Raw genomic sequence first — 288,358 nt, forward strand, 5'->3', positions numbered from 1 at the left:
TGTCTGTATTAGTGTCTACTAAGGAAACAAAACCTAGAGGCTAGCATAAGCAGTATTGTCTCAATCTCTAAAACAAGTAGCAAAAAAGCAAAGCATGGTTCAAGTAGTATAGCATCAGTACTGACAAAATTAGCATGCAAAATCTTAACAATAAAGGAAATATAATGCTAGTGATTGAACTCTACCTACATTAACAGACCAAGTTGCTGACAAAGAAGCCCTGGAGTTGAACATTTTAAAATCTTTCTAAGTGATCTTGATGTGCTGCCTTGTGTCAGATGACTGCTCTAAGGCTGAGTTCTTAATTTGGGGGGGAGGGGAAAGTCAAATTTCAGAATTTGAGAATTGAAGTTGGGAAATCCTCCAAGAACAAGACACACTCATATCTGATCTAAATATGTCTTCAGGATTTTCTAAAATCATTCTCGAGAGGTTTTATACATATTGCTTTGGAAATCTGGATGTGATAGACTATTTTTTTTCATTGCCTTAGATTTAAGCATTTATTACTACACTTTATACATGTTTTTAGCCAATCCTGGGGCTTGAACTCAGGGCCTGAGCACCGTCCTTGGGCTTTCTCAAAGTTAGAGCTCTACCACTTGAGACACAGCCCCATTCCTGGCTTTTTTGTGTGTGTCTGTGGTACCAAGAAATTGAATCTGAGTTTTTGTTCATGCAAGGCAAGCCCTCTACCAGTAGGCCAATCCCCTGGCCCCTGCGCTGTACTTCTAAGTAGAATATATAAAGCTGAGAGAAGTTGTCCATGTTAATCCTGCCAGTGATTTTTTAAAAATTAGATTAATGTGCTTAACATTTATAATGAGAACTTATCCTGTTTAATTCTGCCTGTTTCCTTCATAATTGTCTTCTATGTTTTAATATTTGTAGCTCTCTTTAAAAATGAATGTACATCATTTGATACATATACTTCTTTGGAATTTCATACATTAGATACTTTAATAATCTAAAAGATTTGTTATTGTTAATGCCACTTCCAAAAATATTATTACCTCTAGACAATCTAGACTGGGAGAAATATCTAGTAGAACTGTTCTCTAGAAAACCTTTAAATTCATAGAGCTTCTAAACTTATAGATAACATGACCAGTCTACTTTGTAAATCTCAGTCTATTATTCAAAAACCAAGTACCTGGCATATTTAAACACTAATCATAAAATTAGGAAAATAGAATTCAAAAGTCCTCTGTGCTTATAAATCTTACATTCAAGTCTGAGACAATAAACTTCAAAAATGGAAATGGAATATATTAATTAACTATAACTCTAAAAAAAAGAATAAAAGAAATAGGGAAATTCAAAGAAAAGTTTTATAGGAATAGGGATTTGAGCAGACTAATAGAGAAACATTTAAAAGCGTTAAGGACACAGTGCTAAAGGACATGATTCAAATGTTGAAATCCTGAAAGATCACAATCTTGAGTAGAGCTCAAGCCTTGAGCAAAAATTTTCAGAGTGCCCAGGCCCTGACTTCAAGCCCCAGGTCTTGTACGCACACACAAATGCATACAGCTAAGCTCTTCCATGCATGTGCTCGCGTGCATTCATGTACATGTGCACATACACACGCATGCACGTACACACACATGCATGCATGTGCACACACACACACACACTGCACACACACATTCTCTAAGGTCCAAAATGCTTAAATCACAATCTAGAAATTTTAAATCCTAGTGTTAAAATCCTGAAAGATCAAAATCTCTAAGGTCTAAAGTCCTTAAGTCACAGAGTGATCAAACTCCAAATGTCAGAAATTCTGAGTGGTACAATGCTCTCTACAGCAATAACAGAAAGACCACATGAGAGGAGTAGAAAGCATACTCTAGGGAAGGGATCACTGTGACTTCAAGTGAATGCAGAGCCTGACATCATGTTGGTCAGAATAGAAATCTAGATTCATGGTAAGGCATTATTTCTGTGTGAGACTGTGAGAGTCTTTCAAGAGGAGATTAGTGTGTGAGTCTGGGTAGATTAACTGGGGCAGATTTATCAGACAGAGAATGAATGGGAACATATTCTCTCAGATGAACCCTACCTAAAAGAAATAAAGAGGTAGCTATTCATCATGATGCAAGACTTCAAAAATAGGACAATTCTTGTTCATGGCTATGCTATGGCCCACAATCGATGCTTGGCTTAACTTATTTATACATTGAATTTTCTTTTGAATTTCTCACTATTAATTAACTATTCATTCCAACATCACATCATTTTTAGTTGTAAATTATTTGAAAGAGCTATAATTCATTTCATACATTTTTGTAAAGTGGGGGTGTCACCAGTAATTTATATGAAATGATCCAAAATTTTAACAGCGTCTTACTATCCAACTAAAATTATCTCCAATGTTGATATTTCCTGAAATGCATGACCTTAAAAAATGTTTGCAATATTTGCATACCCAATGCTATGGAAATGGTTTGGGAAATATAACCATAACTACATAGACATAAAAACCTATGACTCTATAGACATAATGTTTATTTCATAAACTAATATGTATCTATGGCATACAAACCGTTAGCCTAATTTTGATTAAGTTCTAAAAACTAAGTGCCAGTGATTGTATATAGAGATTCCCTTCTTGAACACTTGTTTGTTAAACTTGTCATTTGAGATATGATGTAAAAATCAATGTTAATAAGTTCTTTAATAAAAAAATGTTTGCATTCTAAAACAAAACCCGTTTCTCAAAATCTCTGCCATTTATGTGACTGGAGATTTTGGTAGCGTTATTCACAATTCTTGGGTTGCATGTCAAAGTATTTTAGAACACTAGACCTATATACTACACTTTCAAACCATACATTATAAATAAATTTTATTAGTTAATTAGTATTATATTTATTACACTATTGCTAATATGTCTAAGTGCTAATGTTTATAAAATCCATATTTTATTATTGCATTTTTAAAATCTGTAAAGACAATTATTGTGTGGTGGTCATGTTATTTTTTTCATATTTTCATGTTTTGATACACGTCCTGCCACAATTTGTGACAATAAATTTTCCATAATTAAAAATTTTGATTTTTTTCATCTCTAGGATATCAGATTTTAAAATTTTTAGTAATAATTTAAACATGTTGTTCTTACATGTAATGTTCTGAAGTTGGTAGGAACCAGGTAGAAAATGAAGCTTGTCATTGATACTTTGAATAATATTGGAAGTGAGTCTCCCGAGGCCTGAAAATAGCATCATAAGTATTAAGAGGGAAATCTTCCTCGTGAACTTCATGACAACTAGATTTCACACTGATAACTTGTTTGTTTGTACCTTTGTGGAAGACTGCATGAGGACCCAGCTACATCACACCCAATGCCTAATCCACAGAAGACATATGATAAATGTTGGTTCTTTTATGCTATCAACTTTGGGAAAAATCTGTTCTTTAATTGTATGTAACTAATGAAGTATGCTTACAATTTTTTGAGCTTGTTTTATCCAAGTTTCAATTGACTTAGCTTAACATATTTTAAATAGTTTTTATTTCTTTCTCAAAGTACCTCTTAGATTTTTTCCTACTTTCTCCTCTACGTGTAGGTTTTATTCTGATACTTCCTTTCCTTATATTTCTGTCATTTTGTCTCATTATTTTATTATTGTTTTAATGTTAAAGTAATTAGAGGAATAGCCAGTTAATAAAGCAGTTTACATGTACAATGCATGTTAACCCTTTCAACATTCTCACCCATCCCTCCCAACCCATCCTTTCCCTTACTTTTCTTAATTTTATAAGATATACATTGAATTATTGACTAAATTCTCCCCCTTCTCCTTTTGATTTTCTATCCTTTTCCTCATGACCCTACCCTACCCCTTTAAAATATTTATTTCCTATTCACCACAGCCAAAGGATGGAGTCAGCCCAAATGCCCCTCAATACACAAATGGATCTAGGAAATGTGGTACATAGATATATTGGAATTTTAATCATCCATTAGAAAGAATAATACTGTAGCATTTGTAAAGAAATGAAAAGTCTTGGAAAATTATGTTAAGTGAGGAAAATCAATACCAGAGAAACAAAAGTTATGTTTACTTTCACATGTGAAATCTACAATTAGCTGAAGATGAACTAATAAGTAAATACAAGTGTATAAAATTAAAATATGATAGATTTGCCTGATGTGGTGGCTCACGCCTGTAATCTTAGCAATTCAGGAGGCAGAAGGCTGAGATCTAAGGATTGCAGTTCAAAGCCAGCCAGGGCATTAAAGTCTGTGAGACTCTTATCTCCAGCTAACCACTAGAAAATCTGAAATGGGGCTGTGGCCCTAGGGGGAGGGTAGTATGCTTCAGCTGAAGACCTCGGGGACTCAGAGCCCAAGGTTCAAGCCCCATGATGCACTAACAACAACAAAAAAGTACATTAAAGGGAGAACTCAATAGTGCAATTCCTTAAAGGCAAAGGAAAAGTTTAACAAAATGATCACTTATCCCCTTAAAAATTTTAATTGTGAAATTATGTATTTTTATATTGAAAACTACCCCAATGATCTGGAGACTTGCGAGGGAGACATCTCTACCTCTCATTTATTTCTGCTATCAGTATCCAGCCCAAAGGTAGCTATCAGAATGGTTTTTTTCTTTAACTTGATAAATTGAAGGAGCAAATGATCTTTAAAAAGGTAAAGAAAAGGGGCCAGGAGTTTGGCCTAGTGGTAGAGTGCTTGCCTAGCATACACGAATACCAGAGTTCGATTCCTCGGTACCATATACATAGAAAAAAGCCAGAAGTGGTGCTGAGGCTCAAGTGGTAGAGTGCTAGCCTTGAGAAAGTCCAAGGACAGTGCTCCGGCCCTGAGCCCAAGCCCAGGACTGGCAAAAAAAAGGTAAAGAAAAAAGAAAGAAAGCATAAATAATTCTAAAAATAAGCATGTTAACAATAGTACACTCTAAAATCAACATGATATTCTAAAACGAATGTATTGAAATGCAATCCTGATGTGGATTGCAGCATAAATGTACAATAATGGAGTTGGAGAAGTCAGGGTTGGAGTAATATATATATGATATGTCTATACTTATTATAGTATATATTTATGACTGTATTCTTATATACTTATATACATAAATATATATGCTCATATATATGTATATATATATATATGTATATGCTTGGTTCAGGAAAGAACCACAAGTATAGGTGACGGAAACAGTCTAGAAAGAAAGGTTATACTTTCATCAATAAACTGCTGGAGAAAAAAATATGCTGTCCCATGTCAATAGCTGTAGCATCTGAAATAGTTGTGGCATCTTACAGTCTCAGAGAAAGTACTAATAATTGTTTTGTGGATACTAGGAAAATCAATTGTTAAGGAGCAGTTCACAATGAAGCAGATGGCAGATAGTTCACACCAATGAGATAGAGATGGTGAATTTCCTTCTGAAACTCACACTATGGGCCTGGTGTCTTGAATACTAACGTTGGGAAGATCTGATGTCAATACTGATTCAAGAACTAAACAGTAGTCCTCTGAATATGTGGGGTGAATGTTGTCTTTTTAGGCTAGTCTTTGGATAGGAGCAAGATGGAGAATATTTGAGTTTTATTTGGTAAAGAGAAATATACAAATACTGTTAGCCACATAGATTTTGGATGTGGTCCATAATATGTGGATGTGATTAGATGAATATTTCTGGAATTGTGTTCAGGATTCAAATCAGACATCTTAAAAGAAATTACTGTGACATGATTAGTCTTTATTTGTGATGGTCAGATAACCACTTATAGAGGCCTGAAAGAATCAGTTTTTAATAGCAAAGCTGACTAGAGAATATTTTCATGAGCTCTATAAAATATTTTAAACATACAAAATCTTATGTTGCATAAAAGTGCACAAAAATTCCATTATCTCTTTCAAAATTTCCTAGTAACTTCAAAGACTGTTTAACCCCATACATGTCTAACAATTTTTGAATTTAATTTGTAAGTGATTTTCTGATTTAAAAAAGATTGTCAAGGCTTCAACTTCATTAAAACCTAAAATGGTCTAATATAGAACACTTTTAATAACATTCTTTGTATTTTGAGATTATTGAAGAGGCAGAACTCCAACACTGGCACTTAAACCTTTTATTGCTTTTTTTTGTCATTCAGTTACCTTCTTTATAGCGTTGGGGACAAGTATAGCTAGTTATTCCAGAGCAGTTTTTCATTGAAAATTGACACAATATTTATCTAAAATATGGTGCCTTAAGAGCACCTAATAAAAATCATGCCTTTTTAAATTTTATTTTATTAATTAATTTGTTTTTTGTTGGTTGTGGGGCTTGAACTTTGGGCCTGGGAGCTGTTCCTGAGTTCTTCAACTCAAAGCTACTGACTTACCCCTTGAGCCACACCACTACTTCCACTTAATTGGAGATAAGTGTCATGGACTTTATGGTCCGGGCTGGCTTTGAACTACCATCCTCATATCTCAGCCTCCTCAGTAGCAAGGATTACAGGCATGAGCCACTGTGCCCAGCCATTAACTGATAGTTTTGTCCTGTCCTTTTTTTTTTTTTCTCCAGTCATGGGGTTTTAATTTAGTGACTGGGAGCTGTCCCTGAGAAATGTCTCTCAAGGCTTGAACTGTACCTCTTTGAGCCACAGTACCACTTCACTTCCAGTTTCATGATGGTTAATTGGAGATAAGAGTCTCAGGGGCTTTCCAGCTCAGGATAGCTTTGAATTGCAATCCTCAGATCTCACCCTCCTGAGTAACTAGAATTACTGGCTTAGGCCACTGGCATCTAGCTTATCTTTTTTTTTTTTTCTTACTGTGTTTTATTGCCAGGAAAATGTATAGAGAGGTTACAGTTACATTCAACAGATAATGGGTGCATTATGTCTTGAACCATGATACATCTTCTCATCTTTTTTTCCTCCTTTCCCTCCCTCAACCCCCCAACATCTTGTTTTCCCCCTTCCCTTACCTATTTCAAAGAAACAAAGAAACGTATATAAAATATACTAGGTAACAAAGTCAGATTGGTGAGAATATTTGGACAAATTCAAAGTAAATTCGGTAACATGTGTTATAATTTGTGGTGATAAAAATAAATATGAACTTCAGAAAAAATGTACAAAATTGAGAAATATGATGAGTTTAAATCCTATTTTAGTTGAAATGGAAGATAGTATCTTTTAAGTTTAAAAGCCTAGTCACTAAAGCCTAAAGCTATAAGACTGCTGGAAGAGTGATTAGCATATATTAAAATAATGAATTAAACTAAGATCAACCTCAGTCATTTCAGCAATTTAAAAGCAATGAGAGAATAAGCAAGGTTAGTTCTGTAGCTGTGTTTATGCTGAGGTACCTGGAAAACCAAATGATAACAGCAGATTAAAATAATCTGAAATGGAATGAACCTTTTCACAGAAATTTTCCATGTGATATGAGGGCAGAAAATAAGAAATATGGCATCTTCCATTGATCCAGACTGAAAATGTTCATTGTATATTAAACCATCTTGTAGTTCCTGGTTGTACTCTGATCACAAAGGTATCATCATTGTTGATATGTTCAAAATCAGTACTGAGACAAACTGACAGATAACTCACTGTAAGCAATCTCTTTTCTGTTCCTAAATGGTAATATGAGTTGCAAAGGCATCTTGATGGTAATTATGTTTATTTAGTATTAAGTTAGGCCTCTCATAGCACTTGTCCTAGTGTCTTTTAAAACCTTCAACTACTTAGTGATAATAAAAATTTAAAAAGCCAGGTGCCAGTGGTTCATACCTACTCAAGCAACTGATATGTGAGGATCGTGGTTTGAAGCCAGCCAGGCTGAAAGTTAGTGAGAGCTTTATCTCCAATAAACTAGTCAGAAAAATCTGAAAGTGGTGCTGTAGCTGGAGTAGTAGAGAGCTAGCATGAGCAAAAGAAGCTCAGGGAAAGTGACCAGGCTCTGAGGTCAAGCCACATGACCAGCAAAAAAAAAATTAAAAAAGAAAGAAGGAAAGAAAGGAAGGAAAGAAGGGAGGAAGGAGGGAAGGAAGGAAGGAGAAAGAAAAAAGAAAGAACGGAAGAAAGAAAGGAAGAAAGGAAGGAAGGAAGGAAGGAAGGAAGAAGGAAGAAAGAGAAAGAAAGACTATTATACCTAACAAGTATTTGAGCAGCTTGTTTTAAAATGAGGTTTTGATCAATATTCTCTTTGCCAAACATTGTTATTCAGATAATGAAGCTGTAATCAATTTAATTCACAACATTTTTAAAAAGAAATACATTAGCTTTATCAATTTTATTCACAACACTTAAAAAAGAAATACATTAGCTTTATTATGTAAGTAAAATCTAGCACCTCCTTTCTAAGGTGTTCCCTTTTCCTAATTGTGCAAGAATTCTTGGGAGCATACCATTTCAAACTGATAAGAATGTATACAAATAACTGTAATGCATTGCTTTCATAACATACTGTATAAGTTTCCAAAATTGCCTTTACAATAGTAATTCATTGTTCTATAGCTCACTCAAGATTGCAATGTTACTCTCATTGGTACAGCTCCTTTGATTTCTATTTATGTAATGAGCAACAACATGGGAACTTATTTGCTAGGTTGCGTGTCTTTGAATCTCTGGCATGTGACATTATTGAACAAATTGTAAGTTAGGTATTTATTTTTCCCTTCAGAACAAACACTTCTTTGAAGTATGTGGGTTCATTTCTATCTCAGTCAGATCATCTTAATCTTCTAGAGTTTCTAATATTTTTAAAATTGATATAAAGTTCGGCATAAATTGTCTTCACCTGGGAAGGTTCTCCATCTTTCATACATAGTTTCCTACTTTATACACAGAGGACAACTGCTTGCCAAGTAAATGGTATCCTGAGAACCATTTTTGACAATGTATAGATTGCTCTGAAATTTGAACAGCCCTACAAAATCACAACCAGGGGGCGCTCACCATGCATTGCTTTCTGCATAAAGGAAATTCTAAACAACAGTGATACATGGATAAATCCCTATTGTTTAGACCTCTTTTTAGAATTTGGTGAGATACATAAGACAACTTTGAGAGAACGTCATTTTTACTGACTGTAGTTAATGATTAGGGTGAGAGGTACTCCCTAAAGTAGTCCGCAGGCAGGAGTGTTATGGGACATCCAGAAAATTCCTAAAAACTATGTTGCTTCAAACAAGAGCTTTATCTTGTGTGATTGTTGTTTTTCATGTACGTTATTTCTCTTTTCATTTTTGTACTTTGGTTAATCTCATATTGTTACTGTATCTGACTTTGTTATCTGGTATATTGTATATACCTTTATTTGTTTATTTGAAATAGGAAAGGGAAGGGGGAGAAACAAGATGATTGGTTGGGGATGGGGTGAGGGAAATGGGGATAAAAACATGAGAAGGGGTATCAATGTATGAGAAGTAATGCACCTACTACTGGTGAATATAACTGTACGCCTCCATGCATTACCCCGACAATAAATAAAATAAAATAAGACTACGCTGCTTCCGTCTGGCTCCTTCTCAAATACATATATATATATATATACACATATATAATTTCAATATATATATTCAGTAAGTAGATAGTGAGGAAGAAGACTATATCTGGGGTCTATTTGTGGCCTAATTCCTCAGACATTTTTTGATGAATTTTATGAAACACATTTTAAGCTATAAGATGATTCTGAGCCCTGTTTACTGATTTCTGTAGAATGAATCCTTTCTTCACTCTCCTTTCCTTCCTTTCTTCCTTACTCTGTCCCTCTCTCCCTCCCTCTCTCCCTATTTTCCTTCCTACCTCCATTTTTTCTTTCTTCCTTCCTTTCTCTTTTTCTTTCTTTCCTCCATAAAGCTTTTATTTTGTGGGTAAAAATACCAAGTCAAGAAACTTACACATATTAATCTGGTAAATAATATTAAGTCTCATGTATGTACACACAATATCATAATTAGGTCATCCTTATGCAATATGGACTTGGTTGGCTAGGACGCCCAGAGGTCCGTGTGCCCCCTGGTGGTCACTGTGGGCTCACAGCTCTCCGAACAGATAAAAATTTATAGAATATTAAGTTCAAGATGAAAAAAAAATAGAGGTGCTGTGCGTAATTTAAAATCTGTGTCTCTGGTGATTTAAGTCAAATAAGTATAAGAAAAGAGGAGGCTCACCGGGAAAAATCATGTTTTCTAACTTTCAGTAAAGTTTCTTAATCTCAAGAATATTACACATGTTATGTGATTCTCAGTATTATATGTCACAGTCATCTTGTCATATTTACTTTCCCATTACTAGACTAATAAGTGATATATTAATTAACACTTTGTGGTAGTTTAAGTAATAAAAGTATTTTAGTGACAACCATATTCAAGTGAACTGTTACCATTTTGATATAAATTACATTTTTGTTAAACTGTCTCTAACTCAGTGATTGCAGTGGATAATTATAATTGCAAACTTTTTTAAAATTTCTCATAAAGGTTATTAGGCTTCACAAAGAAATAAAATTAATCTTGACTTTTGGTTTGATTTCTGATCTCTGATTTCTGATAGTGTCAGCCAAATCTGAAATTGAGAAGAAAAAATGAATTATCTTGTTGTATGTGTTTGGCCTTTATATAATTTTGTACATTAGATGACAAATGAATATTTTATGTAAAATATGTAAATTCTAATGAAAATATGAAGTTTTTCTTGTGTAATAGGATAGATTGTTTAATTTTGACTTATGACACAAGTAGCAAACCCAGTTTTCTGTAATATCTATTAACTGAGACATAATGCTTCTTGTTCTGTTTATAACCAGTTTGTCTACGCAGCACCTTTTCCTAATTCTGTCTAAATTACCCCCTTTTCTGTGATGAACTTGCAATTGCACATTTACCAGCTGTGAATATGCTTAGAGCACAAGTGCCTAAGTAGTGGATTCAGACACAGCCCTTTGCTTTGTTTGTTGTTGCTGTTAACTACGTAATTTGACAGCCTTGGGTTTTTACCATGCAAAAGTCTCCTACTAGTTCCTTTACTATCTAAAAGCCTGACCCCCCCCTCCCAACACACAAAGAACATGAATGTGGAACATTTTCCTTTATTTGAAAATTCATAGAACTTATTCCCTAAAGTTATTATAATTTGCTCCCAACCACTATTTCTCTCTTAAAATCAGAGAATATTACCCAGAGGTGAGTAGTATGGCAAATATTAGTACTGTAGAAAGTTAAAACAACAGCTGTTATCCTCATTTGGGATCTATGTCTTGGATCTGTCCTTTTTATTTTCATGAATGTATAGCTGCGTGTGATTGGCAGTAATTACAAAGATATAATAACACTATGTGCGTAAAAAGTAGGCATGTCTTCTTTGCATTGAAGACAGACATGTTTCATTTTTTTCAGTATACCTTCATGGTATCTGTTTCAAAAAGGGACATAAATAAAACCATTTTAGCTATAGTGTCTCTTTCTATTTATTTTAAATTGGCAACTGCAGATATGCTACTTAATCAGCAACAACATACAATACATGTAAAAACAAAAATACTTTTCAGTTTTTTCTTCTTTTTGGAAAATACATTTTTTGGATACATTATTGGGTATTTCTTGGGAAAATTCATTTATTTACATATATGATGATTTTATTTTCTCCAAATTTGTTCTAGAAATAAAATGCAGGTCACAGTAAATACCAAGCTAAAAAAAATCAAGTGTTTTTTTAATGATGTGAGGAAATGTGCTTTTCATATGATTTTTCATATATTTTTATTATAATTAATAGAAGGGTTACATTATATTCGCCAAATAGAAGGTGCATTACTTCACATACATTGATACCCTTTCTCATGTCTTGGTCCCCATTTCCCTCCCCCTCCAACCCCACCCCTCATCTTGTTTTCCCCCCTTCCCTATCCAATTTCAAATAACTAAATACAAATATATCATATGATATTTTTAAGACATAAAAGACTTTTTAGTGATGGCTCTTATTTCATATCATCGACTTTTTAGACAAGCAGACATATACTTCAACAATTAGTCCTTTAGAGTTCAATAAGAATTTATACATTAAATACAGGTGCTATACAGTACTGTATAAGCAATGGTCATTATTTCACTTGAATGCTGTGACTTGCTTATCCTTCATCTAGAAATGGTATCTTCCTTTTGCACAAGGAAAGGAGAGAAGGTTGTTAAACCTTACATTCAGTCTCCTTGTGCGGTTGTGAATGGAGAACTGTCATCAGCCTGACACATGTGCAGATCATCTGAAGCTTCTTGTCTCTAGAAATAAAAGTGGAGTCCCACATGTCCCTGTATCTCACAATGAGAGGACACAACAGGGGACTCCCTCAGCCACCTACATGAAGTAGACAGAGAGATGCCATTTCTTTGGTTCCCTAGCTTTACTGGAAAAGCATTTGTATTCACAGAACTGAGAATTAGTCATTTGGTGGATGAAAGGATATTTTAAACTTTAAAGGCTACCTGGGTGTCACGCTAAGCAGAGAGAATGAGACCCCAGGCAAAGTGTAGGAACCCTGGAGTATGTATTTAACTGTTAGAAAGTACTTTTATTTTTGTAACTTTGTGTTTCTTTGGGTTACAACAGTTCTCTTGTTTATTTTTTTTTTATCAATTCTGATGTTTTCATTTTCAACTTTTACCTTTAAGACATTTGTGGTCTGCTTTATCTGCTCATTTGCTCTGCCTATATTGTTTTATCTCCTTCCAATATTAATCTATTAAGCAACTTACATTTTCTATGCATCTTTTAAAGGGCACTTAGGATGCTTTTAGATACAATTTTAAAATATTTAATAGACATAATGGTTAAGGAACATATAACATTTAAGAATTAAGCTACATAACCAAAGCTGATAGATGAAAAGGAAATTCCCTTCCCTCTTCTGTTTATTCATGTCAAGCAAATAAAAATGATAGGAGCATAAAATAAAGAAAAAAAAAACTGTCAGCTCTGAAAAGCCTTTGGTACACACACACACACACACACACACACACACACACACACACACTAACACCATTTACTTTATATTCACATATAGCTCAAGTGGTAACAGTTTGAAAGCTTGGGTTAAATCACCCAGTGAGTCTATCAGACATGCAGACAATCTATTAAGGATTTTTTTGAAGGAAGAAATATAGAAAAAGAACAAAAAATGCTGTCCTTAAACACGTGATCAAGTTACTCTGCATGGCCTTTGAAATAGATGGTTTAGCAATTAAGTTTTTCAAGTTCTTCCTCTATCACCCACCTCTGGAGCACAGAATCCAAAGCTGCCTAATGGAAAACAGATTTCTGTACGTAGCTATCTTTGCTGTTCGGGTTGGGTGAATTCAACTGGAACTGTTACTTAGGGTTTCCCCCCCCCTTTTCTTTTTTAATTCTTACTTTCTATTTGAAAGATAATTTCAGAATAATTTCAGAATATGGATCGTTGCTGAAAATAGTAAATATTTGCCAGAGGAAGTTTTTACTCTGTGAATTTAATACCGCTATGGATTTCTTTAAAATGAAATGCTATTTAGACAGCGGAGTGGAAAACGATCTAAGTAGGAAAGTCAAAGAATAAATCCCAGAAAAAGTGAAACACGTTCAGGAAAAAAAACAAAAAAGAAAGAAAGAAAGGTTGGCCATTGTGTGAACATGTTTGTGTCAAGATCCCTTTACTCGAGAAACTGTTGGGAGAGACTGAGCAAAGAGATTTGGGAGGGTGGGGGGTAAAACAAAAGACTTCCTTTCTCCAAAGCCCCTTTCCGTGTGTCTTATATCAGAGGTTGTGGCAAAACTCCTGGAAACATATATATATTTAATGCATTCGGTTAAATTCACCCTTCCACGGATCATGGGTGGTGGTTGGTGGCCAGAAACTCTCCTTGAAGTCACAGAAAAGGAAAAGTAGAAACTTTTCCAAGAAAATAAAAATGCAAATAAAAACAAAAGCTACCAGACTCCTTGGAGTTTGTAACTAGAGGAAAGAAGTGGGGAGTGGGGACGGGGTGGGGGAGAGGGAGAAAAAACTAAAAGACACTTTACTTAAAAGCACAGCTCATTGCACTGTCCAGGTTCCGAGATGAGTATGCGAGCCATGGCTGACTTCGCCTCAGGTTTCCTAAGACACAGCTCTAAACAGGACTGCAAGTTGGGAGCCCTGTCAACGGATTTATTCAGCTTTGGAAAGCTGCTGCTGCCGCGGCCGTGAGCGGGGCGCTCACCGTCGCACTCGGCTCCCCAGGCATCCTCTTCCTCTGCCTTCTTCTCCTTCTCCGAGCAGCCAGTGCGAGCCAGGAGCTCCGAACCGGCAGGGAGTCCGGGACCCGCAACCTGACTCCGCTCTGCTCTGATTGGCTGGTTACTAGGGCCCCGCCCCTGAGGTGGAGGCGGCCGCGTCTCTGGATTCCGCCCTCCGGCCCTGGGAATCGCGGCTTGGCAGGCCGGCTGCGCCTGCCAGTCAGTCAGAGTGGCGGAGGCTCTGGGTTCGGAGCCCCGCCCCTTCCCCCTTAATTGATATTATTGGAGTGTGGAGCAAGCGGCCGATCTGCAGTCGGAGACTTGCAGGCAGCAAACACGGTGCGAGCCAACAGGAGGGAGGGGGAAAAATAAAATAAAATAATAAAGGCTAAACGTGGAGCAGTCGGCCTGGGACCGAGAAGGGGAATCGATGCAAGGAGCGCGATAATAATACTAATAATAACGCACTTCGGAGAAAACAGCATTTCCAAAGCTACGACTCAACTGCAACCTAAAATAAAACCTGCTCATGCACCATGGTTTTTCAAACTCGGTACCCTTCGTGGATTATTTTATGCTACATCTGGCTGCTCCGCTTTGCACACACAGGGGAGGCGCAGGCTGCGAAAGAAGGTAAGGCGATGGGAAGGCAAAGTTTGTTCTGACTTATTTATTTAGCTGTCTACCTGCACAAGCCGGCTCGTCCGCGGCGCTGCCGGCCGCGCCTCCGGCGCCAGTCGACCCTCCCCCGCCGGCTCCCCGCCCCCTCGTCGCTCGGGCGGCTAGCTCCGGGCGGACCGGCTCCGGGCCGGCGAGCCAGGCTTCGTCCGAGCCCTCTGCAGCCGCGCTCCGGAGCTCAGGTCCGTCCTTCGTGGGGTAGCGGGTTTTCCAGCGCGTGCAGACCCGAGGGCTAGAGCGGCGCGGGAGGGCGGGGAGGGAGCGGGGTGAAGGGGACGGCGGGTGAGCTCGTTCCCGTCGACGGACCTCAGGCGGGTCTCGGCTTCTGCCTCCAGCATTCTCTCACTCTCACTCCATTCCCCTCCGGGAGGGAAGGAGTTGCGGTCAGAGTTGGGCTGGAAACTGGGTCTTGCAGCCTCGATCGTCCCTTCCTTCCCTCGGGTGAGCAGACAGTTGCCCGAAGCCTTCCCCCCGCCCCCCACCTCACCCTCCTCGCGGAGCCGAGACTTGCGTGAGCTCCGAATACTCGGGTTACTAATGAAGTGCTCCCTGCGTCGGGCAGGCCGGCGGGGGCCTGCGGTGGGCGCTCGGCCGGCGGCGCGGAACAATAACGCCTCCGAGGCGAATCGGGGCGTGCAGAGCGTGCGCCCCGCGCCCCCCGCGCCCCGCGGGCTGAGATGTTCTCCCCATTCAGCGCGCTCTACCGGGCGCTGGAACCGGCAGCCGCTCAGCGGGACCCGACCCGCCGGGGACTCAGGGGTGGGCTGCAGTTATGCAATTGGTAATGAGATGCCGCCTGGATGATTAGAAGTCTCCAATCATTTTACCCCTCCGTCCGGCAGTAGAGAATTCTGAGTGGCCAAAAGCGGGCGGAAGATGGACACTGAGGGTTTGTTAGTCCCGGTGAAAGGGAGCAGGTTTCGTTTGCCGGCTGGTTTATTTATTTTATTTTATCCCTCCTCCCCACACTCCTTCGTCTCCTTTGAACCACTGACAAAAGGTAAAATACCTTTCGGTGCCTGTAGTTGGAGCTGGGGGAAAAATATATATATATATAAATCCTGTCAATGGAAGTAATCTCGCCTCTGAAGCGGTGTCACAATGCCCGCACCCCCTCGTCCTGACTATACACAGTGTGTCAGGTTGATTTTCCGACATTTTAGAAGCAGGATGCCAGCCAGTCCTTGTTCCCGAGGCGTAGACGAGGAGAGGGATCTGTGCGATTTAGGTCAGGATGGTAATGAGGACCCAGGTTACTTCACCGTCCTCGTTCCTCTATTGAAAAAAAAAAACTTACTGGTTGTGGGGCTGATTTTCTTTATCCCTTTATCCGCCCCCCCTCTTTCCCCCCTCCCCTTCACTCAACACCCCCCCCCCCAGCCTGGTGTGTCTTCCAAACAACCTGACCTTGTGACCCCAGTTTCCCCATCAGCAAGCTCGGCGCGGGGGGGGGGGCACGAAACTCATTCCGCCGTGTGCCCAAGCTGTCCACGGGCGTTGTGTGCTGATAAATCCTGATCAGCTAGCCACGCACACCCACCTCTGCTGAATAAATAAATATAAATCAAATAAAACCAGAACCCCCCCCCTCCCAGTATGTCCACTCTCCGGACATCGGTGATCAGAAATAACCCTATCGCTTTGCCAGGATTGCTTTCGGCGTAGCGGCGTCTGCGGGAAAAGTTTTCCCGGGCGCGGCGAGGCCCGGAGCGCGGAGCCCAGTCCCGCCACCCGCGCGCAGGAAGTTGGCGCTATAAATAACTGCAGCACTAGGGGGAGAGACGGTCCCGCGAGCCACACGGCCTCGCTTGCTCGCTTTTATTTTATTTTACTTTTATTTATTGCTCTTCTGGGTGCTTATTTGGAGAGGATTTTGATGCACGGAACCTGGGTTCTTGGCAATGCCCAAGTGTGAGGTTTCCCAGGTTAGGTGGAAGGGGACCGGCTCGGTGGCCCGGCGGGAGGCGAATGCGTCCGGGGTTCCGCTGCTGGATGCCTCTTCCGCGCGCTCAGCCAGCGAGCGCAACGGGAGCTGGCGTTTGGGGACTAAACCCTCCCCCACCTACCCCGGGGAGGTGTTGGAGGTAGGAGCGGGCGGGGGTTGGTGCTGGCCCCGGGGCATCCACAGGACCAGGGCTAAGTGGCTCAGAAGCGTCCCCTCCCCCCCCCCCCAAGCTGATACTCAGCTCTTACTGCGGTGGAGAGGGTGGCTGGCGTCCGAGGAGGGACCCGGGGAGCTTTTACAAGACCCCCTTCCCTCCCTCCCGCCACGTCCTCCCGTGTCGGTCCCCCGCAACTCAGCCAGTCACTCCGAGGCTAATTGCAGCAGCTGCTGCTTCTCCTTCCCATACACGCAGCCGCCGCCGATTCCCCGCAGGGGAGACGCTTCCCGAAAGCCTCCGTCTCGTTCTCGGCGGCTCCTAGTCAGAGCGAGGGCGCCACCGGTTCCCAAGAGTGCCCAGGTCTGGGCGGAAGCGTAATGGATGCTCGGCGGCGGCAGGCGCGCCCGTCTGCCCTGCACCGCCCCGCCCCGCCCCGCCAGCAGCCCCGCCCCGACCCAGGGATCCCGGCCGCCCGCTGCCCTCGCGGCCCCGGGAGACCCTGGGTCAGGATGCACCCACGCCCGCCCGCCCGCCTGCCTCTCACCCCCGCCGCGCGCCACCCCCGCCCGGGCTCCGGAGCTGCGCCCACGGCGCGGAGAAAGGGCGCGAAGGAAGGGTGAGCACTGAGCTCCGAGGCGGACCAGGGTGGTCCCCGGAGCGGACGGTGGGCAGAGAGAGAGAGAGAGAGAGAGAGAGAGAAGCGGATCACTTTAGAGCCCAGGCTGATTCAGTGCTCTCTGGCTGGTTTGGCCTGTCTGGATTCCTTAGTTTCCTCTTCTAACGTGCCAGTAATCACTATCACTGGGTGCTGCTGGGATCTGTGTTTACTGTGCTCCCAGAAAGTCACCTAGGTTTCACATCCATTCCTATGTTGTCCAGCCCAAAATAACAACAAAATCGAAGACCAAACAAGAAAAAAAAAAAGGGAAAAAAATAAATTCTCCAAAGGAGAGTGAACCCACATTGTGGCGACATGCTGCATTCCTCACGTGAAGAGTGAAAATAAAACATTTTTTTTAAAGTTTATCTTTCTTTAAAGTGTTCAGTGGTTTTGTTTTTTAAATGCTCGAAGTGAAAATTGCGAAAATGATTCTTATGAATCATGTGCGTTTGTCATTGAAAGGGAATCAAAGGCTTCTGATGTATTAAGGCTTTATCCTTTCCTGACATAGACTCTGACAATCTTAAGTGTAAAACAGTAGACACACACACAAACGGATTGGATTCCTCTCTGTTCTCGGTTACCAGCAATACCTGATTCTTGTCAAGAAGTTGAACACATAATCAAGTGTGCCTTTGTTTTCTTAGCATAACGCCTTTTCAGGACACACAGAATTACCCCTAGTGATTCACAATGGCTCAGGAATTAATAGTCCATAAAATCAAGTAATAAAAATAACATTTTTTGATGGGGCTGATATTAAGCATGTTTGTATATGTGAAGTATGTTCACTATCATTTCTAGACAAATTAAGGCGCTTGTCAAAATGCTTAGAGTCAGGTACATGTGCTGAAAGCACAAAAAAACTTCCTTGAGTCTGAAACCAGTTTGATCTACAGAGTAAGTGCTTTAGGAAAATAGTTGTCTTAAAAAGCAATAAAACCTGTCAGGTTCAACTATAATGTACTAATAATCCTAATACATTGTCTTATTAGTATTTGGAGGAATATTAACAAAACTTAGATAAATATTAAAGTAATTGCGTAGTTTTTTCTTTGATAGCCTAAAGGTAAAATACAATTATTCTTAGAAGTTGATTTAGTTTGAACTATTTTGAGAATTAGCTAGTACATTGAAATTTGTGTGTGTGTGTGTGTGTGTATGCATTCATGAACCCAAAATTTTTGTCAATGCACAATCTCCCAAAAATTTTAAGCAGAAAAATTTCTCAAAAATAGGAACTGGGATGATATATCTGCTATTTAAATATTATCTTGTACATATAATTTGTAGGATACTTGTTTTCCTTATGAAACATTGCTCTAACTTATTTTTAGCATTTCTATTCACTCTCGAATAAGAGAAAACATAAGGAAATTTTCTTTCAAAAGATGGTAGGAAATACTGTTGGAAGACCTTGATGATTTATAAAACTTCAATAGATATTTTTTGTATAACTAATATATCAATTTAACATTTTTACTTCTACTTTCACGTTCCTTTTGCATGGTAAATCGGTTTTAATATTTTAAATAAAGTCAAATATAATATTGACTTTTTAATATACTTCCCCTCTTAAAGTAGAATATACTTATATAACATGATTATTCACTGTACTCTTCTTTTATATAAATAACTATGCATATGTCTTAAGTCATAAAGTGGTAATCACATAAGCATTTGGTTCATCTTAGCATGTTTATAGATGTATTTCATTTTTTCTTATAACATTTGGAATAAACCTTTCTTTTTCAGTACTACTACTGGATTCTAAAGCACAACAGACAGAGTTGGAATGGATTTCCTCTCCACCCAATGGGGTATGTAGGTCTCATAAAATACCACCATTTACTTTACAGTAAGAAGCAGTTCCCCTTTCTCCTCCCCTCTTTCACCTCCAAGGAATTTTTCACATACTTACCTTTAAACTTTTAATTTCAAATATGCTGTTCAATATTTTATTGTTTTAAGAGACATCGTGTTCTCTGAGTATAAAAGATACTTAGAACTTTGAGAAATGGGAAAAAATCTGTATAACCACAGTTCTTGGATTTCTCATTGTGAGAGAAGTCATACCTCTGTGTTCAGATTTTAAATGCTAACTAATTATAGAGAACATTCCTTTCACAAACTCATTTAAACCTTTTTAGTTGCATTATGCTTCTGTGGTATAATCGCCAGGTATGTTGTGAGAAATTCTTTAAAACAGTATGTAATCTGTTTTCCTCTTTTAAAATAGCTTTACCACCATTCAAAAGACAGCCTATACGGACACTAAAATGGAAGGTGCTGGGCACTGTGGTATAGACTGGTTTTCAAGCATTATTCAGATTCTCAGAATTTATGTCATGTATTATTTGCTGTTATTCATCAAAAGTAATGGCAGATTATACTAACCTCCTCCTAAAAGTCTGCTACAATAAATGTGAAACTTGTCCAATCAAAATGTTAGAAGCCCTTCAAATAATGACTATTATTTTCATATATTCAAGAAGACATATTAAACTTAGTTCAGTTTCCATATTTTCCTTTTGATTGTGAAACAAACCACTTTCTCTGACTTTTATTAAGGATTTGGGTTTGTTACTTAATTTTACTTTTTACACATGAGCAAAAAGGGCATGAATTATGAGGATATATGAAGTGAAAGATTTTACAAAGGGAGTGAAGTTCTGTAATGAAATTCATGTATGTGATACATACCATGAAACCAACATATCATGACCTAAATGTCAATATACGGATTTAATCTGCTTAAAGTATTGAGGTTTTCCATTCAATTAAGTTTTGAAAAATTGCTTCAGACTATATCATGTTGGTCACAAGAAATTATATATGTAAAGCTTTTTTGAAAGTATTTTCCATTAGTAAAATAATAGACACTATAGAAAGACATTCATGGTAAAAAATGAAACACCTTCTTTGCCAATGACAGATGTGGTTCATTTTCTACCATCCATCAATTAAAACAAATAGAGACAGAGGATGGTTTTATTTCACAGAAGAAGTAAACTGATATATGATTGTAGTATTTCATCCATGTAATCCAAAAAATGATAAATTATGGCTGTCAGTGTTACCTTGGCTTCATATGGACATTTTATCAGCCCTGAGAATCATGAACTAGCGATAAACCATATGTATCTATAGGAGTCAAGAGATCCTATTAGGACATGAGAATCACCATTTCCTTAGGAAATACATATGCTTAACTAGAAAAACATTGTTACAAAGACATATGTAGTAAGAAAATATTTTTATAAGACTGAAATAAAAATGTATCTATATTAAGACATTTTTTTTCCTCCAGGGTGGCATTTGTGCAACTGTTTGAAGTGTTAAAAAGTGAAATAATAGAGAACAAATACACACACACACACACACACACACACACACACACTCTCCTTATTCTTACTCATGTTGTAATTTTCTTGAAAATTTCATCTCAGGGATAAAAATTGTAAATAGAAGTTAAATGCTATTAGGCTTCATAGGTACTAATTGATTTTTCATACTTTGAAATAATTATACTGAATGTTAGATAAAGGAATTTTTGAGATAGATTCCTTTACAATACTAACCCTGGAGTTTTTCATGCTGATGAATTGTCAAAATGCATATTTTTCTCTGTAGATTTTGGTTTTTTGTATACATCATCATTAATTTTTTCTTTCAATATTTTCTAATTAAAAGACCAAGAATATCCATCCAGATAAATTAATGTGTGTTTGCTGGGCTGATTGCATTCCTGACCAAAAGAAGTCCGCTGAACAAAGAGAAAAATATGTGTGCTATTAACTAGTCACAAACAAAACTGATGTTAAGCAAATCAAAACATGAAAACTGGTTATTTGAGGAGCTTTGATGATACTAGGCTGCCATCATAATTAAATAGTAGCAAATGCTAGGTAACTAACTCTCATGCAAGAAATTTCTGGATTGTTGTGCTAATTTGTCAGTGCTGTGATTGTTCTAAGAACCCACTTCAACAGTAAATATCAATATTTTGCAGAGCATTTATGTTGTCATACTTAGATCAAGTTTTACAAATAAAATTCATTCCCAAACAATATTTTATTTTCCCACCCACATATTTTTGAATTAATAGTTCAGATATTACATGCTATATGACTTGGGACTTGAATAGTATTGCACTTCTGGCATTTGTTATTGAAGAAATGAATTATATTGATGGCAGTTTCACTAAATAAGGTAGAAGATTCTGTAATATTAAGGAAACAAGTATTTGCTTATATTACATATTGTACCAGAATATTAATGAATGCTTTTAAACATTCGATACCTTGCTATACCATCTGTATTTGGTTGTCTAAAGTCTACTTACTTCTTCTATCATAATTTAAAAAATATTATATGATGCCCACATTATAAATATGAATATGTTAGTGAGTGCTTCCACGATTCATTATTGTCATTATTTTCTTTTTCATGTCTTTAGGTGATCTAAGTAGAATATGGAATTAAAATATGAAGTGAATTATAAAAAAATCTTCCTTGAATATATATGTATATGCCATTTAAAAATTTAAATCATAGTGATCTTTAGTCTAGAAATTTTAATCTCACAAGAGAACATAGCATAAGCAAACATGCAAAGAAATGCTAATATACTTGCAAACAGATAGTGCACCAATGAAATATTTATTGTATTTTCAAACAATGCAAGCAATATAAGTGATGTTCTAACACAAATGAACTGATCCGGAAATCAACTCTACCTCTTTTGTTTTACTGTGTTTGCTGGGATACAAATCAACATAAACCCTTGAAAGTTCCACATTTTTGATATGGTAAAGATTCCTTGTACACTTTAGAAAGAACGATGTTTTTCACTATCATTATAGATTTATTTATTTATTCTTATTTTTTTGCTAAGTGACTGATGAACTTTTAAAATGTTTTCCAGTGGGAAGAAATTAGTGGCTTGGATGAAAACTATACACCGATAAGAACATACCAGGTATGCCAAGTCATGGAGCCCAACCAAAACAACTGGCTGCGGACTAACTGGATTTCCAAGGGCAATGCACAAAGGATTTTTGTAGAATTGAAATTCACCCTGAGGGATTGTAACAGTCTTCCTGGAGTACTGGGAACTTGCAAGGAAACCTTTAATTTGTACTATTATGAAACAGACTACGACACCGGCAGGAATATAAGAGAAAACCTCTATGTAAAAATAGACACCATTGCTGCAGATGAAAGTTTTACTCAAGGTGACCTTGGTGAACGAAAGATGAAGCTTAACACTGAGGTGAGAGAGATTGGACCTTTGTCTAAAAAAGGATTCTATCTTGCCTTTCAGGATGTAGGGGCATGCATAGCTTTGGTTTCTGTCAAAGTGTACTACAAGAAGTGCTGGTCCATTATTGAGAACTTAGCTATCTTTCCAGATACAGTGACTGGTTCAGAATTTTCCTCTTTAGTTGAGGTTCGAGGGACCTGCGTCAGCAGTGCTGAGGAAGAGGCAGAAAATTCGCCCAGGATGCACTGCAGTGCAGAAGGAGAGTGGTTAGTGCCCATTGGAAAATGTATCTGCAAAGCAGGCTACCAGCAGAAAGGGGACACTTGCGAACGTAAGTAATCATGCTTTTAAGACTACTTTGCCTTGTTTTCTATGTCAATATCAGAAATTTTACAGATTGACTAGTTAAGCAAGTTTATCTGCCCTGTATTTGCTGCTCAGTTTACTGGACTTGAATAATTGCCTACAGTGGCAGTTTCACTATGGTATGCAAAAAAATATTGGTGATAATGTTATCTGTTAAGAAAATTTCTTTCATTTGCTGAGATGGAAAGTGATAGTTTCCACACTGGGCTATATGATTTAGGAGAAGAATTCAGGCTGGTAGACATGAGCCGTCCAAAACAGAAGTAACATTCATTTGTTGAGGAATCATTTTTAATAGTTTGACCTCAAGTTGTCTGATTCTTTGACATCAAATAGAAGCTTGAGGAGTTCCAAGGAGAATCTCTACTGATAGGAAAGGGATAAACAGATACATCACAAACTTTTAGAATATATAGTGATATTTTCATCAAATTTCACTTTATAAATCTCTGAATTTCATCTGTAATGATATACTTCTTTCCTGCGCTGATTAACTCGCATATCTCAAACATAGCAGTGTGGGTTCCTCTTCTTACATATAAAGCACATTGTTTCCTCATAAAATTGTCATTCTAGTTGAACAAGTAATAGTTGAACAATTAAAGAAGTAATAATTATTAATATTTAGGTTTGTGATGTCCAATTTAATCAGATGTCAGTGGCTCTTTACAGTTTTGCTTTAAATTCAGTCCTGATATTTGTAATTTACCCACTGAATTGTAAAAAACAAAACAACAACAAAAAACCAGTTTAAAGTGAATGTAACGTATACAATTATTAGTTATTAAAGTCTTTACTAGAGGCTCACATTTTGCTTGATATATAGGATTAAATATAAATATCAACATTTATTTCAAAAGTTTATTTTTCCTTTTAATGTAATTATGAAAAACTTCAAAATTACACTTGAGGCTTGAATTATATTTCTATTGGATATAGTTTGTAAACTTTTTCAGTATTACAACTGAGGAAATATATTTTTTTCCTCTCCTGTTCAAAGACTTAAATAGTTCTTTTGGATGGCCGCAAAGTATATACAGTACTTACAGCCTTATACTGAATTATCATCTATTTCACAGATCGGTCAAATAACTGGAAATGTTGAAGGTTAAAATCCTAGAAGCTCTTTATGTATGGCCTGAGATGGGGTTGGACTTACCTCCCAATCTCCTTTTTTTCCTTCAGCCTTCACTGGTACCCTTCCTAATAGAGCAGAAAAGCTTGTGATTTCCTTATATATGGAAGTAAGAATAAGTGAAGAAAATGTTAAGTGTAGAAAACTTATAACTGCAACTACACAGAATGCTGTTTTAATTTTATTGGTACAGAAATATTTCTGGAGAACTTATTCACTCAATATAAAGAAAGTGTTCTTTCTTATTGTCTATAAGTTATCAACAGTTACTTGAATGCATGAGGGGGTCAACATTGTACTTTAAAAACTTAGGAACACTAAGACACTTTATCTTTTAAAATAGCTTGTTTCAATTCTATGCACATTTCTGTTGATGAGAAAGAAGAGCTTAAGTTTTACACAATTAAAAAATAGGAAAGATAGAGAATAAGCAGTCAAAAATATACATATAAAAGTATACAATTAAATTTGTGAAAGGAATAGGAAATAGCATTGTATGTCCTACTATTTCATGGTTTAAAGATTTTAATGAAAATAATAGTGCCTTTCATTATGTATAAATTTATTTGAATGGTTCCTGAATTTATTTGTTAAGGAAAAGTAAACAGAAAATGAGTCTATACATTTAAGTTTTGTTTTTTTTTTATTTTTTTGTTTTTGGGTGATGGGACTTGAACTCGGCCTGAGCGTTGTTGTTTCTGCTCAAAGCTATCACCCTATCCTTGAGCCAAGCCCCCACTTCCCGCTTTCTAGAGGCTAATTGGAGATAAGAGTCTCAGGTCCTTTTGTATCCGGGCTGGCTTTGAACCTTGATCCCCAGATCTCAGCCTCTTGATTAGCTAGGATTACAGGCGTGAGGCCGGCCCCTTCCAGACACTGGGCTTAAGAGTTGTTTTTTTTTTTTTTTTTTTTTTTTAAGGGTTTTTCATATGCTTTCCATGAAACAAAGTCTCCAGCTTTTTGCAAATGCGCAAGCTCTTCTTCCTAAACATGGTATCATTAAAGTTAATTGTTTTGGTTTTAAGAATTGAAACCATGTTTGAGTTCCAAAATTATTGTCTCCTGCACACTATATTAAGATACCTAGAAATGAAGTGAAATCACTCTAGTGTCATTGCCATTAATTCTGCTTTGGGTATGTGGAAATAGGTACTAACAATAAGGAGAGTTCATTAAGGGAATATGATCGAAGGAGGAAAGATCATTTTGTGAAATTCCTTAAAGGTGCATTGGTGTAAGTCAAGTAAATTACTTATGACATAAGTTTCTCAATTTTTATCCTTGGTGAGGTTGGCAGCGAATGAAATGGGTTACACTTGACTCTGAGACTATGCCCCTTTGTGAACCACTTCTCTCCCTGGCGTAGTTCCAATGTGTTGCTGTAGGACTACTTGCCTCTGGATTCAATCCAGGCCTGCCTTTATAATATTCCTCCTGCTTCCTTTCAGTGATCCTATAAAGAGTTGGAAAACAAATGCAGTCCCATATTGAGGGAAACTCCTGTTTTGAGAAAAGATGCTGTTTAATCTCTAGCCATATGAGGGTAGTTAGCCACTTAAAGGCAAGTTTATCCTGAGCACTGTCTGGAGTGACAGACAATTGCAATGTTTGTTATGAGATTATGTGAAATATAAATAACTCTGAAAAGGGATCATCGTTGATATTAGAGAGGAGTTTTTGGGTCATGAATGCAAGAAAAGAATTCAATTTTGCAAGTTAAATGTTTAAGTCCCCTAGTATGTAAACAATGTTTTTAGTGAATACTTAAATATTGTACTTTTATGAAAATAACTTTACAGCAACTTTAAAACATATAATTCTCGTTAGGGGGATTTTATTGTCATGCTGCCTTTTAAAGATGTATTCATTGTTTCAACTTCTCTATAAATTAGCCAATATATTTTCTTTGTAAACAGGGTTATCATTGAAAGAATTGAGAACAGACTGTATTATGTTTTACTTAAATAAATAGGATCAGGAGACTGATAAAATTGCATACTGAACTATGTTTTGAAGACTTGTAAATTCTACATGTTAATCCATTCAGAATGCACAGTATTTTTCAAATTGTAGAGCTGGGTTTCATAACTAAAATTTGTGTAGGAGATCTACAATATGTACTGATTAGAAAATGTTCATTTTCTCATTTGTCTTTACTATATTGTCAAGAGAGAGAACATATTGTTTCTTTCTACCTTTTGATGTGTGAGGAATCTGAAGCAAATGAATAATTATGTGTAACCCTGTTAGAGTGAATACTGAATCTTGATTCTCTGTCTTTTCCCTTCATCAGTACCACACTGCTTCCCTCAAGTTTGTTTTGGAGTTTAACCCCATAGACTTTAGTTACTCTAGATCTAACACCTTATTTTAAGTAGGGTGATTGCTAATCATTTTCCTTGTTAATACTGCCTCTTTTTGCTTTCAAAATGATCTGATTTGGAGATTAACATATATGATCTCCCTATTTATAAAATGTTCAGGATATCATGTAACTCACAAAAAAGTATAGAAATATAACTTGCTTGCTGTATTTATGCTGCTTTATTTAAAGTTTCTGAAAACAAAATTTGGGGATATTCATTTTTGATGATTTCCAAGGGAAATTCAAAATCGATTTGTGATGTTTCAATTTTAAGCAATTTCTCTGTGATTGCTTATTATATTTCATTAAGAAATTAAGTAATCTTTTGACCCTTTTAATCTGTAATAATATAAATTATGTACTATTACAGAAATTTAAATGCACGTTCAACTTAATGGAATTAACTATATTTAAAATGTTTTTTTGCTTAGAATTTCTGAAAACCATTTTTACAGACAAGTAGCATAAAATTTGTGTCACCAGACTTCATATTACAAATGAATCTTAAAGACACATCATATTTGTAATTTAATATATGTAATATACAGATTGTAAATTCTGCTACATAATGTACCAGGTGTTAAAAGTAGGGCATTTTCCTCTAAACTTTAATTTCCTTAAGTATAAATTGGGGCTAATAAAAATAGTACTTCCCTCATAGATTTCTTGTCAGAATTGAATGAAATAATGCATGTCAAAACCCTAAGAATAGTATCTAGGACATAGCAAATAACCAATGGATGCTTGCTGTTATCTTATTATTAATAATGCAATAAGGAGTTTGCTAAGTAAAGAAATCTCATGACAATGAATGAATGAACATATATCTCACAGGCCATAAATAGTTTATTCTTTTTATCCATAATCTACTTCAGGTAATTTACCTAGGAGAACACTTCAGTAAAAGAAAACATTTTATGTATAGACCTCTGATTAATACATTATTGGCCCAGATACCTAGGGAAAATATTTTTACATAGCATTTTTTCTTTCAGCTGTGCATGTACCCCTTAAATACCGGAAATAACCAAATATCCAACACTAAGGTGACCTTTGATTGAATTTAGTTCTTAAAATATCAGTGACGCTCTATAGAAATTTTAGATTACCTTATTAATAACTTTGAATGGCAAAAGAAGTATTATTCACCTACATTGCTATTAAGAATTATGTAAAACATACACTGGATAACAAATAGAATCATAACTAGAGCAGTTAATGTATTACCAGAACTAGGGATGGAATGACCTTCTCTACTCTCTGCATTCCTAAAGTATCTAGAAAATTCACAGTTATTTTTATACATTGTAACTATTAGTTACTATTAGTTATTAGCCATATTAAAGAAAAGATGCTCAAAGTCTTGATAAAAAACTGCTCATAGATTTTTTAATCTTAGTTACTAACACATAAATGCTATTTTAGGTATTTTACATGTAGTAATTTAATCATATAAGAAGGTATAACCAAGTCATTTAAACCAATAGGCATTATTACTTAGTTTCAAAGAGATGAGTTCTGTAATGAAATTTTAATAATTGATTTCGATAATATATAATCAGCTGTGTGCCTCATGTATCTAAACATTTTTTTTATTTGAAGGAACTCTTGTGAAGTGAGGATGTGTTAAGTACCACTACACAGAGAATAGCAGAATTGGACATGTTCTCACTTTAAAATCCACAGTACCTTTGGTTAGCGAAGAAGAGTACCCTATCTGTTGCACACACAAAAAAACGAGCTTTTAGAATATGTTGAAATGTGTATAAATCTAAACATTTAAAAATTACTTGAACACATGTGTGTCTTTTTTCTCAAATATACTAAATACTTATTTTTTTTCTTTTTCTGGCTTGCTTTCCTACTCCAGTACTTAAATGTTTCTTGTAGAATAGAATAAGCGAGTATCCTTTTACTTAAACCAAACCAAACAAAAATTTAGGCTCCTAATTATCCAGAAAAATATTCCTATATCTTAGGCTGACATTTAAATCCTTTCACTTTGACCCTTTTAGCCATGGTTCATTCTAACTCCCTATGCTTGATGCTGATTCCTTCTAACTAAGCTTTCCCACAGATAGTCCTCTGATGCCCATGATTTAACATTGGACCTAAAAACATTCTGTTTTTGTTAAATAATTACCTATTATGCTGTGATTCTACAGATTCTTGAAGACTCTTTCCTATGTCTGAAATGAGCTCTCTAGCAAACTCAAATTCTGGTGAATATCATTTTATCAATCCCCTAGCTCATACAGTACATTTTTTTTTTCTCACCATTCCTTCCCTTATGGTCATTCTTCAATGCCAGCCAGCTTAGTTCAGGCTAGGAAACTGCTTTTCCTTACAATTTTTAAAGGAATGCCACATGCCCAATTCAATAACCTTGCCTTTGTGAATGTTTATAATTTGACCCATATCAATATCAGGACCCTCACATGCTATCAGAGTTTACTCACTTGTATTTTCCTCTTAAAATTTTCCGGTTTTTCTAACAATCAACATTTCTAGCATTTGAACTATCAATCATACTGACTAGCACTCTTCCTTGTGCCATCCTAGTCAATAAATTCTTTGCAAATATTATCTCATGAGGTAGTCATTGGTCAGACACATATTTTATTTCCAAATTGTATCAGCTTTTCAATTTTTATTGTGCATGGCTCATCCTGATGATTCAGTTTCAAATTCTGTGAGCATAAGTACATGGTATCTTGATTAATTTTCCTTATAGTATAGATCTAGATTACCTGTTAATTAATTTGTAAACCTGGAGAGGACACTGCTCCAGATTTGAAGAACTTATTTCTATGAAAATAATATAACTGATTTTGATAAATAATTGTCACATTCCTATTCCCATTTTGTTTCTTCTTTTTCAATTTCTTCATCTCTTTCCCCGACTGCAGTCAGTGATAATTTTTCCTCTTTAACATTTTCAACATTGGAAGAAACAGAAATCAAAATCTAATAACAATGCCTATACTAAAAGTATGTTGAAATGTTTTTATATTTCATTTTTTTATCTTACATGATTTTTGTTCCAAAACTGTGTAGGCTCATTTCCAATTATATATTGTAAAAAATAGTTTCAATTGCAAACAATATATGCAATGAATTCTCTAAGCTATTGTTACATTGGGATAGGGAGATCAGGGTGATTTGAAGCCAGCCAGGTCAGAGTTAGAGCCTATTTTAACACATAAATTAGGTGTGGCAATACATATCTGTAAAGTGGAACTCTTCCAAAGGCTCAGAGTCACAAGATGGATTGGGGGTCGGTGGGAAGCATGGCCTTATTTTTAAAATAACCTAAAAGGAAAAAAACGACTGCAAGCATGTCTAAAGGGAATCTTGATGTTTCCAACTTTTCATGTCAAATGAGCAAACAAAACTCAAGAAAGGAACATATGTATATTCCATTTTGTATGAAAAGATAGTTATCATATTTGAACTCGTATTACCTTTCCATTTTCTAAAACTTAAAAAAATCACATTATAATCTTAGAGCATATGTAGAGAAGTGTCACTTTAATAATTAAAATTAGAGTCATGTCACAATTTCTAATTAGAACATTGTATGTGCTGTTTACAATTATACTGACTCGTCCTCATCTCCAAACATCTTTGTATGCACTCAGCCAAAGGAAAAATTCTTAGGAGTTCTTTCTTCTTTTAGGCATCTTTATTTATTAGTAATAGAAGAAGAGGAGAGAAAAGGAAACAAGGAAATTTATGTGTGATTTAATATTCTGTGATTCATTCAAGTATTATATGGTCTCAGAAGTTTTCTGATTTGTCTAGCTTTAACAGGAATATGTTCATTCTTATTTTTCTAGTAGAATTATAAATTGACATGAATTTTTGGACAGCAGTGTCATAAATTTTTACTGGCTTTGTTTTGATAAGACTTTTCTACAAATCCCTAGCCCTTTCTTCTAAGGTAACTATCACCCATCCATGAAATCCTTTGTAACTAATATGCTTTTGTGTATAATATAGCTATTATCATTAAGTAACATATCTGGGGAGGCAGTTGATATCTGTCCACTTTCTCTTCATACATATTTTTCTCTACATACATAAAATAAGATACATAAAACAGAGGAAAACTATAGAAATGATTTTATTTCAGTATTTTTCCTTGTATTTAACATAATATACCACCTTCAAGTTACCTTAAACATTTGGTTTTAGGAGCTAGCCTACATCTTCCAAAGTTTCTTCAGGTCCTTTGCACCTATAATTTAAGTTTCCATTTTTTTTCAGAGATTTTTGCAAAATTAATACAAGTTTGAATTTAGATTAAGTTAATGAGTTACAAGCGTTCACCATTTATCTACTTATGGTGCAAATATTGTCAAAAGTTACAGCGTCTCCACAGCCAAATTATACTATAGATTCAAATGATAGCATTAACTAGGAACCAAAACTTGGTCCTCTCATTTGAATGATTCACTGTTATGATCATTTTCTCCTTTGCCCTCAGTGTGTGGGACAATCTGGACACGCACTGTGTTTTACCATTTGCTTCCAGTTACTCATGAGCATCTAGTTTAGTCCCTCACCTATGGTAGTGTGAGCCAGAGACCTGTACCAAAGAGTCTAACTTTGAATTACGACCCTTTGTGGAAAGCCTGGAACTCAAGAAGGTTAACCATGATGTTTTGTTAATAAAAATATATTTCAGTCAGAGATAATTAGTAAATATCCACTTTGCTTTTGTTATTATTATTGATGGTGAATCATCAGAATTTATTAGTATAACATTCTAACTTCTTTTTTCTTGAACATGGAGCTTGAACTCTGGGCCTAGGCATTGTCCCTAAGCTCTTCAGCTCAAACCTAGAGCTCTATGCTTTGAGCCAAGCCCCATTTCCGGTTTTCTGGTGTTAATTGGAAATGAAAGTCTCAAGGACTTTAGTGCCCAGGCTCTCTTTGAGCAGTGATCCTCATATCTCAGCCTCCTGAGTAGCTAGGATTACAGGTATGAGCCACTGGAGCCTGGCTCATATTCTAAATTTTTTTTTTTTTTTTTTTTTGGCCAATCCTGGGCTTGAGCTCAGGGCCTGAGCACTGTCCTTGGACTTTCTCAAGGCTAGAACTCTACCACTTGAGCCTCAGCACTACTTCTCGCTTTTTCTATGTATGTGGTACCGAGGAATGGAACCGGGTCTTCGTGCATGCTAGGCAAGCACTCTACCGTTAGGCCAAACTCCCGGTCCTCTAATTTTTTTTTTTTTAGAACTGTTTTCTAAAGGGTTTTGGAAAGCACAGAAATTATGGAACTGGAATAAATGTGGATGTATGTAATGTATTTAAAGAATGCCTTCACATTTGGAATCTCTATATGTGATACAAAATTTTTTCATCAGAGGAAATTAATCTTTCAGTGATTTATGTGCCACATGTTTTTTAATGGTAGCTTGCCATTATTATCTATACTATTCCCTATGTGGACAATTGCAATCAATGTATTTATTTTAATTATACATGGATTAAACAAACAAAAAACAGAATGGATTTTTAAACTGCCTTTATACTATTAACAGAGTGAAATTGCTTATCTTACATTGTGCACTCAGTTCAGTTGTTCTTTTCCTATAAAGTAGTTTTATCCTTGACAAGAAATGATCTAACTCAAATATCCTGTCCTCGTTGTAAAATAACTTTTATCCACTTTATTGTACCAAAGGTATAATCTCACATAAGACAATTAGAAATGTAATCCCTTATGCATTTTAGTATCCTAAAGATCAGAAAAATACATTTCAGGCTTGCTTTTTAGACTTTCTTTCCTTTTTAAAAATTTTCACAATATCTGATACACACTCACATGTATATATATATATATTTATACATATAAGGACACTAAATATTCACATACATTCATGCATACACGCACTCATTTATGCATACTCCTAACTCCACCAAGAACATTGCCCTTAACCAACACAATGGGATAAGAACCAACTTCTCCTTAACCCATTTTTAGGTTTCTAAATTACTGTCTTCTGATCATTTAATTTACTATCGACAAACAGTCAAGATTTTGTTTTCTGTGGAAATCACAAATAACAATTACAGCAAACAGATAAACTCTTAAGATCTCTCTTAGTGATACTTCACAAAAATGAAAATTTAAATCAAGCCCTGTGGCTCACATCTGTAATCCAGCTACTCAGGAGGCTGGGAACTGAGAATCTCAATTTGAAGTCAATCTGAGTGGTAAATTCCATGAGACTCTTATTTCCAAGTAATCACCAAAAAGCCGTAAGTAGAGTTGTGGCATTCTAGGACTGCCTTCCCTCTTCCAAAAAAAAGATGAAAATTGATTAACAAATGTTTTAATCTAATATCGAGTAGGTAGTTTTCTCTGTAATATAGGATATTTAAAATTTTACATCATGGAAAACAAGAGAAAGTAAATTAAATACTTATAGATGCTATAGTTTTCTATATTATATTAGTTCTAAAAAATTACTTATTAACAGTTATCTCTTTTAATAGTATGTTTTATGCTTTCATATGAGATTTGGGGTCATCTTCTCTGTTTTTTGCAGAAACAGAAACAGATAATTAAGCATTTATTGGCCAATTTTCCTTGTCAAAAGCTGCAGAATTTAGCTCCCCAAACCATATAAGGGCAGAGTAGCAAACAGGCTTCTGCAAAATCTCTTTCTCTGCAAAGAGGCTTCAGTATTCAGGCTATGTGGAGTGTGTTGCAACAACAATGTATTCTAGTTAGTAAAGGAACCTAGACAGGGAACTTCTCAGTTTTTTTTTTATAGGCCATGATTTTTACTGTGTCTAGTATTTATTCTGTATAAAAGTTATCTACAAGAGAGGGGACCATAGTCATTTTATGAAGTTCTCCCACAAAGCAGCGCTGGTAATCTAAATTCAGACAGCTTGCCTGTAACATTGCTTTCCAAGATTAGTCAGCAGGTCATCACTGCATACAAATTCATCCGTACATTAAGTATGACTTACTTTAAAGGTGAAGCAAGTGTGCTTTTACTTTGGATTCCTCTGGTTTCTTTCCTACAACTTCTTTTACAGCAATCTATATCTGGGCCACTGCTATTCATTTATGTACATTATTCCACAGTTGACACATGCATAATACATATATAAGTACTACTAAGTGGATTGAAATAGTGAAAGTACATCTTCCTACTTCATTCTGTGTTTTCCTTTAATGAAACAACATACTCTTAGCTTTCCTTACTGAAAGCAATTTTACATATTATAATTCAGTACCTTTCTTATTACTATTTAAAGAATAGAATTGAACTTTATTATGGGCTACCCTTTCTTATCATTGAAAATCTTTGATCTAATAATGATATCAGTATATCTCTATTTTGTGTGTGTGTGTGTGTGTGTGTGTGTGTGTGTGTGTGTGTGTATTTTGCAGTGAGTTAAATTTAGAGTTTTGTGTTTACTCCTGAGTTTTGTTTGTTTGCTTATGGTAGGGTCTTGGCTATGTAGGCTGATTATATTCCAACTCAAGATAATTCTGCTTTAAAACTCCTAAAACCTGTGGTTGTAGGTGTGTGCCACTGTGCCTCACAAATGCCTCTAATTTGAACTGTAACTCATTGTATTTTATTTCCAGTAGAATTCTGGGTATAATAACAAAAATAGCTTTACTTCATTATGTCTTTGAAAATATTCATCAAATCAGAAAACTATTAAAAATTAAACAGAAAGAAATACTATAGTAAAGGCAAAGTCAAATCTCAAAATAAAATATATGAATTGCAATACTGTATGGAATTACTTTTGTCATTTCTGCATGATGAAGTTTATAGTCCTTTTTCTTAGTGTGAAGACTATGATTGTAAATTTCAGAATTACCATCCCTAAAGGATGTGAAACATTCAGTCAAGGTGTATCCATTATTACTTACTGAGTAGTATTCTTAATCTTTACTTTTAAATAGATGTAATAGTATGACTTGTTATACCTAATTTGAAATAAAGGAGTAGAGATTAACAATAAATAATAGTGTAGTGATAATTTCACTAAATTTTTGTTGCTAAGAACATAGACCAGAGCTGAATACAGAAGGTTACCAGCTAGCTCCTTCTTCCAGTCTTGATCTTCAGGTTTAAAGAAAATTTTTGTCAGTGCATAATTTTGCAGAATAACAAATGCAGTCAGATATTTTGATAGAGCATAAATATTCAAAGAGGTTCTAAATACAGCTTATTTAAATTTATGTAAGCTGAATCTACATTCATAATAAAAAAACACGGTGCTATTGTATATCAGAATCTGTATTGTGTATAAATCTTCTGTTGTACCTACATTTTATTGTACCCTCTTTTTTTTCCTTCTAGTCTCGTCAGTCTAGTCTAGTCAGTGTTTTCATCATCTTTATCATCCTTCTGCTCCTCCTTCTTCTCTTTCTCATCTTAGCATAACCTAAAATACAAGATAAATACAGCTGACCCAGAAAATGCTCAAGATGTGGTTTTCTGCATGTACATTTTATTCATGTAAAGTTACAGGTCATGGTTATTCATTACTCATTAATGTCAATAGATAACTGTCACTCATCTGTGTGGAATCTGATGGAATGCTGACACTGATTGATGGACATTTTCATGAAAATGTGCATTGGGAAAAGTCCCATACTAATTGAACACGCATCATCCTGGACCCAGATTTGGAGATAAGAATCTTCTCACACTCACTCTGTGTGTGTGTGTGTGGAGGGGTGGGTGTGTTTAAAATGTAAAAGTGTTACATTCTATCTGAAATGAGATATGGCTTCAGGTTTAGCAAATGCAAGGCTTTGAATTCATTTCTCAGTTATTATGAGTACTCATTTGATTCAGATGATTAATTTTAGAGTTTTAGCACTGCAATTATCATATAAGAGAAATGGCTGATTTGGTTTCTTCTAAAGAATGTGGATTCCTGATGCTTGTACCTCAGAGCTTAGAGGGAACATTTGATTTTGGTTACTCTGTTTTGTGGGAAATGAATTCTAAATACAAAATCAGTAGTTGCTATGGAAACATACAAATAATCATACAAATATGATATCTAAAAATTTCACATTAATTGAGGAAACACTACTTGCTTGAAAGAATAAAAAGTAAGAATCAGTAATATACAGTCAATATTGTTATTAAAATTAGAGATTGTTACCTTCATCCTTGTGTAGCTGTAAGTTTTTCTTTTTAAAAAAAAATTAGCTTCAGGGCCGGGAGTTTGGCCTAGTGGTTAAAGTGCTTGCCTAGCATGCATGAAGACCGGGTTTGATTCCTTGGTACCACAGACATAGAAAAAAGCCGGAAGTGGTGCTGAGACTCAAGTGGTAGAGCTCTAGCCTTGAGAAAGTCCAAGGACAGTGCTCAGGCCCTGAGCTCAAGCCCAAGACTGGCCAAAAAAAAAATTGGCTTCTCCATTTGAATTAAACATCGTGTGCCTGATTTAATTGTAATTATTTGTTACATCTGATATGTAAGTGACGTTAATGTTTAGTAGAGCTATTTAATTGATATTTCTTTTAAATTTTAAGTTTTAACTTTTCTCAACATGAATGAAAAATGCAGATTATATGATCTTTTAACCTAGACACAATAGTTATAATTTTAATATAAAAGAAAGTTATCATATTATATTTTTCTTGCCATTGAACAGCAGAGAAAACACGATTAGAATTAGCACATATTTATCTTCAGTATTGGTGAAATATATTTTAATTTTCAAGTTATATTTTTTATAATGAAGTTTGAAATATTCTATCTTCTAATTCTATAAAATTCCTTAGGTCATATTTTCCATGAATAAATCTTTTTCTTTTTTGTTGGTCATGGGACTTGAACTTGGGGCCTGGACGTTGTCCCTCACTCTTCAGCTCAAGGCTACCACTTACCACTTGAGCCACAGCACCACTTCTAGTTTTCTGGTGATTAATTGGAGATAAAAGTCTCCTGTACTTTTTAGTGCCTGGGCTGACTTTTGAACCACAATCCTCAGATCTCAGCCTCCTAAGTATCTAGGATTACCAGGCCTAGCAAGTAAATGTTTTTGACAGTTATATATTCTAACATTTTACAGCTTCTAAGTTATAATCTATAAATGTTTCATTGTATGTAATGTCTAACGATGTATTCTATGCAAATCTATTTCTAAGAAATTATATGCATCTTTACTACTGGAATTTGAGGTTTTGCAATTTCTTGCAAATTATCCAAGCTTTGATAACAAATCTCCAACATATTAAAATAGCCCACAGCCAGGATCTCAAAGTAGAGTATAATTTATCACATTGTTATACTCTCTTTAGTGGGTATTAGTAATTTTATGTTTTTTTTTAACTCTGGAAAGGTAATCTATTACAGAGTCAGCCCCCATATGAAAGAAAAAGGATTCTAGAAATCAGGTTGGGCATTTTTCAGGTGCATACATTTTAAAAGAGGAATACCATTAACTTTATATAAGATAGAATAATGTTTTGCTACCTTTTGAATAACCTTATATAGTAGTTACAGTTCTTAGGATTTTGATTTTCCGTTTTGAAATGTACTAAGAGATTATCTAAGGGTTAATTTCTGCATATATGTGACATACATCACTTTCCTTAAAATGACACTGGGAGACTGAGCTACATTGCTCAGCATTTTTCAGGTTGACATGATGTTTGCCTGTCTGTATGCATTCCGTTGTAGAACAGAGACAGAATTGTAGAAAAGAAAGACATCGGTGCCAAGGCGTCGCTAACCCAAAAGGGCAAGATCTTGTGTTTAAAAGGTAGAGAATGTAATCAATGAAAATGTCTGGTTCTGTTAGCACCAATAAAGCTGAAGGCCACTGGGAAGCTCAGAGAGGGTCTTTTGTTGTAGAGATAGAAAGAGACCCAAACTATGACACTTTGAGGGGCACAGGGTCAGCAAGAAAGATCATCCATCTTCTTCACTGGCAGCTTTCTGTCAGATTCTAACTCTGCACGCTGGAGGGACTAAGCCTCTACTGTTGACACCAGCCAATTCTCAGCCAAGTGTAAATGAAGCTAATATTCTCTGACCTTATGCAGAACATGTGAAACCCAGTGTGTCCTTTAAGGAATAATGTTATCTGACACTTCAAGAAGTGAGTGATGGACAGAGAGGGAGGGAGAAAGTGGAGAGAGAAGGTATTAGGCAAATAAGTGAAGATATATCTTTGAACAATCACTTGATGTTTAGATTTTCACTCTGGATTTATCATTTTGACACAGATTTAACTTTGTACTCTTTTCATGTACACTTTATATGCAGAACTTGAGCACGCCGAAGAATAATCTCTGCTTCAGTTTCCATCTAAAATGCTCTGTTAAAAAAAGAGAATGCTCAGTTTTTCTGTACAAAACCTATACATTTCTTTTTTGAGTTACTAGTTTACATTCAAAATATAACAAAACAAAATATGTTTCTTTTCCATAATAAAATCAACATTTTGGAATCAGTAGAGAATAAGCCTAAAAGATTTCATTTTGTTAAAGCATTTTCTAAATGCTCCTTTTCTTTCTAGTTAGTAATGCCTGACACAATTTTAATAGGCTATCATAGTCTTTAAATTTAAATTTTCAATTTTTTCTAAGTGAAGATTATATTTTATTTGGGTATTGTGAATTCTTGTTCTGAAGAAAACACTCTCAGTTTAGAAAATTCTCATGGATATGTGGATTAAGATGTAACTATGTTTGGAAATACACATTGCATCAGTAATATAAAATATTTTTTGCCTTCTCTTTAGTGAAACATTACCACCGGGGTTGGGAGACTGACAAAACAGTTGTTATAAATATAAAGCAGTGATTTCAATGAATGTGTGGAATTTAAGGATTTGAGTAAAAGGCAAGTTAAAACATAGCATTATATTTTCAGGGCTTGATGGAAGGTGGTTATCTTCTATGGAGAATTTCATGAAAGACACCAGGACAGATCTGGATCTAATTGACACCAGTCATGTTTGAACTGAAAATAAACAGTTGTTAAGTTTTGGGAATCTGTGTATTGATTTTTGTTCACCTCATCAGTCTTGTTTATTTGTACTTATTAAACAAGTGAACGTGTTTTTTGTTCTAGTGAGCTTAAAAAGACAGCATCTGATCAGGGAGATATATGCCTCTTAGTTCTTTTTTGACAAGTTACTAAAATCAGATGAGATTGCGCAGAGTTGCCTGCTGGCCCTATTCCTGAACCTAATCATATAAAGACGCTAAACATGTGTTTAGTCAATGCTTCTTTTTTAAAAAAAAAAACTACACGTCTCAATCGAAGTACCTTTCTAAGTCAAACGATGCTCAGAGTTGAAAGAAAAACTTATCTAGGCTGTCTCATATCTGATACATTATCTGGGCTGAAAGCTACTTCACTGAATTTGACAATCCTCATATCAGATTAGCTTCTGCAGAGTTTAGCAATTATATGCATGCATATATGATAAGATTTTAGTACTTTTATAGATAAGTAGATACATATGTATATATGGAAATTATCAGGGTGTAGATTATACATGTGGTGTTTAAATGTAATGTATACATGCATGTGTGCATAAATACACACATGTAATTTGTATTTATATAGTGTGCTTATGTGAATATATTATACATATACATACTGTGTATGTACACACATACATACCCATTTTCCCTGTGTAGAAGTATGAGATTCGTAACTTTATGAATTATAGGTAACATATACATATAAAGATATTAGACAGTGAAGCAAGTATATTTGAAGCATTAACAAAGAACATTTTAGAATTTGTATTAGTGATAGGCATGGTGTTGGCGGGCTAAGTTGAGCTGATTTTCAGCTTTCTGAGTTGCAATAGCAAGTTCGTAATAGACTCTTAGAGACACATGCAACAAACACAAATCGATATGAGGACATCCATTGCCAAAACCATGAGAACCTCCTATTCTAGATTTAAGCTTTGACAAGTGATCTAAGCAGTCTTTTCTAGCTCTCGTCATAAGAAAAATACAGAAAAACTGCACAGCATTATAGGGTGAATTTTTAAGTATTCTGAGTGGGTTAGCATCAATTTTGAGAAATGTCCTTGAAAAATAGTTTCTTATAGAAAAGAAAGGAAGACTTGGTTAAGGCCAATGCATTTTTATTTCAAGATGTCACAAGTTTATGGCCTTTTCTAGGTGTTTGAATCTAATCTGAAAAGCCAGTTGTACTTTATGACCTGCACAAGTCACTTTGGTTTGTACACTGAGGCTTAGAAACCATGGCATTTCTAAACTGATATTAAGGATGCTGCCATTCTTTTGTCCACAGACTAGACAGCATTTCCTCCTAAGTGTCCTCAAAGACTGTAAAGGGTTGTTTTCTTAGTATGTAAATCAATGTATTATGAGATAAAAAGCTTTCAGCAACCTTCTAAAATCATTCCCTGTTGAATGATTTTTTTTGAAGAATTTATTAATGTTGATTTTTACATCATATTTTAAATGACAAGTTTAACAAACAAGTGTTCAGGGAGGGAATCTCTATTTACAATCACTGGGACTTAGTATTTAGAACTTAATAAAAATTAGGTTAAAGGTTTGTATGTCATAGAAACATATTAATTAAAACATTATGTCTATAGAGTCATAGGTTTTTATGTCTATATAGTTATGTTTATTTTTCCATTACCATGTCCATAGCTTTGGGTATGCAGTTATTGAGTCCTTGCTCTTGTACTCTTTGGATTTAATAGCCACATATTAAGGATACCATGTGCCTTTTGTTCCTTAGGTCTTGACTTGTCTCACTCAACATGATTCGCTCTAGATTCATCCATTTCCTGTGAATGCCATTATTTTATCTTGTCTTTTGGCTATGTAGAATTCCATTCCTGTTGAATCATTTTAACTAGTGATGAAATCACTCAAGATATCATATTTTATTCTTAGATTCATGGCACTATTTGGTTGGAAACTTCTTAGACTAAATATCATTCACCTGCTGTTGTAACAAACATATGGATACAGATTACGTAAGATGCTGTACCCACATATCACTCTGATTTCAAATTGGCATTTTTAGGGTCACTATCACCCAGATCAATTTGGATTTTCCAAAGTCCAATCAGAGCTCTGTGAATTGAGAAAAGTAGTAATGGAGGGTTTTTGTCAAAAGCCATACAGAAAATAGAACTTAAGTAAGGGTTGTGATTTGCTAGGCTAAATGTTAAAATGAATGTCAAAGATCTGTGAATTCTATCCAGCTGTGAAGCTCATACAACCTTATTAGGAACTAACTACTACTTATTGGGATTTTTTTTAAAATGAAAGGCATATTTTGATTTAATTAGTGTTCATTCCATAATACAACCTGAAATAAAAGCTTGCTATCATTTACCTAGTAAATGAAAGTATGTAAATATTAAATAATTATTCCAATTTTATTCATATTTAAAACAATTTAAGCAAAAATATTTCAAGTAAATTAATCTTATATTTTACCATTTATGTTTGATTTTTCATACTTAAATTAGGAAATAATCATTATATTAATTTTCCCCAATAACTAATTATGCTCTATTGTGTAATAGATTCATCCTCCTTATGTTTTTCCTTTTGCGTTTTTGTTTTTTGTTTTAACTGAGTGGAGTTTTTTGGAATATAAGACATAAAGAAAGCCAAACCACCAATGAGATGACCCATTCTCTTTTTTTTTTTTGAGGGGGAGTTTTTCTATGCTGTTTATATATACTGATTTTTTACTTTGTTATCTTTAAAGAATAATATATGGGAATATAAAATAAAAGTACAATATTCAATTCTGAGTGTATTTTGTTTTCTTACTTAAGACAGCATCAGGGAACCAATGGGCCTTGAAAGTGGTTGCTTTTTTCTCTTGTTTCAATGTGGAAGAAAAAATAAAGCAGATTCTGCTCTGATATTTCAGAAGCATGCCGGGCAGTGCTCATGGGGTGACTGCCAAGGTGACCAATAGCTTTGAGGGCAGGGTTGATTTTACTTGTGATTCTTCCTGTGCGATAGGGGTCAAGGATTTCTCCAGAAGCTTAACCTGTGTTTGCTGTCAGGAAGAGTACGCGATTTCCCTTTTCTGCACCTGGAGATCTCTGAAGTCATGTGCAGATTGGAGTTTGCTCTGCACTGCTTTGTCAGCAGAGCTGGGGCTTTCTTTGACAGTTGTAAAAGAAACTTGAGATGGAAGGAATTGAGCGTGAAAATTGCCTGCTGTATAGCACTAGACTGTACATTGTAGTTTTTCTTTCTTTCTTTTTTTAACCTAGAGGGTAACATGCACATGTTTTTAAATTTAGACTATGCAATGTTCTATTTAAGGAAACTGAGGATTAATAATTAGTACATATCTAGGACTCTCCTAGCAGAGGATTACAATAGCGCAAAACCTAGATTCATAAGGTCATATAGGATGAGACTAAATGAAAGGATATCTAGGATATGGAAACAAGAGCTTTATCTTGTGTGATTGTTATTCTTCATGTACTATGTTATTTCACTTCTCTTGCTATCCTTTGGTCGATCTCATATTGTCACTGTATCTGAATTTGTTACCTGGTATAGTGTGTGTGTGTGTGTGTGTGTGTGTGTGTGTGTGTGTGTGTGTGATTATTTGAAATAGGAAAGGGAAGAGGGAAAACAAGATGATTGAGAGGGGATGGAAGGAGAGAAATGGGGAAAAAACATGAGAAGGGGAATCAATGTGTGAGAAGTTATGCACCTACTATCTGGTGAATGTAACTGTAACCCCTCTATACATTACAGTAAAAAATTTTAAAAAGAAATATTCCTAAATAGCAACATCATAGTGTGGCAAAACTCAACTCAGATCATAAATTTTCAGCAAGAGGGTTTCTATTTTTGAAATGATGTTCAACGCTGTTTGCATTTTTGAACAGCTGAAAGATATATCAAGACAATCCATCATTATATCATCCTTCCTTTTTGTATTTCATTTAAATGAATAGATATAAATAGGTAATTCATATTATGTAGTATATATAATGTGTATGTATGTGTGTATATACACATACCCAAATATTATGTATGTATATATCATGTGTGTATGATATATTGATATGTATATGATATATATATGTATATACAAATTTGTAGTGTTTTTCCCTCAGGTTAATAGATTCTGAAATTGGTTCCTTTCATTTGTTTATTTATGTGTGTGTGTGCACATGTGCATGTGGAAATACTGGGATTTGAATCAGGCTGTAGCAATGTCTGTTAGCTTTCCACTGAAGGCTGACACCGTACCACTTTAGCTCCAGATCCAGTTCTGGGTTTTAGATGGTTCAGTGGAGATCAGTGTTTCAAAGGCTTCGTTCCTGGCTTGACTTTTGAAAAATATTTCAGATCTCAGCCTCCTGAGAAGCTGAAATTACAGGCATAAGCCACTGGATCCTGGCAATACTTTATCTCTGTGCTCCCCCCACACTTTTTGTGTCAGAGGAAACAATTCCATGATTCTCCCTCTTAGATTATTTTCCTGTTGGCCCTACTCTGTCCTCTTCTGTAAAGGCAGATTATTCCTGTGTGAAGAGGTCAATCAGATACACTTCAGTTGTTAGGCAAATCACATGCTTTTGTTTCAACCACTGGGAAATGCTGTGCAAGTCCTCTATTACAGTTCCCAATTTCTGCTCATTCCTTGTTCAATGATATTCTACTAGAAAAATTTCGAGTGAAGTGAATCTTGGAGTTTCCAGTCTCACTCCTGTCTTTGTCATGACCTTTATTGCTCTCAAAGTAAAGATGCATGTGTTGGAATCTTTATGAACCTCTAGAGAAATAGAGCCTGCTAGAAAATTCTACAGGGATCACTCTTTAATTAGAGTATATTCATATGAAGAATACAAGTGCTTTGGCTAGCTTTAAATATTTGTCATTAGCTTAAATAGCTACCAAAATGAAATACATTTTCTGAGGAAAAAAATCATGAAAATGACAGAAATATGGTATATAGGAGAGTTAAGGGATTTCTCAGTGTTGCATGGAGGGTAGAAGATCAAACACAAGAAAAAGGAAAAACTGGCATCAGTAAGATTCTGTACTTTAAAAAAAAACTATTGGGGAAAGATGTTTAGAACATAACGCCATTACAGTTTAGTTCAGCAAATATTACTTGAGTGCTTTTTGTTTATAGATAACTATAATAAATTTACTCGAGAGAGATAAACTTTCTTGAGTTTATAGGTTGCCAAAATATGTAAAGTTAATCATGTTAACAGCATAGCAATAGATTTTAACTCCATTTGAGAAATTAAATTCTACCTTATAAATTTTCCTTAAAATATCAAGCATATTGGGGAGGGGAGGGGTCAGCACAGAAACAATGGAATGAAGGGGTGAGCTGATCCCACAGTGAAACCCACTGGACACAATGTTGGAAATGAACTATGCAACTTTGTGGGGAGGCGAGTAGGGAGGGTTAAAACTCAGGAGAAGACGAGGGAGGGAAGGAAGGACACTGTTCTAAAGGAATGGACCCATTACCTGAATCAAGTAACTGTACATCACCTTTGCAATAAAAATTTTAAAACAGTAAAAAGGGCTGGGAATGTAGCCTTGTGGTAGAGTTCTTGCCTAGCATACACAAAGCTTGATTCCTAGGTAATGGACACATAGAAAAAGCCAGAAGTGGTGCTGTGGTTCAAATGGCAGAGCACTATACGTGAGCAAAATGTGTCCAAGGACTACTCAGACCCTGAGTTCAAGACCTAGGACTGGAAAAATAAATAAATAAATAATATAATATAATATAATATATGTTATGCAGTGCTATTCTGAGGATAAGAACTAAATACATATCTGGCACAAGTACTGAATCTATCAATTGTTACAATTGTATATATGTGTGTGTGTGTGTGTGTGTGTGTGTGTGTGTGTGTGTATACACACATTTGTCAGTCCTGGGCTTGATCTCAGGGTCTGAGCACTGTCCTTGGTCTTTTTCAAGGTTAGAACTCTACTACTTGAGCCACAGCACCACTTCTGGCTTTTTCTGTGTATGTGGCACCAAGGAATCAAACCCAGGTCTTTGTGTGTACTAGGCAAGCACTCTTACCACTAAGCCAAACTCCAGGCCCACAAGTGTATTTTTTAAAGAGAGAAATAAGCCCATTGTGCATGGGGAGAAAAAGCTAAAAGCTTCTAAAATGAACACCCTAATGTATTCAAAACCTCCAACTGTTAAAATGTTTGCACATTTTTATTTATCCTTTGTGTGTGTGTGTGTGTGTGTGTGTGTGTGTGTGTGTGTGGTTTATAAACTTTTCTCTCCATTTGACTGTAAATTACAGAGTAACAATTAATTTCTAAAGTCTAGAATATTTTTCCCAAAATAAAGACATTCTCCCATAAAAATGCAATGCTGTATTTGAAACCCCAAAATGTAATATTCTTTTACAATGTATTTTAATGGGTAGCCCATATGCCAATTTTCATATGTTTTATACTGTTCTTTTAATTTTTTCCCATGATTCATTTCAGGAATCCATATTTTTTCTTGTAATATTTATTTTATCCCCCCTCATTCTAGATTTCTTTCCTCTCTGTCTTTGTCTCTCTTTCTGGTTTCTCTCTCTCTCTCTCTCTCTCTCTCTCTCTCTCTCTCTCTCTCTCTCTCTCTCTCTCTCTCTCTCTCTCTCTCTCTCTCTCTCTCTCTCTCTCTCTTCCCCTTCACTTCCACCCCACCCCCAGATATGTATTCTTTTTCCTGGCTATTTGTCCCCATTTAACTTGCTATCATTATTATTTGAAATTCAACTTTTGGTAAAGATAGACATAGTTGATGAGATGTATTAACCATTATATCAAATCATATTGCTTGTTTCCATGTAAGTGGTAATAATAAATTAGACAGCTAAGCTTCTGTGTGCCTAAAGTTATGTATGCCTGATTATTCTCTTATACATTTATTATTTCCTGTGATGGTTTCAGAAATTGTCTTCTTCTAGGTTATTGGAAACTTTTGCCCAATGTTTTGTTATTGATACTGGCAACTGGGATCAACAATTGTACTGATAATGATAAAATGTAAATGTTCTATTCTTATATTCTTCTTACCTTCAGTAGTTTTAACACCCCTGATTGTTCTCTTTTCTCTCTCTTGTCCTAGTTTAATGTCTTTTTCCTTACATATTTGCTAATAGGTTCTTACTAATGTATACCTTAAGAAAAACGTCACATTTAGTTTATTTTTCTACGTAGAGAAGATTGAATTGAAATAATAATTATATTTACTTTCATTTTAATTTATAACCTGAAAGAGAGAATTCTAGTTCATTCATTCCATTTTTTTCTAGTTTTTTAATAAAAACACTAATATAGCTTTTTTATTCATATTCATTCTTTGAAAGCATATCTCATTTTCATGAAACATTTTGGGTTATCTTTCAGATTGATAGCATTACCTCATTAAAGTAAGTAAATAATTATGAAGAATTCTTCTGGAGTACCAGACCAGAATCGATCTAATTAGTTCCATGAGATTCTCATAATCTCTTAAGACCTTCATTTTCTATTTTCACAGTTGGAAATATTAACAGTAGCTTTTTTTGAATGTGAACCAAATGATCTCATATACATATAGTATTGTCTCTTGGGAAGTGTACCATACACACACACACACACAAGCACAAATGAAATGAAGCTAGTAACCTATTTAATATACTGTCGAATATATAGTAAGGGATCACTAAAAGTGAACTACAGTTGTTATTTTTCTAAGCATATATATCATATATGTACATATATTTTTATTTATTTATTTTGTACTGGTCTTGGAGCTTGAAATGAGAGCCTGAGCATTGTCTCTGACCTTTTTTTGCTGTACAGTGGTATCCTGCCACATGAGCCATAGTTCTACCTCTGGCTTTCTTTTGTGATTTACAGAATAACAGTCTCATGGATTTTCTGGGACCTGGTCTGGCTTTGAACCCCATTCCTTAGATTTCAACCTCCCTAGTAGCTAGGATTGTAGGCAGGAACTGGTGACACTCAGCATTCATTTATATAGTTGTAACTAATAAGAAATCTTGGGAATAGATCATGCTAAAAAGAACTCATCTTTTTTCTTATTTTGAGGTCTTGTTAAAGAAAAGTACATGAAGTACTTTTGAAATGTCAGTTTCTTTGGCCAGGAATTTGGCCTAGTGGTTAGAGTGCTTGCCTAGCATGCACGAAGACCCAGGTTCCATTCCTTGGCACCACATACATAGAAAAAAGCCAGAAGTGGTGCTGTGGCCTAAGTGGTAGAGCTCTAGCCTTGAGAAAGACCAAGGACAGTGCTCCAGCCCTGAGTTCAAGCTCAAGACTGGCAAAAAAATATCCATTTTGCTTTATTAAAAATATGCACTATTTTTGGTGGCCCCAGGACTGGCACCAAAAAAAATGCAGTATCCTATCCTATTTCCAAAAAAAAATTGAGAACTGCATAGACCAGGTAGGCCCTCATTCTATCTTTTAAAGAATGTTGAGAATAGAAGTCAGAGTGAACAAGGAGTCACCAAGTAAGCTGAGAAAATGGATGGAATGAAAATAGTTGGGCTAAGGAAAAATAATGGATTTAATTATTTTCATGGTTCATAAATAAGATTGCTGTCCCCTTGGGTGGGGTTTATATTTTAAACTAAAGCCTTGGGAGGTCCAGTAGAAAAGAGTTTGCCCATGAAAAGATTTAGAATGTGGCTCATTAGTAGACCATGGATTGAGAGAAGATAATTCCAAATAGTACTTACACTTGTATTTGCAAACACATTCGGAGGAATCCTCCTCTAACATCACCCAAGGAGATGAGCATGGAAGAAAGATCATAGTGGGAAAGAAATATGATCCATGTCTGAAATCAATGTAAAATTTTCTCCTGGCAAGTAGTAGCTTACTTAGGGCTTCCTTAGGGAGATGCTATCAATTTTGCTCTTCAAAAGAGGGAACACAGGAATTGGGCTGTGAGGATTGCAGATACCAGAAAAAGAAAACAAAGACTATTTTGTCAGAGAATTCCAGGATGTTCATGTGCTTTTCCCCAGCTTACTAGTTTACTGCCCTTATGAAGAAATGACCCTTTTTTTCAAACTTTTTAATTTGTGACTATTTGTGACATACCTAAAAGACAATAATTTGCTAATGTTTATTAATTATCTGGTGTGAATTACTAAACCTCTGTGTTAATGATCATCATATCAAAGGAAGCAGCTCATTTGTCTCATGTAGTAAAACTCGAAGGTCCTCACTTTTAATGTCATTTTGAGGAATGAAAAGAATATTATAGTGTTCAGCATGATATCACATATCTATAATCACAGATGCAAAAGTCAGGGAAGCAAGAGAATCACAAGTTCAAAGCTAGTTTAGGTAAAAGTGAGACCTTGTATTGTAATCTGAACACAACAAAAGGGCTGGGGAATGGCATTTAGTGAGCATTGCTGAGGGCCTGGGTTCAATCCCTCATACAACTCCCTCCCCTCCCTCCACCCATTCCATTGCTGACCTGAAGAAAGGCAGGGTGTGTAAAATCTTTAATTGTTCCAGATATGACCTTATAAAGGCATATTGCATTCAAATCACTTGCTATCATTTCTCACTATATCTCAATGAAATGTGGTGCTGTATACTTCATATTTAATCACTTAAAAAACATGTTTAATCATCTTTAAGTAGCTGTATAAGTGAGTGGCCGTTTTATAAGCCAGTTTCTAAACATGATGCACCTTGATCATCCCTTTCGACATTCTCATCCATTCTTCTCCTACCCACCCCTTCCTTGAATCTTCTTTATAGGATACACATTGAATTCTTTTCCTCTTTACATTCCTCTACTCTTATACTTGACAACACCCCACTACTATCAAACATGTACTTGGTACTACTTATTTTGTTGAATTTTGACTTTGCCTTTCTAAGAAATGATATAGGGAATTACACTATTTGTATTCGCCCTTGTCTTTATGTAATGCATCTGTCTACACTTTGTATTGCCCAAAGTTTTTACATATAAGTTTATAAGATAAATTTAGCTTCTACATATAAGGCAAAACATTGTACCCATTGTTTCTCTCGGCCTAATTTACTTTACTTAACATAATATTTGTATTGATTGTTATTCTTCCAATTTAAAATGTATTGTATTACAATAATGTCCATTGGAATTGTGCTGTTGAGTTCCTAACAGTGAATGTGACCCACTGAAATGAATGTATCTGTTATAACAGACATTTTTTTTTTAAACCTCTAGTAGTTACCGTCCTTAAAGGGGACATCGTTGTTCTTAAAATCCTTTGTGGAAACACTTAAGAGGCATTGCTTAGAGGCAACTGAGACAAATGGAAAACAAACTGGAACAATGCAGTCACCTTCTGCAGTCTTTTAATAGTTCCACTGAGAAATGAAGGACCACCTGCCATTTGAGTTTTGTAAGTAGAAGTGATGCAGAGCTTCTTGCCAATACATTCATGAATAAGTGAAAAAAAAGGGAAGTTGCTATATAGTAACACAAACCTTCAAGAAGAATTGAAAGAAAAGGCTTTTCTTTACTGAGTGAAAGTTATCTGCTATATGGAAAGGCCTACTCAATGAGACGTTTGTCCTCAAATTCCTTTTAATCTGCTGTGAGGTTCTGTCTTTTATTTCATTTGGAAGAATGTGCCAATTTTGTAGGGATAAAGCAAATTTTATCTTTTCTTTGTTCCTCAGCTTCTTGAGGCAACATTTCCTTAACTTTCACAGTACCTGGCTGTTGTTCCTGTTGTTGGCTGTTCTAATTTCAGACTTTCATTTTCCTGGACCAAAGAGTAAGAACTGATATTCTCATCTATTGGAGGGAGAATATTCAAGAAATGTAATCTCAGCGAGAATATCATTTACTAAAGGTATTTCTTGCTACATCTTAAAAAATTCTGGGACTGTTTCAAGTTTTTACTAGGTCCAATTCTATTCAAAAACAGATTAAAATATCTGGAATCCAGCCACAGTTGTTGGAGTGACACCACAGTGGTTTCATATTGCTAATGGTTATTTGTCTATAATACATAGGTATAGTAATTTGAATTTTACTGTTTCCTTACCTCTACAAAAAATTTTATTTTTTTCCTAGGATGGTTTAGAATTGAATAGAAAAAAATTAACAGAAGGGGTATCAGTGTTTGTGAAGTAATGCACCTTTTATGTGGCAAATTACAATAAAATTTTTTGAAAAAATTAAGAGGCTTGATGGGACTTCTATTTGTGTTGTCTTATATCCCTTTACTTCTTGAATTTGAAGTTACAATTGGTTAAGTGGAATTAATAGTTTGTTTTCTTTTTTGATGTTACTGGAAATCAAAAGTTGTGTCATAACTTTATCAAATAAGCCTGGTTACAAGCACTTTAAGGAAAAATGCTTCAGTTACTGTCAAGTAATGTACAAATCAACCAAAAGATTCTCACAATTTTTAATTTTTTTTTGCCAGTCCTGGGCTTGAGCTCAGGGCCTGAGCACTGTCCTTGGAATTTCTCAAGGCTAGAGCTCTACCACTTGAGCCTCAGCACCACTTCTGGCTTTTTTCTATGTATGTGGTACTGAGGAATTGAACCGGGTCTTCCTGCATGCTAGGCAAGCACTCCACCACTAGGCCAAACTCCCAGCCCTTTAATCTTTTTTTTAAAGCAAAATGTTGCTCTGAAATGTGTTAATTCTAATTCTAGTTTCAAAAAGATTGGTAAAGAAACTGAGTGGCAAAATTTCTGAAAGGTCCAACTTTTGCTACTTTCATGATTTTTTTTACAAAGATTTATTGTGATAATTCTGTAATGCATTAAGGAAACATACAAATACAAAACCAAAAAATCAAAAACACAAAAACAGTTTCCTTTTCACTATCTGTAGCAATTAAGAAAATATTTACTTGATCACTGTCAGTAATAGCTACACTTCCACTCTTAAATTCTGCTGGATTGCTTGATGAATTGCATGTTTTCCATATAAGTCTTTCAGTTTCTCTATCCTCACATTTCCTGAAGATACTTGCATTCCCACCTATATTCTTGCATGTTTAGCATTTTAAGTACAATTAGCTGGACTATGATAGTTTATGCCTGTAACCCCAGCTGTTCAGGAGGCTGAGATCTTAGGCTCACAGTTCAAAACCAGCCGAGGGAGAAAACACTGTGAGACTTTTATCTCTAATGAAACACCAAAATGGGAAAAGGGAAAGGGTGGTTCAAATGGTAGAGCACTAGTTTTGAGTAAAAAAGCCAAGTAAGGATGCCAAATCCTGGGTTCAAGACCTAATGCAGGGATAAACAAAAAACAAGTCCACAAAAAGTGATTATATATATATGTATATATATTTATGTGTGAGTGTTTGTGTGTGTGTGTCCAAAATTTAAATTGACATATTTAAGTGATAATTTATATCCACAGATATAAATAATTATAATTTCTACAAAGACAAGCTATTCATTGAATCTCAATGTTCATATTTCATGAAAACAAAATGAATAATTGTGATAATTTTAATCACATTAAGAGGTAAGAAGGTAAAAATTGTTGAGGAATTATTTGACAAATGCAAATAAGTAGAAAGTTTGTTTTGGAGGAAGAAATCATTACAGTGTTTTACTTTTTTAACCTTCTGAAATTACTAGTTTTTTTAGAGAGAGCCTATTAATACTGAACTTCCATTTTGCATGAAATATATATTTTTTGTTCACACTGCTATCTGACCCATATATAACATAATTTTAGCCTGGTCATGCTGAGTTTTTTGTCTTGTATCATTTGTGTTCATTGAAATACATACTTGTGATTTTAATAGCTTCTGTTCTATGTAGCATATACTTACATTTCTTATCGATTTCTGTGTGGAATGACTACTTAACATATACATTTATATATTTTCTAGATAAGGAAAATTATCTCTGACAGTAATCAGGTACAAAATTATTTAATATATGCCAAATAATATTAAGAATTTGGCAGAGGTCTTGAAGCAGGGTCCAGAAATCAGTATTCAAGCTCCAGAAGGAACATCCTTTCGAAACAAACCTGGATTCTAAAATAGATGGCTGTGAATGAACCTGATGTTTCCTGCCTAGTAGCATTTCAAATTATGCAAATCACTTAATCCCTTTGAGTTTCCACTCATCATGTTTGTAATGAGGGGAATTTGTTGGTTTGGCCTGCTTGGAATCATGTTGTGGAGCCCTGTTTTCTATTATAAATCAAACTACCTTTTTAGTTCCAGTATTTTTCCACTGCATCTACTGGTGTTTAAGAGAGCATACTGAGAAAGATATGGTTAACCTTTTTGGCTCTATCTCCCAGAGAGCAACTGAATATCCAGTGCTCTGGAAACTCATAGATGTGCCTTGTTCCAGGCTGCTGTTATCTCATCTGTTTTCTTTTTTTTTTTCCAGTGCTGGTGCTCGAACTCAGGGCCTGAGCACTGTTCTTAGACTTTCTAAAGGCTAGAGCTCCACCACTTAACCCACAATACCACTTCATGCTTTTTCTGTGTATGTGGCACCAGGGAATGGAACCCAGATCTTCATGAATGCTAGGCAAGCACTCTATCACTTCATCAAACTCCTGGCCCATGCTGGAAACTTTTTTTTTTTTTTTTTGCCAGTCCTGGGCTTGAGCTCAGGGCCTGAGCACTGTCCTTGGACTTTCTCAAGGCTAGAGTTCTACCACTTGAGCCCCAGCACCACTTCCGGCTTTTTTTTTTCTATGTATGTGGTACCGAGGAATTGAACCCGGGTCTTCATGCATGCTAGGCAAGCACTTTAACCACTAGGCCAAACTCCCGGCCGCATGCTGGAAACTCTTGACAAGTCATCCTGTTAGTGTGTGGGGTTTTGTTTGTTTGTTTGTTTGCATGTTTTTTTTTCTTTTTATTAATCCACAGGAATGAGGATAATCTTTTCAAATGCAAGTGCTATCATAATACTATCTTCTTAAACGTCTGTGATAGCTTCCTATTCCTCCTAGAATAGAATGTTAAATATTTTTAAATACATACTTCTGCCTTTTTTTTTCACAGCTTTGTCTCTTTGTTCCTTTCACCTGTTCTATGCTGCAGCCCCACTGAAAATATCCCCAATTTGCCCCAGTGTTGACTTAAGTGTGCTCAGTGCTTTTGTTTCCTTGCTGTTCCTTCTCTACCTGCTAATCTCCCCCCCCCTTTTTTAAAAAAAAACTCTCCTGTATACCTTTTACTTATTCTGCATGTTTCACTTATAGCAAAAGAGATCCACATGGAGTGTTTCTATAGTTATCTCTTTGCAGAAAGCATAGTACTTTATTAGAATTGCTTGTTTGTGCATTTCATGCAGATTGAAAGACACGTGAGAAAAAATATGGCTTTCTCTCCAGAATGTGTCCAAGTTCTTAGATAACAAGTATATGAGAATCATTTTAGTGAATGACTAAAACAAATCAGGAATGAATATAATATAATAATTGAGGTGACGTGATAAAAATTAGACACAGACTGAAATATGGGTATCACAGAAATAATGAGTAGGGATTGGTTAACTTGATTTGGAAGATGGGTAAGAATAGAAACTATGTTTTGTTTTTTTTTTCTGTTGGGGAAGATCTGACAGCTCAGCTCAGAGTTGCCTTTTGTCTCTTGTTGTTGTTGTTGTTGTTCTTCTTCTTCTTCTTCTTCTTTTTTATCTTCATCTTTTCTTTTTTTGAAATTTGAATTAAGTTACACTGCTATGGTAGTTATAGCATGTATGCCATTTAAACCTAGCGTTTTTTGCTCAGTTGTTCAAAGCTTTCACTTTTACAACATTATTTCAGTTTTAATTTTGACCTATATCATCTAATGGAACTTTGCAGACAAATTAACTTTTTGAAGAACAAGTTTAACTTTTCTATAGTATTGTTGTGCTTTTGTTCATAATTTCAAAATATTTAGTCCAATTCTTTATTTATTTGGCTGAGGTCAGACTGGTCTGAGCTTCATTAACAAGAAGTAATCTAGAAATCCTGCATATATTTAGTGGAAGTAAAACAGCTTTTATCAACAATAGACCCTGCCTATTTTCTGCAGGCTAATTCTTAACTGTCCAAGTTGTATAGAATGTCCTGCTATATGTCAGCAATAGTCTCCCACCAGATGTGGTCATCAGGACTACCTGCAGACATTGCCAGATGTGTACAATGGGCTGAGGTTTAATTACTACCACTCTCAGTAGTATTTTGCTGAAAAATTAAACATTCAACTTCTAGTTCCAAAAATGTGAAATTTTTACTGTATTACAACCTTGTATTTTTCATTTCTATATTTTTATTTCTTTCTGAAAGTTATTAGAAACCCACTCAGTTATGAAGAAATGGTAAAGACTCTGGGCTACTCTTTTTAGGAAGCAAAGATAGTTAATGAATGGAAGAGATGATGAGAGCTTGAAGAACTGACAATTGTATTTTGAACATCTGTTGTTAATGATGTAAGGAGAAGGCACAGGAACAAGTGTGAATCTTGATTTAGGAATTAGGCTTGAAATGTCAAGGAGCCCGTGTATATCCTCAGTAGATCCTAAGCTTTAATATCATGCAGGTATGAGTGTAGTCTGGTTTGTTCAAATCCATTGCTGTGGAAGAATTTGAATGTTAGTTTTGTGACAGGAGGACATAGTTTCTCAGAAAATCAGCCACTTACATTACCCTAGGTAGGAGAAGTACCTTCTGCCTCCTACTCTCATTCGTTTTGAAGAACTATTGAGTTCTGAAAGATTCATGTCTGTGGTTGGTACCAACTACCAGTGCTGAATTCAGATGTAAACTTAAAACCACAAGTCGATTTTTGGCCCTGTTTACAGGTAGTGATTTTATGGCATGTTTTCTTGAGTATGTGCTGCCTTTTTCTCCTTTGCTTACCTTAGATTTATTATTAAAGATGAGACAATTTGTCCTGGCCTGCTTGAATCTATCCTTCCCCATATTCATTTATCTTAAATCTTTCATAATGAAACTTCTGTGAGTTTGCTGGTGAAGAAAAAGAACAGGCGAAGATGCCCAAAAATATATCAGCTTTTTTGTTGGGTTTATAAAGGAAAAACATGGGAACTTTCACAGTTCTTAGTTGTCCGTAGGAAAAAAAAGGTCAGTTGCTGCACACACTAATGGGAAGTACAGTGAAATACAACTGCACCTCAGTCACCATTATGCAAAGAAAAGGAAGAGACTAACTTGAAATACAAGAGGTACCCTTATAAACATTTTCTTGTTTTAAGTCTTCCTTTTATCCCCATTGAATGATTTCTTTATAATAGCTGCCTACAGGACACTGAAGGTTTGTTTCGTTGTTTGTTTTCTTTTGGTTTTGTTTTTATTATCTGCTTTTTAAAAAAAAAATATAATCTATGAGGTTTTGTTTTCCGTTTTTCTTCTATTGTTTTATTTTGGTATTTCATGATGACCTATACAAATTTAAACATGGTTGGCATATAATTTTTTTATTGTAGAAGGAAAGGTAGCATTGTATTAGAACAGCATACTAAACAAAGTAAAATTGTCCAGACCAGGAAAAAAATAACTGAGAAAATGAGTTGAATTTCAAATGACATGTTTTAAAAGTTGATGTTCTTTTAGTTGAAGTTAGGCATAGAACTTTTAAGCTGAATCTTTTATTATCTACATAGATTATATAATGAGGCAGTTAAGCAGATTATTTGCAAAAATATTGGAGGATATTCTAGAAACTTCTGGAAGAACCAATATTATTTTAACTTAAAATATAGTGTTCTTTTCCATGTTATGCTAATAATCATGGTAATGATAACTGACTTAGAACATTTCTGTTTGCCAGAACCACTGATAATGTCTATAATATGTTCCTCTTGGAAATGTTATTAATATGACATGGCATTTTGTTTCTAGCGCAGAGGGGAGAAATGAGGTGCTTTCCTAATAGTGTTTCAGTGTTGAGTCTATAGTTAGTCTCAGAGTTTGTACTCAGAGTGCTTGGCTCTGTAGTCTACCATGTTTCACTTCACTGTCTACTGTAATATTAAAGTCATGCCAATCATCTGTTTGATATAAAGAAGCTTTTTAAATTTTAACAACTAAAATTACCAAATGCATTAAATGGACAACAGATTGTCATGCTGTGCAGTATCCAAGATTTTTCTTACATGATATGCTTAGAAAGTAGGTTTTATAGGATTGAATAGAATTAGCAAAGAACTGTACTTGCACATTTTTATTTAATTGGAGAAATTTAATAGCTATCACGTAATGGAGGCATATTATACCCTGCATGGTAAACAGATATGTGAATAGGTAGATAGACCCATGCCTGATTTCTTACTTATAGTATTTAATTGGGAATAAGAGGTAAGAGGCATGTGGTTGGCTAAACCAGTGGTAAAGGTAAGCATTTTCTAAGAAGTTAATGTAGTTTGGAACTGAGCACACATTATGTAATGCCATATAGGAAATTCAGTACTATGGAGTTTTCTTCTTCAAAAAACAGTAGCCTATTAGTAAATGGAAAGATTGTATGAAGCCTGTAATTATCCAGAATAGATTATACTTGGAAAAACAAAAGGTACAAAAATTGTACAAACTTTTGTCATTCTGCAGAAGAAAACAAATCTTTGTAGATACTGGTGTTTCCTAGCACCTGAAAATGCCCTATTTATCACACTATCATCTTAGCTTTCTAATTTTCTCACTTAACACTATGTGATAAATCTATGTGCTAACAGCTAGAAAATTAGTGAATCTTAAAATTCTAGAGAATGAGTAAAGTGTATTAATGGCAAGATTCAGAATTTATTTTAGAAGTACTATTGAATAAATAGTAGAGAATAGGTGGTATCTATTAATTGATATCACTGATGCACTAGTGCTGATTTATATTTTATAGGTATTTATATAAGAAGGTTAAACATAGACAGCTATCCTGTCAAATGTTTTAAGGTACATATATTCCCTAAATCACAAGTCTGCAGGCTGTAGTTCAGAAGAGAATATTGTATTTAGATGATACTCTATTGCCCATATAAAATAATTTATTTAAAGGTTATTGGAAAAAGATATTCAAACTTAAACATTAACATATTTTCAATATAGATTTTAAGACAAAGTCATTGTATGAGCTTATTCAAAGATTATATTTCTTTCATGTACAAAAGTAGGATGTTTTACTAACCATATTAGATAATGTAGTCTGATTCCTTAGAGTTAGGTATATAACACATCTCATAAAAGAAACAGTAGACTATTTAAAAGTTTGGACAAAGTGGGAAAAATATAAGTAAAAGATATAACAGAAATTACAAGTCAAGCCTCTCGTTTTGACAGTTATGTTTCATCTGAATTTTAATTTTGTGAAAATTTTCTAGCCATCAACACTATCTATATAATAGCAGGATTTCAAGTCTGAGAAAAATCAAAGAGCTTTAAGAACTCTACTGATACCGTGTCTAGACATACTTCTTTACACCTGTAGCTTCAAAAGATTCACCTCGTAGCCTCTTACCTAAAGGACAATTACTTTTAACTATATGAGAAATAGCAAAGAGAATACTCATTCTGATATGGCACTCTCCCTTTTAAATTGAAGGCACTTAGCAAGGATTGAATTTGTCTTTTAATGCCGTAGTTATTGTATTTGAGTGGTGATATAAAGCACACTAGGATAGTTTATATTGGCTGACTTAAGTTCCTCTGATGTTTATTTGCTCACAACATTTCTCACAGATGCTTATAAAATTCTTGATCATTCTTAAGATTCAATTACTCACCTCCTAGCCTTTATGTATTTTTTGATGTTGTTTGTTTAGGTGTGTGTATTAGTTTTCTTATCAGTCTTATTTGAAAATTTTGACAGGCCTAAATAACTTGTCTTTCCTGTTCCAACTGGGATCTATCCATGACAGTATGTCTTCACAGCCTGTCATTTAATTTTTTTCTATATGTTGATAATTTAGTTGAGTGCATATTTTGAACTATGATTTCCCTTTGTTTTCTGTCTTATATATATTACAAATTGACATCTCCAAACTTTAGTCAGTTTCTGGGATGATCTGATGCTAAATAATTAGGGTGATTTAATGCATGATCATCTCTCTATACATAATGTTATTTTATAACACCATTAGTGTAGAGATAAAAATCAATCATCGTACTTGAGTTTATCATTTTCTTTATAGAACATGCAACACATTTTTCATTCAGAAATACATGCATTATATATTGCTGTTCTTTTTAATGTGGATACCATATTCTAGTAATACTTTTCTCAGTTATTTCAGAATGAAATGTATCTTCAAATGCATATTGAATTCAATCCTTTGCAGTGTATACAATTACCGTTTTTGAGTTTTCTTTTAACTTCAAGATGCATTATAGTTTTTAAATTTATTTTTATTGTCAGGGTGATGTACAGAGGAGTTACAGTTACATATGTAAAGTAGTGAGTACATTCCTTGTCAAATATTGTTACCTTCTCCCTCACTTGTCTCCCACTCTTCCTTCCTCAAAACCCCACCCAAGTTGTAAAGTTCATTTCCAAAATATTGTCTTGAGTGTGTTGCTATTGCATCTGTTTCTTTATCCATGTTTTAACTTTGAAAATGTGAAATTTTATTGGTACCAGTCTTTAGCCCTTAATTCTGTCACATCACTTCACAAGTCAGTGATCAAATGAATGAATTTATCTTTGAGAAACATAAAACTGAATAAGAAAGTACACATATACAAAATAATGTCTTGGTGTGTATGTGCATTTGTGCTCATAATATATTAAAACCAAAGAAGTACTAGCCCACTGCATTCAAATTAGGTTTTTTTTTCATTTACTGTACAGTGATTGTTTTAAAATTTTAAAGAGAGCCATTAAGAAATAAATTGTAATGATTTTTCATAACATAGACATTAGTGATATTTCTGTGTTTTCCAATAGAAACATTAATTATATGAATTTATTTTAATTCTGGTCTGCCTATTTCTAAATTGCAGACATACAGTATTGTGCTTTTAGAGTATAAGAATTCCAGTGATCATAAAACTAACTTTTATTAGTTAGAATAAGTCATATATTTAGGGAAATATAGTCTTTTCAAGAATTGAGAATCAGAGAAAACTATTGTTGTTTAGTTCCTTGCTCGGAAAATAACCTTGCAGTGATAAAGTCTGTAATAATTTATAATCCACAACTTAATTGTTTTCTTCTCTTGGGCATTTTCTCTTCCATATTCAAAGCAGTTTGTTCCAGTTATACTCATAAAATTACATTTATGACACACATAAACTTATTTATAGCATTGTATTAGGAAGGCATTCTTATCGAATCATGTTAGAAATTGTCTGATGCATAATATAAACATGGTTGTAGATTTGTCTGCCTGCATAGCATCACAGGAAAATCCTCAAGACAGGAAAACCATGAAAGTTCTCTCTTGGAACGTGCCAATCTTGTGACCATTTATCTGATTTTTATGAAAAATGTACTAAATGAAACAAGTGAATTATTCTTTTACGGATCACATTTCATTACAATGTGTGAAACAAGTGAAGAGTCTTGATTCTTTCTTTCATTAAGTATTACCTAACCCACGAGCTGAGCATTATGTTATGATTCATAAATCATAGATAGTTAGCTACGAGTATCCTTAGATAGTTGTATTATAGTCCCACCTTTGAGGGGCTCATGCTGGGTGACAAGAAATATACAAGTGTCAATGTAAACTCTATATTTCTGGTGTGCTGTGCTTAGTAAAACTGTTAAGGAGTAAGGAAAAATAGAAATCACTCTTTAAATTCATACATAGTAGATTATTTATGAGAAAAACCAATGAGACCATATGAAGTGTCTAGGTATTCCTCTATTAATACAATTCATTGAACATTCATAGAAGTAAATGGGATTCCACTAGTATCTACATTATCTATTTTTGCAAAATATTATGATTGCAAAGTTAGGGCCTGGTGTTTGGCCTAGTGGTAAGAGTGCTTGCCTAGCATGCACCAAGACCCGAGTTCGATTCCTCTGTCCCACATACACAGAAAGCCGGAAGTGGTGCTGAGGCTCCAGTGATAGAGTGCTAGCCTTGAAGAAAGCCCAAGGACAGTGCTTTGGTCCTGAGTTCAAGGCCCAGGACTGACAAATTTTTTTTTAAATGATTGCAAAGTTATTAATAGAGTATGGATATACGTTTTTGTTATTAAGGACTGCCCAATGTGGAAGATAATTCTATCTTGTTTCTCTCTAACCATTGTTTCCCCCCCTCCCCTCTCTCTCTCTCTCTCTCTCTCTCTCTCTCTCTCTCTCTCTCTCTCTCTCTCTCTCTCTCTTTCTCTTCTTCCCTCCGCTCCCCCTCTCTTTCCTTTGCTCTCTTCCTTCTCTCCCTCCCTCATGCCCTCATGCATGCTTGCATGTGTGTTTATGTGTGTTTTCTTTTATTCTTTGAATTTCCTTTTTAGCTAGCTTCTTTTTTTCGGAAAAAGAAAATTGAACCCAGCAACATTTTGGGGGGAGTGGAGATTTATTCTTTTTTGTGTTTGTGTGTTCCTGTTTTTGTTGTGTCGTTTCATTTCTGAGAATTAAGGATTTGTCCCTATGCAACTTTTTAAAATGTTAAGCTTCAGGGTAAACTGATTTCTTTATGATCTCCAGGAAATTTTCTACTGACATAACAGAAATGATTATTTCTTTTCCCACATGTTCAAACGGCCTTAAACTGCTGTAGGGTTATTTGCTTCATAAGACATAGTATTGATTCACGTTTTATAACTGACTTAGTGAGGCAAATAGAATTTTTATCAAATAGCTGGAAACATTGTTTTAACTTGGAGTTTTATTTTAATAATTTTTGAGATTATTACAGGAAACAGATCATGAGAAAGCCCATATTGGACTGCTCTTTATTGTTGAAAATATGAGGGAATTTCTTGGCTTTGAACTCTACAAGCATTTTTCCCCTAAATCTAAATTATCTGAGTATATTGTGAGAAAAGAAAAACACAGTCATTGATGAATCATTCACGGCAGTCTAATTTTAAATTTTTCTCTACTGAGCTGAACTTATTTTGGTTTATTAAGTACAATGAAATCCTAAATAATTGTGTATATGTGAGTATTTCGTATTCAGCTGAAACTTCTACAAACTTCAAGTAAACTACCCTTATGGAATGTTCTCTTCTTGCCAGATGCACCAGAAACCTTACTGGAGCACAAGCCAAGAACTGCCACTCGTAACTTTACAGTGAAATATAATGGGTTACTATTACATCCTTTTGGACTTCCTGCATACCTATCTACAATGAATAATTTTTGCACTTCACATTAATAAAATGCTGCAGGTTTGACAGGAAAGGTGACTTTAGTATCTGCATTCACCTCAGAAGTAGGAGATAATTAGGCTGTTGTAAAAGGCACAAATTAAAGGACAGTATTTATAATTTGCAGAAATAATTTCCTGAGAATTTCAGAAACTCTATTAACTTAAGCTCCTAATCAACAGATAATCTATGTCATTTAATGTTAGTGATTGAAATGATAGCGCAGTATTTAGTTATCAGCATATATTTTTTCAGCATATGTTTTTAAGTGATACCTTTTTGTTCCATTGCCAAGCATAGCAATAGAGCCACAAGACATTAGCAGTAATTTTTTAAACAGGAAATGAGTCATTTGGCTAGTAATATGCATTTCTCCTTACTTACACATCTGCCAATGGGAAGATGGCTGACACAAGGGTCATCAAACTTAGAAACTAGTGGGATTGAAAACTCACAAAGCAATTGATAAAGAAAATCATCAGAGTAGTTAGTTATATATTAATTGATTATACTATACTAGAAACTTCACTTTGTTTTTAACCTGAACTGTATTCCCTAATTTACAAAAACTGTAAAAAAAAAGTTGTATTGTTTTGCTCTTTCGATGTGAGAAAGCCAAGTAAATTTAGCAAATTTGCAGTCACATCATTACTTAGTGCTAGAAAGAGAAAATAAACTTCATGTAAATGAAAGACTATACTCACCTGTAATCCTAGCTACTCAGGAGGCGATTCAAAGCTATCTCAGGCAGAAAAGTCCATGAAACTCTTATCTCCAGTTAACCACCAGAAAACTGAAGTGGTGCTGTGGTTCAAGTGGTAGTGACTAGCCTTGAACTGAAGAGCTCAGGGACAGTGCAAGCCTAGAATTCAAGCCCCATGACTGACAAAATATAATTAAAATAAAATAAAAATAGAAGAGGGATTAAACCAGATGCTACAGGCTTAATCCTGTAATTTTAGCTATTTAGGAGTCTGTGACCTGAGAATCTTGGTTCACAGCCAGCTTGGGCTGGAGAGTCCATGAGACTTAACTCCAATAACATACCAAAAAATGGAATCGTGACTCAAGTGGTAGAGCACTATCCTGGAGCAAAATTCTCAGAGGCATTGTCCAGGCCCTGAATTCAAGTCCCAGGAATGGTACAAACAAAACCAAAAGCAGTAACAGCAAATGACGCTAATAGAAGTATGCTTTAAAAAGAAGAGGGATTCTCATTCCTAAAAGACAGATTGGGGATTTTTTATGTGTGTACTCTACATTGTTTGACTTTTTCAATATGTTCTTTTTTTTTTTTGCCAGTCCTGGGCTTGAGCTCAGGGCCTGAGCACTGTCCTTGGACTTTCTCAAGGTTAGAGCTCTATCACTTGAGCCTCAGCACCACTTCTGGCTTTTTTCTATGTATGTGGTACCAAGGAATTGAACCCGGGTCTTCGCGCATGCTAGGCAAGCACTTTAACCACTAGGCCAAACTCCTGGCCCTCAATATGTTCTTATAATGAGAAAACAAATAAAACTGAATTTGCAAGGCATATAATCATTAATGAATATTAAATAAGTATTTGAAAATAAACTTCACAGGGGCATAAATCATATAGAAAATTGTTTCTCATATCTGAAATCTTTCTAATGTAATAACTGTTTAAGGAACCTCCTTATCACAAAGCGCTTGGTCATAATAATGGTTTCACTCTAAACTTCAATTAGAAAGAAGCAAGACTACACTTTCTAAATTCTTTTCTCACGCAGTTATTAAAGACTGTTGTTTCCTACAAAGATCATTTTAACATATATGTATATTGCATATATAGTATACATTCACACACACACACACACACACACACACACACACACACTGGTGCTCTACAAGTGTTGACATATGAGGGCAGTGTTCAGTGAGATACAGCTGGGCATGCATTTTCACTTAAATCTTTCTTTTTAGAAGGAATGATCTTTACTTTATTTAAAGGAAGTTACAGAATTTTAGAAAACTTGTTTCTGTATTCTTACCTATGGGAGTCAAAATAAATTTGCATATTTTGGGACATCTGACCATACAATGTTCAACAGTGGACATGAGGGACATGAGACCTAGTAGGCAGAAGAGTCCTGACAGGACAGGGGCATTGTAAGGATCACATGCAGATTCAGGCTAGCTCTGCAGAGGCACCATTGAAAATCTGAACATACTGCAGATTTTTATGTGTTTTTTTTATGTACCCATGTGTATGAAGTAGGAGATGGTATTACCGAAAAGATTAAAGATAGCATTTCAGTTAAATCAGTCACTGTAATTTAACATTTAGAAATGGATGTATTAAAATGATCTTTTCCAACTAGAAATGTATAAGAAAAGACAATCTACAATACCTAGAAATAAGAAAGAAAACAATAAGAAAACAAGTGAAATCCAATATGACGGTACTAGGCCTTAATAATTTATTAAGTTGTGTATTAGATTTGTAAACAGGTTGGCTTAATTGCAATCCATGTATCTATTTTTTGTATAATCTCACTTCTCTATTATAGTCAGCTAGGTATAAAATAGAATAAGGAAACAAAAGAGATCCAGAATATTCTTTTTTGACTTTTTATTTTACATTTTCTCATCAGGTTGCTGATGACTGCAAAATTGCTGATATTCTCAAAAAATAACATTTTATTTCTCCACCTCAGCAAAACTGAGACTATTTCAAATGAATAATTCAATTAAAATTAAATTGAAAATACTTACAAACTGCTTTGTTTTATTTCATTTTGCAATATAAATCTTAAAATCACTCTTTATAAGGAATTCTTATATGTATACTTCATTTTGATCATGTAGTATCCATAATAAGTACTAGTATAAATTAAAAAGAAATAAGAAACATGCATACACATATTTATAAGTTCCTCGAGGGAATTTCCTCTATAGTTTAAAAAAATGTCCAAATTGTTTTCAGGTATATGGGTATCTGTTTTTACAAACCTCTCATTCTACAAAATTTCTTCCTAAACTCTTGCAAGTTAGCTGTAGAGTAGTCTGGATGAAGCTTCCCAAACTGTAATGTACACATTACATCATGTTGTCTTTATCCTCCCTGCCTACTGCTCATTCTCAATGTGAAAAATCACACTATGTAAGGGATAGGAGGTCTGGGTTTCAGGCAGACTCTGGTAATTATTCCCACTGAGCCATGGTCAATAGGATTAAAATACAGATTCTGGTTCTGTCCATCCCAGATGAGGTCAGCTCTCTGAGCAGTGGGAGTAAGATTCCTTCAAGCTGTGCTTTCCCCCTTGGCGGTAGAAGACCAGAGACATGAACGTGACACAAATATTTGAAAGCTCCTATGGAAACAGCCTGGCTTTGCCGGCATTAACTACAATGTCCATCTGCAATAAATAAAATATAAGTCCTTGTTACTGTCCCCAGCTATGTATGGGTAGAGAGTCTACAACCATATTAAAGCCCAGAACGTTTCAATTACCAAACAATCCACTTATAGTTCATAATTAATAAACTCTTTTCAGCTGTGTAAATGTGGCCGGAAACATCTGCAAAGCCTCATATTTTACACACCGACGTGCATAATTCCTTCAGAAAAATTCAAGTGTGCTTAAAATCACAGGTCTGGCAATAGAATAGAACCTGAAGAAGCCGAGGTGAGCCCTAAGCAGTTAGGTCACAGGAGTGGTGGGGTGAGAATGCAGTGGTGAAGGAAAGTAGTCTTTGACGTCTGACAAAGAACTTGTGAAAAATAATGAAGGTTTAAATTCTACTCAGAAATTCAATCAAAACCAACTATTTTTGTTTAATGTGTCAAAAATTCCTCTTCACTGTAAGATTGGGATTGATGATGCCCTTTTGTTGTCATTCTTTTTGACCAGTCTTGGGACTTGAACTTAGGGTCTGAGCCCTATCCCCAAGCATTTTTGGCTCAAGGCTAGCACTCTATTATTTGAGCCACACATATACACATGTAGCATATTTTCTAGCTCTTAAGTAGCTCATAAGTAATTTCTTACAGTTAAATGCAACTTGACATAAAATAATCATCTATAGACAGTATGTTAGAAAAATGAGTTAATGTATGAGATTAGCTATTTTCTTAATTGTTTTTCCCAACTTGAATGTTCTGATCTGAAGTCACAGTCTTAATGGACTTATTTTTATAACACCTCCATATTAAAATTTAATTCACATACCACACAATTCACACACTGCGGTGTGCAGTTTAATGGATTTTAGTATAGTGAGAGAACCAGCTTTACAGATCAATTTTAGAACATGGACTCTTTCACACAAATTAACCCCTGTGCCCAATAAGAGCAAAGTACCACTTTTTACTGTTCTCTGTCCTCTGATCCACTAATCTGCCTATTCAGATTGGCCTATTTGGGCTATTTCACTTAAGTAGAATTATATAGTAGATAATGTTTTGTTATTTTTTTTTCATTGAGTTCTGTGACATTGTGCATGTTAGTCAGTTCTATCACATATCCTTTGTGTTTTTGAGACAATGTTTTGCTACTTCTTTGTAGGATTGTTTTGAATTCATTGTACATACGTCAGCCTCTACAGTAGCTGCATTGTATGGCTATACTAAATTCTTTCCTGTAGCATTTTATTAGGAGTCATCTCTCTTGCCCAGTGGTTCTGTAAATAACTCTTTTGATTGGTGTGTAATATTTCCTTACATTTATTAATTCATCAGTGGGTAGATAATTGGGTTATTTCTCCTTGTTGAATATTAGGAAGAATTGTACTCTCAATATGTATGTATGTTCAAGCATTTGTATGGAAATATGTTTTTGTTGTTTTAAGGATATATTTGAGATTAGATTTTTAGAAAATAGAGGGGCCAGGATTGTGGCCTAGTAGTTGAGTGCTTGATTAGCATGCACAAAGCCTTGTGTTCCATTCTTCTGTACCACATACATAAAAAAAGCTGGAAGTGGCACTATGGCTCAACTGGTAAAGTGCCAGCTTTGAGAAACCTGAAGGGCAGTGTCCAGGCCCTGAGTTCGAGCCTCAGGATTGGCAAAAAAAAGAAAAAAAAAGAATAAAAAGAAAAGAAAAATGACATTCTTTCTCGAAGTAGCTATACATGTTTATATCTGCCAGAAGTGAAGAGGCTTTTCGAATTTGTCTTTATTATCATCTCTAAAAATTGTTATCCTTTTTATATCTATTGTCTCATTATGGTTTTGAATGTTTCAGTTTTCTAATATCTATGGATAGTGTACATCTTTTTATTAGTTCCTGGCCATTTTGTAACTTCTGTGAGGAAACCTCTGAGCAGATAGCTTATTTTTTTGCTTCAATTGTATTATTTTGGAGGATATTATTTTGCTTAGAATTCAGATTTATTAAGTGCCTAGATAATATCTCATTTGACCTCATGATTTATAGTGGAGGTATTTTATTATCATGTATTCTTTATAGATGTAATATTTTTAAGGAAAGATCTTGACCTCCCCCATATATTAGTACTGAACAAATTGAAAACTTATAAAAAAGAAATGTCCAAGTTCTAATGGTAATACTATGATTGTTAGGGATCAGTGCATCAGAACAGATGAATTGATAAAGAAAATGTGGCATATGTTCATAATTCACTATTGTTCTTAAAATTAAGTGCTTGACAGGAAAATGACAGATCAAAGTAATCAGGTGAAGACATATTCAGAAAGGCAAAAAAAGATCATGTTTGCTCTCATATATGCAATCTAGATTTTAAAAAAAGACAAAGACATGACTATGAAAAGGAGATTATTTGGAAGGGGATGGGGAGTAGCAGGAGGAGAAAGGGCAGAAAAGAGAAAGAAATGAGTAATGAATATAACCCAATTTCATTAATACACAAGTATGAAAGCATCAGAATGAAACCCATTATGTTGTATAATAATTATACACTAATAAAATATGAAAGAATGCAAAGCTTTCATGTAATCTCTTTCATACTTACATACCTTTATGTCTAGAATTTTTGGTACAATATCATTTTTTAGCAATTAATTTATAAATAGGAAACCTATTGCCTTTTAGGAATTTAATTTCAAATGGATTTGAGTAAGTTTTGCCATATTGGGCAATGCATTACTATTTTAACATAGGCAAATTAAAAACAATAGAGATTCATAAGTTTTTATGATAATAGATGTGGACGATGTTATACTATAATATGGTTTTAGCAGATCTATTTCAGTAGATAATGTTACTGTTTAATGTACAGAAATCTCATGTACTTTCCAGTCTCTGTTTTTCTCTTTCATTTTTCTTAAGGATATTTGGTCTAACCAACAGAACCATCTTAGCCTATAAAATCTTACATGATTACAATTCATGGCTCCAGGATAATGAACTTGTTATTTTATTCATTAAAATCCTAAAGACTCAAAGATTTGTCAAAGAATCAATCTCCACATTTCCTAATAATGGAAAACCACCGTTATTAAGATAACAGGATAGAGATTACTTCTGCAAAGGCAATTACGTATTTTCAAAGATATTTTATACCTATCATAGCCATGTAGCACAATGTTACTTTTGAAGCAACATTTAGTTAAAATAAATCAGAGAGCAGGCTGTTAAAATGGCACATTTAATTAATTTTTTTATACTACGTCTCTCTCTCTCTCTCTATATATATATATATACTATATCAATAAATATTTTCTTTGTGTTCAAGTGCAATAGCAATAATTGATTGTAAAGTTGTTCCAAAGTTTCTAAAACTGTTTTATCTCGTAATTAAGTGAAAAATGAATTTACCTTTGAAGTATTTACTTATAGAGGTTTTACCTAGTACTTTCTGGAAAGCCAGCTACATTTATGCTGAAGAGAGCCTACTCGTATTTCTGTGTTGCCTTTTATGCAGTGGTTGGAGATCACTGGGTATATGTGTCTGTGTATAGGCCTCACAGATCTACCACTTCATCCTAGTTTATCTAACTGAGCATTTGGCTCAAGCAATTTCATCTCTCCTATCACAGTTTCAAATTTTAAGTGCATTGGTTATTTCCTGCCCAGGATATGGCTGTTGTTTCTACACGTTCTACGCTTTTCCCTAATACCCTTGGCTCTGAAGGTTTTATACTTATTTTTAATAACTCCAAATTGATGTCTTCCGTAGAGGTTAAGTGAAAGCTGGCTTGTTATAACTCATAACTTTTAATACTAACTCAACTATGATAGCATATCACTTCAAAGTAAAAAAAAAAAAACATAAGAATTTTCCAGTATTGAACCTATTTAATGAAAACCGTCCATGGATTCCATCATTTTGCACAAATGATCGTACCAGCATCTGAAGTGAAGTCTTGAAGTCCTACTTCATATCTCTCCTTAAGTCCCAGAATATCTTTTTATAGTTTCTTAAGTAGCTATAAATTAGTAGAAATGCATTATAAAATAGAGCTTCATCAAAATTACTGTTAGGGTCACTAAAGCCCACGAGACAATTAAAGAAGCAGCAAATGAGACTCCAACTTCAGGAAACAGCATACGACCATGTGTCACAGGCTCTGTGTCCTAAATCTACTTTTAAACTAGACAAGTGGAATTATTTGAAGAATCCAGGTTACTTTTGCTTCAAATCTGTTTTCCCATCTGTTAAAAGGAAAATAGAATTTAGTGTACTTTGGAAGTTGAGCAATAAAAATGTTAAATTTCTCAACATTGGGTATAACAGATAAATTGCAGAAATTATATACATTGAACAACAAATAAACTTTCTAGTTCCTGAAGAAAATGAGGCTACACACCTTACGCACAGATCCTTATTGAAAATGGGCAGAGGATGTTTGGAGGGTTGTTGGTACACAACAGTTTTCTGCGTATTAATTGTGGAAACCTGATAGAATACATGTTGATTCATTCACCTCATATCTCTGTTCTCTAAACTCTTCACCCTGTAAAATGCAAGCAAATACACATATAATATACTATATATTATATCACATGTAGAACTTGATATACATGTTATATATATGCTATGTATTATACATAATGTATTCTTATATACGTATTATATAATTATATTTAGGGCTGATCAGTACACAATCTCCCCTTTCCTTTTTCCTCTCCCACTGTTTCCCATTTCCTTTCCCTCTCCTCCCTTCTTTTTCTTTCTTTTCATAATCATTATTTATTTTAAACACATCCAAGACTTCACGAATCAGACAATTACAAATGCAGTTTATTCTATTTGCTTTTTGAATGCAGTCTAAAGCCTGACATAGTGGAGATTTGAGGAGTAGAATATCCTCCTCACAAAGCTAAGCTAAACCCATTATTCTACCCAGTTGCAATGCTTAGTGTGGGCAGACCATACAAATAGATGCTATATTGTTTATCATTTTGTTATTGAATTCATTGATGTGGGTGATTGGGAGGGTGGGGGCAGGAAAATGGGGACAAAAACACGAGTAAGGGTATCAAATTTTGAGAAGCAATGCACCCATTACCTGACAAATGTAACTGTAACCCCTTTATACATTTTCCCAACAAAAATACAATTAAAAAAGAATTACAGTAATTGCTACGGAGAACTTATGAAGATATATGGAATGTTCTTGGGTTATACGTCTACTGTAGGACTCAGCAACCACATTACAAGGACTGTTTGTAGGGAAATCATTGTATATCTTTACCTCTGTCATAAATGATGCATCTTTGAATTTGTAGTCTGTGTGCAAGATCTATCTTGTTCAAGAAAGCAGAGGTATTTTTCTGGGGGGTGGCAGGGTTATGGGGCTTGAACTGTGAGCCCAGGAACTTTCCCTGAGCTCTTCAGTTCAAGGATACCACCCTATCCTTGAGCCACAGCCCCACTTCCCGTTTCACTAGTGATTAACTGCAGATAAGAGTCTCATGGCTTCACTGTATCTGGGCTTACTTTGAACTGCAATCCTCAGTCTCAGTCTCCTGAGTAGCTTGGATTATAGGCGTGAGCCATGGCTCCCAGCTAGGAAAGCAGAAGTATTTTTATGAAACCCAAGTGTTGATCTATTAGAATGATTTATGAAGTACTTACTAGCATGTCAACAAAAGTAAAAAGTATTTCTGCTCTTTACTCCCTAAGGTACAAATCACAAATTAAGATCTAAAACTGAATTTTTGTGAAGTATTCATTAACTTTTCCTTCTGCATATGATTTTAATAAAATTTGAAGTTTACAATTACTTATATATTTACCTAATAAGGATGGAAGATAGATTTAATTCATTCAGTGTATTCAATATGGGATAGTAACAGTTGAAAAACTGTGGAAATAATAAATATGTGCAACATTCTGAACTTAATTGTAGATAAATATTAATCTGTCAAATGTGAAGGAATATTAAATGGTTCATGTTTTCCATAGTTCATGACAGAATCTAAATGCATAAGACCAACATGCTTAAGAGGTAGAAGACATGTGTTTTCCTACCTCTCTGCACATGTCTGAGAGTAGTGTGACAGAAACTCTAACCTCTCAGGTCCACAGAACCAGAGTGATAGTCAATTGTCAGTTAATACTTTTCCCCTTCTTTTGGGTGATAAATTGACCTCCTCTTTTTAGGATTTCCTTATTTTAGTAACTAAAAATATCCACAAAGAAGAATGAAATTTGTGTTACAACTTATGTATGTTGAAATGGTGTTTTTGAGTTACTTCACATATACAGATGTGAAGTTTTTGCATATTACTATTCATAATCTGATAATTAAAACTCTCTTGATATTGCAATGACTAAGCTAAATTAATACCTAAAGTGAATTCCCAGCTACTTTAGAGTAAGAAGACATAATGGAATGGTCCAATACAGACCTAGAGACCACTTAATTTTTGTTGAGTTCAAAGTATTTTTTTATTTTCTGCAGTAAAAAATCATATAATTTTTGTCTTAAATCAATTATGCTGTTGTTCAGTTTTGAATTCTTAGCTTTGAATTAGTTCCAGTTTCAGTTGGCAATTATTATTATCATTATTTAGGTGTGGTCAGGGCTTGAATTCAGGATCTCATGTTCTTGTTTGTCTTTTTGGTTCAAGATTGGAACTCTACCATTTGAACTATACTTCCAACTTCTGGCTTTTGCTCAATAATTAAAGAGGGATAATTCAAATAGTGTAATTCCTTAGAAAGACATAGTCAACATTCGTCAAAATAAAACAGTATTAAGAAGATTGAGGATTTGGGTGGGTAGTCGTAGGTTGGGTGAGGATGTTAAAAAGTGACATTGATCAAGATATATTACATTCATAAACAGTTTTGTTAAATATGAACCCTTTTGTATAACCGTAATTTTTTAAAAAAATTCATGAAGAAAAAGTCTCATGAATTTTCTTATCTGGGCTAGGTCTGAACTGATCAGATCATAGTCTCTAGAGTAGCCAGGATTATAGAAGAGCCACCAGTGCCCATCTCATTACTTTGTTGTAAAAATGTATTTTAATATTGTACTACTACAACAAAAATACTTTCTCAGGAAAAGCTTTAAATCATGAACAAATCTTTTTTTTTTTTTTTTTTACAAAACAAACAGTATTGTATTCTTTGGTAAATGCATCTAGAAATTTTCATTGGCTTATATATTCTCATCTTCCTATTTTTATTTTTTTTGCATACCCAGCCTGTGGTCGTGGCTTCTACAAATCTTCCTCACAAGATCTTCAGTGCTCTCGTTGTCCCACACACAGTTTTTCTGATCGAGAAGGCTCCTCGAGATGCGAATGTGAAGATGGATATTACAGGGCTCCATCTGACCCACCATATGTTGCCTGCACAAGTAAGTTCACAAGAAGAAACTAACAAAGACCTAAGATCACTTTTACTCATTTGTAGCATCCCTGAGACAAGTACTGAATTTATGAATACAATCTTGGTTTTTCTGCACTTACTCTTAAATAGTTGAAAACTTTCCCATAGACAGATAAGGTTGAGAGTAATATATATAGATTTTATCTCATTTTCTGGGAAATTTTAATGTCTCTATAATTAACAGGCATTTAAATAACATTTTTCATATGCATTTTATAGATGCTGTAAAATTACAAGTTATCAAAAATACGACTTGGCATTGATGGCTCACAGATGTAATTCTAGCTACTCAAAAGAATGAGATCAAATCTGAGGGTCTTGAACACAGGTCATGGGTGCTGTTGCTTAGCTCTTTTTTTTCTCAAGAATGGCATTCTACCACTTTGAGTCACAGTACCACTTCTAGTTTTCAGGGGATTAAATGGAGATGAGTCTAATGGATATTCCTGCCTGGCTGGCTTGATCCTCGATCCTCAGATCTGACTTTGGAGTAGCTAGGATTACCGGTGTGAGCCACCAGCTCTGGTTCCTCATATTCTTTTTTTTTTTTTTTTGCCAGTCCTGGGCTTCAGCTCAGAACCTGAGCACTGTCCTTGAACTTTCTCAAGGCTAGAGCTCTACCACTTGAGCCTCAGCACCACTTCCAGCTTTTTTCTATGTATGTGGTACCGAGGAATCGAACCTGGGTCTTTGGGCATGCAAGGCAAGCACTCTACCACTAGGCCAAACTCCCGGCTGGTTCCTCATATTCTTATTTCAAATTAACCACAATAGAACCAGAAGTGGAATTGTGCTCATTTTAGTAGAGCACTAACCTTAAGTGTAAAAACAAAGGGTAAGTATCCCAGACCTGAGTTCAAGCCTTGTGTGTCACACATACACATACACACACGTACAAGAAATTACTGAATTTCAAAAAGAATATGACATGTAAGCCTATACAAATGTTTTCTGTTTGAAAACTATCAGTGGAGAAATTTCACATTCAATATTTCAATTAATGGTTTGATCGCCCCCAATATAAACTCAGTTCTATACATCACTAAAAATCATTCTTGAGTGTGTGAAGATGAATGCATAATTGCATCCACTGTTACATTGTTACAAGGGAGACTATTTTTAAGCAACCACACAACCGTATTTTAGATGTCTTAACTGTTCTTTAATTGCTTGGAAAGGAAATAACCGAAAATGGTGGCAAAAGTACAGAGACAGTTGTTATCCTGTTGGATTTTGACATATTAAATGGAAAATACATAAAGCCTCTTGCCATGTCAATTCAAGGAGGCTTTTACACAGCTTTACTAGTAAAGGTAATGAAACATTTCTGTGAAAGAAAGCATTTCAGCTAGGTTTTCTCTTTGGTAACTTAGCTTTAGTATCCCATAGCTCCTCCTGTTCATTTTCTCTACATAGGGTGTTCTGTCTCTGTCTCTTTCTGTCTCTCTCTCTGTCTCTCTCTCTCTGTCTCTGTCTCTCTCTCTCTCTCTCTCTCTCTCTGTCTCTCTGTCTCTGTCTCTCTCTGTCTCTCTGTCTCTCTGTCTCTCTCTTCTAACTTGTTTGCTTGTTTTTGCTTTCCAAAGGGCCTCCATCTGCACCACAGAACCTCATTTTCAACATCAATCAAACCACAGTCAGTTTGGAATGGAGTCCCCCAGCAGACAATGGGGGAAGAAATGATGTCACCTACAGAATACTATGCAAGCGCTGCAGCTGGGAGCAGGGCGAGTGCGTGCCCTGTGGGAGTAACATTGGGTACATGCCCCAGCAGACCGGGTTAGAGGATAACTATGTCACTGTCATGGACCTGCTAGCCCACGCTAATTACACTTTTGAAGTTGAAGCTGTAAATGGAGTTTCAGACTTAAGCCGATCCCAGAGGCTCTTCGCCGCTGTCAGCATCACAACTGGTCAAGCAGGTATGTTCCTGTGCTTGTCTTTACTGAACAAACAAGGTGGTCGTGCCCAAGTGGAGTCTCTGGCTTGAATAGCTAGCCCTATACATTAAATTTGAGTATCCCGGCATATGGACTATTCACACTTTTAGCCTTTTCCTCATTTCTCCTGAATCACTAGCCATACTCATTAAGCTTTTTAGAATTCTGGCAAGAAAACTTAAGGAGATTCGTTTGTACAGCATTTTAAACTGTTATTAGCCAAAGGACACTGCTGACAGAACGAGAGGAGGAGAAATTATATATGTATATATATATATATATATAAATGCATGCATTAACAGGAAACAAAGAATAATATTTACATTGTTACTTTTCTGATGTGGTATCTGCTCATGACGATAAATGATGTGACAATTAGAGGTAATAAAAAAGCCATCTCTGCTTTCCATATTAACCTGCACACAGACACCTACACATATCCAGTTATCAAACTGAATGTGATTTTCATGATATGAAAAGTTTGCTTTTAAAATATGAGAGATTTTTAAGTTTATCCATAGATTTGGGGATTATCTGAATGTTCATAAGACTGGACCAAGCACCTGGCAATTTTAATGAATATTTCAGAGGAAGAAAACTGGTTACTTGTAAACTTGTAACTCTAGTTCCTTGGGAATTGTTTTTTGTTTTATTTTCAATCCATATTGTATATTAGTCTTTAAGATATAGCCCTCCCTCTTTATTATAGGAAGGATTGTCTAGAAAATATATATTGGGTAGTGAGTTTTAGGACATGGAAGCTACATGACTCTTCAGAAATGTTTTGTTACTGGAAGAAGTTTTAGATTGGAGGAATTATAAAACTTTTGAGAAGTTCTCAAAACTGAAAGAAGATGCTATATAATTTATGTAGCCAAGTGAGATATTGTCATCATTAATAATACTGACCTCTCTTTTAGAATATGGAATCTTGTGGTCATCGTATTAGTCATAAGGTCATCAAGACAGGAGACAGCCTTGGCTGTCTATCTTAAAGGCAGTCAAAGTTATTACATATTTTTGGAGCCTCAGCCTAAGCCATTCTCTCCTTTCATGCCAATTTCCACAAAATGTTACCTATTTAAATGATATCTCTATGATGAAAACTGTGCATATGGTCTCAAGCTTACCATTTTGAACAGATTAGTGGGTTCTTACTCTAAAGGTTTTATTCTGAAGTTTATTTAAAAGGCTATTGCAAATCAAATCTCTCATGTACGAGCAGATGTCTGAGATAAAACATGGGAAATTAAGTTTCTAGTAATTGGACAAAAGAAATAACTGAATTAACAGATACTTGGGTTGAGTGAATAGTTTTTGCACTATTAACATTCTTTTTTAAAGAAAATCTTTTGATTATCTTTAAATAGTTATGCAAATAAGTTACTTTTCAAGAAATTAATTTACTAATACATCTTGATCAATATCAGCCATTCCATCATGCTTACCCATCCCTCCCAAATGTGTTTTTCACTAGATTATTCATCCATGCTTTGTAATGAAATTTATCACATGTATAGGAAATGAGTTTAATACATTTTAGATATATGATTGAGATGTTATAGATACCTTTTAAAAACATGAAAAGAACTTACAAATTTAGTGACTTACATTGTCTTATTCTAAAGAAGTGGCATTTTAACTACTTTAAAACAACATACATCTATGCTGGACTGATACTACAAATAAATCTGCTAAATTGGCCACTTTGGGGATTTTTTTCTAAGTATCTTTTGCTCACTTTTTCAGTTTAATACTGCATGGGCTTAATAGGTCATAGATTTTCTATAAATTTTTATATTCACAGTGGTTTAATATAGAAACTTTGCTTGCTGAATGTTTTTCATTTAAAGCAAACTATATTTGTTTCTTATAAAGGTGTGTGTTTGCTTACATTTGGGAAAGACAATGCTAATCTAACTGTGAAAAAAATATATTGCAGTTTTTACACAGCTAAAAATATTCATTAGAATGTTGTATTATATGCTTTAAAATAATGGATTTTATGATATGCAAATTTTACTTCCTGGAAAATATTCAAATTATAAGAGTTTAAAACCCTAACTATAATTTTACCTTTGTATTAAGATAGTAATTCATGACTAAATCTTTACTATATCTTGAATGCTAAATTCATCTATTTAGTCTCATCTATTTACATCTGTATTGCTCTTTTTTATCTTTCAAAAGTAAATACATATTAATAAGGTAATATATTATAATTTTGGAGTGTTTTCTTTTTCCAGAGGAAATGTGGAGCACATTAGTAATTATTGCTCTGTTTCTTTAGACTCATTTTTCTCCACCCCAATATTACTTTTCTCAAAGGCAAGAAAATGCTCAGAAACTTAGTCAAAGTTCATGATATTCTTAATAATATTGTAATAATGCCTGATAATAAGTAATAAGTAAACATAACCATTTCAAACCCAGCTCATATTGTAGTCACATCTCATTCTCTGTTTGGTCTGGTTTCTACCCCATTACTAATCTACTGAAGCCTCACATAAAAAGATTTATTAAAATAAACTGCTTGTGCTGGAAAAGATTAGTGAGTATGAATGAAAAATAATGAGCTAGTAATTGAAAGACAGGGTGTGCACATGGTTTTTTCTTGCAGTAAGTTTAGAATCTTGGAGTGAAAACACTACTGGTGCTTGTTTGTATGAATGTTAAGCATATTCCTTGATGTATTATATTTGAGAATCTCAAAAGTTCTTCATGAGCTGAGTGAGGCATGGGCCCATGCCTGTAATCCTAGCTGGTCAAAAAGCTGAGGTCAGGAGGTTCACTATATAAGACCAACTTAGCAAAAATTTACGAGATTTAATCTCATGAATCTCAGTTAAATACTCAGACAGAGCCCTGTGACTGTTGTCCTAGCTAGTGGGAATTAGTATCTATAATTAGATAGCCATAAAGGTCATATATGGTTCAAGTTAGCCTGGGCAAAATGTAAGACTCTTTTTTGAATACCAATGAGAGAAAAGGAAGGGTTAGATATGCTTAAGTAATAGAGCCTCAGCCTAGCAAGCAAAGCACCTTTAGCTCAACTTCTAGAACTGAAATTAAAACAGAGTAAGACTTTTCAAATAGTCACATTTAAAACTTAAGACATAAAACAGCTGATGCTTTGTTATGAATTTTGCTGACCCATTGAGGTTGAAGTCACTGACAATAAGTTTATGCAGTCTGAAAAATTCTTCTAGATATGTAAGGAGATGCAATATAAATCTAAATTCTTTTATAGAATTATAATAGTTAATTTTCTTTATACTATAGAAGTTTTCGTGAACAACAACAGTCTTCCTAACTACTTTATACATTTATTAAATTATATATATATATGTGATGGATTCCTTATAATCTTGCTTATCTCCTAGTCTTGGACTACCATACTGTTGCTTAATCCTTCTAAGCCTCAGGGACTACAGGTGTGTCCACTACACCTGGAGAAATGCTACTGGTTAAGTGCTGTTGTACATCATGTCAAAAGGACTTAGTGTGAAGAATAATGAAGGGGGTGAGGATAGGAAGGTGAAAAACAGTCTTTTCATCATGAAATCACAAAATGAAAATGTAGCAAATGCACACTTTGTATCATGTATGAGGATTAGCTGTAATGCAAGCTGTTGAGTATTAGGAGAAAAATGTGAAAACCCAAAAGAAAGACTGATATATACTGGCTGTACAGAGAAGAAGTATTTATGGAAAAGAAACAACTCAATCTAGTTAGAGTAGTTGTGAAGTAAGTCTATATCTCTGGCTTCCAGAAAACAGGTAAATCAATCTGTATCATCACTAGGTTCCTTCTCAGGTGAAGTACTATAGCAGGAAAAAGACCTGCAAGACTATGAACCTGAAATTTACTATCTCATTTTGTAGTGCTTTGATTTACTCTAGGATTATTCCAACAATTTTAATAACTTTTAACTTTGTCAGTGGAGAAACTAAAAAATTGCAAAATATGATCTTTCTTAAAGAGGACTTAGAAATTATCCTTCAAGAAAGGAATTGTGCCAAGATTTTCTGTGTTGCCATAGACTTAACACCATTTTTTATAGCATACAAACAAAAGAATGTTGTAAAATGAAGGCCAGAGTCAGATGAGCAAACAAAAGTGGAAAGACTGAAAGATCACTGGGAAAGACATCTTAATTTGAAAGTAGACAGCATACTATATGATATTAGACAAGTTTCTTCACCTCTTTGAACTTGATTTTTTTTTCCTGAACTGGTCTCATAATATTTAACTCTGAATATTAAAGAAGTCTGACTTTATCTTAATGATTGTTACATTTATCAGAATAATAAAAGTTAGCTCCTTCTCTAGTCTTCTGTTACAACAATTTTAATAATGAAAATAATGTGATTTAAGGAGCACATACTGTGTTCCTGCTTATTTTGTTACATGCATATTTTCATTAAAGTGAAGTGTGAAATTCGTTGTTGCCTAGACAAATGAAAGACATAAGATCGTTCTTTACATTATAAGAAATGGACAATGTAGTAACAATGTTGAATACATTTCTGTTTAATTGCAAATTACAGCTGAGATGCATGTGTACAAATAATATACTTATTCATAAAGTACATCATAGCTGTTGTCTGGAAAGTATCTGGAAGGAATTAGGATGAAAACTGAAACTGTAGGGAAGATGGCATGTCTAAGATGAAATCACCAGGAACAATATAGTTGTGCTGAAATTTTATTTGGGAGTGTTTATGGGAATCAAACCATCAGGAAAGAAAACAGGATAGAAAGTGGGCAGAGGGGAGATTTAACTGTGATGTAATCGGGCATTTTAGCCATCTCAGTGGGCATCTCTCTACCTATACTGAATCTTCAGGTTGTTCTGTTTTCTAGAGCAGTCAGTAGGCTTCCTAAAGAAGAAACAGATCATATATATTTTTTTCCAGGCAGACCAGAAAACCACAGAAGTGAGTAGGAACTGATATTTGTTTCCTGGCAGCTGTCTCAGCATCAGGGCAAATTATTTTTTTTGTCCTTCACAAAGGGGAATGAAGCCATACCACATATCCATTACACATGGTTAAATCATGCAAAATAAAAGGAAATAAAATATTTAGGGCAATGTTTAGGGTGATTTTAGCAAAAGACAATGACAAATTGGGTAAAGAAAGATTTATAAGAAAGACTCTGCAAGATCATACTTTGGGGAATGAGACCTTTCTGACAAATAATATGCGGAGACCTAGGCATTTGGAAATAAGCAGATAACATAATTAACTACAGTGGAATTTCACCTTTTGTGTATCTTTTGCAGCACATTTGGTATTTGCTAAAAATCAATTCAAATTTGTTTGTTTTATTGTTACTAAATTATCATACTTTGATTAATTCCTGTTGGAAAATGAACTTTTAGAAAAAAAACATATTTTCAGGAGATATGAAGGGGCCGTAGAGAACGTGCTATTCTGATAGAGACATGATATTTCTATATTACATTTTTCAATTTGTTTTTATTGTAATTAAAATAAGGGTTACATTATATTTGCCAGATAGAAGGTACATTTCTTAACAATCATTGCTACCCCTTGTCATGTTTTCTTCCCCATTTCCCTCCCCACCCCTCCCCTCATCTTGTTTTCCCCCTTCCCTATCCTACTTCAAATAACACACACACACACACACACACACACACACACACACACACACACACAATATATCCAATAACAAAGTAAGATTGTATCTTGGAGGTCTTTTCATTTAGCTTCGTCCAATATGGCCTTATGTATCTAGGTTTTGCCCTATTGTAAACCTCTGCTAGGAGAGTCCAAGGTTTATACTAATTATGAAAAATGAGGGAAACCATTGAGCCCATGTTCCTTTGAGTCTGGCTTACTTCACTTAATATGATTTTTTCTAAGTCTTTCCATTTCCTTAAATGGGGCGATCTCGTTCTTTCTGATGGCAGCATAGAATTCTATTGTGTATAAATACCACATCTTCTTGATCCAATCATCAACTGATAGGCATCTGGGTTGGTTCCATATGTTTGCTATGGTAAATAGTGCTGCAATGAACATTCTTGTGCTAGTGGATTTAGTATGTCCTTGTTTTTGGATGATTGGGTAAATTCCAAGTGGTGGAATTGCTGGGTCATAGGGGAGCTCTATTAGACATAATATTTCTATACAATATCTTATAGAATCTTCCCCAGAAAATAGACTTCTTTCCTTTATTACCAGCTTCGATGTACATGAGTGAATGGATGGATTATAGTTATTCCACACTATACTATTAAAATTTGAAATGACTTTATGGAGTCAGAGCAAGCTAAAATAAATGGTATTAGTTTAAGGATGAGGATTATGATTACCCATCTCTCCAAAGGTCATCCAGTAAATTATATATAAGGTGACCTATTACTGCAGTCATTAAGCTACTGGCTTCACAATTCCTAAAATGGGCTTGTTTAATTTTTTCATAAATTAGGGTCTTACAACTATTGTTCTATAATGTATTACATAGGAAATCTTGGATAAGAACTATAACATGAAATAGATCATGGTGAGATGTCTAGTATTATTTTCTGAGAATCTGCCACATGTATGATGTCTTGAACATGGCATTGACAACATAGTATTGGCAAACTGGTTATGATTTTATTTTTCTTATGTTAGAATTTCTAAAGATAGCCCTTCATAATTTAATTTGACTGATTTCATTATGTTTGTCAATGTCTCAGATCTGATTTCTCAACCAAAATTAAGGTTTGTTTTAGCATTTTCTTTATTTGATTTGTGATGTCTATTCAGTATCCCAAATGAAATATAACCATAGTCTCATATGATATCACATCAGATACAAACAAAATTATTCTAAAAAAGACAGCACCAAAAGTAATTTTCCTTTATATTTTAGAAATTACTTCCTTCACATAAATTAATACTACTCAGTGATGGTCATCCTTTTCCCATGATTTATAATGGGAAAGATCAAGTGTCATATCTTTTATCAAAAAGAAAATATTTTTACATTATATATATTTTAAAGAAACAAAATGTTAGGAAAATGATTTTTTTCCTCTTTAGGATGTTTAGTGGTAATATAAAGCAATATTAAATCTAACAAGTTCCATGTGGAGAAATAAGATATAATTATTTTAGTATGGGGTAAGAAAGCCAAAACAATCCAAAATAAAAAATAGGAAGAATGTTAATGTTAAAACATGTATTCAGAAGCATACATAGTATCTCCTATCTAATGTCAGAAATCAGTTGAACTTGAACTCAGGGCACACTGCTGTAGTCAGAAGCACTGCATTTGGGAGTTAGATAATGAGGCATGGGTCACTTGTAACCAAGAGATAGAAACCAGCCTGGGCAATATAATGAGACTCCAGTGAAGGAAGGGAAGAATAGGGAAGGGAAAGGAAGGGAGATGGTGGGGATGAAGGGGAGAGGTGGGGAGAGAGAAGAGAGGAAGAGAAAATGGAATAGAGAAAACAGAATGGTTTTTCTTTAATAATTTGTTAACATTACAACGTTTTGTTTTTAGTCATTTCTTGAGCATGAAAGATGTGAATTTAGACATCTTTGCTAAAGGCACAGCATTTTAGTAATCTATGTACATTGCTCAACTAGCAGTGAAATTTATTTCTCTAATATTTAAATATCTTGTGACCTTATTAATTCTAAACTAAATGCATGTACTCATTTCCTTAGTGGGTATCTGGAAGAATTTTTTAAGATACTACTATTTTAATTAAATTTTAGCTGGGTGCTGGTAGCTCATGCCTGTAATCTTAGCTATTAGGAGACTGAGATCTGAGGATCATGATTTAAAGCCAGCTCAGCTAGAAAAGTCCATAAGTCCCTTATCTCCAGTAAACTATTCAGAAAAAACTGGCAATGGCACTGTAGCTAAGGTAGTAGAGTGCTAGCCTTGAGCACAGGAGGCTTAGGGACAGAGCCTAGACCCTGAGATCGAGCCCCAGGACTGGCAAAAATAAATAAATACTTCTACTACTACTACTACTACTACTACTACTACTACTACTACAACAATAATAATAATAATTAAATTCTAGCTCAAGAGAATGGAATTTGGTGACAAACAAATGACTATAATCTAGTGAGTGCTTACTGTTTGTCTACCATTTTTTATGGAAATATCTATACCTCTTAAGCTAGTGAGAGAAGTTTGGAGAAAAGTACATCTTTCAATGATCAGGTTCTATAGTAAACTATGAATGTACCTGTAGCATGGATTTATCATGGGGTGAGAATTTAAAAAAGTGTTATGCATACCTACAATTTGCCTTCCTGAAAAAAGGAAGCAAGTTTGTATATTCCAGAATTTATTAAGTGTTGGAAGGATAAATGGTAATATTTAGCTTTCAATATTCAAGACAAATATTCTTCCTACTTATGCAATGTACTATTCAAGGAATTATAAAAGATGATGATCAATGATAGCAGAAAACAAAATGTAAAGATAGTTGTGAGTTTTTGTCTCAGTTTTCAAGCATGAACAAGTTTCTCATATCTTTGGCAATTTTAGCTCAGCAATTTCTACATGATTAAGAAGTAAGTGCTGTTTATAAGAATTTCATGGGGAAAATATAACTTTTATTTGGGAGACTTAAATTAGTAACTCATTTAATTTAAGCCTCCTATTTAGAACATTCTGGGATCATTACCCAAGAATAGTCCATAACGATGGAATTATGTAAAGTAGTTCATATAGTATATGTTGTGCTTAACAGAGGACTTCCTATTTTACAACTGTACATTTATTGAGTAGAGCTTGTAGTGAAATGTATCCACTGAAATAATATTTATAAATATTAAGAAAAACTCTTTACTTTTAAAGTAAAGATGTTTGTTTCAATGGTAATAGAAAACTTGTTCTAACTAAAATGTGATTAAACAGAATATTGCCTCTTTACTTTTAGAGAGAAGGTACAAAACAAGTTCACAACAGGGATTTATATATGCTATGCAAGATAATTTCATGTATGAAAATATATGACCTTGAGTCAATGTGTATTGAATATAGATTTTTTTTGTTACAAAGAAATTACAAATAAAAATTACAGAGATGCCATGGAATAAGATTGCTATATTAACTCAAATTACTAAATCAGTAAAAGTTTCTTCCCTCCACTCCCGTGAATTTTTTCAAATTGTCATTTTGATTACTCTTTTTCTAACCAAAACCAGTTGCTTGGTAATTCCATTGTACCAACAGGTTATGATCCATAAGTAATTAGTTTTGAGGACTCAAACTATGATCCCTGTTTCTTAGTTATTAAAGCAATAAGAGACAGACACATTTTCTGAAAACTTTCATCTAAGAAGAAGAAATCAATAAGCCATGTTTCAGAGAATAACAAGCTAGTGGATGGTAATTTCATACATTATTCATCTGGAGAGAAATACCCATAAATGTGAAATGGGAATCATGATTCTGATAATATGACAAACATATACCCAGGATTTATAAGCACTTATATTAGCCCCAGGTTCAGTTCCTACGCAATGCTATGTTTAAGTCATACACACTGTTCCAAGTCAAATCAGCTGAGCGATAACAAAGCTAGGAGATCATTATTAAATTGCTAAGCATTTAGTTTGCTCTGTTTCAGGACAAGTATACTGAAAACAGAGTAATGTTGCTTATTTTATTCCTAGCTTTGTTGGTGATGAATTGAAGCAAATTTGATTCAGACAAGCAATCTGGTGGAATGATGTAGAGCCATCCAAAAAACCATCTGTACTAATCCTCCAGTGTAGTAAATTAGAGTAACAAGGGAAAGACATTGATCCACAAGGATCATTAACAGTTTTAACCAACTGATTCAAGTAATAGGGCAAAGGAGAGAATGCTATCAAGACCTTGTTTATCAGATCTGTTCATTACAATTGCAAAAAACAAAAACAAAAAAGAAAAACCCTGAAGGTTTCTCATTTCAGTTTATTTTTATAACTTTTGTTCCCTTTATGCTATTGGAAACAATAAACAAAGTACAATGGAAGAACACCTGGGAAAAATTACCCAAATCTTCTGTACTTTATTTGCATAAAGGTCAGTCACAAAGGGAGAGATAACACTGCTACCAAGGAAAATTAATTGGAGCCACGGCAAGCAGACGATGCATGTCATAAGACAAAGTATGTCTAAAATACATGTACAGACCTATAGCTGTTTGATATTTTTAAGGTACAATGTCTACAGAATGTGATTTGTGAACAGCCGTAACATAGCTTGAAAGCACACAATTCTTAATTATCCATAGCATGTTGACATTAGATAATTAGTATACCTATTTTTAATAAAATTTGGTCATTAACTTCAGCATATAGAATGATGCAGAACATTGATCATAGCATTCCTAATTGCAACTATATATGATAATAAAAGCAAATATACTGGCTGAGCTTTATCATTATGGATTATCCAACCATTGCTAATATTATTTCTGTGTGTGCATGCGCACATGCATTTATCCTGAAGGCTTGAACACAGGGTAAGGGCGCTGTCCCAGAACTGTTTTGTTCAAGGCTGGCATTCTACCACAGAGCCTCAACTTCATGCTTAATTGGTGATGGGTCTCATGGACTTAACTGCTTGAGCTGGCTTTGAAGAGTGATCCTCACATCTCAGCCTTCTGTGTAGGTAGGATTACAGGCATGAGATAGCTACCCTCTTCCATTTCATTGCCATATTAAAAACAACAACTTTAACTTTTGGTGTGCCAGGTAATCATATACGTTATCCATGTTGTGGACATGGATATAGTCTATGTTCACACTGTGTACACTGTGTGCACAGTGAGTGGACACCCACTGTCAGAGACTGGCAAAATACCAAATGCACAAGCCTAAAACCAAAACTACAGTGAGTATCTAACATATCTAGGAGAGCTGTCACAATAACAAATAGAAGGAACATTTTCTAAGCCTGTGAATCAAACATTCAAATATCACAGGAGTTTAACAAAATAATGGTAGAAGATAGTCCACTGAATTTCAAAATTTGGAGCAAGGAGAAATAATTTTGTGACAGGACTTGAAGTACAAGATGTCATAATTATATTTCCTTGTTTGGAAACAGATTGTGACACTACAGAATATGTGACAGGCATGCTTAATTTTGGCTGAAGTGAATTGTAATAGATTATTTTTATGCTGATTTCATAGAGCATTTATCAAATGGTTAAAGACTCTACAGCAGAAAATGTGATTGAATCTTGGTTGCAAAAAAGTCATTGCCTTTGTCCTAATATATTATCATAACCTTTCTATATCCTTATTTTGACATTGCATCTTGTTTTCTCATGCTTGACATCATCAAGAATCTAAATTTAGCCTCATGTAAATTTATTATTGAGAATTTCATCATCTCAAGAGGTCATAAACAAAAGGAAAGATAATATGAATGTATGACCACCACTCCTATAGTTGTTAATTTCCTCTTAACATTAAGTGCTACAATATGCTACATGTCTAAATATGTGTATGTGTGCAGTTTGTAATTATATGTGGTTTTTCCTTTGTCTCTTACTTATATAACCATTTCTTACCTTTTTGACTCCATTCTTTTTCCCAAATATTCTAAAATATTTCATATAGATTTCAATAACTTATATAAAAAAAGAATGTAGAATTATGCTTTGGATGTAGTTAATTCAGTCATAGAATGCTTACTCAATTTTTATCCCTAGAAAGAAACAGAATAATCACTTAAACGTTTGGAAACTTCATTGTTTCTATTTTCACTAAAAAAACACTTTTACCTCCTATTTTAGTCTTAACCTCTTTTATCTTTAAAAGTCATATTGATAAAGAAATGAATCATTCTATTTCAAACAAGCTAACAAACACAGTGGCAAGTAATATCATTTAGAAGTCGTTTCTGGGGCACCTCCCACAGTAAATGATGCTGGTGGTGTTGAAAGTAGTCTGACCTTTTTTAGGCTGCTCTGGACTACTTTGATGTTTCATTATTTTGTTCAGTCCAGGGTTGAAATGGATGAATGGATTGCAACTATAGTCTCCTGGCAGCTGTTCTTACAGACCACTTTTTGGACAAGCTTCAGCTAATCTGACAAATCAAGCACAGTTTACTTTGTAGTTGGGTTGGGATTAAGCAACTGACTGGAACCAAGGGAGAATGTCTCTGATAAAGCAGGCACTGGGTGTTTACTTTCCTTATTTCCAATTTTAATTCATAACCTTTAGAAATGGAGAAGTATGAGCAGAAAATTCCCCAAGGGAAGCACTTTTATATATTGACTTACAGCGCTTAAAACACAAAGCCTTTGGGGCAGATTTGCATATCTGAAGTCTTTATTGTATGTTTGCCTGTGGTTTTCTGCAGGAGTTTTCAAGTGAAAAGAACTAAGTCAAACTTATTTTTATTTAAGAGAGTTACAGAAACATTGTTTTATTATTGGAATGTGGTTAATTAACCTTTTACTTTCTGAGGATTATTATACACAAATGTGTTCTTTGCTTTATCTGTTTGTATATCAAAATATTGTAATGATAGTTTGAAATTGATGAATTGTTGAGAATATTTGGACTCAGATTTTTGTCTATTTTAGTTTTACATAAAAAGCGTATATTTTTGGAAAAATTGTTCAATTATGTGAGTGTTTATCATATTTGCTATTTCTAATGACAAATCACTTCTTGTGTATTTAGTTGCTTTTCAATGACCAAAACTTCAAAACTTCTTTCAAATATTTTTCTAAATGATTATTTTTTTTCTGGCATTCGTTGTCTTCTGTGTAAATCCCATAAACCATGTGTTGATGTGTTAGTTGATCAACATGAAGTTTCTGCTTGCAAATAAGAAAACATCTTATTCTTTATAGCAGTCTATAAAAGCAAAATGTATTCACTAGTTACTAATAAATGCCATGCAAAGCCATATTTTTCAGTAACTATCATTTAATTGAACATTTTGTTTTATCTATTTGCTGTTTAGGTGTATCATAAACATATCTATGAGAACTCAACATAGAAAATAGATTTAGTGTCCCTCTGGGTAGTTAGAATTACCCTGCCATTGTTATAAAACATTATTTTTGATCGTTCTTAGATTATAAATAAATGTATTGACAATAAGAAATTAAGGGCACATCCAGAAAGACTTTATTTAATAATGATGATGTAAAAGACTTCCTGTGCCATTCGATTTATCTAATTTATAGCCCAGTTTGATTACCACAGCATGCCTTTCATCTGCACGAATTGTACCCTGGGGACTAGTCAACTTATTAATTCATCACTTGCCTTCTTTTATGGTTGCAGTCCCCATTATACTACAAGCAAGGAGTGATACTCCTTTCTGAAAGCTGCCAGCCAACTGGTTCCAGTCTAGCTGACCTTTTGTTTGTAACCATGATCCTAATGGTTTTTCTATTGGCTTCTGTTTCCTATAGGTTGTGTTACAATCTATCTTTTTGTCTTAGAGTAACTTGATGGGGATAGGATCACCAGAGAGAATTCCACACCTGCAATTACAGAGTTTTAAAAAGAGAAAAAGACCTGCTTCAAGTTAACCTGTAGGCTTTTAAAAAATGCCTTTTGATTTATCTGTCACTTGATCCATCAGCAATGAATAATTTTCATGGAAGGTGCACTTTAATTACATTCCCATTTGACTTGCATTATCAACCCCTATCTAGGTAATTAATCTCACCAAGTATCCAATTTCGGCCTTTATTGCTGGCAGGCAGACCTCTTGAATTATGTGTGCTTGAATGGGTCTTGGGTCTTTTTCATGAAGCAGAACTTGAAAGGGTTCTCAGGCCTTCTAAATCAGACACTGTGTCTTTAGAATCTTTCTCTTAGATACCGTGAATAAGTTATATTTAGCATTACAAGTATATCTTTATAATCAATGCAATTTATAGATTATTGTAATCAGGAAAATAATAATAAAACCAGGTCACCTTTCATTTCTTGATGTAGATGATTTGCATGTCATTTTATGTGAAGGCAAATGTATGGTAAATTATTAAGTGCTGCTAATTTCTGTATCAGTCTGAGATTTAATTTTACCACAATTACCATCTTAACTTTAGTATATCCTTGTAGCTCAGTAGTTAAAATTTACTGGAATTAATGTGAATATTTTGATTGAAAAATAGATCAATTTTAGAAGCATTTAAAATTTTACTTTATTTATCCATATATTCTGTTCTCAGCAACTTATATTTTGAATTTTATTTTACTTTGTTTTTCTTATGCTAGTAATTAGCAAATATCTAGAATGTTGCTAACTAGTTTGTACACACAAGTACAAAAATTTTAACATATAGCCTTTTTGTTATAGTTTTATTTTGTAATCTGTTATAAAAGTGAAGTGAGTTTGTGGATATTATGCCTGTGCTATATACAGTGTTTTAATTCTCTGATGACATTTCAGAAAAAAAAAGAGAATTCCTTGATAATCACATTAGAGAGTATAATAGATTGGTTGTCAGTTTGAAAGTGATCTAAGAATCTAATGTTATTTTAAGGGATTGATTGCTTTGATTTACAGAGGAGGAAACAGTCAGATCGCTGATAATCTAAAATGATTAAAATGCTAACACAGAAAAGTCTCCTGCAAAGTGTGGACTGAAGATAATTGAAAAAAAGATTTAATACTTTCTACTATTACTTCTGTTTAAATTCTTCATATATTGCGTCTGGCCTTGACATTTTTCATAACTTTGTATTGTACCTTTACAAGGGTATATTAATACTCCATTCAGATTATGTTCCAACATCAAACTCAGCTCCACATAACTGAATTCTAAATGTGTGTTTCTGAAAATACAGTTTTTTAAATGTGTTAATGTGTGACTTTAAATGTACTCCAGGTTATCTGTTCATGTGTGTGTGCTGGGCTTGAACTCAAGGCTTGGAAATTGTCTCTGAGCTTCTTTTGCTCAAAGCTAGTGCTCTAGCACTTGAACCACAGCTCTATTTCGTGTGTGTGTGTGTGTGTGTGTGTGTGTATGTGTGTGTGTGTGTGTGTGTGTGTGTGTGTGTGTGTGTGTGTTTGTGCTTATGCTTGATTGGAGATAAGAGTCTCAAGGACTGGCCTGTCTGGCCTGGCTTCCAACCTTGCTCCTCAGATTTCAGCCTCCTGAGTAGCTAGAATTATAAGCATGAAATACCAGTGCCCATCTTGACTCAATTTTTTAAATAAAATAATTGATATGTTTCAATGTAATATATAACTATTAGTTCCTAAATATTTGATATTAGTTAATAAAACACATTTGAGTTTTGTTAAATAACTCTTATTTGAATTTTGTTAAATAACTCATGTCATTTTATTATCCAGATACTAGTTTCTCTAGTAATTTAAAATGAATTCCCCTACTTTCTCCTTGCCCCATTTTGATGCTGGTCCTACGGCTTGCATTTAGGGGCTGGGCATATCTCTGAGGTTTTTGAGTTTTGTTTTTTGTTTGTTTGTTTTTTTGTTGTTGTTGTTTGCCAGTCCTGGGCCTTGAACTCAGGGCGGGAGCACTGTCCTTAGGCATTCTTCAAGGCTAGCACTCTACCACTTGAGCCACAGCACCACTTTCAGCTTTTTTCTACGTATGTGGTACCAAGGAACTGAACCCGGGTCTTCGTGCATGCTAGGCAGCAGTCTACCACTAGGCCAAACCCCAAGCCCTTGTTTTTTTTTTGCTTTTTTTGTTTTTTAAGATTTTTAAATTTTTTTATTAAAGAATTTATTAACTTTGATTTTTACATCATATTTCAAATGATGTGTTAAACAAGTATTCAAGAAGGGAATCTATATACAATCACTAGCACTTAGATTTTATAACATAATTAAAATTAGGCTGAGGGTTTATATGTCATAAATACATATTAATCTATGTAATAAAATACTAGCACTCTATACTCTTAACGGGAGAAGGAAAGCTCCACTTCTGACTTTGATCCTCAAATCTTAGCCTCTTGAGTAAGTAGATTTAAAGACATGAGCCACCAGTACCTATCCATGGTCCTTTTTTATTTCTTTTCTTAGTTTTTTGAAACTCTAAATAATTCTTTAATAAGGACAAAACATTTAATTCAGTTTAATATTTTTATCATCTATGCTCATAATAATTGTTTACAGACTAGTATAGTTTAAATTAGAATTGATATTGGCCATAAAAATTTAATACTTGATAGGTATTTTGTCACTGAGAATTTCTCAATAAAGTATGTGTGCACATTCATATACACTCTTTTTTATTTTTTATTTTTTTTATTGTAATTAGTAAAAGGGTTACATGATATTTGCCAGATAGAAGGTGCATTAATTCACATACATTGATACCCTTTCACATGTCTTGGTACCCGTTTCCCTCCCCCCCACACCCCCCACCCGTCTTGGTTTTCCCCCCTTCCCTATCAAATTCAAATATCCAAATACAAATTAATTCAATATATCAGATAACAAAGTGAGATACTATACCAATATGAGATAACCAAGGGATACTCATATACACTCTTGCACAGATGCATTGATAGACATAAAAATAGAGAATAAATTAGACTTAGTGTTACATATTTTAAATTGTTTTCTTAAATGTGATGAATATTCACTTCCCCAGCAGACATATATACCAAATACTTTATTGTTTCTTATGTCATTAATCCAGTTGTGAACTTTTGAATCACAACAGAATATATTTTTATACTTCTTTTTTTTCCCTAGAGCACTGTTTTAAATTAAGATTCAGCACTCATAAGTAGCTGAATGTTTAGAAATAGCTGACTTAAACGTGAAAAAGAAATATTTCGTATTTGAATCATGAAGATCTAGTTTAGAATTTTGCAATGACTGGATGGGTGGAAATATTGTTCCTGAAGTATATTTTTTTTCTTCTAGATATTCCTCATACAGATAATTTCTTACCTATTGACATGCCCTAAATGCCCTTCAGTTACTTACTCAACAAATACATTGAGCTACCCATGTTATATTCTTATAGTAAAAGGGAAGTTTTATGTAATGATGCATATAGAAAAAAATATCAAACAAGTTGGCCCCTGAAATTAGAATCATGATGTGATTTGTCAGGTAAAATTACGTTTTGGTATTACACAAGCCATCCAATCTATACTGTTAATCTTAATTTACATTATCCACTCACATGGTGGATTATGTGGGTGTGTATTGAAAAATTAAAAATAATTATGGGGGCTGGGAGTTTATTCTAGTCGAAGAGTGCTTGCCTAGCATGCACAAAGTCCCAGGTTTGATTCCCCAGTAACACACACATAGAAAAAATAGCAGGAAGTAATTCTGTGGCTCAAGTAGTAAAGCTTCTAGGCTTGAGAAAGCCCAAAGACAGTGTTCAGACTCTGAGTTCAAGCCAGGACTGGCAGTAAATAAAAAAATGAATAAATAAAAGATTTATGGGTTATTGTTGTTTTATAACAATTAAACTTTGAACAGTTATACTATTTAATTTTCACAAAATACAATCAAAAAAATTTATGAGAACTTCTGGTTATTATACACAGTTAATATTGGCTTTACTGACTTAATATGCATATTTCTAAATTACCATCAGTATAAATGAATAGAAATTATTGAGTGTACTTTAAACAGTTTTTCTTTTTGTGGATAATGGGGCTTGAACTTGGACTGGACACTATCCCTGTGCTCTTCAGTTCAAGGCTACCGCCCTACCCTTCAGCCAAGCCCCACTTCCTGTTAATTGGAGATAAGAATTTCAGGTCCTATTGTGCCTGGGCTGGCTTTGAACCTTGATCCTCTGATCTCAGCCTCCAGAGTAGCTAGGATTACAGGGGTGAGCCACCCGCAAGCTAAACAAATAATTTTGACATTCCTGTAAGTATTTTTTTTGGACAAAAGAAAAAATGCTTAGATAACCCCAAGAATTAGTAGGAATTGTATTACACATAACTCCTTGCTAAATAATGAAGTTTGAATTCTTAAGACATCATCCATCAATAGATTAAAAATCTGTTTTTGCCACGTTTTATAATGTATTTTTCTAAAACAATAATGCTAGATAATCATGTTATAATTTATTCCTAAGTCAACTACAAAATTGTGATGTTATTGGTTCCTTATGTTACTATATGTGAATGTACATGTATATAAAGATTTTTATGTAAGATAACATTTATTTCTCCATAAAAACATCAAAAATAACCTACTATATATATAATTTTATCTAGCTCTCCATCAGAATCCAAAGCCTCTTCTGATATTTTTATGTTTAGCATATGTTGCATATTGAGAGGTGGATGATATAAATTTCAGAGATCATGATTTTATAGGATTAACATTCAAAATATTATAACAATAAGCAATCTACAATTGTTTAGTTTTGTCAGAGATACTCGAATGTTTCATAGTCACATCATTTAAAATGGCAAATATTTGTAGGATTACCATTGAATATTTGCAGAGTTGAGAACTGTTTGGGAATTTTAAATGTTTGTAAGTATTTATATTTGAACAGTAAAACCCTTATATAAATTTAAAAACTTTATAGAAATGTGACTAACTAGAACAATACAGATGAAAAAATGGAATTTTCATGGTTCAAATATATGTGATATAGTATTTTGAGAAAAACTATTTTGTATGAGCATACTAAGTACCTAAAATTTATTATATTATTTAATAAGTGTGGTTGATATCTACAACCATTTCTTCCTCTGCTGGGTATAATTAATGTGTTGATTATAAACACAAGCACATACATGTATAACTTCCTTAGAAAACTTCACAGCATTATATTTTTTCTTTAAAAAATCCCTGGGTATCAATGTATGTGAATTAATGCATCTTCTATCTGGTGAATATAATGTAACCCTTCTATTAATTACAATAAAAAATATATGAAAAAAAATCCCTAGGAGGATAACTCCTTTGTACAACTAATTAACAATAAGAAGTATATAGTTCAAAAAGAATTAGACAGCCAATGAATGTAAAACACATTTAAAAGGGAAGGGAGAACAGATATACTTTTTAATCTATATTGTAGGTTTGGATAAGTAATGCATAATAAGCTGGGTGTGGTGGCTGACGTCTATAATGCTGCTCAGGAGGATGAGATTTGAGGATCACAGATCAAAGCCAGTCTGGGCACTAAAGTCTGTGAGACCCTTATCTCTAATTCACCTGAAAACAGCAAGTGATGCTGTGGCTTAAGAGTTAGGAAAGTAACCTTGAGCTAAAGAGCTCAGGGACAACACCCAGACCCAGAGTTCAAGTCCCATGACTTCAAAAAAAAAAAAAGTAATGCATAATAATACGTGGAGACCTTTCTTTTCTAAAACATATCGGTTTTTTTTCTTTTTTCTTTCTTTTAAATTTATATTCTTATGGGCTTTTGGTGATGGGAAAATACTCTTGGACTTCCTATCCTATTTCATGCTTTTTTTTGTATTTAAATTTTATTGTAAAGGTGATGAACAGAGTGATTAGAGTTACATAAGTAAGGTAATTAGGATATTTATTTACCAATTAATCCCTCCCTCTTTTTCTCCTACTTGCCTTCCCCCAACCTCAGTTGTAAAGTTTATTTCCAGCATAGTATCTTATGAGTATGATTGTTGCTTTGGTTCATCCTTTTGACTAGTTATTTTTTTGCCTTAACCATATAACTCTCTCTCTTAACTGCATTTCTTCCCACCCCTAATCCTCTTTTTCCCTTCTTCTATCACTCCTTCTTGCTTTTGTTTTCACCTTCCTGTTTTTCTTTTCTTATGTGTGGTTTGATGGTACACAACTATATTACCGAAGAGAAGCCATGCTAAGCATGAAATCTTTACTCCAAAGTCACAGGAGTCATATGAAGATCCAGGATCTTTATTTCTCTTTCTGAGGTAGTTCTGACTTGATAGCTGTATTTCTTAGATCAGTGGAAAGAGAAATAATATATTTGTATCTAATACTCAACTGTGTGATATGAAAAAATGATTAGACATTTTCTTCTTTTGCCAGTTCCCTATGAGAACAAGTTCTCAGTTATCTAGGGGATATGTTTATCCACATCTGAATACACTTTTATTTTTTAAGTAATTGTCTGAGGTTCAATGAAAGCAGGTTTTATTTCTCTCCACTACTCAACAAGCACTGTTAAGTAAAATATATCACATTGTCCAATTTTTTTTTTTGCATTGTAGAATTAGCTTTTTCAATGAAGAGAACCGGTCAAAGAACTATATGCAGAAAAACTGATCTCACATCTCATCTATATTTCAAAAATCACAAACTTTTTGTTACAATACTGTGTAAATACATTGACATATTAAAGGATCTAGTGATTTTGACTTTTTTTTTCTTTTAATGTGGCATGAGGTCACTGGAGCCTGGTTTTTGATCACTGGTAATCTTTGACATTATTGAGCAACCTTACCTTTGATGATCGTTTTCAAAAGTTCTGGGTCAGTCCCCTGTGGGAGAATATTGAGAGTTTCAATTGTAGATTTGAAAGCAAAGTGTCATTACATCCTCCCTTTGTTTAAGCTATTTTCTATGGCAATTTTCACTGTGGTGAAGCGGTTTCATACAGTAAAACAACACCATTATTCCTTTTTAATTACTCAATTGTTGCTCATTTTAAAATCCTTTATGTAAGTATTACAAATCCCAGCCCTATAGATGACAAACAAAAATCACAGATCAGTAACTGCATGTGTTCTTTATTTCTGTCTCTTATATTGTTTGCTATATTTCCTGTGTCTTTTATGTTGTTTTCTAAAATTTCTATTGCTTTACACATTCTTCAAATAAGTGAGAATACTGTTGGAAGAAAGATGAAGTTGCTCCTGTCTGCTTGGGACCCTGGAGCTGGTATGTAAGAAGCTTTGAGCATCTATACGATTAATTGACTGGTCTTTATAGATTGGCAAGGAAAATTGATCATTACAGAGAATGTTTGTAACATGGAATATATAAGTATTCAGGAACTTCCATGACCTGTATCTTGCATTTGCTTGGTTTACTGAGGCTAAATTCATCGTTGAGGGTGTAAGAAACATTCTTTTGGCCACATCAAAAGTTATATATTCATAATATACATATATAATTTATGTGTAATAATTCATGCATGTATAATATATTTATATAATTGCATATAAGTATACATATCCATACATAGATCCATATGTATACTCATATGGATATGTATACATACATGTATAATATACACATGTATATATGTATGTACATGTGTGTATCTATGTATAATTACGCATGCATATTATATGTATGTGTTCACCCTTTATCTCATCATTGTTGTGCTGTCTACTGTCCCCCAAACTGATAAGCTTACAAACAAGGCAAGATGCAGAAACAAAAACAGCAACAAAAGAAAAAATCTTGTTTCCATTTATTGAAGTTCATTAAAAAATATTTTGATAGTTATACTCCTTTGACATCTATGTAAATGTCTATATAACTTTTCTTTAAATACTTAATTTATTGTTAAATGTTATCAAGTTAGTGTTAGATGCCAAGGGTAGTGTCTCTTTCATATATTATTGTGAGAGTCATGCATTTTAGGCTATTTTGTACTCCTTATGTGTGTATATATATATTCATAAATCTATTCAACTATTTTGCAGATTAATATTTGATGAATTATGTTAGCCATGAGGAATCATTTAAATGGTAATAATATCTAGTTCATTGCTGAGTATGAAATATAATTTCCATCTCTCCACTTAAATTTCAGTTAAGAATCAAAGAAAATAATATAACTACCAGTTATACATGTTTTGGTAGCAAAATACTGTTAAAAGAATCCAGAAACATATAGTTTTCCAGTCTTCATTTTAGTTGTTACTTGTATTTAACAATAGGAGTAAAAAATATTAAAAAAGAAAGCTATGGATGACTATTATTTTAACCTCACTAATTAATGGTTAAAGTAGAAGTCAATGGGCTTTTGTCCTCAACTTTTTTTTCTACTATTCTGTCTTTTCGTAGTGTCCCTTACAAAATACAAGTTCTCCTTAAAACTGCTATTATTTCAGTGATTTTTTGAAAAAAAGCAATTCCTTATGTCCTTAATGACACCCAGAACTCTAACAAATCCTTTGGAATTATAATATAAATACCAATGAAGCTGTAAAATTTTAAATAGAATTTATACTCTAGGTTGAGTCAGGGCAAAAAGCTTATATTACAGCCCTAGACAGATAATATGTCACACATGTTGATGATTACACTTTATAATACATGAAAAGTCTTACTTTATTTTAATATGAAAAACAGGAGTAGGTAGAAGTTTTAAAATTTCTTTTTGAATAGCCCTGTACGTTTGAAGGAAAATAGATTAGAAATGCATAAATTATTTCCAAGGAGTCAGTTCTGCCTGTTAACACTTAACTGACTCCCTAGGAGTCAAACTTATAATACTTTGTGAGAAATGTATTGATATTCAGCATACTGGGAGAAATTAAGCCAATTGCCCATTATGATAATGCCTATGTACCAGCTGGTAAGACCACATCTGAGGTTGGAGAGGCCCTGTGGCATATCATTCTATTCCTGAAGTTGTATATCTTTTCTACTCAATTTGTATAGCTGTGTTTTTCTTATTTCTGAAATAAAATCAGTTCTAACAACTATGCAATTATAAAAATAACAAAAAGAAAATCTGTAAATATGAACTCCTCATCTCAGTCTAGAATTGTTTATTATTAAATATCAAATGAATTTAAAATATTTGTGGTTATAAATGAAATTGTATCTTACTTTTATCTTCTTATATGTGTTTTGCTTCAGAATATCTTCATTATAACACATGCATGCAGGAATGATAATATCTTAATGTGCTTACTTGAATTTTTTTCAAACATATGCATTACGATTTATTCTCTGATAATTACGAAAGTGCTGCAAATTGTAGATATTGTATATGAAGCACATAAATAATTTCAGAAATGTAATAATATAAAAAATCAAAATTAATCATTATATTTAAATTATCTGGGATAATCCAGTCTCTGCTAGCTAACTTCTGTGATACTAGCTACTCAGGAGTCTGAGATTTAAAGATTATTATAAGCCAGCATAGCAGAAATTTGCATGAAACTTCATGACCAATTAGTCACCAGAGAAGCTAGAAGTGGAACTGTGGTTCAACTGGTAGAGCACTACCCTTGAGCAATAAAGTTCTGGGACACTCCCCAGGCTCTGAGTTGAAAACTTTGGAATTATACTTTTATACAATTATATACAATTGAACATTTAAGGTGTTTTCTGAGTTATTTCTTGCCTCTTTTCTCAATGATTAAGAGGTGATATGTATATGATCTAAAAATCATGACTAATATTTATAGATTACTTAAAAGTATATTTGTGCTCCTACTTTCCAGCTGCATATAAAAATGTAAGCTAGCAAAGAGAGAAATAGAATTTGTGATCCTTTTAATATCGGCTTGTATCTGATTGAAGACTGCAAATACACATACATGCATGTGTGACCATTCTTGCAAGCACATCGTCAGCATTTTCTTATAATCATTCTTTTTCTTTTCTTTTTAATACACACTCCTAATTCTTCTCTAGCTAGCTTGGACCACACTCATCCTATGTATCTATATCTCTCTTGTGTCTGATAGCTTTTTACATGCAGCCATGCTTAGCTTATTGGTTGAAATGGGGTGTTACTAAATTCTTACTCAGTCTGATTTCAAACCTCAACCTTCTCTTCCTCCCAAGTAGTTTCAATTAAAGGCATGAGCCACTGAGCCAGGCAAATCTATTGAGATGTTCCATACTGTGGTTAAATGTGTATGATCTTGATATAAAGCAGTTTTAAGTGCATTTCCAACAGAAGGATTCAGAAAATAGGTTGACACCTTTACTCTTGTAGCTAGTTTGCTTTTCTTGTGGTGCTGGGAACCAAATAAGACCTTGGAATACTAGCCAGGTGTTCTACTACTGGGCTTTATTCCCAGCCCTTTCTGACACCTTTTAATATCAAAGATAATGTTCAAGCCAACACAGAAAAAAAGAAGAATAACTGTTTGCCTTTTGGGAGAATGCTTTTAATTCCTTTAAACAAGGAACACCATTCAATAATTATCATTTTAGGCCTGGTATAAAAGAATGTAATTAAGGGCCGAGAGTTTGGCGTAGAGTAGAGTACTTGCCTAGCATCCACAAAGAATTTGGATTGATTCTTCGGTACCATATATACATAGAAAAAGCCAGAAATGATGCTGTGGCTCATTTGAAATTTGATAGGGAAGGAGGGAAAACCACTACAGGTGGGAGGGATGGGGGGAGAGTAATGGGTACCAAGATATGTGAAAGGGTATCAATGTTGTGAATTAATGCACCTTCTATCTGGCAAATATCATGTAACCTTTTATTAATTACAATAAAAAAATGATGCTGTGGCTCTAGCCTTGAGAAAGCCCAAGGACAGTGCTCAGGCCCTGAGTTTAAGGCCCAGAACTCGCAAAAAAGAATATGATTATAATGTTACCATTGAATAATAAGAATTATTCTAGTTTTTCATAGTCATCTCATTGTATTGCCTGTGATATTTTTGTCCAAGTATGGTTCTTTCCATATGTCATTGTTAGTAATTTAGTTCACTGGTATCTTTACTCCATATCTTTTCCAAGCATGGATTTTCTCTTCTTGAGATCACTTCAGCTGTCAAGCACAGTAGAAAGAAGATAATCAGCTGGGTACCTGTGGCTCACACCTGTAATCCTAATTACTCAGGAGGCTGAGGTCTGAGGATCACAGTCCAAAGCCATTCAGGTGGGAAAGTCTGTGAGACTGTTATCTCCAATTACCCACCAAAAATAGGAAGTGGTGCCGTGGCTCAGATGATAGAGCACTAGCCTTGAGTTGAAGAGCTCAGGGACAGTGCCCACGCCCACAGTTCAAGCCCCAATGACTGCCAAAACAACAACAACAGAAAAGATAAATCCTGGAAAGAATACCATGTTTTCACTTTCTAGTTCTACCACATTTCAGTGTATGTAATAAACTGTATACAGACAGACATTATTTTAGGAGACTCCCTGAAGAATGCAATCCAAAACCACTTCAAGTAGAAGAGTTCATGAAATTTCATTTCCAAAACACCCGGCAAAAGGCCAGAGTAGAAATAAGCTTGTGTGGTAAAGAACCAGGCATAAGCAATCAAGCTGAGCAAGTACTGGTTCCTTAGTTCAAGCTTTAATACTGGAAAACAAAACAATAACAACAAAAACAAAAACTCATTATCTGATATATAACGTCATCAAAATGTTAGAGATGACCAAAAATTTCTTGAAGAAAATCTACAAATTAGTATATTTATGTATAGTCAATAACACTTTTAGATGAATATATTCTTTAGGAGGTAACCTCTTACTTAAAATGTATAGAGAATAGCTATGGTATAAATTTACTTGAAAAATGCCAGCATTAATACTCTCTTTTGCAATTCTCACAACTCCGCTATGTGTAGAAGCAATTCTTGGATTAGCTTTTCAACCATATGCTGTTGTTCTGTTAGCAGGTCTAAAAGTGACACGTTTATTTTCCATATTTTTGTTAATATTGTTTATAGTCTGGCTTAGATGTTAGTTGACAAAACCTTTCAAACTTTTGTGTTTGAGATAAAACTGCCAACAATTGGTAATTAGAATGTTCATTATTCGTCTAGGGAAAAAAGTGTAAGTATAAAGGTTTACTAGTTAGTATGCCTTTCAGAACTTGTGGAACACTCTTTGCAGTTAGTGAGGTTAAATTTAATCTTATTGCCTATTTCCTATCATGATAACTTAGATCTAGAGAAGAAAGCTTCTTTATTTAAGCAAGTGGACATAAAGTATAAAATTTCAGAGACAGCAGAAGTTAAAAGTTCACAGTATCCTGGCTCACAACTGTAATCCTAGCCACTCAGGACACAGAGACCTAAAGTTCTTAGTTTAAAGTCAGCCCAGCCAGAAAAAGCTCATAAGACTCTTACCTCAAATTAACCACAAAAAGAAGTAGAATTGTCACTCCAATGGTACAGCACCAGTCTTCAGTAAAAAGGCTGAGGGACAGGGTCTAGATCTGAGTGCAAGCCTCAGTACCTGTACACATTTACACACACAGACACACAATGGAAAATAAAATAAAAATTGAAAATGTCACCATGGGTTTGTCCCTGTCAGTTCTGTTTCCATGAAGGCTGATTTGTGTGTGTGTGCTGGGGTGATGAAACTTTGTCCTTAATGTTGTCACTGGGGAAATTGGTTTTGATATTGAAAGATGAACAAAGATTTCTTTTCATAATCCAGTCATGATTCATTAGTTCCATAAAATGTTACCATAACTTCACCTTTCTCCTTTTCCTTTCTTTTTTTTTCTCTTTTTGGTGGGATATGAGGCTTAAACTGGGCCTGGGCACTGTCCCTGAGCTCTTCAGCTCCACTTTACTACTCTTACCCTTCAGCTAAGCCCCACTTCCTGTTTTCTAGAGGTTAATTGGAGATAAGAGTCTTTGTGCCTGGGCTGACTTTGAACCTTGATCCTCAGATCTCAGCCTCCTGAGTAGCTAGGATTATAGGCCTGAGCCACCATGCCTGGCTCCTTTTCCTTTCTTAATATTACTCTCTAATGTTAGAAAGCTTAGAACTTTCCTTGTTTATCTTTTTTTTATAAAATTGAAAAAGGTATTATTTTGCCTATTATATCTCCTTAAGGATACAGTGCTATCTTCCACTGCTTTTACTTTTTTTAAGCAACTCTTTCTTATGAGTTAAGGCGTTTGTTTGGGGTAGGGGTGCAAATAGACTTTTCAGGACTTCCAAAGGAATTTTCCAAGAATACACATAAATACGCACAATGTGTAGTAATGTCTCTTTGATACATTACTATTTCTGTATTATGGAAATCAATATCTTAAGGCAAATCTTGCTAAACAAAGATACTGAAATGTTTAAGATAGCCTTCACTTTATGGGGGTTAGGTGAAGGTCATTAAAATTCTGCACTTCTAGAGGTGCGTCAGTTCTATTTTATCAGAGACAACCCAAATAGCTAACACTTGAAAATTTATTAGTGACATGTTTTCTTTAAAATGCATTATTGTATTATTAAAAATATTTATTCATGGGCTGGGAGTTCGGCCTACTGGTAGAGTGTTTGCCTCACATGCACGAAGACCCAGGTTCGATTCCTCAGTACCACAGACATAGAAAAAAGCCGGAAGTGGTTCTGTGGCTTAAGTGGTAGAGCTCTAGCCTTGAGAAAGTTCAAGGACAGTGCTCAGGCTCTGAGCTCAAGCCCAGAACTGGCAAAAAGACCCAGCAGAGCACTAGCAATGGATGGTCAAGAAACAGTCAATTCTGGATATATTTTGAAAACACAGCCACCACACATAATATAATTCTGGATATAATAAGTGGGCTAAAGAATTAAACAGAGACTTCTCTGGAGAGGAAATAAGAAGAGCTAATAGGCACATGAAGAAATGTTCAAAAATCTCTGCCCATAGAATAAATGCAAATCAAACCCACATTAAGATTTTACTTCACTCCAGTTAGAATGGCCATTACCAAGAAAACAAATAATAGTAGATGTTGCCAGGGATGTGGCCAAGAGGAAATACCACTACACTATTGGTGGGAATGGAAATTGGTTCAACCACTCTGAAAAGCAGTATGGAGGTTCCTCAGAAGACTAAACATAGACTCCCCTATGGTTCAGCCATCCCTCTCCTGGGCATTTACCTAAATGACCACAAACAAGGCTATACTAAAGCTACTGGCAGAACTATGGTCAATACAGTATTATTTATAATAGTTAAGATATGGAAGCGACCCAGATGCCCCTCAGTATATAAATGGATCGAGAAAATGTGAGATATATATATAATGGAATTCTATGATTCCATGAGTTAGAATCATGTAGTCTTATTTAAAATGAAATGGAAAGACTTGGGAAAAATCATATTAAGTGAACTAAGCCAGATTTAAAGAAAGATAGGCCCCATGTTTTCCTTCATTTGTAATAATTATTATATATCTAGTATTTTCCTAGCAGAGGATCATAGTAGCTCAATATCTCTGAATATATGAATATGTAAAATGATGCTAATCAAAATGAACCACAAGATATGGAAATAGAGGGGTTTTTTTGTTTTGATGTTGTTTTTAATGTACTGTATGAAGTTCTTTTTTGTTCCCCATCATGTTTTATCCTTTGTAGTCATTGTTTTTTTTATTTTGATACCCTCTGTCTTATATGTGTACATGTGGATATGTATATATATATATATATATATATATATATATGTTTATTTGATTTGCGGAAGGAAAAGGGAATAACACAGTGGTGAAACAAGGACAAAGGGTGAACTAATTCAACAGCAATATACACAAAACACTAGATTAGAAATGAACTTTACAATTTGGGGAGGAGGAAGCCAGGTAGATGGCTAGTGGGAGAAAAACGAGGGAGAGATTAACAATGTTCCACAAGAAATGTACTCATTTACTCATTACCTTACTGAAGAAAATATAATTCCTCTGTATCTCACCTTGCAACAGAATAAAATTAAATTAAAAAGAGCTATATTCTGACTTAATATATAATAATCATTGTTAATTTACACTGTTTGCTTTTGGTCAAAATGAGCTATTTCTACCGGGCATACTGATTTTCTTTTCAGAATATTCTTTAATTACATTTTTATCACTTATAAAATGAAATATACTATGACAAAGAGGAAGGATATTCTTTTAATGTTTCAATGAAAAAATATTTCTTTTAATATGATTTTAATTTTGTTCTTTATACTTGTTTCTACTAAAAAGTTTCAGTTTACTGGGAATTGCAAATGATGATGCTAGATCATGTGCTTTCTTATTTTTGTTGTATAACTTTTATTATAACTAATAGAAGGGTTACATTATATTCACCAGATAGAAGGTTCATTACTTCACAAACATTGATCTCATGTTTTGGTCCCCATTTCCCTCCTCCCACCCCTGCCCCTCATCTTCTTTTCCCCCTTCCCTATCCTGTTTCAAATAACCAGCTATCCTAGTTGTAAGATATTTAACTTTCATGAGACATTGTCTCCATGTATGACGTATCACTAGTGCATTCATTTAAAAGTCATTTTCACTGCACCCTGGAGATTCATGCCTAAAATCCTAGCCCACTCAGGATGCTGAGATCTGACGATTGCAATCCAAGCTATTTGACAAGAAATATCTGTGAGACTCTTATTTCCAATTAACCACTAAAAAGCTAGAAGTGAAGCTTTGCTTCAAGTGGTAGAACGCTATCTTTGAGCAAAAATAGCACAGGGACAGTGCTTAGTCCATGAATTCAAGGCCAATGAATAGTACACACACACACACACACACACACACACACACACACACACCCTAAAGATAAATTTAAAGTAAAAAAATAAAATAGTAAATAAAAATTCTGTTTTACATATTTCACTGACTGTCTTATATCAGAATATTGAGAAATATATTAATTTTACTCCTTTAAGAAGTGTTATTGAATGTTCATGATAAGCGAAGTGATTTGCCCATAGCATTGACATTGGAACTAAGCTACAAAGAGACACAAATCTCTCTCTCTCTTTCTTTCACCCACCCTATTCCTCCCTCTCTCCTATCTCCTTTCTCCTTCCTCTTCTTTTCCTCCCACCCTCTCTCTGTCACTTTACTCTTTATTTCTAGGAACTATATGACAATTTTCTAAGAGTTTGGGGGAGATATTTATGCATGAATAAAGCCTGCAATTTATGAATAGAATTATCTGTTATACAACTAATATTTGGTGAAGACAGTATGCCATTTATAAATTTAGACTCACCATCCTTGAATCTTTGATAACTTTCATTGATTTCAAAGGCAGGATGTTGTGTTACTTTTTTTCCCACATGCGTAGGCATCAGAAATACATCTATCTCCATTCAGCAACGAAAACAGATAATTATTTAATGTCATGTGTTTGATGATAACTCTTTTTCTTGGCAAATGCTTGAATTAAGCAAGTTTTCTTCGTTGATGTTTACATGATTCAACATCTTTATTTTTTTCCAGTTACAGATTGTGAGATTCTTCAGAAAACTTCTGAATAAATATTAAGTATACCCGTAGGCTCAAAACAAATTTTTCAAGAAATAAAACCTTATTAAATATATACATATATCTTTTTGAATAAACTAAAAGGTCAATGTTTCCAAATATTTTTAAGTTTTCTTCCTTTATTGATATGACAAGGTGACATGATCAGAAATAGTTATTCAGTCAAGAAGCTGGAATCTACATTTGGGCAATGCATCCTACCACCATTTTAGTCAAAGCCTAGAATTATAGTAAAGTTTTAGACAGCTGATACTAGCCCCAGTGGTTTTGGTTCCATTCACCCATTGCTGGGTTGCTTTTGATAAAACGTACAGCTTAGTAAACCTGGCATTTATTTTAATAACAGATCTGAAACTCAGTTCTCACTCTATTTCAGTTTTTTTCTTTTCATACACTTTTCCTGTGAACCTTAGACTTTTACTTATCTCAAGTCCTAGAAAAGGAGTGTGTTCTAGAACGAATACTTTCCTCTAGAATTGATGGGGATTACTATTGAATGGTGAATAGAAAATTTTCAGGTAGGAGATTGTATATACAACTTCTCCCTTCTATAATACGAACCTATTTCCTTTGTACTTTGGTAAATGAACACAGAGAAACATTGACCTCTGCTTCCTGGTCAAAGTCTTGATTTGCAAGAAATCATGAAGTACTGAATACTTTGAGTCCTTACCTAGATGTAATTATAAGTGTATCTCATACCTAGGTAAAGAATCAAAGATGAAGATTTGTGCTAATTTGTATCTACCTCTAGTCACTATTGACCTCCTATTTTCCTGACCATTTTGCTGAAGTCTCAATTAATAATCCTACCTACATTTTCCACAACATATTCACACATCATTTATTTGTTTGTTGGTGGTCTGATTGTATAGTTGGTGTTGACAAACCAACCCAGGATCTTGTATAGGCTTGGCACGGACTGTGCTATGAGCTACATCTATCGTCCTTGAAAATGCATTTTAGCACAGTACTGATAAGATCTAGTTTCCAGAATCCTGTTTGAGGAAGCTTTCCCTGATGTCTGTGAGCTCTGAATCTCAGATTTGTCTCAGTGGAGATCCTGCTATACTCAGTAATTACAACCTGAGTATATTTTGTTCCTGGATTTTTCACAATATTAAGATGGTTTGTGAGCGATGCTTTTGGCAGATTGATTATCAGTTGTTAATGGGGGGTCATACTGAATTCTTCACTGTAGATTTAGATGAATTTGATTTTTACGTTGAAACTTTATTTTAAATTACATGAGTTTCCTTGATTGGGCTACTTGTTGCTTAATTCAAAAAATTCTGATAAGTATTATAAGTATATAATCATAATTCATTATCTCATAACACCTACTAAATCCCCTATGTAGCCAAAGAAGCTTACTCTAGGACAAGAAATGTAGACTTTAAAACAACCTATCATTCTGTTAACATTGATTTTGAGCTCTTATTTGTAAGCAAACACATGAAAAGGTAATAGAAATGTTGTTTTAGTTAAAAAGATCTTAAGCACATTTCTTGTGGTCAGAAAGTTCAACCTACCCTGTGGTTGATGGGTTAAGATAACTTTTGTCATCCTCAAGAAGGCCACTGGTAATAATACTTGGAGGAGAGTTTTGTATTCCTTAAGCAATTCATGTGAAATGTATAAGTGGAAAGGACTCCTGGAGTTCAGATTTTAATCTATCAGTTGTAGATAACTCTTTCTGAAAACATAGCTTTTTATACAGATTTGGTGTGAAAATGTTTAGTTGAGCAGATGGAGCTCCAGCTGGTAGAATGTATGTTTGTCAAGGAACCTGGCATTTAGCTACATCCAAAAATGATACCAAACTGAAAGATGCTGCAAAGCAGCGTGGTCTGAAAGCCAGTGTGAACAGCTAGGGGTACTGTTCTTTCACTTCTGATTTCCTAACCTTGTCGGGAATTCATTTTCATCCAGATGGAATCTTCAACTTTAAAAATAAAATCTGACAAAACGTACATAAAATTGTCAAACAGCTGCCTTTTCAAAATCTTGACTAGAGTTGGACAGGAAAAATACATGCTACTTTGTCTGTTGAAAGTTACAGCCTAATAAATGGTATATATATCTGTAAGTATACAATCAGTGAATACGTCACCAGAGATTTATATTCCATACATTTAAAATCACTATTTGGTCTTTTAAAATAGACAATATGAAGTATTGGGTGATAATAAATAGTGCAGGAAATTGAGGGAAACATTGAGGAAGAATACCGGAAGGCTTAAATATTTTTGAAAAATGTTTATTCCATGGGAAGTCAGTATTTAAGCCCCAGGAAAATATATGAAAAACAGGCTAATAAAGAAAACCCTTATGTGTACTCCTAAGCATTCAATCTGTATATTAAGTCTATTGTTATAATCTTGTTTCTTTCCCCTAAGGAAACAAAATAGTTAGAAATAAACCACCTTGTCTAACTGCTAAATTTAAAAAAAATATACTCAGAAAGTTCTTTTTACTTGAAATAGTTTATCTTGAGAGCAAATAAGCAGATGAGATAATAAGAAATTTTCCAGTGTATTTTGCTTGGATATCATGTTAATAAAATATTAATTTAAGCTTTTATACTCAGTGAATTACAGTCAATATGATTCACTACTTCCTATATGAATTAATTAGTGCATTTATTCAGAAAACTGATAAAAGACAACACATATACATGCTGATGGCCAAAATATCCCCTGCTGGGATTACAGCTGTGACCACTAGGATTGGCTTTGTTCTTGAGATAGGTGTTTAATTAAGTTTCTGATGGGGCTGGCCTTGAACCTTGATCTTCTCAATCTCTGTCTTTTGAGTAGTTGAGATTGTAGGCATGTCCTACCATGTCCTGACCATATTAATTTTTTTCACAATATTTTTTCCTAAATTTGAAAATAATATTACAACCTAATTATTTTTTTAAAAATAGTCACCTTAGTATTTTCTTGGTTTTGATACTATTTTTAGTATAAATTATATATATGATATGTAAAAGATGCAGCATATGCAATTTCAAATAGAATAAATTGAACATGTAGACATCTATATATTTGCTTGTGGATACACAGTATAATAGTGGATGTATGTGTTTCTCTGTGGTATGAGCAAACCTATGTGCTCATCATAATGAGCCCTAGATTCAGTTTTTCCCATTTATTACTTCTGTATGCTCATAACTATAATTAATTAGTTTCCTCAATTTATAGATGAATGAAATAGTGTAGAGAAAGGAAAATCAAGCCATGATCCTCATCATGAGTCTTATGTCCTATGCAAATTCCTCTCTCTCTGGCATGAGCACTGTCCTTGGACTTTCTCAAGGCTCTACCCCTTGAGCCACAGAGCCACTTCCAGCTTTTTTCTATGTAGATGGTACTGAGGAATCGAACCCGGGTCTTCCTACATGCTAGACAAGCAGTCTACCACTAGGCCAAACTCCCAGCCCCAAATTTCACTATTTTTAAAGTCAAAATCACATTTTAAGGTGTGCCGTCAAGATATTTATCCAAGTAACTGAGCAATTCACTTGACAAAATTCCTGAACTGCGTGGTGAACGTGGAAGCCAGTGTGGGGTTTTGTACACCATGGAGACCCAGATGAGAGGGTGATATTCAAGGAGCCCTGTCTCCATTTCTTCCCAAGATGTGTCAATGTACTAGTTAGAGAAATCTTAGAAAGTAAAAAAAATTGACTTATTTTTTTCCACTTAATTCTTCACATTCTAATGATTTCTCCAAATTAAATTTTTCTAAACGCATCCTTATTGTGTCTAACAAGATTAACACTAATCCACAGAGAGGAAAAAGGATATTTATGTGTGCTCAGCCATTAGCGGCTATTGAAAAGTAGAGGTCTAGGCATGAAGAGATACTGAGACAGAGCTGTGTAGGCAGAATTTTTTTTTTTTCAGTCATGGAACTTGGGCACTGTCCCTGAGCTCTTCAGTTCAAGACTACTGCCCTACCCCTGGAGCTACATACAGCACCTCTTCCACCTTTCTGTTGATTAAATAGAGATAAGAGTCTCAAGGATTTTAGTGCGCCCATGCTGGCTTTGAACCGCGATCCTCGGATCTCAGCCTCCGGAGTAGCTAGGATTACCGGCTTGTAGGAAGAAATTTTATTTACTGATCATGTACCCAATACCTTCACTACGGTGGTTGTGCATCCATCATCAACAAATTATGTGTCGCTTGTGTTTGTTATTTCATTAACAAGATTGGATTCCCATACTTCATGTTAGTTGTCTGCTACAATGCAGATCCTGGAATCCATACCTGGAATATCTTCATTTATAGAAAATTGGGCTCAGTCAGGGGCCAGGAGTTTGGCCTAGTGATAGAGTGCTTGACTAGCATGCATGAAGACCCAGGTTCAATTCCTTGGTTCCACATACATAGAAAAAAGACAGAAGTGGTACTGAGGCTCAAGTGGTAGAGCTCTAGCCTTGAGAAAGTCCAAGGACAGTGCTCAGACTCTGAGCTCAAGCCCAGGACTGGCAAAAAAAAAAAGAAAAGAAAAGAAAAGAAAAGAAAATTGGGCTCTGCCAGTGGTGAACGTTTTTAAATACATACAGATATTTTTATTGATTTTAATATTCATCACAAGTTTATATAGATTGGTATTACTGATATTAAAACCACATTTAAAAATATAAATTCAGCCATAGGTAGTGGCTCATGTCATTAATTTTGGCCACTCAGAAGGCCGAGATTTGAGGACTGAAATTTTAAGCCAGCCTTCAGCACAAAAGTTTGGGGACAGCACTAGGTTCTGAATTTCAGCTGTAGGGTGAGGTGCATGTGAAGCAGGTGAATGCATGCATACCCACACGCATATTCCTCCCCCCCACACACATATACACATACACAAACACTGCAATTGTAGCCACGTGCTAATGTCTCATGTCTGTATTGCTAGCTACTCAAGATAGAGATCTGAGGCTTGAGGCTCACAGCTAACACTGGCACAAAAGCTCTTGACACTAGTATCTCCAGTTAATCATCAAAAAGCCTGGAGTGGAAGAGTGGTGGTTTGGGTCAAGTTATAGAATGAGAGCTTTGAGCAAAATACTAAGCATCCAAGTTGAAGTCCCAGTACCACCACACACACACACACACACACACACACACACACACACACACACAACACAACACACTATAAACTCACATATAAATATACATTGTAGCATTCATAGTAAGTGGAACTTAATGCCACTCTCTTATTTAGCAATTACTCTCTGAAAACAAAAAAATGAACACAAATTGTTGTCAATCACAGGATATGTTTATGTAAAATGTATGTTAACATATCAAAATAATTTTTTAAAATTATCTGACTCAGGAAGAACCTAAAAATCCCATATTTCAGCATTTTAGTGCTGCCTCAGGACTTGGATAATTGTGTTGGGCCATCTTGTCTCTAAAGCATTAACTACTACGAAAGCTGTGTAAGCTTAAACCATATTCTTTCTAAATGATACTTTCCAGTTCATGATCTTGAAATTTCATGTAGTATAAAAATACAACATATTTCTTTATTGTAAAAGTATCCATTTTGAATTGCCTATCTGCACTTCATTCTTTAACTTATGAAGGAGAATGGTATTAAACTTATATAGAACCTGGCTTTGCTACCTACATTAATGTACCACATTTGCTAAATCTGGAAGTGAATGGCTTTTTCCCCAAGTGAAATAAAACTGCAGTACAAATCATTTTGTGCTAATGACTGTATTCTTTATTAGAGACTGTGTTTGCTCTCTAATCACTTTATCTGTATTGTAATATAGTGGTAATATTAAAGAATGTTCTATTGTTGTAAATGGAATAATATTGTTTATTAATTTTTTGAAACAGGCTCATGCCTGTAATGCTAGCTACTCAGAAGGCTGAGATTTGAGAATGGTGATTCTAATCCAGTCCAGGCAGGAAAAACAGTGAAATTAAATTCCAGAATAAAAAAATGCTGGAAGTGGAGCTGTGGCTTAAGTGGTAGAGTGGTAGCCTTGAGCAAAAAGGTTCAGAAACAGATTCTAGGCCCTGAGTTCAAGCCTTAGGACCAACCTAAGTATTATTTTTTTCATATATGATTTATTGTAATTAGTAGAAGGGTTACATGATATTTGCCAGATAGAAGGTGCATTAATTCCTATACATTGATACCCTTTCACATGTCTTGGTCCCCATTTCCCTCCCCCCCCACCCCCACCCCTCATCTTGTTTTCCCCTCTTCCCTATCCAATTTCAAATAACCAAATACAAATATATCCGATATATCAGGTAACAAAGTGAGATACTGTAACAATATGAGATACCCAAGGGACAGCAAAAGAGATGAGAGAGAATATAGTACCTTAAGAACAACAATCATTCATTATATGGCTTGTGTTTCTATATTCTAGAGATACTTTCATTTAGCGTCCTACTATATGGCCTTTTATATCAAGGTTTTGCTCTATTGCAAATCTCTGCTAGGAGAGCCCAAGGTTTCTACTGATTATGACAAATGAGGGAAACCATTGAGCCTAAGTTCCTTTGAGTCTGGCTTACTTCACTTAATATGATCTTTTCTAAGTCTTTCCATTTCCTAACAAATGGGACAATGTCATTCTTTCTGACAGCTACATAGAATTCCATTGTGTACAAATACCACATCTTGTTGATCCACTCATCAACTGAGGGACATCTAGGTTGCAGTATGGCAGTTCCTCAAAAGACTAAACATAGAGCTCCCCTATGACCCAGCATTTCTATTACTTGGCGTTTACCCAACCATCCAGAAACTAGGCCATACTAAATCCACCAGCACAACAATGTTCATTGCAGCACTATTTACCATAGCAAAGATATGGAACCAACCTAAGTATTATTTATAAGTGTTATTTTCCATGTGCATTTGTTGTTACTTACCAATTAAAATGATTGCACTATTTCATTGCCACTCTGTACTTCTGTGATTTTTTCTTGTTATGTATAGAATCTGACCACTTACCAGTCTTTATGTGGCTCCCCATCGGAAACATTTCCTAACCTTGAAAATGCTAAAAATCTCATAGTAGGTCATCACGTTCTACCTTTGCCAGTGATAGTGAGTTCTGTTACGGAGGGCTTCACTCTTCCAATGAGCATTGATTCCCCATTGCTCTCCAGAGCAAGAGAAGAAATGTGCCAGCTCACGTGATTGGCTTGCTACTACCTCATCTGCCCATCTAGTCCCAATTCCTGCTACCACCTCCCTCTTATGTTCTCTACAGAAGGTGATATCTCCACTAGTCCTTCACACACCTGAGATGCATTCATTTTGGGAATTTGTTCTCAATACTCCCAGTACTTGGAAATTGTCTTCACCTGGATATCCCTTTAGCTTTTTCAGCACTTCTCATAATTTCCCAGTCCATTCTTAATGAATGAATTGTGTCTGGACAGTCTTATTTTTAACCACACCCTAATCCTCTGTTCCTCCTCATCCCTCTCCACTAACACCTTCTGCTCTTCCTCCTCCTCCTCCTCCTCTTACTCCTCCTCCTTCCTCCTTCATTATATACTTGTCTGTCTTTTGGTTCATACAATGTTCATTAGGAAAAATAGATTTCTTTCCTTGAATTCATTCCCCTGGCACCCAACAAGTGTGGCATGAACACACAAAGCCCTTCATCAATATTTTTTAAATTAAATTGAAGTCTATGGTGTTACATTAGTGGGGAGAAAATTATGTAGTACATATTATTTATATTTAAATTTCAAATAGAAACTTAAATAGAAGAGTGATTATAAGGCTAAAAGTCAGAAAAATTAATGATATGGATCAGATTTATTTCAGATAATTATCTCAGCCATGATTCAGTGATTATAGTATTTTATAAAATTTTGTAATTGAGGAACATTTTAGAAGGGTATTCATATTTTATTTTTAAATTTAGTTTTATTGTCAGGGTGTACAGAGTGGTTACAGTTACATAGGTAAAGTAGTGAGTACATCTCTTGATGAACATTGTTACACCCACCCATGTGAAAAATTTAAAACAATAAAAAGATCAGAAAGATGTGACAGTGATCAAGATGTGATATACTCATAAGTTAACATACTAAATAGTAATCCCTTTTAAAACAACTTAATGATACAAAAATAAAATTTAAAAAAGAAAATAAACAAATGAATGACTATGACCTCCTTTAAAATTTTACATCTTTATGATGAAAACTACATGAAACCTTATAATGTATCTCATTTTTACCTTATTACCATATGTGAATAAGATATACCACAGAGAAAAAATAAGCAAAATGAAATTGGACTTTCATTTCCTGTCTTTCTTAAAACTGTAATATATATATATATAATTGTAAAAGCAGAAGTGAAAGATTAAGAGCATCTTTTAAATAAAATGCACTTACGTGTATTACAAATGTACTCACTGAATGAACTGTTTCCTTATTGCTGATGAAGAAAATCTACATCATGGAATTGTACTTTTCTCCAAACCTGTCTTAGATACTATAGTGAACTTCTTGGCTTCCAAATTCCAGGCTCCATGATGCTTCTTTCTGTGTTTCATTTTCTCACTGAGCAGATGGCAGTAAGTGGCAAGCTACTGAGAGAAGAAGGCCAATTTATTCTGCCGTGCACTGAAAACTGTGTTAGAATTTGTAGGCAAAATAAAAACAAGAGAAGGAAGCTAGCACATTTTAAGAGCCATATAATATACCAGGCACTTGTTAGTGTTTTGATATACATTATTTCATTCAAGAAATCCTTGCATTAGCAAGAGAGTTACATTAACCCATAGAATTAAAGTAGGTGTTGTCAGTGCTTTTCTTTTTTCTTTTAACAAAGCTAAGGCCAGTAGGATTATTTGTACGAACTTCATGAAGTATGATATTTCATTCACATGAAATGACAGATACTATCCCATATTCAAAAAATGATTATGAAGAAGGTAGGGAGTGAAAAATGAGAACTGTGATCATTGTTCGGTTCTTTAAAGCAGAGTGAAGTGTTCCTGCTCATTTGTAGCTGTATGAGATTAGCTATTTCAACTCTTTCTGTAGCTAATAATTCTCCAAGGGATTCCCAGGGCAGCTGTGATGGCAGCAGGACCTACTTTCACATATTGTAGGTGCTAGACGTGGTCAAGAATGTTTTGCTTTTATAGCAGCTGATTAAATGTGGTATTTGATTTATAAGACAAGACATGGCTCAGTACTGATCTAATTGGGTCTGCTTAAGCAATTAATACTTAAAGATATAGTTATATAGAATTCTCTGATCAAGTTTAAATTCAGCTTATGATGAAATCTTCATGCAGGAAAACCTCATGAAAAGGAAGTTCATAGTTGAATTCATCGGTTGACTAATGTAAAGAGGCTATGACCTGGAAAATGTCAAAGAGTCTGTCATAACTTACAATTCATATATAAAATGTACTAAAGTCATAAAAAACCCATAGGTTCTATAAAATATGTTCCTTAAATTAGTAACTTTGTTTTATTTACAGGTATGTGTTTTCACTATATTTTTATTAGTATACATTATTTGTACAAGGGATGTTCCATTACATGTACATACACAATGTATTGAACACATTTGCATTCTCTAGTACTCTCCCTTATTTCTCTTCCTCCTTTTATGAGTATTTCAGCAGGTGTTGCAGCTTTATTTTCATGTACATAAATAAAGTACTTAGACTCAGTCCTCACCCTCATCACCTCCTTTATTAGTCTTCTCTCCATCTGCTTATATCCTTGATCTAACAGAGCCTGTATAACTTTCCTGTCATTCATTTTGTTAAGTCTATATTGACAGTACCAAGGGACTTAGACATTGTACTTCAGAGGTGCATTTATTATAGCTTAATCAGAAAGGCTCATGCTTTTACTTTCTTTTTCTCTCTACTTCTATTTCTATTTCTAATATGTATACCTAGGACATGTTTCCACTTAGTATGTGCAAATAAATGTAAATCCATTTTCATTAGCTTATTACATAATGATGTGGGAGTAGAAGTGGACATTAAAGTAATTTTGTAACTTAATGTATTACTATAAGTAAAATGTCTAAGAAATCAGAAAAAAACAACATAGAAGCAAAAAACCAAAACAGACAGATTAAATCATCTTCAAAATTCTTGTAGTAAATGCCAATGCCACAATTTTGTGGGATTTCTACAAGTTGTGTTTTGTATCTCCCCAGATAAATGGACAGCTTATATGCAAGAGAATAGAGCTGTCAAAAGTATCTGTCCACAAGTTTATTGTCACTATCAAGATCAAGTATACAGGAGAGAAAATATAATAGAGATATAAGATATAGGAGAGAAACTGAAATGTCTAGACTGTTTATCAATTAAAGAGTAACAAGGGAGATATGATCTTTGTAAATATCAGGTAAATTTCCTAAATCTGTAGTCTAAAATTACTGCATTTCATTTAGAACTGTGGTTTAGAGCTCTTGGCACTGAGCATTGACTTCTAAATATTCTAAATGGCTAATTCTAAATAACAAAGTGTGTTTCATTATATCACTTACACATTCACAAGCTACACATGCAAGAATTTGTCCAGAGACTCTTGAAAATAATGACATCAATATTTATTGTAGCTACTGAATATCAAGAAGAAGTCCTTAAAATATATAATCCTTCCAAAATATCATAAAACATAATAATTTGTGAATTATATTTACTTATTTTTCCACAGTGGTATAGAAATTGAATAACTGATAGTTCATTTAAAATTATCAGTTGTATACTAGGTGGGCAATTTACACATTTAAATGTGAAAGTATTTATTTTAAAATTGTTAGATTCAGTACAGTAATTTTATAATTACAATGATCATTAAATTCTGGTAATATTAGAACAGCTTTCAAGCTTTTCTCAAAATAACTGGGGCTCCATAGAGAAAAAAAAAAAAACAAGGTATTTTCAGGGTAATTAAAAAATCCTGATGTTTTAATCTAATTGACATATTCACCTCATCAAAAATGAAAAATGTTTAGAGATTTATTTTTTAATATAGAGCTATTCTGAAACTAGAAAGGAGATATTACATGGTTGTTCTTAAAAAACAGATAATTTATTACCTAGACATTGTCAAATACAAAAGAATTTCAGAAATCAACTCCTACCTAGCAGAGCAATTTTTGGTTTTAGAGCAGACTCATTTTAATGATCTGTCATTTTTATTCTCATTATCTTAGCGATGGCACTGCAAAAACATCCTCTGTTAGCATAACAGAATTGTTTGCTCTCTTTTAAGTCAAACGTTCTCATTGTACCCTCTAATCACATAAAAAGAGACTTAACCTAGTCATTTACTTGCCTTAAAGAAACTTTAATTTTTACAGCAAATAATGAAATTACTTTCCCAAAACAATTACAGATACATTTTAGGATATACAATCTAAATGTTCTAGTCCTACAGAAAGAGTTTGATTTCAAAAATGTTGAATTGTGTTATACTGAGGAGAAGACCAAACCCAAAGACCAAATAATCAGGTTTGTTCATTCTGCTTTAATTTCAGGAGAAAAAAATCCATCCAGGAAAACTTACATAGATAATGCTCATGAAATTGATAAACTAAAACACAGTGTTTCCTGGATATAGCTGAACATGAACAAATCACAGGTGGATCATTTGATAAGTACGATGTCAGATTTATTATTTGCAGTAGAAAAACATTGTCCAAATGCAAGTAGTTGACCATTCTTTTCACAAGAAAATTCACTTGAAAGCATGATCTAGATTTCTTATTTTATAAAATCAAAGAGATATTGTTTGTGTGGCCAAAAGCAACAACTATCACAAGAGAAGCACATAGAGCAAAATAATCATACTTGGGAAAATCAGAGATACAAACAAATTTCAATATGGATAACTAAGCTGAGTAAGCCAAATTTACCTATTAAGCAGCTACCAGATCAAATAAAATCAGATTGCTAAACAAGGTTTAATAATATGTATGATTTATGATCCTAATTTAGGGATTTTTAAACTTTTTACTTGTCAGGATTAAGTATTTCCTTATTGAAATAGCAGAAGCATTGTTAACACACACACACACACACACACACACACACACACACACACACACACACACACACACACACTCCTTTACCTCGTGTTGACATGGTTAAGAAAGTGATCTCCACTACAGAAGAAGTCTAGTAGGAGGAAATCTAGAAACAATAGTACCATAACCTTGTACCTACCGGTTGAAAATGTAAGATGGTCTTATTGGCATGAGATGGATTCTAACTTTTGCAGACAAATGAATACATTTATTCTTCTTATTGAAATCTTTCTGATAGTAGCCATAGCAGGTGTTGAAGGTCTCTGAGATAATATACAAAAAAGTTCCTGTGTTCTAACCAAGAAAGGAAGAGAATGGCTCAAGTCCAAGCCAGAACTTGGGTTATCATGTGGCAAATCCCTCAATAGTGATTAAACCTCAAAAGATTAAAAATGCTCAGCATTTCATTAGATACAAAAAATATGCCTTGTGTGTAGATAGTATCATGTTTCTGTGCCTCTGATATTGGTAGCTCTAAATATCTATCCTGCTATATGACCCTTTTCCAAGACCCTGGAGCTGATGAAAATCAGTGTCATGCTGCCTATTCTTGTGGTGATGACACCTGAACACAAATGCACAAGTTCATATTCATTGGGGAGCACTTTTGATACGTGAGAACTACTTTCACTGTTGTCAAGTGTAAAAGGCTCTTTAGTTACTAGCAAATCTTCCTTTTCTCAAAGCTCAAAGCATGTGTGGCTAGTCCTTTCCCCAATATGAAGAGGAGAGACATTCACATACTCACCATTAGATAAAGAAACCAGTCATACAATCACTTTATATTGGTCTACACAGTCATAGAATGGATCCATGTTATATTACAAATATTTCATCATAGTTATTCTCTTCATTGTCTGATAACTACTGGACTTTGATAGCATGTAATTTAATTTGTATTAATTAGCTAAAAGCAAGTAAATTTTTTGACTTGATGTTACATTCTTTACAAAACAAAATTTGGAAATGTTTTTAGTTTTCAGTGAATTGAATCGGCTTATCTGAAATAAGAAGTAATGTTGGGATTAAATAGTCCATTCATTTTTATAATATTCACCTCTAAAATATTTTAGAAAATCTTAGTAATTGAATCAAAAGAAGCCTTAGAATTTTCATTAAAGATATTAGAGATAGCAAAACAAAATTGGTTACCTGAAATAATTTTACATGTTTACTAAGTTCCATTTACTTATACTAAGTGCTGTAAACAGATTTCTCAACTAGAATTGTTTTATAATCCTTGTTATTATGGAAATTTTATGTTTATACCATATGTGGTTGATTTTAAAAAGGAGATGTAGATAATTTGTCATTTATTCAATGCAAAAATAATATTTAACCTTCTCAGTGTAATAAAAGATAGCTTATAAAGGTGAAAATTAAAAGACTGATTTAATTAATATTACTTTTATTTGAGTCCTATACTTAAATATGTTATTTATAATCTTGAATTAATATGTAATTATATTGTGTAAAGATTACAGATACTCTATATCACTATGATATTTTTCATAAAGTAAACTATGTATGTTCACTAAACTAATTTATTTGGTTTAAATTTATAGAATTATTTTTCTTCATTTTTTTCTAAAAATTTATTTCTTGAATTAGAGTAATCAAAATCTAGCTTTTTTCTACAGTCGGCCATAAAATACACTCAAATTTGATCATAATTAACGAAATAAAGCTGATAGTCTCATGCATCGGAAAATTAGAATATTTATAGATATATGATATATTCATATTCTATGATAAATTGATTAGAATTGCACATTAAATTTAGTGTAGAAATTAAGCAAAGCAAATTTTAAAAATCTTGTTTATACAGCGCTTCTTGTTAAACACTGAAATTAGTTTCACATAAAAAACAGAATTTTCACTGCAGTATATTCAATACAGTGTATTAAATTCAATTTTTATGTCAGATATTCCCTGGTTGTAGGTCCTTGTTGTACTCTTAAGATTTTTAAGTCTCTATTACTGCGCCACGCACACATTTTGAGGCTTGGTTATTTCCACTGAAATTACTTAATTGAATCTGTATGGATATTTCAGAAATATATTCCTAGAGCATTTAGTATTCTGTACAAACTTACTCCTTAACAAACTCCCAAAGCATTCTTTACATTTTTGCTTCCACAGAAGCCAACATTATAGCTGCTTATCCCATTAAGTGAAATAAAATGTGAACTTCTTCATAGAATGTCTGCCTGTGAAGCAGAGTAAAGAGTGAGTCAACAAGAATTTAGTGGAGTAGAGAAAAAAAATTAAGCTGTTGGTAAAATTCTGCAGTTCAATAATACTGATATTTTTATTGTGGTACTTATTATTCATGCCAAATTATTGTAAAGCAAGGAGGTTCTGGATTACAAATGAGTATCTGTTAATGAAAATAGTGGGGACTATCAAATACTATTACATCAGTGTAAACATTCAGAATACCTCTGTCTCTGTCTCTGTCTCTGTCTCTGCCTCTCTCTCTGTCTTTCTCTCTCTGTGTCTCTAACTGTCTATATCTGTCTTTCTGTCTCTCTGAAATTAATTTCTTTCTGATGAAGCATAACTTCACTAAGATGGCATCTGTGGAGACACTGATAATCACAAACAACCAAAAATTGTATTTCCAAGGGCAAGGGAATAAATTAGCTTTCTTGGGTTTCTATTGCCTTGGAATTGTTAGCTACATTTTTACAGCAACCTGAATTTATACAACTAATTTAAATTAACTTTAATTTTTTAAAATATTAGATGCAAGCCTCTGATATAATCACTCATTATTGTTCACTTAATTATAGATATTGTACTTTTTTCGCTAGCAGTTTTTCTTTCTCTCATAGGTACTTTAAGTTGGAAATTGCCTGTATGGCTTTTAATGTTCAGACCAAAAAAAACCCTACTAAGTTACATTTCATTGAGTGATAGACAATAATTAGGTTTAGAATAGGGTGATGAAGCTGAGATTGCTTGACAATTTTAAGTAATAATTTAAGAACTAAATTTAACAATAAAGAAATGGAAAAGAAATTCTGTTCAAAACAGATGCATATAAAACCAAAGACTGCCTAGTGAGTTCTTGCAACAGCAAAGTGACCCTCCTGAAATGTGAATTGGGTCTTTATTTGGACTTTATTATAAATTGGTTCATGAGCCACCAAAGGAATTTCAGCATACCAGTGAACTATTTCAACATAAAGTGTGGGTCTTCATGAACGTAGTCATTCCTTTCTCTGACAAACTAGTAGGTTCTATGTGTTAGATACTCTAGTCCCATTACTATTTTATATGGTATTGACACTGGAACAATTGTATTAGCATATATTAATCATAAATGATTTTGTCCTATTTCCATATATGCATACATTGTCTTTTGATCAAATTCACCCTTCTATTTCTTTATCTTATTTTCTGAACTTTTTACTTACATTCCTACCTGAGGCTCATTTCAGTAACAGAAATGAGATATGATCAATCTTTTTGTATTCCTTGAAGCAACCAGATTAAAAAATCTAGGTGGAATCATGACATTGGTAAAGAATCATTGATTTGGTTTTGAAGCTGAAGCAGAATAGATAAAATAAGCATAGCTGCCAGCATTTGCAGATGTTGAAGTGTTTTCTGCACAGATATGCCCATTTACCTTGTAAACATAGGCAGTTCAGTAGAAACTGCCTTTCTGTTTTCAATCCTGAACCAAGAATAAATCTCTATGTTGTCTTCCAAAATATTTAACTTGAGTCAACATCCAAAACTTAGAATACAGGCATAATGACTCTTCTTGCTTAAATTGTCTACTTCTTTTTAAAAATGCTTCCTAGTCTTTTAAAATGCCTACTAGCCACTCTTAATCTGTTATTTAATCAGAAAAAAAAATATCCAGTGTGTTCTTCATTTAAGTGGAGGAAAGGCGGTCTTAAACAACAGATGTGAAACCATCTTCCTCCGATTCACTTCTCAGACATTTATGTCTTGCTGCATGTGAGAAGCATATTAAGTGTGATTCAGGTAATAGAAGAAAGGTTTCTACAGATAACGCTTGACAACTCAATCAAAGAAAATCACAGAGAACAATTTATGGGGAAAGGTGGCTTATAGGAGATAGGTGGAGGTTCTGTGGACCTTTTCAGAATAAAAAGTGTCCCTTTACCTTGCTTTATATATTATAAATATTTAGTGACACCTTCTTATAGAATCATGAACTGATTATAGATACTGACATTATAACACCTAAAAGCCTCAAAAGGATGCTTATTTCACTTCATTTGTAAAAACACAGAATAGATAATATGCTGATCTCAATGATTGTACCTGGGTTGTTTCATTTTGTAATAGAAGGAATATATACTGTTGGCAACTATGATGTCTGTGCTAGATCTAAAACTGTAGTCATCGCCAGCATTTCCTGTCTCCCCACACAACTTCACTTTTCTCCATTATTATTACTAGCTTGTGTATTTTACTTATTCAACTTATTTCCTAATATCCTATAACTCTTCCTGCCCTTTACTAGGATCGCATTTCTGTGAAATCCATTGAGAAAGGGCTAAAGTAGTACAAGGAACCTGGAGATCTTTTAGCAAGCAAGGAGAAAGTATGATGCTTAAGGTGATCGTGAAATGTTTCATCTTGAAAAATTAAATCAAGGGACTGGCTGATTGACTCATTATAGGTATAGTAAATAGAACACTGTTCAGCGTTACACCACACTAATGATCCAAGCAGCTAAAAAGATGATTTCTACTGAAAACCTTCTAACTGTAATCAAAACAGATTTGACCGTAGGCATCTGCAGCTTCATCTGGCATATGGCCAATCTGAGACAATTAGTATATACTTATGCAGATCATGATCTTGTGATCTCTTACATATTCTTCCTGGCTTCCCAGCTCTGGGTGAATCTTGAGGTTTTGCCTGGCAGGTAATGTTCACTAGGCTATCCAGTCAACTGGCTTCCCACTATATTCCATAAGGGTGAGAACCAGCAGAATATTGGAAGTAAAGTGAAGGCCTGATTAGAGGCTTTTCTCTCTTTCTTTATCTGTTTTAGCTCTGGTCTCCATCAGAAATGCCTTCTCTTCCATAGTACCAGCTCCCTTTCTGTGGCTTCAGTTTTCTTTTTACTAATCCCTTTGTAGTCACTCTATTGAAGGGTAGAAGGGCATCCGATATTTTTATCAGTTTTGTTAGCTAGCTCATCTATTCTGTGTAATAAGCAATTCTATGATTTAAATCTTTAGATTTCGAATAGATATTTTTGATGTCGGACCCAGACTTTTACAGACATTAGGGAGAAAAAAGAAGGCATTAGGTAAAGCAGTTTGTATCTTGAGGTTTTATTGTGTCAGTGTTGTGAAAAATTGTGAGTCAAAACACCCGTGAAAATGAGAGGGAATGGTGGTAGCAAAGTGATTATAGAAAAGGAAATGAGGAGTTTGGGCTGTGTTATTCATAACGTCAGATTGAGTAGGTGAACACTTCTTCAGAACTAGAGGAAATAGAACGCAGGAATTACAGTTCAATAAGTATTCTCTACCTGTACCCTAGCTTTCATAACTATTAGGACAGGAGCAGTATGAGTGACAATGTCAGGAGCCCAGAGGCAAAATCTTCAAGGAATGAGAACAGATGACCTGCCATTGGTGGATGACAGCAGTTTAAGACAGAAGTCACATCATCTCTTGGTATGAATATCACAGCTGTGATTCATTATGTGAAAACGAAGACGTGGACTGATTTCAAAACTATGAAAAGAGGAGCAAGAAGCAGAATTAACCAACTTTCACGATCAGTGGTAGGCGGGGGTGAGAGAATAAATAACAGTACCATGGAAGGCTATCAGAATAGCTGTGCTATATACAGACGAAATGCTATTTGTGAGCCTGTCAGTCTTATTTAGTTCTTCATCATTTATTTTGTCTGCTAATATGACATTGTTTTACTCATGACAGATTTAGATGTTTATACTTTATAATTGGTGTCACCTAATTGTAATTAGGGTTCCCAGTGATGCTTTGTGAGCTAAGAAATAAGCATGATTCAGTGTAGAGTTGAGAACAAGAAAGATAACAATATTCCAGCAGAAGGGGAGGACTTTTCTGGAAGCTAAAGGAATTGGAAGGCCTTTAAATCAATTTCAAATGTATCATGTGGACATTGTAAAGTTTTGAACAACTCTGATGCTGTTTATACAGTTTTAGTCTTTGACTACTAAATATTTCTTACATGGTAAGGTCGGTCTTTTAAGATAGAAAATATGTTTCAGGTTCTTTAAAATGTATGGCCGGATTTTTAATATACAATGGTGTTTTCATTGTCAGGGATATGTTCATTTTATGAAAAAATAGAAATCAAGAGATTTGTTTGAAGTAATTAAAATTTTTTCTCTATGTCCTTACACTAGAGTGTTTTCATAAAATTTAAATATACAAGTTTAATACACTAGTAAAATATAAATTTCAGGTGAGAGTAACATATTTATTTGGCACTCATACTCTACCACTTGAGCCACAGCACCCCTTTGGCTTTTTCTGTGTATGTGGTATTGGGAAGTCAAACCCATGGCTCCATGTATGCAAGGCAAGCACTCTACCACTGAGCCACCTTCCCAGCCCTTATTGGCTTTTATAATTAAAACCTATAGATCATAAAAATATCATTAGAAAACTGACTAAAAAAGACTTATTTGCATCAAATTGTTTTGGTTATTCTTTTCATTATTGAAGAATTCACTCATATGCAAAAATTCACTTAATTGCAGGAGATTTTAAGAAAATGAAAATTGATCCCAAATCTTTCTACATACATCTCTTGTATCTCTTTGAATTTCTTTGCAATACATCGCTATAGCCATATTTTCATAAATGTTTTTATTATTTTTGACAAAGTTGATGCTTTATACTGTCATGTATGTCATGTACCCCACTCTGGTCTCCAATGCCTCTGACTGAGCTGAGTGGCAATGTAAGTGTGTGATTTCTCTAGGCAAATTTTGAGTTCTGGTCTAGACTTCACCATTATTCAATTTCATCATCAGAAACATATAAGTGGTTGCTGCTTGCACTTCTCATATGGGAAACGATTTTGTGCACATATCACTCCATCTGCTTTTCTTCTTTAGATTTTTTGGAGTGAGTTGGACTTATTTAGTTAAAATGCATTAAAGGTTTAAAGTAGATTGTCCAGTTCTTCCCTAGAAAGACTGAATGAAGAACATGAGTCTGTGCCAGTCCTGTCTCTCATAGTTCTCATCTTTTCCAATGTGATATGCAAATATTATCTCATTTAAAGTTAATCACAAAGTAAGATTTCATATTTTTGTATGTTCAATAGTCATGCATATTTTTGAATGAGGTGAATAAGTGTGCCTAGTTTGAAAACTAGGAAGCTCTATTACTTATCAAGAAGTACAAGTATGGAAGGATTCAAGAATGAATTGTGAAAATCAATGTTAGTTATTGGACTTGATCCCTTGCATTATTGAAACAAATCTGTATAAAATAGATATAGCTTTGTTGTATAAATAAATATTTATGTATGTGGCTGTCTTTTAATTTTACCTTTATGTGTAATGCTTTTTGACAAAGGTAAGTTTAAATTTTTATGAGTATCTTTTGCTCTTGATGGCTGTGATATGTTTTGAAAAACCTTATCTATAGCAAGGCTTGGAAAAATACTTATTCATGTATTCTTCATTTATTAAATGGATAGAATTGTATATTAAAAGTTTAATTCATCAAGATGTGCATAATATCCAGACATTCCTGATTCTCTTCTCCTACTAATCTTTTCAAACCTTTGATGCTATTTACTATGAAATGCCTCATTCCCACAGTCTTTTGAAATGCTAATTTTTCCAAGCTATAAAGAGATGAAACCTATTTCTAAACTGTCTGATCTTTTTTTTAGATCTTCACTATTTATTTTGTTAATATAACATTGTTCTGCTTAGTACAGATTAAGATTTATGTTGTATTTGTTTCACAAGATTATAATCGTTTCTAATTTTATTTACTCTCCTCATTTCTGTCATCTATATTTACTTTCTTTTTCAGTTTTCTTAACAATACATCTTATATTTGTTATTTAGTTGCCATTTCATCGAAATTGCGGGTTAACACACAGTATAACTATGCAACACACAGCGTATCACTGTATTTAATTGTATTATTAGAGCACAGTAAATGATTATTGCTTTCTTTATAGAATCTATTGATTTATTGTTTTTCTTTGTAACTATTTTTAAGGAATTTATGTGTGAAGGAAAAGAAAATGTCTTGTGACTTTCAGATTTTTAAGTCTCAATCAAAAAACCCAACATTTCCATTCATAAAACTTATAATTAATGGGGCCAAGAGTGTGGCCTAGTGGTAGAGGGCTTGCCTAGCATGCACAGACCCTTGACTTTGATTTCTCATTAATGTATACACAGAAAACCTAGAAGTGTTGCTGTGGTTTAAGTGGTAGATCACTAGTTTTGAGAAAGCTCAGGCCCTGAGTTCAGGCACCCTCCCCAGCAAAAATAAATAAATAAATAAATAAATAAATAAATAAATAAATAAAATCCCATCTGCAGTGCAACAATCTACCAGGCAAAGCCCCTGTCTTCATGCAAACCACATTCTAAAGTGCTGAGGGGATTTCTGGCACTCTTGTATTATCTGTGAAGGAAGAGGGGGGAAGATCCCTAAATAGCAGTCAAATACTTTGCTATGGAATCAAAACATAGTTCATTCTCTTGACAATTGATTCCTACTCCAGGAAGCTGAAGCAATAATTTTGCAGTGTACTAATTACAGCTTGACTTTAACATTTGTTCTATCCTGCTTCTCTATGTGAACTGGAACAACTCCTTTATCTCTCTGGATCTTAAAATGCCATACATGAAAACATCATATTGATAGTATATTTGGAGAGATGAATGAAATAAGCTATGTGAAAATACTGAGAGGGGCTTACAAATACAGCTTAATAAACAATAACTTTTGTGCTACACACCCTCTTATTACTAAAATAAGAACATTTCTTCACTGTATATTACTTTTGGTTCATATAAGCATTAAAAAATCACAGTGGGTTGAAAACAGAGAATAAGTCATAGAAGCAATGTCTCTTCAACAGGATAAGAACTTGACAAACACTTTGAAATAGAAGCTCTTAAGTGACACATACCCAACATTTGTTTGGTTAAGAACTAATTTTGTCCTACCCAAATTCCATCTTTAAAAAATCAGAATTACATACAAAATATTCAAAGGGAAAGAAGGGCTAGCTTGAATATTTTTGGCTCAGACATATGCTGAAGTAGAGACTTCAGTGGCTTAAGAAGCAATTAGCTCAAGCCTTTGTAGTATGGCTTGCTACAGGCTTGGTGATACAGTATATTGGGGCCTCAATTATGGAGTTCCTGTTTTTAGTAAATAGCTGCCCTGTAGGTCACTAAGTGCTATTGCTGACAAGGTTGTATATGAGAAAGCTTTTATTTTAATAACCAGTGGCAACTTGCACTTATAAAGAACCTTCCATTTCTCGAAATCTCTCTTTAGTTCAGAACCGCAGTGCAGAATTGAGGTTACCTCTGGGAGAGTATACCCAAACCAATTATTAACAGGGGACTAAATGGGACATCAAAGCATAGGAGTTTCTGAGTAGAAAAAGGAAACCAAAACTTACTCTTACAAAATGTGGTTTGGTGTCTTTATGGTTATAGAGAACAAAGAGAACTTTGTTTTATAAATACATTTTGCATAAGATTGATATGTAATAACCTGTAGGTAAGGAAGCTCATGTTATTCAAAAAGAAGAAATAAACTGTACGTTTCTTACATGGAATCTAGGTTGTAATTGTCCACTTTTAGGGTCATGGGTTTAGTGACATTGGGAAAGATAATTAAATTATTTTGACCTGTTTTGATGGTTAAATTTGAAAATTATTTTCAGACCACTTTCTTTAATGGGAAACATACAGAAGCTGGAAAATGAATTGTTATTCATAAGGAAGCATACCTTCCCCCCAATGATAGTGTGTAAACTCAGGGATTTCTGTTTCTTTGGCTTACTTGCTCATGACTGGTGTTCTACCAGTCTGAATTTTTGTATATTAACTGGAGATTGAGTTTCAAAGGCTTTAATTCCAGAACTGCCTTCAAACTCTGGTCTTCTAGGTCTCTGCCTTCCAAGCATGTAGGATATCATAAGTGAGACCCTGAGGGTCATCTAAAAAAGCATAATTTAAGCTTCCTAAATGTATTTTAGGGGTGCTCGGATTTGAACTCTGAGATATACTCATGCCAAGGAGGTATTCACTTGAGGGAATTCTCCAGCCCTGTTTTTTTTTGTCATTCATTTTTTTTGTTTTTGTTTTCATATATTTTTATTGTAATTAATAGAAGGGTTACATGATATTTGCCAGATAGATGGTGCATCAATTCCCATACATTGATACCCTTTCACATGTCAAAATGACCAAGTCATTTTGTTTTTTTTAACAAGTTTTGTTTTGTGATTGAAAGTATGAGTATACTTTTATTGGATGGATGGGTGGATACATAGATGGAGATAGAGATAGTGACTACTATAGGGTTGGATATTCATAAAGCCATAATCTTTTTTTCTAGTTTTTTAATTTTTTTATTGTTGGGGTAATGTACAGAGGGGTTACAGTTACATTCACCCCATAGCAGGTGCATTACTACTGACCCATTGATACCCCTTCTCATGTTCTGGTCCCTATTTCCCTCCCCTCACCTCCTCTCAACCATGTTGTTTTCCCCCTTCCCCTTACTATTAAAAAAAAAATATATATATATATGTATATATATATACTATACCAGGTAACAAAGTCAGGTACAGTAACAATATGAGATTAACTAAAGGACAACAAAGGAGAAGAGAAATAACATAGTACATTAAGAACAGCAGTCACAAGATCAAGTTCTTATTTCCAAATCTTAAGGATCCATTCATTTAGTCTCATCCTATATGACCTATGTACATAGGTTTTGAGCTATTGTAATCCTCTGCTAGGAAAGTCCTAGATGTGTACTAATTATTTCAAATGAGGGAAACTATTGAGCCTAAGTTCCTTTGGATCTGGCTTACATCACTTAATATGATATTTTCCAGGCCCATAGACCCATAATCGTATCCTCTCCCTCATTTTGTGAATAGTATAATATTCTCACATAACAGGAGTCCCAATGCAATTTTTTAAATCAACTACAAACCTGGAATTAAGAACAAAATGGTGAAACAAAGACAAAAGGCAAATCAATGAAACAGTTACATTGTCAGGATGATATGTTGTAAAGAAATTTATGAATTGGGGGAGGAAACCTGGAAGGAAAAAAGAAAGAGGAGGTAACAATTTTTGACAAAAATGCACTCACTACCTTATATATGTGATTGTAACCCCAGTGTACATAGCCTTAACAATAAAACTAAATTAAAAAAAAAAAACCTTGGATTACACAGATACATTCATCTGTCTTGTGTGTTGTTCTCTGACTTATACTCCCCCCCAATTTCTACCCCAGTCCTAGTCTTTTCCTGTATTATCACTGTTTTATCCTCCCTTGTATTAGACATTTAATTATTTTAGACTCTATATTTATGTGTGATCAAGCAAAATTTTTCTTTGTGTCTGGCTCATTTCACTTAGAGTATTAGTCTTTACATTCAGTATTATGTGGCAAATGGCAAAATAATGTCCCTATTTTATATACATAAAATATACAGATATTTATGACATATGTATATATAATAATTACATACATTTATAATAAGTGTATGTATAATATACATATGATAAATATATATGTATATTTATATATAATAAATGACATATATATATAATAAATATAGTCAGGGTTAGAATGCACTTAAGTCACTGTTGATCACATATGGTGTGTGTGCTCAAATAGGATTATATGTGAATAAAGGGTTCCTATCACTTGGTATTTGTGACTGCAACTTTTCTCTTTAATATGCCCTTTGTGCAATAGCTGCCTACCATATTTGGCATCAAAACGTGATGAACAGGATTGCAGCCTAGAGCAGTAAGTAGGTGAAGCTATATAGCCTAGGTTTGTGGTAGGCTATGGTAATAGTATTGTGTAGGAACTCCTATCAATTTTGTCTAGAGACATAATAACCTAACAAAGCCTTTCTCAGTAGGTATATTGAATGTTAAAATAGTACATTACTTTCTGTGCTTGAATCATAATTTCATGTCTGCATGTATATCTACATAATTAGCTAACTTCCAAATTAAGTAGAAAGGGGAAAAATAGCTAACTAAACCAAGTTTCAAGAAAATGACATGTTATTTTAAGGTATTATGAACAGAGATAGGTAAGTGATAGAAATTTCAAGTGTTTATGGAAATACATGATAGCAATAACAAAAATATCATTAAATTTTACTATATACATATAATAAATTAAAATTAATTTGATAGGCAATTGTGAAGGAAAAAATTGAGATTTTCTTTTTGAATGTCATCATTATCATCATTATCCCATTTTGTTCAGAGGGGGTTTCAATTCAATACATCATTTACGAGTATAATGTATATTGGTCAGTGTCATTGATCCCATCATTTCCCCTCATCTTTCTTAACCCCACTGAGACCCTCAAAGTATCAAATTCCATTTTTGCATATGTACATTGAATATTATGACTGTATTTGCATTCACCCTCCTTTCCTCTTTCCATTCATCTGTTCCTCCTTCCTTTGATATCATCTCCCTGTGACAACATATGCTTATCATTTTATTAAACTGTAAGTTAGGGCTAGGAGTTGGTCTAGTGGTAGAGTGCTTGCCTAGCCTGCACAAAGACCCGGGTTCGATTTCTTGGTACCGCATACATAGAAAAAAGCTGGAAATGCTGCTATGGCTCAACTGGTAGAGCTCTAGCCTTGAGAAAGCCCACGGACAGTGGTCAAGCTCTGAGTTCAAGCCTCAGGACTGGCAAAAAAATAATTAAGTAAACTGTCATTCAAAGAAGTTAGACCATTCTTCCTTTGAATATCTCATATATTAATTAATAAGTTTGTGTTAGTGAACTTTGCTTTGTGAACTTTGTTTAGGTGACCTATGGCCATAAAGAAAGTTTGAGGACAGAATACAGAAATTCAGCGAAACATGCTGATAAATCAAGGGTTTGAGTGCAGAAGGGGAAACAGATTCTATTGCAGAGTAAGTGCTAGTGGGTGGATTGGGTACTTACCAAGGTAGAGCATGTTTAATACTGTCAGAAGTTTATTTGAAAGTATTAAAAGAGAACATTGAACTCTATCGAAGTTCTTTTAAAGGCTGAGAATGAGAGTGATTGGAATATATTGTATATATACATGAAAATTTCACAATAAGGTATCTCCCTAGGGTATAAGTAATATAAACTCAAAGAAAATAGAAAATATGTTTAATGAAATTGACTACAAACCAATGTCATATGTACTTGGCAAAGTAGTAGTATTCCGTTTGTATATTTTAAAGAGTAAGGATTACAATGTCATACAACCAAACTGTGAAACTGAACAAATGAGTATTATAAACTATTGAATAAATTAAGGAAATGTACAAAATGAACAGTCAGTAACCTTTTTAAAACACACTGACCAATAATAAATATATTTTAAATATCATAGAAGAAATGTGACCTAGAACACATAAAATGGGAAATATTTGCATAATCTTTGTTAAAATATAGATGTATAAAGCTACATAGAGTCTTTTAATAATACCTATAAGAAGTTGCTTTTACATTTGAAATTTGAGAACACACACATAAGTGCATAATAATTCAACCTATCACTTTCCACAATTATTTACTTGCCTGGAAATTATTTACTTACCTAGAAACTGGGAGCTACGTGGTAGGACTCAGCCAGTGAGTAGTTTGCATGAAGCTCAGTGATATTACCTAGCATATGCGAGACCTCAAGTTTCAGAAATTTGAAAATGACAAAGAAATTGAAATGAAAAATACTTCAATGTGTTTTTTTTCTAGAAGCAGTGATATGGGGAAAAATACTTTCTTTTTATCATTAGAATGTATAAAGTCCTCAACCAGAATTTACCCACATTTCTTTTTTTTTTAATTTCTCGGTTTCTCTGTTCTTAGTCTCTATTTCTCCCTCTCTTGTTTTCTCTATGTGCTCTTTCTGTGTGATTCTGCCTGTTACTCTCTCTTTTGTTCTTTCTGTCTCTCTTCCTTATTTCAAAGCTGTTAACTCTTAACTATTTAAAAGATGACAATTTAACACGCCAATCTGGTTGTAAATATAGAGTCATATGCTTCATTTAAGTTTAACAAGATATGTAATCAAAGAAAAATATTGTTATCTACCACATTAATTGTACATATGCATTGAAGATGCTTATTATAAACTTAAATGTAAATATAATAATTAATAAGCAAAAATTAATATTCAGAACTGATAAGCCACAATTTACATGACCTGTTTTCTACATTATAAATATTTTATTGGTTTATAAAATGAAAAAGTATAGCTATAAATTTATTATTTAATATGTTTTAAATTATATATACAGGAAAACACCCTCCTTAATGAGGATCAAATGGTGATGCCCATCAGAAAAAAATGTTTTTGCGAATGTTCTTAATTTTAGATTATAAGTATTTATAGATAATTCAATGTTTTTTCCAATGTTTTATAGATAAATCAATGTTTTGTATGTCAATAATTTTGACAGGCCTCAAATCTAACCAGCCTTAAACCATTGTCTCTGATATCTTGCCCATTTAAGGGACAAAAGGAATTCATATTACATAAAGTAATGTAATATATTCCATCCTCAGTCCATAGTTAGACTCTAGGCTATATTGTCATCTCCACATTCAAAATCATGGTATATTAAGACTTTTTCCACAGCTAACATCCTTGATGTTGACATCTTCTTGTTACTGAATAGATCACAGCACGGAATTCAATTACAGCAAGTCTGCTCTGTCATTGCACCTGTCTGCTTGCACGGGAAATGATTTGTAAATTGGGCTTTATCTTTCCCGTCCCATAAATCTCCTGGTCGTAATTGACACTTGTCAGCATAGATGAATAGTGGGAGAAAGAAAACAGGAAGTAAACGAGTAACCCACCTGGGAAAGTGATGTCTTGTTGCCATTGAGATCATTTACAACAGCGGTACTTAGGGGCCAGAGTTTTTATCCATAAGCAGGTGGCACACCGTTTGCTATTCAAAAATACAATAGCAGAACTGAATCATAATGAAGGTAGACAAAGGCATGATATTTAATACATAGAGATTTTTTAGAGAATAGAAACATGTTTTCCAAAGCAATTGATGCCACTCTTTACTAGTTTGTGATACTTTCATAGTGTCATTACACATGTGTAAGAATCAGGTTGGTTTCTGACCTGTCAAAATGTATTCATGAAGCAGGCATTTTGGCTGTCTGGGGACTTGATATTGTCACTTGTTATACAATTTAACATCCGTTCAAAGTTGTTTGATGCCAGTGTTGACAGATTGGTTTTTAACAGACATAAAAATGATGATATTTTCTTTCAAATGTCAAACAAAGAAACAGGGGATTCTGTAAAGATGATCTTGGGAGCTAAAAGAAATCCATAAAGACATGGAGATAAAACCTCATTTGCTTAAGGGACTAACCTTACATCTCTTTCTGCAGTTTATCTCAAATTTTAAAATACCCATATTTTAAGGCCAGTAAAAATACTTCAGAATCTATACAGTCTTGACATTAAGGCCAATTGTTACCAAAATTGCAATTGTTTGAAGTAAAAATATAAGCACATGAGCTTCAATGATAACAGATTGAAAATTTTGCAAGTTAAATTAGGAAGTTGAATTATTATCAAAATTCATCATATTATATATACATGTGTGCCTTTACACGTGGTATTTCCTGCATTACATATGATTTTAAAATAATTTAATTCTCAGGCTTGCATAATTTTACAACTTTTTTACTGTTCTATTTAGTCTGAAAGATGGTTTTGTCATTTTTCTGGAAATACTGTCTATCATTTATTTGAAATATTATATAATCTCAAATTGTTTTTTCAACATTATGATTTATCAGTATCTTCTACCTTATATGGGTAGTATTTCACCTTTCCTCTTTGCTTCCAGAAATCAACATGAATACAGAAAGCTTCCATGTCCTTTGAGATAGAGAGGAAATCATTAGGAATGGGCTTTATGACACGAGGGTATATTTATCTTGCATACCTCCCCATCACTGTCTCCTCTGTCTCTTCCCTGTGGTTCTGTTGTTTGTCTGTTTACCTGGTGTTTACATAGATTGTTAGCATTGCTATCATTATACTATAAACTGAAAGCTTGTCCAATGAAGTTAAGTTGCTTTTATGTATGTTATCATTGGGGTAAAATAACTGATCTATATGCACTTACATTAGTGTGGTGGGCTTGTAAACACAGCAGGGAAACTCTTGGATATTGAGGGTAAGCAATAGGTACTAATAGCATAGTAGAGTGGTTTTCAGTAACCTTGTATCAGGGTCAGCCTGGTCATGGAGATATAGAATCAAAGAAAAGAGAAACGTGACAAAAACAACCCCAAACCTACTTAATGCATGCACAGGTACAAAAATGCATGAACATTTTTGCTTCCTCTCCCTTAATTTATGAATAGGAACAAGTATGTTTGTGATTCTTCTTTGAACTAGTCTCAATTTTCTAGATTTAAATGTTTAAAATATAAAGATACTTTCAAAACTTAAGGTAATTTTGAGAATTAAATGTATAGTAACTCTTGTATTCGTATATAAGAAAAATGTTTTAAGACTTCTTGAGTTAGTTGCCTTGTTTATACAAATGTCAGAAATCTTTTTGTGTCTTCCACCGGTATGTATAAAGCTCCTGTGTGGTGTACAGAAGTGTGTCCATAAAATAAACACAGCTCTTACCCCTACTCGAATTCTGGTACAGAGAGAATGCATATTAACAGCTAATTGCCATAATCTAAGCACATACCATCTAAAAGACTTGGAACTTGCAACTTGCCTGAATTTGTCAAAGAGAAGTTTATCAATATACAAGGGTATTTAGATTTCCATACAAAACAAACTGGGCAGATATAATAAAGATACATTAAATTACATGGGCAGAGAGAGAAAAGAGAGCGACTTCCCTGTTAAAATGAATTAGGCAAGTCAGGCATAGTGGTGCATGTCTGTAATCCTGGCAGGAAGAAAATTATGTTGAGGCCCCCTGGGCTACATGTGATATCCTGTTTCAGAAAAATCAAAGTAAAATAAGAATCAAGACATTTTACAATTCTGGTATAAAGGTATATGAAGGGAATACCAAAGTGACGCTGGGGGAGTAAACCAAGGTAATATATGACAGACCTTGTAACTTGTGCAAATATTGTGACAGCTAACTATTATTATATACTCACTGTGTGAAAGGCATCCCATCTTTTCTCATGTGATGCTTTCAACAGGCTCTTACAGCTTTACTGTTTCTGTCTTCATGTTGAGAGAACTGAGACTCGATGTAATGAAATACAACAGAAGTTGTCCAACATTGGCCAATTCCTAGGAAGTTTTACAGTATCCTAAAATGTAGTCATGGTGTCTGTCTCAGAACCATCACCCTAGATGGTATAAAAGTGTTGTTGAGTTATGTATTCAAATCATTGAGTGCAGCAAATCAATTAGCAAAGAAAATTCAGCATCATTAGGAGATATACAATTTATAATAAACCCCCAAAGTTAAGCATATACTATGTTTAGATAGTCAATATTTTCTTTACTTTAGAATTTGATTTTATATGGAATTTGAAATTTCATAGAGCTCATCTCAGTTTATGTTTTCCATGAAGATAAAAGGAAATTACATGGAACATAATAATGGAATAAGACAGGCTGCTCACCACCTTCATGCTTTCCCACATAGATTGATCTCCGTGAAATTAACAGTTTCACGGTTTAAATATACTAGATGTACTATATTAATCTTAAATTTAAAGTTTGAATTAGAATAGAATACTTTAAATATACTTAAAATACATATTTCATATGATAGGTGCTTATATAGTTTAGATGATATGCTCGATTTAAGTGATATGTTTGGACCTATTTTTTTTTTTTTTTGCCAGTCCTGAGCCTCAGGACTTGGGCTTTTTCCTCAAGGCTAGAACTCTATCAGTTTAGCCACAGCATCACTTCCAGCTTTCTCTATGTATGTGGTACTTAGGAATTAATCCCCAATCTTAGTGCATGCTAGACAAGCACTCTACCACTAGGCCAAACTTCCAGCCTCCTTAATGTGTTTTGGAAAGTTTTCATACATTTCTCTAATTTCCTTCCTTATAGTACATTTTATCAAAAATTCGACATGCTAGATCATCTCCATTCTTTACCTTTTGAAAAAAGTGGCTATTTTGTCAGTTTAATTTTATATTATCTTTGAATAGTTGTACAAAAAGATTTCAGTTGAACAAAGTAGCTTTTTTGATATTTTTTATTAAAGACTTTATTAACATAGATTTTTACATCATATTTCAAATGACGTGTTTAACAAACAAGTACTCAAAAAAGGAATCTCTGTATACAATCACTGGCATGCATCTTGTTTAAAATCACCTCTTCCGCCATTCTCCTGCATCTTTTGTAACCCCACCCATCCCCCAAGCTGTGTTTTTCAGATGTATATATTGAAGACAAAGAGTGTATTGGCCAATTTCTTGTTTTTCTTTTCATTCCTTTCATCCTTCATATTATTTATATTTTTCAGATGAACAATTTGTACCTTAGAACAGTGACAAAAGTAAAAAAAAAGAGGATGTAAATGAGAAAGAGAGAGAGAGAGAGAGAGAGGGGATGTAAGCTTTTTGATGTGATTTCAGAGCTTGTGAGTGGCCTAGAGGCATCTATAGTGTAGTATATTTTTTTTGTTTTTTAGAAACAACCAAATATACTTATGAAGAATTACCCAACCGTTTGTTATATTGCTAGAGTTTAATCTTATGTATGATCAATAAAATTTAATTTAATTGTAAGATACTTTTCCACTTCATTCTGGAACATGATTGAATTACACTCCATCTAGGTGACACACATTGAAATGTGCATGTGTTAATGATTTATATCCATCTTGTCTCAGTGTCCAAGTGTTCCAGGAATTTTACCCTAGGAATAATACACAAAACAATTTTCCATCTGGATCAAGGGGAAGCAGCAAACAATAATTCTTAACTTTTTAGAAATGTTTAACCGACACATAAAATTAGAACCTGTTGGAAACACCAAGAAATTGTTCAGTGTGTCTATACTAATCACATTTTAGGGGTAATATCAAAATCTTCCAGTTTTTCTTTGAGATATTCAGTATTTTATCTATAATTAATAATGTTTTCTTATTCCTTGAACGCATAACCTGGTGGTCTAGCACCAAAAAACGGTTCCCAATATCCTGTTTAATTTATTTGGCAGTTTTTGTCAAATTATTATTACTTGTTTTGTGTGTGCTAGAGGCCTCATGTTCTTGCCAAGTTTTTCTGCTCGTGGGTGACACTAACACTTGAACCAAATATGCAGTTCACAGCTTTTACTGTTTCATTGGAGATAAGATTCTCTAGGTTGTGGCTTTCAAGCTAGTTTTAAACCTCAATTCTCAAACCTCATCATCACAACTAGACAGGATTACAAGTACAGACTACTAACATACCACACAAATGTGTGCTTGTGTGTGGGGGGGGTGGTACATATATATCTCCATATAGTGACAAATCTCTTTTCCTTTGCCTTAAAAAATTGAACGCTGTTAAATTCTATACAACCATCCATTCAAAATAAATTCTTACTAAGTACTAACCATAGAGAATATGCCATTCATTTTGTATTTGTAGATAGTTTTCAAGCAAAGTATGTAACACAGTTGCTTCTAAGAATTATAATGGGATTTTATAGAAACAGGCACCATTGAATAAATATTATTGCTGGACAAATAAGAAAATGGCTGATTTTAAAGAGCAATTGTTGATAAATGGAGCTCAGATATTCAGTGCTATTAACCAGTGTCATATTTGCAGCATTATAAGAATTTCTTTCAGTGTTCTATTGGTTATATGAAATTATGTGTGTGTTTTGTTTTGTCTGATATAGTTAAGTAAATAATCAGATTTACATTAAGTGTAATTAACTCACAGTAAATGTATCCTATTAAACATACTTGCGCATTGACCACCTAAAGATCCTCACCATGACATTAGAAAAATGAGATCAGCACTTGTCCATGCCATGGAAGGTACTTAGCTTTTATATTAGTTTGTTTCAGGAAACAGATATGCTTGTAAAAATTTAAGGCAAAAGAGATATAAATCTAAATGATTAAACAGCTTCACCTTAAATTAAAACTAAAAAGGAGGTAAAAGATCTTTCTCTTACAGAGGAAAAATTCAGTGATGGAAAGTTATCAGACTTTTGTAACAGAATTACTTTAATTTTAAGGAACTAATTCCACCCCCTTCAAAATCAACACTGATAAATTATTTAGAAAATGGAGGAAATTTCCAATACTACTTCTCATATATTTGTTACTGTTTGAAGAGAGAGTGCTGGCAGATTATCATTTTCAAATACTTATTGAACATAAAATGGACCTCCTGTAGTAAAATCATAATATTAAAGGGATTTTTTAAAAATTTTAATTGTCGGGGTAATGTATAGAGGGGTTACAGTTACATTCACCAGGTAGTAGGTACATTACTTCTCACACATTGATACCGCTTCTCATGATTTTTGTCCCCACTCCCCTCCCCTCTCCCAATCATCTTGTTTTCCCCCCTTCCCTTTCCTATTTCAAATAAACAAATAAACATATATACAATATACCAGGTGACAAAGTCAGATACAGTAACAATATGTGACAAATATCTTTATGAATTTATTAAATTAATCACTCAGTTAAATTATAGTTACTGCCCCTATTAATCAAAAAGCAATTTGATTTACTCTGTTGAGTTCATTAGTATCAAAAGTTTGTCTTTGTAATATATAGAAAATTATAAAAGACAATTGCCAGCTTTCAAGTTATCATCCTGCCTGACTATAGATGACCTTTCATTTGTTCCTTTTTTAATCATTTTCAATGTTAAACTTGTTCATAATACAATTTCCATATACAGTGCAAGCAGTAGTCTAAGATGCAGTAAAGAAAGATTTCAGTGTCTATGTACAAGTTTGTAACTTTCTAAAAATGCATATTTATTTTAGTCTGAAAATAATTTACCTAAAATGTCTAAGAAATTACTTCGTATCCTAAAGGGAAATATTGGATGAGAGATTGTACTCATTTATCAATTCAGAAGTTGATGTGCACCTATAGGTGGTTGCTGTGCTTAGCAAAGGGAATTTATTTCAGTGAAACCAAATGAGACTCCCCACCCCCAATCCCTCGTAGTTAGGCTCTCATGTCAAACAATCCATAAACATTTCTCAGTTTTCTCATTCTACTGTGCTGCTAATAGAGATAACCTAATTGCATGAGAACACAGAGTATGTTAATTTTACTAGGAGAAGTTGAGAAGGTTTTATTAAGAGACATCTTAATCAGAAGTTAAAAGCAACGCGGAGCACAGAACAACAAAAAGTAAATGATATACAGAAAGGGGCAGGAGTATCAAAAGTGAGGCTAGAAAGAGATAAAAAATTAGACAGCCATAATATTCAATGTCCATATATGAAAACAAAATCAGGTAAGTTGAGGGATGTGGATAGGGTTTGGAGAGACGGGGAGAACAAATGATGAAAGGTTGACATTGATCAAGATGCACTGCACTTAAAAATTGTTGACTCACTGCACTTATAAATTGTTGAGTTGAAACACTTTTGTGAAACCCAGTAAAGGTAATTTAAAAAAATTCAGTGCATGAAAAGTGATTGACTATTTCACAAAAGCTTTTGATCAGCAAATTTGAATACCATAAAATTGACCCATCCCAAGCTTCTTATTCAATGATGTTTACTAAATTTCTTGTTATACTAAAATCGCTACAATCTAGTTTCTTCTCCTAATAAAGAGCCACTGGTGTCAATCTACAGTTTCTATATGTACCCATTCCTAGAATCAAGGAGCCACAATTCTGTTTTTATCTCTTTTAAAATCACCTTCTTTAGACACTGTACATGGCTGGGAGTCTGGGGCTCAGTTTTCATGCCCACAGCTGGTGCTCTACCACTTAAGACATGCTTCTATCCAGTTTCTCTTCTCTGTTGTTTTATTTTTCTGGTAACTTGAAGATGGGATGTCACAGATGTTTCTGTTCTTTGAGATCTTACTTTTGTGAGTAGCTAGAATAATAGGCATGAGCAAAGCTATTCTTTTTAACCACTGAGGTCATATTGGTGATAATTTTTCTTTTTTATTGAATTTTGCTTATTTACTTTAGTTGTGTTGTCTAGTAAATGATTTTCCTGAGGCTGATTCGGGCATGAACATCTTCCCATTCATATCTTATAACTATATGTCCCTAGAGGGAAAAGAATACTTTGAAAGAATTGTCATTTGCAGCCAAATGAGGAAAATATATTTTTATCAACTAGCTTGTGAGATTGACAGATGAAAGCTCACTGGCATCCTAAGTATTCCTGAAGAGAAGTTAATTGTGTGGGGCAAGATGTTCAAGTTAAGTACATAATACTCCTGTTCATTGCTATTAAGAAAGGGTAGCAGATGTTTCTAGTTTTCTTCCCAAACCAGGTCTTTTCTTATGTACATTCATTTCTTCTCCTTTAAGGACAGGACCTTAATTGTAAAATGAAAGAACAATCAATTTCCTCTAGGGAGTGATATAATTTAGGTATAAGAAGAAATCAACAAAGTTTGCTAGAAACACTGGATTTTTTATTTTAGGTCCTAATCATTCCACATGGCCTTATCTACTTCATGCCAGCAACAGGGATGTGATAACGGTAGAAACAAAGCAGTGCCACCATATTGCCACCATGAGGGAAAGGCTCTAAGTATCACCTTCACGTCATCCAACTACCAAGCAAAATATAGCAACTATCCATCTGTGGAATACATTATTTTTGCATGAGGGAAATAATAACTTTAAATGTCTTGAATTACTTAAAACTAAACAAACTTTTAACTTAAAGAAAGAACAGTTTTTCTAAAAAAAAAAAGGGGGGGGGAACCCATGTAATAAAACTTATCTTGATTTTCAGTGCTGTTTCACAATTCCTTTTGGGGTGTGCGTGCGTGTGTGTGTGTGTGTGTGTGTGTGTGTGTGTGTGTGTGTGTGTGTGTGTGTGTGTTTTACTGGATTTGAATTCAGAGTCTCGATGCTGGCACCAAGACTTTTTGATCAAAGCTAGCTCTCGATAACTAGAAACACAAGTCCACTTGTAACTTTTTGATGATTAATTGAAGATAACAATTGCATGGACTTTCCTGCATGGGCTGGCTATGAACCATGGTCTTCAGATCTCAGCCTCTTGAGTAGTTGGGATTACAGGCATAAACCACCCATGCCCAGCTATTACATATTTTTTTTATTTCACCTTTTTAGCCTGTAGTAATATAGACAGTAAGTAATAAAGATGAGGCTGTATTTCTGTAAACAGAAATGAACAGGCAGATTGAGCCATAGACCATCAACTCCAGATTTATCCAAAAAAAGGTAAAACTTGAGGCATTGTCTTCCTCATAGTTATGTGCGCCTGAGTTATTGAGAAAGTAAGGACTCCTTGTGTCAGCAGAGTGGGTGGAACAGATGAGAAATTATTAGTGAGAATTATGAGTGTCTATCTCTGGCTAAGAGACTTCAGAACAATGGTGGGCTTGGGACATTTTTTGTGCAGATACTTCTGCATTGACTGGTAATAGCAAACACATTTTATTCAGTTTTTTTGCTTGTTTTGTATAATTCAATATTAAGAAAATAGTTGTCAACATCATTTCTGTGCATACCTTAACATAATCTTAAATAGAAGATTGTCAGTTGGGCAAATCATCTTCCATATATGATATTTTTGTTTGTTTAGTATGTTACGTCTCAGAAACAAATAATCCTAAACTACCTTTTGAACATAACTTATTTATAAAGCAGTAACTCTACATAGATATATTTGTTATAAAAGCATAAAAAAATGACTCCTGGGTTTTAGACCTCTTTTAGAAAGCTGTAGCAATTTTCACTTGCTTCTTAAATATCATGTATTAATTGAGTATCATTAATTAATTAAATTAAAATATCATATCTACCAGAGGCATCCTACAGGTTTAGGGAAACTAATAAAGGCTTCATTTATTACTAACTTTCTAGCCATTAGTTTACACTTCATGAAGCAGCGAACTTAACATGTAGGCTTTAAAATTAGGTGAATTGTATTTGACATTTCCTTTAACGTGAATTTCACACTCCCCTTCTCTTTTACTAGCGATTTTCCTATCTACCCTGCTCTATCTACCCACAATTCATCTACATGCATATATTAATATTCATAAAATGTAAATTGTATCGTAGTTTGGGAGGGATACTTACAAAAGTAGTACATGTATATGAATGTAGGTATTTCTGCATATGTATTTATACGTAATTGTTTTGTGTTTGGTGATATAGTAAAATTAAATGTTATTTTATAAATACTTCAATTTATCTTATATGCTTTAGTTTACATTAAAACACTACTAAAAGGAACTAAATTATATCAGATATAAAGTATAGATTATCTATGCATAAAATATTAGATAAGGTTGAAAGGAACTCAAATATATAGTCATGTTAATGTTAACCACATTGTTCAGAAGCTTGGACTAAATTAACATGTTAAAATTTTTCACCTAGAATTGCAGTATGCCACTGATTTATAAAAATCACCAAAGGTCTTAGTTTCCTCAGCAGTGTAAGGGGAATTTACTTCTGCTTTACTATTCTCACTGCTATTCCTTTCGCACATTTCAGAAGAGATTGTCCTGCAGGTCCTCTTTCTATGCTAGCAATTTTATTTTTACTTTTCCATTCCATATACCTTCTAAATGTTGAGGCTTAACAGAGACTTTCAAATAAGAACATAACGTGTAAATTGGGCACTTACTGAAATAGCAAATAAAAACTGCTAATAGAATATTAAAAGTTGAAATGCCACCACTTACTATGAAGAATGTAAGAACCCATCTTGAAATAAAAATTTATGTTCCTGACATACCAAGTTACAAAGGTTGTTCTTAAACAGCATTGTGTTTACCTGAGCATTTGAAAGATAGGGAGGTCCAACTCTGATTTTTATGAAGAAAAAATAATATGTTTATTTGTTAATTTGAAATAAGGTAGGGAAGGGAGGGTGGATGGGGGGAGGGAAATAGGGACAAAAACATGAGAATGGGTAATCAATGTTTGTGAAGAAATGCACCTTCTATCTAGCAAATATAATGTAACCCTTCTATTAATTACAATAAAAAAGAAAATGATTACAGTTTAAAGGATATACTAGGGAAGTTCACCATTTGTAAAAGCTATTTGTCTCTATTTTTTAATGTTTTAAATAAAACTTTTCCTATTAGACTAGATAAAAAAGAAAAATAAGTATTTTGGAATGGGTCCTGCACATCATTTGTTTTTTTTCTTTTTAATTTTAAAGTGATTTACAGAGGGGCTACAGTTACATGTCACATAATGAATAAATATCTTTTTGAACAGTATAACCTCTTCCCACATTTTCTCCTGTTTTTAATCACCCAAACCCTTTCCCTTACAAATTGTATAATTCATTTTCAGCACAGTGTCTAGTGAGTTTCATGGCTGTATGAGTTTATACTTTATCCCACCATTTCTGTATTCTCTTTCATCCTACCCAAAATGGATAATAACTTACACATAAGACAATAGTACAAGCTGGGAGTTAGCCCTACTGGTAGAGCTCTTGCCTAGCCTGAACAAAGACCCAGGTTCAATTCCTCAGAACCACATACACAGAAAAAAAGCCAAAAGTGGTGTTGAGGCTCAAGTGGTAGAGCTCTAGCCTGCAGAAAGTTCAAGGGCAGTACTCAGGCCCTGAGCTGAAGCCTAGGACTAGTAAAAAAGAAAAAAATAGACAATAGCACAAGCTAATCTAAATGAAAACAATTGTGTTAATTTCAGCATTGTTTACAATAGCCAGGATATGGAATTAACCCAGATGTGGTACATATATACAATAGAATTTTATGCTTCCATCAGAGACAGTGACATAAGAAAATTGAGACTTCAAAAATACATTAAGCAAAAAGTAAGCCAGACCCAAAGAAGTATAGGTTTCATAATTTCCCTATTTTTTAGCAATTAGAATATGCCTATATATTTACAAGTAAGCAAACTTGGAAAAAAATATACTTAGACACAATAAATTAAACAGGACTCTAAATCGCAAATGAGATCAATTATGTTTTTTTATTTTCTTTTTTTAAATAATTTTATTGTGATTAATAGAAGCGTTACATTATAGTCACCAGATAGAAGGTGCATAACTTCACAAACATTAATACCCTTTCTCTTGACATGGTCCCCCCTTCCCTATCCAATTTCAAATAACCAATTAAGCATATATAAAATATATCAGATATCAAGGTGAAATATTGTAACAATATGAGATAACCAAGGAACGGCAAAAGAGATGAGAGATAATATAGTACATTAAAGAAAACCGTCACTCATTATATGGCTTTATTTACCATAGCAAAGATATGTAACCAACCCAGATGGCCCTCAGTTGATGAGTAGATCAACAAGATGTGGTATTTATACACAATGGAATTCTATGCTGCTTTCAGAAAGAATGACATTGCCCCATTTGTAAGGAAATGGAAAGACTCAATTATGCTTTCCTTATCAATTTTAAGTAATTGTACAAACAGATGAACATTCATTATACCATCTTATATTGAAATGCTTCTTGATGGATAGAGCACCTATCATCAGCCTCTCCTCTTTCCCTCCCAACCTCATCTCCCCAAATAGGTACAGGATATTTTAAATTTTGGAGGAATATTTTAGGGATAATTCATATTCTGGACTTAATTTCATTATTGAAGATGCATTTGAGATTTGTAAATTCACTTTCCATCACAACCTAGTTATTAAGTGTGCACTAAGGTAAGAAATACCACAGAGACCTTCAATCTCTTACTCAAGGTAACAGCACCGAACCAGGGAACTCCTGGTATAAACCCTATAGATTAGCTCTGGATTTAGACCTCTTATACTCTGTATATGCAAGGAGCCTCAGAGTAACTGAAGACACACACAAATGTAATTTAATGATATTCTGTAAATGTTAGCAGAAATTAATGTATTAAGCAAAGGAATACTTGGTTATTGTTTGAATTCACTGTGGAGAAAATGAGGAACCCAGTTTTGAAGCGTATTCTATTAGTAACTAATTGATGTAAGGTCATGTAGTAAGGGATTACAGCTACAATGCCCACATTCATTTTCATGTAAATGTAGCTTATACTGGTCAAACACTGAATTGTAGTTTTGCTTTGTCAACAAGGAGATATTTTTTGTGTGTTTGGCCCCAAATGATCTATCTCCCAAAGATTTGCTGGCATTGATTTATTTTAGTTATGCTGGCAGCTTTAGCTTTGCCTTTAAATTGCTTTTGTACCTTCATGTTCTAATGTGTTTCAGCATCACGATCTTTCAGGCAGTTGGAGCAGAGAACTGATCGTCTTGCAGTGCATGCAGCTCTTTGTTTATACTATAATCAGTCATGAAAAATTACATGTTGAAGTTCTGAATGAATGGAGCTCTCATCAGAAATCAATAGAAATGTTGTTATCATGATCTTACCTTCTGGGCATTTCAGTGTGACCATGAAGGGTACTTAAGATTAATACTAGGCTTCTTTTTAAAAGACACTGTTACTCCACTTGGCAATGTGTGACAGATAAGTAGCTTGCACCAGAAAGAAAATGATCTAGGAAGCTTCAAAGAAAAATATAAATGCTTCTTTCATCAAGAAATCTTGTTAAGGAAAAGAAATCAGCTGAACAACCCTGAGAAATGCTCACTGAGTTAGTGACATGAGGTCTCAGCACAGACACTCACTGGCAGCTGCACTCAGAGAAGTCAGCCTGCTATGTATTTCATTTTGTGTCCTCATTTCCTTCCCTAAAGTAGTAACGAGGCATTACTTTTAACTGTGAGCCCATTTTGTCTGTTTTCAGATCCCCCGATCCTTACCCATCTCCTTCCACCTGAACAATTAGACCCCTCTGAAATATTTTACTTGCAAAGCACTTTGCAGGATGTTTTATGGCATTATAATTTATTAGAGAAAGAGATGAGGAAGGACTGTGATTATCATTAAGGAGGTGGTATGCCTGTATTTTGAAACAATTTATAAATACTTTCTATTTTTTTTAAATCAAGCTTCTGAAATGTATGAATAATGCCACTGACTTATCTATGGAGTTATGTTGATCTAGAAACTTTCTGAAAGTATATCAAAGACACTGATAGTTACTTTAGGGAAAGATGACTGTAACATGGAGTATAGGCAGGAAGGGAGTTTCGGTTTGAACTCTTGTACATTTTAAGAGTTGTAACATGTGTGTGCCTTGTCATTTGTGTAAGAATGACATGAAAAAATGTCTATGCCATTTAACCTCTTTAGCTATGTGCAAGTTCCAACAATTTTCTATTTCTGTTCAGCAGATTCCTAGGGATCTTTCCATCATTATAGCTGCCAAATCTAACATTAATTCCATAGTGCGAACTTGAAGAAGTAGTTTTTCTCCTCTATTTTCAAGAAACACTAGGAGCTAGATCCATTAAAAAATGGATTGGGGGCTGGGAGTTTGGCCTAGTGGTAGAGTGTGTGCCTAGCATACCCCAACACCAGGGTTCAATTCCTGGATACCAAATACGTAGAAAAGCCGGAAGTGATGCCATGGCTCAAGTGGTAGAGCTCTAGCCTTGAGAAAGCCCAAAGACAGTGCTTAGGCCCTGAGTTCAAGCTCTAGGACTGGCAAATAAATAAAAATAAAAATGGATTGGGCCCCAAATCGGCCCCATTCAAGGGATATATTTAACTCATGTAAACTTAAGTGTCCTTACCAATGTAAGTATAAAATGAAATTTATGTTGTAGGATTGTAATTCAAAAAACAATCAATGAGAAAATAAAAATTCCATAGATGAGGATCATATGTATCTTCCTAGATAAGAGCCAGATATGTGATTTGAAAAATAATCATATAGAAGGATGGGTACCTGTAGCTCAAGTCTGTAATCCTAGGTACTCAGGATGCAGATATCTGAGGATCGCAGTTCAACTCCAGCCTGGGCACTAAAGTCTGTGAGACCCATATCTAATTAACCACCAGAAAACTAGAAATTGTGCTGTGGCTCAAGTGGTAGAGCACTAGCTTTCAGTTAAAGAGCTCAGGAACTAGCTAGAGCTAGGCCCAGAGTTCATGTCCCACGACCAACAACAACAACAAAATCATATAAAAGCATCAAAGTCAGGATTATCATCCTATTAGACTTCCAATTATATTGCAGAATCATGCAACAAAACAGCATGATACTGACACAAATACAGAAGAAAAAAAGACCAGTGTAATAAAATAAATGGCCCAGAGATAAATCACACAAATAAAGCCACAGTTCTTTGAGAAAGGAACCAAAAATATATACTGGATTAAACACAGACATTTTTTAACAAGTGGATATTGGGAAATCTGTGCTCAATAACAATATCAAGATCTCTGGCTCTCACATTGTACAAAAATTAACTTCAAATGGGTCAATGATTCCCACTTTAAGAACTGAAACCTTAAGAAAACTATTTTAAAAATAAAGAGAAATTTTGAAAGAAGGAGACATAGGTAATTATTTTCTGAATAAGACTTTTATACTTCAGCAAATAAAAGCAAGAATGGATTAATGGGACCGCACTGAACAACGCACTGAAGGGGAGAAAGTTCAGTTGACAAAGGATTACAGTTCAGAGCTAACAATTAAATGTGAAAAAAACAAATAATTTAATTAATAAAAAGTATTAAGTGGATAGTTCTTGGAGAAACACATGATGACACATTGAACATACTGATCCATAAAGGAAAAATTAATGAAAACTACACTAAAATTTCAGCTCACCTCATTCAGAATGATAAGAAAACGAACAATAGCAAATGCTGGTGAACATGGGGAAAAAGAATTCCCATACACATACATATTGTGAATAAAAACTAGTGCAACCAAGAGAGTAATCAGTAGGAAAGAAATGGCAAAAATAATAATTCCTACTTTAAAAATTACGAAAAGTGATGGAAGAAGTGGATTGGGAGGGATTGGTGAGCATGCTAAAATAGGTGACAATGATCAAAGTCACTTTATTCATAATGCTGTCTTGAATGGCAATTCCTTAATGCAACTACTCATAGATAATAAAAATATTCAAATATACACCTACCTTAAGACCCTGTTTTGCCATACTTAGGCATATATATATACATATATATATATATGCATGGGAAAGTAGCTCAGTATATACAAAGAATACTTTTATATATTTATTGTTCTAGAATCAGTCAAAATGCCCAGGAACCTATGATAAAGTGTGTGTGTGTGTGTGTGTGTGTGTGTGTGTGTGTGTGTGTTTATAACTAATTACTGCTTGTGAAACACACAAAAAGTATTTAATTAGGGATAAGGAGAGAAAAAAATGGGAACATTTCTTAAAGAAGTGAATTTGTTCAAAATTCATTGTGTACATGTATGGAAATATGACAGTGAAATCTCATATTTCTGATGTATGGTAAGGAAAAGTGTACTAAAGTGGCAACATTTATTTTACTAGTATAATGTATTTAAAGTAGTATGTACATACTTTTTATTTTAAATTAATAAAATTAATTTTACTAATTTAGCTCACCTTCCATCACCACCTTCCAATTCCTCTTCTCCGTATCCTTCTTCCTTCAAATACACATATCAAACAGGGTCGGGGGAACACTTGATGAGACTGATTTAGGACAGAAATGCAGAGAAAAGAGAATGATGAAGAAGTATGCGATCAAGAATTGTGTACAAAGGAAGATTTGTTAGGGAAAAAGACCTTCCTGTATAACTAATTGATACGAATGGAATAATAACCAGCAAACAAATAAATAAAATGAAAATGCTGCAAAAGAAATATTTTTCACTATTTAGAAGATAAGGACTACATGGACTCACTCTCAATCTTTTCACTCTCAAACCTTTCAGTGTTATTTTACAACACAGAATGTCTTACTCCTATGAATGTGGCTAGTCATCTAGGCAGCTGTTCTAATTTATTTATTCTCTGCTCAAAATTATAATTATTATGATGATGGTGATGTTTTTATTTTTTTATTATTATGTGGTTGTGCAGAGAAGTTTTGATTCCATGTGTCAGGTTTTGGGTACAGTGCATCTTGATCGCCGCCACCTCTTCCATCATTCTATCCTATAACCCCGTGCCATCCCTACCCTCAAGTTGCATAATTCAATTATCACATAATATATAATGATCAAGTATGACAGCATTTGATCATTCCTCTGCCCTCTATTTGTGTTCCTCTCTCCTTTCCTTTTCTCATGTACATTAATACCCTTCCTCTCTAATGATGCTGTTGTTCTTTATTCTAGAACAATTTATGAGTTTGCATCCCTCCCCTAAGTATATCATTCAGTTTGTGTATACATTATATGTTATCATATATGCTTGTATTTTATATCTAGTTTCAATATGTCAGAAAAACCTGTACACCATTTGTCTTTCTGAGCCTGCCTTACTCACCGAACGGAATTTTTTCAGTCTATCCATTTCCCTGAAAATTACATAATAATCTTAATTCCAATACATGAGTAAAATTTCATTGAATGTATGTACTACATTTCCTCATCCACTCATCTGTTGTAGGATATCTGGGATATTTCCATAATATAGCTTTTCTGAACATGGTGAACATAGAAATGCAAGTGTCTTTACTATATCATGGCTTGTACTATTTACTTGTTTATATTCTTAAATTTTCTATCAAGTTAAAAATGTATATAAAAAAGTTAACCCTTTATCTTTTGACCATTTAATCTGCCTTTTATCAGAGATTAAAATGTTTTCTAATGAATGTTTAGGACCATTGGATAATAGTAGCATTTTCCATAGCTCTTCCTCCTTTGTCACTGAACACACATACACATTTGACTTTGAGATTTTTCTGGGAAGTGCTAACTCTCAGTGAGCACCAATTAATTGGTTACGAGCTGTCTAGTGATAACAGAAAAGGAGACATATTTCAGAAAGACATCTTGTTGGGGGCAGTTTTATAATCATAGACTAAAAGTATTAAATGGTCAAACTGTGGAGCAATGATTTTTTTTCCTTGCTTACATACTTCAGCATTGCAATGAAAACATACTGGCATTGCTGCCTGGATACTGGATAAGATACATCCAGAATGTTCTTGTTTTCACATTTTCTCAGTTCAGTAGCATATTCACTTCTTCACAAAATTTTCATGTCGGTCTTTAGTTCCTATTCAACTTGTCATTTCACATATAGTTCTTTGAATTTATTCTGAAATGCATTGTAATACATGTCTCATTTATTGTGTTCTGTATTTTCCATTTTAAATAAAACATGATTATTGTCACTGATGTTAAACTGGCATTAGTGTAAATAAAATATTTTTGAAGAAAGATCAACTCCACAGAGATTTTTCAAATACTTTTTAAAGAATAAAATTTGATGATGTTTGTTTTAATCGCAAACCATGCTTCTCTGCAGCTAGATTATTTGACAAGCATTTATAAAGTATAGATCATTCATATCTGTGGCACACATAATTGAGTGACTGCACTTGTATACTTACTTTATTTTAAATGTTCAAACTTATTGTTTATACCATATTATTGATATTTTTATCACTTAAAAGTTTTAGTTTCATAGAGTCCTGTGTTTAGATTTTGTACATATTGAATGTAGCCTAGAAATGAAATTGTTATGTTACCTAATACTGTACACTTTGTTTGCTCATATGTATATTTATTTGTCAGGCAGATCATCAGTAAAACTCTTCCAGGAAAGAGCAAGAAAACTAAAAGCTACAATCATAAATTTAATCATTTACTTGCTTTTATTTTCATAGGATTAAAATGAACTCAACACTGATAATGTTTAGCAACCTAAGTGTCCAGTAAAGATTATTCTTATATGAGAGCTTTACTTGATGTTGTTCTAAAGACATCTGCATTTGTTTTCTTTTTTTATTAAAGATTTTTTATTGTGATTAGTAGAAGGGTTACATTATATCCACTAGATAAAAGGTGCATAACTTCATTTTTCTCTCTTTTAAAATAAAAAGTTTGCTTTATTTGCGTACTTGCATGTGTGTGTGTATGTGTGTGTGTTTATGAGTGTGTGTGTGTGTATGTGTGTGTGTGTAATACTGTGAAATAGACAGACTGTCTCATTGCTTGCTAAATAGACACTTCACCATTTGAGCCAGGACTCAATTCTTTTGCATTTATTGTTGCTGTTGTCCCTTTGTTGTTTGTTTGTTTTTTCATACCAAACTCTCACTGTTTCACAATCAAAGCCCTTCTCTCTGTGAAACATTGTTTTGAGTTTTAGTCAAGATCAAAATTATTATCATGGCATTTCTTTTTTTTAATAGAATATATTTTTATTTTTTTAATATTTTTATTGTAATCAATAAAAGGGTTACATGATATTTGCCAGATAGAAGGTGCATTAATTCACATATATTTATACCCTTTCACATGTCTTGGTCCCCATTACACTCCCCCACCCTCCCCATCTTGGTTTCCCCCCTTCCCTATCCGATTTCAAATAACCAAATACAAATATATCCAATATTTCAGATAACAAAGTGAGATACTGTAACAATATGATATAACCAAGGGACAGCAAAAGAGATGAGAGATACATAGTACATTAAGGACAACAATCATTCATTATGTGGCTTTTGTTTCAATATCCTTGAGGTCCTTTCAATTAGCTTCATACTATATGGCCCTATGTATCTAGGTTTTACTCTATTGCAAATCTCTGCTAGTAGAGCCCAAGGTTTCTACTGATTAGGACAAATGAGGGAAACCATTGAGCCTAAGTTTCTTTGAGTCTGGCTTACTTCACTTAATATGATTTTTTCTAAGTCTTTCCATTTCCTAACAGATGGGTCAATGTCATTTTTTTTCTGGCAGCAGCATAGAATTCCATTGTGTACAAATACCACATCTTGTGGATCCACTCATCAACTGAGGGACATCTAGGTTGGTTCCATATCTTTGCTATGGTGAATAATGCTGCAGTGAACATTGTTGTGCTAGTGGATTTAGTATGCCCTAGTTTCTGGATGGCTGGGTAAATGCCAAGTAGTGGAATTGCTGGGTCATAGGGGAGTTCTATGTTTAGCCTTTTGAGGCACTGCCATACTGCTTTCCATAGTGGTTGAATGAGTTTGCACTCCCACCAACAGTGCAGTAGTGATCCCTCCTAGCCACATCCCTTCCAGCATCTGTTATTATTCGTTTTCCTGATCCTGACCATTCTAATTGGAGTGAGGTGGAATCTTAGAGTTGTTTTGATTTGCATTTCTTTTATGACCAGAAATGTTGAGCATTTCTTCATGTGTCTATAGGCCATTTTTGTTTCTTCTTCAGAGAAGACTCTCTTTAAGTCTTTGGCCCATTGTTTAATGGGATGGTTGTTACTTTGGAGATTAGTTTTGGAGTGATTCAATTTTTTGAGCTGTTGATATATTTTAGATATGAGGCCTTTGTCCGCTGTATGGTTGGTGAAGATCTTCTCCCACTCTGTAAGCTTCCTTTTTTTCTTTAATATATGTAAGGTTTCTATAGGAAGTTTTCTTCAAATTATACCAGTTTATAATAGCACCCATTTTTTAATTTAAATTTTATTATAAAGGTGACTTACAGAGCTGTTACAGTTACATAATAAGGGAATGAGTGTATTTCTTTTTGAACAGTGCTGCCCTCTCCCTCATTCACCCCCTCTCCTTCCCCAGGCTTCCTCCCTTCCAAGTTGTCAAATTCATTTCCAACACAATATCTAGTGAGGAGCATTGGTGAATTAGTTTACCTTTTAGCCCACTGTTTCCGTGATTCCCCTTCCCTTCTACAAATCAGATAAACTTGTATAGAAGTAAAGGGGTACAGAAATAAGAAACAATGACAACAGGGAATAAACCCAAGGGACAAAAATAGGAAGTAGGGCAACTGCAAACAGTACAATAAAAAAACTCCTTCTTGTTTCCATTTCTTGGGATTCATTTGGATAAACATCATTTTATATGGTCACATGCACATAGCTATTGAGCCATTGTGAGTCTCTGGTAAAAATCACTGTATGATGCTGAGTCTCATTTAATTTATCATGTCCAAGAGTAACTATTTGTATTTTACTAACTATTAGATTAACTTATAGATTCATAGACATATTCTAGTTATTACAAATGAGGGAAACCATATACACTATGCTCTTTTGGATCTGGCTTACTTTGCTTAATATTTTTTTCAAATCTTTCCATAGCCTTACAAATGTGGCAGTATCATTCTTTCTGATGGAAGCATCAACATACCATACCATTGTGTATCTTTACTGCTTTTTCTTGATCCAGTCATCCACTGAGGAGCATTCTGAGTTGATTCCATATCTTAGCTACGGTAAATAATAAAAGCATACATTTACCGTCTCACAGTTTTGTTGGATCAGAAATCTGGTCGCACACTGAGACCCAAGTTGATCCTCTTTGAACAGGCACACTAGGCTAAATGGATTTGTTGTAGTATTGTTCCTTCCCTCCCTCCTCCTCCCCTCCCTCCTTCCTTTCTTTCTTCCTTCCCTTTTCTTTGGTTTATTTGTCTGCTCATTTATTTTCTCGATGTTCTGAGGAGGATGTCCTTCAGCTCCTCATAAAACTAACATGTGCATGTCCATGCTTGCTAGACAGTGGCAGTATTTGATCCTAAAGCTGCTCCCCCATTTTCTTTTCTAATATTCCCCTACAGTGCCTCCAAGAGTGGACAGATTCACTTTCAGGAAGCAAATCACTTTGATTTCTTTTCTGCTGCACATCTCTGAGCCTCACTAGAGATTGTCTCTGTTTTTAGGAGTTTATGTGGTTAGATCTACTCCAATGGGCAAAATCTAGGCTCATATCTGTGTTTTAGTTCTTTAATTTCAATTCTGAAATTTAAACGCCTTCATTTTGCAGAGATTAAGGGTTGGACTCTTTGGAGTCCCATCCTGCCTCCCATGCTATATTTTTAGTTTTTCCCCACCTCATGCTAGAAAGTTTCCCCATAGGAATAATGAGGTGAAAATGAAGATAGAGCTCATGATTACTATAATTCAAATAAACCCTGTGTAAGCGAATTTTAAGTGGAAATTGGTTAAGAGTACATATTTTATATGAATGCTTTGAAGTTTAAAGTATCTGCAATACACACTGGTTTAAGTGTACGTTTGAACTCTCTTGTTGTTACCAAATATTTCCATTTCAGATTCTTCCCCTAAGATAACCAGCACAGAATTGAGTTTTCTCATTGTCACTACACTTTTACTTCCAGTTTCCTCAATTTTATCAACTTGGTTGCTACGCAACTGAAAATTACTGCTTTTAACTATGAGAAACTCCTCTCAATTTGCTAAGATCATCTTTTTTCACTTGTAGATCCGATTCTGTATGTAATTAATCAAACACAGTACACATCTTGGCTTAATCTGTTTTTCTACTCTGTTTTTTTTTTTTTATATTTCATGTCTCTCTCCAAATATACTGACGAACCTCACTGACAAAATGGTTCCATCTCTTTTTTCCATTGAAATTAAGCAACACATCTGAATATTTTTGGAAACTTAGATAAAAAAATTAAATCTTAAACATTCATGAGGAACCCCAGCAAAAGTATGCTAAGCATGCTAAAAGTATGCTCCTCTATACATAATAATTATGTCCCCACATTTTCCAATTTTTGTTGTTGGTTACCATTTTGTAGCATTTCATCCACTTCCATTGCAAATCTAGATTTTATTTTATTTTATTGCCAGTCCTGTGCCTTGAACTCAGAGCCTAGGTACTGTCCTTGGGCTTTCTCCAGACTAGAGTTCTACCACTTGAGCCACAGCACCATTTCTGGTTTTTTTTTTCCATCTATGTGGTACCGAGGAATCAAATCCTCGGTTTTTGATTAAATAATTTCAGTGATTTTGTTTTTATGAGTAAAAACATGCATATATAAATGCTTGTATATATAAGATAGCAGATAATTGGTTCTTAAGTGTACATATAATTTAGTTATTTATATTTTCATGAATCAACTGCAGGTTATAATTAATTGAATTATTGGGCATAAGAACAAGTAGGTATTTAGAAAAATTGCTATAGTGTATTAATGTAGTATATGGAATATGACATTTTAACATTAGAATTAATTGTGTTTTGTCATTAATTTACCTCAAGGCACATCAGTTTTCTTTTCACATATAATTTTTAACTGTAAATGTGACCTTTATAGCATTTGATGCTTTTAGAGAATTTCTCTTTATAAACTGTGTATTTGGTGAGCTCTATAATATTTCTGCCCATGATATTGAAACTCAGTGGAAAATATAAGCTGTTTTCTTGACCCAAACTCATATATTTGAAGGACATAAAAGAGAGAAAGATTCTTCCTGCCTGTCACACAACTCACTAGTCTCAAGGGCCCGAGGCCTGTACTTCTGTCTCCAACCCTCTAAGTAAATGTGTATCTTGGTACTCTATCAGCAAGGCTTTAAAAATAAAACAGATGAACCACCATCACAACAAAAATCATCAATAGAGCCACAAATATGTCTTTATCTGTGCAGAAGGAGGAAATAGATTTTATCACAGTGCACTGATAATACTATGATATGAATGTCAGTTATGGATTTCAGAGGTATTTTTATTCTCCTTGTTTTCTCCCCACAAATTTTCAAGTTCCATCAATTTTTTTTGGTAAAAGTTCTTTGCTAGGATGAAATATTGGATATCATTTTAGTCTGCAAAAATCAAATCATATTTTATAGTCACATCATGCCTTCGATAAGCAGAAACGAAATGAGGTAGTTTTGTCCTGCTTTTCCACAATCAGTTTGGGAACTCAGGGTCTTCTGCCTTCCTTCCTCATATGCTGGCAACAAAGGAGAGCTCCTAGTTTGCCAAACACTGCACACCATGTCATTTTTTTTGTTGTTGTTGTTCTTAGAAGAGGCCTGAAACTTTACATATAGCACGTCACTCATCCATGTCTTGCTTGACTCCTTATCATGAACCATCAGCCTTGACTGGGCATTTCAGTGCAACAGTTCAGTGTGTAGGAATTCTTTGTCTTTTTAACTAGTGTTGCATTCAAGATTTTGTGAAGTGGATCAGATTACTAGAGATTATCTGTTAAAGAGAACTTCACCTTTGGAGTATATGCTTTGGAAGGCTATGTCCTCATCATGTCTCCCAGATATCTCTTTGTACATCACTGTCTGTATGTGAGGTGGGCCAATCTCGTTCTTGGGAAAGAGACAGATTACTGGCCAGACAAGTCCTTCACTGCCCTGTCTTTAGTTTCAAATGTTCTGTTAGAACAGATTTCTTTTGAGAAATTTCCTTCATTGAAATAGTCCAGAAATGCTTTTAGTGTGTAAACACAGTCTATTAAGTATTTCAGCTACAAACCCTGCAAGGGAAATTTGTGACACTTAACCTGCCTAGTTATTCTTTTATTAGTAATCTGGGGGAAAATGAGAGTCATGAATCTTCCATGTCCTTTCTTCAAAGTTGCCAAGCAAGAAAGAATTGAAAAATGTGTTTTCCAGACATTGATATAAGAAAATGTTAAGGAAGAGAAAGAAGAAAATAAAGCCAAAGGGATAAACATCAGAAGCTTGCTTAAATGGCTCTAGCCCAGTATAATTGCTTTGCTGTCAGCAGGATTATTAACAATTTCGGACATCAGAAAATTAAATTAACAGCCTGAAAATATTTTACAGAATGAGATAGAGCGTGATACATGAAACATAATGACCTGGCTGAAACTCAGCCAAGCCAGCAAGCTACTCACTTCCAGAGAGAGGACAACTACTTAATCATCACAGAGCAAATTAGACAGAGCAAATTAGTTTGCTGAATTCCACAGCCTTAGCTACCAAAAAGAAGATATGCCACTAATTAGAAGGAATGAACTCAAAGCGTATTATTAACTGTGTAGAAAGAACAGGCAAGATTATGGATCTGAATCACTTCTACCAACCTTGAAGCCTAAGTTAGGTGTGTATAAATTACATATATGAAAGCATCTATAATATGGAGGTGCAGATATGTATTCATGCAGATGTTTAAGTTGGAGTGAGTTACACATGTTCTTGTATGCTGACCATTAAGTATGATTTTTCCCCCAAGTGTAGTTGATACTGTTTGACAATACACTGACACAACTATACACATGCAGACGTGCGCAAATTAAGCATAAAAACGTTTCTCCCGTTTTGTTCTCATCGTTTTTATCTTTAAGCAGTTGTTCAAGTTGAGCATAAGTTTATAAGTACAATGAATCTTGATCAATATGACCACTTTCCTCATTATCTCCCATCAGTCCCCATCCCCTCTCCCCTCAGTTTTCCTATTTTCATAAGGAAAGTGTGATACTTTCCACTGAAAATTAAATAACTATTTTATGTGTTTTCTCTTGAATAATATTATGTTATTTTTTCCTTTTGAAGGTATATTGCTGTTGGATATGAAATAAATATTTGGACTTAGTTTATCACTGGAGATTAATCTGAAATCATATTTTCTAGCCTTCATTAGCATTCATTTGCTTAATTGTCATTCTCAGCCCCATCATTTCCATTTCTCACTAACTTGAACAATGCTATCTTCTGCTGTTTGCACTTTAATTTAAATTTCTATTAAAGTTTATGAACAGTAATAAGGTCCTGTTTGAATATTCATTAGTTCCTGAATCGTGAGCTATGAAAAGGTGCTTTCTTTTACCTTAATGAAACTGGCACAGCATGGTACTGATCCGTTGTGACATTTGATTTGAGGCATCCAGTGAATTTCCTCATTGTTTATTGACATGTCTTGTCCAAACAGCTCCCTCGCAAGTGAGCGGCGTGATGAAGGAGAGAGTGCTGCAGAGGAGTGTGGAGCTTTCCTGGCAGGAACCTGAGCATCCCAATGGAGTCATCACCGAATATGAAATCAAGTATTATGAGAAAGTAAGTGCCAGGGCAGCTGAAAGGATCAACAGGGTGCCAAGCATCTCAGGCCACCTTACCATACTGGACACTAACAGGGGTTGATGCCAACTATTTTGAGCCACTTCAAAATATGTCTTTAATTTTAGCCATTAATAACCTCTCTGCGTCTTTGGTTCATTGTAACCATAAGGGTTTTTGTAGGCAAAGTTGTTGTGTTGTACAAGTCAACGTGTTCCATTTATGTGATCTATTCATTCATTTCATTTGGATATCAAAACCAGGGCAGGACTGTTTCAGTAGGGCATAAATAACATGGTACATTTGGAAAAATATTGCCTTTAGTAGATCTGTTGGGGATCTTAAGGATTGATCTAATTTATCAAGCTTCAGTGATACTTGTGATGCCCAGAAATAAGTTCGTATTTTATAAATCAGAATATTTTTAAAACAAGTATACGATTGTCTCAGGCTTCAGAATCAGTATGATCAGTATGATTTTTGTTCCTTTAGATCGTCATGAAATTTATTCTGTAAGTATTATTCTAATCAAGTCTAACTACCTTTGCTCTGTGTGAGACAGTGTGGCAAGAAGCCAAAGGTTTCCATCTAAGCCCCTTCTAATGGCCAAGGTTTAGTAAGTACTGATAATAGCTAATGCATAAAAGTCTCTTTTTCAGTCTCTTGTTTAGAGAAAGGATATAGAGATAGATTAGATAGATAGAATAGATAGATAGATAGATAGATATTCTGTTCATAAATCATTATCCAAAAAGAATCATAAATGTAAAAGTTACAAGAATTGACTTAACTGAGTCAGCTGGTATGCTGTCATGCAAAAAAACAAAACAAAACAAACAAACAAAAAAAAAACAAAACATTGTAACTACTTAAGACTATCAGATAGAGAAAAACTGGGACTGATTGACTTTAGTAATTGAAAAGTATACTATGTTTAAGTCCTAGGCACTTTTCTTTGAAAAGAAAACATTTTAAAATAAGTTTAGATTATCTGTGCTTATTATTTACATTATAAAATCATGTATCTGTGAACCAAGTTGTATTTTTATGCCTAATTTTTATACTAGGAAAACCATGTCTTGGTCCCATCCACTGTGGTTTAAAGAGGCTCATTGGTTATAATGATGCCCTTTTCAATGAACTCTAACAGTTTTAGACCTTTCTGGAAAAAACAAAGGCAATGAACGACATTTAAAAAACACAGAAGGTAGCAAGAATAAAGTTTCTCATAATTCAAATCTGAAATACTTTTTTCACAATTAAAATCTGAAATTCTGCCACTTAAGAGGCTGATCTGAAGATCACAGTTCAAAACTAGCCTTGGCAGGAAAGTTGGTGAGAATTCTTACCTTCATTTAACCACCACAGAAATGGAAATGTGCTCAAGTGTTAGAGCTCCAACATTGAGCAAAAAAATCCTCAGAGACAGTATCCAGGCCTTAATTCAAGCCCCACGTTAGCATACTAAAAAAATGAAAATTAGAAATGAAATACTTTATATGTTTCTGTTGTGAAACAAACATGAAATAATGAAATAATGTTCAGAATATATATTTAAGTAACTATTCAATGATCTGAAGACTTCTATGAAGACATAGACTTTTACAGAAACACAAACATTTTAATACAAAAGGCAGTGGATTATAATGAAAAATTTGTTGCCACTCTTTCCTATCCAAACAGAGCATAAGCTCACAAGATCAAGATTATCTGAATATAGTATATATAGTATTTCCTTTTCAGATTTATAGAAGAAAGGTGGCATTTCTCATTAATATTATCTTAGAAACAGCACAATGTTGTAATATTCCACTAGGTACAATGCCACTTCAATAAAAAAGAAAAGAAAACAGGGTGCTGGGCATTGTAGCTCACACCTGTAATCCTAGCTACTTAGAAGGCTAAGATCTGATAAAGGTTCAAAGCCAGTCTGGGAACAAAAGGACACCACCCAGGCCCAGGGGTAGGGCAGCAGCCTTGAGCTAAAGAGCTCAAGGACAGTGCCCAGGCTGAATTCAAGCCCCATGACCCACAAAGAGAGAGAAAGAAAGAGAGAGAGAGAGAGAGAGAGAGAGAGAGAGAGAGAGAGAGAGAGAGAGAGAGAGAGAGAGAGAGAGAGAGAGAGGAAAAATGAAATGAAATAAATTGTGAACCTCATTATTTAGTTGTAACTTGTAATCAAATATTGCCTGTCAATCTTGTTTCTAGGATCAAAGGGAAAGGACCTACTCTACCTTAAAAACCAAGTCCACATCGGCCTCCATAAATAACCTGAAACCAGGAACAGTGTATGTCTTCCAGATTCGAGCTTTTACTGCTGCTGGTTATGGAAATTACAGTCCCAGACTTGATGTTGCCACGCTAGAGGAAGCTACAGGTAAAATGTTTGAAGGTAATTACCATCTTTGGTTTGGATTATTATTCTTGGTAACAATTACTTTTTGTTTCCTATTTCAGTCTTGACATTTGTGGTGATGATTTGCATCAAGATAAATTCTATAAAAATTATCTTTTTATATAAAAAGGCACTGCATGGGTATCTCAGAAAGATTATTTAGGGTAGCAATTATAAAAATTGTAGTTATTTTTAGCAATGCTAGAACCTTATTTTCTCCATCTCTTTAACAAAAATTGACTACATAAGTTAGTTGGCTAGTTTTGAAAGGTGAAGTTAAAAATTCAGGTAAGATACACTAGATTTATTTGCTGATGCAAATAAATAGATTTAATAAAAATATTCTCACTCTATGTCCATCGAAGGTATTTCTTGCAAACCCTTATACATGATCAGAGTCTATACTGGAGTGGACAATGAGGAGATCCACAGACCTATGTTAGTTTGAGCTACTTGTCTTTTAATGATGTTTTTTTAAAAATTAGAATTCAGAAAGAAGGTCAAATTCACATTTCCTTTATTTGGAGAATTTACAAAATTTTTATGAAGATTTCTCTAAAGTATACTCAAGAGTCAGGTGGCAGTGACTCACTCCTATAATGCTAGCTATTCAGGAGGCTGAAATCTGAGGATCATGGTTCAAAGCCAGCCCTGGCACAAGAGTCTGTGAGACTCTTTTCTCCAATTAACCACCAGAAAATGGAAAATAGTCTTGTGGCTCATGTGGTAGAATACTAGCCTTGAGCTGAAGAGCTCAGGGACAAAAACCAGAGCCAGAGTTCAAGTCCCATGACTGACAAAAAAAGGAAAGAAAAGAAAAAAGTATACTCAAGAATATATTGAAAGCATATATGAAATATAAGGTGATTAGATGAGTATCATCTAACAATACAACTCAAAAATAAAATGCAATCTATATGTCTGAGGTCTCTTTCTTATCCTTATGACATGTAACATAGGAGTGTATAAAATACACAAATTTATCATATGTTACCACTCAGACAAGGTTCCTCTAGGCCTGACTTCCTCATATTCTTGCTATAAAATTATAAATAAAAAGGAATATAAAAATATATGCTTTTCTCATCATACATTTTGAAAGTCTTTAAAACAAGTGAAATCAATGCAATGTTGCACTATTGGCTTCTCTGGACATTAATTAGAGATCAGATTCTTGTGGACTTTCCTCCAGAGATGACTTTTTAAAGCGATCCCCAGATCTTATCCTCCTTAGTAGCTAGGATTACAGACATTAGTCACCAGCACATGGTTTTTGTTAAATTTTTAAACAAACAAGCAATAATATGATGCATAATAAAATTTATTCCAGTCAAAGCTAGAATGCTGTTCCTTGAGTCATGTCTCCTCATTTGGCTTTTTCCCCCTGGTTAATTGGAGATAACAGTGTAGTAGATTTGTCTGTCTGGATTGACTCCAATTCTTTCTTTTTTTCTTGCCAGCCCTGGGGCTTGAACTCAGGGTCTGAGCACTGTCCTTGGGCTTTTTCCTCAAGGCTAGCACTTTGCCACTTGAATCACAGCACTATTTCTGGCTTTTTCTATGCATGTGGTACCAAGGAATCGAACCCAGGTCTTCGTGCATGCTAGGCAAGCACTCTACCACTAGGCCAAGCACCTGGCCCCTGACTCCAGTTCTTGATTCTGAGATCTCAGCTTCTTGAATAGCTAGAAGTATAAACATAAGACACTGGCATCTGGATCATATCTCTCATTAGAATATGAAGTTAGTGAAAGAAGGAACTATGCATGTATATTTTATTTTCTTGCCAATGCTTTTTATAGAGTTTGGTGCTTCAAAGACACCAGTAAATAGTAAATAGATAAATCATATTTATCAGTGTAGAATGGATTGTCATGATGAGTCAAAAATACTTTTGACTTACAAAATTTGTGGGGTTTTCTTGTTTTATATATGTACATTTGCCGCATCAAAAATTACAGCACAAAAATACCACAAAGACCTATCTTGAGCTATCAGTGTGAGATTGTCATGTTACCTAGCTTCTGGAAATCCAAAAGCACATTAAAACAAAGGAGGGTGCAAAAGGAAAGAAACGTCTTCAGCTAGCACAGAAGAAGTATTTTTATATTTCAGGTTCCATGGAAAGTTCTTAAGCATCCTTGGGGATTTGCAAACTACTCTTTGAGAACCATTGATTTAGCACAAGATACTTCTGTGTTAAAAATTAGGTGCACACATAGTTGCAAGACAGTGGGTGTATTCTCAATGAAAATCTCAGTGGGAAAAAGAGAGAGTTTCACAGATTCTGTCTACACAATTAAAAGAGAATTGCCGTTTGCTAGTGGCGTGTGTGTTTGTGTGCATGTTTGTGCACTGATCCTAGGATCAGGCTTGATCCTGGTGGCCTGGGTGCTGTTTCTTAGCTTCTTTGCTTAAAGCTAGCACTCTATGACTTGAGTCAGGGCTTCACTTTCCACATTTTCATTTTGGTGGTTAACTGGAGAAAAGAATCTCACATACTTTCTTTCCCCAACTGGCTTTGAACCAAGATCTAGCACCTCTCCGATTTTTGAAATTTTGAAGTGATTATTTTCTAGACATAGCCTTTACAAAAGGCTTCTGATATTTGTGACTGTTTAAAATATTTACTTTAAGTATCAATTATGAAAATATTGATATTACTATTTATAAATATAGGAGAGCAATCATAAATTCCTATTCACCATTCATCTGGGTTCAGTTTTCTTGGTTGAGTTTCTGTAGTTAAGGGAAAAGCTGAGGCTAAAACAAGCAGAATAGACCCCCGTTGAAGGCAAAAGTTGTACACACTTACATGCATAGTATCTTCCTTATAGTCCATTGGTTTTCTTGTCTGCCTTACAAAAAAAATCAGATTAAAATAACACAAAACAAAGTCCAACCAAATAACCAAATATTTGAAGGCATCTTTTCTTTAATGTATGTCTATTAAGCTATGATTCAACAATTAAAACTTGAAAGTTGTTTACTCCTTTTTCTAACTTTTGTCTAGTTCCCTCAGGGAGTAAGTCAGCAGGTGGTAAAGTAGGTATTACAAGGAAGGTATTATAACACCTCTCTGTTCAGAACCTATCAGACCAGATAATTTCACTGTTGTTCAGCAGTGGAGCTAGTTAATTACCATAAGTATACAGAATCAACAGATAAGATATCAAAAGGAGGCAGGCATGGATAAGATAGAGAAAGTCTAAACAGAAACAAAAGATATACAGTGCACTGTGGGAAGACGTACTTTGAATGCTTATGATTTCCTGCTCTGGAGACCTAATCCCTTGCCAAAAACAAAATGAATGATATTTTCCATCCCACTTTAATTATAGATTATAATTGTTGATTGCTTCTGAAGTAAATACACTGTTGACTTTATATGCTGTAGAATATTTGCAACTGAAATGTGCATTTCATTGCCTTATGAGTCTGGTGAGTTCAAAAAGTCTATACCAGTACTGGAAATATAATACTATTGGGAATATATGACAATAGTGGCTTGACAATATATAAAAAAAAAACCCTAACCAACTTGGAAAAGTGGAAGTGGAAATTGTATATTACTTTGAGGCAATCTGGATTAGAAGTTGTTTTAAAAGATGTGGAAACCTACTTGCTCCCAAAGACATAGTTATAAAGGCAGTATGTGAAAGGGTATCAATGTATGGGAATTAATGCACCATCTATCTGGCAAATATCATGTAACCCTTCTATTAATTACAATAAAAATATATGAAAAAAAATAAAGGTACTACTGGGTTTGCATTAGGAGAACTACTTAGTTTTGTGCATGAAATGTCTATAATTAGATAATCTTATCAACTCTTTCTTTTAGGTACTTGCAGAAAGGTTGCTCTTTTGTAAATATGCTAGGTCCTACCTGGCTTCAAGTAAACATTTTTGTATACTTACATTATCACAATGTAATAAATTCATTTAACATGAGTAGTGAATGAAATAAAATGGACATTTTTGTTTACCCTCTCACATTCTTGCATGATGACAACTGTTTCTGAGGCCCTTTCCTCTGTCTGCAGCCACAGCTGTCTCCAGTGAACAGAATCCTGTTATAATCATTGCTGTGGTGGCTGTAGCAGGGACCATCATCCTTGTCTTCATGGTCTTTGGTTTCATCATTGGAAGAAGGTAGAACACTGGGTTATTCCAATATCTACTAAAAAAATGCTGTTTTTTCAAAATTGTGTCAACCTGTTGTTGAATTAATACATTATTTTGAATAGAAAATACAAATAATATTCTTCAGTATAAAATATTATATGTCAATGTATTTTTTCTTTTTTTTTTTTGTTAATCATGGGGGTTGAACTCTGGTCTATCCCTGAGCTCTTCAGCTCAAGGCTTCCGCCCTACCCCTTGAGCCACCGTGCCACTTGGGTTTTCTGGTGGTTAATTGGCAGTAAGAGTCTCACAGACATTAGTGCCCAGGCTGGCTTTGAACTGCAATCCTCAGATCTCAGCCTCCTGAGTGGTCAGAATTACAAGACCTGAGCCACCGTACGCAGACTAGTTTTCTTTTTCTCAAATCAAAGTACAGAATAAATTGAGTCCCCTGCCTTTAGTTTAAGGGGGTAAATTTAAGTGGATAAATTTTATGGGTTAGATTCAGAGTTACATTATCGTAATGAATATGCAATGAATCTAGCAATAAGTTTCTTTAAGTGTTTTAAGTCTATGAAATCCATGTAACATTGTAGAATTTTTCCCCAGAACAATATATAAGCAAAATTTAAGTTGACAGACTCTCCTATTCCATTGTCATATTCAAAGGCTCTTGCTTTCTGTCAATTATTATGTTATTATTACCACATGAATACATAATTGGGGATAAATAGATATGAATTATTTGTTGTACAGCTTCATTTCAGTTAGCACATTGTTAAAGACCACGATCAATGTTACTGGATGTTCTCCATACATAGTAAATTCATTTCCCCTAATTTCCAGGCACTGTGGCTATAGCAAAGCTGACCAAGAAGGAGATGAAGAACTTTACTTTCATTGTAAGTGTTTGGCTTTTCTTTATTATTATTATTGTATACACCCCATGATTCAGAAATCAGGTTGTTAGTATTGGAAGAAGCAAATTCCAATGCGTGGTGCTTGAAATTATGTAAGAATCTCACAATGTTACTATAAAACACTCAAGAAATTTGAATGAAAATTCACATGATGTGAATTCAAAAGTACTAAATATGCTCAGTAATGTAGTATGTCTACATTAATATCCAGCAGATTTCGCATCACAAGTTTTCCTTTAGCAAACTTTTCCCAAGTGTTTATCACTGTAATTACTATCCACTAAATGTTGCACAGAACCCTTTTCTAGCTAAGGTATGTCCTTTCCAGTTACAAGGTTAGACCCTTTTACCTAACCCAATGAGTGATGCTGCCATGAAAAACCAACTCAAATTGATTATCAATGATGGTTACTAAAGAGATCTAAGTGCTGTGTTAATAATGACAGCCAGGAAACTAAAAGTGAATATTTTATACAGGCAAAGGAACACCTAAGAGTGAACAGATTTCATTCAGTTCTAATTAACACCAAGCCCATTCTTCCCTATTTTTAATATTGAAAATAATAAAACAAGTATTATTTATTGTTTCTTAACAACGTTTTTACTAAATTTTCATTTATGTAAATAAAATTTTTTTAGATAATATAAGCATTTGCCATATATATAATATATGACCAGATTCTTAAGAAGATATTATGATGTACTCATTCAAATGTGACAAATATTCAAACATCATGCAAGAATTTCTAGATACTTTGATTATCGTTATGATTCCTTATAAAAAGCACATTACAATGAAAATATATGAAAAAAGCACACATGAAAATATGTGGTTTAATACCAAATTGTTTCAGGTACAGTGACTCACAGTCATGCCAGTAGTAAACCAACTAAGTCAGGGTAATAGTTGCAGATCAGCCTGCACTGTAGCGAGAAACCTTGTCTGGTGAAAAATAAAAATAATTGTGAATACCTTTGTGATCATTCTTTAATTTTATTAATGTGTTTGCATCTGTTAAAAATAAGTTCTTTGACCATAAATTTTGAAAGAAAATGGAATAGGAAACTGTAATTCTCACCACTAAAAATAAGAGAGTCCCATGAAGTATAAAAGGAATGGTATCATAGAGTGAGGTTTACATTTCAGGGACCTTCACTTTTATGGACTACATTTTCATATTCTGCTAGTTTCCACTGAGTTTTCATATAATCACATATTCCTTTTTTAAGAGAATATCCAAAATTCTATACAACTCAAACCTTATCCTTGACTTGACAGAATCCATCTGATTTTGCTTCCCCCCTTGAGGTTTATTAGATACTTTTCTACTGTGGGAGCTTCCTCTTACTAATTTAGCCCTCATGTTCTTATGAAAATCTTCAGTAATTACAACACCATAACACTTGATAGCTAGAAGATAGTCAGAAAAAGTGACAGCTATATTTTTACTTTCTTCTACCATGAGAGCAGAGAATGTATTTAACACTTCCCCAAATAGGAAGGACAGGGATTTCAATGTGTACATTTTTATGTGTAGTGTCAAAATGTACACTGAAGAGTAACCTAATACTGTAATCTCTGGAAATTCTGATCCTACCCACAGGTGAATAATTTACTGCCATATTTCTTTAATATTACAATAATACATATATCACTTTCCTTTAAATTGCTGGGTATATGAGACTCCCCAACATTCACAACTGTGTTTTAGTTTATTTGCTTTAATTGAAGGTTATTTCAGACATATGTTCTATAGTCTGATAGGTAATTTTGGTCATTCCACTCCACATCTCGTGTACAATTTTCAACAGGTAGAGGTATAACTCCATGGCTCACATGTTGAGATAGACAAGATAAGCTTGTTATGTATCAACAGTTTTCATCTCTTCACTAAAATACATATGGTGGTTTCAAAATATTTACCATTTATGTCATTTGAAATATGAAAATGCTTAAAACCTCACATTCTTAAATTGAGATATGAAACACATCTGAACTATCTAGAATTGTCAACTTTTTTTAAGCTATCTACTTTTCAATGAATAAGGAAAAGAAAAAAAGTTGACTTAACATACTGTGTTCTGGTAACTCTTTCATAATTTTGAAACATGCTCTCTATAAAGATATCCTGTTATTTGATGAAAACCAGGCCCTTATTTTTGTTTTGTAGCTTTATCTAAAATACTTTAAAGTACAGCCCTATGGTCACCAGCTATTTGCAAGCCATGGTCCTTTCATTCCTTTAGTACACAATTTTCCTGGTTGCTAAGACATCAGATTGGATTTTACAGAAAGTTGAAAGCAACCATTTAACTAGCTTTTAAAGTGCTGAATTTAATAGAATGTCCAGTCACTTGTAGCAGGTGCCCTCGAGTCTCCAAGGCCCAAGTGCTCCATTTAAAGACATAAACACAATGGAAGAGTTTAGTGAAGCAATTCCAATTTACATTTCGTTTCCTCCTATCATTTCTTCTAACAATGTCTTGGAATCCAAGCTGGGCAGTATTTCATGTTTTCATGCCAAAAGAGCTCTGGCCTGTCAAAATATTTTATGACAGCTTGAATAAAGAACCATCAGAGACCCGTTTGAGATGCAGAAAGCTACTTCCAATCTAGTTTCCTTATCAAAAACAAACATAAAGAAAAAAAAAGAGAATAACAAGGGAGAAGATGGCTCTTTCTCCAACTGCCTGACAATCTAGGAGGTTAACCTATTGTTTTCTTCCCTTCTCTCTCTTTCTCTTTCCCCCTTTTCCCCTGTACTCCTTCCTCTCTCTTTTCTCATTCTATCCCCTCTCTCTTTTCTTCTTGTGTTGTTTTTTTTCCATGTTCAGCTTTAGTAACAAATGAGCATCTGTCAGTTTTATAAACTGCAACAATAATTGTTTAAGACAATCAATTTTGGATAAACAACTACAGCAGAATAAATCAAGATTTTTAAATTCCATTTTCCTTTATACATTCTGCTTCTTTTGGTTTGTTATATGTTTATTTTTAGAATATTATTTAAAATTTAATGTGACAACATAAGCACAGTTTAGGCTTTGGTGTAATATCTATAGAAATATATTGTTCTCCAAGTAGTAAGATTTAATGAAAAGTTTGTTTGGTGGCTTTGTTAAATAAAACAACAACAATAAAGATTTTTTAAGGATATAGTGTAATTTTCTTCTTTGCATTAATACAACCCAATATATGCCTATCTTACCTTTGTCTAACCAAATGAATAGATTTGAAATACATTATTGTAAGTGAATTTGATATAAAGCTGACTTAGCATTTTCTGTTACCTGCATGCTTCTGGGTGCATTTGAAGATTTTAACATTTAAGATGATTCTCTGTTGTCTGAATTTTGACTACCTTTTGTGAGGCATACTGGCTACCTCTTGATAGCAAGCCAAGGTCTTCCAAAGCCTTATAACTGAGAGTTCACAAAAACCATTCCTGTTTCAAATTGCTGTCATACTCGGTTAAGAGAGCCCAGGAATATTGTAACTTTTCTATCTTTACTCTGCACTTTGTACATTAGGCTTCTATTGCCCTTCGAGGTGAAAATGAATCTATGTCTTTAGAATATTTCGCTCTTGATTTTGTGATAGCAGTCCCACACATCCTGTATGAATTTTATGTACATGTCAACAATGGTTGGTCTTTAAAAATAAATCAAAAGAATAAGTAAGATGTCTAAATGTTTTTAATATTGCTGTCAGTGCAGTAGTCTACCTGTAAATGAAATGTCTTCTTTTCCCAGTGTATTAATTTGATTGATTGACTGACTGATAGATTTACAAATGTGTTTCCAAGCCCATTCCAACCTCAATATGGCTTGAACTCTGCCATGATATCACGGAATTTAATGACAACTCCAGTCTGATAGGCATATCAGAAACTTTGGTGGATGTCTTTTGTTGATTTACTGGAAAAGTAATTCAGTTAGTAACCTATGAGCTGGATCCCATGTTACCTATAGAAGCTTGCAGATAATACCTATACGCCAGCAGACTGCAGCAGTCTGTTGAAACTGCTGAAAATCAGGTGATGGTGGAAGCACGTTCCCTGTTCCAAGGAGCACTCTGCATAATGAAATTCCTGGGCTGACTGCACAATAAGTGCTTTGCTTCATCACAGTCATGCTTTCTTACATCATTACAGTTAAATTTCCAGGCACCAAAACCTACATTGACCCTGAAACCTATGAGGACCCAAATAGAGCTGTCCATCAATTCGCCAAGGAGCTAGATGCCTCCTGTATTAAAATTGAGCGTGTGATCGGTGCAGGTAAGGCTGTGGTCGCGTCCTCATTCAGCTGTTCCCTTTAGCTGAGATCGAAAGTCAGGCATCATAATGACAAGCACCTCAAGTATAGGACTTCTGCATTTCTTTGAATTGTTGGGAGCAATGAGACTGTACTTATCTGTGAAATCTTAAGGGGGAAAAAAGGTAGCATGTGGCACAGAGAACCTGCATATATTTGACTAAAGTTAGAATATACTGACGTAGTTAAGCCACTTCATAATAACTTGTGTCTATTATCCAAGAAATTAGTTAGAATTTTTTTTACAAGTCTGAACTTTCCTGTAACTTGCTAGAATGTGTTCTAACTTACCTGATTTCCTATCTCTTACAGAGATTTAATGTTTTAAGTTTTTTGGTTATAAGTATTGCTCATTTTACTATTGAAATGGATTTAAAATATATATGTATGAATTAATTTAATTACATATTAATTTCATAAAAATATACATTTTTGGATCCGAGTCTCATAAGTCTAGCATATATGATGGATAGAAACTCCAGACAGAAATTTTTAATAAATATTTGTTTCTCAAGCTTTAAAAAAAGTAGCAATGTTTAGAACTTGCTTGCATGCTCTTACGATTAGTGTGAGTTACAGTTGTATTTCAAATGTTGGTTTTTGAAGTGTTCATTACTGCAGTTGAAAGCTATAGACTGTGTAACAGAGAGTGAAAGAAAACGTAAAGTCTATGAATGAGCTCACATGCGTCTTGAATTTTAATTTCATTATGCTATTCTTTTCATAAACTCTTTCACTGCATCTCTGGGAATGCATTCATTTTAACTTAATGAGCATGCTTTATTACTTTAAAAATGCTTTGAAAGAAATTTAATTCAGTTTCTTTGTGAGAGAAAATATTTCATAGATTACAATAACACCTGGCTTTTTTCTGTTTTCTTTAGGAGAATTTGGAGAGGTCTGCAGTGGTCGCTTGAAACTTCCAGGAAAAAGAGATGTGGCAGTGGCCATAAAGACGCTGAAAGTTGGTTACACAGAGAAACAAAGAAGAGATTTTTTATGTGAAGCAAGCATCATGGGACAGTTTGACCACCCCAATGTTGTCCACTTAGAAGGGGTTGTGACAAGAGGTGACATCTTTCATTCATTGAAGGGACTTTGCCAGATGTTAGCATGATTGTTTACGTATTTTATAAAAACCAAGTTATAATCCTTTAGGAAGCAAATGAATATTGCATATTCTAAATGGTTGTTTCTTTCTTGGTATGTTACTAATAAAAATAAGTATTTTATGCTATCTCTTCAGAAACAAAAAACAATCAGGGAAAAATCAGTCCAGTATTAGAGCTGAAGAATAAAATCTAATGGTTGGAACAATGAATATTTTTATTTATCATCAAGAGCCTTAAATGTGACACAGTTTATCCTTTTCATCATATGAAATTCATTGAGTTTTTCTCACAACACAGGGTCAGGAGCACACCTTATCATTGTATGATTTAGTTTGATGAACCATGATTGTGTCTTACAAGGATGTTTCCTGTCTTTTTGACATCTAGCAACATCATTCACAACGTTAAAAATACTTGTATCCTACATACCCAGTCTTTCATAAGAGCAATCTTTGTTTTCCTGGGGATGAGAGAGAGAGAATAACTCTAAACTCTAACTTTTTAGATAACATTCTAACTTTTTAGATAACATTTTTTTCTCCTTTTTAATTTTAGGAAAACCAGTTATGATTGTAATTGAATTTATGGAAAATGGGGCCCTAGATGCATTTCTCAGGGTAAGTACTAAGATTATCCTTCTAATCAAAACATACTATGCATGTAGCATGCATATAATTTTTGAACTTTGTTTTTAATAATATGAGATGATCATCAACTGTAAGAGATCAGAAATTTTTCTTTAAAGATGAGAGTAACAATTAGAATTCTATTCTGACTTAAGCTAGCATATTTTGAACACATAGATATCAAGTAATAGAAAATGGTTTTTGTCAATATCACACTGAAAGTATGGAGAACACCAGAAGCCTAGAATTTTAAATATATGTAATTGAATGGCAACTAAATTAGGTGTGTTTTTTTTGTAAGTGATATATCTTAAATGTGAAAACATGTATACTTTTACTCTCAGAGACTTCAGTTACCAATGTGAATACATAACTGTGTTTCTTTCCAACTAGGAAAGAGAAAGTAACTAAAAATTAAAATGTCAAGCATATTATTTATTTGTTATTATTTTACATGACCTAGAATGACACATTCAGCCCAGATTTCAGAGAAATAATGGGATTTTTAGAGGCTTTCATGGTTGCATGATTTTAATATACATAATAGATTTTTGCGGTATCACCCAGACAGTTCAGCATCTCAAAACCTGTACCTTCTATGCTCTACCACTTGAGCCACAGAACCACTTCCAGCTTTTTTCTATGTATGTGGTACCAAGGAATCAAACCTGGGTTTTTGTGCGTGCTAGGCAAGCACTCTACACTAGGCTAAACTCCCGTCCCCTGTTTTTTGGTTTTTTTGTTTTTTTTGTTTTTTTTTAACCAATATATGAAACTGTGGTTTGTAAATAGTTGAGAGGTTGAAGCAGGAAATTGTGTGTGGGATGCTAACCTAAATGACATGGTGAGACTTTCTCAATAAACCAAACCGACAAAAAAAAAAAAGGAAAAGCTTAGAAATAGGTGACTAGTCGAGTTGCCAACATTCTTTAATCTCATTTGCTAGTACATATGCTTTAGAGAATCATTAAGGCAAGTGGTATCTTACAAGGAGCAAAATAAAGAGAAAAAATATCAGCAACTATTAGTCATTTGCTGCTTATAAATTTTTCCCTATTTTTCAATCAAATAGTTTCTCTCCCCCCTCCCATTGTTTTGTTTGTTTGTTTCATTGCTGGGAGAAAAATAACTTGATATGTGTTTATTTTCATTTTATATATTCTTACATTGTTTATAGAATTTTTGGACCACCAGCAACACTTAGATGTCAGCTTTCATTGAAAATTATAATGTATGTGGGCAAATGTGATCTCAATCTATTATTATTTTTTACTAAAATGAATTAATATAAATGATGAATAGTATATTTTATGGTTATCAATGAAATCAGTCTGTGTTATTTTTCCCCACAAGTCATCTGTATTCTACAGAAAATTAATGAGCATGTGCTCTTATGAAATCCTAAATGACCAGTACACATGAAACAGACATGTTTCATGGTGAGTTTTGTCCCATTTTAGACAGAGTTAACTGGACTTTCATTTTGTCTCCCTGCAGAAACATGATGGGCAGTTTACAGTCATCCAGCTAGTAGGAATGCTGAGAGGAATTGCTGCTGGAATGAGATATTTGGCTGACATGGGATATGTACATAGGGACCTGGCAGCTCGGAATATTCTTGTCAACAGCAATCTTGTTTGTAAAGTGTCTGATTTTGGCCTGTCCCGGGTTATAGAAGATGATCCTGACGCTGTCTATACAACTACTGTAAGAAAAAGTCATCAGATGAGGCTTGTTTGTATGCCTAAACTTAGCCAATCACAGAAAGAGAGCTTATTGGAAACATAAACAGCAGCAAAGAAGCAACAGAACCTCAGGCTTTTTTTCCTGTTAGAAAACTTAATGTTATTATGGCACCTGTCTGTAAACAAAGAATGATGACATTGCTTGCTTTATACTGGCACATCCTTTAAACATGGTACCATTTCATAAAACAGCATCTAGTTACAGGCTGATAATTATAGCAGAAAATATAATCGCCACTTCTAAAGTCTAAAGGAATACTAGCTATACCAAACCATTACTTTTGTGACACTGGAATAAAAAAAAAAAACTATGTGAAATTTATTTCAATGTTCCCTATTTCCTTTGACTTTGCTAGTTACTTTGCTTCATTTTTCTTTGTCTTCTCAGTAAACACTTGTCAGAGACCATACAAAGCCCACTAAGTAGACAAAGTTGCTTTAAAATTTAAAACTGGTAACAAAAGTTGAATAAGAAGATTAGTAACTTTAAATTTAAACTTACAGTGATTCAAGATTGAACTGCCATCCAAATAGAAATCTTTACCCCTGTCTTTGGTTTAACCATAAGTGATCTATAAGGCTATTGTAAATATTTAAATATCAACTTCTCTTTACAACAGGGTGGGAAAATTCCAGTGAGATGGACTGCACCGGAAGCCATCCAATACCGGAAGTTCACATCTGCCAGCGATGTGTGGAGCTATGGAATAGTGATGTGGGAAGTTATGTCCTATGGAGAAAGGCCTTATTGGGACATGTCGAATCAAGATGTAAGTATTATGCTACAGTTAAGATAGTGTCTAACAGATTAATAGCCATTGTTATTGGAACATGTAGGAGATGGCTCCCTAAAGGATAAAAACTGGACTCATAAAAATGTTTTTTTTTTACTTTTCCACAGTATTACCATAAATTATCGTGATAATTTCTATATATTAGTGGTTATTTTATTTTGATTTTGATTTTGTTTTTGAAGAATTACTTTCTCTCTTGCATTTTCAATCTAAATGCCATGGGCTAATAGGGAGACTATCATGGATATTATCTCTCCAAAAAGGTAATGATACTTTGCCTAAGAGCTAAAGCGAGGCTGTTATGTAAGTAAAAGAATTATTTGTAGAGAGGAGGAAAATGAAGATGGTGTTTTACTTTGCCTTTTAAATAGATGTTCTGAAGAGATAATCTGTTTAATTAGGTTTTGAAGATAGTTTGAATTAAAATTTAATTTCATTATAATCTAGACTTTAATGATCAATATTGGTGATGTTTTGAATGCAACCAAGATGAAAATTTCTCAAGATATATATTTTGCCAGTCTTGGGCCTTGAACTCAGGGCCTGAACACTGTCCTTGGGCTTTCTCAAGGTTAGTGCTCTAACACTAAACCCCCAGCACCACTTCCTGCTTTTTTTCTATGTATGTGGTACAGAGGAATCAAACCCAGGTCCTGGTGCATACTAGGCAAGCACTATACAACTAGGCCAAAGTCCTGGCTCTCTGAAGGTATTTACATAATATTTATTAAATATAGAAGTAAGACCATATTAAGTAAAACAACTTATTCTTTGAGAAAAGAAGCTGCCAGACTAGGGAGATACCAATGATATTTTTTTTGTTTTGGTTTTTGCAGTATTGCCATTTGTACTATGTCCTCAGTCTTTCACTTTTGCTAGGCTAATTTGACCACAGACTCACCCATCCATCTCTGTTTTGTGCTGGCTAATAATAATAATAATAATTCAATTATAACTGGAACCCTGATCCTCTCATTCTCAGCCTTCCACATAATTTACTATGACTGGTGCGAACATTACTGTGCCCACTATGGATGAGGAGTATCAGAAACTTTTCCATCTATACTGGCATTAAACTGGAATCCTGACATTCTGTGCCAGCCAAGGAACTAGGAATGTAGGCATGAGCCAAGGGCACTGGGCCCAAGGGACCATTCATGTAGCAATGCAGCATAAAATCAATGTAATTTGATTTTATGAATTTGAACTCACTAAGTGTCCATTATGTAATTCAAGAAGATTCAAACATGGTCAGATTTTTTGTTAATATCCAAATCATAAAACACAAATGAAATATTACTAAATTTACAGTATCAGAAACCCAAGGAAATGCCCTGGATTGAACTAGAAATCTAGTGAAAACTGCAGAATTGTTCAAGAGAGCACTTTGAAAAGCCCAGAAGAAAGGTTTAAGGACATGCATGAATCGAACCAAATGGACACAACTCTATAGCAGAGTTGTGATTCACAAGTGGTGCTTGGAAAGGAAGATTATAATAAAGAAATTGAAGGAATCTAGAAATGTTATAAGTGCTTGGAGTAGAGCGAAAAATCACAAAATACTTAAAAAAAGTTTGTGTTGTCACTTAACAAAGAGAATGTGACAAGAAAACTAGTTTGGAATCATTAACTCTTAAAATATTATAGATATTAGGCAAGTTCGCTACACCTGAAATGGAGTTTCTACTCAAAATACGATTTGCAAGTGTTATATCATATAACTATTTTTATTTATGAAGGACCATATAAACTTCTTACATTATAACTGAGCATTTTTTTGACAAGGGATGTGAAAAGTACTCAGGTGATATTGTTGAGGTTATGTTTCATGCTTCGAATTTCTGCCCTAATGCAGTATTTCCTGCCCCAAAATGGATAAGTTTTTAATGAAAATAAATCTTTTGGTATTTCTAATTGAATGGTCTTAAGAAACCTTGTAATTTGTTAATATATTATTTTGTTTTCATTTTGTGATTCAAAGATGAAAGTCTAAATGATGAGTCTCTTTGGCAGAGGCAAAGTGGTTGATATTTGGCAGGTTTCAATGTCAAAGACTTCACAAACTGTCAGAATGTGGGCAAACAAATCCTTGGGGCCTAGGAAGAGGAATATTTACATTCCCCAGATATTGCATAGAATTTCTTCTGACACCTTCCTTGTAGACTTCTTTCAAACATCAAAGGATTGACAGAAATAGAAGATGGCCAAAATTCAAGGTCCCTATTTTCAAAAATAAACAATGGAAATGATCAAAATGGAAAAATTGAATATTTGTAATTTTAATTTTTAAATTACTTAAGAATTTTTTCTGGAAATGGAATATCATAAATATAGAATTAGTGTATCAATATGAATATTAAATATTTATCAATCAAAAGTGTAGTGTTATGTGATGTTTTGTTCTGAATTCATTATGTAGCATCATCTATTCTTTTTGAAGTTATCAATTAAATTTGAACATATTTATATAACAGTAAAATTCTTAGGTTAGTTTGTTGAATGAAATTGGTTATAAATATAGATCTTATTTAATAATTTCAATATTTTATAGTTAGGTTGTAAAATTATATTGAAACCATTGTGCACTTAATTTGTAGTATTCTAATAGGGAAAATACAATAATTCAAAAATTAAAATTTTCTGTAGAAATCATTTATTTGGCCTCTCTGAAAGTAATTCATAGAGCCTGAAGAATATTATAATCCCTCTTATTAATGGAGAAACTTATGTGTTTATGTGAATATTTCTGAGAAATTTATTTTAATCGTATATATATATGTATACATATGTATATATATATAAATATGAGAGAGAGAAGAATGGTCTTTGTGTGTGTGTGTGTGAATTCAGCTTAGGGCCTTGTTCATGCAAGTATACTCAGCAAGTACTCTAGAGCTGAATTACAACTTTTGCCATCCAAACAGATTTATTAAATGAACCAATTCACTTTGCATTGTTTAAAGTTGGTCGCTAGATGTTTGTCATGGATTTTAGAAAGCCCTCCAATTTCAAATGCATTGGATTTTAAAGGAGTTTTCATAACACATGATGAAAACATGGTGTAAATTGCTGGTTATATTTCTAAGCAAGTCCACAAAATTCCAGGCTGAATGCTGAATAAGATGTGGTCTCTGTAATCACAGTGAGGAAATAGAAAAAGGGTTGATGTAGAAGTCAAGGAGTCTGATAGCTGTCAGGAGGCATTAGTTCCACTCTGGACAGAGAAGTGATGAAGAAATTCTTGGGAAAATAGGATCATGCATGCCTAGACCTACACCCAAACAGAAGGCAACTTGATTAACCCTTGAAGGAACACTCACTTTTGTTTTCATTTACTTATAATTTTATTGAGTTTGAACTATAATAGAAGCAAATTAATCAGGGTATTTATTACTAAAGCCAACTTTAAAGCCTTCATTTTTCAGAATTTGTTGCAGGTATTTATCTTTTTCTTTAGTGACTTTTGAAGAAAAACCTTTTATATGTATAAGAGATCAGTCATAATGGAAAATGAAGAAATTGAAAACACTTAGAGCTAGGTGTCAGTTATAATATTTTGATAGTATGACTTTTTCTTTTTTTATATTTTTATTGTAATTAATAAAAGGGTTACATGATATTTGCCAGATAGAAGGTGCATTAATTCACATACATTGATATCCTTTCACATGTCTTGGTCCCCATTACCCTCCCCCCACCCCCCATTTTGGATTTTTCCCCTTCCCTATCCAATTTCAAATAACCAAATACAAATATATCCAATATATCAGATAACAAAGTGAGATACTGTAACAATATGAGATAACCAAGGGACAGCAAAAGAGATGAGAGATAACATAGTACATTAAGGACAACAATCATTCATTATATGGCTTTTGTTTCAATATCCTAGAGGTCCATTCAATTAGCTTGATACTATATGGCCTTATGTATCAAGTTTTTGCTCTATTGCAAATCTTTGCTATTAGAGCTCAAGGTTTCTACTGGTTATGATGAATGAGGGAAATCATTGAGCCTAAGTTCCTTTGAGTCTGGCTTACTTCACTTAATATGATCTTTTCTAAGTCTTTGCATTTCCTAACAAATGGGGCGATGTCGTTTTTTCTGACAGCAGCATAGAATTCCATTGTGTACAAATACCACATCTTGTGGATCCATTCATCAACTGAGGGACATCTAGGTTGGTTCCATATCTTTGCTATGGTGAATAATGCTGCAATGAACATTGATGTGCTAGTGGATTTAGTATGCCCTAGTTTCTGGATGGTTGGGTAAATGCCAAGTAGTGGAATTGCTGGGTCATAGGGGAGCTCTATGTTTAGCCTTTTGAGGCACTGCCATACTGCTTTCCATAGTGGTTGAACGAGTTTGCACTCCCACCAACAGTGTAGTAGTGATCCCTCCTGGCCACATCCCCTTCCAGCATCTGTTGTTATTAGTTTTCCTGATCCTGGCCATTCTAACTAGAGTGAGGTGGAATCTTAGAGTTGTTTTGATTTGCATTTCTTTTATGACCAGAGATGTTGAGCATTTCTTCATGTGTCTGTAGGCCATTTTTGTTTCTTCTTCAGAGAAGACTCTCTTTAAGTCTTTGGCCCATTTTTAATGGGATGGTTGTTACTTGGGAGATTAGTTTTGGAGTGATTTAATTTTTTGAGCTGTTGATATATTTTAGATATGAGGCCTTTGTCTGTTGTATGATTGGTGAAGATCTTCTCCCACTTTGTAGGCTTCCTAACTAATTTACTAGCTATGTCCTTTGCCATGACTTTTTCTGTATATAACACTGGAGGCAAGTTATTCTTTCTTTAATTCACCAAGACCAGATGAATTGCTAATTTTACTAACATCTTACAATAAGCTAATAAAAAGTTAAGCTTTTCATAAATATATGGAACAGATAATGTCTTAGAGCATGCATTAAGTCATTGAAGAACATTGAAAAAATAATTGCAACTAAATTTATTCTTAGCTAAATTGTGAGCCCTGGGTATTAATTCCCTTTAAAAATCTTCATAATTTAGGTCTTTATATATAAATAATTATGATATAAAAAATTTGATTGTTTGTAAAACTTTGACATAATCCCAAAAGTGAAGGTCAGGATATTTATTGGATGAAATATAGGTCCTGTTATTTTGAAGTTAATAAAATGGAAAATAGCACTGAGCAGAGGACAGAAGCCAATCTTTTTATATTCTGTTCTAAGTTATTACAGGTCCTTTATGGGAGTCTTTCTATAATCTTATCCTCTTAATCACAGTGGAGTAATCTAGATGCATGTCTCTGCATAACTTTTCTTTTATCCCTAAGTGTTTCTTAACATTATATACAAGAATCTCAACTGGGTCCCTGAAGTCTTTTCACAAAATGTTATTCACCTTTCACTTCCTATTCATCTGGTAATTGAAAAGGCTTGTTGGTTTTCTTTTGTTGTTGTTGTTGTTGTTGGATGGCACCAGGACTTCTAATCACAGCCTCATTCAGCTTTCCTGTGTGCTTGCTTGGCTAGTTCTCTAACACCTGAGCTACATCTTCAGTCCAGTTTATTGCTTACTAAGTAGAAATGAACTCTTCCAGAATTCTCTGCCCTTTTAGCTTTCAGCTCTGATCCTCTGGATCTCAGCCTTTGGAACAGTGAGAATTACAGGCCTGAACATCCATTACTAGGCTTAGATTTTTTCCCCCTTATACTTGTTATTCATTCTCACATACATTTGAATTCTATAAGCCTGTCTTATTTGTATTGCTAACTTCCTTGAATTAGCTTTGCAATGTTTCTTAAATTAGTATCTTTTTTTAATTTTTAGGATTTTTCTTTTCTTCTGATTGATAAGTAAGCTTTCTTTCTAGTTACCTTATACAGACGTTTATGCAAACCTAGTTCTCTCATTTTTAATTAACCTTCATGCCTTGGTAGGAGCAGGATCTTGGTCATGTTATTAGTTTACATAAAAATAGGCTGCCTATTTATTAAGTTTTCTAGCCAACACATTTAGTCATCAAGTCCCGATTTGTAGAATCTCCCAGTTTCTGGGTATGGTTTAAAGCTAAACCTCTCACATCCATCTGGAGCTTCACTGAATGTGAAGTTAGTAAAAAGGCAGCTTCCTCTTATGAACCATTACTAATTGACTTTACTGTATCTCCACATTGAACATTAAGCTCCCTATTGTTTTAAAAGCAGTGCCTGTGGATTGGTAATGTATTCCTTCACTGTGTACAAGCTTTCATCTGCTGTTTGAAATTGTCATTTGCTTTCAACAAGAAGTGCATCTTAAATGGCTTACTCTGTATGACTCAATTTTCTTTTCTATTCTCATTTTTAAATCATAGGTACATTTGTACATTTAGAATGATACTCAAGAAAAACAGTTCCATGACATAGACTTTTTGGAAGCCTCCTGATATATATTTCCATCTATTATACTTTGAATGAGCTTAATTACTTAACTGGAAAATGTCATCATATCCTATACTTGATGAACCCTATAATAATGTGCTTGTTATTTATGGTTGTTTTCGGGGTGGAGAGAAGCTGTCAATCTATAGCAGAGCAACATGCCTCTTTCTTTTGTGGATAAATCATTTTGCCTACCAAATGAGTCATTTCATTGTGGTTGAACCTCAGTTGCAATAGTAATATTCCAATGTCCTTTTGTTTATTAGGTTATCAAAGCAATAGAAGAAGGTTATCGCTTGCCAGCACCCATGGACTGCCCAGCTGGTCTTCACCAGCTAATGTTGGACTGTTGGCAGAAGGAACGTGCTGAACGGCCCAAGTTTGAACAGATAGTTGGGATTCTTGACAAAATGATTCGAAACCCCAATAGTCTAAAAACTCCTCTGGGAACATGTAGTAGGTAAGAATTCCCAAAAGGAATAGAAGTGAATGAAACTCAAATATTCATGTGAACTGTACCCCAACAGCAGATCTTTTGTGTCCAGTTATACGTGTATATTAATCACATAGTGCTTACTGAAGAGGTTTTTTTTTTTCAGATGGTCTTTCATTAATTACTGGTTAAAGAGAATCCATTTGTTCTTCACTTTGGATATTTTGAGTTTGTCTATCTTTAGCAAGCTTTTAAATTAGAATTTTGTGATAAGGTAGCATTTACTATTTTTGGATGAAAATTGTTACATGGATTTTACTACTGAATCTTTGGTGTCTGCCACATGCATGTTGCTTCTTTTACTATGTTGCTTTGAATTATTGAATGAGATTGTTCTGAGAAGTGAGAGTATGCAGATAACGCAACAGATGATTTTAAAAATTTGTCTTTTAGGGTATCAATGTTTGTGAAGTTATGCACATTCTAGCTGGTATAATGTACCCTTCTATTAATCACAATAAAAAACGAAACATAAGAAATCTTAAAACTATAATTTCATGATGACAATTATTGTTCTAGGAGCACCATCTTTTTAAAAAATTTTATTGTTAGAGTGATGTACAGAAGGGTTACAGTACAGTTACATTCATCAGGTAATGGGTACATTACTTCTTGAATATTGTTACCCCTCCCCAAGGTTTTCTCCTGTTTTCGCTCCCCCCACAACCCCTTCCCACTCATTCCCTTACCATCCCTTTTGCAAATAAACAAATAAACTTATATACAATAAAAAAAAGAAATTTGTCTTTTAAAGTGTCCCTTCAGTTCCTGCACTTGCACTGTTGCACTGTGTGTCATTGTACATGTTCCTTTCATTCAGCTTCCAGGTACGCCTGATGCTGTGATCTACAGGTGGTATATTTGACTCTGGTTGATGGTGCATTAGCTCCCAAGGTGCTTGCAGGAGTCATTCATACTACAGATGTGTAATGGTCTCAACAGCATCTTTATGGCCCAAACAAGTTAGAACCCAGCCAAATGCGTTTTCTTTTATCTCAGATTCTTTTTTTATTAGATAATTTTTATTCCATTTTTAGGGGTTTTAATATGTTGTAGAGATATTTTTGTTTTGGATTGATTTCTTGATTTTTTTCTTCATGCATTTTTATTGATATTATAAAGGTCATGTACAGAGGGCTTATAGTTACATAACTCAGGTAAAGAGTGCATTTCTTTTTGGACAGTGTCACACAGTCTCACACTCTCTCCCATGTTTTCCCTGCCATCACCTCTTACACGTTGTGTAGTTTATTTTCTACAGTGTCTACTGAGTACCACAACTTCATTTGTTTACTTTTTGGCCCACCATTTGTGTGAATCTCCTCCCCTTACACTCCTACAGAAAGATAAATGAACAAATAAGACAAAAGGAAATGAAATCAAAGCCATCAATGAATGGAGTTCAATTTGATAAATATTTTTCAAATACACATAGGATTTGTGCCTGAATATCCTCCTTTGCTTTAATTATGTGTGAATTCCAAGAGACCTGTATAGTTTATCATATCCCAGTGTATTGACCATCCAGTGTGTTTACTTGCAGATTTGTAGGCTCATTCTAGCTAACACAATGAAGGAAAACATGCAACCCACATTTCTTTGGGTCTGGCTAACTTTGTTTAATATAATTTTTCCCAAGTCTTTCCATTTTCTCAGGAATGAGGCAATATCATCCCTCCTGATGGAAGCATTGACTTCCATTTTGTATATCTGTGCAACATTTTCTCGATCCATTTGTCCACTATGGAGTATCTGGTTTGTTTTCATATCTTGACTATGATAGAAGCAAAGGAAAGAACTTTTGCATTTAAGAACACAGCCTAGTGACCATGACATAAAATTTAACTCCAGGAATCTGTAGTTATTGGGTAACTGAATGTTTTTTATTCTTTGATTCAATTAAAATATTTAACTTTATTCTCTATGCCATCATTATTCTTTCAGCCAGTAAGTCCTTTTATTGGAAATATTTATTTTTCTGTTCTGTTCATATCTAGACCAATAAGTCCTCTTCTGGATCAAAACACTCCTGACTTTACTACCTTTTGTTCAGTTGGAGAATGGCTACAAGCTATCAAGATGGAAAGATATAAAGATAACTTCACAGCAGCTGGTTACAACTCTCTGGAATCAGTGGCCAGGATGACTATTGAGTAAGCTTCAACTTCTTTACAATTTAAGGGTGTGTTGAGTTATGCCCTATATACTAAAGAGATATGGATTACCAAAATCAAAGGAAAAAGTTTTTTTCTTTTAAATTAAATACTTTATAAATAGGTCTTTAAATAAATATATAGATAGATGGACTTATATATATAAACATACTCATAGTAACTATTTTATTAAGTCTATAGTTACCATATTTATTTGATAAATGCTGAGTTGACGACCTAACTTGATCAAGGAGTAAGGGACATCTAATTTGTTTCCATAGCCAATGTCTATAGGCTGCCCAGGGAGGCTGTTTTCTGCTATTAACATAGTAATGTATTATTTAAATTCCTATTTACTGAAGAAACTTATTCCAAAACAACTGGAGATGGTTGTCAGCTTGAAGTTAAAAGAAGTAAATTTTACCCTTTAGCAGTATCACAGCTTGTGTGATCTTAGAAATATCTATTTTCAGTTTCATGAAGGAGAGGAAAAGCCAGGAAGCAAATAATACTCTTTCTAGTATGAAACACATGTACATAAATTTAAGCATTAGCACACTATCTCATTGAGGAGTTTCTGTTTTGCTTTTGTTTTTGTTTGGTTTTTGTTTCCTAACTGATAAATTGGTATGGTTAGTATACTTCTCCCTGGATTTCCAAAGTAATCTACACTCCTGAAAAACTATGTTTCTCAAAGTCAATGATAGGACATTCTGTGATTTTGTACGAATGCAAGATTTTATTTCCTCCTAAATAACAGAACTCAACCATTCTGGCTATTAGGCAAGGCAGAAAACTTCATATTAATTTTAGTTAACTTATGTTCAACTTAAGCTGTTAAAAGTAGCTAAAACCTGTTTTAAAACATATATTTAGCTTTTGAGCTTGGCTTGAATGGCTCATGACTGCAATCCTAAGGAAGCTAAGATCTGAGGATCATTGTTTGAAGACAGTCAGGACAAGAAAGTCCCTGAAAGTATTGTTTCCAATTAGCTACCAAGAAAAAGCTGGAAATGGAGCTATGGCTCAAGTACTGAAATGCTAGCTTTGAACAAAACAGCTCAGGCACTATGCTCAGACCCTGAGACTTACGACTATTACAAATAAATAAGTAAATAAATGAAGTCTTTTTTCCCCCATATCGATTTATCTGAACTGAACTGAATTGAATCAAGTAGTTAGCCAAATTGAGTATATAATAACTCCAAATAACCCATATGATCATTAAACTCAATAATGTGTCAGGTCATTGGTGTTTCCTGATCTTTCCACTGGGTTCTAACTAGCATTTCCATTCATAATGAACTCTATGTTTAAAATTAGTTGACTTAAACCAAATAAGGTTCAAGTGTACATTTCCACCAACATTTCCTATCCTTGTAATTTGATGATTGTTTTTTAGATTTTAGTAAACTCTTACCTACATTTTCAGATTAGTTTTAAAAAGTAAAATAGAAAAGGTAACACCTTGCAAATGGAAAGCCCGAAGAGAATTTTCCTTTACAAAGGATAATGTCTGTGCCAGTTCCCAAATGGTCCACTGTGGGAACAGTATTTTAACTCCCAAAGACAGAAAGTTATGACATGTTGAATTATGATACATAGAGGAATTGATTAAGGGGTTGGTGAGAGTGGAGAATCTGTAAGGTACCTAATGAAAGTTGATTTGTGTTTTCCAGGGATGTGATGAGTTTAGGGATCACACTGGTTGGCCATCAAAAGAAAATCATGAGCAGCATTCAGACTATGAGAGCGCAAATGCTCCATTTACATGGAACGGGCATCCAAGTGTGATAAGCATTTCTCCCTTAGCAGGGAGCATACGGACTACAAGAAAACAGTACTGGCCTTCAGTATATGCATAGAATGCTGCTAGAAGACAGTTGATATACTGGGTCCCTCCTACCATGAAGAGAAGATTTAAGAAGCACCTATAGACTTGAACTCCTAAGTGCCACCAGAATATATATATATATATATATATATGTGTGTGTGTGTGTGTGTATATATATATATATATATATGGAAATTTAGGATCCACCACTGGTGGCCAGGAAAACAGCAGTGACAATAAACAATGTACTACCTGAAAAACATCCAAACACCTTGAGCTCTCTAACCTCCTTTTTATCTTATAGACTTTTTAAAGTGTACATAAAGAATTTAAGAAAGAATATATTTGTCAAATAAAATCATGATCTTATTGTTGAAATCAATGAAATATTTTCCTTAAATATGTGATTTCAGACAATTCCTTTTTAAAGTCATTTGTGTTGATTCTTCATAAGGACTTTGTTTTAGAATGCCGTTTATAGCTTTGGACCTTTTGAGTGTTGAATCTATGACACATTACTACACTGGGTACCTTTGAAAGAATCTCAAATTTAAAAGATGAAAACATGCAGCATGCTTGAAGATCTAAGTTAGTCAAAACATTGGTATCCATGCTGTGCCATTCTATTCTGTTTAGTTAGTGCTGCTTTACTATTGTTTGCTAATTGGCAGGTAGTCTCAAAAATGTAAGTTGCCAAGAGCTCTGATATTTTTTAACAAGAAAATTTTTTGTAAAAATCAGACAACACACTAACTTTTCGATGGAAATTAAAGCAATAATGATCCATAAATACTATAAAGCACTTTTAACAGATTGTTTATAGAGGATTTTACTAGACAGAATTTAATGAAAAAAATCAAATTTTAGGTTTACTTGTATAATGAAATGACGAGGCCCTTGACCTTGATAATGTCAGTGAAAGGCAAGCCTCTGAACATAAGAACTATCCAGTGTTATCTAAAATTTAATCTGAGCACATCACGAGTCTTTCAATCGTGTGACATTAAGAAACTTAGGAGAAATTGTTGGCATATATTTTATATTCTTTTTTTCTTATTGCTGAATGCAGCCTAAACACAAAAGTAAATAATTATGTTTTATATTAGAACTGAAGCATGAGAAAGACAAAAGGGGGCAGTTCACAATTTTCACCTTTCAAGAACAAATTTACTGTATAGAACCTCGCCATTGCAGTTACAGACAAAACAAAGGTCTTTTATTTGTGAACACTGATGCAAGAAACCTGTTAAATGAAAGAACTCTTTTTTTTTTTTCTTTAACCCTAGGTGGAAGAAGTGAAGGATCTTGTTTTTCTTTGGAAACTTTATTTATTAAACTATATGATTTGATTACTGTGTTAGAATTCCATAAGCAATAATTAAATGTGTCTTTATAGATATTTCAGGAATGTATACATAGTGTGAGTAATGCTTTCAAAAGTTTTGAAAATCATGAACTACCCCAGAATTGAACTCTGTTGTATTTCCAAAGAAAATTGGGCTGTTTATAATGGTTTTAATAGAGAAAGATCCCAGGGGTCTTTGATGATGTGGACATCCATCCACAAGCAAACAGACAAATAATAGAAACGATATCTGTAAATGTTCCTTTGTAAAACTTGTACATTTTATTTATACTGTCTTGTTTTGTACACACATTTGTCTGTAGTGGGCTCTGAATACATTGAAAATGCACTATATTTTTCTATTTTTCCTTGCAGAGCATCACAAAAGAACAGGTATTTTCAGTGCTACATAATGTGTTTTCCCACATTTAGGACCAAAGATGGCTATAGAAAAACTCAAATGGATTGCTTCCCAAACCCCTCCCCAACCTTTTTTTCTTTTAAATCACTGTACAGTTTTATCTGATATTTTAATTTATTTTTGATTCACTAGATAAAAAAATCATTTTAATTTCACAAAAATGTTTTTGTCCCTGAAGAAAGACAATAATCTGTAAAAATAATAATTTTAATTAGCATAATACAGTCACATAGACACTTCCATTTGTAATCTTTGTAATAGACTGTAAATATATTTTTGGAACTATAACACAATGTGCTTGAGGGTTATTTTTCAGTGTCTGCAGTGTATTCAAGTGTTTATACTAAGTACAGCACTTTACAATTCTAATCAGTAGCATTGGCCTTTGGGAGAATGAGTGAAAGAGTTTGAGTGAGTGTTCTTAATTCCGATTGGATTCTGGACTCACTAATGATAAAATTCTTTTCTTGTTCATAGCTTAAGGTGCTTATTTTTTCTATTAAAATTAAATTAACAAAAAAGCCATTCTAGAAATAGAAGACATAGTATGGTACATGCAAATGGTGTCTTTCCTGCTTTTTCTAGCACTAGATTTATAGTTGAGTAGTCTTTCTTGAGTAGAAGGGCAGACTAAATTTTTTTTTGACTTTTTTTTTCAAAACTAACTTTTTCCTTCAGCAATATACCTCATCTGCCTTAAATTTTTTACAGCTCTTTACAGGGAAAGGGAGAAGGGAAGGGAAAGACACACAGCACAATAGGAAGTATATAACTTCATCACTATCTCTTGTTTGTAGGTTTCTTTTCCAAATCAACACTATGATTTTGAAGTACATGCGTGAAACAAATATGAAGACAAAAAGAATTAACCTTGTAATGCTGATTGTAATATGCTCTTCCGGAAAGAGATAAGATGGTATCATGATAAGAATGTACAACTTGCACCTTGAAATCTTTTTTGATAAATTAGTGCTCAGGGGAGGAAAAGTAAAGAAAGAGAACGTCATACATGGAATCATAAAAATTATAGACATGCAAAAGAAAATGGCCTCCTTGATTTCATAGAGCCAGTCACCTTTTATAGAATGCTGTCTACACACTTGGCCTGTGTTTTGCATTCGGTACTAAAATAAAAGTAAAATGATTACATCTAAAGCTAACATTTTCTCAGCCATCAATCTGGGCCTTGTTTTACTAGAACTGGTGGTTTATGCTTGTCAGAGCACTATTAGTTGAATCATATTGTATACTTATGTAATCTACATTAGCTAGTACTATTTAGGACTCTATTTTAATTGCTCCTCTTATCCGTGTTTTTAAGACAATGAAATGGTGTAATTCACCTCTCTTTTTTATTTAGGTAATGCTGATATTCTCCCTTTTGTTTCCTGAGTAGCCTAGACCTGTGCTGCTCACCGATGTGCATGTTCCAATAAATTACTGATGTGTATTTTTTTTTTTTGCTATATGTAGAGAAATCATGGGGAACTCGGGGCGAGATGTGCTTTTTGTTGGATGAATTTTGTCCCTCCTTGCCTAAGAATTACTACAGGGGTCATCCTTTTATAAGGACAAACTGCTTTTGAACAGTGTCTTCAATGTATCAAGCACAAATAACTCTTTCTTCAACACAAATCATAAGTCTCTTTTTACCAGCTTAAAATAATAAACGAGTCTATTAGACAATGTAAAGAAAATCCTGTCTCTAGTCATTGGTGAATTCCTTTATGTCCCTTCTCCATTCTTTATTTTCTTGCTTAATGTCATGAGAAGAGATAACATTTTACTGAACTATTCCACAATACAAAGAAGAATATGGACTAACTTTAATATTCCCTTATTCTTTCAAGCTCATTTGCATTCCAACTTTGTTTCACCTTAATAAACAATGACCAGATCATACAACTACCTTCAAAGCGCCACACTTTAACATTGTAGTTAAAACATTTTTTGTGTGCCAGTCTCGGGGCTTGAACTCCAGACATCGGCACTGCCCCTGATCTTTTGTGCTGCAACATAAATGTTATACCAGTTGAACCACTGCTCTACTTCCAGATCTTTAGGTGACTAATTAGAGATAGAGTCTCTTAGATTTTCCTGCCCAAGCCAGCTTAGATCTGAGCCTCCTAAGTAGCTAGAATGATAGGTATGATCCACCAGTACACGCCTTAAAAGCTGTTTTGTTTTTTGAAAGTACTTCAACATGATAACAATATTTGTATGTGAAAAGAAATAATAATTTCATTGGACCATGAGAGGAATATTAAATGACTGACATAATGGACCAGACAACTTGGAAGATATTTCTGTTTTTGCCAGTGGATGATGAAAACAGAATTCACAGCACATGGGAGGGGGGAAGTGATTCAGCGATTCAACATTAACACTAAATCAATGATCATTTCTATTTCACCTAAGAGGAAGAAAGCTAAGTACTCTTACAGCAGCAACATTTTGAACTTTGCAATGAATAGCAAAAGGCTTCAAAAAAAAATAATCATGGTCAAGGACAAGTTCAGGATTTCTTACTTACCATTGCAATTCTGATGCTGATGTGCAGAGTAGGCTGAACTAAAGTTCAAAGAAAATCTTGTAACATGTACCTCTGCCTCCTATTCCTAGTATATATGCTAATGAGTAATGTGCTTGGAGTTACAAGTCCTGAATGAGGACTAGGAAAGAACCAATGAACAATGCTCTTGTTAATTTCACGTGGTGATAATTACATAGCTGACTGCACTGAAGGATAGCCCTGAAATTATCTAATTATCTCTTAAAGTACTAGATTTAGAGGGGCTGCAAAACGGCACTAACCAGAACTCTTTTTTCCAGAATTATAAAGGCATTACTTACAAAAATAAAATCCCATCCTTAAATGAAAATTATATATTAAACTTATGAGTCATCAGTAATCATTTTTGTTAACACATACATCTCCTATTTTCACCCTTTGCTGAATATTTTCAGCTACAATGCAAACTGAGGGTAGATACTGAAGAAAAATATTGAAACAAAAAAAACTTCTAAATGCAAAATTCATGGCGACATTCACATTCCAGTCAATAGAGTGCATGGTACCTGGCAATTTCTCTAGCTGCTATACACTGAGCAACATCATCTGGGTCTTGTTTAAGTGTCCTGAATTAACTACACCTATTCTTGTCTTTGTTCTGCCGCTGACACTCCATCCTCACTTTAAAAATACTGAGCAAGAGAAAAAATATTTTAATGAGAATTCTATGTTTGATTAAAATTAGCTGATGAGTTTTTTCTTGTGTTCCATGAATGAATATAATTAAATCTGTAAATAATAAATGATCTTTTCTGATTGGCCTTGGGGTTAAAAATAATATAAATAAATTCATCTGGTTGAACATAGATTTGCAGCATAAAAGTTTTATGGGTATAAGGAAAGCTAGTTGAGTATTGTGTAGATTGGCAACAATAGAATGGCTTCCTTAAGTGGGAAACAGCAGTGGAAAGTCTTAAATTTGATGATTTTGGAAAAGTAATCATATAGGTTATTTTTTTTGCAATCTTTCATCCACATCAAGCAGAGTTCTATCAGCCATTACCTGTGTATGTATTTCACAAATATTCCAGGTTTCTATTACTAAAGCCTGTGGTGTGCTTTTACTTTTAAAACTTACAAACAAAATTTGATGTGTTTATAGACTTTTACATATAACTAAGATAAGTACACTAGGATTTTTATCATATGGGATAGAAATGGATGTGTTTCTCTTCCTTCAAGAGACTCAGAAAAAAAAAAACACTTTTAAGTAACCTTGATTCTAGTTTAACTTAGTATAAACTGTTCAAGTCTCACCATTTTGCTACAAAGTAAAATGAATAACAAAACAAATTTTAGGGAAACAAATAGAGAACAATAAAACCACATGTACAGAACTGGTATTCCTATAAATTACATGCTTATATACTGTTTCCCAATTTTTGAAATGGGGCAAACAACTCATGAGCAGTTTAAAATGTGATATGAATTTATAGCTATTGTATTGAAATATAAATCCCACAGCAAATTATTTAAAATGAGCTGTAACTCTAATGTGATATTTCTTTGTCAATATACCAGAGGTAGGCAATGTTTTTATAAAATATCAAAAAAGAATATCAGGCTAAAATACACTCTTTCCAGAGGAGTGAAATTTGCATCTTGCTTCAACACACATTTCCAGGAGTGCTTCCAGGGATCTTGTGGGCTGGAGATTTTATAGTAATTCCATGTTACACTTAGCTACTCACCACGTTCATGTGAATTTACCAGAATTCTGTTTAACAAAATCAGCAGGAGCCTGGCACTACATGCAGATATGCTTTGCTTCACCTGACAAGTAAGCAAGGGCTAATACATGAGTTTCTCTTCCTATTTTGAGAGCTCCTCTTATCATAAAGAAGTATCTATTAGATAAGGTTTGGTATGAAGCCAGTGAGAACCTTTCAGTTCTGATGAAACAAATCCATCAAACAATATTATTCTCCAGATTTAAAGAACAAATAATACTATATCTTTTTAAGCCAAAGACAAATTTTCAAAAATTATGAAAGACATTTAGGAAAAATTAATGGAGAAGTAACCCAAAAGCTTGATTGGCAGTTTTGACCAGAAGTACATGTGGAAGAAATGACGGAACCATGGCTTATAAGTGGTTTAGGAAATATAAATCAACTACTTATCTCTGAATCAGAATCGTTGTTGTTTTTTGTTGTTGTTGTTGTTGTTTTTTTTTTTTTTTTTTTTTTTTTTGCCAGTCCTGGGCTTGAGCTCAGGGCCTGAGCACTGTCCTTGGACTTTCTCAAGGCTAGAGCTCTACCACTTGAGCCTCAGCACCACTTCTGGCTTTTTCTAGGTATGTGGTACCGAGGAATCGAACCTGGGTCTTCGTGCATGCTAGGCAAACACTTTAACCACTAGGCCAAACTCCCAGCCCTCTGAATCAGAATCGTAAAATGGACTTCCATATTTCCAAATATTTGTTCTTCCTCCACTTTCCAAATATGGAATACCCTACCCTTCAAGACAACTCAAAAGCTATTTTCTCTCAGCTTTCACTGATACTAGAGCCAGAATTAATTCCCTTCTCCACTTTGCTTTCACTGCCAGCAATGTGATTATACAGCCATGTTCTCTTGGATTACTTATGTGTCTCTCTTCTCCTAGATCAAATGCTCCTGAAAGGTAGAAAGCTAAATTCGTTGTTTTCTGTCCTCAGGGACTTCAAAGTTTGTGGTACTCAGTAGACACTCTATAAATATTTTAGATTCCTTGAAGTGTAAATTAATTCAATTTTGTTTTTCTTAAAAGGTAACAAAGATCAGGTGCTCTGAAGGATAAATGAGGAGCAGTGAAGGTGGTGGTGAAAACTCTGTCGAGGGAGAAAAGTAATTTGGGAGCACGGATGGATGCTTCTGTGACAGGCAGGGACAGCAGGCATATCCCCAGGGAGAGGAAAGGCAAGGCACATCATTGAAATGTGAAATCTGCAAGGAACTGATTAGTAAACAAGACCAGGAGAAGTATTTCCCAGATGTCCAGAAGGAAGTGGGGGTGGTATGGACTGTAAATATCTGGACAACATGAAAGGACTTGAAATCAAGTGGAAGACTCTAGACTTGATGAGAGAAGAGATGAACCATTACTTGTCAATGCTTCCTGTTATGAGGCTGGTGAGAATGGTTAGTAGCATGCAGAAGCATGGGATATGTGATTTTAATAACTTAAAATGATACCTATAAAAGGGACAACAAATTATCTTTCCTCTGTAAGGAAAGGACCCCTCATGCAAAACATATTAGTAATTTTATGTTTTCAGCTACCAGTCTGCATGTTTTCTTAACATTCTTCATGAGAAGGCAGCAATAATTATGGATCATTTGTGACCTATAAATGAGTGAACCCTAGAACCTGTACATTCATTTCCATTACTACATGTGTAATAATATATGTACTATTAGTGATATTTCTTCATGAAAAAGTTGTCAGACTGACTGATACTCAGAAAGTACTTATAAAATTATCAAGTGCAAGAGTAAGTAGGCCATTAGTTCATATATATATATATATATATATATATATATATATATATAGCATATACATATATAATTTATATGCATGGTTTTTTTCTATTTAACATCCATAAATACAGTTGTCAATTCTGAGTAGCAATTTACTGACTAATATCTTGTAGACTACAACTTAAGTGTTTATGACCCCAAATCCATCTTTATCTTTTATTCAAATTTTAAAAAAAAAATCACTTGATGTGTCTCTCAAATCACTACCAGAATAGTCAGACTTCTTTCATTTGTGTATAGCTCCAATGGTATGTCTAATTTTGCATGTAAAGGCTATTCACTGGAGCTGGAAGTGGTGCTATGGTTCAAGTGGTACAGCACTATCTTTGAGCAGAAACTGGCCAAGGGCAGTGCCTAAGCCCTGAGTTCAAGCTCCAGGACTGGGGAAAAAAAGACTATCCAATGGAACTGAATCTTAAAAACTCAACCTACAGAGTTGTATCTCAGATAATTTAGGCTGAGTTTAGTCATTCTGAGACCATAGATTCTTAGTATCTTCATAACATATCTACAAAATTTGAGAGACCTCAGTATTCAAGAATCTCATATGAGGTGATTGTATAAAAGCATTATGGTTATGTTCAGTTAACTGCTCATAAATTTGGAATATATGTGTACAAACACACACACATATAGTCATTCTAATAGTTAAAATATGGCTCCTGTCATTATAGATTCTTATTTCTTTTCCTCTTAAATGATATTGCTTATTTTCCTCATCTTATGTTTATTTCTCTTTTTTAGCAAAACATCTGTAAGTCTCTAGTAACATATACATAGTACTTAGCCTGTTTTCCTGTGCTTAACATTCTTAAACTATACACCTTCATGGCTTATTCTGTTTCTTTAGGTTTCCTAAGTATACTAAGGTACTCACATGGTGATGGTTTCTGTCCTCTGCTCCCCGACTACCAGTAGACCCTGCTCTCTGACTCAGAAGGTAGAGAGGTTGTCTTGACACTCACTTATGCTATTGGAAAAATTCAAGTTCTTCCACTAAAAATCTGAATTTCATGATGGTTTTGTAATCAGTGGTAGAGGTAATTCAGTAGTGGATATATCAATATATTTCTTACTTTCCTTTCTTAAATAGAATCTAGTGTCCCATTTAATAAGTTAAAACTATTATGTTGAGATCCAAGAAGAAACTGCATACATAGCACAATAAAAAAAAAAAAAAAAAACTAAGAGAGGGCTGGGAGTTTGGCCTAGTGGTATTGTGCTCACCTAGCATGTACAAAGACCCAGGTTCTATTCCTAGGTACCACATACATAGAAAAGAGCTGTAAATGGTGCTGTGGCTCAAGTGATAGAGCTCTAAGCTTGCGAAAACCCAAGGAGCCCAAGCCCAGGACTGGCAAAAAAAAAAAGAAAAAAAAAGAAAAAAAGAAAACAAACTACAAATTCTCAGCATTAGAAGTAGATGTCCTAGATTTACTGATTGCTTGACATTTGGCAGAACGTTTTAATTGCATTAAACTCAATTTCTACATTTATTCTACCAAAGATGTCTGTCTTGTTTTTTAGCCTCCAATGACTTTATGAAGATTACATGAAAATCAAATAGAAACACAAGTTCTTAATAATATTAAGTAATCTTGGTGATTTCATCTTTTTTTCTCAAAAAAAAGATTGCCATCATCTTGCTAATTGTCTTCTCATATACATTCATTTAGCCTCATTAATTCTAAAGGATGTACATAGGAAAAAGCATTGATGTTTTCTTATTTAGAAGTGTGTGTTGTATTTTCTTGTTATTTCATTTTCTAACTTCCTTGTGACTTTTCAGGCTTCACGTCTTGGATGCTGCCTAGCTCATGAATGTCTCGATAATCAATCACTTCTTTGCTTTTGCTTCAGTGGCTTGCAATCAAGCAAAGGCTCAAGTTGAATTTTTTTTTATTTATTTTTGTTTTTTAGCTACTGAGGCTTCTAGTGATCTTGCAGCATGTAACTTGCAAGGTCTCTTAATCTTATAAACTAAATCATGTCCTTTCTCTCCCCAAAGTGCATTCCATGTATCTGCTCTGTCAGTTCACCTGGTGTTGTTGACCTTCGTTAATTCTCTGTGTTAGCCCCTAGGTTACAGAGAGTGGGTTATTCAGTACCTGCGGAAGCTGCCAGAACTTCACAACTGTAACTTCTGCATAAATAAATAACATTTGCCTGTTCTATACTGCCCCAGGCTATAGCAAAGCTTGATTTCTCCATGTTAAGCTTGTTTACCACATGTCTAATCTTGCTTGTCTCCACTATGTGGAGAGTGTTAGGAAAGGTTTTTTTTGACCTGTGGTTGGCTCATCTTTAAATGTTACCTGGAAGAGTAGGGCAGAATAATAAGAGTTGAAATATGACTAAAGTAGGAGGTCAATATTATTTTTGCTTTATATAATTTTGCAGGATTATAACTTGAACAAAATAGTCACATCTGATTTGACCATGTCAGCCCCATTTTGATCCTTCTCACCAAGTCAGATGATTTTAAAATAATGAAACATGGCCAATGTTTTTGAGAATTACTTTTGTGTCTGTGGCTACACCTTGAATTTTCAAATGACTCCCTCAAGCAAAAAATAGATTTCATTACCACATTTCAATGTTAAGGCATTTCAAATAAATAGAAATGTACATGTAAATAGAATTAAACTACAAATTATTGTGACTGAAAACTAAGTACTGAATTAGATTTAAAGAAATATACTTAAAAATGTTAGAAAAACCACACTGGTGTGGTGGCTTCACCATTTTGATTATAAAATATTTAATGCAATTATATACAAATGCATGCAGGTTCTTAAGATGTATGGGATCTTTTTCTTGTTTTACATTTTTGGTATTTTAAAGAGCCTGCAAATCTGTTTACTTTTAGCTATCCAATTAACATCATTTCTTCTTAATTTAATTTCATAAAAACTTATCAGTATGCAATGCCCATTCATATTTTCATTTCATAAGTATGTTTTAAATCTGTTGCCAGTGGCTTGCATCTGTAATCCTAGATACTCAGGAGGCTGAGATCTGAGGATTGATGTTTAAAGTCACCCAAGGAGGAAAAATCCATGAGTTTCTTGTCACCAATTATTCACCCAAAAATTGGAAGTGAAGCTATGGCTCAAGAATGACAGTACTGTCTTGAGCCAGAAAGCTAAGGTAGACAAACCTGGCCTTGAATTAAAGCCCCAGACCTGGAAAAAAAAAAAAACAGAAAATGAGAAAGAGAAGGAAGAGGAGGAGGGGGAAGAGGAAGAGGGAAAAGGGAAAGGAGAGCAAGGCTAAAATTATAGAAGAGTAAATGATAGAATATGTACAGATGCTGGAAAATATCTTTTATGGAACTCGAAGACAGTGGAGTTGTTTAAAATAATTATTAAAAACATTTTTGAATCCCAACTGTGAATCCATTGCTCTCTATTGGTAGGGAAGCATGGTTGGGTTATGACACAGACATAAGCCAGGTTAACTTCAAACTCATGATGTATTGATGGCATTTTCTGAGGAGCCATATCTGCATCCAAAGAATCTAAGTCAGAAAGATATACCTAATCCCTAACTTGCCAGCCAATATACCAAATATGTTTCCAAAAATTTAGGGTAGCACAGTTGACCCTAGTACTTATGTCTGGCAAAGGAAGAACTTAGATGATGGAGGAAAATAGTAAAGATGATAGGAAAGTTGATTAGAATAGAAATATTACAGAATAAGAGGGCATAGGGCATAAATATACTACAGGAACACATCACTTCTGCCCATCTCAGCCATCTTTCATTGTCTCCCTCTTACAGAAATTGCCCTTGGGTTTAAATGGATAGAGTTAGAGTCCTTGAAGAAGGTTGCTTTCTGATTTGTGGGTTGCCTGTTTCCTGTAAGATCTTAGCATCAAAGAATTTATGTCCCAACCTTATTTTCTTGCAATTTAGTACTTTTTATCTTGTCATTTTGTGATAATCCCCTTTCCCCATTTCATTTTCAGGCAGTTTATGTTTTATTAGATTAAACTGCCATCTCCAAGCTTCATAGGTCATCATTTCCTAATTGGGTTCTTTCTACGTACTGGTTTGTCTCGGACACATTTTGTTGTAGTGAACAATATAGGCCTCTCATATGGCACTAAGGAATACTCTCAAACTTTTTGAACCTCTTTCGTTGATAGGAAAATAGAGATAAAACAGTCCTGCTTCAAAACAATGCTCTGATCAAAACTGAAATATCCTGGCATATTGTTTGCTCATGGAACCTGCCGTGGTTTTTTTTTTCTTTCTCTGCAATGGACTCAAACAAGAACTTGAAAAGATAAGAAGAGTAAAAAGTGTGTGTATCCTTTGTCAGTGAAGGTCTGTTCTCAGTGATAGGAGTACTGGCACCAGACACAGGTGTAGTGACAACCACATCCCCACAGTAACAAGAAATCACCCTTCCCAAGCTCTCCTCCCAAGGATTCTGGGAGTAGAGATAATTCTCTCCCAATGTTGTCTTACTAGTAAGACACAGGATATAATTAAGATGTCAAACCTCTAAAGATGTAGCAACACTCTTAGAATCACTTAAAATCAAAAGTAAGTATATTCTAAAACCCAGCTGACATCACCAATGTACAGAATTCAAGTAGGACAAGAAAAAAAAATGCTAGGTAAAATACATAAAAAGGCATTCAGTTGTTGAGGCAGTGGTGTCATTAGTCAAACAATGATACTGAGCTAAGAGTTAGTTCTCTATTTTTCTCTTTCTCTCTCTCTATTACTGTAGCAGTTAGGACTCAGCACAGAAGCCTTTACATATATTCCCAGCTACTAAGAATTTACAGAGTAGGAGGATAACATTTTGAGCCCAACTGAAACAAAAATGTTAGGGAAAACCTTTCACCAATAGCTGGGCATAGGATATAACCTATCACACAATCTATGCAGAAATGTAAGTAGGGCATAGGCTTGCACAACAGCAGAAAACACTATTCACAAATTATCTAAAACATCAAAAAAGGTTTTGGGGCATGGTTCAGGTGATAGTGTGACCACCTAACAAGCACCACATCTTGAATTGAGACCACAATGCTGAGAAAAAAAGTTAAAAAATGAGATAATTGAATAGGGTGTATGCCAGCGTTATAAGAGCTTGGCTTTTGTCATAACATAGAATCTAATATCACAGATTCTATGGAATAGGCAGTAACACAACTATGCTGAAAACTCAATATTATTCAGTCATGAACAAATGCAAACCAAAGAAATAAAAAGAGAATTATGATATGTAGCTTAATTTTCAAAAAAGTAAGAAAATCACCTTGGCTTTCTAAAACTATGTAGGTTTATAAAACCTATTTTCTAAATAGCTGTAGGCAGAATCATGAGGATTACAGAAAAACACAATATGCTTACTCTTTATCTCTTGGTATCTATTCAATATCCTGTCACTGGTAGGAAAATAATATCTTGACCTCATGCACAGTTCCGAATATAAAAGGCAAGCTATCTGCATAACTAATCATAGAGCTGCAGCTAAGCAACAAAAGGCATGTCAAGAAACTCTCTTGAGCAGGGATGTGGTTCAGTTATAATGTGGGTAGCATTCTTGAAAATCTAAGTTCAATGCCTAGCACCAAAGAGGAGGAGAAAATATTTTAAAATGTGGGCATGTAATATCTAGGTGAATGACTGACACTGAACTCATAATGATAGCACTGCCACTTTGTCCTCAGCAAAATTCATATTTGAAATACTGTGAAAACCTTAAAATTGTCTTTTAAGAGCAGTTGAATTTCTCTATCTTTTACTAAGAAATATGAAACCAAATATTCACAATTTATTATTTATATCTCACATTTATATGTTATTCATACATTTCTATTATATTTATTGTTTCTATGGTATGATTTTGTGGGGAATTCTTACTTCATTTGGCAATATTCCCACATATTTGTGAAGCTTTCATTCAGAACATTTTGGATTTGTTTGCATTTCCTTGGAGGACAGTTTTGAGTCTTGCTTGAAAGAATTTATTTATGAAAACATTTCATGCCTTCAATATTTCTCAAGGAAAATTCATGCTAGATAATTTGGGAACAATTTAAAGATCACAAGGAAAGTTTTCATTGCTTTGAGATAAACTATGTACAATCAGAGAACATGACATTTATAAGTCTAATTTTACCATAATTTCTATTTCCAACTCAAATAACTCTGATGGTGTTATGAAAAGTATTTACAAATTGCCTACAGAGATTTGCAAATTAATAGAAGCATAATCAGCCAAAACACTAGGACAAGAAGCATTAAGACATTAGATAGAGAATCCTTTGTCAGAAATTTTGCTGAACTTGGAAAATAAACTTTGACATAATTCTACTTCAAAACAATTATCTAAGGAGGGGGAAAGTTTCCTTAACCTATATTTGAAAGCTAAATTCTCATGGCTGAGTAAGTTATGCTACAGATTTTAGAATTAGTCTTTAGTATTCTACAGTGAGAAACAGGGAAAAACACTATTATTTCATGAATTTTTACAAGCTCAAAAAATGAATTCAGATTATCCCCAGGATGATTCTGTAACAATGATAAACATATCTCTGTTGATCCCAAAGGATGAGCTCAACTTCTCATTTCTTGGATAAAGAAAATTAACATAATTTAGATGAATATTCTTCCAGGACTATCACTCCATTATAAACATGTCTAAAGCTCTGTGAAAAATCATGAGGTATGAGCAGTTGTTTCAGTTTTCTCCCCTGAGGTTATTAGGAATGGAGATACAGAGATTTGCAGATGATATCATTTGTAAAATTGTCTTTAACTTAGGAAATTTCTGGAATAGTATTATTTAGATTATCCAAGTCATATGCAAGGCAGTAGCTCCCCACCTAACAGTGCTGCACAATATGATTTTCTGGATACTTTTATAATCACTGAATTAGGTATCTACAAGAACACTATTGTATCTAGCATTTTGATTTTTCAATATTAAGGTTTCAAAATCATTTCTACATTTTGCCCTATTACTGATATTTTAATGTTTTTATTATACAAATAACAGAGTGAAGATATCTTTATGTTAATAGAGTACAAATGTATACACAGAAAGGCTTTAGTCTTTCCTAACAAATTTTTAGGATAAGGAAATGGATGCCTGAACACTCCAAAATTAAATAACTTCCTCAAAAGGTTATTGATGTAAAAAAAAGAAATATTTTCTGCAGTGTCCTAGTTTGGTATAGTTCAATCTTACTTTTGAGATGTGTCTGATACTGTATCTTTTACTAGTAAGTACTTTGAAAGTATTTTGGTGTCTCTCTATGCTCTAGATATGAAAAGATTGAAATCTGGATGATCACAACAATCTCAAGGTGCAGTTTTTCTGGGTAATAGTGTGAATAAAATGATACCAACAGTCAGAATAATTATTATCACTGCTCAACATAGTAGTTTGAATGGATATCTGATGTGTCAGCTTTGATGTGAGTACACATATCAGTTCTATAATGCTCCCCCCCTTCCAAAGAGACAAGTTCAACAAGAGCTCTTTAGCAGTCATGAGGCTGAGAAAGGTTATACAGTTGCCTGATATCTCTGTCACCATCCTGTCACCCAGCTCTTACTATAATACTTAGCAAATAATTGTCAGCAAAGAGCCAGAGAAGGCCTCCTAGGACAACCTTATAGATGAGAAGGATATTCTCTCACAATGGCGATGTAACTGAATTCTACAGTTTCCTAATGACAGATCCAAATGAGACTTCCCACCATGTAGTTACTAAAATATCACTTGCCCTTCCTCCACTTTATATTCAATCAACAGACGAATAATTGTTTTTTTAATTCAGATTACATTTTTCTTACATAGAGAACACAAATTATTTAAGACATATTCTCATAAAGGAAAAATGTCTTCTTTTTTCTAATATGCTGAGGCAGGTGTGAGACTTTTACTGCTCTGTTCTTATATCTAGGGTTGCCCTAGCCAACAGGAACACTGTGCTATTCTCCAAGGAATTCAGAGAGCAAGAAAGCCTTGTTCATATAACATCCGTTTTTATTCTGTCTTTAATTTGACATTTCAGAACTCTGGCTCCTGGGTACTAGGTTAGATCTTTTTCCTTATAACTCGATGTCTGTGTTGTTTTATCTTGTCTTTCACAAATTTTCCTCTTCCAGGGGATTAGCAAAATTTCTTATTATAGCTAATTATATAAGGTGTTTAAAAATCACCTAGAAGAAGTACATAATTGCAGGTGATTTCCGACACTATATTAGAATTTGGGTGAGGGGGATACATAATTCTTCAAATGTCCTTGAGTTATCAAGTCCTGACCGCTGTATGGTAGTAAGAAACAAGAGAAATGACAGTCACTTTTTGTTTTCAGTCAGTATATCTGGGCATTTAGGTTAATACCATTCCCAAAGACTGTTTACCTAAATGTGTGTCAACTTCTTCATTCACCACCCAGCCTTTTGTACTTCACACTCTATGGAGCAAGAAACAAGGAACTTTTTACTACAGTATCACAAGGAATCTAAGTAGTTAAACTATCTTCCCTGCTGGTAGATGGACCCACCCACGGCTCAGGAGAATTGCAGTGGGCTGGGTTTTGCGCATTCTGTGTATCTTCTTGTTTTAAGGAAACACTATGCCTCAGGAGCTCAGGTGTTGGTGTCTCTTTGCAGAAACGTAAATAGCACTGTATTCTGGACATGGCTTCTCTACCTTATGATGAGGTTTTCATTCATGTCATTCTGCCCTTGCTAAACATCCAGACAACTCAATAAAATAGATACTATGTAGAAGGGAGATGGTGTATGTTGGAGCAGATTGTAGTGATGAAATGGTGACATTATATGACATACTTTGAAGGCTGGAACATCAGACTTAATACTGATTGTAAGTAGGAAGTGAACTGAAGAGGCAGAAAGGAAGCTTCAGCCCAGAGGACCATGCAGACACCAAGTCACCTACAGTAAAGTTGATCATCTGCAAGCTGATGGCTGACTCTCCTGGGAAGGGACAGCACATGTCCTTGAGCAAGGGGGTTTATATGGTTAGGAGTTTGGGGGTGTCACCAACTTTGGGAAAAGGCCATGTTTACAGCCGGGCCTAGCATCATGGTGTGGTTCCCAAGGTGAAGGAGGTTAGGCTAACAGAAGAGTAAGAAAAGATTTCTAGGCTTGAAAAAATGGAAAAATATCAAAGGAAATGTCCTTTTAACTAGTGAGGTACTGGAAGAAGAGACCATTTGGAGTCAGATAGAAAAGTATTTTCATTTATAGATGTTAAGTTAGTAGCAACAAAGGATATTTAAGTGGTAGTGACAAGAAACAGTTTAATGATACCTAGAATTTATGACAGGAAGTGGGGCTGCAGAATAATAACTCTAGGAGGCAAAGCAAAGGAATGAACTCCAGCAAGGGGTAAATGTGGATAGAAAAAGAAGACAAAGACATAGTAGGGATACTCTAGTGAGAAAAGAAGCCATCACAGGGAAATAAGGAGGAGCAGCTATGTAGGTAGGAAAGAAACCAGAAAAACATCCCAGAAGACAGGAGCAAAGACATTTGAATGTGGAAAGGAATGTTCAACTCTCCCAAATGTCAAGGGTAAATCAAATAATATGAGAATTGGGAATAAACCATAATACCATGGATACAGCAATGGATACATATAGCTTGGAATAGGTTCAAGAAATTATAGAAAAGTAATTGAAGAATTGAGGTTAAGTTTCCTCCTTGAAAGATATATGTTTTGTTATTTTTGTTGGAGGGTTGAACCTGGAACTTGGGCATAATCCTTGAACTCAAGGCTACTTGTACTCAAGGCTACTCTACCACTGAAGCCACAGGTCCACTTCAAGCTTTCTGGTAGTTTAATGGAGTTAGGAATTTCATAGATTTTCCTGTGTTCGCTGGCTTTGACCCACAGTCCCCAGATCTCAGGCTGCTAAGTAGCTAGAATTATAGATGTAAGCCACTAGCATCCAGAAAAAAATATATCTTAATGTTTTGAAAAGATTTATTTGCTATTAGACATTTTACTAATGTAAAATGCAAATGCAAATTAATTTAGTAAATCCCTTTGATCATCTAATGAAACATCTGCCTTTTTGTCTACTTGGATGATTGAGATATATGGCATGCAATAAAATTATTAACAATATTATCCTTCTGAATGTGAGCCTACTCTTTGATTCACACCATTAAATATCCTTCTACTCTGTGACTAAAAATGTCAGTTAATACCTTGAAGTGAGTCCCAAGAACATTGATGTATAAAGAAAACTATTCCTTAGCTGGTTTATTTTTCTTTAGTATTAGGGTTAGCTTGGCTCATCTCAACTCAGTGCTTGTAGTAAATTGCTTTCTACCCAGAAATTTGCAAATAATTTACTTGGAGCATTTCTAACGACATACATATATGTATGTATTTTTTGTATTAAAAACTGGCCAGACTCCATGAGTTCTGGAACTGTATTGTTTTACACATTATGTGACTGGTTTGTCACAGAAAGTAGGAAAAAATTCAATCTGTTTGCTTTGTTTCTGAGTATCTGTTTCATTTGGTAGTTCTGGTATTTCAATAGTGTACAAGATGTCTGACACTGGGTCATAGCTGAGACTGAGCCATTCATTGTTGAGTGGTTTTGATAACACACATTCATTATTCTGAGTCCAGTGCATCAACAGACAGACAAATAAAGGTTAGCTATTTATTCTCTGCAATGTGTTCCTAGCCATCGACTTGTTTTTAACTTCAGTACAAACAGATGGGTTTCAATAACATACACAAAACAAACCCTGCAATTTGGAAATGAATACAGTGTATGTAGAGTTCTTTCTTTCCCTAAACTGTTCCACTTAAGCACTGAATTTTTTTCACTTATGATGAGTAGTAAAAGTAGAGGAATTTATGACTAGGTAGGTTGCAAGATTTAACACAGATATTTAAAAATATAATAACTTGATCATCTCAAACTTGATGATACCTCTGTTATATAATTGAGAGCATGTCTAGATGCTGATGTTGACCATTTAAATAGATATATAAGTATTATGACATAAACATGTTGAGGTTACATATTTAAGTGTTATCATTCCAGTACAGTATTATAAAAGAATATTACTGAATACTATGGAAATAACGAAAACTAAAATAGATAGAATATTATGAAGATCTCTTTAGCCATCCATTATTTTTCTAGGTTACTTAAACAACAATCCTGAAGCTAGAAGTTCTAGAGTGAGTTACTAGCAGGGCTGGTTCCTTTTAAGTGAAATATAGCTGGCTATGTCTCCTATTCTCTCATACTAGGTAATTTAGGTTATTTTAGATAATTTCCATCTTATCAAATTAGGTAATTTAATGTAATATCCTCCCACCAGAAAAAAGTGTATATTCATATCCATATATATATATGCATGTATATATGTATGCATATATAGTATGTGTTAATATATAAATGCATATGTGCCTATATGAATGCCTGTATGCATATATAAACAGATATATAAGTATACAAAACACACTACTATATGTGCATATTTATGTTACTTATATGTATTTATAATATGTTACTATATTATACATATAATATATATGACATATAAATACATGTGCATGTTATATAATGAATGTTTATATAATGAATAAATATACATAAATTTATATATTAGATGTATTGGACATTTCTGTGTATATGCATATTTATAAAATTACATATATTAGAAATGTATGTATATATACATGCAAAATGTATTTATGTGTATGTATGTATACACAGACACACACACATAGCAACACTTTCAAAAGAGTCAAATTATGCCAAGAGCACCAATGAATCTAGAGGATATAGTGCACATGAAACAAACCAAACATAGTAATACAAAGACAGTGGATTCTTGTTTGAGTATAGAATCTTTAAAATACAATTTAAAAAGCAACACACAGAAGCTGCCGGCCTTATTTATCAGCAAATGGAGAATGGGGAAAATGGTGATTCATTAGCCAAAGTGTACAATGATTTAAATGGGAGAAATAAATGATAAATAATTTAGATGGTAGGTATATTATGTAGCTAGATTCAATTATACCACATTCTGTCCATATGTAATAGTATCACTTGGTTCCCTGCACATATACGCAATTATAATGACACCAGGTCTGAACTCAAGGCTAAACACTTGCTAAAAAGGTAATGTAATACTTAAGCCAATCTTCTTCCCACTTGCTAGGGAAGCAACATACCACATAAGCCACTCTTCTCACCTCTATTTATTTCTCTTTTTGGAGGGACAGGATGTTGCTTTATGCCTGAGGCAGCTTGGGTTGTGATTTTCCTATTTATGCTTTCCACATAGAAGATGGCAGGTGTGTGCATGTCACTGTACGCAGCCATTGGTCAGGACAGTGTCCTGGCCTATTTTGCTTAAACTGGTCTAGAACCACAATAACTCATCCCTACCACCCAAGTAACTAGGATTAGATTTTTGAGACAATGATTTTTTTAAAATACACATCCACAATCAACAAGTATTTATTTATTTATTTATTAATAGATAAGAACATTGGAGCCATTTACAAATGTAATCAATTTTAAAACAAGGTGGATAAAAATGACTAAATATTCTATTTATTATACCTTCATCTCATTACTTATTTCTCAAGATGTAATATGTATTTAGGAAGTTTGTTATTCCAATAATGAATGCAAGTTTATGATTCTAGTTAGGAATCAGGTTTAATGCAGAAACCACAGTATTTTAGAGAAGTGTGATAGAGTAAAATATACAATAATATTTCATTAGATGATTTAAAGATGTATTCACATTTAAAAATCAGTTTGGTAATAGAAAAGCATTATAAAAACACATTATGTATCATGAATACATATTTAATTACTCAATCTGTCAATATTCTTTGTGAACAATGATGGAAAAGTAGCTAGTAGCTACAATAGGTATGAACTCTAAGAATTATGCAGCAAAATTGTTATCAGATTATTGATATTTAGATACAAAATAAAAATAGTAGATGAACAAAAGAAAACTGATGTCGTTGTGTCACTGACAACATGATTTTGTGGAAAACTAACTTCAAAATCTCAAATGTCAGCTTTTAAAGACGTGTGTGTGGGGGGGGAGGGAAGAGATGTTCTGAGGGCTTGAAATCAGTGTCCCCTGTGCTTTTCTGCTCATGACTAGAGTTCCAGTACTTTAACCACAGCTGTAATTCTAGATTTTTGTGGTTTCTTGGAGATAAGTCTCATAGACATTCTTGCCTGGTCTGGCTTCAAACCTTGATCCCAAGATGTCAACCTCCTCAGTAGGTAGGATTACAAATATGAACTACTGTTTCCTGGCTTTAAACACTCACTATGTTATCTGGGTTCTCTGCAAACAGATGCTATGATATAGTTAGGTGTTCAGGACTTTGATTAAGCCCAAAGGGCTGTGAAAGATCTAAGGAGAATGAAACCAGAAGCAAGACAAGATTTTGACTTCAGTCCAAGCAGGGCATGGTGCTTATAAGACATGTTTACAGAGGACAGGCAGAGATAGAATGATGGAGAACAGGGAAAAGTAAGTTGAGCAGAAAGTTCTTCAGATTGAGCCTCAGACTGGAAAATGTTTCCGAAACCTGAGTTTGGTTTTCTAAAGCAAGGATGACCATTAGAGAAGGTCCGTATGGGGTGACATGTCCAGAAACTTGTGTAGTCGTGATCATTTTCTGGGGAAACAGCAGCATGATATTCAGAGGCTGCCATCTGACTGTGGAGCTAGCTGCTTATCAGCCCCTTTAAAAGGATCTCTGAAAAGTCACCTCTTCATATGTGACACCTTCAGTGTCATATTGAAATGCCATTTAGAGTACTAACATCTGAGGTCTCCTCTCTGATGGCAGTGGGAGATTTATCAACAACCAGACTTGTTTTGAGAAACTGATTTTAAATCTCTGTGTGTCAATACTGATTTTAGTAAAAGTGGGTTGTACTTTCCACAATGATAGAGATTATTATTATTTTTTTTTTTGCTTGCCAGTCCTGAGGCTTGAAGTTGGCTTAGGCACTGTCCTTAGCCACATTTTGTTTAGGCCAGTGCTCTGCCACTTGAGTCACAGCCCCACTTCTGCCTTTTTCTGTGTATATGGTACTGAGGAATCAAACTCAGGGCTTTGGGCATGGTAGGCGAGCACTCTACCACTAGGCTACACTTCCAGCTCCTATTTTTTTTTAGCAACAACCAAATTTAGTTATATTATGGATGTATATGGAGTCTTTTTAAAATATATTTTATTGTAATTAATAGAAGGGTTTCTTATTTTTTAATAAAAATGTTAAAAATGTAGATTGTATCTGGATTTCAACAGCTCACATCTATAATGCTAGTGACACAAGAAGCTGAGATCTGGCGATCATAGTTCCAAGACAGCCTGGACAGAAAATTTCATGAAACTATTTTCTCCACTTGACCAGCAAAAAGGCAGAAATATGAGATGTGATTCAATTGGTGGAGCACCAGTATTGAAAGGAAAAGCTAAAAGAGAGCAAAAGGCCCAGAGTTCAAGCTCTAGCATCAGCGTGCACATGTACACACACACACACACACACACACACAAACACACACACAGAAGATGGTATAGCTGAAAAACACATAGAATTGCCAAGTGTTAAATAGCAAATACTAGAAATTGCTAAACGTCAAATGCAATAGTGAGAGCACTCCATCTCACTTCTTTACGCACTCTTCAAATTCTCCACCAAAGTTCCACAACATGAGATAGCCCATAGGAGAGTAAAGGTGCAAAACCAAGCCTCTATCAATATAGAAGAATCTAATTTCTTTGTCATACTTATGAACCCATCTATGCATGCAAAATAGCGTTCTTGAATTTCTTCCTGATGAACAGTTGAAGAGTGGTGATCTGTAATTAGGACAATTCAGGAAGATAGAATTCTGAGAATTCTGCTCACCTTTTCCATTAACCCTAGAAATAATATTATTCTCTTAATGCTGCCTCTAGATCCAATTCATATGACTCCTAATACAGCAAACTATTATTTATTGAGGATTCATATGTCCTTTTCTATATTGTTACTATTATTAAGATTAGCAGCATAAAATTTTACAGTTTATATGTTATAACATTAAGATACAAAAATATTAAATTTCTTGCTGAAATTAACAGACATTAGATTCAAATCTATGCCTGACTCAATGTTTTACATAATAATCATTAATGATTTCTCAATATAAGAATGTATGTAACTCTCTCACCCTCTCTCATTTCTTCCCTCTCTTCCTTCCTTCCTCTCACCCTGCCTTATTTGTTTCCTTCCTTCCTTCTTTCCTTCCTTCCTTCCTTCCTTCCTTCCTTCCTTCCTTCCTTCCTTCCTTCCTTCCTTCCTTTCTCCCTTCCTTACTTCCTTTATTCTTTCCTTTCTTCCTCTTCTCTTCACTACTTTCCTTCTTTTCTTTTTTGTGTTAGTATTATGACTTGAACCTAGGACCTAGGCATTGTCTCTTAGCATTTTTTGGGCAAAGCCAGCACTCTATTACTTGAGCCACAGTTATACTTCTGACATTTTACTTGCGAAATGAGGATGAGAGTTTCACAGTCTCACAGACCTGTGTGGATTGTGAATTTGAATCCTATGAGCTTAGCCTCTTGAGTAGTTATGAATATAAGTGTGAGTCACCTGAACCCAGTCATTTTTTACAATAAAATAAGATGATTATCACTTTTTGTTCACATACAAAATATGAGAATTATGAATTTGTGTGTGTTTTGCTACTTCATGTGTTTACATATTACTTGTTATGGGCTCTTGATCTTTCTATGTCCTATTTATATTTTAATAACTCTTCCTTGATGCAATATTGACAAGTTTACCCAATGGTGTGCAGGTAACAAAGAGAAAAATGCAACAATGCACACAAAGGAGCACATTATCATTATCAACTAACTTTATGAGAAATACCAGTCATGCTGTTGTTCATAGGCCTTATGTATATTATCTCTCCAAACATAAGCAATGTACAATAGACAAGTAACTCCCCAGTCATTCTGAATATGTCTTAGGTTCAGCACACTGGCACTGTTCATTAGAGCTTATTTGAACAGATAGGATGGAAATTTTTTTTCTATGATATGTCACATCAAGAACTGCTAAATAGAGCCCACAGATCATAACTGTAACCCTAGCTCTTCAGGACCCTGAGGTTTGGAGGATTGTCAATTGAAGGCAGCCTGAAATAATTTCTTTTCTAGACTATATCTCCAAAATAACCAGCAAATATCTCAGCTGGAGGTATGTTATAAGTGGAAGAATGCTGACCAAAAATGAAGCTATGACTTCAAACTGCACTGGAAGGGAGGAAGGAAGGAAGGAAAGAAGGAAGGAAGGAAGGAAGGAAGGAAGGAAGGAAGGAAGGAAGGAAGGAAGGAAGGAACGAAGGAAGGAAGGAAGGAAGAAAGGGAGGGAGGGAAGGAGGGAGAGAGGGAGGGAGGGAGGAAGGAAGGAAGGGAGGGAGGGAGGAAGAAGGAGGGATGGAGTGTTGAAGGAAGTAAGGAAGGAAGGAAAGAAGGAAGAAAAACAGAAGGAAGACAGGAAGAAAATAGAAAGAAAAGTAAGTAAAAGGAAAGAAGAGGAGAGAAAAAGAGAGGAAAAAAGAAAGGAAGGAAGGAAGGAACAAGAAAAATATTCCAAGGCATCCTATAATTCTGATTAAATCTTATCCCTAGCTTGGGTTTTGTCTCTTTGGTTTGTCTTTCTTCCTTGTTTTAACTTTATTTTTATGCTTAGAAAAATTTAATCACTTATAATTGTAGAATGGATAGTAGCATTAGGGCATATGTACAATGTGTGATATGATTTATTATGAGCCTTCAATTTTAGTACTCTTTGTTTCTTTCTTTGTTCACCTGTTCCCGTTCGTTCCGTCATTATTTATATCTTTATTTCTGGCTGAATCTTCAGGCTTCGGGTCTGTCTAATCTCTCTTTTATTGTTTTTTTAAAAAAAAATTATTTTATTGTTGGGGTGATGTATAGAGGAGTTAGGTAGTGGGCACATTACTTCTTGAATATTGATACCCCTTTCCATGTTTTTCTCCCATTTTCCCTCCCCCTCCTTCCTTTGTCATAATACCCATAATACCACTACTTCCAGAATCTTCACTGTCAGAGCCTTGGTTATCAAGCCTTTTTACTATATGGTGTAACTTTTAAACCCAGTAACCAAACCCATCTTTCCCTGAAACAACCATTTTCCTAGCATTTTTCCTTTCCTAAACTTCATTTCCATTCTTTTGGGGGAACTATTTGAGAAGGCCAGGGATTGTCTTTGACAGTAATGATGTGTGATAATGTAAACTGCTTCTGTGGGAAGAGAGAGTGAAAAGTAGAGCACAACTATAGAGTGCATGCCCACGTTGGGCATCAATTGCGGTGTGGTATTCTCTCCTCTGTACGTCGAAGACAGTGTGTCATTTAGACCAAGTGGAGCAGCTGTTCTGAGTACATCAGTTGGCCCAGGTCTGGGAGGAATACAGAGGAGCCAGCTTGCTCACTGCTCAGTGGTCTAGAGGAAGAACAGGGTCACTGGGCAAATGAGACTAATGCACATAGACAACGCGAGTGATAGGAGGCAGAGGCGAGCACTGCCAATACAGCATGTGAGTTTCAGAACTGCAAGAATTACTAAGAATCCCAAAGACTCGAAATCTTTTCTTTTTTTTTTTTTTGTTGTTGGTCGTGAGGCTTGAATTCTGGGCCTAGGAACTGTCACTGAGCTCTTCAGCTCAAGTTTAGCACTTTACCACTTGAAACACAACACCACTTCTGGCTTTCTGGTGTTTAATTGGAGTCTCACAGACTTTCATGCCCAGGCTGGCTTTGAACCATGATCCTCAGATTTCAGCCTCCTGAGTAGCTTGGATCACAGCCCCTGACCCAAAGGAAATCTTTTACCTAAGGGTGCTTCTGTTTCAGTCCTAAAGAATTGTAGTCATCTAGGAAGACATAAGTCTGCTAGAGCCCCTCAACAAGACAGATTCTAAACATATCATGATTCAAAAAAACAAAAAGAGAAAGAACCGTGCTTCTTTTAAAATGTATACATTAAGATATATACCTTTCCAACAAGGCAGAGTGCAAATATTTTCATCATGTATTTTCTACACAAATCTCACTTTAGTATAAAGACCAGCAAAGATGACCTTAAAACATATTAAAATTGTTACTTCTGGGAGTATTGAATATGCAAAGAGAGGCACAACCCAGACCACAGGTTATGTACGTAATTCATGATCCCACTTTAAAAAAAAATTGGTGATAATATTATGTGCTATACTTCAGAGGATGTGGCCCCTTAAATCAATGGTTTATTAAAAGGAATAGAGACTTTGTAAAATCTTATGAAATATTCAGCATCTGTTACAATTTGAGAGGTGGACATGTTTCAGCTGCCACATCTCTAAAGCAATGCTTTCTTTCTTCTGACTAAACTTGATACACGTTTCCTATTATTCTGTAACAATCAGTGTTAAAGTTCAGTGACTAAAACTGATGAGTTCTTCACCTTACTGGTTAGTGGATTTGCCTCTGAAGTTCTTATTCAAGGTCTTGTGCGGGTAGAAGCAAGACTCACCTGCAGGCTGAGCAGGAGTAAATGTGTGACATGTTCCTCCTCCTCTAGCTGGCAAATGAAACTAGCTATTGGCTGACATCTCTTCTAGGACACTGGTTATGGTAACTTGTGGACTGGACTTGTAATTTGGGGGCTTTCCACAACCTGACTTTTAGGTTTTAAGAAGGAGTATCCTGAGAACAGGGAGTCTGAGAAGCTGAGATTGAACTGAGGATTTTGTGACCTAGCCTCCAAGGTGCCCCAAAGCCATCTCTATTGTATTATTTCAAGCATCATCAGATTCTGAAACAGCCTGTGCTGAGAGCAAAACTAACTTTCCACTGGCTCCTGGCTATTGCTTTCAAAATCCATGACTCTCTCACACACCCAAAGCACTCCTACTCAAGACCCACATATTTTCATTACTATAGGGCCTTAGCATTAAATTGAGGATTTTGTAGTACATGTAAATCTGTTCAGCTCTGGGGGAAGTTTCTCAAATGTATTTCCTCTCTAACTAAGACCTGCCAAGTTTGGAGATAAGGTATCTGCCTCACTCATCCCAACCATATAGTGAGGATATAAAAATGAGATAAGTGTAATAAATAATTGTATGCAAAATTTAGGGGAGCTTGGATTGGGAATCAGGCAGTGGTCTGAAGCATTTCTGAATTACTGCTTCGTGGGCTTCCATTATCTCTTTCATGTATTTGAACCCTGACTGAACTCCTTGAGAATAATCGTTTCCTGGCTCTGATCTCTGAGATTTCTGCTTCATTTTTATAGTTTTATCATGTTGCTTCTTATCCTAGAAGACTTTTACAAATTTTCATTCATGTTTACAACTACTTAAAAACAAATGGCAGAGAGGCTGGAGTTTGGCCTAGAGGTAAAATGCTTGCAGTTACAGGGCTTTTGTTGGTGGAGATGGGTGTTCAGTTCCAATTTGATGCCCTTGTGGTCTGAGAGAGTTCAGGGAATAATTTCAGTGTTTCTGAATCTGCCCAGGTTTGTTTTATGCCCTAAAATGTGGTGTATTTTGGAAAATGTTCCATGTGCTTCTGAAAAAAAAAATGTATATTGTGTTGTTGCTGGGTGGAATAGTTTGCAGATGTCTGTTAGAATCTAGTTGGTCTCTACAGTTGTTCAATTCTAAGATTTCTCTGTTGAGTTTATGCCCGGTTGATCTGTCCGTAGGTGAGAGTGGTGTGTTAAAGTCACCAATAATCACTGTGTTTTGATCTATGTATGGTTTCAGTGAAAGTAAAGTTTGCTTGATGAAGTTCTGAGTTCCGGGATTCGGTGTGTAGATATTTAGGATGGTTATGTCCTCCTGGAGGAAAGATCCCTTTGGTAGTATGTAGTAACCTTCTTTGTCTTTTCTCACTAATTTTAGTTTGAAGTCTATTTTATCTGATATGAGGATGGCAACTCCAGCCTGTTTATGGGGGCCGTTATCTTGATAAAGTTTATTCCAACCTCTCATTTTCAAAAAATGTTTGCTTTTTTGGGTAAGATGTGTCTCTTGAAGACAGCAGAAAGATGGATCTTGCTTTTTGATCCAACTAGATAGTCTATGTCATTTAATTGGAGAGTTAAGTCCATTGATATTGAGGGTCAGGATTGAGAAATATCTATTAGTTCCTGCCATTTTTATAAGCTTTCATTAGGGCCTGTGTCTTAATAGTTCTTCTGGTACTTTGATATGAGTTTTAGGTGTAATTTCTTTCTCTGTATTACATTTGTGTTGATTTTCTACGTGTAGAACATCTTTGAGAATTTTCTGTAATGTTGGTTTGGTTGCTACATAATGTTGCAGCTTTTCCCTGGAATGGAATGTTTTTATTGTTCCCTCAGTTATGAATGAGAGCTTAGCTGGGTACAGTATTCTTGGCTGGTAGTTACTTGACTTCAGGGCATTTCATATATCCTTCCAATCTCTTCTTGCTTGCATGGTGTCTGCTGAGAAATCTGGGGTTATTCTGATTGGTTTGCCTTTATAGATGATTGTTCTATTCTCCCTGGCTATTTTTAGGATCCTTTCTTTGGTCTCTATTGATCTAGTTCGGATTATAATGTGGCAGTGGGATGTCCTTTTCTGGTCAGGTCTGTTTGGGGTTCTAAAAGCTTCTTGTATCTGGAGGGGCCTGCCCTTCTGGATATTTGGGAAGTTCTCTGAGATGATTCCGTGAAGTATATTTCCAATACCATTGACCTCTTTCTCCAGACCCTCCTCAATACCAATTAGCCTTAAATTAGGCTTCCTAATTGTATCTTGGACCTCCTGAAGCATTTTCTCATATTTCCTAGATTTGAATTGACTTTTTTTCTGTTACTTTTCTATAACAACTAATTTATCTTCAACCCCAGAAATTCTCTCTTCTGCATTGTCTAACCTGCTATCAAAGCTTTCTACTTTATTCTTCAACTCCCTTGTGTCTAACTGCTCATTTTTCATGCCTTGCATCTCTTGTTTTAGATCATATATGGATTTCTTTAGCTCCTTGATTTCCATTTGAGTGGTTAGCTCAGCAGCTTTATTCTCTTTGGACATTTGTTGGAGTTTGGTCACCTCTTTGTTTGTGGATTCTATGAATTCATCCATTTTTCTTTGAAAAACCTTTATTATGGCCTCCTTTATGGCTTCCCCTTTTTTATATATCGCCTTGTTTATGGTTTCCTCTTGATTAGCTATGGCTTCCTCCCTTATCTCTTTCTTTATGTTTTCACACTTTTCATTGATGATGTTTATCAGTTGCATTTGTATAGCACTTGGAAGACTCTCCTCTAGATTTGCCACTGACTGCTCCATTGCCTGTTTATGTTGGGTGGGAGATGCTATTCCTTGATTTGACATTTTTTTCGTGAGTTTCTTGTTCTGCCCATTTGAAAATGGGAGCAAGATTAATACTAAACAAGATTATAATTTTTCAGATGTAACCAACCTAGACCTTTTTAGATGGCTGACAATAGATGTTCGCTCTTTTAGATTGGTAATATCACTCTCTCTTCCTTTTTGTGCAATTACATACAAATCTAATACAACCACAGATTACCGATTTATGACCAAAACAATAAGCCCCTCAATCCAATCTCTATTGTATTTAAGTCCCTCTGGACCTAGAGTATAATTGAACACCTAAAAGCACAGCATTGCTCAACAACCATCAAATGTATCCATGCATTATAAGAGTTGAAGGATGAACAGGGGACCAGAGATAGAAAAAATAATATGAAAGACAACAAGGGAGATAGGAAAAGAATTCTGCAGGAGTGTAAGATTATTATAGTAATGAAGAAAATGTATCGTGTAAGGATAACTGACCTAAAGTAATAGACAGGTAGAATATTTGAGTAGAAAGTTTAGATGAACTTAGATAAAACTTATGAAAATAAGAAGAGTAGTAAGAAGAATATATAGAGAAAAGAGGGAGGTAGATATAGGAGATTTCAATGATACAAATTTTTAAAAGAAAAAAGAAACAAAACAACAACAAAATAAAAGAAAACAGAACACACACACACACACACACACACACACACAAATAACCAAAAAACAAACCAAAAAAAAAAAAAAAAAAGAAAGAAAGAAAAGGACATTCCTCACTATTGTGAGTTCTTACCCAAGAGATACTAGGGTTGATAACCAGGAGTTTAAAAAGAAGGAGACTGTAATAATATGGATATCATTTTTATTCAGACTGTATCCAGAGCTGTCCCTGTGTTTCTAGGAATGACCACAGTGACAGAAGGATTTCGGGAAAAGAGAGGAGAAAAAAAAAAAAAGGAATGAATCATAACATTAGAAAAAAAGGTGTAGGAAAAAGGGTATTCTTCTTTTGGAGGGGGGCAGGATAGGAAACTTGTGTCTCCAGTAAATTCGGGATCCAAACACTTCACAAAATGTTTTTCTCTTGTGATTTGGCTTTGCAGTTTTTCGGATCAGATTGCTGGATTGGTAAAACAAAGCTGAAAGATCCTTGGGCGGCTTTGTTTACCAGGTCTGTGGCTGTCGCAGGGGTCTGACTTCAGCAGCTCTGGGGCCGGATTTCCGGCTAAGGGATCTCTGGGAAATCCTTTACTAGTTAGAAAAATGGCGTTTCCAGCATCATCTCTCAGGTTCCAATTGCTTTGGCCGGGTCTTTGCCAGCAGTCAAGATGGTGCTGCTCTCAGCTTGTGGGGGAGGGGCTCCCTCCCAATGCCTTTCTGTGAGCAGAAGTGGAATCTTCATCTAGGAGGTACTCATAAATTGCTGGATTCTCGCGTTCAGTGAAGCTGGCAGGTCCGTGCACAGCTGGGTGTCGGCCCTGGGCTCGCACAGGCTCTGTGTGGCTCTGTCTGCAGCTGGCAGGTCTGCGCCTCCTTGAAGAGCTGTCTGCTCTGCGGCTGGCGGGCCTCCAAGCTGTCTTCTTGCGCAGGTATTCTGCCTTTTTCCTCTCTGATTGAAATCTCTGTGGTGCTAAAGCTTACTTAGGATCAATTTCTGGTAAAGAACTGTCCCCTACGCTGCCAGAACATGAATCTTGGCGGGAGCTCAGTACATCTCACACTGAACTGCCACCATCTTCTGCGGATCCTCTCTACTCTATTTTTATTCTAAAATAAATCCTTACCTTGAAAAACTTGCCTAGAAAGATTAGCTTTAGTCCTTATAATTCCATTTTATACTTGATCCTCTCTCTCCTTATCATTTTGCCACTAAAAATAAGTTACCACTTTCTTCATTCAACTGAAACCGATACAATATTGTGTTCTTAGTAAAAATAAAGCATGTAGGTGTTATATATTTTTCATATTGTCATTGAGAAGAATGTAGCCATGCTTTCTCTTCTAAACTTGGTATCTCCTATCCAGCTGTGATAAACACTTCTGTTATTCTCCATATAAAGGCTTCTGTGGCTGTTCTGTATCCTGCCTGCTCATTACACCCAGGCAATGATGTTATAGTGAGATTTCTTTTTGAAACCTAATTTCCATTTTAGTTATTTATTGCTGGAAGAAAGATACTTCCGTCTTAGTGACTTCTAACACCCATTCTTTTTTCTTCTGTGCTTACAAATTGGTGAAAGACATTTGGTTTCCAGGGATTGCTGTGATGGTCTATGGTTATCTTATGCCACCATGTTAGGAGCTACATTCTTGCAGTGTCTCTTCTTTTCCTCTTGACTGATATCCCACTGCTTCTTGGACTTTTTCTCTTTCTCTATGTGATATCTCTTTTTTTTCAGAGCATTTTATAACACCATGTTCTAGTATTACTACTTATTTTATGGCATTTGACTTCCAAGGAAAAGGAAGCAGAAGTTCCCAGGCAAGGTAAAGACAATACTTGAAATTGGCATTGTATTCTCAGTCATACTGTTGATATCAATGGAGTTGAAAGGTTCACCATAGCCAATGAAGTATTAGGATATTGATGGGAAAATTCCATGATGATACAGAGGAACAGATGGGGCCTGGGAAGTAGAATTCCAAGCAACTTTGAAAAGTAAAGCCAGCCACTTCTTCTCTGTCCCTGCCAACACTTCTTACTCAATGTATCTCAAACTACACCTATTCATCCTATTCAGTGTTGTACCCACAAACTGCTATCTTATGCCAAGTAGCACAAAATTAAGTTTTAAGTGTCAATTTGACACTTTATTATGCATACAGACTTATTTTATAAGTATAGATGTATAATGTATGCTGAATGCTCTATCAAAAATTTGATCATCTGTAATGAATTTTTAAAATATGACAAAAAATTGAAAGCAAAAGGATTTTTTTCAATTTAATTTTGTTGTTAAAATTATGTACGAGGAGTTACAGTTGCATACATAAGGTAAGGAGAACACCCCTGTTTTTCTTTTGCTTTCTGTCTCCCCAACCCCCTCTCCTCCCCCATGTTGTGAAGTTCATTTCCACATAGTGTTTTATGAATATCACTGTGGAGTTGGTTCACTCCTTGTCCTAACCAGTTTGTTGTTTCTCTTCCCTTTCCCAAATCAGATGAATGCATATACAAGACACAGGGTACAAAAATCAAATGCAGTGACAACAGGAAATAAACCAAAGGGGGAAAAGAATGAAATAACGTCACACAGTGCAATGAAAGCAGTAACAACAACAACAACAACAAAAATCCTTTTGTTTCCATATTTTGAAGTTCATTTCAATTAGCATTATCTTTTATGGGCATATGGACATAGTTATATAGATATTGTGAGCCTCTACTAGGATTATCCTAGACATATATTAATTATTACAAATTAGGGAAACCATGAAACCAATGTTTTCAATCCCAAATGAATCAAAGACCTTGAGTTAAAAGCAGTTATCCTGAAAACCTTACAGGAAGGAATAGGAGATACAATAGGGCTCCTTGGCACAGGCCATAAATTTCTTAATAAAGACCCAGAAACACAACAATTCAGAGAAAAGTTGGATAAATAGGACTGCATTAAACTGCATAGCTTCTTCATGACAAAGGACATAGCTAGCAAGATAAATAGAAAGCCCATATACTGGGAGAAAATCCTCACTATCCATAAGACAGACAAGGGCCTCATATCTAAAATATATTTAAATCTAAAATATTAACCCCCACCCCCTCAAAAAAAATCCCTCAATGAAACAACCATCTCATTAACGAATGGGCTAAAGAGTTAAAGAGAGATTTCTATAAAGAGGAAATTAGAAGGGCCATTAGACACATCTCTCGCCACAAAAGAAATGGAAATCAAAGCCACATTAAGATTCCACCATATTCCAATTAGAATGCTCATTACCAAGAAATCTAATAACAGATGTTGGATGGGGTATGGCCAAAAGCGAGCCACCATCATGTTGGTGGGAGTGTAAACTTGTTTAACCACTCTGGAAAGCAGCATGGAGGTTCCTCAAAAGGCAAATCACAGAGCTCCCCTATGACCTAGCAATCCCACTCCTGGGCATTTACCCATGACAACAAATAAGGTCATGGTAAAAGAGGGGCTGTGGCTCAAGGGTAAGGTGATAGCCTTGAGCTGAAATGCTCAGGTACAGTACCCAGGCCCAGAGTTCAAGCCCCACGAACAACAACAACAACAACAAAACAAGGCCAAAGTAAAGCTGCCAGCACAACCATGTACATTGCAGCATTATTTACCGTAGCTAAGATATGGTAAATAACATGGTAAATGTCCCTCAGTAGATTAATGGATTAAGAAAATATGGTATATACACACACTGGAATTCTACGCTGCCATCACAAAGAATAACATTACCCCATTTGTAAGGAAATGTAAAGATTTGGAAACAATCATATCAAGTGAAGTAAGCCAGACAGAAAGATTTTACTACCAGTTTCTTTCTGCCAGGGTAGGTCATTTCCCCTTTAGCAATTGTGAGTTCACAAAATAGACTGAGCACAATGGAGAGTGAAGATTTTTATTGTTGGCCAAGAATAGTGGAAGCTACTTAAATGAAGTGGTTACAATTCTCTCCTTGATCTCAAATGTCTGCGATAATATCTTAAAAGGTAAAACAATATATAAAGGTAGAATCTTAAGTTTTGGATACAATACACCTATAGGCCTTTACTCTTAATGAAATTTTAACATCAAGAAGATTATTAAGTAATGTGAGATGCACACAGTCTTCAACATACTCCACACATTTTGCTTTAATAACATTAACATTTTTCTCACAACTTGGGATTTTACGCAAAATTTCTGTAGACTTTCTATGCTCAATTTATTGGACACTGTAAAAACGATCAGTTGTCCATATGCATGCTTCAATATCTGGACTATTCATTCAGTTGCATTAATCCACTGATCAGTTTGTTTAGTTTTGTACCAAGACAAAATATTATCTGGACTGTGGAAGATTCATACTAAACTTAATACCAGATAGTTTTAATATTTCAAGTATATAATTTTTAAAAATGTTTTGGATTTGTATTTCCATATGACTTAGAGTGTCAATTATTTGTCAGTTTCTATCTCATACATAGTAATACTGCATAAAAATTATAGATATGTATATATAATATATATAAGAACCCTCGAAATATATGTACCCTATATATGCACATTCCACATATATATACATGTATGTGTACATATATGTAGAACAGTAGTACCATACACTAGTGCATTTTACTAGCTCCTCTCAATTTCGACACTAATGTTTTCATGTGCTTTATTTTAAACATCTTGGAATTTCCACATGCCATCAGTATTATTTTTGTTTAGACTTGCAATTGTTTTTTTTTTTAGTTTATTTAAGTAACAATAAAAGTCTCATATGTTTACTCTTACAGTCATTTTCAAGTGCTCTTTATTTCTTTGTAGAAGCATATGTCTGTCTGGTGTCATTTTCCTCTGTCTGAAGAATTTCCTTTAACATGTTTTTGGATACTAGGTCTACTAGTGATGCACTCTGTTAACTTTTTATAACAAAACATGCCTTTTATCTGCCCTCATTTTTGCAATATGATTTTATTGACTATTTTGTTGCAGGTTTGCAGGATTTTTTTCTCTTATTACTTTCCCCTCTTTTTCCTCTCATTAGCATTGTTGGAGTTAACTTTGCAGACTTTTCCCTCAGATTTTCCTTATATCATTGGATGATAGTAACTTGATGATAGTTGTGTAGCTTAGGAGTGATTTTGCATGTGTGTAACAGAGAGACAGATAAAGAAAGAGACAGAAAAAGACAGAATAAATCCATTGTAGGATAGTATTTCCTTTCAGTTTTAGGAAATTGGGGTCACTATTTCTCCAACTAATTTTTTTTTGTCTTCATGTTCTTCCTTCAGGTATATATAAGTTAGCAGACAACAGATCTTGACCATAATTTTCATTTTCAAAATAGAAAATTTTCTTTTTTTTTTATCTGCTTCATTTTGGATGTGTAACATGGCATTAATGCTATCCAGTGTACTTTTATCTTAGAAACTGTAGTTTTCATATCTAGAATTTTTATAAGTCTTTTATATCTCCACTTAACTTTTTGAACATATGGACAACAGTTGTAATAGCTGCTTTAATATCCTTGTCTGCTAATTCTAACATCTGTTTCAGTTCTGGGTTGTTTTTAATTGATTAATTTTTCTCTTCGTTACACATCCTATATTTCAGTTTCTTGGCACTCCCAATAGTTTCTGATTGAAAGCCAAGCATTGTGAACTTTACTTTTTGAGGTTATGGATATTTTTGTATTCCTATAAATATAGTTGAATTTTGTTCTGGAACACATGCAAGTTCTATGGAAACAGTCTACTTTTTTCAGATTGTGATTTTAAGTTTTATGAGAAGGGTCTAGATCTGTATTTACCCTAGATATAAATCCTATTCTAAAAAAATTTACAAAATGTTTTATGTCCTATTGCCAAATGTACTATGATTTAGAAGATCTAGTTTGGTGGCTGAGAAGGTACCCTGTTTATCTCCATGAATGACTTTCAGAGATTATTCTTTCTCATCTGTTTAGGTGAATTTTCCCCTATGTCCAGATGTGGTAATCCATACTTGAATCAAGAATAGGTCTGTTTAGCATCAACATTTTCTGTCCACAATGTTTTGTCTCGTACTTTGTTCTATGAACTGTAGTCTCCCTTGTCTTGAAACATTGTCTCTTCTACTCAGAGATCTCACCATACTGTGTCTCTTTCCTGAAGCACAATCTATAAACTTGCTCAAGCAAAAAGGAAAGAACAGAATAGGGTATAATGTTTTTTCTTCATCTCCCAAGGACCATCTTTATTTTTTTTGTTGTTGTCATAGTCACTGTCATGAACTCTACTATGTTTTGACATCTTTTAATTTTTTTTGTTAGAGACAATTTTCTTCCTTTTGGCAAATTGCATTTTGGGCTAGAAATTTGAATATATTTTTTGTAAAATTTATTTTATTGTCAAGGTGAATGTATAGAGGGGTTATAGTTACATTCCTAAGGTAGTGAGTACATTACTTCTTGAACATTGCTCTTTCCAGGTTGTTCTCCCACTTTCGCTTCCTACTCCCTCCCAAATTGTAAAGTTCATTTCCAACATATTATCTTGTGAATGTTGCTATGACATTGGTTAACCACTTGACCTTTGTCTCATCATCTTATTTTTTTCAACTTTCAATTTATCTTTTATAAGCTACAAAACAATACCAATTTCTAATCAATTTAACCAAGAGCCATTTTAGATTGGTATAAGATGTATAACAAGCAGATATACTGCTTGAGAGTATCTAATGTTTAAAGGCAAATTTAAAACATTTACTAGAAAGACAAGTGATATGCCAGATAATATTTACATTCTATTTTTACTATCTGTGCCCCCCTTGTCCTGGGGCTTGAACTTATGGGCCAGGCGTTTTGTCTAAACTTTAATGCTCAAGTCTAGTGTTCTACCACTTCAGTCACAGTTCCACCTCTAGCTTATTTACTAGCTGATTAGAGATAACAGTCTCATGGACTTTATTATTCAGGATGGATTTTAGCTACCATCTTTAGATCTCAGCCTCCTTAATAGATAGGATTTCAGGTGTGAGCCGCCATGCCTGATTCCATTTTGTAAAATTTATTCTCTACGTTTACTTTCTTTTAATCCATATATTTATATAATTGTTGAAATTTTTCCTTCTTCTCAGTGTCTCAGCACTCAATATCCTCTACATAATCATATACAGTCCCATCTGAATAGAAGCTGCTTTTACTCTTCTCACTTTATCTCCCTGCTCCATGCTTTGATATATATGCCTTTCTATGTGAATAAGGGCAGATTTTCCAATGTGCCTACAACTTTTTCCTCTGACTGTCTTCACAGATATGGATTAGGTAGTACTGTCTTAAACAAAGGTAAAAGTGGGAACTTCCTGTACAAAACTACATGTATTTTTAGGTGATTGTATAAGGAAAGATTATTAGAAACTTACTACTCTAATTTTTATAATAATTGTAAAATATCTTCAACCTAGAACAGATAACAAGCTTATTTAATTACTCTGATAATTAAACACATGGAATACATAGCTGGTTCAGATACCCCAATTTCTTACCCTTCCTCAAGGGTTACAAATATATAAAGCATTTTGGAATGGATGAATTCTATTTTTTTCTATGTGATTTGAAAGGGATTTTTTAGGGGACTGGAAGTATGTCATGACAGGATGTAGTTCTGTGCTGGATGGAAGGGATAGTGTTGACTTGAAGAGTCCTCACTTGGGAAAGGTATGCATGTGTTTTGAGTCACCTTTGCCACCTAACTCAAAGTTTAATAAAGAGTCTGGCTGAACATTGAACATTGTTCTCTCCTGACAGTCAAATAAATGTCTTTGGCCTGGTCTCTGTCTCTGATGTAAGGTATAGATAAAAGCCTATTTAAAATATCCAGTCACACTTAGGGATCAGTCTGAGAAGCCTTTGCTGAGAGGAACACTGGAGAAAGCAAATAAGCTTGACTTTATGAAACCTGCCCCCAAGGATTTCTATTTTGTGGTAATAGATCACTTCTTTATTACAAACAATAAAACCAAAAAAGAATATTCAAACTAAAAATAATAAAAAAAAAGTTGGGAGAATGAATTCAAAGCCTAGAGCAGGTGGCACATATTTGTAAACTTACTACTTAGAGGCTGAGATCTGAGATTGTGGTTGGAAGCCAGCACTCTCAGAAAAGTCTGTGAGACTCTTAATTCCAATTAAAAACCAAAATAAATGGAACTAAAGCTGGGGGACAAGTGATAGAATGATAGTACCATAGCTCAGAAGAGTACCCAAACCTTGAATTTAAGCCCCAGGACCTCATAAGAAAAAAAATCTTTATATCAATTCAGACAACAGGAGGAAAAAGATCATGAGTGTAAGTATTCTAAATTCACACCATTATGCAGAAACTAATTACATATCAGAATAGTGCAAAAATTCAATTATCCAGAAATTATGTTTGGGGTGTACAACAAGCCCAATAATATTTGAAATGTTTATTCATGTAGTAGGATGTGAAAGGGATGAAAATCTTGTATTTGAAGTACAATTCGGAAAAGCTGTGTTAAGAGGGTTTTTTTTAGGGAAATGAGAAACTGCTAGATGACTGAGATGAAGAATTCCTTGTTAATATTCAAAAGATAAAGGCAACATTGGGATTCAGAAATGCTACTCCATGAGGAGCAATCTTGGAGAAATTTAGAGAGTATATTTAAGTCTGCATAATTACAACTTTGCTTCACCTTCCTTTTAGTTATTAGGCAAGTCAGAAAATTTCTTTGGGCAAAGACCATCTTGATCTCCCCAAGGCAATATACATTCCATGTCACTTTGAGGATGGATTACAGGGAATATATGTGCTATAGATACTCCCTAAGAAACCAATGTCATGGACTGATAATCAAGTGAAAGGTATTTAATATGTCCAGATGATATATACATGTCTTCTAATCTAACATAAATGGGATGGACTTCAAAAGAATGTCTAAGAGTAAAATTTAGGCATAGGTATGGAGATAAAAAGATCATATAGCTCACAGAGTTTATGTACTTGCTACATAAAAGGGAGTCAGTATTACCTTGGTGCTTCACTTCTCAGATTAAGATATGCTATTTAATTTTAATCTTCTTCCTAACAATATATTTAAATATCAGTTGCTTTGAGTAAGCATGTACATACTACAATTCAAATTTGGGTGGTATATTACTTTTAAAAAGTGATTTAAGGGCTGGGAGTTAGGCCTAGTGGTAGAGTGCTTGCCTAGCATGCACAAAGACCAGGGTTTGATTTCCCTGTACCACATATGTAGCAAAAAGCCAGAAGTGGTGCTGTGGCTCAAGTGGTAGAGCCCTAGCCTTGAGAAAATCCAAGGACAGTGCTCAGGCCCTGAGCCCAGGCCCAGGACTGGCTAAATAAATAAATAAATAAATAAGAGTGATTTAACTGTCATGCTATATGATCTAAATATTTAAAAGTTGTACATATGTACTGACTTTAAAGACCAGGGAGCAACATTTAATAAGAAATATTTATGTTTACAGCTGACAGTCCACAATACATAAACAATGAGTTTTTAAATAGCTGTACTTTTACATCCATTAAAATTTCAAAAAATACTAAACTATGTTTCCAAATCATCTAAATTTATAGTTTATTGTAAATGCTGAAAAAGACATATGCACAAAGATATTCTTTTATGCATTACTTGAAATAGGAAGAAATGAAAAATAATTGTGAATTTTAGGAGAGTGGCTCTATCAATTACAGTATATTTCTCACACTTTTTCCAACTGGAAAATATAAAGAAATGATCATGGACACAATTGCTGTATGACTCGGAGATATCTTACATGACAATTAAGAAAAGAATGACTTTAAACAACACAATACCCTTTCAACAAAAGCAATAAGGATGAAGAACATATAAATGCAGGTACATGGAGGATAGAAAATGGAACTTAATCTTTCCATGGTGGTCATTTAATTAATGATGAAGAAGTGAATAGGACATATGTAATTTGCTCTGGTTACTTCCAAATATTAATCAAATCTGTAAAAAATTATATGCGTATCTCTATAGCATAAGTGGCAAGTAGCACAAATAACATTTATATAATTTACAGGCACATAAATTTTAAAATGCTAGATAAATATTCTTCTCAAGTAAGTCTTGCAGGACATATAGCTACAATAACACTCAATTACTCAAATCCAAATGGAATTATTTGTTTAAAATGAATAATGAAATAGCATTCTCATATTTTTTCAAATTTCACTTTGCTTACAGGAACAATTTTATCATTTGAAATTAGTTTTTCTTTAAACAATATGAACAGATACACCATATTTTCCAGATTTACCGGATTTACCATGATTTCTCTTTTTGTTACATTTCACAAGAAAAGGTATAAACCAATAATATAATGAAAGAAGTTTTCCTACATTTTGTTTTAAGTTATTTATTTTTTAAAGAATTTATTAACATTGATTTTTACATCTTATTTCAAATGATATATTTAACAAATAGTATCCTTAATAAGTGGCTATTAGATCCAAACAGCATAAGAGCGAGGACTCATTATTCAAGAACCCATGCTATGGACATGGTATTGGAATATAAACACAACTACATAGACATAAAAATTTGTGAATCTATAGACATAATGTTTTAATACATAGATTAATATGTATCTATGACATACAACCCCTCAGCCTAATTTCAATTATGTTCTAAAATGTAAGTGCCAGTGATTATATATCAAGATTCCCTACATTTTGTTTTATACTATTATTTTAATTAAATTGTCTAGATGACTTCTCCAAACAGAGCAAGAGTGAATGTTTACTTTCAATAATTACCAGAGCTTCAGCCATCAGAGTAGGTTGAAATAAGTACGTCCTTCACATCCTATTCCTCTTCTCTCCTCTCCTCTCTTTTCTTCAACTCCTTTTCTCTTCCCCATTTTAGACATGATATTTTTATACAGCAAATAACCAAATAAGAATGGGTGAGATATGATTTTCCTGCTATTGCTCTGAAATGAATCAGGATTTGTGAGACCAATTGAATCTTTTTTTTTCAGGAAGTCTTTGGAAAGATCTCCAATAAATTTAGTCTGGCCGTATCTCAAACATTAATTTCTCCTCTAATTCTCTCCACTTTTGACTCATGACATATCAGACACTGCTAGGTAGAATAAAAAATTTAGATATCAATCACTTGAATTTAGACATGTGTCAGAGATCTAATTGATATTTTATTAAGGCCATGTCTTTGTTGCTGTTAGTGTGAAAAATGCCATCCCTCCTGCTGAAAAGAATTATATCCTTCTGAACAGGTCATAACTTCACTGTCTATCTTGGTTAGTTAAATCTTGTTTCCAAGAGTCTATCGGATTGGCCATAGGTCATATAAAACACTTATTTACTAAATTGTGAATATTTTATTCTCCCAGTAGTGTCAGAGAACTTTGTTCTTTCCTCTTTTTAAATTTTATAATGAGAAAAGACTTTTTAAATAAATCATGAATCACCTTGACTTTCACCAAGTCAGGACTGCCTCTTTGAGCTTTAATAGTTCATAGTTACATAGATTTCTTTATCTTGCCTATGATAAGAAATTAGACAAATATGTTTAAATGATATGTGATCATATGTGTGATAAGCACACCCATATATAGTTCTTATTTAACCATTGTTGTTGCTTTTTTGGCCATGTGCCTTCCTGCTCATTACCCTGGATATAGAACCAGGTTCTCTCCTTTCTCACCATTGTATACTAGTGTCTTGATTTGCTTCTAAGAAATTCAAAAAATAGAAAGGCACAAGAATCCTTCTTGGGAAGTACATGAAAAATGCTTTTGGTTCTATTCCATTGTAATTATAGTATGTCTAAAATTTTTTACTTGTATTAATTCATGATAAAAAAACAAACAAGAAGATTCAACTCCAAGAAGATTCATTTGACATAAGTCTAGAGAAAGAGGGACTTTGAACATGACTGAGATTCAATTTTCAAGCATCTCTTTAAAATCTGGATAACTGAAATTAGAATAAATTGATTGTATCATGATATCTACTCTGTTTTAGGCATGCTATGTCCTGTGACTAGAGCTATAGAAGAAACCTGAGAACCTGCATGTTCTATTTCAGAACTACATGCTATTCTGTAATAATTCTTCATAACTGTATATTCCTGTGAATTTCTGATTCCCAACCCTAAAACTGTGCAGATGTAACTAAACATTAGATGTAATTATGAATTTTGAAAAAAGTTATAATGCTAATGATCAATATCAATATAAAAGTTAAACCATTTTAAACACTTAGCATACATACATTCTACATACGTTCATACATACATACACACACATATAGATGTTTGTCAAAATAGAAGCTAATAAAATTTTCCTATTTTTTTGTATTCTTGAACAACAGCCTAGGCTTTGGTATACAACATAACAAACTTACAATTCATACACATATATCTAAAGATCAAAACTCATGAAAATCACACAAGAGTGTTACAAGAGTTCTGATAAACAAGCTTATCTCCAATTTCTGGACAGAGAGCCCAAGGTTTTCTCTAGATCGGAGTTTCTGACATAGGTAATATTATGATGGAAAGAACAATCTATTGGAAACATTTATGCCTTGGAAATTATGATTATATTATGGAAGGAAGTGTCCTGTTATAAATAAGATATTTGAACTTTGTCAAGTATTGTGAGGATGCTGTAACAATAGCAAGTTCTTAAACTTATCCAACTCAGTGGAATAAGAGGTGACCTACACACACGTAGTGAGCTAATTCATAAACTAAATCATAATACAAAACTGTGAAGCAATGTTTTATCCATCTAAGTGAGATTTACAAGTATGTGAAAAGGAAATATATTTCTAGGAAATAGGATCCAATCATTTATTGGAAGACACATTCCAAAAATATAAAAAGCACTGAGTGTTGACACCCTTACTGATGTTAGATATTTGATATAGAGATCATAATGAAGTATTGGCTGGTTTGTGATAGAATCTAAATAAAATCTTTTTTCTTTCACTGAATAAGATCACAGCACACACATCCAAATTTTAACCAGTGAAAATATAAAGAAAGAAATAATGGATTTGGCGATACCTATATTTTAGTAAATCCACATTAAAGTCATTTTGATACGAAGAAAATTGGGCTATGCTAGAAAAGGGAAAGGCCATTATTATAGTAAGCAAAATGTTGAGAAAACAGATAAAAGAGTATTTTCGTGGTTGTCAAGAACTGGTTACTAAATCAAAAAGAATGCTAGTATCCTAAAATGGACATGCACCTTGAAATACCATGTATGTGTTGACCAAATCCCAGAATACGATAACCTGGCTGTAGAACATTAGCCAATAACAGAAAATCATTAGCTCTGTGAAAATGGTGAATATAACACTAAATAGTAATAAATGTTTAAAATTTAATGTAACACAATTCTATTAAGGGACAATATTATGAAAGTCACACATATAAGGAGTTACATTATCTTCACAAATTGGCTAGTGTCATCATGAAGAACTATATTTTCATTGGAAATAAGGAAGGATTTTTTAAATACACCATAAAAACAAAGACAGTGAAAATTTCCAGTTATTTTTTAATACTTTTATTGTAATTAATAAAAGGGTTACATGATATTTGCCAGATAGAAGATGCATTAATTCACATACATTGATACCCTTTCACATGTCTTGGCCCCATCTTGGTTTTCCCCCCTTCCCTATCCAATTTCAAATAACCAAATACAAATATATCCAATATATCAGATAACAAAGTGAGATACTTTTTTAATACTGAACAAGTTCTTCACTTAAAATAAAAATCGAATAAAAATTACAGCTAGAAAATGCACACAGCCTAGGTGCAGTGGCTCACACCTGTAATCCTAGCTACTCAGGAGACTGAGTTCTGAGGACCAAGGTTCAAAGCCAGCCCAGGTACTAAAGACATTGAAATACTTATTTCCAATTAATCACAATTAAAGGGGAAGTGGGGCTGTGGCTCCAGGAGTAGGGTGATACCTTGAGCTGTAGAGCTCAGGGACAACACCTAGGCCCAGAACTCAAGCCCCATGACCCCGCCTAAAATGCAAACAACATAGACAATTTTAAAAATAGTGTGAATAAAATGTTCATTCCAATATATTAAAAAGATTTGATGCAACATTAATAAGGTATAGCAATATGAAAGAGCAACCCAAAGGACAACAGAATGACAATAAATACATGAAAGATTTTAAAGCCAGACTCAAAGGAACATAGGCTCAATGGTTTCCCTCATTTGTCATAATCAATAGAAACCTTGGGCTCTCCTAGGAGAGATTTACAATGAAAACACCTAGATCCATAAGGCCATATAGTATGACGCTAAACCAAAGGATTTCCAGGATGTAGAAACAAAAGCCATATAATGAGCCATAATGTACTATGTTATCTCTCATCTCTTTTTTTGTCCCTTGGTTATCTCATATTGTTACAGTATTTCACCTTGTTATCTGTTATATTGGATATATGCGTATTTGGTTATTTGAAATCCAGTAGGGAAGGAGGGGAAACAAAATGAAGGATGGGGTAGGAGGAGGGAAATGGGGACCAAGACATGAGAAAGGGTATCAATATATGTGAAGTAATGCACCTTCTATCTGGTGAATATAATGTAAGCCTTCTATTAATTATAATAAAATATATGGGAAAAAAGATTTTAAATAAGTCATACATTATCTCTAACAAAATATCAGAGATACTAATTTCAATTAATATCAATGACATATCATTTTCATCTATTAGATTAAAAATATAAAATTGATATGTGGGCAAAGATATTGGAAACTTATTTTCAAACATTTGTTCCAATTACATTCACTGAGAGAGCTTTGAAGACTAATAATGTGCAGATCCCATCTTAACATTCTAATTTTATTGGTAAAGACTTCCACAACTTTGTCTATGACTTAGTCTTCATCTGAAAATTATCTTGTGTGATATGTTGTATGGTTTCAAGTATGCAAGAGCATGTTATATAGAAGATTCTGTATTGTGATCATAATTGGGAAGCAAGTACTAGAAAATTGAAGATGCAAAAATAGGAAAAAGTAAATCTGTAGCAATGAAATTTTGCTCATTCATTTGATAAGATGATATTAGGGTTTCTTTTGTAATGGAATGAAAGGGCTTTGATAAAAAATTATGTTACCTGAAGTAAATCAGGCCCAGAAAGACAAAGGATCGATGTTTTCCTTATATGTGGAAGCTTGATTTAACTTACAAATTCATAAGTAAATATGTTGGGTGGTATGCGAGTATATACAAATGTATTGACTGAAAAACTGAAGATTCAAGGAAGCTCAAAACTATTACAAATCCTTAAGAAGCTAAATCAAATTTCAGCAAAATAAAATACCAGTAAAAAGTGGTGGGATGGGGTCAGAAGACGAAGAGTAGACTAATGAAGTGGAGAAGGAGGGGGGCGATGCAAATGGAAAGTCAATGTATATTTTACAAAATAAAGAAGATTGAAGAAAGGCTTGGAGTGAGGGTTGAGTGAGAAGGATGAATAGGGTAACATTGATAAATTGTTTTTATAAACTTCTTTGTTAAATGCTAATTCCTTCATACAAGAACATAGAGATATAATAAATTTAAATATAGCTAACAATAGTGTAAGCATTAAATAGCAAGAAGAACTTGCTTTCCTTAATGTAAAACTATACATTACTGCAAGCGATCAAGTACAAATTGAAGAGTAAGTTGGTAGGATTTACAGGAAAATTTCAGGTTATTAGTTTGCCAGTTGGCACAGGTAATTTCAAAATAATATTATCCATGCAGTACTTGAGAAGCTCAATATATTTCACTCTGTGTCAACAAAGGTAGAGGTCTCACGATTTTATCGTCTCATGAAAACCGGTCTTTAGAGACTAGGTTTCAACACAGACAGACACACACACACAATTTAGCATTCACCCAGTAACAACTGAGTTCATGTATGCAAGATCAAATTTCTCTTTTATGGTGATGTTTTTGGGTTTGCAGAGGCTTGATATTTTGATCTAGGTTTTAGATGAACTTGGGAATAAGAAGGGTGCCCCTAAAACGTTCCCATTTACAATGCTTCAAGGTTTACTGTGACGAAAGGCAACTGATTTTTCCGGTATATCACACTGTAATTCCCATTTAGGATTACAAAAGAATGGAGATTTCAAGGCAAATAGAATCATGCATAAGTATTTCAAGAAATTCATAAAAGCATAGCTTTTATATATATGATATATTTTTATATTAAATTTTATGTATATATGATAGATAACCAGTATATAGCAATGCCTTTCTTGTAAAAACAAAGACAATTTCTTAACATTGGATTTTAAAAGATTGCATCAGGATATACTATGTATATATAAATTAACATATATAAAATACAATGTACATATCTTTTCTTTAAGTAATTTATTCCAGAAGGCTACAGATGTAACATACTAGCATGGGGAAAACACAGAAAGCTGTACTCAACACATAAAAAATTACTCAAACTCTAAAATTAGGATATTTATCAATACAATAGATACCATAGTTGAATTGATTTGTTACTTTTTTCTCACATTTTCATTAGCACCAATTAGTTGTATAAAAGTGTATTGAGTATATAATTTTGACATGTGTATGTGCAAGATATCTTGGTCAGATTCACCTTTCTGTCACACTCCTACCTCTCCCTCTGCCCTTTGAGAACCAATATCAACAAGTTGCATTTTTCCATTTTAATGCATGCACATAGAAAACTTGACCATACTCACATTTTTTATCCTTTCCAATCACATTTTTCCATTCTCATTATTACCCATATCCCAGAGAGAATATCTTTTACATCCTTGTCACTTATTTTCTAAGTAAATATTTACTGTTCAAAAGATTTTCAGCATGATGTTTCAAACATGCATATACAGTCCGTGTGTGTGTGTGTGTGTGTGTGTGTGTGTGTGTGTGTGTGTATGTGTGTGTGTGTGTGTATGTGTGCATGCGCGCGAGTGTTTGTGTGATTTTTGGACCAGGTGCTGTCTAGGCTTCATTGCTTAAGGCTACCACTCTAACAATTAAGCCACATCTTCACTACTGACTTTTTGCAACTATTTGGAGATAAGAGTCTTATAGATTTTCCTTGCTGGATGGGCTTCAGATTGTGATCCTCAAATGTCAGCCGCCTGGGTAGCTAGTATTATAGTCCTGAGCCAGTGGTGTCCCGTCACAGTCTTTATATCAGACTGACACCTCAATTTAAACTATTATCTTGAGTTCAAATTATCCAGTCAGTCTAAACATCCATTATTCTGATAGTCATTTTTAAAGAGATTAACATCATGTTGCTTTCCAGATGAAAATGAGAAGGAGGGAGAAGAGGACAAAAGGTAATCTAAGTTCAACTATAGGCATTGAGCAAATCACAGAGATTTTCTTACTGAGACCTCACAAAAACACTGGCAGGTGGTACAACTGGAAACTTAAGAGAGAAAAAAAAAATTACCCATGGTCACAAAGACAGGACAGTGTGTATTTGGCCTTGCCCATGGTTACATTTAATCAATAGTACATTGTTAAACATTCAAACAGAGTGGAGGGCTCATTCCTGCTATCCTAGGTACTCAGGAGTTTGAGACCGGGGGATCATGGATTGTCCATCGGTATAGAATATTCAATAAGCTCCATCTCAGGTTAATCACCATGATGCCTGGCTAGAGGTGTGGGTCAAGTAGTAGAGCATCAGTCATGAGCACACAATGTCAGGGAGAGCACAAAGCAATCAGCGATTACCTGGCACACATGTGCACACACACGCACACAACCACATATACACATACAAAGTATACACAATTAGCAGAAGGGACTATGGGGTTTAGGCCCGACATTTTTTTAACTCAATTTATTTTTTATATGGAAATATTTAACTTTCATTTAATTTCAGAGACTTCTGAAGTCTGCAAAGATGAAATTTAAAATAATTCAAAATTGAAATCTAAATATTAAACAGAATCATGTACTGATAATACCATAATTTCAAAACTGTAACTAATTATACCTATATCAGAAAAAATGTATTTGTACATAATTTTATGAAGTATGTGAACTTTATATAACATAAGTACAAATGTTTTCCTATTGATTTCATTTCTGTGGTACTGGGTTCTGAACTCAGGACACCACACTTCCTGGCCAGATGCTCTACCATTTGAGCCATACTCCAAGTTGTATTTGTTTTAGTTATTTTTGCTGCCCTTTGCCTTCATGGCCTGGGAAGCCCAGCCTTTTCCCTATCCTTCCTGCATACCATGGGTTTGGAGGCATGTACGACTACATCCAGCTTTTTGGTTGATAGCGAATATCAATTAACTTTTTCATTGTACCTTAAACAGAGATCTACCTCATTTCTGTCTTCCAAGAAACTGAGAGTCCAGGTGTGAACTTCCACACCTGGCACCCAAGTGTATCATCATTTGAGATTAACTGTAACTACTAAAGGCAGTCATTATTAATTGATTTCACATGGCCTCCTTTTGTAACGAGGTGCTAATTTAAATTATGCTACATACTTTAAAACACTAAAAAGCGACTGATTGAGATATTAAAATGTGTATGTCGGAGGGTTGTTCTGTGTGTTGATACTGTGGGGCCTAGAGCTTTTGTGCTCATGCTACCACTTGAGCAATAACTCCATTCCGAGCTTTTTAGTAAGTAATGATAAAAGCCTCGGGGACTTTCTTTTCCAGGTTGGCTTGAACCATGAGATCTTCAGATTTCACCTTCCCTGTTATCTTAGATTATATATGAAAGCCACTGGCACTTGGCTAGTTCATATATATTTTTTATTATTAAAGAATTTATTAACATTGATTTTTACGTCCTATTTCAAATGATGTATTTAACAAACAAGTATTCAAGAAGGGAATCTCTATATGCAATCACTGGCACTTAGATTTTAGAACATAATTAAAATTAGGCTGAGGGCTTGTATGTCATATTAATCTATGTAATAAAAAATTATGTCTATAAAGTCATAAATTTTATGTCTATGTAGTTGTGTTTATATTTCCAATATCGTGTCCTTAGCATTGGGTATTCAAATATTGAGCCCTCACTCTTGTAGGGTTTGGATCTAATAGCCACATATTAAGGATACCATGCACCTTTTGTTCCTTTGGTCTTGACTTGTCTCACTCAACATGATTTGCTCTAGATTCATCCACTTAACTGCCAATGGCATTATTTTAACTTGTCTGTTGGCTATGTAGAATTCCATTGCATGTATGTATGTATGTATGTATGTATGTATGTATATATATATATATCACATTTTTTTGTATCCATTCATCTGTAGTAGGGTATCTGGATTGTTTCCGTCACCTAACTATTGTGAATAGTGAAGAGATGAACATAGCTGAGCGGGTGGGATATATTATTTAAAAATACAATATTTTTTCAACCAGTAATTACAGATTAATGAGGTTAGTATGATTATTTCACACAATGCCTATAAATTTTGATTCTTATAAGTTTAATAATGTTTGTTATATGTCATTTATTGAATACCATAAGTGTTCCTTTTTTTTTTTTTTTTTGCCAGTCCTGGGCTTGTGCTCAGGGTCTGAGCATTGTCCTTGGGCTTTCTCAAGGCTAAATCCCTACCACTTAAACCACACCACCACTTTTGGCTTTTTTCTATATATGTGGTAATGAGAATTCCAACCCAAGTCTTTGTGCATGCTAGGCATGCACTCTAAACACAAGGTAAAACTCCCAGCCCATCATTTTTTTTTCTTTTAATACAAACCTGTTTCTACTTGTTGAAAGTATTATAACAGTGTTTCATTCAGTTTAACATTCAAACAGATTTTAAATACAATAAACTGTGTCTCAAGCAACCTAGTATTTCTACACATTAAGTTGTAAAGAAATTTCTAAATTTGGAGCATGTTCTTCTTAGCATTTGAGGAAATTCTGTTTTATAGATAATTCATAATTTCCTTCAGCACTTGGACAAAATTATTAATGGCACTACCAATGCTGTGCTTATCCTAGTATACATGTGATGTCAAAAGGAAAACACAGCATAAGTGCTTGTCCACAACCTGATCAAACAAGCTTAATCATGACCTGGAGATAAAGGTGCTGTCATTAAGCCATTGAATTTTAACAGATAAGGCTGAGTCTCCCTTACTGTCTGATGATAAATCACAGCTAACAAGAGCAAAGGAGTCAGAGCTCACACCACTAATCCTTCTGTGGTTTGGAGTGGGCTGTTTTCCACACTGTTTTGCATCTATTTATATTGCACTCCGAACCCCCTGATGGCCTATGCTTATCTCCAGCTTTAGATAATTTATGCTTTTTTAGTGTGTCACCTCAGTACAGTAGCTGTTATCAGGAATGAGGTTTTGGAAAATGGATCCCCTGAAATGCTAATCCTCTTGCCAATTACTACACAAAGACAAGTTTTCTTCCATGATTCGCTTTTGTTTATTTGATACTGCAAATGTGGATTTTATGATTACGGTTTAGGACAATTGTTTAGCTCCAAAACAAAATAAGCATTTTATTTGACTAGCCTTTTTCTTTTCACAAGAGTGGTTGAGCAATTTGCACTGATTCAGATGGCCAGATGGCTTCCTCTCTGCCACTGACTAAATAGATGTGTAAATATTTTTATTTTCATAGAAGGCTGGTCTTCAGAAGAGCATTTGTCAGAGCCCTTCCCCAAAGAAGGCTTCAGCTAATACATGAATTCTTCCTAATTTAGATTCTTCATGATGAAGTAACTTCCACATGAAACTATTTCACATAGAAATATGATAGCTGTCTTGGAATTTCATTAAGACTATTTTTTTCCATTCCTTACTGCTGTCCAAGTTTTATGAAATCTTATCTCTCTAAAAATTTTATGAGGTTGTTTGACTAGTAGTTAAATGTATTACTTTTCAGCGGTATGAAACATCTCTAAATGAGCAGCTACCAAACCCATAAAATTCTCATGTGCTTATTAGCATACTATAATGAAAATTGGAAATGCAAGGTTATACTGTACTTTTAAACAGGTGAATTAAAGTCATTTCTAGCTATATTTGGTTATTTACTTTTTCTCACTGAGATTTCTAAAGCTTTAAGGATTGGGAAGGATGAGGTCATTCAGTTGTCATGATTGATTACCAATTATGCAAGTCCCCTTGTGTTGATTATTGATGGCGGTTATTGAGATAGTAATCTTGAAAGTGATAAGGAAAGCTTCAAAATTAATTCAACCTTGAGATTCTATTACACTAATGTCACCTAATAGAACATTTGATATTTTTAATCCTAACTAAAGGTTTTCTCCCTAAGCCATTGCTGATGGCAGAATGATGGAAAAAATCTGACTTTATAACTTCAGCAATTCTTTTTGGTATGGGTATATTTCAGCATCAAGCATTTGTGTGGGTGTTATCTCAAATGGCCTCTTTATTTTTCTACAGAAATGTAAGATGGTTGTTACCTTAAACTGAAGAATAAACTGCAGAGAAAATTACTTCCTCACATATGAAAGAGTCTTCACACAGAGAATTTGTTTCTGAATTTAAAATGTGAATTTTGATAATTTTTTTCTTAGAAGGGCTTAAAAAATTAAATGAGGTAGTTAATTGTAACAGTCTAGAAACAACTAAAAGTTGAAGTTTTAGTAACACTGTTTAATAAACTAACATTTAATTTTTTGTTTGACAGTAGTTATATCCTTTTAGCAGTACTTGCTTTTGTTGTAATTTTAAAATTTTCTCTTCCATTAACAATGTGATTTTTGTTATGAATTTCAAATTTTACATATGTTATTAGACTCTCACATGGGACATATATATGGTTTTACAAGTATCCACATCTATGCCAGTATAAATCATTGTTCTTAATGATTATTCAGGAAAAATATAAACAAAAATTACAAAATTGAACAAAGTAATCTGCTTTATTGCTGATTATAATGGCTATCTCTTAGAAGACCTGAAAACAAATCTAATTAAATAACTAAAGATTCTATAAAATGTCATTTCATACAATTTAGTAAGCTGCTCTTGTTTTTCATGTGTATGTTGTTTGTATAGAATTGCTTTCCTATACAGTATAGAAACACCATCTCTTTCCTCCTATTCTTTTGAAGCTCATTTTTCTTCTCTGATATCTTTCCCTTGCTTTTCTATTTCCAGACATCTGAATTTTTAAGCTTCCTTACCTGGTTAATTTCACACATAAACCACATGATACTGATTCCTCAGATTGTTTTTGTTTCATAAAATGTGTTTTCTGTACAGTAGTAAATTCCCAATTTAATTAAAGAAAAATTGACTCTAATACGAAAAAAACAAAACATTTAAGGTTTAATTTTTTCCTGAAAGGATTTACTACCTTTACAACCCAACCTAGCAAAACTGTTAACATGTCCTGAGACAAATCTTTACAAGCTAAGAGATGGAGAAAAGGAAGAATACAGAGAGAGATAGAAATAGAGATGAGACATAGTTTTGTGAAGTAAAATTATAATATTGATTATGCTATTTCATCCAACCCTGATTAATAAGCCAGAGAAATACTTGTCATTAAATAATACAAAGAAGTACCTACATTGCAATTTTTCTCTAACTAGAGAATGAATCCCTTAGGATCAGTGAGAGTGTTATTGAAGAATCTTTATTGATCTCTTAACTTTACAATTTTTAGCACACTTACAGTCTGGTGTGTGTGACTTAGGATTGGCTCTATATAACCTTATAATAGTACTCCTTACTTATTTCGTTTGTGTTTATTTTATTTTCCCAAATTGATTCTGATATCTTTGACAATACCAATAAATAGTAGTATAATAAATATTAGATTTTTGTATAATCATGGCACTGAAAATGGTGCTTGAATCATAGAGCTTAGCCTATATTTGGTGCACGATTAAGATGGAGACTACACAGATGAAGAAAATCATGGATCCCTAAGATACTTTAAAAGGTTATGCCATCATGGTTGGATTTAGGAAAGAAGCTGGAAGAAAAACAAGCAATATTCATTATGGGATTTAGAAATACATAGGATACATAGTCTATTATAGCCTGCACAGTGCAAACCTACCATAAGTACCGAAGCCAACATAACAACATAACAAACTGTTTCAACCATCCTTTAGTATCTTTTCACAGATACTTTTGTTAGTTCAAAGTTGAATTACTTGTGCTACGCAGGAGTCTATACATAATAAAGTTGAAATCTTTAAACTTATAACTATACCAAGAAAAATAGGGGTGCTTTTTTATATTGATTACAGAGTGTGAGAAATTTTATCATAAACATTTCCCCACGTATTTGGAATTGCAATGCTCATAAAATCAAATAAAACCAAACAACCAAATGTTGTGATCTGAATGAAGCCAATAACAAAGAAAACATAGAATTCACCAGATATATATGTAAACTTACAGTTATTTCCGTGGGTTTATGCATTTGTAGTCATGTGAGGTGTTGACCCTGTTTTATGAAGGCTTGCTGAGAAGCAAAAATATTGGTTTTAGATTTTTTTTCTCAAGAAGAAGTTGAAATCTCCTATAAGTATTACCAGTCTCTCTAAATCGGTGAAAAACACTAGAATACTCTGGGTAAAGGTGACAGCAATTGTGTTTACTTTTTCCTCTTTCTTTTCAGTAGGGAAATCTCAAAGGCGGACATTTTTGCAGCTCACATTACTCTTTGGTACCTTGGCTGCTTTTCCAGTGATTTTTGTTTCTTTTTTTCTAACTTCTTCCATGCTTACCTTTGGGAGATATCAAATTAAGAAGTAACCTTAACTAAAGAAAAGGACAAAAGGAGCACAAACCTTCAAGAGAGAAGTAGAGCATGTAAGATGGCATTACTTTCATTGAAGTTTGGACCTGAATAAAACTCAATATGTATTCTCATTCTTTAATTAAAGACATGGAGATACACAGCCTAAAAATAACTTAATGATACTCACTCAAGTAATCAATTTGTGGCTAACATGGAACTAGATCTTCTTAGACTGTGTCTCTAAGTCATTTTATCCTCCATCCAATTGTCTTTCTTGTAAATGAGGTGATGGAGGCAATTTCTTGGCTTTCTCACTGTTCACACATACTTAAACTTAGCCTATTTTGTCACTGGTAAAGGCCAGTTTCCATCACAATGTCCAGCTTGTCATAACTTGAAGAAATTTGAGGCCACAAAGGGAAAAAATAAACAAGGAATAATTAATAAGTGACTTAGTGATGGCATACTGGTCAGGGAAGTAAAATCAATGCTTGTTTATTCCCTAGTGAAATTGAAAGCAGACCTGGATGGTACATAGTACCCCTGTCCAGCAGGTGTTTACGTTTGCTTTTGAGATAGCTGAAGGAAGCCATTATCAGAGATGGTGATGCTGGCAGTAGAGTACTACCTGAAATCAACTGCAGAAGGAATCAAATGAACTTGTCCTACATGCTCTCCTAATCCAAAAGCTTGTGTCAATGAATTGAGAAGATAAAGTTTTCTGATACAGACAGCATGGAGAACATTGCACCTAAAAGTATAGGTGACGCTTTGGAAAGCAGGATATAGTTAAATAGTTGCATACCATGCCTAGTCATTTGGGGAGGAAGTAGGATATGATAATGCACATTAGTCCCCTTCTAAACAGAGTGCAAAAAAGCTGACAGTCACCGATGATTTGAATTTTCAAAATCTTAGGCAGATATTCTCAGGGACAATAGAAAGCACGAAGCACAAAATTGCTCATCTTTTTTCTATTAATTCAGGATGTTGTTGTATGTTCCTTTTGATCTTTCTAGCTAATGGAGAACAATGTGCAAAGCAGAGCTCCCCCATTGCCTCTGTAGGGCACAGACAACAAACACATGGTTACTGTGAATAGCACTGTTCACTCTGCTGGCTGGAATACAACCAAACAAACCCACAGACAGGCAGAAGAAACACCAACCTTCTTAATAAGCACATTGAGTTTTGTTCAATGTTGGCAGAAGATTTGGGATTACTGCTAATGTGAAGGTGTTCTAAAATATCTCCAGAAATAAATTTAAAAAAACCCAGCAAATTACTGTCTCAAGAAAAACACTTTCTAACTTCTAAGTTCCTGACTTCTAACATTTTTGGCTGATAGAAATTAATCACCGCATCATTTGATATTGATAAGAAAGCAGTCACTCATTTAGTCATTGATTCGTTTCTTACTACATTAAATTAGTACATGATCTACACATTAAATATAACTCCAGTGTGAGACCTAATGGGACCGCAGGATGGAAAGACACATAAAGTAAGTTCATATGGTTTATATACTTTATAGAAAAAGAACTGTGAAATAATAGGGCATAGATCAGTTGTTCCTATCAAAAGCATATGTTCCTCCACCAATCTGAAAGGAATCTAGTGATTATTCTATAGAGCATGATTGAAATGATAAAGGGTAAAAGAGACATGAAATGAGAAGTTACAAAATAGTTTGACATCTTGTTGATGTCTGGCAGCTTTGAGAACCTATTGTTTCATTCCAGTCACCATGCCCTCTGAATTGTGTTGGTAGGAAGATTAAATGACCTGTGCTCCCTTTCTGGACCCACTCACTAAACAGAGTTAGTGGCCATCACTTTCCCTTCTTGATCTCTCATGACTTTTGTGACTAGTTGAGATTTGCCTTGAAGCCCCAATAGACGTCATTGTGTCAGTAGAAAGTTTTCAGACTTCTTTACGTATTTATGGTGCTACTCTTTTGCATAAGGTCTTGATGCACTCACTTCTTCAGGCAAGTGTAAGGTACTTGAAACTATACATAAACCATCTAATGAAGTGTTCATCAAAATCAAAGACATAAATAAAACATTGACAAAACAGTAGACTTCATATGACTAAGTATTTCGGCCTGACAATGAATTCCATATTCTTTTGTCAACATATGTCAGATTGCTTGTAGTAGAAAGTATCAGAAAATATTTAAATAAGGTGTGAGAAAGATAACAGATGAAAAAAAATAGTGTCAATACTGGTTAACTCCACTAGCAGTCTCAGGAATCCCAGTGAATAAATCATTTCCCACAATGCATCAATCTTCATTAATGAGGAATTACTTTCTGGAATCCATTCACCAAAGTTTCTACCCCAGAATTGGAGCTACATTCACAGACTTCAGCCAAATATTTGCAAGAGAATTGAGATCATCTTGACCAATCTACACTAGTCCTGCTTTGCTCTAGAGGCAGGAAGAGCCTTTTAGACAGAACACATGAGGGTTTCATCAACTCTAAAAGAGAAGTGGGCATACTGAATAGGCAGCACTTGTCTCTTATTTTCCTCATACTGTGTGAACCAAGTGTGGATGAGCTCATACAGCTATACGCATATGTATTACATTTGGGCTTCTTTTATGTGGTAGTCTTTACTGGTCTATATTCTCCCAAGTTAAGTAACAGAGAAAAAAAAAAGATCATAGGGAACAAATAACATGAAAAGCCTTCTGTGCACAATCATCCACTTAGTCTCATAGTGGTTGAAGTGTGTAAGTGATAGTGGATGGATCAAAATACTTGAGGCTGGGTAGATCTCTCCTGACCTGGCTCCTCACTACAGTGACGAGGGGCAAATCAGACCAAAATATCTGAAAAATAAGTGATAGAGCATGAAAAGACCTAGTGTTCAGAGATATGTGGGCACTCACAGAAGTATATCATCACCCCTTTTTAGTGACTTTACTCAACTTGACCTACTAAGTACAGGGAAAGAACTATAGTTTGGGCTCTATGTTCCCTGATCATAAAACTATGAGAAGACAGGGGAAATATGAATAGCAGAGATGCATATTCGATGATCTCTGGAACAGGCTGATAGACCAATTTCAAAGACAAGAGCAGAGACAACCCTTTCCTTTCATTCCCTATTGCAGACCTGTTCTAAATAAATTACAACCAGAACTAACCTCCAGTGTTCTACTGGAGAAATTTATTACCCCTCTTCAAAGGGTATGGTAGCCAGAGAAAGAAGGATAAGCTAACACTGTAGGTGGTGAGCAACTGCAAAACTCATGTTCAAAAAACAAGCAAGGAAAATAGAAAAAGAAAGTGGACTATAAGAATCAATTGTAACACAAATACAACCAATTGTCCTTACTTTGGGACAGAACAAATAAATGTTTTAAAGGGAAATAGGTTATAGAGACTAGAAAGTATATCTATACAAACTTAGTCAACACTTTTATTAGAAACATTGTCAAGGCCTAAAATGAAAGGATAAAAGAGAGCCTGTTGGTGGTGGGTCATATCCATAATCCTAGGTATTCAGGATGCTGAAATTTGGAGGATCATGGGTTGAAGCTAGCTAGAAAAGGAAAATCTGAAAGACTCTATTTCTAAAATAACTGGGAAAGGACATACTGGAAGTGTGGCTTAAATATGATAGCACTAGACAGACAAATAAACTAAGCAAGCAAATTTAAGGAAAGCCTGATTTCAAATCAGGGTTATGGGCAAGAGACATAGAGAGACAGAGATAATGATCTGTATGTATGTGTGAATGTATATGTGTGTCTACATATTATATATGTATATAAAATGCATAATAGATTTTTACATCATAAATAAATTATATGCATATAGAAATACATATTTACAAAGGAGAATTATTCTCATATAAAGAGGAACAAACTTAGATGACTTTCAGTATAATATATGGAATCAGAGGCCATTATTTTAATCAAAATAACTCATTTTCAGAAAGGCAAATAATACCTTTTCTCTCTTACGTAAAATTTACATAAAACAACCCCAAGAGAGCTAGGGAGGAGAGGACCAAGGGATAAGGAGGAGTATGAATGGAGGGGATGATGGGAGGATGATGCCACAATGAAGCCCATATTTCAGACAGTAATAAAAATAACCTGTCCTTCTGAGAAGTAGGGAATGTATGGGGAGAAAAACAAAGAATTGTAGACTGGCAGAAAGACTATGTCTTAGAACAACTAACAACAGAGTTATATACTTTGATTACAGCAGAAACAAAGAGGGAATACCATGGAAATAGGGCTGGAAACTCCAAGTCACTTTGTATAGAAACTTAATTAATTCAGTTACTGTAGGAGAAATACAGATGTCACACCACTAAATTATTGTTTTGAATGCCAAATTATGATGCAAAAGTTTTGCTTGGTGGTGACTCAAAACATTGTCAGATTTCAAGTATTAGTGTATGAACCACTGCTTCGTAGCTTGGAAAGTTTGGAGTATTTCAGGAGTCAGTGGGAAAATGACACAGAAATCTAAAGTGACACCAACTCATGTATTCTACGTTTTTATTCTATGTAAATAACTGCATTCGTACTCTTGCTTCTGCTTTCCATTTTACACATAATTTGTGAATCCAAAACACAAGTAAAATAGTTGGCTATGGTTGATTTAACAAAAGAAACTCCAGTGACTAGGTCCTATTAAAAATCCAGAAACTAATTTTATCACAATTCTAGAGATTAGAAGTGTAGGATCAAGGTGTCTGATGTCTATTCCCTCGCACATAGTCATCTTTTCAGGTGTATTACCATGGTTTTTATTCATGTCTACCTCTGTCCTCATTTTACTGTAAGTATTCTTTAAAAAGCCTACTCTTTAAAATGAAATCACAATCTGAGATATATCATAATTCTAGGACTAGAATGGATTTCTGGGGACCCAAGTAATCTGAAGTTTCTTGGGCTGGAGTGATGATTTTTATAAATTCTTATAATTTTCCAAATATTGATAGAATTAGAGGTTTTGAAAAAACTTGAGGAGAAAAACTCCCTGGGAGTATTTAGGGACATCAAATTTAATTTCATTCTGATTTCTATTTGAAGGTTCATCCATAGTATTTATCCATTAAATTTTGAATGTAAGAGGTCATTCAGAATAACAGCTCCCCAGTATCCTTGCATGAAATACTCCTTTTCTCTATTCAGGCAAAACAAAAGGTACTATTCTCTGAGGAGAGTAAGCTGAACCTAGGAAAAACAAATCACTGAATGCCTTAATGGATTTTGTATAACATTTTTTCCAAGCCTAATACAGACACATAAATGGATTTTCCTTCCTATGTGTGACAAAACAGAGCTAAAAGAAATATTTTCCCTTATTCTTTTTCTCTTAGTAATCAGATGTTTTAAAGTATAGATTTTGGTTTAATTTTCACTGAAATCTTACTGTAACAAAGAAAACTTTTAATTCTAGGGGACTGAGAATATGAAATTTAGAGTGCACACTATACAATGAAGAAAACTAACTTGTAATAGTACCAGAGTCTTGATTTCATGAGATAAGATGAAATTTCAACAGCATGGTATATCTCAGAAGAGAGAGTAAACCCTGGTTATCCTGGTTATTGTCTGTGCAAAGAATTCTGCTCCACTCCAAAGGTTGAAATTCCGTTGCTGTCATTGGATGTTTTAGATAAACTCCAGGCAAGGAAGGAACTGCACAGGTAAGTCTCAAATATGTCAGGTGACTTAGTGGCCAAACATCAGGAACTAGGTAAAGAATCCCAGCAAATAACTTAAGAAAACAGCAGACAATAGTTTCTAGGGAGGTTAAATGAAGGGTGCCTTCGTGAGTAGGACAGCTTCCTGTTTCACCAGTAGACATGCCAAGAACGCCAGGAGCCTACGTAAAATCTGGCAGGATTTTTGTGCCAGAAATTTATGTTGCTCATTGACTTTTGTTTCTCTGCCCTTGGGGTGACTGGGTAAGACTGCAATTTCCTGTCTCTTTGAAGGTAGATATGGCAAGAGCTCTGTTTGAACAACAAAATATGATGCTTGTTAATAACTGCCACTTGTAGAGAAGTAGTTATTGCTGCTATATGAATAATTATCTGTCCCTCCTGCTATATTAGTTGTGAAAAGAAGTCCAAATGTTACAATAATAAGATCAATTCTCTGTCAACTGACCATGTAAACCTGTGCTTAGAGCTGGGTGCAGAGACATAAATTGACCCATTATGGCCTATGTATCAAGAGAAAGAAAAGTTGGTTATTTTAAGATCTATGGCTTAGGCTGGTACTGCAACCTATCCTAAACTGTTTGATGCAACCAGCTATTGCAGTACAAGACCAAAGTAGGATTGTCAGAAAAATATTTTGTCTCTTAATGCTAGCATACACAAACACACACACACACACACACACACACACACACACACACACACACACACACTTGCTCATGAGTCTGATAAAACAGATTTGCTTTAATGGCTAAAGGAACAAGTAAAAAAAATGGAGAAATCTGAGAATAAGCACATTTAAAATGTCTACAGAATGTTAAACCAGATGCAACTCTACTCATGAAGTAGCAGGAATAAATTTCTCAAATTCAGCAGAAATAAAGACTAAAGAGTGAGGTTCATTGAGCTTCTGGAAAATAATTCTTCACACAATATTTTGAGAAATAATATGAAGATGAAAATTGTAAAGTATGTACAGAATATCATATTGTTAACTGGAAAAATTGATTTTACTTTTAAGTATTTGTTAATCAATATGACTTGTACACGCTAGGGTAAATGTCGTATTCTTATCTCCCTAAGTGAATATCTATCATTAGATGATTTCTTTAAAATAAATGAGTTTTCAATTGATTTCCTTTGTTTGTATTCATAGTATTATTTTCAGGAACGGTTTTAATCAAAAGATTATATATAAGGAGTAGCAGAACAACAATAAAATACTACCTAATTGTCTTTCAAGAAAAATGAATGAGCTGGGTACTGTTGGCTCAAGGTTGTAACCCCAGCTACCCAGAAGGCTGAAATCTAGGAATATATTTTCTATTATTTTATTTTTGTCAGTAGTGGAACTTGAACTTTGGGCCTGGGCACTTTCCCTGAGCTCAGCTCAAGACTAGTGTTCTACTTTGAGCCACAACACCACTACCAGTTTTCTGGTAGTTTTTAAGACTTTTGTGCCTGGGCTAGCTTTGAATCGTGATCCTCAGAATTCTGTTTCCTGAATAGCTAGGATTATAGGCATGAGCCACTGGTGCCTAGCTAAGGGAATATGGTTTGAAGCCAGCCCAGAGTGGAAAATCCATGAGACTCTTGTCTGCAATTAACCAGCAATAAAACAAAACAAAAAAGGAGGTAGAATTGTGGCTCAAGTAGTAGAGTGCTAGCCTGAACACAAATCCAGGATCTGAGTTCAAGGCCCAGAAGCAATTAAAAGAAAAAAGGAATCTGGCTCTTGTGGCTCACTTCTGTAACTCCTGTAATCCTAGCTACTCAAAAGCCTGATTTCTCCCCTTTCCCCCCACCCCTCGCCTCTGTTGTATCAGTTCTTTTTTTTTTATTGTAATGTATAAAGGGGTTACAATTACATTCATCAGATACTGGGGGCAACACTTCTCACACACTGATACCCCTTCTCATGATTTTGTCCTCACTTCCCTCTCCTCATCCCCTCCCAATTGTCTTGCTTTCCCCACTTCCCTTTCTAATTCTAATAAGCAAATAAACATATATATATATATATTATACCAGGTAACAAAGTCAGATACAGTAAAAATATGAGATTAACCAAAGTGCAACAAAGGAGAAGGGAAATAACAAAGTACATTAAGAACAACAATCACTCAAGATAAAGCTCTTGTTTCCATATCCTAGAGATCCTTTCATTTAGCCTCATCCTGTATGACCTTATGTTTTTAGGTTTTGCGCTATTGTAATTCTCTGCTAGGAGAGTCTTAGATGTGTACTAATTATTACAAATGAGGGAAACCATTGAGCCTATGTTCCTTTGGGTCTGGCTTACTTCACTTAATATGATTTTTTCCTAAATCTTTCATTTCCTTACAAATGGAGCTAAGTTATTCTTTCTGATTGCAGCATAAAATTCCATTGTGTATAAATATCACATCTTCTTGATCCAATCATCTCCTGTGGGGCATTTGGGTTGGTTCCATATCTTTGCTATGGCAAATAGTGCTGCAATGAACATCATTGTGCTAGTGGATTTAGTATATCCTTGTTTTTGAATGATTGGGTTTATGCCAAGTAGTAGAATTGCTGGGTCATTGGGGCTCTATATTTAGTCTTTTGAGGAAATGCCATACTGCTTTCCATAGTGGTTGAACAAGTTTGCACTCCCACCAACAGTGTGGTAGCAATCCTTCCTGGCCATATCCCCACCAGAATCTGTTGTTATTAGATTTGTTGATCAGGGCCATTGTAACTGGAGTGAAGTGAAATCTCAAAGTTGTTTTGGCCAGAGAAGTTAAGCATTTCTTCATGTGTCTAGAACCCATTCTTATTTCTTCTTCAGAGAAGTCTCTCTAAGTCTTTGGCCCATCTTTTAATAGGATGATTGGGGTTTTTTTTTTTTTTGAAGATTTGTTTTGGAGAGATTCAATTTTTTTTTTAGCTGGAGATAGATATATCTTAGATATAAGGACTTTGTCGATTGTTGTTTAGTGAAAATCTTCTCCCACTCTGTAGGCTTTCTAGTTAGTTTGCTAGCTATGTCCTTTGCCACACAGAAGCTCTGCAGTTTAATGTGGTTACATTTTGTCCAAACTTTGCAAGAGGCTGATTTCTGAGGACTGTATTTCAAAGCCAGCCCAGGGACAATAGTCCTTAACACCCTTATCTCCAGTAAACCAATCAGAAAAAGCCTTGAGCACAAAGAGGCTCAGGGATAGTGCCTGGGCTTATATATTTTCTTGTAGTTTAAACTATGTAAAACTTCTTACATTTTGAACAGGAATATCAATACTTGAAAGTGACAAATATGATGACTTGAAATGTATATAGCTACATGTTTTGTCCGAGGTCTAATCATTTCTACAAGTCATAATTTTGCAATTATTTTCTTATTTAGTTCTTTGTGAATAATTAAATGTCTTAATGCTTATCTCCCATGAAGTAAAGTAGAATCAATTCCTGGAGAAAAACAAAGACTTAAAAATGCTTAAAACTAATGGCTACTTTATCAATCCAACTTTTTTTTAACATTGTGAAGCAGTAAAAATAAAAAATATAAAACATTGTCCAGTAATAAATGATCATGAGAAGTGAGGATTCACTATTTTTTTATTCTATGCTTCTTTACCAAAGAATTATCAGGAATAGAACATTACTTTTTTAAATAAACATTATGTTTTATTTGCTTAAGAACATTAGGATTTAAAAAAAATCTATGAATATGCCAAAACAATGTTTTTGTGGGTTTTCAACATTCAGAAAAATGAATAGCATATGCTAATTGCTTATGTTTTCATTGAGTTAATTAATGCATAAAACTTAAAATGATCACCTAATGAATACCATGGTTTATCGCTGTGGAGAAAACACTAGTGTATCTCAAATTTCAATATAAAATGTAAGTCACTTTTTTTGGTTTGTGTTATAGATTTTGACTCAGTTTGTGTGGAGTCAAGCCCTGGGATTCAGCATTTCTAGCCAGCTCTCCAAGGTCACTGGAATCAGAAACATAATTTCATAGTGATGGCTTGGTTACTTCTACTTGAAATTGGCCCTTTCTCTCTCTGTTTAAAGAAGAACATAAATTAATTACACTGCTTTAAAAATGACAAATGAATTATCACACGGAATGTAAAAGTAAATACAGTTCACGGATATTAAGATAATTCATAGCTTTTTTGGTAAATTTAACACAACAGAAGTCATGGTTCTGCAGTGTTTTAGAGCAACACAGAAAAACATAAGTATTTCTTCTATAGAGAAGTCTTAGTCTTAACCAAGAATAGACTGAATTTGCTTTTCACTAAGCTAATTGTCCATAGTATTGGAACATTTGAATTTCCTCAGGTGAGCTCAGTGAAAAGATTGCTTTGCTTTAAATAAATGTGGGTGGATTGTATGAACAAACAGACAAACAAAAAACCCTGTTTTTAGGTGTCTTTGTTTCTCTGTATCTTTGAATTAGAAGGAACAAACAAGACCTGTAAATGCATCCATGTATAATAAAGTAATCATTCTTGGGATATAATGCGCCTAAGAAAGAAATCTGTAAGCTGGCTCTGTGTAATGTTTGATCATTCTGAAAACAGAATAGGAAGAGAACACTTGCAACATCCCTCCCTGCTTATTTTACAAGAAGGGCAGCTCCAGAGCACAAAGTTTACTGAACAATGCCCTAGATAATCCTTAAGATGATTGTTTTTCAAGGTCAAGTTCATACTGGTACTTATGATAATGTTTGTGGAAGCTACTTGACTGGCAGATACAAATGCTGCCACTTTACTAAACTAGTTGATCTGATGATCTTTTTTTTTTTTTTTTTAATTTTGCTGCTGCTAACTTTTGCTTTAAAAGAATCACTTGCATGGAAAGACAAACAAGTTACTGGCCTGGCTTAATCAACCTTAAAACTAACAGTTACTTGAGAACAGGCACAGGAAGCTTTCTCATGAAACTCAGTAAGATCCATTTGTATTTAGTTAAATAGTCTATTAAATTCTCATAGCCTAAGATTTAGGATGAGAATCTCACTGGAGTTCTTATTAACATAGTTTCCAAAATATAAAATAATGAATCCTGATAGCATGGTTTTTTTTTTTTTTTTTTTTTTGCCAGTTTTGGATTTTGAACTCAGGGCCTGAGCAATGTCCTTGGGCTTTCTCAAGATTAGAGCACTACCACCTGAGCCACAGCACCAGTTCTGGCTTTTTCTAGGTATGGTACCAAGGAATCAAACCCAAGTCTTCCTGCATGCCAGGCAAGCACTCTTACACTAGGCCAAACTCCTGGCCCCATGATAATAAATTCTGTGTATCTGTGTCAGTTGTGGGATTTGAACTCTGGCTCTAGATGCTGTCCCTGAGCTGTTCAGCTCAAGGCTAGTGTTCTTCCATTTGAGCCACAGTGCCCTTAATTATAATTTTTTAAAGTAGGTTTTTCTCTCTGTTTTATTTTGGAAGCAATGTGTTTTTATGTATCTTTGACTGACCTTGAACTCACTATGTAGCCTATGCAACTGTTAAATGAATGATTCCTCTGCCTCAGTCTACTGACTACTAGCATAACAGGCAGGTACCATCATGCCTGACTTAGGTTTTTAAATTGGGTGTTTCCTTCTGGTGTATAGGCCTGTTTCCTAGCACTTTCTCATTTTTTCCCTGCTCCTCTTGGATGCCTGTATGCACTTGGCAATCTGAGAATGCATGTGATTCTTACTAGAACCTGGCATAAACAGAAATTTCTTTTTGGTAACTTCTACTTTTTCAGCATAAAACACATATGTTAAGAAGACTGACATTTTAATGACCATCTTAAAAGGGGAAAACAAATCTTCTGAGACACTTGAATTATAGTGCAAGCACAATGTTTATTTTAATATCATTCAAACATAATATAATATGGGCCTTGACTGCCAAAAGTTATTACATGATAACTATCATGTGATAGAAAGCATGTAGGGGTAAGTATGAATCCATTACCAAAGTCAAAATTTGACCAGAGAATCTCTGCTTATTATACAGTTTGTTAAAGATAGTGTTAAAGATACTCAGTTTTCCTTGGGAAACCAAAATACACTGTTGTTTGTAAAAACAATGTGTTAATACTACTGATAATATGCACTGTTTTTGGTTTTGTTTCACCAAGATTGAAGAATGAGCTCATAGTATTATGCTTGTTAGGTAGGTTCTCTGCCACTTGAGCCAAACCTATAGCTCGTTTTTGCATTAGCTTTCCCAAGTGGGCTTCACTGTGGCACCTGGGTGACAGTGTGGCTCACTGAGCACAATCATTGTGTTTCCCTCGTAGCCGATATAACAGGTGTCTTCTATCATTCCTAGCCATTGGTTGAGATGGAGACTGAAAAGTTATTTTTTTTTTTGCCAGTCCTGGGCTTGGGCTCAGGGCCTGAGCACTGTCCTTGGACTTTCTCAAGGCTTAGCACTCTACCACTTGAGCCTCAGCACCACTTCCAGCTTTTTTTTTTTTTCCAATGTATGTGGCACCTAGGAATCGAACCTGAATCTTTGTGCATGCTAGGCAAGCACTCTATCACTAGGCCAAACTCCCGGCCCCTGAAGTTATTTTTTAATAGATTTTTTTTCCTTTCTTTTATTCTCAGGCTTGGCTTGGAAGTAGAATTTCCCCAGTGTTTATCTCCCAAGTATTTAGGATTAAGTCACTGTTCCTGTTGACCTTCCTTTGAAGAAATAGCAAACAAACCATCTCATTTTATTTTTTGCTTTTGTGTTTTGGTATAAATAGTCTACTGAAGTAACATATTCAGGGAAGGAAAAACTATTCTTTATAGACATGAAGTGGGTTTTTTTTTTTGTTGTTGTTTTTTGCCAGTCGTGGGGCATGAACTCAGGACCTGGGCACTGTCCTTGGACACTTTTTTGCTCAAGGCTAGAGCTCTGCCACTTGAGCCACAGTGCCACTTTCAGCTTTTTCTATGCATGTGGGATGGAGGAATTGAATCTAGGGCTTTGTGCATGTGAGGCAAGCGCACTACCACTAGGCTACTGTCTCAGTTTGACATGAAGTTTTTATCCTTTAGTGATTCAAACAAGTAGAATTTATGTCTCTCTCTCTCTCTCATTAATTCTTTGTGGGCCTGGCTGTGAATTCTTTGTGAGTCAGCTTTGTTCTTGGTCCCTCTGAGGTGCTTAGGGCTTCAATTCTCTGTTCTGGAACCTGAACAAAGTGTCAACTGGATAGGCTCTGAAAAAGGGAGAAGGCATTCATTGTTGCATATTGCTCAGAAGTGTCACATATTACTTTCATTGTTTGTAGTTTGCTTTAGTAGCTCACCACAATGAGAAACATTTTCTAATTAATGGAAATTAATATTGAAAAACATTAGAATCCAAAATTGTGTGTGTGTGTGTGTGTTGAATAAAACAATAAGAATTCAAATGTTTAAGTGCTCAATGACTTCTTTTGGAATGATGACCTGGAGAATTTCCTACTTTCTCTTTTGTTAGTTAATTTAGGAGTGTCTGACTTTGAGCTTTTGTTACTTAGTCACTTTGAATGTATGTAATTTCTTATTCTTTTATACAGACAATATGTATTCTTTAGCTATGAATAGTATCCTGTGAATATAATTCTTAACAAATGCTACAAACCATAGATATTTCATGTGTAATATTATTATAAAACAATCACCACTCCCAAGCGTCAAAATATATAAACTCAGGCAAAATAGGATAGGCTGAAAGTAAAGATTCATGGAGGAAATATGAGAAGTCTGTATTCTTCAAAGAATTATTGTTAGGAACAAAGGAAGAATTAAGGCAAGGCAATAGGAAGAAATGGAGGAGTTGTTCAATAGCAAGTCGAGGCCTAAAATCGCACGCAATGTGCAGCTGGCACTTGAAATACTGATAGTTAAAGTTTTTTCCCATGAGAATAGGAAAAAATATTAGACAGTAATATTTATGGAAAGAATATATTTCGGAAAGTAGATTCTATTGTAAGTTAAAATATGAAAAGGGGGTTTATTCAAATGAAATTGCTTTGGTAACACATTTCTGTTCTCCTAGCCATTTGGGAGGTAGAGACAAGAGGATAGAGCTTTGAGGCCATCCAGGAATAAGTTACCTTGATACTCAGCTTGATAATAACAGGCTGATGGCCCAAGGACTAGGAATGAGGCTCACATAGAAGGCCCCAAGCTCAATTCTCAGTAATGTCAAAAGACAAAAAAAAATCATTTTATTTTGCAGATTCAAAGAATCTTCGAAGAATCAGAGAATTAATTGTATATGTTACACAAATTACTTAGAAAAATCATGAGGGAAAGTGTCAGTGTGTTATGGGAATATTTTTTGTCTGAATAATCAATGTAAACTGAGGTCCAAAGGTTGACTTGTATCATATTACTGATCTGGGATAAGGAAGAAATGTTCTTGCAATATTGCAAATCAATTGTGCCAACAAGACTTTAAGAACAGTGTTTACTTCTGATAATGTTTTCACAGTGAGACATGTGTGTGTGTGTGTGTGTATGTGTATGTGTATGTGTATGTGTATGTGTATGTGTATGTGTATGTTATTGCACTTGAACTCTTGGCTTCAAACCTACTGTCACTTCTCCAGTTAAGCCATACTTCCAGCTCCAGATTTTCTGATGAGAAATGATGTGTACATTTACATTGTGATGTGAGCTCCTGTTCTTATCTGATTCTGTTACATAGCACTATTCTGAGGATTCTCTCCTCTTTTTGCCACCTATGGTATAATGCTTCCAATTTTGTAAAGCTCAAATATAAAATTGTGGGACAGAAACCTAGTGAGAATAAATGACTCTATGACTTTCTTTACCAAAAATTCTATATCCTTCTGAGATTGAGAATCTCTCCAAGCTTCCTTACAGATCCCTCTCTGGAGGTTGCTATTCTTGGGAAAATTATTAGTTCTCAGATTCTAATTAGCAATTTAACACATTTTTAATGCGTGTCAATTAAAAGGAAGCAAAGATGGCAGTTGTTAGAAATAGGTATGATCTTGGTATGTACTACCTACTAATAAGTCAACCCAAGACAGGAACACACTTGAAAAAAGAGGAAAAAGCTATCAAAAATAAATCTTTTTGTTAACTTTTCAGATATGAGGAAAGAAGAGACATGAAAAGGACCTTCTAAGGAGAGATGATAGCTACAGATATTCACATTTGATATTTCTTTATTGAAAAAGCTTAGCTTCTGAAAGTTCTTATATTCATTAAGAGCATCTTTGAAGATTTGAGTGTAGCTTTGGGGATTTTTGGACTTAAATTTGAAATTATCTGCAAGAATAAAAAATAAAAGAAAATTTCTGTATCGAAAGTGACTTTTTGAGGGTAGGTAGTTTGCAGCTGTTAAAAATTTTTAAACAAGCTCAGCACCAGTGGCTCAGGCCTGTAATCCTTGCTACTCCTATTTGAATACTAGCTAATCCTATTTGAAATAGGATAGGGAAGGGGGGAAAACAAGATGAGAGGTGGGGGTGGGGGGAGGAAAATGGGGACTAAGACATGAGAAAGGGTATCAATGTTTGTGAAGTAATGCACCTACTATCTGGTGGATATAATGCAACCCTTCCATTAATTACAATAAAAGATGTGAAAAAAATTTTTAACTAAGCTTAGCACCGGTAGCTCAGGCCTGTAATCCTAGATACTGAGGAGGCTGAGATCTGAAGATCACAGTTCAAAGCAAGCCAGGGCATGAATGTCTTTGACATTTATCTCCAATTAACCACCAGAAAACTGGAAATGACACTGTGGTTCAAAGTGGTAGAATGCTAGTCTTGAACTGAAGAGCTCAGGGACAGACCAGGCCCAGAGTTCAAGCTCTACAACTAACAAAATGATAAATAAATAAATAAATAAATACTAAACAGACAAAAGGAAAAGAAAGCAAAAAATAGCAATGCAAAAGCAAAAAAAAAAATCTCTTGTTTATAGTCCTTGAAGTTCATTTTGTAAAATACTTCTTTGGGAGTTTAAGGGGGTCACAGAAAAGATGGGACAAATGCAGCTGTGGTTTAACTTGTGGGTAAGAACAAAAGGGGAAAACTGGGAGAGAGTAAGGGAAAGAGTGACATGGTTCAAAAACAAATGTACTCATTCCTTGACTTATGTAACTATAGCACTTTACATCACCTGTACAGTAACAATAAAATATATGAAAATATTTTCAAAATAAATACTGTCTCCATTTCTATCTATCAATCACATATATACATTTCAAAGCTTTGTCAAATAAATTTCTGTAGATATTTTGATCAGTAATATCATATATAATTAACACATCTCTTACATTAATGTATCCTTAAAAATGTTTAATTACATTGGAAGAGTTACTTCCTTCGGAAGTTATTACTTAGTATGCCAAATTACACAACTATCATTTTCAAAATGGATACCAAGTTGATTCACTTTAATGTCCTTATAAAATACAACATAATGTTACACTACTTACACCTTTAGCATCCATTCTAAAACTTATAGGTAGGCACAAAAGACAGGATAACCAAAGCAATTCTGAGCAAACAGAGTGTTGTAATACTAGAAATATTACAATCCCTGACTTTAAACTATATTACTGAGCCACCCTTCCCAAACAGCATGCCACTGGCACAAAATAGCCATGTAGACCAATGGAAAAGATGAGAATACCCAAAAACAAGTGCACAAGTTATAGCTGGTTTTTGATAAAGGAGCCTAGCATGTACATTAGAGAAAAGACTCTTCAGCAAATGATGCTTATAAAACTAATACTCATGTTTAGAAGACTGAAAATCTATCCTTATTTCTCACTCTGTACCAATTATCAGATGCAAGTGGATCAATAATCCTAAAGTAATACCTGAAATTTTGAATTATTGCAGAAAAAAATAGAATTCTGGAATAGAACTCTAAAAGTCTGACATCTTGGAATAAACACTGTCTAATGAGATTAAAGCAAACTAAGAAGCTGCTGCAAAACCATAGTGGACAAAAAGACAGTCTACAGGCTGTGAGAAAACCTTTTCCAGCTAATCATCTGACAATGAAGTAATGACTAGAATAGATAAGGAAACCCCACCCCAAACTGAACTCCTAAAGTCAACAATTCAATTATCAAGTGGACAATACTTCAAAGAAAAATACAACTGGAAAATCAATCAGAAAGATACACCGAATATCACCAGCCATAAAGGGAATGTAAATCAAGGCAATGTTGCAATTCCTTTTTTTTTATTTTTTTTTATTTTTTATTGTAATTAATAAAAGGGTTACATGATATTTGCCAGACAGAAGGTGCATTAATTCACATACATTGATACCCTTTCACATGTCTTGGTCCCCATTACCCTCCCCCCCACCCCCCATCTTGGTTTTCCCCCCTCCCTATCAATTTTCAAATAACCAAATACAAATAAACTCAATATATCAGATAACAAAGTGAGGTACTGTAACAATATGAGATACCCAAGGGACAGCAAAGGAGATGAGAGATAACATAGTACATTAAGGACAACAATCATTCGTTATATGGCTTTTGTTTCAATATCCTGGAGGTCCTTTCAATTAGCTTCATACTATATGGCCTTATGTATCAAGATTTTGCTCTATTGCAGATCTCTGCTAGTAGAGCTCAAGGTTTCTACTGATTATGACAAATGAGGGAAACCATTGAGCCTAAGTTCCTTTGAGTCTGGCTTACTTCACTTAATGTGATTTTTTCTAAGTCTTTCCATTTCCTAACAAATGGGTCGATGTCGTTTTTTTCTGACAGCAGCATAGAATTCCATTGTGTACAAATACCACAACTTGTTGATCCACTGTTTTGTGGGAGTGCAAACTCATTCAACCACTATGGAACGCAGTATGGCAGTGCCTCAAATGGCTAAACATAGAACTCCCCTATGACCCAGCAATTCCACTACTTGGCATTTACCCAACCATCCAGAATCTAGGGCATACTAAATCCACTAGCACAACAATGTTCATTGCAGCATTATTCACCATAGCAAAGATATGGAACCAACCTAGATGTCCCTTCGTTGATGAGTGGATCAACAAGTTGTGGTATTTGTACACAATGGAATTCTATGCTGCAATTCCTTTTAGTTCATTCAGAATAGCCATCACCAAGAACACAAATAATAATACATGTTAGCAAGAATGCAGGAAAAAAGAAATGTAACATAATGTTATTGAGACTGCAAGTACAACCAGTATGGAAACCAGAGCAGACCTTCCTCAAAAACTAAAAGTAGAACTTCCATAGGATTTACTGCTTTTGGATACAAAACCGGAAGAATGAAAGTAAGTATACAGCATAGACAATTGCACACTCATTGTCATATGACATGTGTATAGATACATTGAATGTGCATAGAACACATAAAATAAAATGACAATAATTATTATAAACATAAATAGTAATGTATTTCAAAATGTCTGAGTTGATTAATTGCACAGAAGAGTGGTCATATTTGAATTACAAATAGCCATTCTGTATCTAGTGGATATGCAAACCAGTTTAGGTGTGCGAATATGGTGCACTTGGGTGTTGAGTAAGTAGGATATTCAAGATGAAGGTGGATATCTAAAGGCATGATCAGAACAAGAGAAAAGCTATGATTAATAATTTCAAAACAATTGTATGGAAAATAGAAGGTCATAAGAAAAAGGCGCTATATTTTATTTTCATCAATATATGCCCATGTTCAAAAAACAGACAAATAAAGATTCTTCTTCATCATTTATAAAGTAAATTATTTGTATTTCCTCCTTGGAAAAATACATTATGGTGAGACTGAATCTCAGGCTAAAAAAAAAATCTATGAGAATCTATATCTGAAAGGCTAGTTAACATCTTTATTCAGTGAGACTATAGCAGTCATAATGAACTAATTTTTGCCTGAGTTTATTGAAAGTTTATATCATATTAAACCCCAGTTACAATGAGCACACAAAGAGAAGACCAAATTTAAAAGCCTTCCTGCTTTTTGTAACTGTTACTGCTGGTAGTGACAGTGATTGTAGTAGTAATTTAAAGTATATCTAAAGAAGGATTTTTAATAATACCTCTTTAGTCTTCATTTTTTGGATTAGTTGTACTCTTATAAACCATACATAGTTGTGTAATTGTTTGTACATTATATATTTAAGCTATACATAGTTGTATATATAATCCATATGAAATATGTAATTGTATTTTCTCCATAAAATCCCAATTCATAAATGTAGTTGTAAATCTCTGACCTCATTTCAAATTTTTAGCTTATTTCTCTGAATATCTGAAGGTAATTACTAAAAGAAGAAAATTTTACGTTTCTTTCTTTTTTGTTAGTCATGGAGATCAAACTCAGGGCTTGGGTACTGTCCCTGAGCTTTTTCACTCAAGGCTAGTACTCTATCGTTTTGAGCCACAGAGCCATTTACTTCTGATAGTTAATTGGAGATAAGAGTCTCGCAGAATTTCCTGCTGGGGCTGGCATCAGACTAAAATCCTCAGACATCAGCCTACTGAGTATCTAAGGATATAGGCTTGAGCCCCTGGTGCCCAGCCACATGTCTAAAAATGTTCAATTTAGAAGTTTAGTTAACCAAATTGTTTTAATTTTGATATTCTAAAGGGTTTAGGATGTCAAATGAATAGCAAAACCTTTGAATTTCTCATTGCATTAATTTTCAAATAATCACAACAACTTGTGTGTGTGTGTGTGTGTGTGTGTGTGTGTGTGTGTGTGTGTAGTGCTAACAAAGTCTCCATTAAGATTAACAATTACAGGAACAAAATTCTAAGCGAAGAGGTCAGGGAAATTAATTTGTGTGTAATCCATCTCACTGGGGAATTCAGTGGCAGAAGTTCTAAGTTGAGATGAGCTGTTATTTTTAAGGTATTGCTTTTACTACATAATAGAAAAATAACTGTGGTGTTTTTACATACCAGTATGTGTGAGTGAGAAGATAGGTGCAGCTTGATTGTAAATAAGGAAAATAAAAAAACCTTTATCACACAGTGAGAAATCTAATCATTTAATCGTTTAATAGTTGCAATCCTCCACCTGCCTTTTGACTTTCCAAGTCTTGAATATTTGATAGTACACACAATTAGGTACTAATAATATCTTTAAAGTTTCTCAACCATAGTAAATAAGCCATAATTCTAGATAAGTTTTGTTAAAATACTTGTGTATATTTGTATAGACCACAAGTATGAGACTAACAAAAATTCAACCATTTATATGAACAATTTCTTCTTTATGTATGGTACCTATTAGTGTTCTAAATTATCTAGAACTTCCTGGACATACCCTCTCCTTCCCTGTACACACCACTCAAACATGAAGATACACACACACATCCACACAGACACACACACACACACACACACACACACACACACACACACACACACACACAAGCTTTGTCAAATGCAATTACACACATAGAGGAAGGTAAAGGTGAATTTATTAATGCTACCTAATAGGGGATAAAGTTACATATTTTAGAAAGGATAATAAACTAGTATACCTTTCTGGTGTTTTCTTGTTTGTTTGATGTTTTTACTTTCGGAGACTGAGAAGTGCTTTGAATTTGCATGGCAAATGCCCCACCACTTAATCCATTCCCAACACCTTTTATCTTTAGTTATTTTTCAGATAAGAGCTCATAATATTTAAAGGACTAGTGTTGGTCCACAATCATTCTACCGTACATCCTAAAAGCTGGGATTACAGAACTAGAGCATCACATCCAGTTTGTTGAATCTTTCTAAAATGTCACCAGCCTGCTTCCAACCATAATCCTCTGGATCTCTACTTTCAAAATAACTGCAGTTTTTCAGTACTGCACCCCATGCCTGATCCACTAGTACAGTTTTAAATAACATACATTCTCTTTTACTTGAATAGTTAATAAAGCTTTGTCTCTTTAGCATCTTCCTCTGTAATCATCATGGAAACTTTCCAGTGTTAGTATTTTGCCCTCTAGATGTGCATATAAAGTACACTTGTATGCACTAGAATGTAACTAGAACACAGTTCTATGGCAGTTTCACTTTGCATTTATATTGACATGGATCAACAGATTTCCTAAAACTATGTGGCATAGAATCCACTAAATATATATGGAAAAATGCATTTAAGAATCCCTTACAGTTAGGTTGGGCAAATGTGGTACTCACACATGTAGGGAGGAAGGGTAAGCAAATACAGTCATTACCTTTAAGGCATATTATGTGAAAACTAAATTGTCACTTGAGGGTAAGGATGGGAGGGAAAATGAAGGGAGGAGACAGAAAGGGAGAACAAATGGTTAACCAATGCATCAGTGTTACTAGACCCTATGTTAAAAATGAATGATAGTAACTTGTAGGGATGAGGGAATGGGAAGGAAAAACTGGGAAGACTAAGAGAAGGGGTGACATTGTTCAAAAAGACATGCACTCATGGACTGGGAGTTTGGCCTAATGGTAAAGTGCTTGCCTAGCATGCATGAAGGCCTGGGGTTAAATTTCTTGGTACCACATACAGAGAAAGGCCAGAAGTGGTGCTATGACTCAAGTGATAATATCCTAGTCTTGAGAAATCCCAAGGACAGTGCTCAGACCCTGAGTTCAAGCCTCAGGATTTGCATTAAATAAATAAATAAATAAAAAGAAGAAGGAGAAGGAGAAAAAGAGGAAGAAGAAGAAGAAGAAGAAGAAGAAGAAGAAGAAGAAGAAGAAGAAGAAGAAGAAGAAGAAGAAGAAGAAGAAGAGGAGGAAGAAGAAAGAAGAGGAAGAAGAAAGAAGAAGAAGAAGAGGAAGAAGAAAGAAGAAGAAAAACAAGAAAAAAGAGAAGAAGAAGGAGGAGGAGGAGGAGAGGAAGAAGAAGAGAAGTGCACTCTATATCTGACTTATATAATTATAACCCCTTTATGTATCACCTATTTTTTGAACTTTTTTCTTAAATACAGTTAGGTATCTTAGGTTTCATTGAATTAAGTAGTCAACAACCAATAACGGTACAAATACAATTTGATAGTATTCTTATATTTCCTCCTACCTCATCACTCTTTTAGTGTAAACTATTTGAGCTACTGCTATCTTTCATTCTTGGTTTTTCACTCAAGCTGTCCATTTTAAAATAGCAAGACCATCAGTACAGTGATAAAACTCAACATCTTTCTTTTAAAAGATAATTAAGTGCAAAGAAACTGAAGCTGCCATGCAGCTCCTATGGCTTACTCCACTTGTAGCACTGCCTAACAGGGGAATTGAGTAGTTAGTAATCACTACACTTCTTAAAACCGAATGTACCAATTGATTTCCATTATCTAGATGCATAGCATCTATATCTGTGCATGCTTCTCAGAGCTTAGAGGACACAAACACTTAAATCGAAAACCATGCCTTAAAATCTCCAATGTCAATTAAAAGGTGTAGAATCTGACTGGCATAAAATATCACAGAAAAGGGGCTGGGATTTTTGCCTTGTGGTGGATCGCTTGCCTACCATTCCCGAAGACCCAGGTTTGATTCCTCAGTACCACATATATAGAAAAAACTGGAAGTGGTGCTGTGACTCAAGTGCTAGAGCTCTAGCTTTGAGAAAGCCCAAAGACAGCACTCAGGCTCTGAGTTCAAGCCACAGGCCTGCTAAAAAAGTCATAAAAATGGAAATATTGTTTTTACATGTAAGAAGTGGTTGATCAGTGATATCCTGACAAAGTATTACAGCACCGTCCTTGCAACTTGTACACAAATATAGAGTGGATTTCCCCACTGATTTAGAACATTTTGAACCTATTCATATACTTTTACCTTCCTTTTTCTTTTCTCTTGTGGGATTAATTTTGTTTGCTTATTTGCAAGTCATGCCATGATTGTGAAATGGAAGAATATATTTAACACTTCAGTTAATAAAAGTAATTAAGGATAGCCTTCTGTTTGTTGAGTACTTTTTTTCTTAAGAAAAGTTTCTTATAGAAAGAAACACTTCCAAATATTAACCATTAATTTAAATATAGATCACTATTTCCTCCAAAAAACGAGCTGGGTTAGTGAAATAACGTTCAGATACACCTTTTGAGGCTACACAACACAACATTTTTTTTTTCTTTTCTTTGAATGTCCCATATGCAAGACAGCTCTATTTTAAGTTAAAAAAATAAAGTTAAATGAGTTTAAGGATTATATCAAATGCAGTTAGTGTTAATGTTAATGATACAAGTCTGATGAAGTAGGTGGGTAATGAATATGGATATTCCATGGCATAGTGCATATGAATAAACTAAACATGAGTGCAGAAATGTTTTGATGACTCTAATCGCCTCCCTCAGTCTGTTGTACATAGATTTGCTCAGTTGCCTACAAAGTTATTTCAATCCTTCATCTCTTCCAGCGTATTTCATCTGTACCTGTATGACATACTGCCTCTTGGGGGGAAATAATAAAACAAAGATATGAGAAAACGTTATTTTAAAAATAGGCATTTAGAGGGGCCAGGCCGGATGGGAGTTCTCCAAGAAGGTGCTTCCAGCCTGAGTCGGGTCCCCTCGCTTCCCCAGTCCCGGGTCAATGCGCCAGGACGCTGCTATGGATGACATTTTCATTCGATGCAGAGAGGTCCACTCGGTGCCTGTACGTATATGGCTGGACCACACCGAGAATGACCTCAACCACGGGCTGATAATGGCTTTTCTCCCTTGTGCTGGGCCTGTAGAGAGGACCACTCCGCTGTGGTTGATGCTGGTGATCCTGCGGGGAGCCTGGATGAACTTGAGGAACCCTGGAGTTCAAGGAACAGCAGGGATGTCAGGCAGGATTGTCCTCGGCTCGGGATTTTCAGGACTGGGACCAATTTCGTTGTGGACCAGAGCCAAGCTGTGAAGTTTGCTTTAGATATGGTAAGAGGCATGGCTTTTCTACACACGCTGGAGACCCTCATCCCTCGACAAGCGCTTCTCAGCCATAGCGCAAGGATGGATGAGGACACGACTTCCTGAAGAAGCATGGCTGATGTCAAGTTTTCTTTCCAATGTCCTGGGCTTTCCAATGCCTGGATTGCCACTGTAGCTTTGCAGAAACCTGAAGACACTCACAGACGCTCAGCAAACACGTGGAGTTTTGCGGGGCTTCTGTGGGAACTGGTGACCCAAGAGGTACCCTTTGCTGACCTTTCTAATATGGAGGCTGGAATGAAGGTGGCACTGGCAGGCCTTCGGTCTACCATCCCACCAGGTATTTCCCCCCACGTGTGTAAACTCATGAAGAGTTCCATGAATGAAGACCCAGCCAAGCGATCTGAGTTTGACATGATGGTGTCTATCCTGGAGAAGATGCAGGACAAGTAGAGCTGAAAAGTCCCTGCCTAAACTTCAGTGGTGTCAAGGCATGTGGGGGGGATTACATATCCCGAAAGTAGCAAGCATCTGGCTGCTGCCCCTGCCTCCAGTTATAGTACTACCCCAGTTTGGGAACCTGTCCTGGAGCCCTGCCTGGCACAATAAAGTTTATTATGAGAGAAAGAGAAAGGAAAAACAAAACAAAACACTTAGGGGCTGCGAGTGTAGCCTAGTGGTAGACTGTCTAACATGCATAAAGCTCTGGATTTTATTCCTTGGTACCACGTATATAGAAAAAGCAGAAAATGGTACTGTGGCTCAAGTGGCAGAGTGCTAGCCTTGAGAAAGCTCAAGGACAGAGTGTCCAGGCCCTGAGTTCAGGCTCCAGGCAGGATTAGTAAATTAAACAAACAAACAAAAATCTTTAAAATACGTGCATATGTGCATTCTCTAAGTCTACCATTATTTTTCAAAACATATTTAATTAAAAATGAATACCAACTTTTGTATATTTAAGACCTAATAAATAAATTACAAACTTATAGATCTAATTAATAAACATAATGCTAGATAATTTCCATTGAAAAAAGACACTACATTGAATAGGACACAGATTCAAATCCTCCACAATACTTTATGCATCTTCTGGTGATGAAGCCATTGTCAAAGGACCAAAAGAATATTCTTCAAGAAAGACTGAGTGAACCTGGACCAAGAGTCAAACCTGGAGCCTCTCAAATGTACAGCTCAGTTCATTCACTTCATCTTCTCTCTTAGCAGAACTATCATAGGACAATGGAGACAGTAGCAGAATGATTTTGACAGAAAAAAATTGCTTTAGGGTATTTTCCTCCTTCTTGGGATAATGAGTTGGCATATTTTGGCATGTGGGATTCTGATGGAAGGACTCTTATCTTTGTGTCTGAGATGTTATAGATTCAAATCTTCAAGAGACACTTCTACAAGTAGCTTATTGTTAGCCCAGTGCTCTTAAAATGATTGTTTGATACTACACGATGAAGGAAAATGATGTAAAGAAGTTCTTCCCAGATCTAGGACTCTGGCCCCGAAAGAATGCACTTCTTATTCTTAAGTCTGAAACAAAGCCTGGTTGGTATTAATACCCACAACTCTAAAATGAATCCAAAAAAGTGATGCAGATGCATATTAATAATACATATTATTAAGCCATAAAATCATACCAGGACTGGGCACTGTCCTTGGACACTTTTTGCTCAAGGCTACTTGGCTCTGCCACTTGAGCCACAGTACCACTTCTGGCTTTTTCTGTGGCAGCAAGAAATTAAACCCAGGGTTTCATGCATACTAGGCAACGAGCACTCTACTCCTAGGCTATGCTCCTGGCTGTGAAATCCCTTTTCATAATTAGCACACAGGGCCAGGAGTTTGGCCTAGTGGTAGAGTGCTTGCCTAGCATGCAGGAAGCCCTGATTTGGATTCTTCAGCATTGCATACACAGAAAAGGCCAGAAATGGTGCTGTGACTCAAATGGTAGAGGGCTAGCCTTGAGAGCACCCAAGGACAGTGCCCAGACCCTTAGTTCAAGCCCAAGGATTGGCAAAAATGAAATAAAAAGGTAAGAGTACACTAAATAGGTGCACATGATAGGTATATGAAACAGGTTTTATTCAGGGAGTAGGGATGCTAGGGTTAATGAAGAAGATGAAGGAAGGTGAATATGATCAAATTACTCTATGTACAGGTATGAACCTGGATCAATTAGGTTTTTAAAATTGGTTTAGTAAGGAAGAAAGCCTGAGGAAGAATGATGACTGTCCACCTAATCAAGATACACTCTTAAGAGTATATAAAGCTGCCAAAACGAAACCCCATTGTACAACCAAATGCTAATAATCAGTGTGTTAGATTATTTTTACAGCAATAACATCAAGTTTTTATTAAATCTGCATAATGACTGGAGTGGAGCCACAATTTATTTAATGGAACTGGTCAATTATTTTCAGACTCACCTACAAATTTGAGTATATACATCTTATTTTCAGATTCAAAGATGAATATCCAGCCCAGAATCGCTGAAACACCAATGATGGTACGGTTTTTATGACACTACACCTCACATGTTTATTCTGATTGAGTTGACTTTTTAAAAGTCACTTTCTAACACACTCTTTTTCCTGTCCTTCTCTGTCCTCTTTCCTCCAGCAGGTGATTTATACTTTGGTTATCTGATCAGGCTTGACTTTATGTTGAAAAAGTGAAGGTCAATGCATTTTTCTCTCTGTCCTTACGCTTTCTGCTGTTATTAGCTTTCATCTATTGATAGATGAAATTGACTTCTCTACTAATAAAATATTAAGTGTAGAATTGCTGACCCTTTAATAATAGCACATATTATCTTGTTGTTTTGGAGAAAGATGAGGAAAAATTACATAATAGTAAAATAAATGAATAGTGAGTTTGAATATTTATGGTAAAGAGCTGGAAATAACTTATCAAAGGATAAGTAGCATTTAGCTATGAGCACAGGGGAATGAAACAGAAGGTTACCCTGGAGGACCTGAGAAAATATAGCCAGGCAATTAAACTTGGTCAATTCACAGATGACTTCAGCCCTGTGAGACTGGAACCTGCATGTAGGAATTTCTCAAGATTCGCTCAGTAATTACAACTTGTAGGTTGTTCGTATTCTAAAGACAGCCCTTGTTCATGCTACTGAAAAAGTATTTGTAGCAAGAATATAAACTCTTGTTACATAATTTTATTTTTACCTTAAAGTCATTGTAGGAAGGAGTTTCCATTCAACAAAATGATGTATGTTGCCAGAAATTAACTTCAAGCGTGGGAAAATTTTGGCATATCTGCCTCCAATTTGTATGTCTTTGTTGTAAACCACTCTCCCTGCAATTTGAAATAACCTTGCATCCCAAAAGAGGAGAATGATTATTAACATCTTTCTGATAAGGACTAAAACTCCAGGTAGATCAGCGCCTGGGAGGATAGACCCTCCAAATATGAACAGCACTGCTACGGTGAACAAGATGCAAACTAGAGCCAGGGCAATCACCTCATGGTCCTTTCAAGTAATGCAATGGTAACTTCTTTGGAAGAAGAACAAAGAATGAAATAAAGATCAGACAAGCCATGTCTGCAACAGGGACTCTGTAGAGCTGTGCCCCGAATTCTTCATCTCTTTAAACCTAATACTTATATCTGTAAAACAAATGAAATGAACTGAGTGCCATCTTCCTGAGGAAACACTCTGCAATAATGGGGGATTTCTTGGAGCCCAATTGGCTAGCAAGTTGCTAAAGCTGTGAGTCAAGAAGGAATATGCAACTGTAGATCCATAGAACTTACTGCAGGAGGGTAGCAAATCCTTCTTGGGTATGTGGCTCAACTTTTCCTAGAAAACTCCCAACCCTTTCCTGGAGTCAAGAGATCATCAGCAAAAGTGTTTAGAGATGGAGTGATGGTGCTGGTGTAGGCAGACTGGCTGTCCTTGGACCTTCCTTACATCCAGAAAGGTAACTATCTCCCCACCCCATACTCTTGCCTTCTCTTCACCTCGTCCCCTTGCTCTTCTATCCTATACTTCACTCAGCTGTGGCTGCCAACAAACAATCCATCTTTTCTTTATTGAAAGCTTTTATTAACACTGATATTTTACATCCTATTTCAAATGACATGTTTAACAAACAAGTATTAAGGGAATCTCTATAAGCAATCACTGGCACATAAATTTAAGAACATAATTAAAATTAAGCTGAGTCTTTGTCATAGATATACATGGATCTATATATTAATATGTCTATATAATATATCCCAGCATAGATTTATATGTCTATATAATTACATTTATATCTCCAAGTTCATGCCAATGATCTTGAGTACCTGAGAATTGAGTCATTGCTCTTGCATTGTTTGCATCTAATATCCACATATCAAGGAGACCATGCACCTTTTGTTCCTTTGGTCTTGACTTCTCTCACTCAACAGGATTTACTCTGGCTCCATCCACTTCCAGTGAATGTTATTATCTTGTCTGATGGTTATGTAGAACTTCATTTCATATGTGTACCACATTTTTCATATCCATTCATCTGTAATGGGTCAGCTGGGATGTTTCCATCACTTGGCTATTGTGAATAGTGCAGAGATGAATATGGCTGTGCAGGTATCCTTATCACATCCTGGGTTGTGATGCTCAGGGTAGATGCCTAGGAGTGGTATGGTTGGATCATAGGGAAGGTCTGTTTTTAGTTTTTTGAGGAACCTCCAAACCATCTTCCAGAGTGGTTGTACTAGTTTACAGTCCCACCAGCAATGCAGTAGGATTCCTCTTTTTCTACATTCGCACTAGCATTTGTTGTCTGAATTCAGAATATTGGCTATTCTGATTGGGGTAAGGTGGTATATTAGGATTGATTTTATTTGCATTTCCTTTATGATCATGGATGATGAGGATTCTCTCCTTTTTCTTTGCCATTTTTACCACTTCATCTGATAGGTCTCTATCAGATGTTGGGTTTGTGGAGGATTAGTTTCTTAAGATCCCTGTAGATATTGGATATTAAGCCTTTGTCTGATGTATTGCTGGTAAATATCTTTTCCCAATTAGTTGGCTGTCTTTCTATTTCAGCAGAAACTTTTTATTTTTAGGTAGTCCCATTTGTCGATTCTCTCTCCAATCTGTTGTGACCCTGGGACTCTGTTCAGGAAGTTTCTGCCTGTGTCTATGAGTTTCATTGTCTCTCCTACTCTGTCATGTAGCAGTTTCAGAGTTTCAGGTCTGATATTGAGGTCTTTATTTCATTCTGAGTTAATGTACATACATGGCAATTTTTAGTTTTCTACATTGGCTGTTTAATTTCCCCAGCACCAATAATTGAAGAGGCTGCAAACACTCCATCTTTTATTTTCCCAGTGCAGCCATTGCAGGCCTTGGGATAGAGCCCACCTTCATCTCAACAAATAACAGCTGAAGCTAAAAGAAAGACAGACAGAAAGACAGACAGACAGACAGAAAGAAAGAAAAGAAAAAAATAAAGCAATATCCTTTCTTTGCCATATTTCTTCCAAGTAAGTATTCCCATCACTTTCATTATGGTCAGAGTCTTGTCTGATTTCTTTTTTCTCTTAATACATGTTAGAACCTAGGTAGAGGTTGGGCACCGTGGCTCATACGTGTAATCCTAGCTACTCAAGAGGCTGAGATCTGAGGATCACAGTTCAAAGCCAGCCCTGGAAGTAAAGACCATAAGACTTATCTCCAATTAACCACTAGAAAACTGAAAGTGGTGCAATAGCTCCATGGGTAGCTCAAGGGCAGTAGCCTTGAGCTGAAGAGCTCAGGGACAGCACCCAGGCCCAGATTTCATGCTCCATGACCCACAAAACAAACAAACAAAAGAACCTAGGTAGAACATTTCCGTGATTTTTCTCATTACTCAAAGATATAGGAAAAAAGGAGAAAAAAAATTGAAAGTCATGTTGCTTAGGAGAAGTAGAAGAAGAGATCCCACAAAAACAATGTATGTTTGATATAAAGAGCCATAATACATCAACCAAGGGACAAAGTATCATTTTTGAAAGCATATTAAAAAATTCTTCCAAACATTCATTCAGGACACAGGTGTTGTACATTTAGCAAAACAGAAGTGAGAGGAAGTAACAGACTATTTGTCTAGATCATACGGTTGGTTAGTGTCACCCCAGAATGGTGTCTGGCAGTCTCAGGAATCACTTCTACTTTTCCAGTCTGTCTACGCTTCTCCTTTCATTCAGGGGAACTGAGGCATATCAGATCTGTGAAGCTGAAGAAAAACTGCAAGCTTTGCTGTCTGCCATTCAATTTAATTGTTCATTAACTAATTAAGCATACATAAATACAAATTTTGAGATGGTATCAAAATGTCTTTATGGATAAGAAAATAAAACTATAGAGCATTGAATTCCATTTCCACAGTAATCTAGCTCCAATGTGAACAGGGGACACCTTGGCTGAATTTTTATGATTCAGTTATACATTTTCCTGTGGAAAAAAGATCATGTTGTGTGCATATTATATTCCCTATAGATTAGGGATTGGGTCAGTATAGAGAGATGCCTGCATGGATTCTTACTGTTTTATAGCATGTTGATGTTTCTAGATCTTCTTACAGCTAGGAGAAGTACTGTGATACCCTCAATGTTAAAAGGGAAAAAATACTCTCAACAATAGTTGTTTTTTTTTTTATCTTGTTGTTTGTTGTTGTTGTTGTTGTTGTGTGGGGCGTTGGGTATTGGGACTTGAACTCTTGCCCTGGGCTCTGTCCCTGAGTTCTTCAACTCAAGCCTACCTCCCTACCTCTTGAGCCACAGCACAACTTGTGGTTTTCTGCTGACTAATTGGAGGCAAGAATCTCATGAACTTTAGTGCCTGGGCTGGCTTTGAAGTTTATCCTCAGATCTAAGTCTCCTGAGTAGCTACAGGCATAGTTCAGTCGTGAGCCACTGTGCCCAACTAACAACACTTTTCAAGAAGTCAGGCAATAGGCTTAAGGTCTTTGCACTGGCTCATGACATAGCAAAGAATAGGTCAGCCTTGGGCTGGGAGTTTGGCCTAGTGGTTAAAGTGCTTGCTTAGCATGCACGAACATCCGGGTTCTATTCCTTGGTACCACATATATAGAAAAAGCCGGAAGTGGTGCTGAGGCTCAAGTGGTAGAGTTCTAGCCTTGAGAAAGTCCAAGGACAGTGCTCAGGCTCTGAGCTCAAGCCCAGGACTGGCAAAAAAAAAAAAAAAAAAAAAAAAGAAAATAGGACAGCCTTCAGTTATTTTCACTGTCACATTTCAGTCACATATAACGTTTCAGGGCAACAGTGAGAAAAATGATGGCAGGTTGGACGGAGCATTGTCATCAGCAAAAGGTGAGCGATTTTGATGTAGTGCTCTGAGCGTTGTAACATTATCACTAAATAGTCATTAAAATGTTAACCATTTTGTTTGATAGAGATGTTTTCCCCCGAAGTGCACAGAATATAATGACTTAATTAAATCATGTTATGTGGCAAAATATGCAATTATTTGATCCAAAATACTTAGGGAGACCTATATAATATTTTCTCACCAAATAATCTCTATACAGAGTATAATGATAAACATCACTCTAGAATAATGGGAGCAGATAAAATTCACAGCAATTGCATTTAAGAAAGGACATGGATCAGTAGTAGAAAGGTGGCTGAGAGAAATCTTCCTCCTGTGGTTTATATAAGTTGGTAGGTCTTCACATGACCTATAAAGTCAGAATTATTTATAATAGCTAGATGGAGCTTTTCTCAGAATTCCTCCAGGATCATGTAAGAAAAATATCGGAATCTCCATGGTTGGAAGAAAATACATGCTTTTAATTAACAAGTATGATTTTGATAATCATGAAATGCCACATGATGCTTTGATACATATGTCCATTTTAAAGTGATAAAATCATGCTACCTAATATTCCATCATCTGAAATATTTACATTTTCTTATGATAAGAGTATCTGAATGACTCTCACCTGTTTTGGAAGATATATCAAGCTTGAAAGGTCATAACTAGAACAGTTGCACATTTTACATAGGTTATAGGTTATGTTTCAGAATATTTAAATTAAGGTCTATAAAGTCAGTTGAATTTTTTAAATTTCTTTTCCCCCAGCTTGCTTTAAGGCTTGAATTAAAGGTCTCCAGCTCTCGCACATCCTAGGTCATCCTTTTTGCTCGTGGTTGTCACTCTACCACTCGAGTCTTGAACTTTTTCACCCATATGGCTTAGAACTTCAGTCCTCTAGGTTCCTCTGAACCTAGTTTAGAAACTTGAATCACCATTGCTTGGCTTTCCAGTGTAAATTTTTTGGCAAGTACAAGTTACATTGAGTTGATCTCACTCTAATGCCAGAAGTAACAAGCACTATGGAAGGTTGTATTACAAATAAACTTGACTTTTCCCCACTGCCTACACTCCATTCTTTGTTTTGGCTCTTCTAAATAAGTCACTCCCAGTTGAAACTTCATATTTTTATTATATACATATATATATGTATATGAGTCATGTAGTAAAGATTTTTACAGTTGTAAAACAAGTCAGGAATGACAACATGTTTTTCAGTCTACTTAGTTTTGCTCACCAATCTTTGTCTGAAAACCAGTTTGTAAGCCTCAATGAGCTCATCAAGAACTTCTGATGCAAATCTTCCTATCTATCCTCTTACAGGAAAATCTGGAAAATGATGTGTCAAGGAAATGAATTGAGAGCATGTTGAGAATCTCTGTATTGAGAATATGACTGTGTTTCTACTGTGTAGTTGTGCTGTTTAGAGGTAGATAGGAAGGGGAGGGGGTGCTGGGAGTGAAAGGGAAAGGAAGAAAAGGAAAGGAAAAAAGATAGAGGAAAGTATCAAAACCTTAAGTTGTTTTAAAATCACAATTCTTTTACTATGGACCAATTATACATTTGAAACTACACATATTATAGATGCTTTAACATGCTGAAAATATTAGCAAGAAACTAAATAACTGGTCTGTGTTTGTACCTGTCTTGCATGTTTATTAAACATTCTGAGAAAATAAATGAGTTAATCTGACTCTATGAAGCCACATTTTATTCCTTCTGACTCACTGACAATAGAAGTATTCATGTAAATGAAAATAGTTGTTCTAATTCTTTTATAGCAGATATTTGAAGTCTAAGAAACATCTTTTATCCAGCATTCATTCTATTAAAAACCAAAGAGCATTTCTTAAAAGGAAATAAGGACTGACTATATTTCTCATCAATGTGAAGTATTAAGTGTAAATTCATTTCCTCTTCCTTTTTGTTCTTTCTGATATTTTGGTTATTTGCCCATTATATTACCAATGCATTTAGTTTCATCAGTTAGGGAAAATACAATGAATCATTTTCCTTGTAAAATAATATTATTGAAAAGGTTTATACACTCTTGTGGGAAGAATGGTCTCTGCCAATTTGGGTTTTTTTTTTTTTTTTGCAAAATGATGAGACAGTTAGCATAGCTGATCAGTATTTGTTGATCAAGTAATTGGTAGAAAATCATTTGCTAGCCAAAAACCTTCAGCAAAGTGGAAATATTTGAAGATTCACTAATGAAAATAGAGAAAGTCTGGACTTCTTAAGGACTGTCATCTGATTTCTCTGATTTACTGGATTCTGATAATGTATTTTAATAAAAAGAAGATGGACCTTTAACACAATAGATAGATATTGATCTAGAAAAAAAGGTGAAAAATTCATTGTTGACAACTACTACTAGTTTTATATCTATGCATTTAAAATATGACTATCTCATTCAACTCATGGTACATGAAACTTCAGTAAGTGAGAAAATGAATTTCTCTCAGTATGAAATTAAGAGCTTTCTAAATTCAGGCAGAACTTTTTTCCTGGTTAAATTATACCAATTTAAAGGAGATGATCTTTTCAAAGACTCTTTCGGTTTCTAAAGATTCTTTTGTTTAATCTGCCAAGAAATTCCATTCCTCAGTCAGAAAATTTTAAACTCTAACAGGACCACACTATTTCCTCAATAATAGCAGGGAATTAACTTAAATGCACTAAATTCACAAGAAACTCCTATGATAAAAAGATGTCTCATAGTCTTATTATTTCATTGATCTCTTTGGAACAGTTCATTTGTACTGCAGAAAAAAAATAAAGTTGGCTATTAAATTCTTTCAAATGTATGAAAACAATGGTAAGTAATACCCAGAAATCTTTTTTATAAAAGGCTTTTATGTTTGAACCTTCCAAATTCTAATCTCTAATAGATGGGTCTAGGCTTACTGTTATTATTATTGTAAACCTAAAACTTCCTTGGAAGAATTAAAATAAATTTGATTCAAGCTTCTTTTATTCATTTGAAATTGAATGAAATGGATTTTACTTGTGCTATGTAAAGTATGTTAAATTACAATGCAGTATACTTTACCTTTAATTTCCTGCCTACTCATTGAGAGGAAGCCACCACTGTGTATTGTGAGAAGTACACACACCTGTGCATACACATACATGTGTGTATATGCATGCACATGCACACATACATACACAAACCCATATACACACTTCACACACACCCTAGTTGATTAGTCCAGATAAAAGTTCCATTTATTCGACCTTGAGTTAAAGTTCAATTAAATTTTTTGCACCTCAGGGTTCATGTCACATGAAGGAGCTATCAGAAATTGCAAATAGGTAGTCCTAACTAGATTCAGCCAAAAGATACACACACACACACACAAGAGGATATATATATATATGTGTGTGTGTGTGTGTGTGTGTGTGTGTGTGTGTGTGTGTGTGTATGGCATGATTGTATTAACACCCTATTATTACTATATGTAAGTCATAGTTTTGTTACATATTTTAGCCTTTATAATTCTAGCTAGTCTGCTGTGCTTGTAGTCATGTTTCATTATGGATTTAATTTGCATTTGTCTGCCGACTAACAAAACTGAACATCTTTTCATATGTTTAGCTGTCAGGTAGTCTGTTTTTGTAGATGACTGTTTGATTTGGGACAACAGGGGGTATATTTAATATTTGGACATAAGTTATCTGTTTTTTTCTGATTTATCCAACAATATTCCCTTGATTATACTTTTGTTGTATAAGTGAATTCAAATCCTTACCTTATCTCTCTTAATGGTAACTTTTGACAATCTGAAATTGTCAGTTACAGTGGAGGTGGACTTTTCAGTATTTTTTTCTAACAACTGTATTTTACTTATTGATTGATTGATTGCCAGTCCTGGGCTTAAACTCAGGGCCCAGGCTCTGTCCCTGAGCTTCTTTTGCTCAGAGCTGCCTCTCTACCACTTGAGCCACTGTGACGCTTTCAGCTTTTTCTCTTTATGTGTCACTGAGGAATTAAATCAAGGGTTATATGCATAAGCCACATTCCAAGCACTAAGCAGTTTTTATTTAATTAATATTTATATCACCATGGTTATGATAATATATTCCTTTGTTATTTTCTGAAATGAGTTAGATTCACCTGGATAAGTTTCATAACTATTTCTCTAAATAAATAGAAATTATTATACTTATTGTATTAAATACATATATTAAATATTTATATTTAATGCAATATTGTACTGAATAAATACTTATTGCATTAAGTGAAGAAAAGCCAAGCACAATAAAAAGTACAATATTATGATACACATGTGAAATATTTTCAGATTTGAACTCATGGAAATTGAGAAGAAAATGATGATTACTAGAATTGTGGAGCATATGAAGAGGAAGGACTGGTGAGATAGATCTATGGCTGCTCAGTTATAGTTACATAGAAGTAAGATTTCATTGTGCTGATAGACATAGGGAAATTGAGTAATTGCAACATGTTATACTTCAAAGAGATTTAAAAAGTTCTTTCACTGTAGAGAAATAAAATATGTGTCATATCAATTACTTCAAAGATGTTTTGTTTATATATAAATTATATTTGTATATTATTTATATGATATAGAAACAAGAAATGTCTATTATATGTATGCACATATATTCAATATACACACACACATTTAACACAAGTACATTTTTCCTGATTTTATTTATAAGACATAATTAGATATGGGATTTGAAATGTAACTCCAGGGTTACAGCATGTATGAGAGTTTGGATTCCTGTAATACCAGTAAAGTAAAATAACATTTTAAAAATATTTAGACAAAGCCATATAATGAGTGATTGTTGTCCTTTTTTTTTTTTTTTTTGCCAGTCCTGGGCTTGAGCTCAGGACCTGAGCACTGTCCTTGGACTTTCTCAAGGCTAGAGCTCTACCACTTGAGCCTCAGCACCACTTCCGGATTTTTCATATGTATGTGGTACTGAGGAATCGAACCCAGGTCTTCATGCATGCTAGGCAAGCACATTACCACTAGGCCAAACTCCCGGCCCTGATTGTTGTCCTTACTGTACTATGTTATCTCATCTCTTTTGCTGTCCCTTGGTTATCTCATATTGTTACAATATTTCACCTTGTTATCTGATATATTTTATATATGCTTAATTGGTTATTTGAAATTGGATAGGGAAGGGGGGAAATCAAGTTGAGTGTTGGGGGGAAATGGGGACCATGACATGAGAGAGGGTATCAATGTTTGTGAAGTAATGCACTTTCTATCTGGTGAATATAATGTAACCCTTCCATTAATTACAATAAAAATATATGAAAAAAAGAAAAATATTTACAGATTTTTATGGTGGCAAATAATTGAAGCAACTATTTTAAATGGAATGTAGGAATATTCGAACATCAGGTTTTTATACCACAGAAAAAGCGAGAATGAGCTATTTGTATCAATATACTGGAAAAATAAAAAAAATAATATAAAATGAGAAAAGTCAAGGCCAAATGAGTAAATACTCCCACAATCACATGAAAAATCCCAATCTACTTTATCCTGAAATCCTCATCCTTCCACTCTCCATTTGTAGCTGAGTTAGTCATCTCTCTCTATTCATCAATCTGCCATTTTCTTATCCATTACATTTCCTGATTCCACCTCCCACAAACATAGAAACAACTGTTTTAAATGGAATGTAGAATATTTTGGTTTCCAAATTCATTGTGCAAATATATTCTTCCTTCTCACACATGACTATAAAAGCCTACCCATATTCTAATAATCTGTGCTAAATTAACCTACATAGTGGCTTAATCCATCATCTTTTTCTTCTTTAAAGTAATAACACTTTGATAGCTGAAAATTATGTATTATTTACAGCAATGTGATTTTCCTACTTGAAATGGCATTTAACTCAGTCATTTTGAATGTAATACATGTCGTGTTTTCATCATTATTTGGAAAGTTAGGTATAGTCTAGATTAAGTATTATATTGATTGGAGTTTTATAGATTTGATGGAAAATAAAATGTATAATCAGTTTGGCATAAATATCATTGTGCCTTTTATTCCATTAGACCAATGCACTGGAAAGTAGATGATAGAAGACTCAATAACTTAGAGTCTTTTTTATCTTACAAAACTTCCTCATCTCCTACTTACTTTCCCATTCACTGCTAGTTGTCTTCCACTCCTGTTACTGCACCAGTGTAAATTGCTTTTCTCAAGATCAACAGCAAACCCTGCATTGCCTTACTTCTCATTTGACCTCTCAGTGGTTCTTACCACTCTTCCATCTGAGACACCATTTACTATATTTCCATGGAAATATGAATATTTCTGATTTTCCTCTGGCTGCATTTCCTTCCCAGTATCCTTTGCTTGTTTGTCTTCTTCTGTCTTACCTCCTGATATTGGGGGTCACTCAATTATTTCTAACATATTTTTAATAAAAGTAGTTTGTATGTATCATCAATGTTTCTGTCACATTAGTTCTAGAATCTCAACTATATAAAAATTGCATATGTTTTCCTCATGGAATTCTACAAAATGTTTAAAGAACGATATACAGTTCTCATCAAAGCTGAGAGAGAAGTACAGAGATCCAGCTGCCCGTACTATTCCTCTCTCTGATTACATACACACACACCTTTACCACTATCACCAATCTCTTCTTGAGTTGTCACTTATTACACTTGAGGCACTGCCATCATGCAAAGTCCAAAGTCTGTATTGTGGATTATTCTTGATGTTGGATGTTCTATGTGTTTAGAGACATGGGTGGATTTGTATCCACCATAATGATACAATAGTATCTCTGCCATAAGAGACCTCTGTGTTTCTACATATGTTTTAGTTCCTCCCTCTGCCCCCTAGCAGTCTCTCTCTCTCTCTCTCTCTCTCTCTCTCTCTCTCTCTCTCTCTCTCTCTCTCTCTCTCTCTCTCTCTCTCTCTCTCTCTCTCTCTCTCTCTCCCCCTCCCCCTCCCCCCCTCTCTCTCCTCTCTTCTCCCTCCTCTCCCTCCCCTCTCTCTTTCTTCTCTTTCTTAAATTATCATGGTTTTGCCTTTTAAGAGAATGTCACATTGTTGGAATCATGAGCGATGTTTCCTTTTCAGACTGGCTTCTTTTCACTTGGCAGTGTGTGTTTTCACAGCATGATGGCTCATATGACAGAAGTTTTCAAATCCTTTAGACAGAGAGCCATAAGGAATTTTGATGGATGTGAACAAGATCGAACTAGTTTTTAGGCATATATGAAAAGGAAACAGGGAAGCTGACAGAAATTGTTTTACAAAAAGAAGATGAAGTAGTAGAGGGTGGGGATGTTAGTCGCCCAACCTTAGCCAGGTAGAAGATGGAGAGTAAATGATTCAGCCAGGTGCACTCACCCTTCACAGGCCCTCAGCCTGCATTCATCAGGAGCCCCTTTCCTAGTCTATGACAGAGATGGGGGTTACAATCATAGGGAAACATTTACATTTTTGCTCTGAGGAGAACCAGTCTTATGGGGAGGAGAAAGGAAAAGACCGTGAGGTCTTCCTTGTACAAGAAGTCTATTTAATATTTTATTTGCAGTTACTCTCCCTGATTCTTTCACTATTTCTTTTGCTGTCAGATAAAACTTGTTTCTCTGCTTTAAAGACAGATTTATTTCTCTAATCAGCCCTTTGTTTCTTTAATCGACAGAGAAAACAAACTCAAAACCTAGATGACAGCAAGAATGATACAGCATGAGAACTTGATCAGGATACATATATGAAAATATCACAATGACATCCCCCTTGGACAAGCCATGTGTGCTAATTGAAAAAAAGAAGAAATTTAAATATAAAAATAAATAAGTACACAATTTTGGGTACAATGGTACAATGATAGTTTATTTAAAAACAAAAAACAATGAACTTAGGGTTGCAATGTATTGTGAGAGAATTACCACTCGGGGGAAGAGAATGGAGCAAGTTCTAACAGGACAGATGATTATAAAACTGGCTAGACAATTTGTGAAGCTTAGTGAAAAATAGAAATTAAACAACAGGAACAACACCAGGAACCTTGCTTAAATATTGCTAAGAGTTTGAAAGCAGCAGTAGCAGAACATAAAACCAAGTGCTGGTTCCTTTTAACTTTGACTCTAAAGCCACACACTCATTAAAACTGCCCTTGGGCTTTCAGGACTTTCCAAAGTCATATCTGAGTAAAGATGTCTAGAAGCCATGCATTTCCATGAGAAAAGTGTTCCAGACAGAGACAATTGGAATACAGGCCCTCAGGCAGAAGCACATCTGTTAGAATGCCATAGTGAAGTACACAGCAGGGCTAGTTGGGCCAGACCAGGTTGAATTCTTAATTTGAAGAAGGTGGAGAGACCATTTGATTTAACTTGTGGCAGAATCATCTTGCTCCTCACATTAAAGCATAAGTCATAATAGGCAAGAGTGAAAATAGGTTAGGTGGAATTTGATGGTATCTTGAAAAATACCAAAATGAGAGATTACTAACAACAAATATCAAGTGTATGGAAGTAGTTGATATCAGGTCTTACCTAACATCATCATTTGGGTTTCCAGTAACATTTTAAATGCAACGTATCTAGTAAATAAGTTTTTTTCTAAATTCTAGGTTATTGTCAGGGTAATAATGTGCAGAGAGGTTATAGTTACATTTGTCAGGTAGTGGGCGCATTGCTTCTCACACATTAACACCCCTTCTCAGGTTTTTGTCCCCCTTCCCCTCCCCAAATCCCTCCCAATCAACTTGTTTTCCCTCCTTCCTTTACCTATTTCAAATAAGCAAATAAATATATATATACATATATATATATATATATATATTACACCAGGTTGCAAAGTCAGATTCAGTAACTGCATGAGATTAACCATAAGGGGAAAAAGGAGAAAAAAAATAACAGTACATTAAGAACAACAATCACGAAGATAAATAACTTTTGATCTTTCTAAATTTGGATTTTTTTCTCAGTCTTTCCTCTGACAGAAAACAACATCAGTATTTCTTTTGTTGATCAAGGCAGGTTCTTGATCTTCCTTCAGTGTACACATCTAGTGAGACAGATCCCATCATCTAACCAGGCAGATCCCATGGCTTATACCCACCACAAAGATGTTAACTAACAGCAATGCAGGTGAAAGGGTTACCTTCATTGTCATTTGATGCTTACGCGCTACATGTTTCTCCTGAAATGCAACAACTTCCTACTTACACCCTTCACTTTCACTCTGATTGTATGTAACAACTTCTGTATATCTGTTTGGTTGCAAATAAGACTGTATCTTTTCCAATTTAAAAACAAAAACAAGAACTGTACTAGTTCCCACTGTGTTCTGAGCACAATTAAAATTGCTACCTCTACTATACAGACTGTTGTCTTTTGCATGATCTTTTCTTCTTGCAACCTCTCCATTAGCCCCTTATCCAGTTTGCACAACCCCTACTTGATAACCTCCATAAAACTCTGTCACAGTAGTATTCCTTCACATTAGTTGAAATCTAAAAGGACAGCTACTGCACAATTGTTTGGTTATATTTTATGGCTACTAACAAATACATGTAATAGAAAATAATCTTTTGCCCATCATTACATCACCAACTGGAATGAGATGAATAGCACATTGTAGATATATTACCAATATTAAATAAAAAACAAATAGTTTCTCAACAATAGGAAGGAGTAAGTTTAAGGATCAACAGTGTTGTCTGGTCTTTCTTCACTATTCACATCTACTTTGATAGTTGGAATATTTTTCCACACAGTATCTCCACTCAAATATTATCAAATCTAAGCATATACTAAAATGGATACCTTATTGTTGTAAAGTCTTACAACAGTAAGATTATATATTTCAACACCCACACATGATACCTTTGAAGATAATTTGATTCATGATTTTCTCAAGAATCTCATTAGGAAAAAAGAAAAAGAAAGTTGAACTAGCCTTTAGGGGATTTACATGTCTTTTTAAAAAAAAAAAAAGAGAGCATTCCGTATTCTATGCTGCAGTCAGAAAGAATGACATCGCCCCATTTGTAAGGAAATGGAAAGACTTGGAAAAAAATCATATTAAGTGAAGTAAGCCAGACTCAAAGGAACATAGGCTCAATGGTTTCCCTCATTTGTCATAATCAGTAGAAACCTTGGGCTTTCCTAGCAGAGATTTGCAATAGAACAAAATGAAGACACATAAGGCCATATAGAATGACACTAAATGAAAGGATCTCCAGGATACAGAAACAAAATCCATATAATGAGTGATTGTTATCCTTAAGGTACTATGTTATCTCTCATTTCTTTTGCTGTCCCTTGGTTATCTCAGATTGTTACAGTATTTCTCCTGGTTATCTGATATATTGCATATATGCATATCTGGTTATTTGAAGTTGGTTAGGGAAGGGAGGAAATCAAGATGAGGGGCGGGGTTGGGGGGAGGGAAATGGGGACCAAGACAGGAGAAAGGGTATCAATGTATGTGAAGCAATGTGCCATTTATCTGGCAAATATAATGTAACCCTTCTATTAAATACAATAAAAATATATGCAAAGAAAAGAGAGCATTTCATACTTTTATTGAAAATTAACCTTTGCTCTTCAGAGAATACAGATACCCCTTACCTTATTTATGCTTAAAACAATGTTATATGTTTGTTTTGTCATTATTCTTAATCCTGCTTTGATTTCTTATAATTGTTGGCAACAGGTAATTCAACTTAAGCCTTCTCTAGGTAGATTTTAGTCTTACTGGATAATGAAGTTTCTGCGATGTTAACACCTAGGAAAAACTGTCTACTTTCCCTTTCCTTTTTTAATTATCAGATCACTGTTGGATGGCAGGCAAGAAACCAGATTAACATTTTAATTCAGGGCGAGCCTATTAGTTGAAGCAACTACTGACCATTCTTAAAAAGAAAGATTCATAAAAACAATCAAGAAGTTAACCTAAGATTGCTAGGATTTTTAAAACAGAAATATTTTTTAGAAAATAGCACTTCTACAATTCTTTATATTTGCTTCAATATGCTGAAAACTTCTGGTATAAAATATCTTACAGACCAGTTAGGTTATTGGTGAAAATATCAGTCACGGCTTGGCAAAATTGTGTAGTTGTGAGCATAGATAAATGTGTGTACAGATTTTATAAAACCAGTTCTGTTTATCAAAATAAAAATTTAATCAACTTCAAACTTGAAATGTCATTTGTTCCTAAAATCTTCCAGGCAATATAGATTTGTACCAAAAAAAAAAAAAAACTGGCAAAATTCTAGCTATCACATCTGGTAGGTGTGGATGAAATTCATGATACTAAGTCTTCCCGGCACAGATGTTTGCCAAAGTTTTGATATAACAAGTACTTGTTCCTGATAGCAGCCATTTATTCTCTGCCAGTTCATAACTGCTTCCTTCTAGCAGTCGGTTGCATTTCTGCTGGCATTTGAAACATTGGCCACCACATCAATATATATTCGAATATATGTGCAGAGAGATTGATATCAGCCCAAAACTGCTCAAAGGGAGTTGCAGTTGCAAACCATTGTTGAGTTAAATGTCAACAGAGGACTCCATTTAGGGAGAGTTGTAAAAAGGACAGGAAGTTTATGTGCATTTCTGAAGGGTCACTTACTGAGTATTAGATTACAGACCAAAATAGGCTTACTTAAAAGGTCTTTTATAAAGGAGAAGATAGGAGCAAAGCAGTCTGGTTACAGAAAAAGAAAAAAAAAAAAGAAACAACTGCTTTCTACTTCAGAGTCTCTCAACAGGCAACTGGAAAATGTTCTGCATTTTTCTTCAAGTGGACATTAAGCAATGGGTTATCATGGAAGCTATTTGTAGATGTGACTTAGGTGCTAGGAGGCAGAGCTGACAAGGAAATGATTGGTTTTAAAGTGACTCTAAACAATGAATACAAGATACTGATTTTGTACTGTAGTAATGTAAAAACCAGTGCCTGGTTTGAGGAGATATGATTTCCACAATTAGAGTAATATATTCTGAATACTTTATTTGTAAGAGTAGTTTAAGGAACCTTAGAACAGATGGGAACAAAAAAATGATTTATTCATAAAAGAGATACTACGATAATTGACTAGAGGATGAAATAATTAACTTTTAGGGTGTATAGTATCAATGACCAAATTTGACCTGCTTACACTAATAATAATAGTTATTATAGGTATCACTGTTACTAGTTTTGGAATTTGTCATCAGAGATTTATGCTTGCTAGGAAAGAGCACTATAACTTCAGTCAAGCCCTCAGTCCAATTTCTAACTACAGTGTGAAAGCATAATCTGCTTCTCTTTACATGTATAATGAAAAGATGGCCTGTAACTTTAAGTTTCCCTTCATCTTCCCATTCTGCCCAGAAATCATTCTGGACAATAAGGTTTATTAGGATCTCAATGTGATTTTTATTTAGTCATGTAGAAAAGCTATCACAAAAAGCATTGACAATATTAGCATGCACACACATGTCCTTTGTTTTTTCCAATGCATATAGTTATTTTTGAAGAGAAAAGATAAAAAATTCATGTATAGCATAATTTTCAGTTATAAAGATTTGAAATAATGCCTACTGCTGTTAATAGATATGAAATGGTTAAGCAGAATTTGGCTTGACACATGAAATCCGATGCTATCATAAGTTATCTTGGATTCACTACAGAAATTCTGTTTTTATTCAGTGCCAAAATAACCAGTCATGTAAGTAAAACAACTGTCAATTTAGTGAAAATGCCAGTCAAAATTTGATATTTGCTTCAAATTATCTGGCATATTAAATAAAAACAACCAGATAGGTTTGAATTACGTATTGATGATATACAGATCAAAACTCTCACAAATTAATACAAGCATGTATTGTTGCTGATGAAAATCCGGAGTTCTACATGTTAATGTTTAAAATTTAGTCATTAAAAAATAATCTATCAAACCTAGCCCTATACTGCTTGAGTTAATTCTGTCCAGAAATACTCTGTCTTATACACTTATACATGGGTAAGTATGAGTATACATTTTAACAAATATAAATCCCTGAGTTCAAGCCCTAGCACCACCAAAGCAACAAAACCAATTAACCAAACAAACCAAAGAACAAAAACCCAAACAGATCAGGCTATTCAAGATGATATTGTTACTTAATGACTTACACAAACAGAGAAAGAAAAGTGAAATTTTTTTTGGTCAAAGTCTCATTTCTGAAATAAGTAACTGAATGCTTTTGTAATATGGTCTTGTGAGGGGTAAATGGATCATAGGAATGAAAAATCCATCAGGGTGTCTGATATCATTTAATAAATGCCTGTGATGTCTTCATTACTTTAGGTAATACTACTCTACAAGTGACTGATCAGGAATTATAAAGACAGGTTCATCTCTCGATTCCTCTTCATACGTGCTCTTAGACAAGAGAATAGTAAACAAACCTACTTCAGAAAGAATCCTTTAGAGAACAAATTGGCCTGATAAGGGAGCCAGTAACTTGAGGGGATGAGTAGGGTTGGAACAGATGGGGGGAAATGATGGAGGTAGTGACATTGACCAAGATGCATTGTACTAACTCACTTACCTTTTGAATTAAAACTGATTTGAACAACTATTTAAAGACAATAAAAGTACATAAATAACTAACAACAAATATAACTTGTGCTTAGCTTATAAACAACATCAGATGAGAACTGGCTTTAGTCTTATCACAGTAGTTATTGCTATAATAATTGCTTATGCAGATAACTATTTTTACTAAATTGCTGCAACTTCATATAAACATATATAGGATAAATCTGTGTACTGTTTAACTCCAAATAATTCTGCAAACATGGAAAATACTGACTGCAATTATTTCCAGTCTCTGTGGGGTTTCTTTGAGAGGGGGGTATTTTCTTCTTACCTTCCTTTATAAATTATTAACACAGAAATACAGTTGGGTCAACAGAGAAAAAGTGAACTAGAAAAATGTTGGTTTGAACCAGAATCTTGCTGACTCCAAAAGAAAATTGCCTCTCTCAGGTGATCAATGGAGTGGTGGAAGAGAAATCGAGTCAGTCACACACGGGATAAAGCCCTCTGGGAGTCTTTGTCGATCAAATTAGCTTAGGAAGGAAGAGAAAAATCTCTCACCAAAGTCAATTGGAGTAAGGCTCAAGATAAATGAAGTCAACTATTATATATGTTAAAAAAAAAGTTCACAGGATGTGGGTGGGGAATAGGAGAGAATCAGGGAGCTGAGACACTGCCTGATATAATGAGGTTCTTCTCACTCAGCTGGGTGTATTATATCTAAATTAGTTAAAGATATTCTGCATGATGATAAATACATCCTGAACATTTTAAAGAAATATAGGTCAAATTCTGAAGTATGACATGCACATGTTCTGTGTATTAATTTCTAAGTTTTATTGCTGCCCTGCTCTGCCTGAGCTGGACAGAAGATTGAGAATCTTAGTCCAGCCCCTGGCGAGCTCACATAGTGTAGAATCACTAGTTTCAAGGGAAATGACCCTTGGTTAGTAGCCTTCTCTTCCTAGCTCAAAGACACTTGAATCTTCTTATTTACACACACACACACACACACACACACACACACACACACACACACACACACACAGTTGTTTGAAAAAAAAAGCTAATATATCAATTGTAAAGCATGTTACTTTAAAATTATTTTTGCATTATTAAATGTCACAAGTTTCTAATTTCTAAGATAGATACATACCCACACATCAGATAATGGGCTGCTGGGAAATGTTCAATAGAGAAAAGTCCTACCGAGATAAGTTTAGCAGAGAATTTACTAGTTCGGTTTCTGTTAGGCACCCCGCTGATAGAGCTAAAGAAACTGCAGAGCACAGATCGAGACTTAGTAAGATATGTACTGAAAAATCTATCTTCACTGAAAATCAACCGGTAGCATACACCTATCTACTTAATCCGTGGACAGAATACTGAGATTGAAAATGAAATATAAAACTAATCCTCTCTTTTAAATAGCATGGTTGATTAAAACACCATGATGTGAGGTTGAGGGAGAAACCTGTGAACTAATTTTAAACTGATTTCTTTAGAGAGTGTTTTGATATATTAATTAATCATCAGGAAATGAAATTTAACAACGTTATCTCAGGCGAAGTTGGTGGAAATTTTGATGTTTTCTACACTGGAGCAATTCTGGTCATAACTGCTGAGAATACAAAAAGAAATGTATTCTAGCTGAGAAATTGCAGTTGTAGACTTTCCAGCTGAAGGGGCAATCTCTTTCCAGGGGTGGGAAAATTCCTCACCCGAAAGCAGCTTTTGTGACATGTGAAGGGAGCATACAATCACTGAGACAGTAGTAACACTCCACAGAAGACAAGCTTTTCTTTGAACTTTGTGAAACATGGGATGTACAGACTTCACAGCAGAATTTATTTTGTTTGCAGTGTCATTAAGTATGTGTGTTATCACTTACTACATATAAGACACTTAAGAGATAAAGAGCAAATTCCCAGCTGTCAAAGCTTCAGACACTTATAGAACTTTTACCCATGCAAGAAGGGGGAAAAGTAAAGGAAAACACACACACATTTGACCACATATACTATATTTAAAGACATATTGATGAATACATGAATACCAAGTGTTTATGGTTTGGCCATTGATCACAGTAATCTGTGCATACTGGAACACAGATAAAAGAGCAGAAAAATTTGTAGAAGCCTGTCGTGATCCACAGAAGGACTGAAGAGAAATCTCTTGCTTCTCAGTCTGTATTCCTGAGTGTCAAATGAGATATCAAACAACACAACAATGTTGGACCCCAATAAATGATGGTCCCTGGCATTTATGCCTGTGCATTATCCCCTCTGCTTCAATCCAGGTTGTTCATGCACTTGGTTTAGCTACTTGAATGGAGGACTTAATGCCATCAATTCTGAGTCATGCTAGCAGAAATGTTGACAGCTTTTGAGCTCCAGGAGCGTTGAGCCACCATATAAGGAATTTTGCTACTCTGCAAAACAACTTCATGGAGAAAGTATCCAAGACTATGTTAAAAATGGTAAAAGAAGAGGAAGAGTAGAGAGGGGAAAGGGAAGGGAAATGGAGGAAATAGGAGAGGGGAAAGAGAATAGAGAAGGGAGGAGAAGGGAAAGGGAGGTTCATTCATCTAAGTATTCCAGGCAAAGAGCCACACAACTTCATTTCCTACTACATCTGAATGTCTGTGAAATGAGAGACATAGGGAAGAACCTTGTGAGCTCAGTAAACAGCCAGAATTGGGACATATCACTTTATTGTTTCAAGATACAACATTTTAGTTTTATATCTTTTTTGTTTTAAACAATCTCTAACTGAACAATAGCATTTCGCTCCAGGAAATTAGAATCAGAACAGTACAGATATGCTAAGTGGATATAATCTTTTAACCATACATTTTGCTTCTATTTAATTTCTCCCAAGTAGGATTAGAAGTAGTTTACAAAGAAAATGAGTATATACAGTATATCTTTAGAAGGATAAAAAAGGAAAAAAAAGTATGTCTTTCCTTTATTTTAATATTTTAGCAATTGAACCACATGTTGTTATGATAATCTGTAACAAACTCCATAAAAGACACATTAAAAGCTGAGTTGCTTTGATGAAGTACTGTGTGGCCTACTCAGATGTCCATTCTTCCCTCTTCTCCACAGAACCACGAAGACTTGACAGAGCACACAACTAAAACCACTGATTTGAGAGATAGAAAGAAATATTTACACTGAGAAACTGAGGTTAACTCATTTAAGCCCAAATTAAACAACAAACATTGGTTATAAAATTCCTTTCCTCCCCTAGAAGGGAAACAAAATATGTTACAAATCACTGATGAGAAGCAAATTCCAAATTTATCTGGAGGGATGAACCTGCCCTTGGCTGAATTATTTAACTCTAGGAAGATTTTACAATGCACAACCTTTTATAAGGACTGTGACAATTTAAAGTGACTTTTGTTCTGAATAGATCGAGTATGTTAGTTGTTCATACCTTCATTTACCCCCTCATCTTACAAATACATCATATAGACTAGCAGAGGAAAAAACATATTTACACACACACACACACACACACACACACACACACACACAAAACTGAATCTGAAAACAACAACCAAAAGGCTTTAAAAGAAAACTTTTTTTTATGTGCTCTAAGCTTAAATTCTTGTTGCAAGCATTTTTTAGGAAATTAGTGTATATGTGAAAATCTAATGGCAAAGTGCTTCGGGAAACTGAAAAGAGTTCAGTTCACAAATGTGCAAGTAAATAGTCTTGGAAAAACAGAGTTCGGTTGATACAGGAGTACTTAATTGCCCAGAAGTGAGATCACTTAGTCTTGGCAGGGCAATGCTTTTGATGAAGACTATACAAAAGGAACTTCCAGGTTTGAAATTTGCTTGATAGAAGAAAGATATAATGTGAACTGACAGAATACAAATATTTATTTGAAAACATCTCTTGTTTTGGACTGATAGCTCAATATCACGAAGATATCTTACTAAGTTCACTTGAGGAGTTAAAGACAATCCAAATTCAGAAAAAAAAAAAAATTAAAGTATGTTAGTCAGCATTTTGTCACTGTGTCAAAATAATCAACTTTTAAGGAATAAACATATATTTCCCTTCATTGTTTCAAAGGTTTCAGTCTATGTTTGCCTGCCTCCTTTGTACCTGTGAAAAGATTCTATGCTATAGCATAAGCAAGCAGCAGAGGAAAGGAAGCTACTTGGTCACATTTCACTGTAAATACAACTGAAAAATACAGTTTAAATCTGTATAGATATTTATCCAGGCCATTCTATTGCCAAAAGAGACAAGGATAACAGATACTCAGAAAAACTAGTAATTTCTGCTTGTATTATATTGTGACCTAGAATCTTAAGTTGTTAGTTCAAAAAAACTCAAAGTGGGTGACCAAATAAAACAAAAAAATTAACAATTCAAAAAATACTTAAATCCTAGAATAGAACACAGAAGGAAGAGACAAGGAAAGACACAGAAAGAAGAAACCAATTAAGCACTTCAAAGTTTGAACATTTCTTCAAACACATGCAATTATTTGGTTCAATGATTTATGGGAATTTAGGTGTCTTAAAATAACTCCTTTTTTTTTTTTTTGCCAGTCCTGGGCGTGAACTCAGGGCCTGAGCACTGTTTTTGGGCTTTTTCAAAGCTACAGCTTTACTACTTGAGCAACAGCACCACTTTTGGCTTTTTCCTGTGTATGTGGTACCTAGGAATTGAACCCAGGTCTTCGTGCATGCTAGGCAAGCACTCTACCTTCTTTTATAAATAGTAATATTTTTCAGTTTAATTTATCTTATCATTGTTTCCTAAATTCCATGATGTTTTTTAAAAAAAACTTTTCAAGGGAAAATGAAAGGAAGAAAGAAAGAAAGAAAGAAAGAGAGAGAGAGAGAGAGAGTAACCAAGCATGCAAGCAAGCAAGCAAGGAAAGAAAAGGAAAGGAAAGGAAAGGAAAGGAAAGGAAAGGAAGAAAGAAAGAAAGAAAGAAAGAAAGAAAGAAAGAAAGAAAGAAAGAAAGAAAAAAAGAAAGAAAGAAAACAAACTTCAAGGACATCCACCTAGCATATCAATGTCATAAAACTCATAAAACTTGGTATCATTCAGATTCTCATTCATAAGTATTTTTATATGTAATCAAGCTGATCATGCAAATGTAGTTAGCTTAGTGAGTGAAAAAAGGCAAAAAAGAAGCTATACAAATTGGACTTGAATAGATGTTACTGCAATCTAAGAGCCTTTTTATTTTGGTGGAGGGGGTGGGTAGAGGGAAGAGCAGTACATTATTTCTAATCAACTATAAATAAACTTCACTTTAATTAGAGATTATTTTACCCCTATAAAAAAAGTGATGAAAAACTAAAGAAGAGGTTTCATGTTTTATAGTGCTGGTCTTTTCTTTGCATAGGAATGGTAATGATGCAGTGAATGTCTGCCTATTATGTGCACATTTGGCTCCTATCAACAAATATTAAACTTTAATTCTGCACTTTGGTATTGTGAATGTGATGCAGCTTTTGACTATGGAAAGAATGGTGCAAACATCTTCCAGTTTCCAGTGAAACAAATTTCTCAGACTAAGACATTAAACCAAATAGATTTTCCTTCCCTCTGGGTTAAACCTGCTTTTCACATAGCATCACAGGAGAAACATATGAATGAAAACAAAAGCTTACTTTCATGTCATGTCTTGTTGCTCTCTAGATCAATACAGAGGAAAACTGGAGATTCCTAGCCAAAAATAACAACAATAAAAAAGTGTTAGGACTTAGTCCTTTTCCTCACTTCTAGGAGGTTAAAAGTTCATATGGTTAACTTGAAGTGTTGGTGTACAATGTTCTAAAAAAATGGCATCTGTTTTTACTGTTTTTACAGAGGAAGAAGGCAATCAATAGTCTCGAGCACATCGATCAAGCCAGCCTTTGCTTCACTCTGAGAGATACAGTGGGAGAGAGTACCCAGATATGTCCCTTTATTGGCACAGTTTCCATTGCTATCTGGTCTGCATAAGGAGGAAACACATTAAAGATTGCTACCTAAGGAAGTAGAACACATCACCTAGAATGATAGCTGAGGCTGGGTGCTGGTAGCTCACGCCTGTAATCCTAACTACTCAGGAGGCTGAGATCTGAGAATCATAGTTGGAAGCCAGCCTGGGCAGAAAAGTCTATGAAACACTTATCACCAATAAACTAACAAAAAAAATCAGACCATGGAGGGTAGAAGTGTGACTCAAGTGCTAGAACTCTAGCTTTGAGTTAATATCCTGGAGTTCTTTTTTTTTTTGCTGGTCTTGGGCTTGAGCTCAGGACCTGAGCACTGTCCTTGGACTTTCTCAAGGCTAGAGCACTACCACTTGAGCCTCAGCACCATTTCTGGCTTTTTCTACCAAGGAATTGAACCCAGGTCTTTGTGCATGCTAGGCAAGCACTCTACCACTAGGCCAAACTCCCAGCCCTGGAGTTCATTTTTTTTTTTTTTGTCTCATCTGTATGACTACATGTACATAGCATTTGAGCTATCGTGATCCTCTGCTAAATGAACTCCAAGATATGGAAACAAGAGGTTAATCATTGTAATTGTTGTTCTTAATGCACTATGTGAAGTTATTTATTTTCTCTTTTTTCTCCCTATGGTTAATCTCATGTGGTTACAATGTCTGACCTATGGTACTGTTTATGTTTATTTGTTCATTTGAAATAGGGAAGGGAAGGGGGAAATCAAGATGATTTGGAGGGCTGGGAAGAGGGAAAGTTGGAAAAAAACATGAGAAAGTTCAAGAAGTAATTCACCCATTACCTGATAAATGTAACTATAACCCCTCTATACATTATTCCTCCAAAAAAAGACAATAAAAAAGAAAAAATAGACAACATACTTACAGTAAGATCTAATAAAATGCAGCAATCCATCTTTTATTTAAAAAAGAAGAACTCTAGACAAGCAAAAAATCTCCTCAGGATCATCTCACAATCACAAAACTCATAATGAATGTTAGCTTTATATTATTACAAATGTATTATTCCTATTTATATAGAA

At 34.6% G+C, this 288,358-nt stretch overlaps 1 protein-coding gene and 1 pseudogene across 8 annotated transcripts; both read left to right on the plus strand.

Moving 5' to 3' along the window:
* The first annotated feature begins 14,460 nt into the window (after nucleotides 1-14,460).
* Nucleotides 14,461-186,614, plus strand: Epha7 (EPH receptor A7). 8 transcript variants are annotated; one of them, XM_090338415.1, is made up of 17 exons: nucleotides 14,461-14,853; nucleotides 19,417-19,481; nucleotides 22,589-23,258; nucleotides 71,682-71,837; nucleotides 73,453-73,788; nucleotides 156,118-156,242; nucleotides 158,451-158,634; nucleotides 162,684-162,792; nucleotides 163,612-163,667; nucleotides 167,840-167,965; nucleotides 168,887-169,072; nucleotides 169,670-169,731; nucleotides 171,238-171,447; nucleotides 172,106-172,255; nucleotides 178,949-179,142; nucleotides 181,173-181,328; nucleotides 185,726-186,614. In XM_090338415.1, the coding sequence occupies exons 1-17, from the start codon at nucleotides 14,757-14,759 to the stop codon at nucleotides 185,838-185,840; spliced, it is 2,997 nt and encodes a 998-aa protein (XP_090194541.1). In that variant the 5' UTR covers nucleotides 14,461-14,756; the 3' UTR covers nucleotides 185,841-186,614. The 8 variants fall into 8 exon arrangements, with proteins under 8 accessions (XP_090194541.1, XP_090194540.1, XP_090194543.1 ...); XM_090338414.1 differs by having other exon boundaries at nucleotides 183,008-185,818; XM_090338417.1 differs by having other exon boundaries at nucleotides 167,852-167,965; nucleotides 183,008-185,818.
* Nucleotides 186,615-255,121: 68,507 nt separating this feature from the next.
* Nucleotides 255,122-260,911, plus strand: LOC150059927 (scaffold protein ILK pseudogene; annotated as a pseudogene).
* The last annotated feature ends 27,447 nt before the right edge of the window (nucleotides 260,912-288,358 follow it).

This window comes from Megascapheus bottae, chromosome 8 (genome assembly GCF_031878675.1).
Source record: "Megascapheus bottae isolate mThoBot1 chromosome 8, mThoBot2.hap1, whole genome shotgun sequence".
In the NCBI taxonomy this organism is placed as follows: Eukaryota; Metazoa; Chordata; class Mammalia; order Rodentia; family Geomyidae; genus Megascapheus; species Megascapheus bottae.

Coding starts and splice junctions, on each gene's coding strand:
- Epha7 (XM_090338415.1), top strand. CDS start 14,757: ATGGTTTTTCAAACTCGGTACCCTTCGTGGATTATTTTATGCTACATC. Junction 14,854..19,416: donor GGCGCAGGCTGCGAAAGAAG/GTAAGGCGATGG, acceptor TTTCTTTTTCAG/TACTACTACTGGATTCTAAA. Junction 179,143..181,172: donor CCTCTGGGAACATGTAGTAG/GTAAGAATTCCC, acceptor GTTCATATCTAG/ACCAATAAGTCCTCTTCTGG.